The sequence below is a fragment of the Rutilus rutilus genome (assembly GCF_951802725.1).
Source record: "Rutilus rutilus genome assembly, chromosome: 1".
Lineage (NCBI taxonomy): Eukaryota > Metazoa > Chordata > Actinopteri > Cypriniformes > Leuciscidae > Rutilus > Rutilus rutilus.
The window spans coordinates 4807670-5055964 of record NC_140209.1 but is presented as its reverse complement, the minus strand read 5'-3'; the positions used below and the strand labels follow the sequence as shown (position 1 = coordinate 5055964).

Genomic DNA, 248295 nt, shown 5'->3' with positions numbered 1-248295 from the left:
TTTAGTAGTTTAATTACGGTTATTATAACGTATTTGTCATCTGCTTGTAGGCTATGTATCCATTATTTATTAATAGCCTACAAGTCTGCTGTCTGAATGATGATCAAACATGTACTGATGAGTTTAATAAAGTTTATTGTACATCACAAAAGATGAAGCGTCAGTTTTACTTCAGAAAATCACCGTGAGAGCTGAGTAAACACAGTAGGCTAAGTTATAAGAAGTGCGCAAGTAGCCAGTAGAGTTGAGGGAGCATTCCTGTGGGCGGAGGTTAGTCAAGAAACGGTTCTGGTGATGTCACTAATGCAGGATGTAGAGGGGTGTAGTCCAATCGAGCCGTTTTTTGTAGTCAACTTCTGTTAAATAAAATATCTCGCTTGGCATTGAACTTTGAGCTTTATAATTTTACAGATATTATTTATGCTCTAACAGCAACATTACACACTAACTAAAGTTTGAAACATGGAATCGCATGCAACGGGACCTTTAAAGAAAAACTAACAGGTCTATGAGAGCCGGAATTCTTACTGGTTGGTAGGTGATCAAATACTAATGTTATGCAATAAAATGCAAATTAATTATTTAAAAATCATACAATGTGATTTTCTGGATTTTTGTTTTAGATTCCATCTCTCACAGTTGAGGAGTACCTATGATAACAGTTAAAGATCTCTACATGCGTTGTAAGTGGGAAAACCTGCAAAATCGGCAGTGTATCAAATACACTCACGCGCTACTCCTGCTCGTGGTGTGAATGCACTCATTGAACATACACGGCAAAAACAACTGCTCGCGCTTTACTGAAACGGCCGTAACTCACAAGGTTTCCTACATGTGTGTTCCGTGTGCATGCGTGATGCTGATGTTGCGCGATGTTAATCATGCGCCGCCCGAGTGCATTTGACTGGCATAAAATCACCAAATGTCAGACTGAAAATCAAGACCAATTCAAGTCACCAGCTGATCAATCAGTTCATCTCTAAAATATTAGCATTAAAAGTATAATGTTCAGATAGGCTATGCAACAAATTATTATAATGCTATTTAATAACAATACTCATATTAACAAATATTTGTACGTTTTTTAACCTTTTTTTTTTTTTTTTACATGCTGCAGCCCCCTGGCGGCCCCCACTTTGAAAACCCTGGTCTTAAAGGATTAGTTCACCTCAAAATGAAAATGTCCTGATAATTTACTCAGCCTACTGCCATCTAAGATGTTCATGTCTTTCTTTCTTCAGTGGAAAATAAATTAATTTCAATAATAAATAATAATAAATTCAGGATTTTTCTCCACACAATGGACTTCAATGAAAAGTCAAAATCAGTGCATTTTTTTCTTCTTTTTTTCTAGCCTGACCTTTCCAACGTGATGATGTAATGCCTGGCGTGTCGCAGACCAGCACAAGACGAACAATTGTGGTTAAAAAGTATATACATTTTTATTTATTTTTTAGAAAATGACAGATAGTTTCCCTAGATAGGCCACTATTCCTCAGCTGGGATTGTGCTAGCAATTTTCAATTTGAGATGTAATATGTAAAATGGCAATGCATTTCTGTATTTAAATTTACATTTTCCCATCATTTGGGCAACGTTTGGTGCAAAATGAAAATGATAATTCAATTATATAATTTAAATTTTCCATTTCATACACTAGCTATAATATATAAATTGAATACATATTTTAACGCTTGATAAGTTGCAAAATGAAAAATGAAAATGTATTACAGAAATGATTAGATATGTTGAATATGCTCAAGCAAAAACTAGCAAAAAGATCATTTAAATGTTGTTTATTTTTACTTTCTACATACTGCTCTCTGACAGTAGGTGGCGCTCATGTAAAGCAGAAATACAACACTATACATGAATATCAGATGATGTCACCAACGTCTTCTCACTGACGTCACTCACTTCTATAACTTGTCTGCCGCCATCTTGAGTACCTTCTTCGGCAAGATCGATATGTCAGTTGCAAAGGAACTAGCTAGCTATGCTTTCACAACACGGTAACATAAATATAGCATAAATGTAACATACCATAAATCTGTAACGTTCGTTATTTTGAATAGAAATCATCACTCAAAAAGCATTCATTCACGTCTTCTCCGGTTTATTTGTGTTCAAATACATGCAATACAGTATCCGCCAGGGTTATTAGTCCAATGGTAATCAGTGTTTGGTGTAGGCAATCAGTACAGTGATTGATATGACCAATGAAAACTTTAGAATCAGCTGCAGGGCGGGATTTCCGCTGAAGTGGTTTGGAAAACAAAACAAAATCACGCTTCTGTCCTGCCTGCGGTCCTGCATGACTTCATCATTCTGACATCCGTGATAACAAAGCTAAAGTAACATCTCTTCACCTGAAACAAGAAGCTAATAAATGCACGGTTTGAAGTATATGTGATTTGTGTGTGATTTTCGTGCGATTGGGGTATTTTCATTTGAATAAAGAATGTTTACAGTATGCATGCTAGGTAAGGATAGGCCATAGCTTCATATAAAATGTTAAATATAACATATTTCAAAATATTTTTTTGACTTGAAACCATTTTAAACCGCGACCGGAATATGATACAAATCCTCGATGGTGTTTTAAAGTGAGTTAAAAGTAAAAGTGTAATATTAATCAATTAAATTGTGTCATGTAGCTTTATGCTACCTGTTGTGCTAATGCACCTGCTGCAGGAGCTATTCTATTCCATGCAATAATTTTTTTTAAAGAATTCAAATAATGTTTCAAGATTAGTTATTTTTTTGTTTGTTTTCTAACAAGACTTGAGATAATAGGTTTGTCAGTACCATAGACAGTACTCGGTAGGTACTCAAGATGGCGGCAGTCAACTGGAAAAAGAGCGGATGACGTAAGAGGTCACGTGACTGATATTCATGTATACAGGGCTCTAGACTGCGACTAAATGGTCACATTTTGCAACCTTTTTATAAGAGAGAGCTGCCATTTCTGCCGCATACGAGAAACATCACACGGCAAACGAAAGCAGAATGAAACCATACTACTCGTCTGAGCTGCGCACCGCAAACAGTTTATCAGCTCGGAGCAATACTAGACCGTGGTTTACTCATGAGCCGATCTCGATCACGCAACAACATTACTACACAGAGCTGGCAGATTCATTGAGAAAGCATTTTAAAGGGATAGTTCATCCAAAACGGAAAATTAGCCCATGATTTACTCACCCTCAAGTCATCCTAGGTATATGTTTGACATTCTTCTTTCAGTCGAATACAATCGGAGTTATAATAAAAAATGTCCTGGCTATTTATAATGCGCTTATAATGGCAGGGAATGGCTGTTTATGTTTTGAAGTCCATAAAAGTGCATCTATCCATGATAAAAGTGCATCTATCCATAATAAAAAGTGCATCTATCTATGATAAAAGTGCTCCACATGTCTTCAGGGGGTTAATAAATGCCTTCTGAAGCGATGCATAAGAAAAATGTCCACATTTAAAACTTTATAAAGTAAAATAACTAGCTTCCGGCCAAACAAACATATGGATTTGACTTCAGTCTAAGTGTAACTTATGCAAATAATGTGACGCACTGCTGATATTTACGCTACGCCATGACACACTTGGTTTACTTTACACTAGGGCTGTGCAATATGGACAAAATAATCATATTGCGATTTATTTTTATTTAAAAAAATAAAAAAATAATGTAAGGAATATGACTTAGCTCAAATGATTATAGGGAATCAAAATTATGAATCGGGTTGATTCATCTATATTCTTACAATATTAATAAATTATTGAAGCTGAAATTTAGACCCATTCGTATACATCAATATTCAATTACAATGAATTATAATTTAATCATTAATATACAAAAAGGTCCCTCTTTCAGATCAATTAATCAGAATAATTTTTAAGGGAAATTAATGTATTAATTAAACAGTTGTTTGTCCAGCAAACTGGTCGTGAAATTAATTCCATCAACTTCTCAACAAAATTATCTCTTTCTTATAATTCAAAGAAAGCTATTTTCTGGCCATGAAAACAACTCTCCTGTTCTTATAAAATTAGGTTACTTAAAAGTAACAAATCAGCTCTGTAGCTTAAGATCAACAAATCATTGACTCCATAAATGAGCAGTGAGACAATCAGGAATATATGGAATTTAATAATTGAACTAATGAATACATGACTACGATTCACACAGAGTAAATAGGTATGTATATACAGAACACGTAAACAAATACAAGACTAAACGCATAACGAAAATGAGAGAGAGAGAGAGAGAGAGAGAGAGAGAGAGAGAGAGAGAGAGAGAGAGAGAGAGAGAGATCGGACAATGAGGGAGATGAGAGAAAGTGAAACTAACATGTGCGATCAAAGATCGATCACAGTTAGGCAAAGTCACAGGCAGGGTAACCTTGAGAGACAACAAGGAATCAAATCACATTAAAAGTTCAATAAACTTATCTTGCAAAATGGTTCTCTTTGTTGAAGAACGCCGAGTTCGTGCGTGTGTCCTAATGAGCAGCGTGCGTGTGTTTCTTTAAGGAAGCAGGGCTTGCTTTGGTTGAGCGCGGCCGCGGAATTTTCAAAAGAGTCTTTTTCTTTGAGTTGAAGTTGTTTGCTGCGTTTGCTTCGCTGAGTCCGAATACGAAAATAAAGAAAAGACTTAAAGAAAATAAGAGAGAACGGAGAATGCTCCCTTAGGGAGCCATATGGATCTTCTCGCTGGCGAAGAGGGTTCGTAAAAGTGCTCTGGAGAAAGTTCTGTGTCTGTCTCTTATGGAGAGGATGGGCTCACGCCTGCTCCACGTACGTGAACCAATCATCTCAGAGTATCTCGAGCGGGAAAAGTTCTTCTTTGTCTTGTCCAAAGGACTTATTTGCATAGTTTATGATGGTATAGTATTCAGTCATTTCTACCTCGGAAGATTGTACACACAGAACAACACGTTGTACTGTAATCTCCTATGTACGGTTGGTTTAGTCACCGCAAGACGGTCGAACAGATACCAAGGATGACATATAAAAGTGGAAGAAACATAAAGTTACATAAGATATGCATAATTACACACATTTAAGGTTTGTTCATTCAAATAAACGTCATAAACGGAGTGAATATAAACTGGGAAACACAGGAGTATATGAAATACATATGACATGCTTATATTCTAAGTTTAATGTTCAAAGTTTGTGTATGTGTGTGCGTTGGAATGTTTGTCACGTTGCGCTTCCCGTTATCTCTTGCAGAGAAGCTTTGGCTGCAGCTTGTGCAGGGTCATAAAAGTGTTCTCCTCTAGAAAAAGGAGTCGGGTTACGGAATGCGATTCCACTGGAAAGATATTCTTCAACAATACATTTCAGAGCTAGACATTAGAAAATCATAATTATATGATCAAACAAATTAATAAAACATGCATACAGGAAGGTCAAACCCAAATCTGAGTTACATACATTAACTATATTTCTATAGGAGGATGTTTGTGTGTGTGTAGAAAGTTTTGTTATCTCTCTGTCCAGAGAGGGGAAGGGGGTTTGGAATGTCTCTGAGGTGAAATTAGTGTCGTAAAAGTCAATTGGTCGCCGACTAGCTGGAGCCGAGCCTGATTTGCACTCACGAGTTCAAAGTGCACCAGCTTTTGTATTCAGGAAGAAATGTTTTTAGCAACACAGAGTATTTGAATTTGTTAATTCAAACCAACGACAAATGATTCGATAGCCAATGTTGTTACAATAATATTGCAATTGCGATTTGATTCGCGATTTTGGCAATTGTTTCTGTTTTTTTTCAAACATGCTACATTCTAAAATGTATTCAGTGCACAACAAGTGCATAACAAAACATTTTTAAATGAAATAACATATTATTAAAAGCTTTTAAGCTGACAAAATAAAATAAATTAAGGTTAACTAACCTAAAATCCAGTCATAATAAATAAAAACTAACAGAATTCAAAACCAAAAAATACCTCTTTTTAAAGGTGTTTTTTTGCACACACAAAAACAGCATGTCCACCATTTCTGGGTTTAAGCATGAACGGTGACGTCACCAAATTTCCCCCAGTACTAAACGCTATTGGTAAGTTATACATTCTATATGTATTATACTTTAAATAATAATATTAGGACACTCTGTAGGGCATCATATTTATTAAGAAATGAATTGTGCAAAGATGATTAATATAAATATGTATTATAATGATTTGTACTAATGTACGGTCGTATTTTTAATTTTAACTTAATATTTGGTTACACTTTACAATAAGCTGCTATTTGTTAACAGTAGTAGGCCTAAATGCATTAGCTTACCATGAACAATTTAGTTTTGAAGCATTTATTATTATTGTTAATGTTAGTTGTAAAGTTATGTTAATTTTAGCATCTAATACATTATTAAAATCAAACGTTGTCACTGTGAACATTAGTTAATGCACCATGAACTAACTTTCACTCCGACATCATACATTTCGGGAATAGCAACTCGTGTGAAATGACCGATGGCAGCTGGTATCTTTTGTCAAGTGTTTATATTATTCCTCTTTTGCATTGGATGTTCTGTGCAGGTTCTGTATAGGAGCTATGGGACACTTCGGCATGCAACAACAGACCCGAAGACGCCTTTCTCCGACCTCCGAGGTCACAGCAGACCTTATTCTGGGAATCGTGCGACAAATATCTTGACTAATGGAGACATACTCTCCTATCTATCCATGTGTGGAAATATGCTTAGACTATATGTGTTCTTAGTTAGTCAGAAACCGGCTTAGACCTTGGTGTAGGGTATAACTGCTGTGATCTTTGTAACTGTAAGCAGGTTGGCATACAAACTCCTGAGTCTTAAAGCTGCTGATGAAACTGCAAACTATCTTCAGTAAAACTTTTCTTCAATTTATAATAATTCTGACGCAGAGTCTTCTTTCAAACATCTGGTCCTTGGGTCCTAAACTATAGAATGTCATATACATCTAGGATGATTTAAAACATGCAGTACAGTGCACAGGAAAGACAATCAAACATGTTGGGGTACTTTACATCTCATAATTATACATTATTAGCCTTAAAATGACATGTCCATGGAGAGCTTACAGGGACCCTATCAAATAAGTTACAGGTGGGCACAGGAAGGGCCCACCTGTAACTTATTTGATGGGACCTCTTTAGGCTGTCCGTGGTCAGTGCTTTATTAGTCATAGTTCATAACTATAAATGTTTTATTGCTTAAATTTTAGCCACCAGGCACTGAGATTTGGCCGGGTGAGTTGTTAGAAAGATACAGGTGAGTTGTTGGAAATATACGAGTGAGTTTTCGGAAAGATATGGGTGAGTGCCCCCAATATGTCAAGTTAGGGAGCTGAAACTCGGTACGTGTACTAACTGGTCCACGCGCAGTGGAATGGGCTCAGTCTTGTCTCTTTAGCGCCACCAGGCGCCAAGATATTGTAGTGCATCATCCTTATTTTTGCCCCTATTGAGCTCAAGTCTTTGTGGGCATAGCAATTGGGCCGCAACTGGTCTATTGGACTTGGTCCCATGTATCTAGCGCCACCAGGCGCCGAGATATGGATGAGTGAGTTTTTGGAAAGATACAGGTGAGTTGTTGGAAAGATACGGCTGGGTGAGTGGAGCCCCCTGAGTTGAGCCCCCCAATATCTTCCATAGTTCCATATGTCCACTTGTGCTGAATTGTACCATGAAATAGCTGAAAATTTCTAAGTCGAAAACAGCATCCCATCTGTGATCTATTTGACAGGGTCCCTGTAAGCTGTGCGTGGTAAATGCATTAATAGGTCATATTTCATAATTATAAATGTTTTATTGCTTAAATCCTAGAGTACAGTGCACAGGGAAGACAATCCAAACTGGGACTCCAAGAGCCATTAAAGACAATAAAAAGAAAACAGGAATTGCAACTTTGCTGAGCAGAATCATTCGTGTGATATCATCATCTTAACCTTAAAAGCTAAATACAATATTCTTTACCGTGATGTTATGTACGGAAGCATATTTGAAATAGATTCTCAAATTTGTAATTCCACAAGAGTAAACAGCAGTTGAACCTTGTGGTACGATTGGATGATAAGAGCAAATCATTTGTGACTCTAACGAGAGCTGTCTTGGTACTATGGTACGGTCTAAATCCTGACTGAAAATCCGTCAGTATCCTCATAGTTGTGAGGATACTGCCTTTTCTAGTATCTTTGACAGAAAAGGTAGATTCGAGATTGGCCTGTAATTGACTAATTCTGTAGGATCAAGTTTTTTGGTACGTATCCTAGAGACAAAAACTAATTAATGATATTAAGAAGAGGATCTATGACATCTGGAAGCATCTCTTTCAGTAGCTTAGTCAGTATAGGGTCTAACATACATGTTGTCGATTTAGATGAATTGACTAGTTTGCAAAATTTTTCCTCTCCTATAGTAATAAATGAATAATTTTTTTTCCTTAGGGAGACTACAATGCACTGCCTGATGCGATACTGTAGTAGACGGTTGCATAGTTATAATTTTGTCACTGATATCAATCTTATAAGTGAAGAAGTTCATAAAGTCATTACTGCTGTGTTGCTTGGAAACTTCTGGGCTTGAAGCTTTCTTTTTTGTTAGTTTAGCCACTGTTTCAAATAAATGCCTAGGATTATACCTATATATAATACCTCTCCTTCCATTAAATCCGAAATACCTCTAGTTTTGTTTGCTTCCAGTTGCACTCCATTTTTCTGGCTGCTCTCTTAACCCCCTGAGGTCGGCGGTATCACCGGCGATACCAGCTCGCTTTTTTTATCAGTGTAAAAGAAACTCATAAATACTCTGTTGACTTTGATTTTCAATAGGAGTTTCATACATCAATTGATTCTGTTAAATGTGTATTATTTTTGTGTATACTCACAATAAAAACAAAGTGTTGTGCTTTTCGCCAAATAAAGAAAAATAAACACGAAGCGAGTTCTGCCTTCTCTCTGTCAGTCAAGTCCATTCTGAAACGTGTCCGAAAATGAACCATAACTCAGCGAATACTTCTCACACAGACACGTGAGATATGTCTTTATGAAGCTTGAAATCTCTTCTTTTAAATGAAGTAATTTATATAAAAAACAAATGTTTTCAACTCATGTAATCCGTTTGAAAGCAAGGAGAGGTACCGTTTTTCCTTCTCTCTTCATTATCTCTATAATGAGCTGAGGCCGCCCCCGGCGCTATTCACATGGTAAATAGTTTAGGTGATCTTCGCACCCGCCCCCCGATCAATGCCATAAAAACACAGTTTCTTCATCAGACTTACTGATAGTTCATCGCGCTTTGAGGATGGCACGTTACTCCGGTAAAGACGCCCTTCAGATGATTCTGGACAGCGAGGAAGAATGCACCTTTTCCTGAGAGGAAGATTGTAACTTGGACGACAAACGGCAGCATTTTCAAGAGCGAATTGATCCTGCCGATCAGTAAGTTTTTATAGAACTCATATGAATTTTCAGACTATATCTGCTTAGTTTTGGCTAGCTTTTGGCATCTTACAGGAAAGATTGCCTTACAATATCCCTAATATTCGTGTATATGCTCAACTGTAAACTTTTTCAATGTGATAGGCTATTACTCTCTAAACATATTTGTATATTAAATATACAAATATATATATGTATGGTTTTGGTTAGACTATGACACTGCTTATCATGCTTCAATACTGCCTTATGCACAGATGTTTGTGAATACAGGTGTAAATGTTTGAAATGTAGTTATGTGTCGTTCGCGAACGATCCGTTCATTGCGTGCATCACTAAATGCGTGCGGTCTATATGGCTCATCAACAGATACTCGCGGTGACGCGGGCAATGCTCCCCCTGGCCCCCCACACTATCTCCGCGCTTGGCAACAGGCAGTCCACCATGGAAAACAGAGACTGATGTTGACATGGTTCCACAGACTGTGCGATTCCGTCCTGCACGGGAAACTGGACAGCAACTGAGCCCTGTAGACTCACATTCGCCCATGAGTCTATTCAAACAATTTTTTTCAGAAAGTGCTCCACATAGAGGAATTACAATAAAACAGATTGAAAAACAAAACCTTTGAATCTCCTCTACTTCTTTCAGGCTCCTTCACTTGATGGCCTATTAACCAGTGGGGGAGTGTCTGTCACACCCCTGGTCTGAATCTCATTAATATTGATAGGCCATTACCACTCCCACGCATAAACCTCTTCTGACAAAAAAAAAACTGTTTTGCAAAGTGTAAATCAATGTATTGTGTTATGTGAATGATTAGGCAGAATGATTTTCACATCATTTTGAAGCCAGAACTCAAAGCGACGACATCCATTAGTCAAAAGTCTTATTAACACATATTTAGTATGTGTTTTGTGGTCTTATTTCAGCAACTTTCATTTTTATTTTTTTCAATAACCACGCATAAACATTATTCTCTTAAAAATTCAAAAATATACATGCATGGTGATCACATATTTTGGTAGCCCTGTTTGTGCTATATAGTGTGAATTTACACCTTTGCCATTAACATGTTTATAAATAACTGAAAAAAGCACAAATGTCAGAGCATGTCAGAACACCTCCTGGACCCAGAAAACAGCTCAGACTCCAGAGGGTTAATGGCCCGAGTGTGCTCGGTGTGCTGGGATGCTGAGATGTTGCAACTGATTAAGAAGATTATTGATAAAGCTATCTTTAGTGGCAGAAGTGATAGGCCTAACATATTTATAACACGGAGTCGGCTTTGCTAGCCTGGCTCCGCCCTCCTGCGTACTTCCGCTCAATTTCATTTTCCTTCAGTAACTCCGTCTGGGATTGTGGTGTATTCTTTGGTTTTCTCAGATCAATTTTTAACCGGTCCAATCAGCGAACAGAGGGAGTGGCTGAGAATGCTGACGTTGAGATCATGCGCTAGTTTGAGTTGACATATGTCACGACCAAAAGTTAGCGATTGATTATGGCAGATCCAGAGTGACTCTGGTCAGATCCAATAGTTTTAAACTTCAACAGAGTACCCGCCTACAAGGAAGTTAACGCTTGTCAATGGAGAGAGGCCAGACTCTCTGTACAAATGAAATGTACGAGAGTCTGGTAGAACCAGGCTAGGCTTTGCGGCCTTTGCTAAATGAAGTTTATACAAGACTAGATAATGATCTGAGATGTCATCGCTCTGCTGCATAATTTCAATGGCATCAACATTTATTCCATGTGATAATATTAGATTAGTAAAGTCTGCAAATTCTTTGATAAAATCTGTATGGTGCCCTGGTGGCCTGTATACAGTAGCCAGCACAAATCTCAAACGTGATTTAACATTTACACTGTATATTTTTACATTAAGCACCAACACTTCAAAAGAATTATATTTAAAACTTGATTTCTTAGTGGTTTTGAAAATATTACTATAAATTACAGCAACTCCTCCCCCTTTGCCTTTCAGACGAGGTTCATGTTTGTAACAGTAATCTTGTGGGGTGGACTCATTTAAAGTAATGTAATTGTCTGGTTTTAGCTAGGTTTCTGTCTGGCTAAATGTCACATGTATATACACAACCGCAATATTGTCAACAGATCATTACATATAAAGAAAAGGATCATAATTTCATTATGTTAGAACACTTCAGTTCAACACATGTTTGAGTCCAGGCAGAAATAAAGTCTATTTCTCACCACACCACAAGTAGTTCAGGTAAGAGGCGAGTGTTTCCAATACTCCAAAATTTCAACAGAAATCCAGAAATAGAAGTCCAACATAAAGTGTTTCAAACCCTATCCAAGCACCAGTCCAGGTAATCAACAAAGGTGTAAAAAGCATAGTCCAGATGAAGTGTCCACATTGAATGAAGCCAAAAGAGAACCCTCTAAACAAATAGACAAACACAAATCACAATCAACACATATATCTTCTTTTTTTGAGCAAGATGGCGCCAGTGTGTTTGTCGGCTTGCCGTCAGCTCCGTCAACTTCTACTATGTTTGTTTGTGTTGTCACTTACGCTATGTCGTTACTGTTCTGTTGCTGCTACAAGGTCCTATGATCGGAATACTTTGTTGGATCTTAGAAACGCACTGGTGACCCCTGTTCTTTACGACTGATGTCACCCTCCGTTTATTTACTCCATCGCTGAGTGCGTCATTCGGCTACCTTACTGTATCTCTAACCGGAGGAAGCATCAGAAGCGCCGGGGCAAACGTGGAGGCGTCCGGGTGAAGATCAGGAGAGGAGCGAGTGCTTCTCCTGCACAATTAGGTCCCTGCCAGCTCTCTGCAGACATTCTAGGTCGGAAAGATCTCTACCTGGCTCGACGTTCGTGGGATCTTTGGTACTCTTGTCACGTATACATTACCCTGCATCGACCTCAAATGCCAGTTAGCCCTGCTCAACCGAGATTGCGTTTCCGTAGCGGTGGGGTAAACTGTATGATCGTCTCCTTATACTTGGTGACTTTAATATCCATGTTTGCTGTCCGGATAGACCTGTGGTTAGCGAATTCTGTGGTGAAATAGATGCCTTTGGCCTTACGCAACATATAGATAAAGCTACAAACTCAAAGCAATAACTAAATCAGCATACTATCATCTGAAAAATATTGCAAGAATTAGATGCTTTGTTTCCAGACAAGACTTAGAGAAACTTGTGCATGCTTTCATCACCAGCAGGGTGGATTATTGTAATGGACTCCTCACTGGCCTTCCCAAAAAGACCATAAGACAGTTGCAGCTCATACAGAACGCTGCCGCCAGGATTCTGAGCAGAACCAGAAAATATGAACATATCACACCAGTCCTCAGGTCTTTACACTGGCTCCCAGTTAAATTTAGGATTGATTTTTAAGTATTATTACTGGTATATAAATCATTCAATGGCCTAGGACCTCAATACATTGCAGATATGCTCACTGAATATAAACCCAACAGATCACTCAGATCATTAGGATCATATCAGCTTGAAATACCAAGGGTTCACTCTAAGCATGGCGAGTCTGCTTTTAGCTATTATGCCAGCCGCAGCTGGAACCAGCTTCCAGAGGAGATCAGATGTGCTCCTACTGTAGTCACATTCAAATCCAGACTCAAAACACATCTGTTTAACTATGCATTTACTGAATGAGCACTGTGCCAATGTTCGTCGACTGTTTGTACTGTATTTTATTTTTTATTTTTCTAAACTGTTTTAATTACTCTTATTTCTTTTTATTATTTTAATTTCTTCTATGTAAAGCACTTTGAATTGCCATTGTGTATGAAATGTGCTATATAAATAAACTTGCCTTGCCTACACATAAACTGGGACATACACTTGATTTAATTTTATCTTATGGTTTTAATGTTGATAATAATGTGATTGAGGTCACTTTCTCTAATCATAAGCCCATTATATTTGACATCACCCTTTTTAGTCCTCTGCAAACTGTTAGAGTTCAGGATCATTACTCTCGCCAGATACATTCTCTTACTGCAGCTCAGTTTTCTGATAGTTTTTTGAGTGGAAATGTTGCATCTACTATTGCAACATCGGCATCGTTCTCCTCTAGTCCGGATGAATTAGTTACCCCTTTTCGCTCATCTTGCTCTTCCATACTTGACTCTGTAGCACCTTTCACATACACTCGCTCCAAATTAAAATCTCATTACAGGTTAGATGAGGATACGTGCTAGTCGTAAAGCTGAAAGGAAATGGAAAAAGGATCATCTCAATGTTTCCTTTCAAATTTGTAAATCGGCATTAGCTTCTTTTCAGGCAGCAGCAAAAATAGCCAGTGCAAAGCACCTCTCAGATTTGATCAGTAAACACTCAAACAAATTCAAATTCTCCCTCAAATTCCCCAGTTGTTGATGTATCCACTGATACCTGTGAGAAATTTCTTAAGTTTTTTACTAATAAAATTGAGAATTTTTGATCAATGTTTACCCCCACCTCATCTGTTACTCCGCCTGGTTGCTCAGGGGCACTGGCTACTTTTAACCAATTTCAGCCCATCTCTCTCACTGAATTGAGGAATTTAGTATCACATATGAAACCTACTACTTAATCTTATGATTCTATCTCCTCTTTTATTATAAAGGATGCTTTTGATGTAGTCGGGTCCTCCATTCAGGTCATCTTAAATTCATGTCTTGCATTCGGCACTGTCCCTACATGTTTTAAGCTTACGGTTGTCCAACCCCTACTCAAAAAACATGATCTCGATGTTAAATGCCTAAATAACTACCGTCCCATTTCTAAGCTTCCTTTTATTTCTAAAGTTCTGGAAAAAGCTGTTCTGTCACAGCTGCTCCACTTTTTGACCGCCCACAATAAACTAGAACCTTTTCAATCAGGTTTTTTCAAACCTTTTCTTTTCAACTCCTTTTAACTGGCACTAGGAGGCACAAGCACATCACCCCCATTCTGGCCTCCTTGCATTGGCTCCCAGTTCCTTTTAGGATTCAGTTTTAAGTTTTATTGTTTGTTTTTAAGGCACTTAATGGGCTTTTGGAGATTAACTGGCATAAAGTTGGACGTTCGCAAATTTAGGGACCGTCTATACAGTTACATAAGATTATTGGCATTCACATTTCTAACTTCAATAACATTTGAAGAGAATGACTTTCACAAAACCAAAAGTCTTCATGTAGGGGTCAGGCATGATGCACTCCTTTTATATTTCAGGTATTTATTTAAGTAAACTGTCAAATCATATGTAAATATTACGTAGGGGAGAGCGGGGTATTCTCATCGCTTGATAAACACAAATAGCTAGTATTCTCGTTGCTTGATAAACTTAAGGTTGAGCCACTGTAGTCTGTTGGACTATTTTAACGATGCATGCGCTGATGTGGTTTCTCCACTGCATGGATATTCATGTGTCGCTTCAGGTGAGTTTTAATAGAGAAACTCGTCCCGCATTGATCACACGTGTGCGGCTTCTCTCTAGTGTGGATCATCTCATGTGCTTTCAGATTTGCTGACTGACTGAAACTCTTGTCACAGTGTGAACACTTGTAAGGTTTTTCTCCAGTGTGGATCCTCTCATGTGTTTTCAGAGATGATGACTGACTGAATCTCTTGTCACAGTGTGAACACTTGTAAGGTTTCTCTCCAGTGTGGATCATCTCATGTGATTTCAGATCTGTTGATCGACTGAATCTCTTGTCACAGTGTGAACACTTGTAAGGTTTCTCTCCAGTGTGGATCCTCTCATGTGATTTCAGATCTGTTGATCGACTGAATCTCTTGTCACAGTGTGAACACTTGTAAGGTTTTTCTCCAGTGTGGTTCCTCTCATGTTTTTTCAGAGATGATGACTGACTGAATCTCTTTTCACAGTGTGAACACTTGTAAGGTTTTTCTCCAGTGTGGATCATCTCATGTAATTTCAGATCTGCTGATCGACTGAATCTCTTGTCACAGTGTGAACACTTGTAAGGTTTCGCTCCAGTGTGGATCCTCTCATGTAATTTCAGATGTGCTAACTGACTGAATCTCTTGTCACAGTGTAAACACTTGTAAGGTTTTTCTCCAGTGTGGTTCCTCTCATGTTTTTTCAGATCTGCTGATCGACTGAATCTCTTGTCACAGTGTGAACACTTGTAAGGTTTTTCTCCAGTGTGGATCCTCTCATGTGATCTCAGATGTGCTAACTGACTGAATCTCTTGTCACAGTGTGAACACTTGTAAGGTTTTTCTCCAGTGTGAATTCTCTGGTGCAGTTTTAAACCGTCCGCTGTAATAAAAGTCTTCTCACACTCAAAGCACATGTACTCTCTTACACCAGTGTGAATTTTCTCATGTCTATGTAAATGTTGCAGCAGTGGAAAACTCTTTCCACACACAGAACATGAATGTGGCTTCTCCTTCGTATGAACTGTCAGGTGTTTCTTCAGCTCTGATGACCTAAGAAATGTTTTGCCACATTGATCACATGTGAACGGCTTCTCTCCAGTGTGAATCTTCATGTGAACATAAAGGGATGATGATCGACTGAAACTCTTTCCACATTGATCACATGAGAACGGCTTCTCTCCCGTGTGGATCCTCATGTGCATCTCAAAATTATGTTTGGTTGTGAGACTCTTTCCACACTGAGTGCAGGTGAAAGATTTCTTGGATCTTCTTTTCTTTGAAAATGTCTTTTTAGTCTTTGAGCGACTCAGAGGGTTTTCTCCAGGTTTGACATGATGTTCCTCCTTCACTTTACTCGATTCTTCACTCTCCTCCTTCACTTCACTCAGTTCTTCACTCTCCTCCTCCACTTCACTCTCCTCCTTCACTTCACTCAATTCTTCACTCTCTTCCTTCACTTCACTCTCCTCCTTCACTTCACTCAGTTCTTCACTCTCCTTCACTTCTATCAGTTCTTCACTCTCCTCCTCCACTTCACTCAGTTCTCCACTCTCCTCCTCCACTTCACTCAGTTCTTCACTCTCCTCCTCCACTTCACTCAGTTCTTCACTCTCCTCCTCCACTTCACTCAGTTCTTCACTCTCCTCCTTCACTTCACTCAGTTCTTCACTCTCCTCCTTCACTTCACTCAGTTCTTCTCTCTCCTCGCTCTCTTCCATCAGGTCTGACAGGAAAGAAAAAAAATATCACATTTAATTTTCAGTTCATCAAAATACTTCAAAGAGAGAATTATAAAGTGAAATTACATGAAAGTGAGCCCTGATGTAATAGTAGAAAGTAGACAACTGCTATAAAATATGATAATTTGATGCTTTTTTTATAATTGATTATATGTCCTTGAAACTTTCCATGAATGAGGTAAGTTTATCTTCCAATTATTATCTTTAAAACATTGTAGGCACGAATCCCATGTTTCTTTAGTAAGAACTATTGAATATACTGTATTTGATCAATGACACAATTATCTAACATGATATTAACATTAAAATATACAATACTGCCATGTTTCGATACCAACTTTGAGACTGATATTTATTTGACTAAAACCGTTAATTATTAATGGCCGTTCACACTAGACTTTTCCTTGCACGGACTTCCATTCATGCGCATGTGAAAGTGGGACGCCAGAAACACAAGCTCAAGTGAATTACTCTGTGAGAAATAACACAAGCGTTTAGCATTCAAGTGGAGTGGATTGTTTATTTATTTTTACATTTTGAATTATTATTATTTGTTATATGTTGAACTTGTGTTTGTAAAAAAGCTGCCGCAGAATGTGACGTCATTTCACGGCCGTTGCAGTGTCTGTAGAAACTTCACAAGCTCAAAGTGTAGAGTGGCCATAAGAAAAAAATAGGCTTGATGAGCAAAATCTGCGCAAAACTGATCACCGGTGAACAGCACGAGATGCATGCTGGTTATAAATGTGTCCGAGTGCGGTCCGCCTTGCTCTGATGTCATGCTGACGTGTGTCTGAAACTCTCGCGAGCGCAAGGCGGCCGTGTCAGATTCTGCAGTTGCTCTCCACCGACTGATGATCAAAAGCATGATGGGAAATAAGCATAATTTGAAATGGGACTCGGTTTCAATTAGGTATTTGGGGGTAAACATTCCAATAGACTTGACAAATTTGTTCTCACTTAACTACCTCCCCTTGAATAAAAAGATTAGGGAAGACATAAGGAGATGGGATCTTCTACCTTTTCTTAATTTTCGGATCACACGTGGAATCTGTCAAAATGGTTATTTTGCTGAAATTGCTGTATCTCTTTCAATCTCTTCCCTTAGATATACCTGATCAACAATTTCAGGAGTGGGATAAGTATATTTCAAGGTTCATTTGGCAGGGACGAAGGCCAAGAATTAGATACCAGAGTTTACAATTGACAAAAAACAAGGACGGGGTCGCTCTCCCATGCTTAAAAGACTACTATACTGCTGCTCAATTGAGGCCATTAGTATGCTGGTGCAATCCAGATTACTGTGCTAGATAGAAGGAGATTGAAAGGCCTATGTCAGATGAATTTCCAATTCAGGCTGCAATTGGGGATAAGGACCTGTTGTACAATTGAAAGGAATTGGGAAACCCATGGATATGTTTGTGTCTTAAGATATGGAGCAAGGTAATAGCTCAAAGTAACCTGAAGGATGGGGTAAAGGTCCTGAGATGGTGTGCAATTTTTTTTCCTAATAGATGGGACGCAAGATTTAAGAGATGGACTTCGCAAGGTTTAACAGCGTACTGTAAATTTTTGCATAAGGGGACTATGAATAGCTTTCAAAATCTGAAGAGGCAATTTGGCTTAGTTAAGGACGATTTTTACAGATTCATTCAGGTCCGGCATTATATTGATCAAATGCAGAAGAGGTGTACAATAGAAGGCTGGGATAACATTTTGTTAAAAGTGTTTATAGAAGCTTATCTTGCTGGCTCTAACCGGAAGCTCATCGCAAGAATATACAAGGGGCTACAACAAACAAAAGGTAGTTCACTGTATGTAAAGCAAAAATGGGAACGGGAAGGAAACTTTGTTCTAAAGGAAGAAGATTGGGAGAAATTATGTGAAATACAGTGGAAACTTACAGTTCATCTTTATGGCGAGAGTTTTGCTGGAAAAACCTTATAAGGTTTTTCATTACTCCAGCTCAGAAGAAGCACTACACCAAATCTTCGGCATGCTGGCGACTATGTGGGTGCCTCAAAGCAAATCATTGTCACATTTTCTGGTCCTGTACATTATTGATTCCATTTTGGCGGGAGGTTTATAAAATTTTGCAAAGCTTTTTTCAGATGGACATTCAATTTAAATTTGAGTCTTTATATTTAGGTGCCTTCTTATTTCAGTACTTATTTCAGTACTTATTTCAGATCCTAAGCGCTGCTAGTAGAAAAGCTATTACTAGAAGGTGGTTAAAACCAGGAAAGCCTACCGTGGAGGAATGGATTGACATTATCTACGATATTTTCAAGATGGAAAGGATTACTTTTGCTTTGAGATTGCAACAGGGAACTTTTTTGAAAAGATGGGAAAGATGGATAACGTATATCACTCCATTACGCCCATCATTTGTTTAAAATGGTTTTTGGTGGTGGTGGTGTTTTTTTCTTTCTTTTTTCTTACTTCTCTTTTCCTCTATTCCTCCTCGGAAGAGGGATTTATGAGTCATTGAGGTTAATCCCATCATGTTTGTTTTAGTTCTCGTTCTGATTTTACTATGTCTAAAAATGATTATGCATATGTAATGTAGAATGAAGGCTTAAAGCAGCACTCAGTAGCTTCGGGATTTCTACGCTGTATTCTCGCTTTTTGCTCGCAGGTTTCTCTCTAGAGCTCCCCCCACAGCTTCGGAATAGATATTTGACAACACTGTTGTAAAAACTCTTTGGTGATTCTCAGACACCAGAGGCTAGCAGATCAACGACATCAAAGCAGATGGGACATTCTTTAAAACGTCTTCTTCATTCAGGTTCGGACAACGTGAGGGAGCGCAATAATGACAGTATTTGAGCAGATTTCTTTTGGCCGTAAAGCAGTTGTTTACATCGCGAGACCTGATATCACGCGATACTTCCTGACGCGGCGGCCGCCGGCCCGCCGCCCCAAAGTTGCAAGTTTTCCGCTCACGGGCACCAGGGGGGTGCGAAACGACCACCATTCAACCCGAAATAAGTATTATAACCATTCCAATGATTCCGAAGCTGTTCAGTTAAGGTAAAAAAGTTACTTAGTTCACCTTTAATGGGTCCCTGCTTACTTTAGTACTATTTACCGAGCCTGTGATACTTTTCTTTTTTTTTTCTTATGGGTTATTAATGTACATTTGTAAATGGCTTAATGAGAGTATTATCACTGACTGTAATGTATGGACCTGTAAAAAAAAAAAAAAAAAAAAAAAAACCTTAATGGGAAACGACTTGCTGATGACACAGCTTAATGCTCATTGGTTTAAACAACCGTGATGTATTGTCCTCTTTTAAACTGTTTGATTTTAAAACTGATCTCAAGTTTTTATGTGTATAAATTAGTGCTGTCAAACGTATAGAGGCTCAGCAACAAGACAGGACTTACAGTTCACAAACAAATGTACACTGAACATGTTCTCCACTATAAAAACATGCTGAATACAGCTAAGAATATCTACTATGCGAATAGCATCAATGCGGGTGAAGGGAACACAAGGAAACTTTTCTCCACAGTGAAAAGGCTACTGAAACCTCCATATTCAAACACCAACAACATCTCTGATGATTACTGCTCTGCTTTTCTTAAGTTTTTTGATTAAAAAATCTCCAAAATCCACCAACAACTGGCCGTGGCGAACATCACACAGGCTGCACTGCCAGCAGCATTTGTGATAAATCTAGCCCCACCCGCTGTTTTTAGTAACTTCAGTCTTCCAACTGAGGAGTTTATCTTTGAGCTCATCACCAAATCTAACTCTTCCACATGCCACCTGGACCCCATCCCCACCTCCCTTGTTATGACCTGTCTACCTGCCTTGACACCACTGATAACCTCCATTATCAAATCATCACTGTCAACTGGCATAGTCCCTGCATCACTAAAAGCTGCGATAGTCAGACCCACATTGAAAAAACCAGGACTGGACTGTAACAACCTTAATAATTATCGTCCCATATCAAACCTGCCTTTCATTTCCAAAATACTCGAGAGAGTGGTTGCAATCCAACTCCAGACTTGCCTTCATGATAATAATCTTCTTGAACAATTTCAATCTGGGTTCCGTTCACGCCACAGTACCGAGACAGCCCTTGTCAAGATCACTAATGATCTTCTCCGTGCAGCTGATGCTGGCCTACTATCTATTCTCATCTTCCTAGACCTCAGTGCCGCCTTCGACACAATATCCCACCAACTGTTGCTTGAGCGGCTTGAAAGTATAGGAGTCTGTGGAACAGCCCTTAAGTGGTTTGCGCACTACCTGACAACCCGGACATATTTTGTCAAAATTGAAGACCACCAGTCAGAGTGCTCTGCACTCTAACATGGAGTTCCACAGGGATCAGTATTGGGGCCACTTTTGTTTATCATCTACCTTCTTCCTTTAGGCAATATTTTCAGACATCATGGCATTCACTTCCACTCATATGCAGATGACACACAGCTCTATGTATCTACCAAGCCCACTGCCACACTTCCCCTAAACACCCTCACCACCTGTATCCACGACATCCAGGCATGGATGACCACCAATTATCTTCAACTTAACAGAAACAAAACAGAGCTACTGCTCATTGGCACTCCATCCACACTCTCAAAATCCAACCTTTCATCAGTCTCCATTGGGGAGGATGTCATACCAGTCTCTAAACAGGTAAAGAGCCTTGGAGTTATTTTGGACAATACCCTTTCATTTTCCAACCACATCAATAATGTCTGTCGGACGGCTTATTTTCACCTCAGAAAAATCTCCAGACTGCGTCCCTCACTTTCGCAACACTCCACTGAAGTTCTTGTCAACACCCTGGTGACCTCTCGGATCGACTATTGCAATGCGATCCTGCAAAGAATCCCTAATAAATTACTCCACCGGCTCCAACTTCTCCAAAACTCAGCTGCACGTATTCTCACCCGTACCAGGTCTACCGACCATGTCACACCCCTGCTGATTCAACTGCACTGGCTCCCCATATTACAACGAATAAACTTCAAAGTCTTGTTAATGACATTCAAAGCCCTGCACAACCTCGCCCCCTCATATATCACAGAACTACTACAGATCTACATACCCCCACGCTCACTCCGTTCATCATCAGCAGGATTACTGGCAACCCCAGACATCAGACTCTCCACAATGGGAGCAAGGGCCTTCTCCCATGCTGCACCAAAACTCTGGAACTCTCTTCCCCCTCATATTCGTGCCATAGACTCCATTTCACAGTTCAAATCCACTCTCAAAACTCATCTTTTCAAGTCAGCCTAAAAACTTTAAGCTCCCCAGCTTTTAATTACCTTTAATTAAACTTTTACTTTTAGATTTTAAATAGCTAAAACTATTTTTTTTCTCAATTTTTTGTTGTAAGGTGACCTTGGGTGGTTTGAAAGGCGCCTAAAAATTAAATGTATTATTATTATTATTATTTGTTTACATCGCAAGACCTGATATCACGCGATACTTGGCTCAAAGTTGCAAGTGCGTTTTTTCCGCTCACGGGAGCCAGGGGGGTGCGAAACGACCACCATTCAACCCGAAATAAGTAATATAACCATTCCAATGACTCCAAAGTTGTTCAGTTAAGGTAAAAAAAAGTTACTTAGATCACCTTTAAAGTAAAATTATTGATAAACACGTATTTGGCATGTAATAAAATATATAGGCTACATTGGGTATATAAAAAAGTACATTGGGCGTCTTGTTCATTATATTTATTTTCATATAAAAGCAGCAGAACTTAAATTAGATCCAGTTTATTAGCAACACCGTGCACGAGCGTGAATCCCGCGATATATACGCCTGACCTCACAGGTGTCTGACTCTGATCCACTGCGAGAAGAGAAGAGAGATACCTCCGTGAAGTTGGCACCCCATAAAACGAAATAATTGGAGCGATTTGAAGGACATGGGGTGGAGAGTTCGTTTTTGCGGCACAAATCAGCATGAAAGCAGCACAAACGAATGGCATAGTTTTGGAAATTATTTCGTTTTATGGGGTGCCAACTTCACGGAGGTAAGAGACATCTGTCCGTCTCGCCTGCACTTCTCTCACTCCGCCAACTCTCGACTCAAGACGCAAGTCAAACAAGCCTAATCTCAATCCATTGTCTCAGTTTTTACACAAACTGTAGCACTGACTGTATTCATCAACCCTGTTACCAAAGTTACTGTAAGAAGAATCTCTATAACCATGAATAACTTAATATACTATTTGACAAATACAACTTTATCAGTAACTTGGTGTTTACTCATTAAAGGCATAATAATTTTGTAAACTATGTTGAAAATGACTAAAATTCTGGTAACATTGTTGCTAATTGGTAACCAGATATAAAATAAATGTTAAAATAGTATTTGGCTTGATCTGATGTCGAAAATCAATATAAAAAAATGTCTCAAACCTCCCTTTACTGACCATTTGTTGAAGAAAACCCGGAACATTCTGTACCGTTTCATAGCTGAACTGTTTATATAAATGTGATGAAGTGCTTGAATGTTTCCAGGGTTTCCCATACATTCATTCATTTGTGGCGGGCCACAATATCAACGCTGACCGCCACGGATTGATTTTCAGATTTTTTAACTGTTTAATGTGGGTAAAATTGTATTTTATTGTAGAGCTGCGCGCAGCTTGCTCCCTCTCTCCCTCACAAACTGACAACGGATCCCCTCCTCTTCGCATTTTTTTTCTAAAAATTGATAATTACGAAATGACGGCGTTTCCATTAACCGATGTTATGCGACTAAAACGTAATTTTTTCCTCTCGCGATCAGTCATTCCAAAAATCATGGCAACGGACGTTGGTAGATTTATATACACTTCACAGCCACCAAACTAGACATTATTATTATAATTATTAATGTAAAGAGACATAGGCCTAAGCGTGTTATCCAAGCATTAATTATGAAAGCGATCATATAGGGATTGTCAATTTTTTTTTTTTTTTTTTTTTTTTGTCACCTTACTGAATTTTTCGTCAACGATACCAGGGACACCGAAGCACCGGGGAACATGAAATTTGGTGGGCATGTAGCCCCACTAGACTTCTAAGGAAAAATTTCGTTTGGTCCCCGGGGGCCACTCCCCCCCCGCGCTGGGCCCCCCCAAACCCCCAAAAATGCAGTTTTTCCTAAATAACTACCTGAACCGTGTCACCGAGGATGAAGAAATTTCTGTGGTATGTTGGTCTACTAGACTTTTACGGAAAAATTTCGTTTGGTCCCCGGGGGCCACTTCCCCCCCCGCGCTGGGGCCCCCTTAAATTTTTCGTCAACGATACCAGGGACACCGAAACACAGGGGGACATGAAATTTGGTGGGCATGTAGCCCCACTAGACTTCTAAGGAAAAATTTCGTTTGGTCCCCGGGGGCCACTCCCCCCCCGCGCTGGGCCCCCCCAAACCCCAAAAAATGCAGTTTTTCCTAAATAACTACCTGAACCGTGGCACCGAGGATGAAGAAATTTTTATGGTATGTTGGTCTACTAGACTTTTACGAAAAAATTTCGTTTGGTCCGCGGGGGCCATTTCCCCCCCCCGCGCTGGGGCCCCCGTAAATTTTTCGTCAACGATACCAGGGACACCGAAACACCGGGGAACATGAAATTTGGTGGGCATGTAGCCCCACTAGACTTCTAAGGAAAAATTTCGTTTGGTCCCCGGGGGCCACTCCCCCCCCGCGCTGGGCCCCCCCAAACCCCAAAAAATGCAGTTTTTCCTAAATAACTACCTGAACCGTGGCACCGAGGATGAAGAAATTTTTGTGGTATGTTGGTCTACTAGACTTTTACGGAAAAATTTCGTTTGGTCCCCGGGGGCCACTTCCCCCCCCCGCGCTGGGGCCCCCGTAAATTTTTCGTCAACGATACCAGGGACACCGAAACACCGGGGAACATGAAATTTGGTGGGCATGTAGCCCCACTAGACTTCTACGGAAAAATTTCGTTTGGTCCCCGGGGGCCACTCCCCCCCCGCGCTGGGCCCCCCCCCAAACCCAAACCCAAAAAAATGCAGTTTTTCCTAAATAACTACCTGAACCGTGGCACCGAGGATGAAGAAATTTTTATGGTATGTTGGTCTACTAGACTTTTACGGAAAAATTTCAATTGGTCCCCGGGGGCCACTTCCCCCCCCGCGCTGGGGCCCCCGTAAATTTTTCGTCAACGATACCAGGGACACCGAAACACCGGGGAACATGAAATTTGGTGGGCATGTAGCCCCACTAGACTTCTACGGAAAAATTTCGTTTGGTCCCCGGGGGCCACTCCCCCCCCCGCGCTGGGCCCCCCCAAACCCCAAAAAATGCAGTTTTTCCTAAATAACTACCTGAACAGTGGCACCGAGGATGAAGAAATTTTTATGGTATGTTGGTCTACTAGACTTTTACGGAAAAATTTAGTTTGGTCCGCGGGGGCCACTTCCCCCCCCCGCGCTGGGGCCTCCGTAAATTTTTCGTCAACGATACCAGGGACACCGAAACACCGGGGAACATGAAATTTGGTGGGCATGTAGCCCCACTAGACTTCTAAGGAAAAATTTCGTTTGGTCCCCGGGGGCCACTCCCCCCCCCCCCCCCCCCCGCGCTGGGCCCCCCCAAACCCCCAAAAATGCAGTTTTTCCTAAATAACTACCTGAACCGTGGCACCGAGGATGAAGAAATTTTTGTGGTATGTTGGTCTACTAGACTTTTACGGAAAAATTTCGTTTGGTCCCCGGGGGCCACTTCCCCCCCGCGCTGGGGCCCCCGTAAATTTTTCGTCAACGATACCAGGGACACCGAAGCACCGGGGAACATGAAATTTGGTGGGCATGTAGCCCCACTAGACTTCTACGGAAAAATTTCGTTTGGTCCCCGGGGGCCACTCCCCCCCCGCGCTGGGCCCCCCCAAACCCAAAAAAATGCAGTTTTTCCTAAATAACTACCTGAACCGTGGCACCGAGGATGAAGAAATTTTTATGGTATGTTGGTCTACTAGTTACTCCTCTGTTAATCTCTCTGCACTGGCTACCTCTCGCTGCTCGCATCAAGTTCAAGGCATTGACGCTTGCTTACAGATCTATCACACGCTCAGCTCCCTCCTACTTTCACTCACTCCTACGAGCCTACATCCCCACCAGACGCCTACGATCAATCAACGAGCGACGTCTCGTGGTTCCATCACAGAAAGCCACAAAATCACTTTCCAGATCATTCTCATTCACAGTTCCATGCTGGTGGAACACTCTCCCCACCCTCATCCAGTTTTTCCTAAATAACTACCTGAACCGTGGCACCGAGGATGAAGAAATGTTTATGGTATGTTGGTCTACTAGACTTTTACGGAAAAATTTTGTTTGGTCCGCGGGGGCCACTTTCCCCCCCGCGCTGGGGCCTCCGTAAATTTTTCGTCAACGATACCAGGGACACCGAAACACCGGGGAACATGAAATTTGGTGGGCATGTAGCCCCACTAGACTTCTAAGGAAAAATTTCGCTTGGTCCCCGGGGGCCACTCCCCCCCCGCGCTGGGCCCCCCAAACCCAAAAAAATGCAGTTTTTCCTAAATAACTACCTGAACCGTGGCACCGAGGATGAAGAAATTTTTGTGGTATGTTGGTCTACTAGACTTTTACGGAAAAATTTCGTTTGGTCCCCAGGGGCCACTTCCCCCCCCGCGCTGGGGCCCCCGTAAATTTTTCGTCAACGATACCAGGGACACCGAAGCACCGGGGAACATGAAATTTGGTGGGCATGTAGCCCCACTAGACTTCTACGGAAAAATTTCGTTTGGTCCCCGGGGGCCACTCCCCCCCCGCGCTGGGCCCCCCCAAACCCCAAAAAATGCAGTTTTTCCTAAATAACTACCTGAACCGTGGCACCGAGGATGAAGAAATTTTTATGGTATGTTGCTCTTAAGGGCCCACATCAACCTAGCCCATAATCACTCAGTTGTGATTTGCGCCCCTCCCATAAAAAATGAAAATGCAATATTATTCTGCTTTAATCGCCCCTATCTTCAGTGGAGATGTTCAGAACTGCACCATATTTCATGTGTATGATTAACTTGACATCCTCTGGGGGTATCCTCTGCTAAGTTTTGTAGAATTTCATCCATGGGGGGGTATAAAATAAATTCATTTATGTGCACATTTAGTGACTGTACACTCATCGGCCTGTAGATGGTGCTGTTGAGCGAAGGGTTGCTGGTTTAGGATGATACTGTCACACACACACATGCAGGAATACAAACAAACGCAAGCATGCACACACACTGACATCCACACGCACAGACACACACCCATACAAACACATACAAATCCACATGCACAGACACACACACACAAACACACACGCGCACATACACAAACACACACACATACACACACACACAGACAGACATGCACATACTATTACTTTTTTTAGGTATATACATAAACACGCAATACAGCCAAATTACTCCACGTCATTTATTTTTGTGGAAAACCAGTGCAGGCCTGAGCGGCGGTCATATTTTGTACCGCGATGCGGTACATCTAGTTACATGTAAAGACCCTTATACTGTGAGCGGCACATATGAGGTGTTTTCTCACTCATTTCTACTGCGAGGTCTTGATTGTGGCATTTCTTTGGGGTTTAGAATCCAGTATTCCTGTAATTATTTTGTCTTTTATGAATTTAATACAGAACTCTGTCTCGTATTCTGTCCAAACACACCGCGCAGTGTTTTGGGTGTTGAGGGGGGCCCACCTGAGAGTGGCACTTCCTTTGCTTTATTTACACCTCCAACTCGACGTCAACGCAGAAAGGGTCTCAGACCACATGAGAGATCCACAAATACAAAGGAACTATTGTATCTTTAGCTGCTGCTGGAGAACAAGCCGCTGGTTAGCCATAGTCATGCTTACACAGAAATAGCATTCATGTGCGTGAAATTGAACTAGCAGTCATACGTGTGATATTAACCCTGATGAAGACGACTGAATTCAGACTATAAAAGAAGAGATCTGGACAGGACTCTTCGCTTATCTTGATAATAGAATACGAATTTGTATAGACTGATCGCCTAACTCTTAAGGACACGACTAAAGGATAGGCTCTTTAGTTACCACGGGATTATCTATAATGTGACCCTGCCTGTGAAAACCCAGCTAAAGTCATTTTTTTGTGATTCAATGTTTTCTACATAAAATCATCCTACACAATGTAAAGAACATTCTTTGAAAATATAACCTTGATATCTTTAATATTGACTGAGTAAGGCCATGTCAAAGATTTGCTAAAATTCAGGCTCAGAAAATCATATTTTTGAGAAATTCCAATTGAAAAATAGGTTATTTGTTAAAACTGCAACACATTTGATCCATAGTTATCCTACATATGTGCCATATAACACATTAAAGCTGTGATTCTCCCCTTTTTAGTGATATATGAGACATTGGTGGAAAAATTCGTAAAATTTTGTAAAACAGGTCTATTTATTATGATGTGCATGTCCAAAAAGCTAAAAGCATAAAAACATTGAAACGAATGGGGGGGTACCACAAGAGCTTGATCGTAGCAACAATTACCATGTCAATTCAGTGGAATGATTTGTATAACTTTATTAGTAAAATGTAATATCAGTGAAAATTTTTTTAATAATATATCAATTAAATAACATAACATTTCTCATTCTCTTACTGGCCAACGGTAAAAAAAATTTAAATAAATACAATTTCAAGGGATAGTTTACCCAAAAACTACAATTCTGTCATCATTTACTCACACACAAAACCCGTTAAATCATAATTTAGGGCAATTCCACCGAGATTAATATCAAGCAAGCTGTTTAAGCAAGCAGCTATTTTCTGTTCCTGCTCATACTTCGGTGTCGCCAAGCCAAGTCAGATGTCAAAACAACGCATTACCATCCAGCAAATAACACGTAGTAGGCCAAAAATCCTTAAAATAAGTTTAATATTACTGGCAGAATACTGACCTACAAAACAAATAAGCAGTTCTTAAAATATTGACTATGACAAGAAAAAAAATCACCACAGACATTTAAAATGCGGCTGACGCGGCTAAACACAGCTTTTTCATTGTGTTGATGTGATTACCGCTCGCGGATTGATATTTAAGTCTGTTTTTACTCTTTCTAATAGAAAAGACATAGAAAAGACGTTCCTGAACCGAATGATATAAGAATCAGCAGTGTTGTTGCGCGAAATAAACCCAGAGACGATTGAAATCAATGTTTAGGAAGCTCACGTCCGGTTTTTTTTCTTTCGCAAAAGTATAACGTAGTGTCAATAAAATCATTCATTTCAGTATTTATCATGTTATAAATGAAAATGTAAGTACTGCATCTCAAAAAAATTTCATCTCATTTACAGCAATAAACACACATGGCCTATTTTTGTCATTTTTATGGCTCTGACTACTTTGACGCTCGTTAACTCATAATTCGATTCTGCGACCTTAGCCGGGGTTTCACAGGCGGGGGTACATATGTCCTGGATAGGATGTTAGATAATTTGGAACGGTATTAATCATGATAATCCATTGCAGCAGGTGACTGTAAACGCACAAAAACTGTTTCCATTACAGGTTTGCTAAATATTTTTTTACTGTTTGCTCCCTCAATCCAGATGAATGTTGAAAAATATATGATATATTTAACCCTTTTGTTGTACCTTAATCACCCCCCACCCCATCCCATCCCCCACCCCACCACCGTAAATAGAATCTAATTCTGTGGGAAACACTGGTTTCTAACATGAATGTTCTTCAGCCTCATGAATGAATGAAGAATAAACACCAACCTCTGTGTTCTTCAGGATCTTCAGTGTGTTTCATTCTGCAGGGTTCTGGATCACTCCTGTTCTCACTGTCCTCTTTAATAAACTCAGTCTTTGCAGATTTCAGCTCTTTCTGATGCTCTGATGCTCGTCTTCACTTGTAGCTGATGGGAATTTACAGCATTTATTGGGGAATTACTGTGGGAGGAGCTTCACTGATGATGAATTAAAGTGTGGGAGGAGCTTCACTGATGATGTATTCCAGTGTGGGAGGAGCTGATCTGCCAAAATAAAAAATATTAATTACTGAGTTTGTTTTTATAATAAATTACATTTCTAAGCATTTTTCATTATTTTTATTACTAATCCTAACATTATTCTGCTTCTTCATTAAAATGCAGGTATCTAGAAATATAGAAAAGAATATAAATAATTTAAATTCTTCCAAATATAAATAATGGTAAGGAAAACAGTTAAAAGCATAAAGACAGAAATAAACGTATAGTAGCCAACAAATCCCCTCAGTCTGATGACACCAATGAAATGAGCTTTAAGTGTCAATTTACAGGAGATTTAAAGACATCAGCATAATAAATGAGGTGAAAACAGGAACTATTGTCATGAAATAAAGTGTTTTCAGCAGTTTAAACACTTTAAACTGCCCCCCCCCCCCCCAATGGTGTTTCATGTATTCAGAGTTGTTTACAGTGTTAAAGAGATGGATTCTCATGCTTAACATGGCCAAAGTTTAAAAAAAACTTTTTACGAATAACAATTCCCCATCGTAAGTACACATTGATGGCCTAAGACACGAAACGAGCGGTTTGTGTGAGAAAACGAACAGTATTTGTATCGTTGTTACCTCTTGAAAAAAGCCGCGTCCAAATGATCTGAGGGCGCGGGCGGGTATATTTCGTGTCTTAGGCCATCAATATGTACTTACGATGGGGAATTGTTTCATTTGGACGATGGGGAATTGTTTTAATTTGGACTTTGTGCATGCTCTTTGAGACCGTGACCATAGACCTGCATGAAATGACTGACAGACAAGAACGGTTTGACCTAAAAATATCAAAATTGAAACTACTGCGGAAAAAAGACACCTGGGTTGCACCAGCCGTTCTTAAGTTCTTTCTTAAATTGGAACGTAAAGTCCACACTAGAGGCTTAGTAACTACTAGCTAGTTTGTAACTAACTCTGAACTTTATTCCGTTGCACCATTTGTTCGTAAGGCAGAACGTAGCTAGTAGGTCGTAAGCTCTCCGTAAAGTAATGCGTAGTCGCATAATATGACGTTTAGCCTCGGTTATCCAATAGCAGCCTTCAAATAGGTGAGCAGATGTTTTGTTGAAATGCTGTGAATTTCAGTTTATCCTTCATTATTTTGCCTCACGTTACTAACGGTAAAAATAAGTTTCCATTAAATACAATACTTGAATAGCATAAGTGTTTTTATATGTAACATTCAGAAACTGTATTTGAAATGAAATGAATAAGGATCAATAAATAAATATTGATACAAAAAGCATAAGAAATTACGTTTATTGATTATGACTTATATTTGACATGCACACCATGGACCGATGCACACAACGACGTGCTGTTTAGGATGGGTTCGTGTTAAAGATAGCCTCTAACAAAGTAATCTTTTCACATAATGTTCTCTCTCTTAAAACAACATGACATCATGACTTTGCGTAAACATGCACGCCACTTTCAAGTCAAGTGGCGTGTTATCTATACGCATTTTGAGCTATCCGCGTGTATGTCCACGCCGTCATCTTCCGCGTGTATGTCTACGCCGTTAAATGTCCGAGTGATTCCACGTGTATGTCTACGCCGTTAAATGTCCGAGCGAAACGAAGCAAAATGTAAATCTACATCTGGGGAGCGATATTTTTTTACTAGGATGGTAGGGGAAGACTCATAAATGGTATTAACCCCAGTGACGGGTAGGTTTAGGGACGGGGTTGGGGAAAGTCATATATATTTATATAGAGAGTAATGTAACGTTAAGTCAACGGCGTTGATAAACACGCTGAAAAGCGATTATGCGTGTTGATAGCACGCCAAAAATGGAAATACATACGTCATTTCATGAGATCAGTCTGCTTAAAATGTAAGCGAGTGTAAATGTCTGCATTATCATATATGTCTAAAGAATTGAAGTCTGTCAGGTAAAAGAATAGCTTATTGATGCAGTTCAGTGTGTTTGATATTTTATTCCATCCGTTACTCCTGATCGGAGAATGCCGTAAATCAGGGATGGAAATTATCCCCCGCCACCAGCCAAATGCGGGTGATTTTGTGTTGTGGCGGGTAAACTCGCTTCACCTACCGGCCACCGTGGCAGGTAAATAAAAATATACTGTTTCACACAGACGGCGGACACTTTTAGAGGACATAAGTGTACGCTGAAATAAAGTCTTTCACCTCAGAAAAACGGACTTTCTTGTCCTGTCACGTCAGCCGTTATCCTGTTCTCGTAGTGAACACTCTTCAATTGCACGCGCAAATGTGGCGCCGCGCGCTGTGTATCGCCTCACTGTATATAAAGTGCAAAATAAACTACGAGCATGCAATGTAAATTACACAAAATAAAAGTAATGCAGGGATGATTTTCATACTATTCACCAGGAGCAGTTTCCATGGTTCATTAACAGTTATTGTACTGTAATATTGTAATATGTACTGTCGTTTCCATATTAACCCCAAAATGCCACTTTATTTTTCTTTGTGTTATTTCGTATATTTTTAAATGACTCTAGTGGCTCATACCAACATTGTATACAAAAACTAGTTTGGGACTGCTATTTAATAGCTTTCGCTTGGGCCTAATGTTTATTTATTAGTACTAGTCTTTACTATTAGTCATATTCTTACAATTTATGTTAAGTAAAGGGGGACAGTACTTGTGTGTGTGGAAATAGCCGGTTTCAATAAAACTACTTGTGACATGTCATATTTGGCTTTGACTTTGACTGAACATTTGCTCTCACTTTGCGGAAAAAATATTGGGATATATATCGTATATCGATATTCAGCCTAAATAATCGGGATATGACTTTTGGTCCATATCGCCCAGCCCTAGTTTCATTGTTGGGACTAAAAACCTAAAACTGGAAGCCATAAAAGACCACGAATCATTCAAATGCCACATCCAGGTAAAAAAGAGAAATATATAAGAGAGAAAGAGAAAACGTCAGTATTTCATTGAGACTTGAGATTAAATAAACTGCTTAAGTATTGTAGATCTTGTAGTATTAATTTTCACATGCAGTTACACATTGTCGGTTAAAAACAAGAAAGTGGCTGGTAAAAACATTGAGTGGCTGGTAGATTTTGAAATCCACCAGCCACAGTGGCCGGTGGACAAAAAAGTTAATTTCCATCCCTGCCGTAAATATTTAGTTTAAACGTAGAGTTACGCTTCAACTAAGTTAATGGTGCAACGCAAAAATATTTAGAAGTGCGCAAGTCGTAACTTAGTGTCCATTTACGTCAAAACTAGGCTAAGTTATAACTTACGCACAGCTGGTGCAACTGGCCCCTGGACACCTACATCATGGATGCCCTTCAGGTAAGCTAAAACATACCAAAATTTAATTTCAAAGTGAACTATCCCTTTAACATGTTACATATTTGTGTACAGAAACTGACAATGATCATAAAACTCTTAAAAATGAAGAAAGTGTAATGTTTCCTGTGTCAAACTTCATTATATTCCCATGCATGTATAGATTTGATATTTCCCACGTTCATTACTCATACAGGGGCAATATAAAGTGTCTACATCAATTTTAATAAGTAAATGTAATCTGCCAAAGATAGCCTAAATGTCGACAATAACAAAATAAAGGCAAACATGAAAACGGCAACAGAAACACTTGAGATATTCCCCTCACAGATCTCAAACTTTAACTTGACATTCAGTAATAGTTCTCACTCCAAACATCGAGACAATCACACAAACGAACACAACATCGCTCAGGTCTGAATGAACTCAACATATTCTCCTCGTGCTCGCTGCTGCTGCACTAAATGTTTATTTCAAAAGAAAGACGCCAGAAAAGACGCACAAGTATCGCTGCGATCGATGAAAACAATACAGAAATGAGCCTGTCGCTTAATCAAACTGTATAAAGTGTGTGATGGTTGAGTAAATATGAGAAATACCATGAACTGCTCTCCTCACCTCAGAAGACTCGACACTGAAACTCTCTCAATGAGGGAAGAGACGGCGCGAGCGAGCGGTGACGTCATCGGCCGCCAAAGCACGCGGCCACGCGCGTACGGGACACCCCCGCAGCCAATCAGGGCCATGCAGATTGTGGAACTAAATACGAATGAAACTACGGCAAGTATTAGATAGGAATGGGAAGCGTTTAAGGTGTTCGTAAGAGTTATACAAACGACATAATAAGGAATTACAAAAAACTAGAGGATCAAAAAAAAAAAAAAAAAATTTAAAATAAGTAGCCTATTGATAATAATCCTGAAAAATGACATAACCTGTCTATCATGAGAGCTAACTATGATAAATTAACAACTGACAAAGTGGCTAAAATCTTAAAGTGGACTAGCCAAACATACTATGATCAGGGGGAAAGCAGGTAAGCTATTGGCCTGGAGGATAAAGAAAATGCAGAATTATCAACTTTACGTGGGTTGTGCTTCGAAACGGCACAGCGCGGATGAATCCGATGTTTTGAGGAGAATGTGCGGCTGTCAGTCGCCGCGCCGGTGTGGATACTGTCATTCACAATCTCATATTTTACTTTTTGGAAGTATGACCAACATAAGAGCTTTCACCAGAAAATGACACCTGTAAGTAAGTAACATCCACTTTTGTTCTGACCAACTAAAGGGAAAAAAAGCATTGCAGTAAATTACGGCGATTAAATCTAACGATCGCTTATCATATCACGTCAAACCATGCAATTTATACTTTGTTCTTTGTTCTCAAATTGTTAATGTTAACAACATCAGTATTGCGTGACTACATTTAATGCCCTTCTGACATTTATCGCATGTTTTCGCATGGGCCGGTTGCAGTCTCTTTTTTATCCAAAGTCTTTCGCGTTTTACAACGGGTGAATCTCCAGTTGTCACTGGTGATTGTCGTTTGAACCTTTCTGGATCTGCCATCAAATATATAAGTTTAATTATATCAAGTGCTGTGAAAAAAGGCTATAAATCTCCACCTCCAACATCCTCACACTCATAGCCTACTAGCCGAGACTCTTCTTTATGTGTACAGATGTGACGTAATGACGCAAAGACATGCTCGAATTTCCTCTGTCACAGAACCAAGAAATAGACTAGACAGAAGTGACAAGAAGTTGTTTCAGGGTCCTCGGCGGTGTCCAATCCAGCTCAGTCCGAGATCTGTTTCACTGGGCCTTTGCTTAGTATTAATATCTAAACTATAATAAAATACCTGCAGTTGTTAAAACTACATCCTGCCTCTGGCCTCCTCCTCATGGGCTGTGAAGACCTCTTTCTTTCTTAAACTATGATAAAGGTCAGAGAAGCAGGTATGTTCCTAACACCTGTTGAACCGTTGAGTTTATTCAGAGAGATCAAAGGAAACCACAAACACCGTAGTTGCAAAGCAAGCTTGCATCATTCTTCTAGCGATTCAAGCCTCACAATTAGGACATTTAAAGTGACTCTCTGACATAAACCCCCTCAAAATACTAAGTAATCTTTTATGTAATTTGCCTGATGATTCATATAATCTGCTTGCCCACCAGATCAGCTCGTCCCGGGGAAGATGTGTCCTTACCTGTCTTCTTCCTCTTCTCCGTCTTCTACGCTTTATGAAGTTCTCTGGCGTGGTCTTTCTGGAGTCGTTCAACTAAAAGATTGTCATAAATATTTGCATTTTATCAGTTACCTTTGAGACATGTAAATCATTTGGAAGAGGTTCCAGTTTGAGGGATTTAACAGAAGAATTCATATTTGGGCCTTCTGGCAACAGAACTAGATGTGGGGTGGGCCAAGTGAAATTCCTAGGTTTAATATTATTTAATTTTTTACCTGTAACAAAACTTTATTATATAACAAAAGAGGCAGGTCTTGATATTTGCAGGGCTCAACACCAATAAGCTTCTACAGGTTCATTCTGGTTCAGATTTTTACTTGCCTTGCAAAAATCGTCCCTGGCCCATCACAAAAAAAAAATTTGTAAGTATTTTAAGTAAGCAATAAGGTACGAGAGGCTTCACGTCGTGCCTAACAACGCCCTTCAGCCGTTATTTATTCACAATACAGCACTTGCCTTGAGTACCTTATTGCTTTTATAAAACGGTTACCACACAATATTAAAGTTAAAAAAAATTATTAGAAAAAAGTTAAATCAATAAAAGCATTCATTCCGCTAGAAAAAAATAGTTCCTGACCGTGAACAACAACGTTCCAATGTGTAATATGCATGAACGCTCAAATAAAAACAACAAACCGTTCTCAAACTTTGTCTCATTCTTTTTATGAGGGCGCAGTGATAAATAGAACCGTTGGGTGAAGCGGTCAAAGCCGTGTTTTATCGTGAATAAAGCACAGCTACTGACCAATCAGAATCAAGGATTGGAACTAACCGTTTTATATAAAAAAATCGTCCCTGGCCCATCACACTAAAAAAAAAGCAAGAAATAAAAACAAGAAAACAGTGCAAGTAAAAAGACCAAAGATCAGGTCTGGGGCCCCTGGGCTTGAGTTTATGTTCGGGCCCTACATATATGCTGCAAATGACCTTAACTAGAACATCATTATAGAGAAGCACAACATAAACAACAATTAAAATATAACCTATTTGAGGTTCCTAGAACAATTAATGTGCAACATGCCAAGCAAGTTTAGAGGTAATATTAAATAGTCATTAAAATACATTACAGGATGTGCTCTATCAGCATAATTGCGTAATCAGTGTTGGGTGTAATGCAGTACTAACTAATTAATTACTGTAATTTAATTACTTTTTATTCTAAAAGTAAAATAAGGAAGTACTCTTTAAAAATAGTACGGTAATCTTATTACACTGTTGAAGATGTAATTAGTAGCTTTTAGTAGAATAAAGTAGAAGTTCTGAGAATACAGTCTTCTGTAGAAGTGTTTTTATTTCAGTGTTTTTTCTTTAGTGAGGAAATGTGCTAGTCGAACTGCCTCATGGATCTAAACATAACAGTCTACTTTTATCTGGGGTTTTCAACAAAAGGAAATTCTACAGGTGCTAATCTACCAACATGCCTTTACTATTTGTCTTAGGACGCTACAGAATAAACTGAGCCGGACTTTACAGGCCAAAACACTTTTCAGACTGGATGTAAAGAGTTTCACAAAAAAATATAAAATTCACAAATAAAAAGATTAATATCCACAAATAAATGTAAAGAGTTTCACAAAAATGTATAAAATTCACGAATAAAATGAGATTTGAAAATAAAAAAATATTTACAAATGTTATATTATTTTACAAACACAACTCTGCCTGGCATTTATTTGTGAACCGCTTTCTGTGCATTTGTAAATCGCTGCACGCATTTGTGAATCTCTTCTTGTGCATTTGTGAATCATTTGTGGATTTTGAAACGCTTCTAGCGTCGACCTAGCCTGGTCCTACCAGACTCTCGTACATTTCATTTGTACAGAGAGTCTGGCCACCCTCCATTGACAAGTGCTAACTTCCTTGTAGGCGGGTACTCTGTTGAAGTTTAAAACTATTGGATCTGCCCAGAGCCACTCTGGATCTGCCATAACCAATCGCTAATGTTTGGTATGTCAACTCAAACTAGCACACAATCTCAATGTCATCGTTCTCAGCCACTCCCTCTGTTTACTGATTGGACCGGTTAAAAATCGATCGGTGAAAAAGCAAGAATACACCGCAATGCCAGACGTAGTTACTGAAGGAAAATGAAAATTGAGCGGACGTACGTCGACGTGCAGAGAAGTGGACTCCACCCACCGTTTACTCAAGCCAATCAGATAATGGCCACATTGAGCTGGCCAATCGTAGCACGTTCTCTTTACAACCAATCACATTTGGCTTTACACTCGGGGCGGGAACTGATTCTTGCACCCTTGAAAGGAGCAGTAATAATCTTCAAATTGAGCTGAACTGTTTGTGTGGTTAGAAAAACCCTCTGTTTTCAAAAGATTGTTGGAGTCTTTATATTTCCATCAGGATAAACTTAGGGAATTATGATCTTTACAGATCCCGAGCATCATGATCCTCTCTACACCGTCACGAGGCGGCGACACAGCACGTCAAATCAAAAGCAAATAGTGCCCCATTACCTTTTCACTGCTGTCGTAGCAGTTTCAAAAAATGTAAAACTAGCATGTTTGAAATGTTAACACATTTTTCACTAAGTGACAACTGTTTTCTTAGCTGCAGATACGAACTGTCTGCATAGTCGTACTTATATTGACTCGTGCTGGCTACTTGAAAATGCATATTTCGTGATACTGTCTACACAGGCAGTGCGACACGATGATTCACTGATAGTAATCGGATGCCCATTCTTCTTCTGAAGTAGCGGCTACTACACGCAATTACACGAGGACAAATGATTTGCACCTTCGCTTTGCCCAGAGACACGATGCAAGGAATTACAGAACATATGCTTTTGCCTTTTAAAGCACAATTGCAGTGACAAATAGCTACAGGACATAAATAAATGTCATGTAGAATACCAAATATGAGCCCAAATGACCACCCACGATGTAACAGTACGAGCCTCGGCATCAGTGTGTACTGGTTGGATGCTGCAAATAAAAATCTTGCAGTACTGAAAAATACATCTGTGCATTTAGCCGACTTTAAATGCTGTAAGTTACTTTTACCATAAAAAAAAACAATTTAGTCTGATTCACCATTTCACTTTTAAATGCATGATATCTCTTGAAATGCAACAACCTGTCACACGTTTAAAAATAATTATCTTCTCTGCAAACAAAGGGAATCGTAATACAGGTATTTAATATTTAAAATTCTACTTAAAATGCTCTATAGATTGTTAGATCCACGGAGCTGATCATATGCGACATTAAAACTCCTTGACTGAAGAAGCGGGAAAAGCTGTTGGCTGTTGTGTGACAGTAATTTCACCTATTACACAAACTCATGTATGTATCACGAGATTGAACTGTTATTCACTTGTCAGCTACTTATTGATGCTTTTCTGTTCTATCTTGAATAACGTGGTGCTTCAATAACGCATTGTTTCCCATAACAGAGATGTAAAGTGTTGTTTCTCTGGCTTTTTCCAAGGCTCATAAAAATTGTGGCTTGACTTGATACACAGTCTAATGGTCTATTTCTAACAAAATCTTTTGCTGTAGCAATTGTATGGGCCTTATGCGTACACTTCCTATTTGAGCCAATGCAGATAGATGATGAATGAGCAAAGTTATTTCAGAGCAAGATCGCCCTGAGTGTAAAGCCAAACGTGATTGGTTGTAGCGAGAACGTGCTACGATTGGCCAGCTCAATGTGGCCGTTATCTGATTGGCTTGAGTAAACGGTGGCTGGAGTCCACTTTGTGGATTTCTCTGCATGTGGACGCTAGAAGTGTTTCAAAATCCACAAATGCGTGAGGGGATTCACAAATGCATGCAGCGATTTACAAATGCACAGAAAGCGGTTCACAAATAAATGCCAGGCAAAGTTGTGTTTGTTAAATAAAACATTTGTAATTTTTTTTATTTGCAAATCTCATTTCATTTATTTGTGAATTTGATAGTTTTTTGTGAATCTCCTTACATTTATTTGTGGATCTTAATCAATTTATTTGTGAATTTGATATATTTTTTTGTGAATCTCTTTACATTTATTTGTGAATATTAATCTATTTATATAATATATATATATATATATATATATATATATATATATATATATATATATATATATATATATATATATATAATGCAACAATTCTAACACCATAATCCTCCTCTGCCCATTCTGACTATTTTGGGCTTCACTTGAAAAAGTTCCTTTCACCTTTAGTAACTGGAGTCACTTCAGTTCTAAAATAATAATAATAATGGAAGGCTACTAGTAAAGCTGAATCTGCGTGGCCCTGATTGGCTGCGGGGGTGTCCCGTACGCGCGTGCGTTGGAGGCCGATGACATCACCGCTCGCTCGCGCCATATCTTCCGTCATTGAGAGTTTCGGCGTCGAGTCTTCTGAGGTGAGGAGAGCAGTTCACGGTATTTATCATATTTACTCAACCATCACACACACTTTATACTGTTTGGTTAAGCGACAGGCTCATTTCTGTATTGTTTTCATCGATCACAGCGATACTTGTGCGTCTTTTCTGGCGTCTTCCTTCTGAAATAAACATTTAGTGCAGCAGCAGCGAGCATGAGGAGAATATGCTGAGTTCATTCAGACCTGAGCGATGTTGTGTTCGTTTGTGTGATTGACTCGTCAAGTCAAAAGTTCAAGTTTGAGATCTATGAAGGGAATGAATGGATTATATCGATCTCAAGTGTCACACTGGAACAGAGACTGCTAAAGCTTTACATTATTTTACTTTACTCTTACATACAGCCTATAATGAGCCACGTGAGACATTAAATCAATAGCCTACTTATAATTATGAATTGCGTTTTACTCTTGGAACAATAGTGCTCTGTGGTGCTCTTTATTTTCAAAAGTTTTATGATAATTTTCAGTTTCTGCGCATATAAAATGTTATTATTATGATCTAACTTATAGTGGTTAATGAATCATAAGATCAAACTATATTTTAGATTAGATTAGATTTTAGATTAATTTGGACATATTATGCTGCTGTAGTTATTTATCTGTAGTAAGGCTGGGCGATATGGCTGAAAACTGTAACACGATATGAGTAAGTGTTTCATATCGGTTGATATTGATGTTATTTATGACCTAGCCTATTTAAAGTACCAGGAGAGAAATATATTACATTTAAACATTTTTTATTTTAAATGTAACCTTCCTCTGATTATAATCCCCTCAGCTATAAAGGCAGAAATGTCAACACAACCATGGAAAACACTCAAATAATTATAATGTAAACATAAGTCTAAAATCACAATGAACACTTAACAATTATCTCTTAACATTAGTAAAAAAATAGAGCAAAGTATTAAATAAACATAGAGAAACCGACAACGGTCTAGTATAATTTGCAGACGACATTGGTCTGACTACGGTCAGGGGGTCGCACACCGGACGAGAAGCGCAGCGTACTGATTGTACTGTACCCTTAAATACAAAAGTTGCTTAGTCTGCAGTCTGAACACTTTACCTCAGAGTGTCCGTTAACTGAATGAATTGAGAATATCACCTGAAAATCCAATAACATCAGCAGTTTTCATCCACGCTGCTGATTTCTGTACACTGTAAAACCAAATTAGTAAGCAGAACTCAAAAAAATTGATGTAACTCGTTGCCATAAGATCATGATCATAAGTTCATGAACTTAAAAAAAAAATTCCCAAAGGTTAAATATTTGGATTACATGTTACATAAACATTTTAATTACTGTTAAATTAAAACTTGTTATTAAATCAACTTAAATATTTTCAGTTATAGTGACTCATGGGGCCTGTACCATGAAGCCGGATTAGGTGGCTAGCCGGCTATGTTTCAGCTTAGTTTCCGCCAACCCTGGGTTTTAGGTACTATGAAAGTAGCTCGGCTTAAATCGGTGTTCGTTGCCATGGTATCTTACGCTGCACGGCTAACCTGCTCCGGGGCAGGTTATGATCTGGATTCGAGATCTCAGACTGAAGTTTGACCAATCAGCTGAGAGCAAAGAAACATATAGGTGACGTAACTTATTCCAAGTGTTTGTTGCAATGACTTCACCTTTTCTTCCAAATCCGGTGGACATCTCAGCGCAAATTGTTAGACAAGCACTTTGTGAAAAGAGGGTTTTTAGCCTGACAAAATCCCCTTGCCTTTCCTGATAGTTAGGCTACTTGTATGAAAGATACAGCTTTTCCGCGGAAGGAATGTCTTATCTTTGCGAACTTCTTGAGCCGCACATAAATAATTTAACACGTCGAATTCATTACTGTACCGCAAATGGTATTGCGTTTGTGTTTTTTTGCAAGTGGTACATACTTGCACGGTGGGTGATGCACAGAAGCTGGGGGAAAACACGGTTTGTCGAACCATTCGCAAGGTGGTCCTTGCTCTGCAGGAGTACATGAATAGTTTCATTAATATTGTTCCCCGGACATTTATCGACTATGTCCATAAAAGAGGGCTTTTATAAAATTGCCGGTAAGATATGTTGATAGGGTGACATCACATGAACACTTTTTTTTTTTTCTTCAAAATGCACATTTCACAAATGTACTATACAATATAATACATGTTAAGAATTATTTTAAATCTTTATTATTATTCTGTTAATCTTATGATAGGATTCCCTATAGTCTATTGCTCCAGTCTCCACTGCTCTAAGAGAACATGAGGCAGATGTTAATAGGAAATCCTATCACTTCAGGTAGAGATGTGAATTTGTGAGATGATTATTTTCTGTGAGATGAATCTTTAAATTAGTAACATTAACAGATATAAAAATGATCTACTAAACATTTCATCTGCTGATGACTTGTGGTCATGAACGTATGATCACAAGTTTGGATGCTAAATGGCCTGGCTCCAGTGCTTGACTCACGAATTTTCCATGAGTCTGTGTTGTGTCAGCGCTTTGAGGAAAGCAAGTTAAATTTGGTACAGTACAAAACAGTTAATTTGAACTAAGATAGAAAAACCTACACAATAACCCCCTGACCTCAGACAGGGCCACAGCACCGCTTCAATGTGGCCCTCAGTTAAACCAGAGTGAAGATCGAGATGACCTTTGGCATCCTAAAGGCACGTTTCAACTGTGTTCAGCCCTTAAGAGTCACCAGAGCGGGCAAAGCTGAGAGATAGTGGCTGCATGCATGTGCCATTCTGCACATTATAGCCACCAGTAGAACAGAGCGAGAACCACCACAAAACCAGCTTCTCCCCGATGAAACTGACCCGATCACACTTGACCACTCAGCTGGTGCAGATGTAGATGCAATCACCATACAATATTACACTTAATAAAAGCACAATGAAACTGCAGATAAGTCTCAAACTGTTTTATTGGTTTTGTGGGATGAGAGGGAGAAAGAGAGCAAGAGAAAGTTGCATTAATAAATATTAATACTAAAGTGTTACTTGGTTAAATAAGTTCACATACTGAGATCAGTTTTATTCAGCTGTTTGATCTCCATTTTATTTTTTTCTCAGCTCACAGTCAGCTCCTAGTGAACAGTCTAGTTCAAGTCTCCTTTAGTGTGCAGTCTAGTTCAAGTCTCCTTTTGTACAGGGCCCTGACTGAGTCTGTTTCCACCTGAAACATAATTCCACCACAAACATGATCATTACAAGTTTTCTGGAGGCTCATCAAATCACAAAAAGTTCCTTGACTTCCTACAAACACAGGACTGACTGTAATTTATGTCAAGGGTTTTAAATCCTTACACATTTCTTCTGAAGCCCATTGAGGTATGGCCTCAGTTTCTGGGGCAGGTTGTGTAAAATCCTACAATAAAAGAGATGTGTAAGGGCCAGTCCCTTTTTTTATGCCACACATTCAAATGTTTGCCATAATAAAAAGCCCAGTGCATTCACATCAGCAACTGTCTGAGAACACACAGACAGAGTGTCTTCATTTCCTCCACCCTAATAAATAAAAATAGGCCAATGTAAAGCATAACTGTTGTAAAGCAGGTTATGTTTCTGGTGTTCTGTCTGCTGCATACTGACCTCTGTGTGGGAGACTGTGTGTGTGTGTGCTGGCTTCAACAGGGACACATTTCTCTCTACTGCAGAACATACAGTCAGCCATATTTACAACTTAAAAGTAGTAATGTATTGCACACGTACCCAGTGTTACTTACTTAAAGGAGCCAGCACCAGGGTCAGATTGTACAGCACCTGTAATCCCATCCATAATCGGCCGTCCCTTATTGCCTACTCAGAGCCAACTCCTCCACCACAGAGTATTCTGGTTTTCTGAATTTAACTCTTTATTTCTGTTTGCTGCAAACAAGTGTTTGTGATCAAATGTCCACAGAAGTAATAAAAGGTTGTGGTAAATACTCACCACTTTGAATTATTATTTTTATATTTTGTCTTTATCTGCTGCCAAGAACATTTGGAGTTGGGGTTGCATTTAAAAATCAAGGAATATTAATCTTTCTTAGTAGGCTACATACATGTAAATTTTTTATATATTATACAAATAGGCTATAGGGTATAGTAAACATATAGGCTACACATACATATACATAAATAATTTTACATAAATATAGAACGTATTTGTTTAACTTACACATTAACAATCAGCAATCTTTCTCCAACAGTCTTCTCTTGCTTTGGCACAGAGACCGTATTGTTTCGAGCTTGAAATACATATTTAAATTCATCGTAATTCTGGGGTGCGTTTCCCGAAAGCATCGTTGGCCAACTATGGTCGCAAGTTCATCGCAATGTCCATTGAACTCTATTGGTAACGACGGAACTTGCGACCATAGTTGGCCAACGATGCTTTCGGGAAACGCACCCCTGAATAATTATCTCTTGCTCCTCCGCGGAAAAATATAACGCTCTCGCTCTACTACCCGCGATTGGCTGTTCAGTGTCGACGTCACTCTTTTATGTGCACGCGCGCGTGGAGTAATCATAGCTTAAAGATCAAAGCCTGAGTTGACAAAGAAAGTTGATGAGCTGCATCATGGTACCAATAAAGCCTGATCGCAACGGTTTGGATTTGTCAACTCAAAACCAATCCTGTAACCCCGAGTTTGTTCAGCTACCTTCATGGTACAGGCCCATGGTATTAAGTTTACATTACAAAAAAAAAAAGTACACAAAGAACCATTTTTAAGTAGCATCAACTCAATATTTATTAGTCTTTGTGATTTGTTTTACAAGTACAAATAACTCAAAACATTGACACACAAGACTCAAAATCGTATGCCTCAAAACTTAAAAATTTTGTGGTAACTCGTTGCCTCAAATATTTTGAGTTCAAACTACTTTAACAGTTTAATTTACTGTGAGTTACAATGAATTCTTGCCATCTTTTATTTAACACTGCAGTGTTAATTTAAAAGACAGAAACATAAAACAATCCAGAGATGCACTAGGCTAAAACCTGAACACCAGATTAAAATAGCACCTCTAAAATTACAAATTTATGAACCTGCATGAAACTTTACAACAACATGTACCATTTAAAACTAAAATACATGTACATTTATCAAGTACTACCCAGCTGTCCTTAACAACTCTCAAGAACAAGAGCTGTATTAATACCAAATAACATTAATAAATACAAAAGGCACACTGTGCATATTGTGTGAAAAAAAAAAAAAAAAAAAAAAACTGGTGCAGAAACAGTTTAACCATTATATTCACAGAAATTACCTACATTGAACTACAGAGGAACTGCCAGGCCTTAGTAATTATTCTGATACATTTCTACATGCGCATCAAGTCATTTTTGAGACTCTGTAACTTGGGTGACAGTTTAACATCGTTAAGACCAAGTAAAATCTTCTGAATGAATTCAAAAGTGTTGGTCAGTCCCCTGGGATAGCTGAGGTGTAGTGCATAGATCAGTCCAAACATTACCAGAAAGGCATCAGCAAATCTGGGGAGGTTGCCCACAATCTCGCTTTCAATGACAACAGAGATTTTCATAGGCTGGAAGTGAACTGGACTTGTGTCATTATCTTTGACGACTGTGAGGAGGGCCACTGAAACATCTAAAAGCTCTGGCTCATCAGATGTGTCCTGTAAAATAAAATAGATATAAAAGGATTAAAGATTTTTTTATTAAGATTTGTCAAAAATATTTACAGCAGGTTTAGAGCAAAGATAAAGGCATTTAGTTAGTCATGAGATTTAACAAACAATATTGCTTTAGACCAACTGACAGAAAGTTGTGTGAACAAACTACAGTATGAAGATTTTAAACAGAAGATCAGTGTTCTACAGGACCCAACTAAGCTAGTAAACAAGAAATTGATACTATGCTAAAAAAAACCCTATAAAAACGCTTCATTTTGTTTAACACTTTAGCACGTACGATCAAACCATTGTGATTTGTCTTGGCTGGTCCCTGAGGCGTACGATCACACCGGTGTGATTCGAACGTTCCCCGCATCACGTCATCAGCTGCTGAATTCAAATCGGTTTTGGCGCTTTGGCTGGCGCTGAGCCAGATCGCTTGTCATAGTGCTTGTCATATTATCACAACTATTCAGTGTTTTCAACCATATAATGCTTATTTTAGGTTTAGACATTTAAATACACAAGTACTAGCAAAACCATACATTTATAGTTTGTAAAATACACACTGATGTCTATGGAAGCGGCAATAATGTTCCTACAAATATATTCTGACAACATATTTTATATGATAATATAATATGTATATTAATATTAATTAATATGTATATTAAGCATATTAATCATTAATCATTAATCATATTAATCATATACAGATTATGTAGGTAACTATAAAGTTCACTCTCCTCTTCTCCCAGCTCACCAGAGACTTAATTTAATGGCTTTCGGGAGGAGAGGATGAATTTGGGTGTTGTAAATCCCACAGCTCGGATTCAGCGCGAACAAACATGGCGGTGCCCATCACCCGGTATAGATTAACTAACGTGGTCATAATAAAAGTGTTTGGACTTTTAAATATATTTACTTGCACATATTTCGAAATCAGAATATCAGTTTTTTTTTTTTTTACATAATATAGTGAGCATGCTTGTGAATATTAATAATAAAAAAGGAAAAACTAAATAAAAGTGATCCATGTGTCTTACAGTGCTGTTGTGGCTGTAGTGTCACATGACGCGTCGCCATGGAAACAGTAATGCGAAACATTCTAAAATAATGGTCGCCTAAAAAAAAAAACTCACCCTTTGGGGTAAGATAGAATATTTTAAACTCCCGTGTGAAAAGGTTAAAGCAATCTAGTACCAAAGTTTTTTTTTTTTTTTACAGTGAGGTCAAAGAAAACAAATCGCTTCAAATCTCTTCAAATCACACAAACTATGTGATTTGAAAGACTGAGCAAGGGTAAGCGTGTAAGTATGTCTGTATTCATATGAACCATTTACTTAATATGGTCGTGAGATAAAAAAAAAAAAAAAAACTCACTATGCAGGTTTTGAAAATTCTGAGACGTCCTCACGTAGATACACAGGAAGGGCATGAAGAACAGTAACACGCTTGGTGTGTATGTCATGAAACTCCTATAACGATAAAAACAGAATTGTAAATAACTTATTTAATGTTAAACAATACAATCAGATATACAAACATCAGACAAATACCAAAAAAGTGGACAAGTTGTTGTATTCAAAGCTCATTTGAATCATCAAACTTTTCAAATGTTTTCCAATGTTCCTCTTTTAATTAAGAATTAGACCTATAAAATAGGTATAACAATATTTGTACCTGTGCATCATGGATTTTTAGGATTTCAGTCAAAGCATCTGATGTCTTCCCGGTTCTGCCTGCCTTCTGTCTGAACAGAGTCATCAGTCTAGGAAGATGTCGGTCAAGCTCAGAGTAGAATGTGTTGGGCAGGTTCTGGTTTGTAATCCGTTGGAACTCTGCATACACCTACATTTTAAAACAAAGACAGACAGACAGACAACACAGCCATATTAACTATGTGAATCTGGTAAATCTACTACCCTTCCATAAGGCAGAAAACAGCCCCTGAATGTGGTATATGTTGTCAAAAAAAGAAATAACAGGAAAAAGTGCTACTACATTACCTCAGATTCCATTTTGAGTGCAGGCCAGAGTTCCATGAGCTCTTTCACTGGTGGGCATGTCTTCACTATGGTTTGTCGCCGCAGGGCAAATGTGGTTTGCATCATCTTTTTTATAAGCGGTAAGTTCTTCTCAGCTTTCTTCATTTCATCAACGACTTTTTGCCTCAGCTGTTCAAGGGTTGAGGGATTTTCTCCTTGGGGAATGTTGGGCAGAAAGTTTACCTCTGCTCGTTTGGGTCTTTTAATATTTGAATGTGAAGAGTCATTGTCAGGATTCATTCTACTTCTTTTTCCAGCATTCACTGTGATCTCTGGACATCCACAGCCCTTCTCATCTTGCTCCTATAGTTGCCCATCTTAAACTTGAGGCTGTTCTTCCAACCATTCCAGCCAGTTTCAGATCCTGCTTCCTTCAAGCAAGGATATTTTAACACAAGAGCCTCAGCTACCATTGCTATCTCCTTGTCACTGGGATAAGCCTTGTAGCCATACATCTCAGATGCTAGCTTTTCTAAAATGTCATGTTTTACGTCTCTTGTTAACTGAAGATACTTGTTGTTCTTCTCAAATTCGGCATTACCTTCCCGAATTTTCAATTCAACATCCAAAGAAAATGTGGGAATTGGAAAAAGAACTGAAGGCCATCTTCTCCCACGTTCTGAGGATGATACGCTTGAGACTGTTTCCATTGAGGCAACAGAGCTGGAATCTTGCTCAAAAGACACATGCACAACAGCTTTCTGTGGCAACTCATCAATATCAGTGAGGGATGTAAGTTTTCCATCAAAGTCGGGGTCTTCATATTTTAAACTGAAATCAAGGTCTATTTCCAGCTGTTCTTTTATAACAGCAATCAGTGCATCAACAGACGCTGGTCGTGAACAGATTTTTTATTTTTTAGCCCGGTCTGGTTCAACAACACGAAGGACCATGGGTTGTGGGGATAAATCTGCCATTATGCTAATGGAAAGCAAAAGATTGGAATGCATAAATGGTTATTAAAATACACAGATTATATGCTGCTAAATAAACGGTAACAAAAATATAGGAATTAATTCATAGAAAACTACTCACCACTGGCTAGACTCAGTTCTGTTTTATTTGTATGAATCTCTTGGGTGTTAACAGAAGCGAGCCTTCTACCTCGTATGCAGAGAGCGGGACTGAATCGTTGAGATCAGACTTCAGGTGGATTGACAGACTTGTCTGGGAAGGTGACAGCTCATAGGATCCAAGATGTTCTAAATACCAGCAATCATAATTAGAACATAGGAATGAAACAGTGCTATTGACAAGGTAGATGTGCTCTACTCTGCAGAACCTAGGTAGTCCACCACTGTCTCCGACAGACAAAAACATTTCACAGACATAGTCTGTGCCATCAATGGTAACCTTTGATGTCTGGTATATTGTGTCACTAGTTGTTAGTCTTCTAATGTGTAGCTGAGCTACTTCTGGTAGAGCTGAAATCAGAACAGAGTCAACCCTGGATGCTTGTGTTTCTGGCTTGAAAAATGATGGGGCAGCAAGATGGTATGCCATCATGTGTTGGTGTCTGACTGCCATAGTCTTCAAAATATTTTTGAAGTTTTGAGCATCATGCACCACTCGTTTAAAAAAACGGTGTTTGGCCTCAAATCGCATTGTCCAAACATGCACCAGGGGCCCATAGCACTTGATCATGGTGGGGTAATGCTCCACGTAGTGATGTTTAGGACGAAGGCTAAACTCTGGGAATGTCTTCAGCAGTACTTGCTTATGATCGCTGATTTTGGACTGAAAATAGTCTAAGGTTCCATCAGTAAATGATGGGCATAATGCTAACTGCACTAACTCTTTCAGTTCCATCAAAACTGTCCATGCACCATTACCTTCTGGTACAACATTGCCTACAAGCAATGGAAGCAGTCGGAGCAGAGTAGCATTTTCATGTCCATTCCCTCCTATCGTTCCTCGAGACAGAAATGTTTTGGGAATTGGTTGAGGCCTATCCACTTTATCAGCATGTTGATATGGGAAAGATGCAATCTTTTGGTTCAAATACTCTAAAGTGAAGTACTTCATCTGGATCAAGGTCTTAATGCAGAGAGAAAGCTCCACAGGAACTATGCCTTCTAGAAGATCATGAAGGACATCTGGAGGGAATCCTGTGATTGGATGAAAGTAATCCAGGGAGTCACGCAAGACACAACTAGCTTTAACACCAAAGTGGCTGGAGGACGTGTCACTTTCCTGAATGTTTTGTACATGAAGGTCATGGCTGTCTTTGGTTCTTTGAGAAAACTGCCTGGCTTCAGTTGCTGGAAACTGTTCTCTTGTGGCCAAGCAGAATCTGCAAACATAGCCTGCTTTAAATGACTCCACAAAGCCACCTAATCCATGGGCAGCTAGATTGTCAGCAGACACACAAAAGATGGTGCCTTTGACATTGCGACCAAGTCTTTCAATAAAGACACCATCCTGTTCACGAATATGAGCATCACGTAATAGTGGAGCAAGTACAGCTGCATACCCATGCCTCTGGAGGTCTGTCACTTTTGCAAGCATTGCTAGCTGTATATTGTGTAATGCTGACCTGTATTTTGGTGACATATTGGCAAGTGCCCAGTATACAGCACAAAGTTTGTGAATTTTACGTGATGTGCCAAGTGGGTTGGCAATTTCAAGGTCATCAATATAAAGCTGGAGTGGTAGAATGAGATCACCTGTTGTAAATAATTCATTTTCAAGGAAATATGAACCATTGTAGCATGAGGCATATTGACCAGAATTGGTATTTGGATCAGTAATCATTTTTAGAATGTCTGTGTTTTTAAACAACTCCTGAATCATTTGAAGGATAGGAACATACATTATGGTATGTCCACGTAGCTCCAGCTGATACTCGACTGGCATTACACACGGATAGTTGTGCTCGAAAAAGACTTTTCTGCGCTTGGATGTGGATAACTCTGCACCTTTAGAAGTACTAGTAAATATAACATTGGAATCCATTACAGCACTTACAACTTCATCCAGTGCAGATTCTGCCACATTGCAACCATTTTTCTGCAATATCTCTCTAATTGCCTCCTTGATCAAAGGCTGAGATAAGAAGCAGACCTGATTTAAATGTTCCACTATTTCTTGGGTAGCTGTGTTTGAGACATGTAGGATTGCCTGCATCTTCAAAAATAACGAAGATAAATTTATTCTGAGATGTTTTTTTAGTTCGTCAGTGTCACACTGACCATCATCTGGATCCTCATCTGTGCCTGGAGGTTCTTCATACAAATCACCATCAACTGCGGGAATACTGGCTTGACCAACTTCACTGACAATGTCATTTTGAAAGTCTGACGAAACACTTGCTTGGTGTGATCTACTTTTATGAGAATTGAATGAAGAGTACACATTTGTGGTAAAGCTACAATCCTTATATGGGCAAGCCACTGTTTCATGATTTCTTAAATGCCTTCTAAGATGGCAGAAAAGAACAGATTCAGAAAATTGCTGCTGAAATGGGCATAAAGGGCATTTAAATAACAGAGCCTGCTGAGAGTGTTCTGCACTACTGCCTAATTGGCGAGTATGATATCTTGACAAATGAGTTCTAAGACTATTAAGTGTCTTAAATGTACACATGCAATCATTATAGATGCATGGAAGGGGGCTTACACTGGAAAAGTGACTGTGCTGCAGTCTGTAGTGCTTAAATATTTGCAATCTGTCAGTAAAAGAAGCTGAGCACAACTTACATTGCCAAATCATACTGTAGCCAACAACCTGAAAGAAAAACAAAATTAATGTTAGAAAGTGTATAGCTCCATTAAAATAGTTTAATTATTAAGTACAAGTCAACTAACAGGTTACATGATCATGACCAGAGAATACAACTAACACTGTTCTCGTTATAATGTGTTTTTTCATGTGTACAGATAGAAAAATGTATGTTAATGTTACACCGAACATAGAGGGGAGTACTATAATAGACAAGGCTGTTTAAAGATTAAGCAGGAAAATGATAAATGTGGACCTCTTCATATAGACATCTCAGCACTGTTTTATATTTAGAAACAGACGTCATAAGTCAATACTTTAACACATAACGGCTCTATATTTTGCAAAAATACAGGCAATGGCACATGCTCTCCAGTTCCCTAGTTTGCGTATCATTGGCACGCCAACACATTGGGAAAAGTATATTAGTTATCTAGTTTTGTGCACACCAGCCAAAATTAGCAATGGATGCTTTTTTAATTGCGTGTCACGCATGGACATAATCTCAGCGCCTAACGTTAATGTCTTTAAAACACATGTAACGTTAGGCTAAATCGTACATGGAGATGCGCGGTTGGCGGTTACAGCCACGGACTCCACGGATAAACCGCGGATTGGGCGGATGACGAGACGAAAAATAATATTTTAATTAAATTCGGACGGGTGGCGGGCGGTTGAACCAATCAAATGAACCAATCAAAAATGAAAAATATATGTATACATTCAGCGGATGGCGGGCGGGTGCGGTTTTGAAAAATGGTCAAAAACGTGGTGCGGATGGATGGCGGACGGATGATGAGTTTTGTGATGCGGTTGCGGATGAAATAATAGCCCATCCGCGCATCTCTAGTACACGCGGAATTATAGACTATGGTCCGTTCAAAAAATTATAAAAGTTAGCTGATGTGTAACATATGCTTCGTCGTTCATTGTTTTTATTAGGCCCATTTCATCAGTTATTCCTTGCTAGACATCCATGACTTTTGAATGTAATATACGTAACTGACGAACGCTGTTTAAAGTTTTGTCTTGATTAAACTGCTGCAACTGTTCACTAGATAAACCCCTGTTTAAAAACACATTTAACACTTACCGTGACATCGAAGTTGCTGATAACTGCCGACAGCTTGAAGCTTACATCCTCCTCACTGCAGTCACTTGTGGCGCCAACCTAACTTAAAAACTATCCACGTGTTCGTGTTGCGCGTTCCCACAACGTCGCAAGTCTCACGTTGACCTTGGGGCACGTGAGCCTCGCAAGTCTCACGTTGACCTTGGGGCACGTGAGCCTCGCAAGCCAATAAAATGATGATCCTTACGTCAACCGAGTCGTAACTTTTTAATCAAACATTTTTAATTGCTTACGTTATTATCTTAAGCAGTGATTCCTTAATATTCTTTGTGCTCACATTAAACCAGCTGTATATAGATGTACAATTAGTGCTTAGAGTGAATTGAATATTTTTCTTGCTAAAATCTTTTACAGCTGAATTTATGAAGACCCAACCATTATTAGGAAAATTAGGTATTTTTTTAAATATTAACTTATTTAAATACATATAATTTAATTAAAACTATCAAACAATTGGTTACACACACAAACACACACACATGCAAGAACACACACAATGTTGAAACAACAAGAAATAAGTACAGTTAAATTATACACTTAAGTGGAACTTACTTGATAAGCAAATTGTTTAAGTTAATTAAAAATAATCAGTTTAACTCACTCAAAACTATAAAAAAGTCACATAAACTCAAAATATTTAGGTTAGTAGAACTGTTTCAGAAAATTAAGTTTATGCTACTCAATATTTTTAATTATTTTGAGCATTTGGGTTTACAGTGTAAATTAGGCTAATGTAAAACTAAATGTATATTGCAGCACAGGGTGAAGTCAGTATACATTAACGACGATTTGAGACAAATAAATGTACATTTAATATAAAACTATGTAAATGGCGCTCTGTGGCGCGACAGGATTTTGAACAAGGTCCTGAGCCGTTGCTGGGAGCCGCGGACAGACGCCGAATGGCGCCGCCGGTGTGTTTACGCTCATAGAGAATAATGTGTTTGAATTTTAAAGACGCGGCGAGTAACAGATTAACCTTGAACTCTGTCAGCGTTTTGTCAAGGGCCAAAACTGTGTTTATTGTTTGAATTTCATAATTAAATCGACAGAATCTGAGAGCTGAGAAAGAAACAAAAGTTACAAAAGTAACTAATTACCAGGGAAAGTAACTATTGCGTTACTTGAGAAAAAAAAAAAGTTTAAATATAAGAAATTTCTTGGATACCCCCAATATGAAATGTTAAATGAATTAAATGAACACTAAATAGAACATCTTATTATTATAAAACATTGTACACTAATCTACACTAGTTTAATGTTGCTGTGGGACACTGTGAGAGACCCCTATAAACTTAAATATTAAAATAGTATCATTACTATAGTGGAACAACAAACACAATAGATGGTTTAGAACTTTTAATATTTATTGCACAGACCACAACTGGCCAACAAATAAGTCTTAAGACAACTGGCCTTTACAAACTGGTAGACATTCTGTGTAGCCTACTTGAAGTATTTTCTTCCTCACAATAGTAAGTTTTACAAAAAAGTGCTCTCAATATAATACTGAACAATGTACCAACATAAATAATAATAATAAAATATAATCTTTTGGGGTTTATTTTTATAACCAACAGAGAACGTCATCATCAGAGGTTATTTTAGCCAAATTCTAGTCATGTTTGCCGCACGTATTCACAACCGGTCAAACAAATATGTTTGAACGTTCCCTGCAGGTTATTTTGGAGTTTATGTTATATAAACTAATTAAAAATTGTATATGATACCAATATGCTACAGAGATTATTCTAATGCTGAAATGTGTAATTTATTTATAAATAAAATATTTATGCTCGGACACATTCGGTCTCTCTCGTGCACTGTCGAGCTCGTTCTCGGACACACTCGGTCTCTCTCGCGCACTGTCGAGCGCGCTCGCGGGATTCGCCTTGCTTTTGTCCAGTCCGGCACCTCATAAACACACACACACACACCAGAGAAAAAACTTTGCAGCTCATGTGGCTGAGAGAGCGCCTACTCGGATGAAAACCGCTTCAGTAAGCTCAATTATAGTAACGCCGCATTTTTATTGACAGTAACGGTAACGGCGTTGTAACGGAGGAAACAGTAATTAGTTTGATTACTTGTTATTGAAAAAAATAACGCTGTTAGTAACGCTGTTTATTTATAACGCCGTTATTCCCATCACTGGTTACGTGCCATTCAGAATGACTTATGTTGTGGACGCGCTATTTCTGGAGCAACGTGACACAGCAACTAAACCCGAATAATCCAAATAATAAATGTTTTATTACAATATTGTTCTCTTTATAATGTTATGACAGTCCAATAGTCATTATTAGTCGTGCATTGCCGTTTGAGCTGCGCACACTGAAACTAAAAAGGATCGCCATATACTTTACTACATTAATTCTTAACCAAATGCATCCTATATGAGATAAATCAGATATAAATAGGCCATATCGCATTAATATCGCGGACATATCGCCTGCGATAATTAATGCGATATGGCTCAGCTTGTCAGTTAACTACAGCTCTTTGTAGTAAATGCCGCTCCATCTGAAAGCAGGTGATGGCGATTTACTACTAATCAAGGAACCGGCTTTACTGACGAGATGCGCCTAACAATGTCATGCGATATATCGCCCAGCCCTAATAGACAGCTTGAAATGTGTACTTTTAAACACAACAATTCAAAACGAAAAGAACTGGGCTACTCTCTGCTTATGTAGGCTAATTCGTATGAAGTGTGCATTTCTCTCTATAGGCGCGTTCACTAAGTGCTGCGAGGATGGCGAGTCAGCATCGCCAACTTTGTTTGCAGCCGACACTGACAGAAATCACTAGTTTATTAACCCTCTGAGGTCGGCAAACGCGCCGGCGCGTTTTGCTGGATTTATTTCACATTGTAGCACTATAAACTTAAATTACTCCGTCATTTATGGTCATACAGAAAAAAGAAATATAAAAAAAGAATCTGATATTTTTACTTTTGTATGTGTCCACTTACAATCAAATCAAAACATTGTGCTTTTGTAAAATAAAGAAAATAAACAGGGTGTGCATTCTGCCTCTCCGTCTGCCTCTTTTTTTCTTGAGCACGTCTATAAACTGAAACAAAACTCAGCGAATACTTGTCACACATTTATGAGCCATATACCTTTATAAACATTTAAGTGTGTACTTTTAAATGATCGGATTCAAACTGAAAACAAATATTCTCTAAGTAATTTGTATAAAACCAACAAGATGTCCAGCTTCTCAAACGCTTCCTAATTATTTTTAATTTGAACACGCCCACTCTCGCAAAAGAGATTGACATGCAAATCTCCACATGGAACGCGAACGCGCTCATTACCTCAAAAACAAAACACCAAAACACTTCACAAGTCTCTGCTTTTCGTCGAGTTTGAAAGACGTGCCGTGCCGTGAGCTTACATTGGATTTACCTCAGAAGAAGAAGAACGCGATTTGAAGACAAGAAAGATGTAAGGTAAGAAATTCTTACATATTATTTTGTTATTGTTGCATAAATTTCACATTGCAGTTGAACTGTTGCTAGATATATGGTGAATATTATAATATTTAGACCCGTGTTTACTGTTACTGTGTTTGTGGATATCTGCTCAAATGTAGATATGTATAATGGCAACCATAATGTTTTATATTTGAGCGCGATCGCGTTTGAATGTATCATATTTTGGATCGCAATCGCGTTTGAAAAGCACCAAACGGCTTCATGTTTTTACTATTATCTCATTTCATATCATCATAACGAATGGAAACATTTGAAGTAACATGATAATCAATATATTTTTCTCTAGCTTAGTTGTTACTGAAATCTTTTGGAAGATGTATAGGCTGCTATAGGTTATTGTTATTATTATTTTATGCAGCACTGCGCATAGCCTATGCCTACAAGGCACAACAAACCTGGTGTTCATTATATTATATATTGTTGGAAACATTTATGTGTGTGTGTGTGTGTGTGTGTGTGTGTATTCTGTGAATTTTAAAAAGCAATTTTAACCAGAAAAATCTAAAATTTATTCCCAAAATCGTGCAGGCCTTTCTCTTGATATCAGTATGTTCACTTTTTTTTCTTTCAGGGACCAGATGCCACTGAGTCCTGCTGACTTCAACATTCACATGAGTCTCTGTACATGAACATGGTAAAGTGAAAATCAAACACCTTGGAAATGAAAGGTATGTACTAGTGTTGCACGGTGTACCGATACTTCAAAAGTATCGCGATACTCGGAAATTAAAAACGTCACGATACCTAAATTTATCAGTATCGATACTTAAAAAAAAAAAAAAAAAAAAAAAAAAACGCCTCCCTATGGACGTCTGTGTTTTTTTCCTGACGCACGCAGCAAAGAACCTGCCGCTGTCAGTGTCATGTGACAAAATACTACAGCGAGATGGCTGCATGTGCGAGCACAAGTGGTCCACGACTCGTAGAAAAAGATGACGCGAGGAGTGACATATGGAAGTACGTTGCCTACCTTGCTCTGTTGCACGGTGCACCAATACTTAAATCGGAAATTAAAAACGTCACGATTCCTTAATTTATTAGTATCGATACTTCTAAGAATGACCGCGTTCCAGATTTGTAAAGCCGGCGACACACTGGCTGCGTGTCGTGTCCGTTTTTATTTCGGCTCCCATGTTAACTGCCTGCGTGACACACGAGTCTGGGCAAAGCTCGAGACGCGCGGAAAACGCGTGCATGCTATAAATAGAACCGACGCCTATTTTTCACGCGTCACGCAAGCGTGTTGGAAGCGTTCCCAGGCAAAACAGAATAGGAAAAGATGTTTCTATGTTATTTTGACACGAATACATATTAATAAATGACATTTTGATGTTTGAAAGTTTTGACATAAATACAATATAAATGTAATTTAAAAAAATATTATCGTTTTTCAAATATTGCACCTCTCAATACAGAACGAATTATTCTGTAGCCTATTTTGCCACCAACACTGCCGACGTTGTCTTTGCTGCTATATATTTATGTTTAACATGAAGTATAGGCCTTCCACAACTCTCTCCCCACATGTCAAATATATCACCAATGAGGCTTATCATATGTTACCAATATTAAACATTGTTTAATATAATCGCTGTTCATATTTTTATTCAAAGTTCAGAATCTAGATAAAGCTCTTATGTTTCTTATGATAAATGAGATAATGCTGCTAAATTTATATAAAAAAAATACCTTGAATGTCATTGCTCTAATTTATTTTTTATATTTTTATATTTCATATTTTGTTCAAATGTTTAATATATCTGCTGTTCATATGTTCATTTATTAGTGTGTTATATGATTAGAATGTTGTCCCGGTTTTAAAATAAAGCACAGCAATGATATTTGAGAGTGTTTCTCCCTTTCAGGAAAAGTATCGAAAAAGTATCGAAATCGCAATACTTGACTTGGTATCGGTATCGAAACAATAATTTTGGTATCGTGACAACACTAGTATGTACAATGTTTTTAGGAATGGCACAAAGGTCTCTGTCTTTGGATCATTGGTTATCTTTGGATTATGTTGTTTTTTAGATTAGATTCAACTTTATTGTCATTACACAAGTACAGGTACAAGGCAACGAAATGCAGTTTAGGTCTAACCAGAAGTGCAATAGCAGCAAGTGCAGGATATACAGTGGTTCATAAGTGCAGAACATGGATATGTACTGAATAAATATAGAGTTGAATACTATTATAAACAAAAATTTACAGATAGATTGTCCTATGAATATAATATACAGATAACTATTACTGTGAGCAGAGTTTACAGCTAGATATGTACTGAATATAATAATATACAGATGGCTATTACTATAAACAGAATGTTTACAGATAGATATGTACTGAATATAATATACAGATGGCTGTTACTATAAACAGAATTTTACAGATAGATATGTACTATGAATATATATACAGATGGCTGTTACTATAAACAGAATGTGAGCATAATATACAGATGGCTAATACTATAAACAGAATTTAACAAATAGATATATGTATAAGTTAGGCTAATGAGCAGTATAACAATGGATTTAAAGTAGTGCAAATAAAGTTTGGACAGAAGCTATCCGAGTGAAAGTGCAGTGGAAAGTAATTGCATATTACAGTTAAGGTACGATATTGCAATGTGTATATATAAACAGTCGGTACTGTAAATAAACAGTCGGCAGTGCAAATTGAGCATATTCCAGTCAAGGTAGTAGTGCAAGATGCATATGTAAACAGTTGTTACTGTAATAACAATCAGCAGTGCAAATGAACATTATAGTATTGCAAATAACAAAATAAATCAAACAATCTAAAAGCCATTAGATGTGTTGTAAATAAATCAAACAATCTAAAAGCCATTATTTTTTAAATCTCCTCATTCTTTGTGCAAGGTTGCTCAGAATGATAGGGACTGATAGCTCCTAATAGGGCCGTTAGGGGAGGGTCTTTGTCTTTCTCAGGTGTGAAAAGCTTACATATTAATGAGCTCACGCATAAAGCTTTTTCGCATAAAGCTTTTTCACACAAAACACGTCATAACATTTTTAAATCAATATATTGTCTTATCTGAATGAGCAGTCAGGGTGATTTTCACATAGTTTTAGAGCAAATATTCTAGGCTACGTCATACAATTTTCAAAAGTCTTGTGAAGAAATAATCAGTGTGGGTTTCATGACCTAATTTCAGTGAGAATTTTTTTGTATTTTCACAAACCACGCATAAATGTCATCTCAAAACAACAAACTTTTACACACATGCTGCTGATATATTATTGTAGCAAAGTTTGTGCTGTATACAGTGTAATTAGACTTTAGCCATGAAAATGTCACAAGTATCAGAAATAAGCACAAATGTCAGAGCATGTCAGAACACCTCCAGGGCCCAGAAAACAGCTCAGACCCCAGAGGGTTAATAAACAATTAAAATGTCTCATGCATAATCATTACTTTTGCCGGTTCTTTGTGTAAGCATTATGACTGCGCTTGAGATGTGGAATAGGCAATATATTATTTGTGGTTTACAGTAGACAGTAAGCCTCAGTTACCTCAGTATGAAACAGTAGCCATTTAATTTACTTTGTAGATGTAAGAGTACTTGATTGAAGAAGAATTTTCAACATGCTCGATAGGGGTGGGGAAAAATCAATTCTTAGCGATGTTGACGATTCTGAATCGAATCACAAATGTCAAAAATCGATTTTCTAAATGTTAATTGATAACGAAATATTGACGGAACGCAAAAGGCAGAGACGCATGATAGTTGAGCGAGAAATCCGACTGGCACCCTCTGCGTTACAATCTTCTGTTACATATGAGAAACATCAAATGAAACAGAACAGGTTTATTCGTGGTCTGATCTCAATCACACGATACTGTTATTACACAGCGCTGGGAGATCCAGTGAGAAAGCGTTTGAATTCACCGCAGAATTAATAACATCGCAGCGAGGTCTAATTGGAAGCATTCAAATTCGGCGCATAATTCTTTTATAAACCACACGTCAGATCAGAAACCAGGACAACCTTTAAAGCTTCCACCCAACTCAGAAAAAGAAAAACGAATTACAAACTCTATCGCTACATTTATTGCCAAACCACTTCCATTTGTTTAATAAAATATATTGGAAGTAAATTCATTATGGATCATTATACTTTGCTTTAAAAGTACCAAGTAATCACACAGTGGAAAAAAAGAAAATCTATATAGAAAAAGATACATCGATAACCGTTTCATCATCGCAGCCCTCTGAATCGTAATCGAATCGTGAGGTGCCTAGAGATTCCCACCCCTAATGCTCGAATCATCTCCACAATGTAGTTTAGTTCTGTTTGTTTTTAAACAGTATTTTGTTACAAAGAAAACGTCTCAGGTTACGACTGTAACCCTAGTTCCCTGAGAAGGGAACAAGAATAGAAGAATAGAATCGGGCATTTATATAGTGCTTTCATATGTACTACTGTACACCCAAAGCACTTTACAATCATATCAGGGGATCTCTCCTCAACCACCACCAGTGTGCAGCATCCACTTGGATGATGCGACGGCAGCCACAGTACAACGGCGCCAGTGCGCTCACCACACACCAGCTATAGGTGGAGAGAGGAGAGAGAGTGATAGAGCCAATTCAATGTAAGGGAATTATTAGGAGGCCATGATTTGTAAGGGCAAATGGTGGAATGTGGCCAGGACACCGGGGTTACACCCCTACTCTTTACGAGAAATGCCATGGGATTTTTAATGACCACAGAGAGTCAGGACCTCGGTTTAACGTCTCATCTGAAGGATGGGACGCTGCGCTGATGATACTTTGGGAACGCCCCTACGTGATTATGTCTGAAGCGCGTATGTCAACTAGTCCATTGGAAAGAAGGAATGTCACGGGCGGGTAAAGGATAAAAACACATCCTGTGCAACCGGCGCTAGCTTCGAGAGCCGAAGCAAAGTCGATCACAGGGATGCAGGAAATATGTGCAGGGCAACGCAGCGTCATGTTCCCTTCTCAGGGAACAAGGGTTACAGTCGTAACCTGAGACTTTTTCTTTCGAGGGAACTCACGCTGCATCAATGACGCTTTGGGAACAAGAATACCCAATACGCCATACTTACAATTGCCGATATGTGAAACTGTCGGCAAGCTACGTCCAGCGTCCAGGTCCAGGCTATAATATCTCACAAATGTGAGCGGCGAGGACCAACCCGCCACATCACAAACCTTTTGAAGGGAAAAGATAGATAGGGAGATAGGGAAGAGAGATAGCCTCAACTATCCACTTGCTGATTGTCTGCTTGGAGGCTGGAAGACCCTTCTTGGGTGATCCAAAGCAGACAAACAACTGATCTGATTTTCTCCATGGGGCTCGCACTGGACACGAGATTCAGTTTTTCCTGGTCCGAAGAAGTAAACGGAGGAGGAGAGAAAGCCTGCAGCACAATAGGCCTCGGAATATTGGTCGGCACCTTAGGGACGTATCCCTGCTTAGGGTATAAGAATGCCTTGACCATCCTGGGTGAAAACTCAAGGCAGGTGGGAGAAACCGATAGGGCCTGAAGGTCTCCGATTCTTTTGAGGGAAAAAATAGCTAGAAAAAAGATGGTCTTGAAAGTCAGAAATTTTTCTTAGACTGAATCTAGGGGCTAGAATGGAGTCCCTGACAGGCCTTCCAAAACTATTGCCAGGTCCCAAGCCAGCACCCTAAGGCGAGTTGCTGGCCTCAGCCTCAAGGTGCCATGAAGGAAACGTATGAACAGGGGGTCTCGACCCAAAGATGTACCACCCACCGGGGCGTGGAAAGCCGCAATAGCTATCACATAGACCTTTAAGGTGGAAGGATATAAACCTGATGCGAAGCGATCTTGCAGAAACTCAAGTACTGTTACAGAACATTTAACTGGATCCAGCTGATGCTGGTGGCACCAGGAAGTAAAAACTCTCCACTTTAGTGCATATAATTTCCTCGTAGCTGGAGCTTAGGATGGTCTCAACAACCTCAGTTGAGAGACCAATCGCTATGAGTAGGGCCCCCTCAGAGGCCAAATCTATAGTTTCCAAATATTTGGCCGGGGGTGAAATTTTGTGCCCCCTGCCTGAGAAAGAAGATCTCTCCTGATCGGGATCTCCAAGGGGGGGCCATCGAGGAGATGAATTGGATCCGCAAACCAAATTCTACTTGCAGTAGACATTTTCCGTCCTGGCGGACTCTCTCCAGAACTCCGGGGAGCAGAGCAACAGGGGGAAATGCGTACAGACGTAGCCTCTGCCACGTCTGCACCATACCATCTAGCCCCAGGGGGGCTTGGTGAGTGAGGCAAAACCAATATTGGACAGTGCGTTGTGTATTGAGACGCAAACAAATCCACTTCTGCTTGGTCGTAAAATTCCCATATTTGCTCCACCGCCTCGGGGTGAAGTCTCCAGTCCCCTGGCCTCAGCCCCTGCCTCGACAGGGTGTCTGCTCCTATATTCTGTCCCTCTGGGATATACACTGCCCTCAGAGAGATTATTTTCCCTAAGGACCACAGGTCCATCTGGTGCGCCAGTCAGCAGAGTGGACGCGGATGCAGACCCCCCTGACAATTTATGTAAGAGACCACCAATGTGTTGTCTGTACGGACAAGCACATGATGGCCCCTCAGGTCTGGGAAGAAATGTCTCAAGACTGGGAAGACTGCCATCATTTCAGGCAGTTTATGTGCCAAAAGAGATGATGACTCCTCCACAGACCCTGAGCTGAGCGGCCTTCCATTACCGCTCTCCAGCCGGTGAGGGAAACATCTGTCGAGATAGCAACTCAATGGCAAAGAGTTTCCTCCATATAACCAAGGAGCGGAGACACCACCACATGATCTTGATCGTACGAAGTGGGTTTCCCCTCAGGGAGAACCCTCTGGTCCTGAGCCACCACTGCAAGGGTCTCATGTACAGTAGGCCCAACAGTCTCTCAAACTGTTTCACAGTGCGTGACTGGCCTAGCTTCAACTCTTTTGTGGCTGTGAGGATAGTAGCTACACGAACGGGAAATAGTGTGGCTCGCATCGTGACTGAATCCCATACCACACCAAAGTGGTTCTCTGTAGTGGAGAAAGCACACTCTTCTTGGCATTGAGTCTCAACCCCAATTTCTTCATGTGAGCGAGGATGACATCTCAATGCCGAACCGTTAACTGCTCTCAGACTGAATGGAAGCACCCGGTATTGGTATTCTTTGCCCCCGAAAGAAAACCTCAGTAACTTCCTGTGTCGAGGGAGGATGCAGACATGGAAGTAAGTGTCTTTTAGATCTATCTTGACAAACCAGTCCTCAGAAACTAGGCTGAGAGTGTCGGCTCGGCCGCCATGACTCTCTTTTTGTTGTGCGAGATATGAGGATCTCGGCTAGGGATGCTCATGCCCAGCATCCCAAGGGGGCTGGACCCGGCGAGGGAGAAATTCCTTGAAAGCCTCTGTTTGAAACGCCTGATCTTTCTCCTTTATTTCTGTTAAATTTAACCACAGGTGTCTCTCAGTAGCTACAAGGGCTGCCATAGACTATCCATGAGCGGTCTCCTTCGTAGCCCTGAGAGACAGATCTGTGGCCCGACGAAGTTCTCGAATTTCGTCGGGACCCACCCCCTCACTATTATCCAGATCCCCCAACATGTCTGCCTGATAAGCCTGAAGCACTGCCATAGTGTGAAGACAGGCTCCGACTTGATCTGCTGCAGTATAAGCTTTGCCCACTAAATTAGATGTAGTTTTTAAAGGTTTAGTGGGCAGCACGGGAGCCTTCAGGGACGATGCTGAACCAGGAGACAGATAGCTTGCGAGCGTCTGCTCAACCCGGGGCATCAACCCATAACCATGTTCTCTCAGTCCCCTTATAGGTCCCGCACCCGGAGGTTTGTGAGCCTGGCCACTTTCATGAGCGGAGCATGCGGAGCGGTGGCTGCTCACAATGCTGACAGTCAGCCCCCTCAAAGGCTTGAATAACTGTTTCGCCATACTTTAGATAAGGATGTGACAGACAAACAATAAATATAACAGACAGTTTTGACACAGAGCACTTTGCTGAGGCACAAAAGCTAGCGCCGGTTGCACCGGATGTGCTTTTTACCCTTTCCTGTTCATGACGTCACCCGTCCGTGAAGTTTATTCTTTCCATTGGACTAGTTGACATACGTGCTTCAGACGTAATCACACGGGGGTGTTCCCAAAGCGTCATCGATGCAGCGCAAGTTCCTTCAGAAAAATAGAACAGAAGTGTTAGCCTTTACCTTTGTCTATTTATTTATTTTACTTCGGTATATTGTTAATAGTTTGCATTAGGCTTGGGCGGTATTCGAATTTTGAAACCGTCAAACCGCCTCCCTATTTTACCGGGGTATACGGTATTACCGTGACTAATTAAAAATTATGACATAATGGGCTCAGACGGCGTCACCAAACTGTTGGCTTGTGCCTACACCGTTCAGAAATGCCAGATCGGGCAAAAAAACAACAACAAAAAAATCAAGCCCAACCCCTGCATGTTGTGTCTGAGTCAGGCCGACGGCATTAACTGTTATTATGAGCCGGAGCCCACCATTATTCAACATAATATCTGTGTGCGTGCAACAAGCAAGAAGTGCCTTTGTAATCCGGTGACGCGTGTCCATTGATTTTTATTAATAAAACTTTTCTGCAAAGATGGAAGTTGACGATCGCCATCTCTGTAGTGAACGCGCCTATTGAGAGAAATGCACATCATTACTGTTGTATGTTAAGGGTGGTATTGGGGTTGTCCAATAGGGGGGCGGTGACGTACCATGTTTGTGGGCTGTAGCACTGTTAAAAGCAGAGAAGAACAGGCCATGTGGTGTGTGCTTGTGTGTGTATATTGCTGGCTACAGAGATGAGTCCTAATAAAGAGAGACCATTTGTGGCACAGCTTTGAGTTCATTCAGTAAACTTAGTAAAGGCTTATGGTCTGTACAGATCACAAACTTACGGCCATACAGATATTTATGGAATTTCTTGACCCCGAACACTACAGCTAAACCCTCCTTCTCCAGCTGTGAGTAGTTTTTTTCTGCTACTGTAAGTGTTTGTGATACAAACCCAATGGGTCTCTCCGTTCCATCTGTCATCCGATGGGCTAACACGGCTCCCACACCGTATGCTGAGGCATCACAAGAAAGTACTAGATCTTTTTCCTCATCATAGTGGATTAACACACGGTTAGACTGCAGTAGTTCTTTGGATTTTTTAAAGGCTTCCTCTTGTTCCTCTTTCCAACACCAGGGGACTTCCTTCTTCAAAAGCAGGTGTAATGGAGCCAGCAGTGTTGAGAGGTTTGGCAGAAATCGGTTATAAAAATTCAACAGTCCTAAATATGCTTTCAGCTCTGTTACTGATGTCGGTCTTGGTGCCTCTTGAACTGCTTGAATTTTTTCGGGAACTGGATGAATACCAGTGGCATCCACTTTGTGTCCCAGGAAAATTACTTCCTTTTCCAAGAATTTACACTTTCCCCTTTTCAACCTCAAACCATACTCCTCCAGCCGCTGCAACACTTTATCCAGTGTCCTCAAATGCTCCTGATCATCTCGTCCTGTCAGCAAGATATCATCCAGATATAGGCTACAGTGACCTTCGGAATATTTTTCAGAACCCCTTCCATGGTCCTCTGGAAGATTGCTGGACTGGAACTGACTCCGAAAGGTAATCTGGTGTACGTGAACAACCCTTTATGTGTATTCACGGTCACATACGGCTGTGATGTTTTATCCAACAGAATCTGTTGATATGCATGACTCATATCTAACTTGCTGTATTTTTCACCTCCAGTTAAAACTGCAAACATGTCCTCCATCCGAGGAATGGGATACTGCTCCAGTGACGATTCTCTGTTAATGGTTACTCTGTAGTCTCCGCAAAGTCTTACTGACCCATCTGGTTTTAAAACAGGCACAACAGGTGCTGCCCACTCTGAAAATTTCACAGGCTCTATAATATGATCTTTAATCAGACGATCCAGTTCGGCTTCAACTTTCTCTCTCATAGCAAAAGGCAGTGACCTTGACTTAAAAAAATGAGGCTTTGCATTACTTGGTACATGAATCTTAGCAGTGGCTCCTTTTAATGTTCCCAGTTCCTCTTTGAAAACCATTTCATGTTTCCTTAGGATATCTTGTAACAACTCTGAACTGTCTTTAATTTTTGTCACTTTTTCCCAGCTGAGTTCCAGCTCTGTGAGCCATGATCTTCCCAGTAAATTAGGCCCAGTTCCTGCTACCACCACTGCTGTGAGTTCTTTGATAAGCCCTTTGTGCTTGACTTTAACCTTGATGGTACCCAGAATGTGCACTGACTGTCCGGTGTATGTTTTTAAACTGAGAGAGCTTGTTTTAAGTTTAGGCAAGTTTTTCTTAGCTTCTAATTTGCCATACTCCATCTGTGATAAGACAGTCACGCTCAGGGCCGGATCTAGACATTTGGAGGCCCTAGGCAAAATTCATGTTGGAGGCCCCCCCACCCCCAATAAAACACACTTGAAACAAATATGATTCCTAACCTTTTTATTTATACAACATTTAATTTTAAATTTAGTATATTTTTACTTACACAGTACATAAGTTTGGACAAATTACTATTTGTAATGTTTTTGAAAGAAGTCTATAAATCCTCATCAAGCCTGGATTTATTTGATCAAAAATACAGAAAAATAATATAGTGAAATATTATTACAATTTAAAATAATGGTTTTCTATTTTACTAGGCTATACTTTAAAATATATTTCTGTGATGCAAAGCTGAATTTAGTGTCACGTGATCCTTCAGAAAACTGATTTATTATCAAATGTTAGAAATGGTGCTTAATATTTATTTTATAACATGTGATACTTTTTTTCATGATTCTTTGATTATTAAAAAGTTGTTTTAAAAAAGTCTTCAATATCACTTTTATAAATTTAACACATCCTTGCTGAATATTCCTGTTTTTTTCTGTATTTTTGATCAAATAAATGCAGGCTTGTAGCATAATAATAAACTTCTTTCAAAAACATTAAAAATAGTAATGGGTCCAGACTTGTTACTGGTAGCCTATCAAACTTTATCTAAGCTAATCTCTTTTTTGTTTAATGAAGATGTTATTGTTCTTGTTGTTATTTTGCTGTTTTATTCAGTTTATTCACAGTTCCAGAATACCACTTCAGTAGATGAACATGAACGTGCTTTTATAATTTTTCTGCGTTATGGGCAGGATTTTTCCCTCCCATTTAATCAATAATGACTGCAGATATTGTCATATTATTAATATCAGTAATATGTTATTATGTATTGCATTGCTACCTTAAATATGCTATACACAAATCAAGTGGAAGAGAAAGACACGATCGCTACTGAGCAGGAAAAAAAATCTAAACTAATATTCGTATAGGCTATGATGTCAGGGTATTATCTAATCATCAGCATCAGAATATAGAAGATAGACCCATATGAGATCCTTTATTTGAAACATTTAAAAATGTTGCAGTGTGTTGGTTTTTTAACTTTGAATACAAACGTCTTGTCTTTTACTTTTGTAGCTTTTTTACTAGTCAGCTCTGGACGCGATGTTATTCATTGATTGTACGCGCAAATTCAAAGCGTCGCGTCTGGGCACGTTAATGACGCTCGCGCTCTTTTAAACTCACAAAGCGGTGAATGATTTTTCCAGAAATGACGCTGATCGACAGTAGCCCACAAGTTTATATTTAAAATACATTGCAATCACACCAAAATCGATGACCTGCATTACGAGCTGTGCTTCTTTGCGTGCCTATTTCTGCTTTTGCTTCGCACTCGCAGCACCTGATGGATGCGTTCGTTGACCGCCTCTGATCGCCTCTGACGTCCCCTCGGACTAAACTGGCTGGCGCCTCTATACAGTCATGGGCTGGCGTTAATGTGACGTAATGTAACAGTCTATGGTTAAGATAAACATCGTTACTATTTTTAGTTGATTAATAGGCTACATTTTGAAATAAATTGTAGATAGGACATTTAGGCTAAATTTTTTTTTTTTTTTTGTCCCTCTGTCTGGGCCCCATCCCGCCAATCGGGCCCTAGGCACGTGCCTAGTTTGCCTTTGCGTTAATCCGGCTCTGGTCACGCTACATCCAGTGTCAATTTCAAACTTTACAGGGCATTCATTTACAACCAGTGTCTGTGTCATGGGAGGTACATGGGGCTGTGGTGTCTCTATACTATACATGGTGAAAACGTCTTCAGATTGCTCTTCCTCCTCTTCTTGAAGATAATTAGCCCTCTTTGATTGATTTTCCTCTCCCCCATTTCCAAAATTTCTTGTCTTTATCAACAGGCCTTTCTTGTGGTTCCATTCTACACACTCTTCTCACATGTCCAATTTTACCACAATTATAACACTTTTCATTGGCAAATCTACAGTCTTTGGGCCCATGATTACTTCCACCACATCGATAGCACAGTCCTGTAAAACTTGACTTACTTTTTTCTCTTGTGTCCATCTTGAAAACAGTAGTACCCATTCGACTTCCTTTATCTTTATGCAAATCAGCCATATCCTTATTAGCAGCTTCAATTGCCTGAGCTTTCCTTAGTGCTGTCTCAAACGTCAGTCCATCCTCAGCCAGTAATCTCCGTTGTATGCTGTCATCATTAACACCACACACTAATCTGTCTCTCAGCATAACAGTGAGTGTGTCTCCAAAATTGCAATCTTGTGCCAGCTTCCTCAGTTCGGCCACATATTCTACTATGCTTTCATCACAGTGTCTGTTACGTGAATTAAACTTCCACCGTTGAACAATTTCACTGGGCTTTGGATTAAAGTGATTTTTCAGCAAACTCACCAGATCCTCAAAACGTTTTGATCCCGGTTTCTCAGGACTCAGTAAATTCCTCATCAGTGTGTATGTCTGAGCTCCGACACAGCTCAACAATATGGCTCGTTTTTTCTCTGGTTCCTCAACATCATTTGCCACGAAAAAATGATTCAGTATTTCACAATACTCCTCCCATGATTGTGACTTATTGTCAAACGGTGTAACGGATCCCAGCATACCAGCCATAGTTCAGTTCAGTTCAGTCAGTACTCCAGGTGATAGTGATTAACTTTCCTCAGCTCACCCCGTTGAACTTGGCATCCAGCTACTCCACAGTTCTGACTTTCATCCTTGTCGCCATATGTTGTATCGTAGATTCCAAGGGAAAACTCATAAACAAAAGGAACTTCAGAATGGTCTCTCTTTATTAGGACTCATCCCTCATCTCTTCCCCGTATCATCCATCATCTAATGGTCTTGCTGAGCGGGCAGTTCAAACTTTTAAGGATCTCATGAAAAAAAGTTCTGGTACCACTGTGGATACCCAGTTGCATAGAGCATTGTTCAGTTATCGTATTACACCCCAGTCTACCACGGGATTGTCGCCTGCAGAAATGATGATGGGGAGGAAATTGCGATGCACCCTAGACAAAATACACCCCGACTTCACCAGCAAAATTGAATTGAAACAACAAGTTCAAAAAGAGCAACATGACCAACATGCAAAATCTCGCTATTTTGAAGTAGGAGATATGGTGTATAGGAATTTTGGATATGGACCAAAATGGGTGCAGGGAGTAATTCAGGATATCACAGGACCTGTATCCTATAAAGTAGCAATAGGAAGTGCCCAAGTAGTGCGACGTCATGTTGATCAATTATTCAGTCGACAACAAAAAGAGATGCTGACTAAAGACTTTCAAGCTGCCTTGTGTGTTCAACCTTATGAGACTGATGTGGTGTCAATGGATGCTGATATTCAAATGCCAGAATCACTCAGTACGTCGACAACATTTGAATCAATTCCAACTGTAGATAACTGGGAGCCTGAGAGTTTGAAATCTGGATGTCAAAGCAATCAACTGCCGAATTTACCCAGTGCTCAAAGAATGCCTGAATTGACTCAAAGCCCAGCTAGAAGGGAGCCTGAGAGTGCACTTTCTGGATGTCTACGACGGTCAGTAAGAGAGAGGAAACCACCAGCATATCTTAAAGACTTTGTGACATAATTTTTTGCATTATGAATGTTATGAGTTGAATGATGTAAAAAAAAATTGTTCTAAAAGATTTGTTGCTCTAAAAGATTTGGTGTCTTGAAGGAAGGATGGCCTCTGAGTTAAGTGAAGGGGAAATGTTGTATGTTAAGGGTGGTATTGGGGTTGTCCAATAGGGGGGCGGTGACGTACCATGTTTGTGGGCTGTAGCACTGTTAAAAGCAGAGAAGAACATGCCATGTGGTGTGTGCTTGTGTGTGTATATTGCTGGCTACAGAGATGAGTCCTAATAAAGAGAGACCATTCTGAAGTTCCTTTTGTTTATGAGTTTTCCCTTGGAATCTACGATACAACAATTACACAATCAGAGAGTGGCCTTTTTCTTTTCGTTTTGAATTGTTTCGTTTAAAGAAATTGACGATCGGCATCTCCGTAGTGAACGCTATAGAGAGAAATGCACATCATGGATTACAGAGAGTAGGCTAGTCTATTTATTTTCGTTTTGAATGGTTTCGTTTACTGAAATTGACGATCGCATCTCCGTATGAACGCGCCTAGAGAGAAATGCACATCGTGGATTACTTAGCCTAATCAGTGAGTAGCCTATTTCTTTCGTTTTGAATTGTTACATTTAAAGAAATTGACGATCGCCATCTCCGTATGAACGCGCCTCGAGAGAAATGCACACCATTGATTAATCAGACTATATTTCTTTTCGTTTTGAATGGTTTCGTTTACTGAAATTGACGATCGCATCTCCGTATGAACGCGCCTAGAGAGAAATGCACATCGTGGATTACTTAGCCTAATCAGTGAGTAGCCTATTTCTTTCGTTTTGAATTGTTTCGTTTAAAGAAATTGACGATCACCATCTCTGTAGTGAACGCTATAGAGAGAAATGCACACCATTGATTAATCAGACTATATTTCTTTTCGTTTTGAATTGTTTCGTTTAATGAAATTGACGATCGCATCTCTGTATGAACGAGAGAAATGCACATCATGGATTACTTAGCCTAATCAGTGAGTTGCCTATTTCTTTCGTTTTTAATTGTTTCGTTTAAAGAAATTTCAAGCTTTATTTATTTGTCATGTCAGTGAGGCATAGCCTTTTTTATGAGATTTCAATGCAAGTGACAGCGGCATGCCCATCATGTCATGATTATATTAAATCCAGGCAATATTGGTTGATGAAAATTTTATAAAAATTTAGATACAATTTATACAAAACGAAATTCGTTTTAAAGAGGCCTTTTACAAAACTAAATTTATTGAAGTGGTCAAATCGTCTGACTCCCGATGCATCCCATCTTATTTGTGCTGTTCACTTTTCATAATCAACAAAGATGGAAAAAATAACATTATAATATTTTAACAAATACGAAACTTAATGCGCTTTTGTATCCTGGCAGCAGTGAGTGGGCGGTTTTTTCCGAGATGCGACGTTAGAGGTGTTTACATCTCTCGCGGTCACCTTTTTATTGCACAATTTACAAATTGCCTCGTCAGTATTTACCGCCTCTCCCTTCTCATTCGGTTGGAACCAGAAATATTGCCAAACTGCAACCACACATAAGCATTTTTTAGGCAATAAATAAATTATATATATTATAGGCTATATAAGTGCCGGTAATGACGGTATTGAAACTGATACCGGTGCTATTTTAAGATCCCGCGGTATCCGATATTACCGTAATACCGCCCAACCCTAGTTTGCATAGGTAATATGGTTATTTGGTGTTCCATTTATACAGGAATTTCAAATGTTATTTAATTAAAATAAAAAATTCACAATTTTTTTTCCGCTCCTGCACATCATCAGTGAAGCTCCTCCCACAGCAATTACATCACCAGTGAAGCCCCTCCCACAGTAATTCAGCAATAAATTCTGTAAATTTCCATCAGCTACAAGTGAAGACGAGCATCAGAGCATCAGGAAGAGCTGAAATCTGCAAAGACTGAGTTTATTAAAGAGGACAGAGAGAACATGAGTGATCCAGAACCCTGCAGAATGAAACACACTAAAGATCCTGAAGAACAAAGAGGTTGGTGTTTATTCTTCATTCATTCATGATGCTGAAGAACATTCATGTTAGAAACATTCAAGCACTTCATCAGATTTAGATAAACAGTTCAGCTATGAAACGGTACAGAATGTTCTGGGTTTTCTTCAACAAATGGACAGTAAAGGGAGGTTTCATATTGTCAACATCAGGTCAAACTAAATTTAAATATTTAATTTTACATTTATTTGAAATGGTTTACAATTTGTAACAATGTTACCAGAATTTGTCCGTATTTTTACATGTATAACAAATAATAATCATTCCAAAATGTAAAATTTTACAATCTACTCTGCTTTACTGCAAACATTTCTCGCAGTGAAATTGACTTGATCTTATGTTTCTTGTGTCCCACTTTCACATGCATGTGAAGTCAACAGAAGGAGAAGTTTAGTGTGAACAGTCTTAATTAAAAGGTTTTAGGAGTTTTTAACATAATTAAAGGGATAGTTCACCCAAAAATGAAAATTCTGTCAGTAATTACTCACCCTCATGTTGTTCCAACCCTGTAAGACATTCGTTCATCTTCGGAACACAAATTAAGATATTTTTGATTAAATCTGAGAGTTGTCCAACTCCTCCATAGGCTTCTAAGGGACTAAAACTTGCTGGCCCAGAAAATGTATTAAAGACATCGTTAATATAGTCCAAGTGACTCCAGTGGCTCGATCTTAAGTTTATAAAGCGATGAGAATACTTTTTTGTGCGCAAAAAAATTATAAAATAATGACTTTATTCCACTTTTCATTTCCTTCTCTCTGGGCCTTCGGGTCTTTTCACGTAGTGTTTAAGCGTAGCGCGTCTGTGTTGTACGTCACCACGTATCACACATGACCAGCGTCGGCCAATAGTGAGCCTACATGGTGACGTGCAACACAGACGCGCTACGCTTAAACACTACGTGAAAAGACCCGAGGCCCAGAGAGAAGGAAATGAAAAGTGGAATAAAGTCGTTATTTTTGTTTGTTTTTGCGCACAAAAATAATTCTCGTCGCTTTATAAACTTAAGATCGAGCCACTGGAGTCACTTGGACTATATTAACGATGTCTTTAATACATTTTCTGGGCCAGCAAGTTTCAGTCCCTTAGAAGCCTATGGAGGAGTGAGACAACTCTCAGATTTAATCAAAAATATCTTAATTTGTGTTCCGAAGATGAATGAATGTCTTACGGGGTTGGAACAACATGAGGGTGAGTAATTACTGACAGAATTTTCATTTTTGGGTGAACTATCCCTTTAATTATCAAAAAGTTGGTGTCAAAATATGCCAATATTGTGTATTTTAATGTTCAAATCATGTTAGATAAATGTGTCATTGATCAAACATATTTAATAGTTCTCACAATAGAAACATGGGATTTGTGCCTATAATGTTTTTAAAAAAATAACTGGAAGATCAGTGTACCTCATTCATGGAAAGTTTTAATAACGGATAATTTATAAAAAGACAAATTATTGTAATATTTTATAGCAGTTGTCTGTTACATCTGGTATAATTTTAATATCCATTCACTCCATATTTCTCTCTTTGAATTATTTTGATTATTTAGAACATTTTTAAATGAGAGTTTTTCTTTCATTTCAGACCCGATGGAAGAGAGCAAGAAGAGTGAAGAACTGAGTGAAGGGAAGGAGGAGAGTGAAGAACTGAGTGAAGGGAAGGAGGAGAGTGAAGAACTGAGGGAAGTGAAGGAGGAGAGTGAAGAACTGAGGGAAGTGAAGGAGGAGAGAGAAGAACTGAGTGAAGTGGAGGAGGAGAGTGAAGAACTGATAGAAGTGAAGGAGGAGAGTGAAGAACTGAGTGAAGTGAAGGAGGAGAGTGAAGAACTGAGGGAAGTGAAGGAGGAGAGTGAAGAACTGAGTGAAGTGAAGGAGGAGAGTGAAGAACTGATAGAAGTGAAGGAGGAGAGTGAAGAACTGAGTGAAGTGAAGGAGGAGAGTGAAGAACTGAGTGAAGTGAAGGAGGAGAGTGAAGAACTGAGGGAAGTGAAGGAGGAGAGTGAAGAACTGAGTGAAGTGAAGGAGGAGAGTGAAGAACTGAGTGAAGTGAAGGAGGAGAGTGAAGAACTGATAGAAGTGAAGGAGGAGAGAAGAACTGAGTGAAGTGAAGGAGGAGAGTGAAGAACTGATAGAAGTGAAGGAGGAGAGTGAAGAACTGAGTGAAGTGAAGGAGGAGAGTGAAGAACTGATAGAAGTGAAGGAGGAGAGTGAAGAACTGAGTGAAGTGAAGGAGGAGAGTGAAGAACTGAGGGAAGTGAAGGAGGAGAGTGAAGAACTGATAGAAGTGAAGGAGGAGAGTGAAGAACTGAGTGAAGTGAAGGAGGAGAGTGAAGAACTGAGGGAAGTGAAGGAGGAGAGTGAAGAACTGAGTGAAGTGAAGGAGGAGAGTGAAGAACTGAGTGAAGTGAAGGAGGAGAGTGAAGAACTGAGTGAAGTGAAGGAGGAGAGTGAAGAACTGAGGGAAGTGAAGGAGGAGAGTGAAGAACTGAGGGAAGTGAAGGAGGAGAGTGAAGAACTGAGGGAAGTGAAGGAGGAGAGTGAAGAACTGAGTGAAGTGGAGGAAGAACATCATGTCCAACCTGGAGAAAAACCTCTGAGTCGCTCAAAGACTAAAAAGACATTTTTAAAGAAAAGAAGTTCCAAGAAATCTTTCACCTGCACTCAGTGTGGAAAGAGTTTCACAACCAAACCAAGTCTTAATCAACACCTGAGAATCCACACTGGAGAGAAGCCGTTCACATGTGATCAATGTGGAAAGAGTTTCACAACCAAACGAGGTCTTGATGCTCACATGAGGATCCACACTGGAGAGAAGCCGTTCACATGTGATCAGTGTGGGAAGAGTTTCAGTCGATTATCACGCCTTAATGTTCACACGAGGATCCACACCGGAAAGAAGACGTTCACATGTGATCAATGTGGTAAAACATTTCTCTGTGCATCAGACCTGAAGAGACACCTGAGAATTCATACGAAGGAGAAGCCGCATTCATGTTCTGTGTGTGGAAAGAGTTTTTATCTGCTGCAATATTTACATAAACATGAGAAAATTCACACTGGTGTGAGAGAGTACATGTGCTTTGAGTGTGGGAAGACTTTTGCTAAACCAAACAACTTAACACTGCACCAGAGAAATCACACTGGAGAAAAACCTTACATGTGTTCACACTGTGACAAGAGATTCAGTCTGTCATCAAATCTGAAAACACATGAGAGGATCCACAGCAGAGAGAAGCCGCACATGTGTGATCAGTGCGGAAAGAGTTTCTCTTTTAAAAGTGACCTGAAGCGACACCTGAAGATACATGCAGTGGATTCGTGCCGAACCTTGATGGTTGAATGTGTGAAGTGACATCGCCACTCAGGATTGTTCACTTGTCTGTCTAAGTGACATATAAGCAATTTGAGCGATGTAAACCCAAATTTATAATAAAATCAAAAGAAATAACATGGTTCCTGTGCTCACCAATCATGTAATTTTTCAGATGTGTTTTGTCCATAGGAATGTTTTTCAGTGCTGTAAATTGACATGATTGAGCACACAATTAATCTATAATTATCTTGGTTGTTGATTATTTTCATGATCGATTTCATCAATTCCTTCTTGCAGCCCTAGTTAGTTAAAGGTTGTATTGATCATCAAAAACAATTTAAGAAAATGAAACATCATGATACTGAAGAACACAGAGGTTGGCGTTTATTCTTATCTGTTTATTCGAGATTTACATTGTTTCAGGTCAAGAATATAAAAGGACATTAAACTAATTTAAATAGTTTGACATGCTAATGATGCAATGCTTTTTTCTTCAGATAATATTTCTACTATTTGATTTGCTATTTTAAAGACAAGTGCTGACAAGATATAAACTTTGAGCTGCTGCAGATTCACATTTAAGAGCATTTGGTGGCACTAGTGAAACCAGCATTAAATATTAGCATTTCATTTACACTTTGACCTACACTCTAAAAAACACTGAATTAAAAACCATTTTGGGTATTTTATTGACCAAAATATGCTGTGACTGACTCCATAACCGGTCCATAAACAATCAGTGTACAGTTCTGAGAACATATTTTAACTTTCTAAGCATTTATATTCTGTATCTTTTTTTTTTTAAAAATCATAGAATTTATGCAAGGCATCAGGCATTTACATCATGCGAAAAGACCGACGTGAGACTCGTTTAGGTCTCACATCACAAAATATATAAAATAACAAGAAAGAAAGATAACAGAAGGCAATAAATCTGTCTCCTGCTCTCAGTGTAAAAAACGCTTCACATGTAAATCAAGTCTGAAGATTCACATTGGGAAGAACCTCCCAGGATTTCTCTCTGAAATCACATCTTCTCATTCTGAAGAAAGACCATTTAACTGTGATCAGTGCGGTAAACTGTTTCATTGGGCATCAGTCCTGAAGAAACACCTGAAGATTCACACAAAGGAGAAGATTCATCCTTAATATTACAGCAGAAAAGACACAGCGGTGTGTGTTTCAGTGCAGAAGGCCTTTACTACAGAAGATGAACTGAAAGACCATCACCATCACAAATTCACACTGGAGAAGAAGGCCATAACACTTTTAAGAGAGATGTGAATCTGATATTAATTTTTAACTCGTTCTTTATTGTTTTTCATTAGAACATCTAGTTTCTCTTCCACTTCTACTCTTCCATGCAAACGCAAGATATACTTTCATGTATCTTTGAAACTAGACACTTCTTCTCTTGAGATGCTTCAGCTCTTATAAGTCAGTAAAGAGAGAGAGATCTGTCTCATTCACTTTGTTTGTATTTGCTATTTAATGGTTGATTAAACACTACTCATTTTATCAACATCTCATTGTTATTGTCCATTTTCTTATTTTCTGCTGATTCTGCTTGAATTACCTATTTTAGTTCTGAAAGTCATGAAGTATCCTGATATGATTGCTTTTTGAGCTTTCCATGTGTTCATTTTCTAAATAGAGCTTTTAAATGCCTAATAAATGATATTTCACTGCACACATGACTGACATTGAATGAGATTGCTGTCTGTCTTCATTATTACCAGTTTCACCCTTGATATCCAGTATCATATTTGAGACTATATCAGAAGATGAGAAAACCGCATTAGATAGTCCATTAACAGTAGAAGATCTTAGTGAAGCTATAGGGGATATCAATAGCGGTAAAGCACCAGAGCTAGATGGGATTCCAGTTGAATTCTACAAAATATTTAAAAGACAGCTTATAAGACCATTACTTGACATGTATGAGGAATCATTTATTACTGAAGGCTTCCAGATTCATTAAGACTAGCTATAATAACTATAATATTAACACCCAATAAACCCCCAACTGAATGCTCATCATACAGACCAATCTCGTACCACTCACTCCTTTAGCGCATCGCAAACATGCTGAGACTGCGTTAGTGGGTGGTTTATGCTCTCTCATGAGAGCATGACCATGTCGGCACGTTGTTCGTCTTGCCTTTTTCATGAAGGCTTGAGCGCTCAGCATGCCGTCTGTCAGCGATGGCCACGTTCACTGTCTTACATGCCTGGCAGCTTCGGATGGCATTCTGGTCCTTCTCATGAGGGACCAAGCATTTCATTCAAGGCTCCAGGGGAGGATAAGATGTCGATCGCTACATCGGAGAGAGGGCTGTTATACTCTGGAAATTAAGTTGATGCTGAGTTCCCACTATAATGGTGTGTGTACTCATGCTGAATCAGATTCAGACTTGACCGCCTCACTTTCCCGGGCTACTATGGGGGCGCTGTGCGACGCTTAAATGCCTTGCTCGTGCCTGCCCGGATGTGTGTGAAAAAACTTTGGCAGTATAAAAGTATTTGGTGCCAATATGGCAGCCAAACATGCAAAAATCTGCAGAAAAGTTTTCTCTCTCTTACTGCCCTTGGTGATGAGGCGGCTTTGTTAATTGCAGACCGCCTCAGTGCACAAGGGTAGTTCTGAGTCGAGCTGGAGCTGCGCATAGTGACTGACCGTGACTAAGTCACAGCGCTGGCCCCTCGGTCAGACGATGTCAACACTGGCGGTCCATTTGACATTTTTAGATTTTATAATGACTAGCCTACTTTTTTTCCCCTATTCCATGTGCGGTTCAATATCAACCAATAAGATTACATGTACGATGTCGCGTTTTCATTGGTCAGTCGTTGAAGCCTATTTCTGTTGTTGCCGTTTTGACAGCGTTTATGCCAAGAATTAAGAGAAAGAAATCGAAGAGAAGAGTACTTAGGCATGCGCGAACGCACGGGACACAGTCTAAGCACATACACAGTTACTTTAAGCAAAGAGGAGAGATTCGCGATTGCACTGAACACATTTTAAGTGCAGGCATATTCTCTGAGCGAGCCCAGAGAAAATTCTTACAAGAGCAGCGTGTATCTGAGAGAGCGTGCCCAGTTCTTGCGCGCGAGCAGAGAGATTTGTGCTCGGCACATTATATTCCGCGCGCGAGCAGAGAGATTCGTGCTCGCGCATTATATTAATGTACTTTCGCGCTACAATAATCCGCTCTCGACATTTGACGAAAATAATGCCATGGGTCATCACCTCGAATTCATCCTCATCTTTGAGATCCTCCTTTGTTACTGTCCTGGGAGCACGTGACAGTGTGCCTGCCAGGTAGAGCTGCTTTCCTCTTTTGTAAGTGAACTTGCAGGTTGAACTTGTGGAGCTTCAGTATCATTCGCTGAAGTCGTGCTGGAGCAGTGTGAAGGGGTTTGTTCAGAATTGTGACAAGGGGTTGATGGTCTGTTTCCACCAAGACCGGTTTTCTGTAGATGTAGTCATAAAACTTCTGACAGGCGAAGACCACTGCCAGTAGCTCCTTTTCAATTTGAGCATACCTCCTTTCTGTTTCTGCTAGAGTGCGTGAGGCATAACTGATAGGTTCACTATTCTGAAGGCATACTGCACCCAATCCATACTGAGAAGCATCGCATGTGATGGTAACGGGCTTGCTTACGTCAAAGTACTTAAGCACTGGTGGACATGTGATGCATTTTTTTAGCATTTCAAATGCTTCTTGTTGTTGATGTGACCAGCACCAAACTATATCCCTGTGCAACAGCTGTCGAAGTGGTGCTGACAGTTCACTGAAATTTGGGATGAATTTACCCAAATAGTTAGCCATGCCCAAAAAGCGCTGCAAGGAAGCTTTGTCATCTGGTGGTGGCATCTCTGTAATGGCCTTTATCTTGGCTGGATCTGATTTTAATCCATGTTCTGTGAAGAGATGGCCCACATAACTGACTTCTTTGAGCCTGAACTTGCATTTTTGTGGATTTAGTTTCAGTTTGACTTCTCGTGCTCTGCTTAGAACCTTTCTCAAGTTCTCATCATGTTCCTTCTCTCCTTTTCCTCCAACGATGATGTCATCTACGATTATGGCACATGGGAAACCTGCAAAGATCTGCTCCATTGCCCGTTGGAACACCTCTGATGCTGAATTTATGCCAAAAGTCATGCGCAAAAAACGATATCTGCCGAAAGGCGTTGCAAAAGTGGTGCGTATGGAAGATTCATGGTCTAGCTTTATTTGCCAGAATGAACTCTTAGCATCGAGCACTGAGAAGATATTAGCATTGGACATTTGTGCTGCTACCTCTTCTACCGTCTGCATTGGATGATGAGGGCGCATAAGGGCTTCTCACCCATCTCTTCTCTGAGATGGGTGTTATGACTCCCAGTTTTGTCATGTTTTTCAATTCAGCCTCTACTTTGTCACGCATTTCCACAGGTATTAGACGAGGGGGCCGGACAACTGGAGTGATGTCTGGGTTGATCTTCATCAAGTACGTTATGGGTAGGGTGCCCAGCTCATCGTCAAACAGTTCAGCATATTCTGTGAATATTTTTGTGGCAAGCTCACATTTTTATTGAAATCAATTCCGTACACTTCTTCTTTGAGGGATATCAAGTTCATTTTGAAACAATCTGGCAGGCCCAGCAATGATTTTACATTTTTATCAACCACATGAAATTCCAACAGGTGTGATTTCTGTTTGCTGGTCAGACACTGCAGCATCACGGTTCCCTTTGTTTCAATCACTGTGCCTCCATAAGCCACAAATGTTTCTTTTGACTTCTCATTTATTTTTTCTTCTTTATTCACAGCTCTGTACGTTTCAATTGAGATGACATTGCACTTTGCTCCCGTATCAATTTTAAGCTCAAGTGGCTTGCCATTCACTGTTAGGCTGCAGTGAATTTCTTGTTTGTTAATCGCGCTGTGGTGATTAACTGCATCAATTTTACTGGCCCCAAGACACAGCCCATTGATATGAAATGATTCTTCGCTGCTGTCTGTGTTTGCGTCAGTGATCTGATAGACGGATTTTAAATTTTCTTTTGATGCAGATCTGCACTGGGACTTGAAATTATTAAACTTTTTACATCGATGACATTGTTGTCCGATGGCTTTGCATTGATCACGCTTTGCTGGATGATTTTGTTGTTCGGTTAACTCACTGATTTGGCAGATTTTTATCGCTTTTGCGAGAATCAAATAATTTTCTCTGAGCAGTACTCTTCTCACGTAATTACTGCCTATGCCACACACCAGTCTATCTCTGATTAATTCATCTGTGAGAGCACCAAAGTTACATGTTTTCGCTTTATTTCTCACCGTACTCACATAGACCTCGATGGTTTCGCCTGGATTTTGGTTCCTGGTGTTGAATGAACGTCTCCATCGTCACGTTTGACATTGGGTTGCAAATTTGGATCCTCCCTTGCCTCCGCTGGCGTAACTATATCTTCCCCATTATCAGCCAGTATCGCTGGAGCATATGAGAATGAACGCTCTCTTTCAATCGCCTCTGGTCCTGCAAGATTGAGGAGTATGTAGGCTTTAGTTTTATCTGGCTTTTCGCTGTGGGCTGCAGCAATGAATATGTCGAATTCCAGTTCGAATTTTTGCCAGTTTTCTGCTATGTTGCCGTCGAAAATCAGCGGGTCAGGTCGGCGAAATCCTTCAGCCATTATGTCCTCTTTTATTGACTGATTTTAACTTCTGACACCATGTAGTTCGTTATAGAGATGGAGGCTTTTATATACTTCAGAACAACACTGTATTCATTAGCCATCATGGAGAGCTCGCAACATAGTAATGCCAGTACATCAAAACCTGCCCTTGTTCCCAGGGGGCACTTCGACACAGGAAAATACCATATATGAACATAGCTTCCTTAAACCTAAGTATGTTATAACTAACTGGATGGCACATGTTGGAAACTCCGAATCGAAGACCAGGAGACTTTTGGGATCACGTTGAAGAAGTTATTCTTTATTGAGGACTTCGCGTTGACGTGGCTTGAGTTCTTCCAAAGTCTGACTAAGTGAACGTTCTCATACAGTTTATATACATTTAGGGGCAGGAACCAAAAAGTATTGAATGCTCATTTTGTATTGAATGCTATTTATTCCATATCTATTCTAGATTATATGAAACATTATTAATCTAATGTAAAGACAACAAACACAATTTAGTGTATAAAAACTTAAAGGTTTCACTTTTGGAGGCTGGCTCCATTTATTATCAAAACAAAAATAAATTACAGATTAGGTGCGGGCGAGGGTGAACCTCGCGCCGGGCTGTACAGCACGGGCTCGTCAATTCGCATTCAATACATAATAAATAGCATTCAATACAAAATGAGTATCTCTCATATATTGAAATCGAGTTTTATGTTTTTATTTGCTTTGTTGTGCATTTTAGTCATATTACAAAATAATTTATTGAGGCCAAACATAAAATAACATTATAAACTGTCACTTCACCACATGACAGCAGCATGCAAGCAGGCTCCTGATTGGTTAACGCGGCGCGAATTGACGCAGAAGTTCAGATTTTTCAACTTGGGCGGCAGTTAATGCACAAATAGCACTAATAAAATCATTCGCGCGTAACGTGCGAGACGAGACGTAGGAGTTCCCGAACGAAAGGGAACGTCTCGGTTGCGTATGGTAACCCTCGTTCCCTGAGTAGGGAACGGAGACGTCTCGTCTCTTGCAAATCTTGCATGCCAATGTTCATTGGCTCGTTTTAATTCACTCGAAGGCAATTGGTCTCCCTAGCATGATCCCAATTCGTTGGAAACTCCTCCGACGAGATGTCTCTGTTCGCTACTCAGGGAACGAGGGTTACCATACGTAACCAAGACAATCTGCTGAAAACACTTTATTTCATGACAATAGTTCCTGTTTTCACCTCATTTATTATGCTAATGTCTTCAGATCTCCTTTAAATTTACACTTAAAGCTCATTTCATTGGTGTCAGCAGACTGAGGGTATTTGTTGGTTACTCGTTTATTTCTGTCTTTATGATTTCAACTGTTTTTCTTACCATTATATTTGGAAGAATTTAAATTATATTATTTTCTATAGTTCTAGATACCTGTATTTTAATGAAGAAGCAGAATAATATTAGGATTAGTAATAAAAATAATTAAGAATAATGAATGAATTGCCATCAGTTACTGTAGGATAAATAAATAGACCGACGCTTAGAAGTGTCATTATAAAAACAAACTCAGTAATTGATATTTTTGATTTTGGCAGATCAGCTCCTCCCATACTGGAATACATCATCAGCAAAGCTCCTCCCACTACATTCACATCATCAGTGAAGCTCCTCCCACACTGGAATTCTTTCAAAAGTGAAGCTCCTCCCACTGCAATCACATCATCAGTGAAGCTCCTCCCACTGTAATTCCCCAATAAATGCTGTAAATTCCCATCAGCTACAAGTGAAGACGAGCATCAGAGCATCATGAAGAGCTGAATTCTGCAAAGACTGAGTTTATTAAAGAGGACAGTGAGAACATGAGTGATCCAGAACCCTGCAGAATGAAACACACTAAAGATACTGAAGAACAAAGAGGTTGGTGTTTATAATTCATTCATTCATGAGGCTGAAGAACATTCATGTTAGAAACATTCAAGCACTTCATCACATTTAGATAAACAGTTAAACAATGAAATGGTACAGAATGTTCTGTTTTTTTTTTCAACAAATAGTCAGTAAAAGGAGGTTTGAGAAATTTTTATATTGATTGTCAAGTCGTCACCTTTATTTATATAGCGCTTTTAACATTATGGATTGTTTCAAAGCAGCTTTACAGTGATAATAGAAATTAGCGTAACAGTGAAGTTGCGAAGATCATTAGTTATTAACTTAGGGGACGCTAACACAACACTGTTTTAACAGAAAACCCTTAACGCGCTCCGGCTGCCCATCCGCACAAAAAAGTGCCTAGTGTCTCGAGAACGCACTGCCTGAAATAGGTTCGAAGGTGCAAACGATTACCCGATTTCTTTGCGCAAACCTCTGAAACTCAAATCCGGGAAAACGCAGATGGCGCGCATATGTGTATCACGTGTTCGGTCGATAGGTATGCGTGTTTGAATATATATATGTGACCGATCACGGAAAGTAGGGACACAAGTCGGTTCTGGGGCATTTTGAGTTATTCACAAATTCTGAAAGTGTAGTCTCCAAGATTTCCAACTGTGTGTCTGTTGTGGCAATTTGAAGGTAGGCACTCAAAAAAGCTCAAAGGGAAGAATTGTGCCTCTGAAGATTGTTCAGTTTTCACCTCTCTCTCCTGCTGGGAGTGACAATAGGGCTCATTTACATTTCATTTAGATTAGCCATGCCCCCTGTAAAGCTGTAAAGCACAGGGGGGAGCAAAAAGGTCAGGAAAATGTGCCATCAAAGAAAAAAAAAAAGTTTGCAAACGGGTGTACACTGAATAAAAAAACAAGATAAACTCTAGACAATGTTCAAATCAAAAACAGGATGTGCTATATATCACCTTCGTCACCATGACCACGATCAGATAAGTTGGTTTTATGACTTAGCAATGTGAACAAGGCCCCTTGCTATAAAACCTACAGATATTAGAACAGACTCTCCTGCATTCATTTATCTAAGAACTGATTAACATGAAATTAACATGCATTCCATAACATTTTGTGAATGATTTACTGTCTTGTGTTGTGTCTTTTAATACTATTATCTGTTGATACTATTATCTCTTGATACTATTATCTCTTTGATACTATATATTTTATTATAGAACCAACAGTCAACATAACCCCACCCATACCATGTTTGGTCTCTATAAATTGCTACTTTGAAGATCGAAATGATTGTGTACATGATATGCCGATAGCTGTGCAACATATTAGTATTACAAGAATCTTTCTTTGTTTTGTCATCAGACACCAATCCAGCGTGCCATTGCAAATGAGCACGCTTAGAACAAAGACTAATAAATCCTCCCCACAGAGGAAACTCCCGCTTAGAAATTCTCCCTTTCTTATTGGTTGAGCCAGCCCTGCAAGGTGTGACCTTTGTCAAGCTTTAAAGGGCCTCTTCGCTAGCCCTTCTCTCTCTTCTCTGCTGGCCTCAACTGCTGCTCCTTCAAGTTGATACTGTCACGCTCCCAAAGGGAGTCAGACTGCTATCATCTTCAATCCAGAAAACTACAACCTTACCATCACTGGATGGGCAACGATCAACTCTTGGCCTTCTTGATACGTTCAGGATGCTGTGCTGTCCAAGTACCCGCTTAAAATAGAACTGACACCCGACCCGCAACCGAAATAAAATCAGTTTAGACTATCACATTATAGACACACTTACAAAAATGTTTATTGCCAGGTCATACAGAAGTTATTACACGACCATTAATACAAGGACAACTTCAGCCGAAGCTTTCAAAAGGCCGGTACATGAAGAACATGGCTAACGTTACCACAAAACTGAGTAGCCTTATAACATTTGACCAATCGAACAGACGCGGCTACAACACTATATCTGCCATGCAATTTCGTCTAGCCTACATTTGACAATTTGGGGTTCAAACACGCCCTGCACACCACACATACTTAACAGTGTTAAATATGAAAAATACTGCTTTGTTACCACAGTTATCTGCGTGTTTCCTCAGTGATGAAGTTCCACATTTGCGGCTATCCAACACGAAAATGCAGCAAAGCCTTTCACAATATTTTCTTCGGATAACTCCAAATTTCTCCCACACTGGACTTGTATTGTACTCGATGACGTATTGTAATCTCACTATAAATGCATTTAACTTTACAATCTCCACTAGCTATTCTTTTCTTCAACTCCTCAGCATCCATCTCGACGACTGCAGATCTGCGGTTATGATGAATTTTTAAATCTGAAAGTAGCCTAGGTAACGTTATAGATCCTGGGAGGGCGTGGGCACAAATAAACTAATGTGGATTTTAAATTATTTTATCAACTTGAAATACAGGCATATTTTTGTACATGGGTTCCTAAAAATATGCATATATTTATACGTTTGCATGTGATTGTTTTAAACCTGTGTTTCCCCCGTGTCCGACCCGACTCGCACCTGTATCCGACACAGTTGGATATTTTTCACCCGTTTGAGCAAAATTTGCGGGTCACCCGTCGGGTACCCGAACCCGTGCAGGACTCTGGAACTCAGTGCAAGGAAAAGTCTAGTGTGAACAGCCATTAATAATTAAAACGTTTTTAGTCAAATAAATATCAATCTCAAAGTTGGTGTCAAAACATGGCAGTATTTTAATGTTAATATGTTAGATAATTGTGTCATTGATCAAATTAATAGTTCATGCTAAAGAAACATGGGATTCGTGCCTACAATGTTTTAAAGATAATAATTGGAAGATAAATTGACCTCATTCATGGAAAGTTTCAAGGACATATAATCAATTTATAAAAAGGCATCAAATTATCATAATATTTTATAACAGTTGTCTACTTTCTACTATTACATCAGGGCTCACTTTCTATTTCTATCTTTGAATTATTTTGATTCAATTCAATTCATATTTATTAAGCCATTTCAACAGAGTTGATAGGAATTTGTCTTGGTATGCTCACATACAGCTTAATTGACATAATACACTGACATTACAACATGTTCCACACATACTTCACAACAACAACAATATGAACAGACATAAAAGCCTCATATTGCACATGAGATGAGTTAGCAGAATGACCAGATGAAGGGTGGTTGAAAACAGAACCTCATAAAAACATTCTGGGAGTAAACTGATATAAAAGCATTCGGTATCCTAGCCTCAGACCATGTTTAGGTGACGTATGGCCTGAGGATAGGTACTGTCTCTGAAGCGTGATGTTCTACTGGTAATGCTTCTATACCTCTTGCCTGATGGCAAAATATTAAATAAATAATTTGTTACAATGTTATAATACAAACATTAAATCAAATGTTACATTTAATTTGATGTACTTAAAATTAAATGTAACATTTGTTTCTTTCCTGTCAGACCCGATGGAAGTGAAGGAGGAGAGTGAAGAACTGAGTGAAGTGAAGGAGGAGAGTGAAGAACTGAGTGAAGTGAAGGAGGAGAGTGAAGAACTGAGTGAAGTGAAGGAGGAGAATGAAGAACTGAGTGAAGTGGAGGAGGAACATCATGTCAAACCTGGAGAAAAACCTTTGAGTCGCTCAAAGACTGAAAAGACATTTTTAAAGAAAAGAAGAGCCAAGAAATCTTTCACCTGCACTCAGTGTGGAAAGAGTTTCACAACCAAACAAAGTCTTGAGATTCACATGAGGATCCACACTGGAGAGAAGCCGTTCTCATGTGATCAATGTGGGAAGAGTTTCAGTCAATCATCATCCCTTAATGTTCACATGATGATCCACACCGGAGAGAAGACGTTTTCATGTGATCAATGTGGCAAAACATTTCTTAGTGCATCAGACCTGAAGAAACACCTGACAGTTCATACGAAGGAGAGGCCGCATTCATGTTCTGTGTGTGGAAAGAGTTTTTCACTGCAGCAATATTTACATACACATGAAAAAATACACACTGGTGTGAGAGAGTACATGTGCTTTGAGTGTGAGAAGACTTTTACTACAGCGGAAAATTTAAAACAGCACCAGAGAATTCACACTGGAGAAAAACCTTACAAGTGTTCACACTGTGACAAGAGATTCAGTCACTCAACAAATCTGAGATCACATGAGATGATCCACACTGGAGAAAAACCTTACAAGTGTTCACACTGTGACAAGAGATTCAGTCGATCAGAACATCTGAAAAGACATGAGATGATCCACACTGGAGAGAAGCCGCACACGTGTGATCAGTGTGGAAAGAGTTTTGCTTTTAAAAGTGACCTGAAGAAACACCTGGCGGTTCATACAAAGGAGAAGCCACATTCATGTTCTGTGTGTGAAAAGAGTTTTTCACTGCTGCAATATTTACATAAACATGAGAAAGTTCACACTGGTGTGAGAGAGTACATGTGCTTTGAGTGTGAGAAGACTTTCACTACAGCGGACAATTTAAAACAGCACCAGAGAATTCACACTGGAGAAAAACCTTACAATTGTTCACACTGTGACAAGAGATTCAGTCAGTCAACATATCTGAGATCACATGAGAGGATCCACATTGGAGAGAAACTACACACGTGTGATCAGTGTGGAAAGAGTTTCTCTTTTAAAAGTGACCTGAAGCTACACATGAAGATCCATGCAGTGGAGAAACCACATCAACACAGTCTGAGATCACGGTAAGTAGTTTATTGTCATGTGCTGAAACAAAGTCTCTTCTTTGTAAGTTAGACACACATCACCCTAGGCATTTTTTTTTTTTTTTGTTGGGTTCCCGTTTCCGACCGACCCTGTCAATTAATGTGCGACCCAAATTTATTTTATGAGCTTGGGGAAGAAATAATACAAATAAAATAAATACACAAATAAAAATCTTTGAGGCGAACTATAATTTACGTTTTTGTACAGCACCGTTTTTGTATAGCACTCTTGCGATGCAAGATGCCTGTTGTCCTCTAGCAATGTTAACAAACGAGTCAGCTACATGGTCTTTCACACATCGTTGTCGTCACTTACAAAGGCGACACTATCCGCATCTGCGTGGAGTGTGACGCCCGTTTCACACATACTCCGTTTGCAGTGTGTATGCGGTGCGTATTTTTTCCCGTACCCATGTTAACAGGTTCGAGCTTTCACACTGCACGCGGATGCGGTCCGGCAATCCGTTCCAGTTGCGGAGCGTATACAGCAGTGCAGAGATCGTTTCCGCACCGAGTCTATTTCTGCTGTGTGCACATGCTGAATTAAAGTGACAGAGCATATTGCATTTAACAAAATAAAATGTAGTAATCTCACTATAAAAGCATTTAACTAAATACTACTATTTTTCACAGTCATCTTTTTACTTCAAGACCGGGGTAAATCAAGGAAAATAATAGTTTGTTTAGATTGTGTTTAAACGTGAATATGTCTATTAAAGAGTGTAGGCCTATATGTGTACAAAGAGAAATAAAATTTGCCGATAACTTCTGGATTTGAAATACAAATAGTGAGTATGTGTTTGTGGTACAGCCGTGGATCAGTTTACGCACTGCAAAAGCTGCATATGTGAAAGCACTTTAGCGCGTGCTGCTCCTGCACCGCACACGCACTGCACACGGAGTATGTGTGAAACGGGCGTTACTCATTTGCCCCCGCCGAAAGTTGTACAGACCAAAATAGACGAGCTGAACAGTGTGGAATACTGGAATTCTACTGGAATCCCGTCTAGCCCCGGCGCTTTACCGCTATTGATATCCCCTATAGCTTCACTAAGATCTGCTATTGTTAAAGGGATACTCCACTTTTTTTGGAAATAGGCTAATTTTACAACTCCCCCAGAGTTAAACAGTTGAGTTTTACCGTTTTCAAATCCATTCAGCCGAACTCCGGGTCTGGAACAGTGTGTGTGTGTGTGTGTGTAACTTGCTGGGACACACAAGATGGTAGAGTACATGTAGTACAGGTAGGCTATGTTATGAAAAAATAGAGTATCCATTGCTACTATAAAGTACAATTAAAAAAAATTTGATAATTTAGGCTAACCGTGAGAATGACGTTATAGTTGAACACCGTCATTAGAACTCTATAACCGCCAAAACCGTGTAATTAAAATTTTTTTTACAAACATTTTTTTTTTATCATAGAGAATGTTTAAATACTAATTAAAAACAATTGTTAACAGTCTGTGTTATTAATGGTCTACGTCGTTTCCAACTGTATTTGATTCTTTGCCAAGTACCCCCTGACCGACCGCCAATCATTTGAGATAAAAATAAAAGCTATGACTATGATATAGTGATGTGCCATCATTATGAGATTTATTAAACAAATGAAACACATTTGCAATAATAAACATTAGCAATAAACATTTGCAATAATAAACAACGTATCATTACCGTTAACTAATTGTGCAGTTTAATTACCCCTTGACTGGCCCCAAACATGTTTGATAAAAGAAACATATACAGTGTGTATATATATATATGATGTGTATTACATTTTAGCTCAAAAACAATTGTAATAAAAGATAGGATCATAAGATGTGCAATATATCGGGAGACATGGTTTTTACCACTTAATGAAGTTTTGTTTTGTAGAAAGCCTTTCTTTAAAACGAATTTTGTTTTGTAAAAATTGTATCTTAATTTTAATAAATTATTTAATATTTAATAAATTAATAAATAAAAAGCAAATATAGCAGACAATATAATAACCGTGACATGGAGGCGCCGGCGCGCCGCGTTCACTTGCATTGCATTGTGAAGTTGAACTAGAGCGCATCTCGTCGTAAATGAATGAAACTCAGCGTAGGCCTATGCCTCATACATTAGCATTAAATATCTTTGCTGCATCCTTTCTAGAACAGACAAGGGCTTTCTTGCGGCTCGCATCAGCAGAGCATTGCATTGTCCATAGACCGCAAAACAATCAGCGGATGGCGGGCGGGTGCGGCTTTGAAATTTGGTCAAAAAACGTTGGTGCGGATGATGAGTTTATTGATGCGGTTGTATCTCTATCGATAACAACATTGAACATGAACAAATTGACCCATGACCTCAACTGACAACCAACCAGAACCAAACTTTTTTTTTTTTTATGCCCTATAGCCAAATCTCTCCTCTCCACCTATAGCCGGTGTGTGGTGAGCACAGGACACTTTGTTAATTAATTGATATCCATTAACTCGTGTTCAACCAACAGGAATGTCTTATTTGTCAGTTCAGACCAATGCAAAAAACAAACAAATTCACTCTCTGACAGTAGGTGGCGCTCATGTAAAGCAGAAATACAGCACTACACAGGGTTCTAGACTGCAAGTAAATGGTCACATTTTGCAACATTTTTCTGAGAGAGAGCTGCCATTTCTGCCGCATACGAGAAACATCACACAGCAAACGAAAGCAGACTGAACCCACGCTACTCGTCTGAGCTGCGCAGCGCAAACAGTTTATCCGCTCAGAGCAATACTTGACAGCGGTTTACTCATGAGCCGATCTCGATCACACAACAACTTTACTCCACAGAGCTGGCAGATCCATTGAGAAAGGCTTTACAATAAGGTTTCATTAATGTTCCTGGCAACAAGTTTACTCCACAAAAGAAAGTAGGCCTAGTCCTGGAAATATTTGAAAATGAGGATGTTAATTTTTCAATATCCAAAACTGAAGCCTGCAGTTGAAATACATTTTACATTTTTTTATGACTGTCAGTGTGCATTGAAACAAATCTTTATGTATTTAATTTGCAGGAAGACCTACACTTCGGGTATTTAAGGAAGAACTGGCAGACATTTGACCAGGCGACCCATGGCCTTGGGCCTGGTTTAATGGGAAGCACATTCAAGTTCAACGTCTCCTGTCTAAAAGAAAAAAATTAAAGCACCTAAAAAACCTTTGAGAATGATGAAATGAACTAGTTAAAAGTACAGCAGTTTAATGATACATCTTTGCTCTGAATTTTTTGTGATATGTTGCTGTTTTATAAATTTAATTCACTGGAAATGTTTTGTAATAGTTTAAAAAAGAAAGTCATAATTACACTTGAATTGATTTTATTGTAATATTGGACTTATATTAAAAGATCGTTCAATAAAAAAAATATATAGCTTGTGAACTGATTATTTAATCAATGTTTGTTCTTTCATGTTGTTCTTATACAAAGAATCTCCACAACAGTCACTGAATGAAAAGACAGTAACAGCAAGGAAAACCAGGGTCCCAACTTCCTATGCATTTTTCATATCAAAATGCCATACTGTTGTAAAGGTGGATTAGGGTTCAGGCTGTAGGACTGCTGAATGACTAAAGAAACACTTCTGTCAGGACCACTGATGCTACGCTTGACTGTATATTTCTTGTCTATTACCAGCCACTTTTACCAAAGACGGAAATAAGTGCAGTTACAATAGCTAAATATGTGGAAGCATTGCTATAGTGCGACGATATTGTATTGCAATAGGTAGCCCTTCAAAATCAATACCAAATCAAAACTAGTTTGCACATTATTTGTAATTGAAAGGACTTAATGACAATATATGGTTATGGTTACACTTAAAATAGTTACAAAATAGATGAGATGATAAAAACTTCTACCATTAATTGTACCCAGCAGATATGTAAAATGTTACCTGAGAGATAGAAAGAGAGGGAGAGTGTAGAGTAAGAGACAAAGATAGAGTTCCCCAAGAAAGAGAGCCAGAGAATTAAAAGGGCCAGAGCAACTTTGATTCCTTCCTTGACCATGTGACTGTAACCCAAATGTGAGACATTCAAACTGACCAATCAGATAATTACAATTTTCCTCATTGTACTAAAGGTGTGATAATTCGTAGACCCGATGTACACACATTTCGGCCTTGAGCACTGTGATTACTTCACTTATACCTCTGCCTATAGGAATTGCAAATGGTTGATTGAGTAAGAAAGAGGGGGGTTGAATAACAGTAAAAGTAAATGTTTTTGTTCATTTTCAAATATCTTTATTTTCAATCTTACACTTTTCCACACAGACTGAAATTTCCAACCCTTTCTCTAGATTTTTCTGACCATAATCAACATACATGATTCATACAACATTACAGTATGTGTATGCTGGGCCAAAGAGATGTGTTTTTAGTATAGATTTGAACTGGCAGTGTGTGTCTGCTTCCCGGACAATGTTAGGAAGACTGTTTTAAAGTTTTGCTGCTAAATAGGAGAAGGATCTACCGCCAGCAGTCGATAATCCATGCTTGACTTAAAATATTAAGTTTAGTTAACTTTAGTTTAGTTGGATATTTTAAGTTATCTCAACAAATTTTAAGTTGTTATAACTAATTGCAGACACATTTTTGGGGAAGATATTTGTCTAATTAAGTGCTTTACAAAGTATTTTTGTATCACATCCCACTAAACGGATTGGTCTGTATGATGAGCATTCAGTTGGGGGTTTATTTGGTGTTAATATTATAGTTATTATAGCTAGTCTTAATGAATCTGGAAGCCTTCAGTAATAAATGATTCCTCATACATGTCAGGTAATGGTCTTATAAGCTGTCTTTTAAATATTTTGTAGAATTCTACTGGAATCCCGTCTAGCCCCGGTGCTTTACCGCTATTGATATCCCCTATAGCTTCACTTAAATCTTCTATTGTTAAAGGGATACTCCACTTTTTTTGGAAATAGGCTCATTTTACAACTCCCCCAGAGTTAAACAGTTGAGTTTTACCGTTTTCAAATCCATTCAGCCGAACTCCGGGTCTGGCGGTACCACTTTTAGCATAGCTTAGCATATATCATTGAATCGGACAGGACCATTAGCATCTCTCTCAAAAAAATGGCCAAAGAGTTTAGATATTTTTCTTATTTAAAACTTGACTCTTCTGTAGTTACATCGTGTACTAAGACTAACGGAATATGTAAAGTTGCGATTTTCTAGGCTGATATGGCTAGGAACTATACTCTCATTCCTGCGTAATAATCAAGAAACTTTGCTGCCGTACCATGAGTCCAGCAGGCGTAATGATATGACTCATCTTTGAAATGAGTAAAGAGTTTAATCAATCATTACATAGCAAATACAAACATTAAGTAAAAGTGAATGAGACAGATTTCTCTCTTTACTGACTTATAAGAGCCAAAGCATCTCAAGAGAAGAAGAAGAAAAGTGTCCAGTTTCAAAGATACATGAAAGTATATCTTGCGTTTATATGGAAGAGTAGAAGTGGAAGAGAAACTAGATGTTCTGATGAAAAACAATGAAGAACGAGTTAAAAATTTATATCAGATTCACATCTCTCTTAAAAGTGTCATGGCCTTCTTCTCCAGTGTGAATTTTCTGGTGGTCTTTCAGTTCATCTTCTGTAGTAAAGGCCTTCATGCACTGAAACACACACCGCCGTGTCTTTTCTGCTGTAATATTTCTCCTTTGTGTGAATCTTCAGGTGTTTCTTCAGGACTGAAGCCCAATGAAACAGTTTACCGCACTGATCACAGTTAAATGGTCTTTCTTCAGAATGACAAGATGTGATTTCAGAGAGAAAGCCTGAGCCGCTTCTTCCCAGTGTGAACTCTCATGTGAATCTTCAGACTTGATTTACATGTGAAGCGTTTTTTACACTGAGGGCAGGAGACAGATTTATCGCCTTCTGTTTTTCCTTTCTTGTTCACATCCATCAGGTCTAAAAGAAACATTAAATAAAGTGAGTTTCAATGTACTATTTTATGCAAACAGCTTGCTAATCATGTCTTACTCATGTAGTTAAAGTAGTGATGGGTGATTTCGAAACACTGCTTCACGAAGCTCAGACACCTTTATGAATCTTTTGTTTCAAATCAGTGGTTCAGAGTGTGAATCAAACTGCGAAAGTCACATGATTTCAGTAAATGAGGCTTTGTTGCTTCATAACCATTTCAAAATGTCAATGATCTCTGTGAACCCATCATGCAGCGAACCACTGAACAAGTGTCTATGGGTTTTGCCTGATCTCTGATCAGTTTTAAACATTTGTTTTAATGAGAAATTTGCATAATTAAAAGGAATAATAGTAGTTAATAGTCTCTTATTGGCCTGTTTAGCGGAGTATTAAAAACCCACATGTTATACAGATCCTTAATATTTATGATATTGGATGATGTGCTGATTGCATTTGATTGATTACTTCAATAACACATTTGCAATGGTTTGTAAAAGGTGTTTTTCTTTTACCCAGATCGTGGGTCAGACGTGCCAACCCAGTGTTTAGGGCATTATTGTGTTACCCAGATCCTGGTTAATACATAACAACCCAGTGTTTGAGTAGTTTTTGTGTTACCCAAATCCTGGGTCAGACGTAACAACCCAGTGTTTAGGTAGTTTTGTGTTAGACGTAACACTCCAGGGATTGTGTTATTTATCGCAGGCTTTTTGCAACCTCTTCAGGAGAGAGCAGTGCTTCGTCAAATTTGTGTGTGTCAAGTTTGTGTACATTTTTTATTTTTTTATTTATAAATTCATTATTTCTCTGTATATCATTGAATTTATGCAAATCCACATACAGGGGCACGATGTGAGTCACCTAAACGAGTCTCGCGTCGATCTTTTCATGTGATGGAAACGCCTGCTGCATTGCAAAAAAAAATTATGATTTTACTAAGAAAAAAAAAATACAGAATATAAATGCTTAGAAAGTTAAAATGTGTTCTCAGAACTGTACACTGATTGTTTATGGACAGCTTATGGAGTCAGTCGCAGCATATTTTGTTCAATAAAATACCCAAAATGGGTTGTTTTTAATCCAGTGTTTTTTAGAGTGTAGTTCAAAGCATCAATGAAATGCTAATATTTTATTTAAAGTAATTCCAATATTTAATGCTGGTTTCACTAGTGCCACCAAGTGCTCTTAAATGTGAATCTGCAGCAGCTCAAAGTTTATATCTGGTCAGCACTTGTCTTTAAAGGGCAAAGCAAATAGTAGAAATATTATCTGAAGAAAAAAGCATTGTATCATTAGCGCCTGAATATTCCAGTCCAGCGTGAATGTCTCTGTTTCTATGTGAAAAACCATTCATGTTTAGTGTGAAAAGGCCTTCAGACTTCCCAGGTCACCTGCTTTTTAGGCCTTTCCTGTGTCAAATTCATATAAAATGACAAAATCAAGAAAGTTCAATGTTAAAATAATTTTACATTTAATTAATTGAATGTCTTTTTATATTCTTGACCTGAAACAATGCAAATCTCGATGAATGAACCAACCTATTGTTCATCAGTATCATGATGCTTAATTTTCTTAAATTATTTTTGATGATCAAAACAAACTTTAATTAACTAGGACTGCAATAACCAATTGATGAAATCGATCATGAAAATAATCAACCACCAAACTAATTATAGATTAATTGTGTATCCATAGGAAAAACATTCTTATGGACAAAACGCATCTGAAAAATGACATGGTTGGTGAGCACAGGAACCATGTTATTTCTTTTGATTTTATTATAAATTTGGGTTTGCATCGCTCAAATTGCTTATAAGTCACTTAGACAGACAAGTGACAAGTGACCAATCCTGAGTGGCGATGTCACTTCAAACATTTAACCATCACGGTTCGGCACGGTTAGCCAAGTGTGCTGAGAGTTCAGGGCCGAGAACGGTTTGTAATTGTGCCGTGCCGTACCAGACTCAAGTGGAAGCAACACTGGAACCTTTTCTGAAGGTGGAAAAGCAGCTTTTGTTTCTCAGCACATAAGATGAACTACTTACCGTGATCTCAGACTGTGTTGATGTGGTTTCTCCACTGCATGGATCTTCATATGTCGCTTCAGGTGACTTTTAATAGAGAAACTCTTTTCCGCACTGATCACATGAGCTTCTCTCTGCTGTGGATCCTCTCATGTGATTTCAGATGTGATGACCGACTGAATCTCTTGTCACAGTGTGAACACTTGTAAGGTTTTTCTCCAGTGTGGATCCTCTCATGTCTTTTCAGAGATGATGGCACACTGAATCTCTTGTCACAGTATGAACACATGTAAGGTTTTTCGCCAGTGTGGATCCTCTCATGTGTTTTCAGATGTTCTGATCGACTGAATCTCTTGTCACAGTGTGAACACTTGTAAGGTTTTTCTCCAGTATGTGCCTTTTCATGTGTTTTTATATGTGATGACCGACTGAATCTCTTGTCACAGTGTGAACACTTGTAAGGCTTCTCTCCAGTGTGGATCATCTCATGTGTTTTCAGACGTGCTGACAGACTGAATCTCTTGTCACAGTGTAAACACATGTAAGGTTTTTCTCCAGTGTGAATTCTCTGGTGCAGTTTTAAATCGCTTGCTGTAATAAAAGTCTTCTCACACTCAAAGCACATGTACTCTCTCACACCAGTATGGATTTTCTCATGTCCATGTAAAGTGTCCAGACGTGAAAAACTCTTTCCACACACAGAACATGAATGCGGCTTCTCCTTTGTATGAACTGTCAGGTGTTTCTTCAGGTGTGATGCACTAAGAAATGGTTTGCCACACTGATCACATGTGAACGTCTTCACTCCGGTGTGGATCATCATGTGAACATTAAGGTTTGCTAATTGCCTGAAACTATTCCCACACTGATCACATGTGAACGGCTTCTCGCCGGTGTGGATCCTCATGTGTGCATTAAGGTTTGCTAATTGCCTGAAACTATTCCCACATTGATTGCATTCATGTGGCTTCTCTCCTGTATGAACTCTCATGTGATGTGCAAGACTTTGTTTGGTTGTGAGACTCTTCCCACACTGAGTGCAGGTGAAAGATTTCTTGGCTCTTCTTTTCTTTAAAAAATTCTTTTTAGTCTTTGAGCGACTCAAAGGTTTTCCTCCAGGTTTGACATGATGTTCCTCCTCCACTTCACTCAGTTCTTCTCTCTCCTCGCTCTCTTCCATCGGATCTGAAATGAAAGAAAAACTCTTATTGTAAAATGTTCTATATAATCAAAATAATTCAAAGAGAGAATTATGGAGTGAATGAAGATTAACCCCACTTTTTTTCTCATCAGTACAAAAGAGAGTCTAAATAGTCTGTTGATTTTGATTTTACATGTAAGTTTTATACATCAATCAAAACGCTTAAATGTCTTATTTTAGTTGTGTACACTCATAATAAAAACAAAATGTTGTTTTTCGTAAAATAAAGAAAATAAACATGATGCGCGTTCTGCATCTCTCAATGTGAAACGCGACAGAAAATGACCTGTAACTCAGGGAATGTTTGTCACACAGACTTGAAACGCATGTCAATACAACGCTTGGAGTCTTTATTTTTAAAGGGACACTAGGTAACTTTTTAACCTTATCTGAACAGCTTCGGAGTCAGTGGAATGGTTATATTACTTATTTCGGGTTGAATGGTGGTGGTTTCGCACCCCCCTGGTGCCCGAGAGCAGAAAAAACTCACTTGCAACTTTGGGCCGGCGGGTCGGCGTCAGGAAGTATCGCGTGATATCAGGTCTCGCGATGTAACGAATTGCTTGACGGCACTGCACACGTACACGCCCCATTCAAGCACCGGCTGTATAAGCAAAGGGCAACGATAGATTGAGTTATGGCTGAGCCTGTAAAAAAAGAAGCAAAAAGCTAGGAAATCTTTGTCGGAGGACCAACGAAAGAGGAAACGGGAGACTGACCGAGCAAGAAGTCAGACTCGAGTAAATATATCGGACCGGCTTTTTCAGAATGGTGAGAACTGAGAGAAACAGAAGCCTGCAAAACGGATGCTGATCCTGCTGTTGCACTTGCAAGTATCTTTGGAATAAACTGTGTTTAATATTTAAATTTCAAGTAATTGCGACCTCAGGATGTTTGCTATTGTCTGTAAAGGTTTTTATTATGATCGCTGTCTGTTAGGGGCTTACTAGTACGCTAGATACTATAACTTTGATGTTAGCATTGTCATAGCAAACACGTTTGATTTCTGTACGTTAGTTGTTTGGCCGTTCCTCTGTCGGTTTAATTTGTGTAACTTACACTTTTATTTTATGTCACTAAGTCAACGCGTCTGATAATAGGCAATATCAGATGCGCAAAATGTTGCACATATCATGATCGAGCTAGAAAAAACGTTCTGATGTTTTCTTAGACAAGCAAAGGTAAAGCATCATTCTACCAGATGAACTTATAGACCTTGCTAATATAACTTTAGACAAATATTAGCCTCCGATATATATATATATATTTTTTTTGCTCATGCCCATTCTCCCAAAAACAAACAAACACGAAAGCAGTAGTTCGCTTCATTCATATCGTTCGTTCCCGGTAAAAATACTGGTATGCATGACAACACAATAAAAAAAAATAAAAAAAAAATAAAAAAAAAATTGCCATCAGTTGGAAAGAAAGTATTGCTTTACTTGCCTCGGTAGACATAACTGGTTTTGAAATAGCCGGTTCCTCTGCTCAGCAGGGTTGACAGCTGATCAGCTGGGTTGCTCGTGGCGAGGGGGGAGGAACAACAGTTCGTTTTTACGACAGAGTATTGGAAAGCATTATACTACCAGACACTAGGGGGGGCTCGTAGAGAAAAAACACTCAGACTTGCATAATGCCCGTCTGAACGCGTTGTTGTCTTTGGAGCTCCATCGATTGATTTATAATTCTTGATTTCTCTTTAAACTCACTTACAACGAACATTTTCTATTTTTCCTCACCTCATAGTTACAACGCGGACTGTTGAGCAGACGCTGGATACTCTTATAGGTTACGTCCGTGGATCACGGCTGAACGCGTCTTCTCCGCACTCATTTATAAACAAACATTTTTTTTCGCCTATCGTGCGTCTACTCCACACCCGTACCACTAAAAAGACGGATTATATCCAAGACTTAAGCCATAAATTAGTATTAATATTGATAGCATCACTGGTAGCGTCGTTGCTAACTTAACTTACTGTCCATCTGTTAAAATGGCGAATATATCAGATGTAAGTAGTCTACCTTTTGGTGCAGGTGAGGACACATTTGAGCTACACGCGGTGCAGTCTGAGCTGGAAGCTGTTGAGAAACAGATCCACGACCTTTTAGTGAGACAGGCCGAGCTGATAGATCGGCGGTTAGCTCTTGAAACATCACGCGCCGATGCACACAAATCAGTGATTAACGTTACTAACCCGCTGACTCCGACCTCGTCTACTCCGTGCGTTACACAGCATCGGTCACGAGCGTCGAGGTCGCGATCAGCCATGGTCTCGTTTACGCCGGCTCCAACATGCCACCACGAAGCCTGGATATTTCCGCAGCGGAAGACGCGAGTTGGGTCTAGACCAAGAAAACTCTCTCCGACCCTCCCGGTTTTCGAGATATCCACACAAAACCGCTTCTCCCCTCTTCGCGAAACAGAACGCGATGCTGTGATCATCGGTGATTCCATCGTTCGACACGTACACGCTACGTTAAATAAAAGTAAGGTGCATAGTCACTGCTTTCCTGGTGCTCGTGTTTCTGAAATCGCTGCTCACGTTCCCGAGATTCTAAACGAGCGCGTCGGAACTGTGGTCCTGCACGCGGGAGGGGCCGACATCAGAGGTTCTGAAGAAAGACTTCAGGAATCTGATCGATACGGTACGCAGCACATCGCCTGATATAACGATCATTGTGTCAGGACCGCTTCCCACGTACCGACTAGGTCATGAAAAGTTTAGTAGATTATTCGCGCTAAATGAATGGTTAATATCATGGTGCAATGAGCAGAAACTGCTCTTTGTAAATAATCGGAATCTGTTTTGGGAGTAGGGATGTTAACCGATGACCGTTTGACCGATGCTTGACCGTTTTAACGTTAACCGGTCAAAATTGTCGGTAGTCGGTAAAAAAAAAAAAAAGTGATCTCTAAATTAGGCTATTATAGACAGTGGACTAAACGCTATTACAGTTAGCCATCTCATTCCAATATCTTTTTGTGTGAAGTGAACAAATCCCTCACACTCAATTTTTCATAACTCGCCTGTTTGTACTTAATAAACCAATAAAAACATTTGGCGCGAGGTCACAGCGTTTGGGTTCGCGCGCTCACAAGGTTTGCGAAAAGTAAAGGCTACAGGCTAAAACACTCAGGGTTAGAGCCAGGGCAGACGACAGGATGAAGCGTGCAAAGAAGTGTGTGAGACCATTTCACCAAAAAGAATGACACAGATGTAAGTTGCAACTTGTGTGATACAGTGCTTAAATACAGTAGTAACACATCATCTATGATGTATCACCTGAAAACCGACACCCGCAAGCTTCGGGTGAGAAAGGTAGCCAAAGCGGGAGGCAGAGCGGCAGAGAGTTGCGACAGAGTTGCGAAATTGCAGGCACGATATTGCACAATATTAGGAAAATATTACGATATTGGGGAATAATTACGTTGCGATATTTTTTTCCCAACGATAGCCTATATATTGCGATATTGCGAGCCATGATCAATATAGGCCTACTAAAGTCAATAATTAACATTCCATGATATTAATAATTTCACAAAAAGGTCACTTAATATTTTATTCCAAAATTAGAACATATTTCTGTCAGAATTCGGTGAACGTTCTACACAATCCAACTTTGCGGCGCTCTTAACAGATGTTTGTTTGTTCATTATTTCCTCAAAATAAGTAAAAAAAAACTCTCTCTCTCTCTCTCTCTGGTGCTGATGCAGTGACGCGTTCATGTAAACGGCACCTAAAAGCTGTCACAAAGAACCAGCAAAAGTAATGTAAATGTAAAATATTGCAATGAGACATTTTAATTGTCTATTAATAAACAAGTGTTTTCTGTGTCGGCTGCAAAGTTTTGTTTTGAATGGTTCTGTTTAAAAGTAGAGATTTTAGTAGATAGTAGATATATTTCTATTTTTTTAGGTGTGTGAGGCGAGAGTAAGCTATCTTATACGTTGAGTTTCGGTTCATGGATGATAGCTTAACGTTAGCTCCAGTTCAGGCGCTGGCGCCTCCGTGTCGTGATATCTATCTGCTATATTTACTTTTTATTTATTAAATCGAGAAAATTGGATAATGAAACACTGATTAAAATTAAGATACAATTAATACAAAACGAAATTCGTTTTAAAGAAAGGCTTTGTGCTTTCTGTTTGAGGTCTCTGTGAAAGTTTTAAAGCAGTCTTTTAGTGCCGCTTTGATCGGTCGCGTCCGTTACGGAGAACTGTCACGTAAAATAGTTTTTTCCTCATAAATCCGAACACGAAAAATAAAAGACAAAAGACTTTTTAAAAAAGACAACCATCCACAACTTTATAACACTCCAGTCAAAGTACCTCTTTTTGGTCAACATCCTCCTTTTTGTAGACGAAATAGTCCCAAATAGCTGATTTTGACTTTCTTTTTTGTACGAAATCATCATTCTCTTAATACACCATGGGTGCTACTACCCTTCACATCGCATGTGATGTGACTATTGCTCATGCGCACAGCCCTACTAGCATAATTTAAACTAATCGGTTAACCGGTTTCAACCGGCTAATGAGGCTCGGTGGTCGGTCAAGAAAATTTTTCGTTTTCGCCATCCCTATTTGGGAGCGTCCTAGGCTTTACCGTGGTGATGGCTTACACCCAAGCAGATTCGGATCGGATCTTCTGTCAGATAACATCTCCAAAATGTTAAATACCCTTTGACTAGTAACCAAAAGTTCAAATCATAGTCTCTGCTGCACCAATTTAACTGATATAAATACTAGTGTAGAACATTGCATAGAAACTGTGTCTTTTCCTCGTTTAGTGAGATCAAATAATAAATCTACTGCAGGATCTAGAAAAAATCTAATTGTTATTAAACCAGAAAATGTTGCTATTAGTAAACAAAAACAATTTCTAAAGCTAGGTCTTCTAAACATTAGATCACTCACACCTAAGGCAGTTATTGTAAATGAAATAGTCACAGATAATAGCTTCAATGTACTTTGCCTTACTGAAACTTGGCTTAAACCAAATGATTATTTCGGTCTAAATGAGTCTACTCCATCTGGATACTCCTATAAGCATGAGCCCCATCTGATTGGTCGTGGCGGAGGTGTTGCAGCGGTCTATAGAGATATTCTCAATGTTGCTCAGAAAACGGGTTATAAGTTTATTTCGTTTGAAATACTTGTACTAAATGTTATGCTCTTAGATGTTCGAAAAACATCCCTATTATCTCTAGCCTTGGCTACCGTATATAGACCGCCTGGGCCTTACGCTGATTTCCTAAAAGAGTTTGCAGATTTTCTCTCAGATCTATTGGTCAATGTAGATAAAGCATTAATTGTTGGAGATTTTAACATACACGTAGATAATTCAAATGATGCGTTAGGGGCTGCGTTTATAGATTTATTAAATTCATTTGGGGTCAAGCAAAACGTCACCGGACCAACTCATCGTCTTAATCATACACTCGATTTAATTATATCATATGGAACCGATCCAACCGATATAGATATCATTCCACAAAGTGATGATGTCACTGACCATTACTTGGTAACTTGCATATTACGTACTGCTGTAATATGTCATGCGGCGCTGCGTTATCGACCAGGCAGAACAATCCTTCCATCCACCATAGATAATTTCTCAAATTGCTTATCTAATCTGTCTCAGCTGCTGCCTGAACCCAAACAAACAGATGAACTAGAAGAACTAACTAGCACTATGAGCACCATTCTCTCTAGAACATTGGATGTTGTTGCACCCATTAGATTAAAAAAGGTCAGAGAGAAAATTAAAGCACCATGGTACAATAATACTACGCATGTTCTAAAGAGAGAAACCCGTAATTTAGAGCGTAAATGGAAACAAACTAATTTAGAGGTCTTTAGAATCGCGTGGAAAGACAGTATGTCGCGTTATAAAAAGGCCCTAAAAGCGGCCAGGGCTGAGCACCTCCGCAAACTAATAGAAAACAACCAAAACAATCCAAGGTTTTTATTTAACACCGTGGCTAGACTAACAAATAAACAGATGTCACCTGAACAAAATATCCCGTTACAGTTTAGTAGTAATGATTTCATGAACTTCTTCACTGAGAAAATAGAAAACATCAGAACCACAATTGTAAACGTTCAATCCTCAATCGCACCTTATAATTCAGCCTTAATTATCACCCCGCAAGAACAATTACAGTGCTTTTGTAACAAGGTTATTTTAGTTATTTTCACTCAAAATCCTCCTTTTCCTGTTGAATTTAAATGTAATCCTGTTTCTTTTATATAATTGTATGGAATACTTTGTTTTCTGAGTTGAGATGTATATGATTTCCAAGATATGTTGCACATTTGTTGAAGTGCACTGTTGCTTTAAGAGTACATACTTGATCTGGCGCGCGCTCCGCTCGGCTCGCTCAGTTCACTTCCTGCTGAGCCGAGAGGAGGTTATCTCGTGGCTCGACGAGCCATCAAATGGTAGTATTGCTGATATTTGATATGGTTTTGCATCTAAATTGTTTCTTGATTTGTTAAACATACTTTGCAATGTGGGATTGTACAAATGTATATTTGCGACTATTGAAGATAGTATTAGCGTGGCTTATTTACTCCATTTGCCAACAGGTGCTAAGCTATTAGCTGAAGAGAGTCACGAAATACATGTTTACAACATTTCTCATTTGTGCAGGTATGTTATGACATGTTGTGTACAACTCTTGTGATTATTTTTTGACATGTTTGTGTTTTGTTAGCTTTATACTAAGCAAGTTAACTCAATGTGTTTTGAAATGTAAAACGGCTCGCTCAGTTCACTTCCTGCTGAGCCGAGAGGAGGTTATCTCGTGGCTCGACGAGCCATCAAATGGTGCTAAGCTATTAGCTGAAGAGAGTCACGAAATACATGTTTACAACATTTCTCATTTGTGCAGAAAATAAAGACCGTGCTAACCAGCAAGAGGGTTGAAGCTTCTTTATTGAGTCCATCAACACAATGCAGAGTGGAGTCCCATCACGTGGGGCTCGTTACACTTTACAACTATAGAACAAAAAGAGTTAAATAAACATATCACTTCATCTAAAACAACAACATGTTTATTAGATCCTATACCAACTAAACTACTGAAGGAAGTGTTACCTGTAGTGGAAGAGCCTCTCCTCAATATTATTAACTCGTCTTTATCTTTAGGTCATGTTCCAAGAACATAAACTGGCAGTTATAAAACCTCTCATTAAGAAACCACAATTAGATCATAATAACCTAGCAAATTATAGACCCATTTCAAATCTTCCTTTTATGTCTAAAATACTAGAAAAAGTTGTGTCCACTCAACTGGGCTCTTTCTTGCAAGAAAATGATATCTATGAAAAGTTTCAGTCAGGATTCAGACCGCATCATAGCACTGAAACTGCGCTCGTTAAAATCACAAATGATTTACTCTTAGCTTCTGACCAAGGCTGCATCTCAATACTAGTTTTACTTGATCTAAGTGCTGCGTTCGATACTATAGATCATACAATACTCTTAGATCGACTACAAAATTATACTGGTGTTCAAGGACAAGCATTAAGCTGGTTTAGATCATACTTATCTGACCGCTACCATTTTGTCTATTTAAATGGAGAAAAATCGATCATAATTCCAGTAAACTATGGAGTGCCGCAGGGATCTGTGTTAGGCCCTCTGTTATTCTCAATATATATGCTGCCACTTGGAAATATTATAAGGAAACATGGAATTAGTTTCCATTGTCATGCTGATGACACTCAAATATATATTTCATCACGGCCGGATGAAAACGCTAAATTATCCAAATTGACAGAGTGTGTTAAAGATATAAAATATTGGATGACGCGTAATTTTCTTTTATTAAATCCAGACAAGACAGAGGTAATACTTATCGGTTCAAAAAAACGCCCACAGAACCTCTCACAATACAACTTTGACATCGTAGGATGTCCTGTTACTTTATCCTCTACAGTAAAAGACCTGGGTGTTATACTAGACTGCAACCTGTCTTTTGAAAATCATATTTCGTATGTTACAAAAATAGCCTTTTTCCACCTTAGAAACATTGCTAAGCTACGTAATATGCTATCAGTTTCTGATGCAGAAAAGTTAGTTCATGCATTCATGACCTCGAGACTAGATTACTGTAATGCTTTATTAGCCGGTTGTCCTGCATCCTCAATAAACAAGCTACAGTTAGTCCAAAATGCCGCTGCTAGAATTCTTACTAGATCAAGGAAATGATCATATAACACCGATTTTATCATCACTACATTGGCTACCTATAAAGTTCCGTATTAATTATAAGGTATTGCTACTGACTTATAAAGCCCTAAACGGCTTAGCTCCAGTCTATTTAACGGATCTTCTATCGCCCTATAATCCATCGCGCTCTTTAAGATCACTTAATTCAAGGCTTTTGGTCATACCTAGGATATCCAGATCAACCAAAGGAGGGAGAGCATTTTCACATTTGGCTCCAAAACTCTGGAATAGCCTTTCTGATACTGTTCGTTGCTCGGACTCACTCTCCCAGTTTAAAACTAGATTAAAGACGCATCTTTTCAGCCAGGCATTCATATAATATTGTTAATCTCACAGTTTCAAACTACAATCCGGCCTCTAGTTAATAAATGCCAGAGGAGAACTGGCCCCCGACTGAGCCTGGGTTCTCCCAAGGTTTTTTTTTCTCCATTAGGTCACCTGATGAAGTTTTAGGACACCATTAGGTCACTTGATGGAGTTTTTCGGTTCCTTGCCACTGTTGCCTTTGGCTTGCTCAGTTGGGGATATTTTCGGGATATTTAATTTTATTCTATCAATCAATAAATTCCACTAGAAACAAACTTTGTTGTATTATTTTATTTTAATACTGTGAAGCTGCTTTGATACAATCTGTATTGTGAAAAGCGCTATACAAATATACTTGATTTGATTTGATTTGACTTTAAAGTATGTAAATTATATAAAAAAACAAATATTCTCTGTTTAAGTAATCCGTATGAAAGCAGCGGCATGTACAGTTTCTCAAACACTTCCTCATTAACTCTAATGTGACCACGCCCACGCGCGCACGAGCGATTGACATGCAAATGATCCACGCAGAGAAATGCAGACCTGTAAACGCCCTCATCACCTCAAAACAAAGAATCAGAGACTTAATCAGTAACTTACTCCTCTGCTTTTCATCGAGTTTGGAAGACTGTGTTTGTGCTGTTTCACTTGGATTCATCTCAGAAGAATTAGAAGAACGCGATTTGAAGATGAGAAGATTTTTAAGGTAAGACATGTTAAACTGGTGGTGCCAGATTAAAATGTATGTTATAAAATGAGATTGAAGTAAAAACATGAACTAAGCCTAATATCGTACATGTATATGTATCTATAAATAGACAACATGTTGAAATGTGAACTAGACTGGTAGGCAATACATGTCCGACACAAGGATGTTGTGACACTGCCACAGTAAAGCCCTGCAATAAGCTCACTTAAGTAAAAAAAAAAAAAAAAAACGTGTGAGATATCTGTATGTGCCATGCCAATATGTTTATTGTTTATTTATTTCTTGGCATGTATGTTGATTTTGAACATTTGCCTATGCTTATTTTTGAGGGGACTTTTGTTCAGCTCTAAGGACTCTTATTAGGATGAGCTGAGGGATAAAAGAGAAAAGGGGGGCGGCCATTTTGAAAAGTGTGTTTGGTGAGGTGGCATGGTTCTTTTGGGCTAACCTAGCTCTGAGTAAATTGTCTAGAATGTTCTCTGAGAAGAGAGACTTTGTGTATTAGATGTTGGAGCCATTCCATATGTGCACGCCCTGGTCTCGGATATACCTGGTGGACTATACTCTGGGGCTTATTTTTCAGCTGGAGGATAACCTGTTTTGTGGGGCCTTGAACCATTGGATTTGTATTTTTTGCTCTTTTTGGGGACACTGTTTTTCCTGAGGACTTTAAATTGCCTACATACCTCAGCAGGAAAGGACTGAGATGGGACTGTTAAGTATTATTTTTGTTATTTATATTTTGCTTGGACTTACTACTCTTGAACTTTCTTTATTTGGACTATTTTGTTTGAGTTTTACACAAAGAGTCAACAGATTTATGTTATGTTTGCATGTGCTTTACAATGGTCTAAATTGCCTTTATATTTTCAAACCAATGTTGTTTGGGGGTCTTTGATGTCTTTACAATCATGCTGTTCTGTGTAGTATCTTTGAAATCATAAGATTAAAAGGAAACAATAGTCAACTCCCTTTGAGATAATTATTCAACCTTTTATTAAGAGTTGGAGTTGTTATAATGTTTTTATATTCTATAATAAAACACAGCATGATAAAAGTAGGCTAGTATGAGTGTATACTATGGTGAATATTATAATGTTTAGAACCGTGTTTACGGTTAAATACTGTGTTTATGGATATCTGCTGAAACATGGATGTATAACAATAATTAGTTTAACCCTCTGGGGTCTGAGGTGTTTTTGGGGTCCTTGAGATGTTCTGACATGCCCTGACATTTGTGCTTTTTTCAGTTGCTTATAAACATATTAATGGCAAAAAAAACACACACTATTTAGCACAAACAGGGCTACCATAATATGTGAGCAACAAGAATGTACATGTCTGCATTTTTGAGAGAATAATGTTTATGCGTGGTTATTGAAAAAACTAAAAACTAAAGTTTCTGAAATAAGACCACAAAACACACACTAAATATGTGCCAATAAGACTTTTGTCTAATGGATGTCATCGCCTAGTGTTTTTTCTTCAAAATTATGTGAAAATCACCCTGCCTAATCCTTCACATAACACAATACATTGATTTGAATTTTGCAAAGCACTTTCTGTTTGGAAAGGCAATATTCGAGTGGGCGTCGACGTCGATCATGCATATGTAGTGGTTCACACCTGAGGACCGCATACTTAATGAGCCATTCATTCAGGTGAGTCACTGAGCCACAAGAATGCAAGAGCAACAGTTGGAAGCATCTCAATTCTTTTTTTATTTTTCCACATATTGTGCTTGCAATTTGGCCTATAATAGCCAAGGAAAACATGTAATTGTGCAGTTAATTCTCATACTGTATTTTCAGTTTTGGAATATTTATCCTCTCCCCAAATTTGTCACTAATAAAACACAATAAAAATTATTTAAAGAAAAGGCTTATATTTACCTTTTAATAGTTTGTTTACATCTACCTTGTAAATATTTAAATAAACAACAATTCAAGTGTAATCTTTCTTTGTACAAACTAAAGTATACATTTTATCATACATATTTCAAAGTTAAGGATTTGATTGATTATTTGATTATTTTTGACAAAAAAATTGGCAAATAAAAGCTTATTTGAGGTGGCAGATATTTTACAGTAAAAATGTATAATCTATCCAAAACTAATCAACGAAATGTTGTCTTTCATATGTCTGTAACATAGGTCTTTCATTTTTATTATAAGGAATATAAATGCTAATTTGCAGTTTAATACGTTGCTTATACGGTGACGGTGTAAACAAGTAATGATCTGAATAAACTTGTGTTTTCTCGAGCTGATATGGGGCTCGAGAAAACACAGCCCCTCACAGGTTTGCGCCGTGGATTCCCGCGAGTCAGACGCGGATACTGTGTTTGTTTTAGGCTCGCGCAGTCTTCACTCGGACGCGCGCTTCAATCCGTTGTGGAGACTCTCTTTTCGTTCCAGTGAAATTACAAAATAAAATACACTCTTTTGCATGTCTCTGCCTGATATACAACCACTGATAAACAATCTGATTTGACAAAAAAAAAAAAAAACTATATGAGTGCGGATTCGAACTCAGAACCTCTGACACGCTAGGCAAATGTTCTACCACTAGACCACTTGAGTACACGTATTTACTCACGTGAAAACTCGGTGTTTACTCGGCGTGATCAATTCGCTCTTGAACATGCTGCCGTTCGTCTGAGTTACAATCTTCCTCTGAGGAAAAGCCAAGGTGAGTTATTCCTCGCTGTCCAGGATCATCTGAACGGCGTCTTTACCGGAGAAACGCGCCATCCTCTCTAAACGCGATGAACTATCAGTGAATCTGATCTGATGAAACTTCGTGTTTTCAAGGCATTGATCGGGGGGCGGGTGCGAAGCATAGATCACCTAAACTATTTACCATGTGAATAGTGCCGGGGGCGGGGCGGCCTCGGTTCATTATAGAGATAATTAGGCAGAAGGAAAAAACGGTACCTCTCCTTGCTTTCAAACGGATTACATGAGTTGAAAACATTTGTTTTTTTTATTAATTACTTCATTTAAAAGAAGAGATTTCAAGCTTCATAAAGACATACATCACGTGCCTGTGTGAGAAGTATTCGCTGAGTTATGATTCATTTTCGGACGCGTTTCAGAATGGACTACACGGACAGAGAGAAGGCAGAACTCCGTGATTATTTTTCTTAATTTGGCGAAAAGCACAACACTTTGTTTTTATTGTGAGTATACAGAAAAATAATACACATTTAACAGAATCGATTGATGTATGAAACTCCTATGGAAAATCAAAGTCAACAGAGTATTTATGAGTTTCTTTTACACTGATAAAAAAAAAGCGAGCTGGTATCGCCGGCGATACCGCCGACCTCAGGGGGTTAATAGTTTTGAGTGGCTTGAATGCTTCAGTAAATGTTATCTGCACGCGTTTGGAAAGCAAAATGCGCCAAACAATCGGCATAATTTTTTTTTTACTCCAAATGTTTATTTGCGTTATGACATTATGAAATGAGATTGAAGTAACATATGATTATCAATATATGTTTCTCTAGTGCAGAGAAGTGTTGAAGTGTTCCTTTTTAATGATTTATTGGCTATTGTTATTATTATTTTATATAGCACAGAACATAGCTTATGCCTACAAGGCACAACAAACCTGGTGTTCATTTATATATATGTGTGTGTGTGTGTGTGTGTGTGTGTGTGTGTGTGTGTGTGTGTGTGTGTGTGTGTGTGTGTGTGTGTGTTCTGTACATTTTAAAAAGCAATTTTAACCTGAAAAATCTAAAATGTATTCCCCAAATCATGCAGCCCTATATTTTCTCTTGATATCAGTATGTTCGCAGGTTTTTTTTTTTTTTTTTTTTCTTTAGGGATCAGATGCTCCAGTGAGGAGTCCGGCTGACTTCAACATTCACATGAGTCTCTGTACATGAACATGGTAAAGTGAAAATCAAACACCTTGGAAATGAAAGGTATGTACAATGTTTCAGGAATGGCACAAAGGTATATAAGTCTGGTTAAGTCTCTGTCTTTAGTTCAGTGTGTTAAATAATGTGCTTTTTTTGTCATTTGTTCTGTATCTTTGGATTGTGTTGTGTTGTAAATAAATCCAAACAATCAAAAAGCCATTCTTTTTTAAATCTCCTCATTCTTTATGCAAGGTTGCTCAGAATGACAGGGCCTGATAGCTCCTAATAGGGCCATTAGGGAGTGTCTTTGTCTTTCTCAGGTGTGAAAGAAATTAAATATTCATGATGTGATCACACATAAAGCTTTCTACACAAAACATGTCTTGCAAATTTTAAATCAATATATTGTCTTATCTGAATGAGCAGTCAGGGTGATTTTCACATAGTTTTAGAGCAAATATTCTAGGCTACGTCATACAATTTTCAAAAGTCTTGTGAAGAAATAATCAGTATGGGGTTCATGGCCTTATTTCAGTGAGAATTTTTTGTGTGTTTTCACACACCACGTATAAATGTCATTATCTCAAAACTACAAACTTTTACATACATGCTGCTGATATATTATTGTAGCAGAGTTTGTGCTGAATACAGTGTAATCAGACTTTAGCCATGAAAATGTCACAAGTAACAGAAATAAGCACAAATGTCAGAGCATGTCAGAACACCTCCAGGGCCCAGAAAACACCTCAGACCCCAGAGGGTTAAAATTATCCCAGATGTAACAAATTATATAAAGTAATACAATAATTTATGTATTTTTATAAATGAATTATACGTCCCTGAAACTTTCCCTGAATGAGGTACACTGATCTCCCAGTTATTATCTTTAAAACATAATAGGCACAAATCCCATGTTTCTGTAGTGAGAACTATTAAATATGTTTTATCAATGACACAATTATTTAACATGATATGAACATTAAAACACACAATATTACATTAAATACAATACTGCCATATTTTAACACCAACATTTAGATCGATATTTAAAGGTCCCGTATTATGCCCCTTTTCACAAGATGTAAAATAAGTCTCTGATGTCCCCAGAGTGTGTATGTGAAGTTTGAGCTCAAAATACCCAACAGATCATTTTTTACAGCATGTTTAAATTGACATTTTTTGGGGCTCAGAAAAACGAGCTGTTTTAGTGTGTGCCCTTTAAATGCAAATGAGCTGCTGCTGGACGACCCAGGGGGCGGGGCTTCATGAGCTCGCGCTCAGTCTGTCTGTCAGGACAAATTCATCTCACGGAATGATGATAATATCAGAAACTCTCAGTAACGGCGTTCATTTCGAGTCGGACAATAATGCCTACAGAGTCAGAGTGCTGTATAGAGATGAAACAGGTATAGATTAGTAGTTTAATTACGGTTATTATAACGTATTTGTCATCTGCTTGTATGTATCCATTATTAATAGCCTACAAAAGTCTGCTGTCCGAATGATGATCAAACATATACTGATGAGTTTAATAAAGTTTATTGTACATCACACAAAAGATGAAGCGTCAGTTTTTCTTCAGAAAATCACGGTAAGAGCTGAGTAAACACAGTAGCCTAAGTTATAAGAAGCCAGTAGAGTTGAGAGGGAGCATTCCTGTGGGCGGAGGTTAGTCTAAACACGGTTCTGGTGATGTCACTAATGAAGGAAGTAGAGGGGTGTAGTCCAATCGAGCCGTTTTATGTAGTCAACTTCTGTTAAATAAAATATCTCGCTTGGCATTGAACTTTGAGCTTTATAATTTTACAGATATTATTTATACTCTAACAACAACATTACACACTAACTAAAGTTTGAAACGTGGGATCACGTAGAACGGGACCTTTAATTATGTTAAAAACTACAAAAACTTTTTAATTAAGGGCCGTTCACACTAAACAACTTCTTCCGTTGACTTCACATGAAAGTGGGACACAAGAAACACAAGATCAAGTGAATTTCACTGTGCGAAAGAACACAAATGTTTGCAGTAAAATAGAGTAGATTGTAAATTTGTATATTTTGGAATAATAATTTGTTATACATGTTCGTAAAAATATGCACACAAACACAAAGACTTCCTTTACTGAGCATTTGTTAAAAAACAGAAACTTTTGCAGGCATGTCATAGTTGAACTGTTTATCTAAATCTGATGAAGTGCTTGAATGTTTCTAACATGAATGTTCTTCAGCCTCATGAATAAATGAAGAATAAACACCAACCTCTTTGTTCTTCAGGATCTTCAGTGTGTTTCATTCTGCAGGGTTCTGGATCACTCATGTTCTCACTGTCCTCTTTAATAAACTCAGTCTTTGCAGATTTCAGCTCTTCCTGATGCTCTGATGCTCGTCCTCACTTGTAGCTGATGGGAATTTACAGCATTTATTGGGGAATTATGTGGGCAGAGCTTCACTGATGATGTGCTTGTGGTGGGAGGAGCTTCACTGATGATGTGAATGTAGTGGGAGGAGCTTCACTGATGATGAATTACAGTGGGAGGAGTTGATCTGCCAAAATCAAAAATATATGTTACGGAGTTTGTTTTTATGCTCATGGACATCAGAATATAATAATGTAAATTCTTCCAAATATAAATAATGGTAAGAAAAACAGAAATAAACATAGGCTACTGTTAGATTGAATGAACAATGCCAAACCCAGCGCTGAGGGAGCCAAGGTATCTCTCAAGTTTATTAGCATCTTTGTTTCAGAAGATATAGCAAGAATATGAGGGGAGTTACAGCGAGTTAACCAATAAGACCAACGAAGATGGTAGCTGAATGCAGTTTCTTGCCCCAAAAACATGGCAAAAAAAAGGAAGAAAACGTATCACTTCCACAACGAATGGGAGGAGGAATTATTTTTTACAACTGTGAAAGAAACTTGCGTGTCTCATTTGCGGGGCGACTGTGGTGACAGCAAAGCAGCACAATGTGGAGAGATACTTCACTACGTGTCACAAAAGCTACCATGCTAACTACACGGTCATCCTGTTTTCGGTCGAAGTCCATAGTAATCGATTGTCGAGTTGACGCGCGTGATCATAGGTAACTAAACCTATGCGCGTGAACTCGACAATCGACTACTATGAACTTCGACCGAAAACAGGATGTAAATACAGGTATGTGCGCTGGCTAAAATAACATCATTTTTATTCATATCTTTCACATCTACTGCAGTCAGATTCACCGTGTTCACGCTGAAGGAATCACTGTGCATTAGCTGTGCACTTGTAATGACACATCAAGGATGTTAAGAGGCTAAAAGCTGGTTTAAAACTTGCCCCATTGAAGTCAACAGGGTGCAAATTTTAAAAAGAGGATAACACGGTGTAGGCAACATCGATTTTTGACGTTGTTCTCTGTATTGACAGCACTCCAAATGTGCAAAAAAATGAGCTCAATGTTAAAATTGACCGGAGTTCTCCTTTAATGCATTTATTGTATTAGGATATCTTTTAAAAACAAAACAACACCAAAGGTTTAATTATACATTTATAAATAAATAATATCCGTAGATGTCCTGAACAAAATAACAGAGTAGCCTATGTTTTCATGTTTCCACTGTTCGATCGCGCCCGCGCCTTACACACACACACCCCATATTCTAGCATTGCAATCTTGACATTGCAGCCTGTTCATTATAGCCATGATAAAATATAAAAATAAAATAGTCAATCTAACAATTCGTACCATTTTGCGCATGTGAAGAGGGCAAATTTTTTTCCGTTGATATTGGAACGTGAGTGAAGTACAAAGCCTATAATAAAGAATAGTTTACCATCCAAATACATCGCAAATGTTGATTTTTTTTAATTCTAATTAGAGTTATGTGAGCCCAGTGCCGCTTACTTTCACTTTCGCTTATTAAGTAGCCTATTTCATTTTGGCTTGTTTATAGTTATTTTTTCATTCTTGATCTGTTCTGAATATCATTACATTTAAATGATTTGTTGTGGAATGTTTTGGGTTTTTTTTTTTTACCACATTTTATTGTTGTGTATATTGTTATAATAATACAGCGAAATTCAGTGCGGTCAATATGACCGTCTATTAGTCAGGTTCATTATATTCAGATTTTAACCTTTGTGGGATTTTTTGGGGGGATTTGCTAAACTACACATTTTTAGAAAGGTTATTGTATAAGGAGTCAGAAAATCAATGTTTGCATTTGCTCAGATGCCTATATGGCGGCCATATTGAAGTAAAAAAAATGGCCGCCGTAAAATGTAAAATTGTAATATTTCGACTTCTGAATAAACTGGAATGTTGATTTTTACTGCTAAACTCACACTGTAAGGGTCAAGGAATCCAATGGTGCTAGTTACACTTTACCATATTGACCCTTTGATGCATGAGTAGGAAAAAAATTGTAGTAAAATGTGGTTGTTTTCTTGCAATATATTTGTAATGAAAAGTTATCATTTCATATTCCAGCTGTTCTTCAAAAATATTTGAATTTTTTCAAAAAATATTTATTGTGGAAATTACAAAGATATGCACATTGCAAACCTACTAGAAAGGGTGCTGAGAGTGATCCACACACAAAGTAGTTCCTGTTGAAAGATTTTATTTAAAATTATAAAATTCCGCAGACTTGCTATATCAGACTACAGAGCATCTAACACATGTATAGTAAGCATTATCTTCATTTTACCTCAGAAAATATGTTATACATTTCAACAACATATTCATAAATATATGACTACAGCTAACTAAGCTAGCTAATATTACTGTATAGTGTGTGTCATATATGACTTTTGCTCCTCAGACTTCTGATATACTGGGATAGTTGTTTTGGAACACACAACATATTATATCAGCTGTGTCATCCCTCAAGAACATTGTTTTACAGAGCATATGGTACATGTATAGTAAGTAGCCTATTATCTTAGTTTTTACCTCACAATGTTATATTCCAATACATTTATGACTGCTGTTAACAGGTCGCTAACATTACTGTATAGTGCGTGTCAGTGTCATAAATGACGATTGTTTGAAAGAGTATTTTTTCCCCTACAAATTAGCCTACTTTATAGTTAGCTAACACTAGCTAGCTAATATTAGGCTACTGTATGTACGAGTACATCAGGATTTATGGGAAGTGTTCCCGGTTCCGGCTGACCTAATTTATGCAGCCTAACATTGAATTATAGAAGTCTATAATGTGATATGTGAATGCTAGGTCAAAGAGATGTGTTTTTAGTCTAGCTTTGAACTGACAGAGTGTTTCTGCTTCCAGGACAATGTTAGGAAGACTGTTCCAAAGTTTCGGTGCTAAATAGGAAAAGGATCTACCGCCAGCAGTCGATTTTGATATTCTAGGTATTATCAACTGGCCGGAATTTTGAGATCGCAATAGACGTGAAGGACTATAATGTGTTAAGAGCTCGCTCAAGTACTGCAGAGCTAAACCATTTAGTGCTTTGTAAGTAATCAGCACTATTTTAAAATGTATACAATGTTTAATAGGGAGCCAATGCAGTGTTGACAGAACTGGGCTAATATGGTCATACTTCCTGGTTCTGGTAAGAACTCAAACTGCTGCATTTTGGACCAGCTGTAGTTTGTTTATTAAGCGTGCAGGGCAACCACCCAGTAGAGCATTACAATAATCTAGCCTTTATGTCATGAACGCATGAACTAATTGTTCCGCATTTGTCAATGAGAGCATATGGCATAATTTAGATATATTTTTAAGATATATTTAAGAAGGGGTATGTCAAGCTGAGGAGTCCATTAACTGGAAGGAGTGCATTTTCTGCCAGTCTGATGATAAAAAGAAAGGAGTCCTGGTCTAAAACCCTAGATTAGAGTCCTATGGTCTCATTCTTCTGGTAGTTCAAGAAAGGGCCAGTTTGAATGATGGGAACTATGTCCAAGTACAAAGGCGACTGCAAAACCGCACTCCAGAAACAGTGTGCACAGAGAAGGCAGTCTGGCAACTCAAGTGCAACTAATACGGTTGAAATACAACGTGCAAGAGACCACAATGCACATGCTTTAGCTACAGGACACTACACTGCCAAAAAGCGTGGACAGAAAAGAAGAAGCACAGAAACGGCTGAGCCAGACCCCTCAACATCTGGTTCTTCATTGCCATTCACACAATCCCATATAAATCCACTGGATAAGTGATGGCATCTCTTCTGCAAACATAGGGCAGAAAGTGACTAGCTCCCTCCAACACTTGGAGCTCTGAAGCAACACATCTTGAGAGTCCATGCCCAAACAAGAGTATGGGCACAGGCAGCCATTGCTCTGCAGGATCCACAGCTGGATCCTCTGCAAAACGGATACTTCAAACACTCAGATGGCATGCTCAAACCAGTGACCACAGAGGTCCTCCCAGCCCCAAAGGCCATCCTTGAGTTCAATGCAAGTGTAAATTTGACTGCTCTTCTGGGAGGTGCTCCTGCAGAGCTAAGGACTTAGCCTGTACTGACATGTGTCAGTGCAGCAGCCAGTGCCAGAACTGGATGCAATAATAACAAGATAACGTTAGCTTCACGTTTCCCAGTGAGCATAAACAATGGTGGCATCGTAAACAAATTTAGTCAAAGTTGTCAATAGCCTATAAATGAACATTCAAATTCATAACAAACAGTGGATGAAAACAATCATTCACAAAATTGTCGCCCTACGTTACTGTGAATTTGCTTGATCATTTTCAATAGAGATTGATCGCTAGCTGCTAGATACATATAACTTATGTTGTATTCACCAAAGTTAACGCTGACTGCATGGTTCTAGCTAATTACATCTTTGTGTTGGTTTGGCGAATATGAACGTCAGTTTAGAAAGAAAGATGGATTTACCTGTTCTGCAAAAACAGAGCAACTGAATGTCGGATTGGAAACCCTTCTGCCGGCGGAGTTCTCGCCACCTTTCGAAGGTTTTTCCGATATAAATTCGGTACTTTTTGCGTTCCTTATCCCTGTCCCTCTTCTTTGCAATTTGTTCATCGAAACGTCGTCTCTTTGGTCGTGTGTCGGCCATCATTCAAACTTCCCTCTTCATGCTTCTCTCTCCTTCACAGCCCCTTCATGTGTTGGCGCACTAACCCCACCAAACCCCACCGTCAAATACATCTTGCCTGTGATTGGCTGGAACACTGTTTTGTTGTGTTTCGTGGTGCGGGTGAGGCCAGTTTGTTTTTGTTGCCGTTTGTGGAGCCTGTGGTGTCTAGAGAGACCACGTTTTTTTACAGTGTGTTCAGGGACAGGCAGCCAGCGGATAGTGAGGAGATGTTTGCTGTATGTGACAAAAAATGTTTTGGCCTAAAAAACGCGTGACATCGCTTATAGCACCTTTAAAAAGGTTGCTTAATCATATGTCAATAGTTCCCGAACATCCATGTTTTACATTAGCTAATTTTAAACTCTTCAATAAAAGGAACTCTGAGTTATCTGACCAACTGCTTGTGATGTGTAGTCTTTTTACCCATATTGTGGATGTATTTCAATGGAATGATGAAAAATTGTTTGCATTTAATATTCCATGTTCCTCAAAAAACATGTTTTTTTTTATTACAATGATATTGCAAAAAAACAACCACACCGGGTCATTTTTGACCCACTTGTGCATCTATGGCTTAATGTGGCAAAGTCTTGTAGCTTTGTAACTAGCACCATTGGATTCCCTGACCCTGAAAATGTGGATTTATCAGTTAAAATCAATATTCCAGCTTATTCAGAAGCCGAGATATTTACAAATTAAAGTTTTACGGCGGCTATTTTTTAAAAATTCAATATGGTCGCCACATAGACATCTGGGCAAATGCAAACATTGATTTTCTGACTCCTTATACAATAACCTTTCCAAAAATGTATAGTTTAGCAAATCCCCCAAAAATTCCCACAAAAATATATAGTGAACCTGACTATATGGCCGAAATAGGTAAATATGTTCATTTGTTTTTTTGCCTTATGTGTAATGTATGTGAAAAAACATTTTAAATGAAATTACAGACACTTTTTAGGAAAAGTCAGGTACCAGCAGGATTTTATTTTTTTTTTCAACAAAGTTACTGCAGATATAAAATTCAAAGCGGTCAAAATGAGTGCACAGAGTGGACACTTGACCTTGCATTTTTGACGGACATTACCGGGAAACTAAACGACTTGAACTGCCAGCTGCAAGGCAAAGGTAAGACTGTTGTTGATATGATGATAAGTGCTATAAATGCATTTAAAGCCAAGATGAACGTTTTCTCTGTAGATTTACAGAGAAAAAATGTGCTGCACTTTCCCTCTGTGCTGAATAGGGTTGCAAAATTCTGGGAATTTTCAAAGATGGAAACTTTCCATGGGAACTAATGGGAATTTAAGGGAATTAACAGGAATTTATGGGAATAAACGGGAATAAACTGGGAATTTTCAAAGTTGAAGGTTGGCTCTTCATAGGGAACTTAAAATATAGTTGAGGAAAGTATATTTTAGCATCATCTTGACTAAAATAAACAGATGCCATTCAAATACACTTTAATATGCATGCTATTCCTCAATCACATGCACATAGCACACTGCTTACTGCATGGCTATTGAGACCACACCCCCTACTGGCACTGTGCATGCCTCCATCACATGTACAGAAGCCCAAAGCACAAGACTATTGAAGGCACACATTTGAGCCTGTGGACTAAACAAAGTTAAGTAAGTTTTGATGATATTATGGGGAAATATATTTATTAAATGTTTAAATTGCAAATATCACATAAAAAGGTATTCATCTAGTACAGGGGTCGGCAACCCAAAATGTTGAAAGAGCCATATTGGACCAAAAAACCCCAAAACAAATCTGTCTGGAGCCGCAAAAAATTAAAAGCCTTATATAAGCCTTATAATGAAGGCAACACACGCTGTAAGTGTCTATATTAGCTTTATTAGCCCCCTAGTATCAAAATGATAAGTAGGCTACAAATACATAATAAGCATTCATGATTAAATGTTTATTTTCCCTGCAAGCGCATCCTGGAGAGAATGACGCACCACGTGACTACTCTGCTGTACGATCGTGCTTAACTTTCATTATAATTTTAATGTATTATGTTTCGTTTTATTTATTCGTGTATTATTTTTACAACGTTGAAAAACTTTAACCCTTTCACACGTAAATTTAAATTATTCTGGCTGACCCCCCAGCGTGAGTTTTTCAAGGCGACCATTATTTAGAATGTGTCACTTTATGGTTTCCATGGTGACGCATCATTGCGTGTCACGTGACACACCGCAGCAACAACAGAGCTGAATGAATGATGATCTGCTTTTATGTAATTTTTCCTTTTTTATTCAAAATATTCACAAATTTGCTAGATATGACATGACATATCTGATCTTCCGATTGTCAAATATATGCAAGTGGAAGTGTTTTGTTGTTTAAACACCTTTATAACGATCACGTTATTTGAGCTGTATGCGCGATGGGCGCCGCCATCTTAGTTTGTGCCGCAGACGCAGTTCAGAGAATCGGATCTGTTGGATTTACAACACGTGAATTCATCCACTTCTCCCGAAATACATAAAAGTAAGTGGCAGGTGAACTGGGAGAAGAATAGAGTAAACTTTAAAGTTACTTACACAATGTGTATCTGATATAAATAAAACGTGTCTAATTATAATGGAAAGGATTATTATTGCCTCTTCCTTTAACATCAGTGTGCATTTTACAAACTCTAAATGTATTTTTAGTACTTATATGTCTGAAACCTAAAATAAACATTATGTGGTTGAAAACACTGAAAAGTTGTGATATATGACAGCTCTGAGCGCGCCTGTCTCTGGCTCAGCGCCAGCCAACGCGCGAGAGCACATTTGAATTTAGCAGTTGATCACGTCATGCACTGACCGTTCTAATCACACCGATGTGATCGTACGTGCGAAGTGTTTGTCATGTTTTTCCTCCTACAGAAATTATATTAAAACAAAAGATATTTTTTTCCATTTTCATATTTTTGAAAAAACTCTAGGGCTGTACTCAACCAAAGAAAATCTTGGTCGACTGAAGTCCTGAAATTTTCGATTAAAAATCGACTAAAAATGACGTTAGGAAAAAAAACGTTAAATTAATTAGATGCGCACTGTGCGCAGTACTTGGTAGCCTTGTTGTCCGCCTAAATGAATTATAAATAAACAAACAACTAGTAGGCTATTTGCAGTATATTAAATCGTTTTTGACCTAATTATTTTGCACTGAAATGAGTCTGACACACGAGTCTGACAGCGCTGCATCACGTGCACCTGCGCAATATCAAAGCTTATGATTTCCGAAAATAGTACTATGTTGTCAACTAGTGATATCATCACAAGAACTGTTGAGGAATATGCAACATAATTTAGACAATTATTTTTGTCATATGTTATAATAATAAGTTATAACTGTCAGACACTATCATTTCACCGTGCATGTCCTCGCACCGAGCGAGGCTGAACATGAGCTCAGCTGAGACACGAATACACTATTAACTTAAAGCTTTTACTCTTAATAAACACAAAAGGCACGTCCACTTTAATAAAAAAATTATATTTATTAAACAAACCAGATCAAGAGCAGAAACTAAATAAAGTGCATAACTGAAAAATAAAGCATCCTAGGCTCAAAACTAACACAACCAACAGCACAGCGCAATTGCGCATTAGGCTCCAAATAAAAAAAAAAAAAAGTTAGGTTATCACACTAAAACATTGAAATATGCAAATTCTGATATGTTCATATAGCCTACTCAAAACAGACAGGGCAAGCTAACGCAGACAAGTGAGCTTACCACTTTTAGATGATATGTCATGTTTGTCGTCAAGCTGTGGAAAACTGTTGCTTGCAAACTTTGCATTCGACCTTTTTCCTGTTATCAATTTTAACAAAATGCTGCCACACTGTCGATTTCTTTGTTGTTGACATGTTAGAAGAGGACTGACTATTAAACGCTCTCACAATTAAATAAATAATATTCAGCATCAAACCTTCTACACTCGACGCTCTCTCTTGGGTTGAACTGATCCAAAAAAGGTGAAAACAAGGGGGGTGTTTTGAAGACAGACCGTTACAGTGAAACAAGGGTACTCTGAAAACACCCCCATTAGCATTTAGTGCTTTCCACCTGATGAAATGAGCGCGCCTCAGCGCGGCAAAACTGATGAAATAAACGCGGCAGAAAATCGACCAATCAGAATTTTGGTCGAACCAGAACGTATCGACCAACTAATCGACTAGGACAGTACAGCCCTAAAAAACTCCAGGGAGCCACTAGTGCGGCTCTAGAGCCGCGGGTTGCCGACCCCCGATCTAGTAGATAGCAAGCTGATAAGTTAGATGCTAAATAAGCTAGCATAACTTTATTTACCACATAAGTAGGGCTGGGCGGTATGACGGTATATATCGTTTCTACCGCGGAAGAAAATGTCAACCGTAACAGATTTTTTTATTCCGTGTATACCGCGACACGTAAATAAGTAGGCGTGGTTAACTCGCGTGCAGCGTGCGCGAGACTGAGACACTGATATTTGTCAAAGAAACATGAAGAAAGACCAAGAGGATTCACAAAAGGAATTACGTTTTCAAAATGAACGTGATATTTTCGGGGGAAAAGGCACAGAAGTCAACTAGAGCAGTGCAGCGCACTGAAAGTTTAGAGAGACACACAAGCTCACAAAGGGGCTTACATGACAACAAGTTCATATATCAATATTCTAACGAATAGAAATAACCTTAAATAATGTATCTATCCGTCTCTTATCTGTACAGTTACTTTCAGAGTGGACGCGCAAGCGGTTGCTGTGGTAATGAATATTTCCAAAATTCCCCAGCTTAACTTCCCATGGAAATTTACTGGAAATTTTCCGCCCCTTTGCAACCCTAGTGCTGAAAGACAATGCTTCTGCATCTGAGACATTTGACAAAGTTGCAGAAAAGTACTGTGAAGTCATAAACAGACTTGGGCAAGAGTTTGAGAATAGGTTTTGTGACCTTCATCAGCTTGAGTCATGCGTGTCGTTCATTTCCGATCCTTTCATGAATGTGGACACAACATGGTTTGCTGAGCGAGCAAGTAACTAAGTGCAACGTTCAGCTTGGATGCTGGACAGGTGGAGATTGAAATCATAACATTGCAAAATGACCTCCACCTCAAAGCCTACCAGGCTGCACCAAACTTTTGGTCCCTTGTTGACACAGAGAAGTACAGTGGAGTATGCACAGCAGCTATGAAGCCTGTTTTGTTCAACCTATCTCTGTGAATAGAGCTGCACGATTAATCGGTTAAAGATCGCAATCTCGATTCAACCCCCCACGCGATCTTAATCCTGCATTTCTACGATTCTGCCAATGATATTCAACGAGATAATGCGCTAGGGGTGGAACGGATCGCACTAGATTCGGTTCGGCACGCATGTGATTCACGGATTAACTGCTAAATTTAACCATCATTAGGGGTGCACGATTCAGAAAATGTCACGATTCGATTCAATATCGATTTTTAGGCTCAAGATTCGATTCAAAACCGATTCTCGATTTAAAAAAACGATTCACAGTATGTAAATGACAAGGGGTGGGGATTCACCTCACGATCCGAATCCGATTGCAGAACGATTCTTTATCTACTCCTCCCCCCTCCCCTCCCTATTAATTCATTAGTTTACATCGGTAATTTAGTACTTTTTTTAAAACAAAAATGTACAAATTAAAAAAAAAAAATTAAAACAGTTGTATGTTAAGAATTTTAAACTAATATAACTTCAAATAATATGTCTTAATCCCTTAAGACATAACTGGCTGCGTTTACGTTAATTTTGCACAAGTATATTAAACCACTTACACGGAGTCGCACAGCCGCATGCGCGAGCAATCTACACAAACAAAACGCGCGTCAGCATTTGAAATTGAAAGCAGCCTCTGTTAGTGAGGTTCATATTTTAAATATACAAGTCCACTGCATTCCAAACCACATAGGGCCTAAATGATGACTTCGTAGAGCATTTGTAAGGAAAATACCGAAAGGCGAGACAGCACGCTTCAAGTGTAACGTAACATCAAACAAAGCGCGCGTCTTTCATAGCGCATCCTGTGCAATGAAGCCTGTGAATGTCCTTGTAATTCGCTTCAACCTTTCCGAACTTATGAAAGATTATATCACGGAAAGTTTGTTTGGTGTATGTATGTGTGTGAGGAATTGGAAGTAGTAGGAATTAAAAATGCTGCCAATTTGGTCATTAGTTCAAAATGTGACAAGATTTATTTAAAAACATGCAAGTTGATTTTTCTAACATTACATAATTGATAACTTTTTGAAACAACATAGTTCATGATTTGTTAAAAGGGTTTGTCAGTGGCTAGTGAAAAAGGCTAGTCCTATGAAATGTAGTGATGTAAGTGATAATTATTGCTAATTATTGTGAGATATCATTTACGTGATTAGTGTCTTCACATAGATGAGTATTATTAATAATGTATAAGTAAAGGCAAACTGACTCAGTACCCATGAAGTAGCTCTCAGATTCAAAAAGGTTGGTGACCCCTGCCTTACATGATATATGAATATGATACATTGAATAACAAGGCCATGTATATGGTCAGCTTCTGGCTATCCTACCACATGTACATTAGTAGCCTGGAGGACTCTTATACTGTGTTCATAATTAGTGGTCGACCGATATATCGGCCGATATTTGGAATTTTTTAGATATCGGCATCGGCCGATAAATCTTTCCGTTTGGGCGATACATTTCAAAACAGTTTGTGACTGTGCATTAGCGCTTTTTTCCACTGACGCGAACAGAGCGAGTGTGAATGAACTGAATACACTCGCTCTGCTCCGCCCAGCACCGTAAAACAAGCCACTCACAAGTGAAGCAGACATCTGACAGACACAGTAAATGACCAATCAGCATTTGCTTTCTAACCTGACGCTACATTGTGTTACACACAAAAATACTCCGGCGTGCAGCAGAGTCTATTCAAACAGTACCGTGATATGCAGTGGCGTCATGCCCATTTATGCCCCATAATATACCAGAGCCTATAACGACTCAAATGTATTCTTCTGAATGTGTAATAAATCGGTCAGCATCAGCCCGCCCCTTTTTCCTAATATGGTGTCTGTGTATCAAATCGCGCGTAGCGCTCTAGAATCTTTGCTGTGTATGTTCAAGCAACTCACTCGTCTCGCACGTTGAGCTGGCAATGTTTTACAGATGGTCTTGAAGTGGTAAGTGGGCAAAGCAACAAATCGGCATTGAATTAGTTATCGGATGATATTAAAAGGTAGTGGGATTATTTGTGGTTGACCTGGAAATCAAAAAGTTATAGATTTGATATTAGCTGCGAATTCAGAGCATTAACTTAAGTTGTGTCAGTGTAACGTTATCGATAGCTAGCCTAGTCTAACCGTAAACTAGTTGGCTAACGTTACTGCCATACAAAGCCATAGTAACGTTATCTGATCGGTTTTGAAACATCTGTTCCTTATTTAAAATATAATAATGAGCAGTGTAACTACAGTATTTCAATGATTTTACTAAAGTAATGTTACATATTACATTTGATTTGATTACTTTTTTACATTTCTGTCAAATATGAACCATTTTCAAATAAACGGGGTAGTGTTAACCTTATTCAGCACTGAAATCTGTCAAACTTCTTTCAAAGTCCTTCATCACATATTAATATTAAAATAACTTAATTTCAGAGCACCACAAAGTCAGACCTCAGCACCTTTATGTACCTTTAATGTAAGATCGTTCTTAGGTCACATACCAATTTAAAATCATAACATAAAAACTGCAATGGTACTGTTTTTAAAATCATGTGTAGTAGGCCTAAGTGTACAGTAAGTGTGTGTGTAAACATGCTTTAATGAAGTAGACTTCAAAAGCTTTTGAATTTGAGCTTACAGTTCTTTCATCAACCTGTCTTTTACATAAACTTACAATGATACTTTAACTTAGTCCTCAGATAGAGGAGGGTTGCTGCTAGCTCCGTTAAGGTATTACTGTCCCTCCCAAACTGCATTGAAATGGTATGTTTAGCAGCCAGAATTTAAACATTTTCAGGGGGAGAAACCCCCTGACCCCTCCTAACATGATCCATATCACCCGTCAGAAAACAATTGCAACGTCTCAGATTGTGCCCCCCGAAAATTTTGGCTTGCATGACGCCCCTGGTGATATGTCAGATCCGCAGCCCAGCGGTAGCTCCAGTGGGGGTCACAGATGTGATATAAACGAATTGAAACAAAACTGAAAACATTTTACCTCACTAACAGTCAAAAATCCTGTGACTGGCTGTTCCTCAGATACGCGTGTTGTTCTCAGGTTACATTTTAACTAGACGCTGTTTTCCAACGGACTCGTCAGAGTCTGATATGAGAAGCGCTGACTTCTCCTTTTTGCCCAGCTTATATACCCTTAACACATCCTGGTCTGTCTCAAAAGATCGCCTCGGTTTACCTTAAAAGGCAACACGTCTTTGTTCGAGATCTCTGTCTATCTAGACAGAACAATATCACGTCTGCAAAAGTTTCCTGTTTTTAGCTGCAGCTTTTTCACACATTTTGCTTATCTCTATTTCTATCAAAGCTGCGCACATACTTTTCACACTTGAAGTACACATGGTCTCTTTGTTACTTAGTCTTCTAACCCAGAACATTTTGTCCCTGCAAGTTTATCTTAACTTATACATTTCTAAAACTTGGTTACATATCTTTAATAATGTACTTTAGCTTGTATGATTATATTTCTTTAAATGCTTATGAGTAAAAATAAATGTTCAACGTTAACACAAGTTGCACACACCTAAAAGTAAAAGAACACATCTAAATGTAAAATTTCCATTACAGCGTGCACGGAAAACCTGGGTCGCGTGCATTACAGATCAGTTGGTCGCGTGAGGTGGATGAGAGGAGAACACTATGTAATAATATTACATTTGAAAATAAATCCTTGAAAATGTTATTCACTATCTACTAGGGATGCTCATATTGACCGTTTAACCGTTACCCGAAAGTAAAAATTTTGACCGATTAATACTATCAGTTAAACGGTTTAAAACGTTTTTTTTAAGCTTCTTTTTTTTTTAGTTTGCTGCATGGTTTAAAAATAAAATACTATATAGCTTATATTTATTAACTCACGGAGCGCGTAGACACGCGCAACCACACACGTCTCTAGCGAGACGTTACCTGTGTATTCCCGGGACATCGATCCGTCCCATAGGAGAGGGTGTTTTCTGCCGCGGGTCTAATGGCGTGTTCACACCAAACGCGAATTTAATTATTTGCGCGAGTAGATTACAAGTCAATGCAAAGACGCGAATTGGGCGACGCGTTTGCCGCGAAAGCTCGATAATGGCCTCAATCGCGTCTTCCACGCAAGACAAGTTGAAAAATTTCAACTCGAGCAGAAAATTCGCGTGAAGAGGTGAAATTCACCGAGTTGAGTGCGCCTCTGGATGGTGATGTGAACCCAGACACGTCGGCGTTTGGCTTTCCTCCGTATTTGGGACTTCCACAACAAGTACAGAGCAGCCATGGGCGTCAGTTTGGTTTGAAATGTGCTGGGGACAGAGATGCATTCGGAAGAAGCATTTTCACTTTTACTATATTCTAATTTTGTCAATAATTATTAAAAAAAAAATCGCCAATAAGCTCATAATTTATGCTAAAATAGTGTTTAGTTTTAAAGACCATTTTAAAAAGCTGGTTATATTTTGATGTTTCTGCACAAGTTCAGCAAACAGTGAGGTTCGGGTTTGTTCCGATCAGAGCTCGTGAGTGGAGAGCGCATTTCTGAATATTCCGCTCCGCTCGCTCTTTCCGCAGGGTCGCTCGCTCAACACAGATGTCCTGTTGCCTGGTTCGAAAATATGTGGAATAAGGGCTGCTTCCGACTAAAGGTTTTTTTTCCTAGTCGACTAGTAGGCTAGTTGTTCATTTAAGTCATTCGTGGACAAATCGCCCCTTTATATTAATTTAATTACTTATATAGCCTACAGGATAATGAGCGTTTACGTAATATAGCCGCACTCAAGCGCACGACCGCACGCTTAAAGCTTGCCTCAAAGAACCGGTAAAAGTAATGATTATGACTGCGTCTAAATGTGTCTAAATACGCTGTGAATGTGAATGTGCAGTATACGCTGAGTTTCGGTTCATTTATGAGACGAACTCCAGTTAACTCGCCGGCGCCTCCAATGTTGTGATTATCTGCTATATTTAGCCTACTTCTTATTTATTAAATCCATTAGTTCATGAAACATTGATTAAAATTAAGATATAATTAATACAAAACGAAATTCACTTTAAAGAAAGGCAGCTGTTCTGTTTGAGGTCTCTGTGAAAGTTTTAAAGCAGTCTTTTAGTGCCGCTTTCAGAGCGCTCACGTCCGTAACGAGAACTGACACGTTGTTTTTCCCTCATAAATGCGAACACGGAAAATAAAATAAAATGAATATTATAATGTTTTTTTGTTGGGTCAGACAATGATTACCAAATTTCTCTCTCATATTGCTCCTCACAACCACTGAAAACGGTAAAAAAAAAATCGAACCAAAAGTCAAATTAATATGGACGGAAGTTATAAGTGGTGGGTACAAAATGACTCATGACGAAATCTGGTGGGTACGTATCCCCGTCCCCCCCGAAATCGACGCCTATGAGAGCAGCAATATCATTTATTTCAGACATGACGGAAAAATGATGGCAGAAAGAAATTGTGTTGTTGTTGATGATGATGACACACTCCTTTGCGCGGTATATTTTTATTCGCGAGTGACGCGAAAAACAAGAAAAACATCCCGCGAGTAATCTAGAGTAAATAACGCGATGCGAATATACACTTCGCGTTTGACTGTCAACAGGCTGCGCTCCAGACTGACCCCACATCACGTTGATTGATATGTTGCTTTTTTTAAATAAAAATTAGACAAGGTGTTGAGGTAGGGCGGCTATTTTTATTTAACGAAAAATCTTAGTCTAAAGGAAAAAAAAAATCCGGTTTTTGAAAGCTTTGTTCAAACGGATTCAGTGTTTTCTTTTTGTCATCTTAATTTGTTAATTATTTAAGTTTAAAAAATATATTTAGTGTAGGCCTATTTTGTTTTTTATTTGTATTATTTTGTTCTGTTTTTCTCTCACTGTCAGAAATGCTGCAGGTGCGCAAAAGAAATGCTTCATTTAAACTGAATCCAGGTTCTGTTGTTGATCTGTTCTGTATGCTGCTGTTTGCACTTTGCACGTTAAAATAAACCCTTAAAAAAAAAAAAAATTTTTTAAAGGGTCACAGATACACGTCATTTTTATTTGGAATCTTATCAGTTAATGGTTAATAATCGATTAAAGAGTGCCGGTTGTCAGTCGGGAAAATTAATCGAAATGAGCATCCCTACTATCTACTGTATTTATTTATCCATGATTGGCGTAATATCGTGTGTAGTATACATTTTCATATGTTCATGTATGTCATGCAAATACATGTGACGGCTTGCAACGTTTTAAAGAAACAAACAAGCAAAACACATAAATCATTATTATTTAAATTTACTTGAAGTAAAACAACCTTAAAAAAAGGTTGAACTATTTAAACTATTTTAAAGTAAATAGTGTAAATAAACTATGTCAGATAAACTATGTTGTACATAAAATTTATGTAATCTCACATACTATTTTGTCATTAATTTATGAATATTGTTTAGATTGGTTCATTAATGATAAATGTTATTTGTAACCTGCAGTAAGCAGCAGTAATTATTTATGTGACTGAAAAAATGACTGTAAATATTAAAGACAAGAAGCTGCACTAAAACTTTATTTATTGAAGTGTTACCTTACCTTTTTGTTTACATTTTAATTTCTTAGTAAATATTTTTTATTGCAAAAAGAATTTTGCATAACTAGGTATGTACAATAAATGTTCATTTAGTTTCACCAATATTCTTTATGTCTCTCATTTATGTAGTCGTTTTACGGACATAAGGTTTACCAGTTTATTTAGCACCCACTGAAGAGGTGTGTAAATATTTGTTTACTGTTGGTTGTAACGAGTGTTTTGTGTACTTCGCTGTGTATGTTGATGATAATGAAAGGGAGAGAGAGAGAGTTTATGGATAAGACTTTAATGCGCACTTCTTATACTGTGTTTATTCAGCTCTTACAGTGATTCTCTGGAGTAAAACTAACGCTTCATCTTTTGTGTGATGTACAATAAACTTCACTTGAACTCATCAGTATATTTTGGTCATCATTCGGACAGGGTCTGCCACAGCAGGCTTGTATTAATAGTGGATAAAAGCAGATGACAAATAAATTATAACCATATTTAAACTAAACTATACCTGTTCTATCTCTATACAGCATATATGCTCTGGCTCTGTGGGCATTACTGTCCGACTCAGAGTTGAAATGAACACCGCTACTGAGAATTTCTGTTGAGATTGTCCTTCTGGTTCCTCTGAGCGCGAACTCGTGCAGCAGCAGCTCATTTGCATTTAAAGGAGACACACTAAAACTGCACCTTTTTCTGAGCCCCAAAAAAATGACAATCGAAACATCCTGTAAAAAATTATCTGTTGGGTATTTTGAGCTAAAACTTCACATACATAGATGCAATGCAGCGTGCTCGTTTTTCCAGGCGCGCATATGCCACAGCGAGATGAAAACTTCTCAACTTTTCAGAATGCCACAAGCGCACCGCAGGTCATGTGACAAAAACCAACCGATTAGCTTTGGCCTTTCCGTAACAACATGGAAAGCTCGGCCGAACAGCTGATCATAGCTGTACAGGGCGAGTTTTTATTTCTCATCTCCATAAATATATCTCGTAGTAAAGCTAATGCAAGGGCTAGAAATAAATTAATCCTTTGCTGATACTTCCTCGTCATCATGGAGAACACAGTTCATGGTTGCATAGCAACGACAGACGCCACGGGAGCGCAAGCGCTTGTAGAAAGAAAGAGAAAGTGCTTTCCACACGTTTTTAGACGCGATATGTGAACGGCCCCTAATTCAGGATAAACTGAGAATCTATTTGGTTTAAAATCGTTTTTGTTTTGTTTAAAATGGAGATCACGATAACATACATCGGAATAACATGTTCCAGTCTATTTTTAAAAAAAAGATACTCAATTGAATCATTAATTCAAACACTTTTAAAACCAATTAATTCAGTGTCTCAATCATAAACACCTGGGCTGGGTTTCCCGATAACGTTGTCTCTTAGCGTGCTACGAAGACTCTTATGGTATAACTTAACTAAAGGTATACCATTTATAGGCGTGTTCCCCGAACCATACCTTAGAAAGCTGCTAAAGATATTCCTTCTTACGTGTGACGTTACCCAGTGCTGCCCGTGGCGATGCTGCTGAATCTGCTGATATCGATGGCTCGAGAATCAATTATTCACTTGTGCAGGGGCTGCTTCACTGCGTTATGAGAAAGCGGTGTTCTTTATAAAAGAAGCAATTCAGAAATGTACGCGGGTTGGGTGAGAAAAAAACACTGACATTATGGATTCGGATGGCAATAAAATCACAGACTTAGCCCTGTAAATGTTTAAAATACCATACGAACCCATGAGAAACAGTTAGCATCTATTAACAACTTAACTGACAGTATGCTTTCACTGACCTTTGAAAGCGCTCCGCGGACGGCGCCGTCTTTTAGAACAACTATTCGCTGTATCGCTGCCGTAGTTTGAGCAAACTCCCCACCACAATCATTCCCTTTAAATAGACTATTAAACCTATTAAACTATTAAATGGTTTGCCAGCTGATGTACCTTTGATTGTTGTTAGATTTTTAATTATATTATCCAGTGTAATGACAATTTTATTCTTAGCTTTAGTCCTAACTGCTTTTTCTCATTGTTTTTCACTCTGTTACAGGTTGCCAGGAAGAATCCTTCTCTACATTGTTGCAGTTCCTTTTTGATCCCTTTTCTCCTGGAGTTCTTTCTGGTGTCATTAAAATGTCTTAACTTGAATTGTGTCTGTTCATTATACTAGAGACAGTTACACACAAAATTAAGAAGATATTTTTCAATGTCAGTATAGCATACTTTTTTCATATTGGAAGTCAAGTAACTCCAGGGCTGTATAGTACATAGACATTGAGGGGGACAAGTCCTATAATTATACGTCAATAATAACAATAGTGTGTCAATAGTTAGAATGGCCAAACTGGAAATTCAATATTGGAAATTCTTGCTATTCTTGACTGTTTTTAGGATGGCAAAAAGGGTTTAAAAGTTACATTTTAGGCTGGTCTACCTTACAGCGACCATCCAAATAGATAGCCAATCAAATCATAGAAGGCGGGGTTTACTGTTCACAGAAGCAGAGCATGTATTCCATCAGTTTAACGTTGAAAGAGTGCGAGGTAAGATGGAACTGTAAAACTACTCCACTTTTTTTCTTGAATATGGCCATTTTGAGGGATGAAAGTTGCATGTGTTCAGTATCAAAGCTATTTTATCAATTTAAGTCTCAGGGCAATGTTGACTACAGTTTATGTGCTGCTGAGTGAGTGTTGCAGCGCGATCTCCGCTCTGTGTGTGTGTGTGTGTGTGTGTTCGTAAGTGCGTGCGTCAATGAAAGCAGCGCATGGTGTCAAATGTAAGGAGTAGCCGGAAAGGTCCGACCTATAAAACCCATGCAGAGCTGCCAAAAGATTTACAGCTTTTTTGCGATCAAAGGCCGACGTCGAGGCGACATATTGCCGATGAGCAAACGATCTCTGAGCGACGATATCGTGCCGATGGAACTTTGCACATCGGGCCAACGTCGGCCCGACGTACGTGTGCTATCTGGGTTGAGATCGATTCCCCTCACAGATCTCAAACTTTAACTTGGACATTCAGTAACAGTTCTCACTGCAAACATCGAGACAATCACACAAACGAACACAAACTCGCTCAGGTCTGAATGAACTCAACATATTCTCCTCATGCTCGCTGCTGCTGCACTAAATGTTTATTTCAGAAGGAAGACGCCAGAAAAGACGCACAAGTATCGCTGCGATCGATGAAAACAATACAGAAATGAGCCTGTCGTAGTCAACCTGTATAAAGTGTGTGTGATGGTTGTGTAAATATGAGAAATACCGTGAACTGCTGTCCTTACCTCAGAAGACGCTTCCCCCAATTTCCACCGGCTGCGTTACGGTTCCGGCACGGCGGCGGAGTCAATAGGTTTCCATTAAAGTCAATGAGTGTATTTCCACTGAATGCGGTACAGCTGCGTTCCCGCTCCGCAGCACTACAGGGCAGAGTACGCATGACAGGAAGTCGAGTGACAAAACAGAACAGCCAGAAACAAAATAAAAGATCCGTTTAATTTTCAAAATAAAATACACCGCGCTCATATTTCCCTACACTACACATTGAAAACGTCATAATGGGCGGAGACAGGCTTGTTGACGTTTTAACCCCGTTGACACGATGGATGAAGACATGCTGATTATTGAGGTACAGAATCAACCCATCATCTATGACCCCTCACATCCTTTTTATAAGGACAACATTAAAAAGGATGCGGCGTGGAAAACTATAGCAGAAGTGATTGGTGTGGATGGTAAGTCACTATTTTTGTCCAAGAAATAAAGATAGAAAGCAAATAGCTAGTTATGTACTCGTAATGAGGAGTTATATAGCTATACAGGTTAAAAACACATTCAAATTTTTAATTAAGTAGCCATTGCAGGATTGTTTGATTAGCATGAAGAACTTTATTTACAGATATTATTGTAACGTTAATGAAATATTAAATTTGAGTAAAGTTATAAATAGAATAAGGATTTTAGACATCAATTTATTACATATCGCGCGATCACACCAGAATTCGCGAGATTACATGGGGCCTCGTGAAGTCAGCTGTAAGTCATGACCGCAGCCGTTCCGCAACAAATCCGGACCTGGTGGGTATTGACGGACGACGGAACACGGAGCTGTCACGCAGCGGAGCCGTTCCGCATCTTGAAGAGACGGCGCGAGCGAGCGGTGACGTCATCGGCCGCCAACGCACGCGCGTACGGGACACCCCCGCACATAGATATCATAAAGGCTAGATCAGGGGGGCATGGATTTCTATTATTTTGAAGGTACCCCCGGGCGCCGCCATTGGCTAGCGGACCCCCGCCTGCTGTTAGCATCCCATTGACTCCCATTCATTTTGGCGTCACTTTGACAGCGAATAACTTCACATCTGAGGCGTTTAAAGACTCCATTTGTCCATTATTTATTTCTAAAGAAACACGAAAATGTATAAAAGGCTTCATTACCTTGTATCTTACGTTATGGCCCCGTAGAAGCAATTTTTGTAAAAATAGGCTAACGATTGCGTCATAGCCACGCGACTCTCTGTCGCACAGTAGGAAATTACCATATGGACAGGAGGAGAAGCTCGCGGGCAATCGGGAGGACGTGGAGGCAAAATGACAAAGTAATTAATCAGAATACCTACTAAAAGTTTCTCCTGCTCCAAAATCATAGACAGCTCCTACTCACACTCTCCGTCTCTGGAAGTCTCGGAAGGGAATGATTCAGATTTCTCTTGGCACAGCTACTAGAAGACAGACGTTTTGCTCACGTCACATCTACGTCGTCAAGCTCAGTTTGAGTCTGCGCAGTACGCTCGACCCCCAGGAAGTAAGAGTTTCTAATTGGCTTCACTTTGTCTCCGTTGAATCCAATGGGGTCGCTGTGTCCATTTCTTTTACTGTCTATGGGCTAGATGTCTCGTGCGCACTGCTGGCCAATGGAGGTCGACGTCCGCACGTGGCGGCCATCTTGCCACAGTGTTCTCACTCACTTGTTTAATGGTGCATGTACTTTTATATAACCATAACTTGCTAAATTTTCTACCGATTTTCAAACGTTTTGGTTAGTTATAAACGTCAGAGATGTAGTTATGACACTATACATACACTGCATACATATGAATAATTATAACATACATGTTCAAGCATTCGGAATTATAGCCACGTTAATAACGTTTGTAAGAAACCAAACCGTTTGTAAATCCGTCAAGATTTCAGCGAGATAAGAGGATTTGTGTGCATGCTGATCAATCACCTTAATTCACAGCTTCACTGTGACAAGATGGCCGAACTGTGATGCCGGAAGTGACTGCGCCATAAGACATGATATCTATGCCCCCGCAGCCAATCAGGGCCACACAGATTCAGCTTTACTAGTAGCCTTCCATTATTATTATTATTTTAGAACTGAAGTGACTCCAATTACTAAAGGTGAAAGGAACTTTTTCAAGTAAAAGCACAAAATAGTCAGAATAAGCAGAGGAGGATCACCTCCACTGCTTAATCTGAAAAGTGTTTTGGCCTGTAAAGTCCGGCTCAGTATATTCTGTAGCATCCTAAGACTATAGTAAAGGCATTGTTGGAGCTACATTAGTTTGCTTTCAGTAGTGGTAATTTTGTTAATTAATTTGTTTACCATTATAATTTTTCTCACATTAGTAATATACATTTTGGTAATGTTCTTTTTGTTGTTTGTTTATATATCTTCTAGGCCCAGTTTTTCAAAAGTAATCCAGTGGGATTTCGGATCACGGATTGGATCAAATCTTGGAAATGGGTTTTTCAAAAGCAAAAGAGGGATTCTGAACTAAAATCAGATCATGTAATCCGATCTTACATTTGATCTGGATCAAACCTGCCCTTTGGGTTTTTCAGAACTTTGAACTCGGTTTGGGATCTATTTGATCCAAAAAAAAACAGGATTATCCTGATCCCATCAGGGCCCAGTTTTTTCCAAAAAATGTAATCTGGATCAAATTGATCCGGATTTGGAAATCCCATGTTTTACTATCCAGGATCACCTGATCCAGTTTACTTTCATGCCAGTTTTTTAAACTGGTAATTCTTGGATTGGTAATTCTTGGTAAAACTGGTAATTCTTGGATTGGATCACTGTGATCATTGATTTTGGGATCATTCACTTAAAAAAAAAAACTCTCTGGTTTTATTTGGTTTAAAAAAAATCACAACTGAATCCACCCTTCTGATGGGATCAGGATAATCCTGTTTTTTTGCATCAAATAGATCCCAAACCGAGTTCAAAGTTCTGAAAAACCTAAAGGGCAGGTTTGATCCAGATCAAATTTAAGATCGGATTACATGATCTGATCTTAGTTCAGAATCCCTCTTTTGCAATACATTGTAATACAGGTATTTAATATTTAAAAATATAATGCTCTATAGATTGTTAGATCCACGGAGCTGATCATATGCGACATTAAAACTCCTTGACTGAAGAAGTGGGAAAAGCTGTTGGCTGTTGTGTGACAGTAATTTCACCTATTACACAAACTCGTGTAGGGTAGACTGGGTACAGTTGAGACACTTTTTGCGTTTTGATTTTTCACACAAAAATAGATACTGAAAAGAAGTGAATTTCCACATGACATGCCACATGACATTTCATTAGCTTGTAGACTAAGATATTATCAATCAATAATACCCACAAGTAGTTTATATTTTCCACAATTAGCTCATAAAAATAAGGTGCTTTTTGTCTCAACTGTACCCATATGTGGATATTTTCAAATTACCATGCTTTCCACCCTCATATCCCCCTGAGACGAGAGATTTATGTATTTTTTGTCTGGAAAAAATCCTCCGATGACGCAAAAATCGTCATTTTGCATCATTGGAGGATTTTCTGGCCAGAGGCTAAAGGCTACAGCCAGTAGTAGGGGTTGTCCCGCATGTTTTCAGCCCACCCATAGAGGGTGGGATCTCACTCACAGAATGTACACAGTGTCAGCCGTCTTTCTTTGGAAGCTAAGCTAGCAGGCTCTTGTTCTGTGGAGAAAGCTGAATAGTAGGAGAAAGCTGAGTAGTAGGGCTTACCATCCTCCTTTTCCCGGACTTGTCCGCCGGGCGAGATCGTTCAAAATGTACGGGATTCAGCTTTTGCATTCTGCGGTCGCCATTCATTATTTACATGCACACCTTTTATTTCAATCTAACTGAATTCATTCCGATCGGTGAATCTGAATGTAGTGTTTACATGAACGCTAAACAAGTGATCGGTTGATGTGCGTTTTACCATTGCTAAGAAAATTCCCGCTCCTCCGTGAGAGATGCGAGACCAGTTAACAAGTTATAGAGTTCTGCTTCCCACAGCTAAACAAGATAAAGCTTTCATACATGATACTGCCCTGCTAAAAAAAAACTATAGAAACCATTACAGAAATTCTATTGGATTTTATGGTTTTCATGGGAATTTTATTGGTTGTAATGGGAATTATAGTGGTCTCTGTGAGTCTCTACTGATATGTGTTGGGTTGTATTGGTGGGGGCATTAAATCCTAATGGAATATGTCCCAAAAACACTACAAAAAATTATTCTGTAGTGGTTTAAATGGTAAAAGCCAATGGTTCCTATTGGTATTTTAATAGAAACCATTAGAATTTCTGTGATGGTCTCCAACTTTTTTTAAGCTGGTCTGATCTTCTGTCCTTGTCTAAAGAAATAATTACACACACACACTCATCATGCTTAATGTTTTATTATCAAGGTGAACACATGGAATTCATCAGTATCTGTAAAAATCACCTACATAAATGAGTTTCACAGCACTAACACTGTTTCAGCTTTGATAAACACGTCATAAACGGGGCGTTAACATATAAACCTACTTGCATTTTATGGTTGTCAGCTTTGTTGCATTACATTTACTTCACCATGAGATGGTGCTGCAATTTATATCTGAATGAAGCTTCGAGTAATGAACCATTTTCGATTGTATGAGAAAGCAATAATTATGAGAAAATAAGCCTGAAGCTTCGGAGAAAGAATGAATAATAGATTTTGTGAAATAACAATTGATAACAATTCAACAGCTAACAGAAAAAAAAAAAAATGGGGAAATGGGGCAACCTTGGCGCACTCCTGAAAGCCAACCAAAACTGAAGAGTTAATGTCATTATTAACCATATTGATAAATGTACATCCAAAACCAAAAAGACTAAGAGATTTAAGCAAAAATTGGTGTTCTAAAGAGTCAAATGCTTTATAAAAATCCAAAAACATTATAATAGCTTCTGAATCAATATTCTATGAATAATCAATAAGTTCAAGAACTAATCTTATGTTAGAGCTAATATGCCTATTTTTCATAAATCCATTTTGTGTTTCGCCAATTACACTATTAAGGCCAGATTTTAAACGAACTGCCAAAAATTAAAGCAAGTAATTTATAATCGACATTTAACAGTGATATAGGTCTCCGGTTTTCAATTAAAAGCGGGTCTTTATCAGTTTTGGGGATCAAGGAAATAAGACCCTGCTTCATTGAGGGAGTCATCTCTCCTTTTTTAATACAGTCTTTAAACAAACTATGTAGAGGTTGCTTTAAGATGTCCCAAAAATGTAAATAAAATTCAACAGACAAGCCATCAGTACCTGGAGATTTTCCCCTCTTCATAGATTTCAGTGCATCCTCCATTTCAACTATAGAGATATCAGAATCACAAAGTTGCTTAAAGTCATCCTTAATACCTGAAATCTTATCATGAATACTCAAAAGAAAATCTGTACATAAAACACTATTAACGTTTAAGGCAGAGAGAGATGTCTTTTTTTACGATTTCTTTTTTCAAGAACAAAAAAGTAATTAGTGCTTCTTTCACCCTTCTCGATCCATTTTGCTCTAGAGTGTATAAAAGCACCTTTAACAATCTCTGTGTACATATTTTCAATTTGCAAATGACATGTGCTCATTTCTACCTCATCCTCTTTACTGGGATTTTCCTTCTGCATTAACACACTTAATCTATGAATGAGTTCTACTTCTGTAATGTTTTTTTCCCTCTTTTAATTTGCTTACTTCTATTAACAGCAAGGTCTCTAACTCTAAATTTAAAAACTCCCAGCTAGAGCCAGGGTCGTTTTCAGTATTACTAAACATAGAATTACCCAGATGAATTACAATATCATTAAAATTGGCGTCTTCCAAAAGACAACTGTTAAATTTCCAGTAACCCCTTGTTCTATTTAACTTACTGTATTGTGCAAGATTCAAAGAAATTAACATGTGGTCAGTAAACGGGGCAAATTGATGATTAACAGTATGGACAATTTTCAAAATAGCATGAGAAATGAGAAAAAGATCAATTCTAGCTTTAAGCGATCCAGATTTGTTGGACCAAGTAAAGCCTCTACAACCAGAGTTAAAGAAACGCCAAGCATCTGCCACTGAAAGATTTCCACACAACCATAAAATAATATTATCATGTGAATTAGAGGTAGTTCTTATAGGAAATCTATCTTGTGCATCGTCAGGGGTTTCATTAAAATCTCCAGCTATAAACAAATAAACATTACTAAAACGACTGTATACTTGTAAGCTTAGCTCCCACTTCTTGTTGCTGAACCCCCTCTCCTACAGGTGGCGGCCGATGACGTCACCGCTCGCTCGCGCCGTCTCTCTTCTCTCATTGAGAGTTTCAGCGTCGAGTCTTCTGAGGTGAGGAGAGCCGTTCACGGTATTTCTCATATTTACACAACCATCACACACACTTCATACACTTTGATTAAGCGACAGGCTCATTTCTGTATTGTTTTCATCGATCACAGCGATACTTGTGCGTCTTTCTGGCGTCTTCCTTCTGAAATAAACATTTAGTGCAGCAGCAGCGAGCATGAGGAGAATATGTTGAGTTCATTCAGACCTGAGCGATTTTGTGTTCGTTTGTGTGATTGTCTCGTCAAGTCAAAAGTCAAAGTTTAAGATCTGTGAAGGGAATTAATGTGAATCGATCTCAAGTGTCATACTGGAACAGAGACTGCTAATGCTTTACATTGAGCCTAAGATGAGCCACGTGAGACATTAAAGCAATACTAATAAATATGAATCCCGTTTTACTCTTGGAAGAATAGTGCTTGTGGTGCTCTTTATTTTGAAAGTTTTATGATCATTTTCAGTTTCTGCGCGCATATAATTTTTTTTTTTAAATGAACTAACTACTTACTAACTACTATAGTGATCCCATCAGTGTATAAGATCAAACTTAATGTGGACATATTATGCTGCTGTAACTATTCTTTGTAGTGGTTGATGAAGATGAGTGTCATTAGTGATTGTTTTTGTGTTATTGATGTTTTATCCATGTCATATTGTGAGAAATTACAATATTTTCTTTCAGTAGAGCAGTTTTACAGGCTTTTGTCATGTATCCTGACTCAAATAATGTGTTTCTAACAGCAAACACTCAGAATAAAGTGAGATGATCTGCTGATGATCCTGAATGGCTTGTTGAATGAGTGTTGATAGTCTGAGGCTCATCAATATTAACAGATCTGCTGAAAACACTCTTTATTTCATGACAATAGTTACTGTTTTCACCTCATTTATTATGCTGATGTCTTCCGATCTCCTGAAAATTGTCACTTAAAGCTCATTTCATTGGTGTCAGCAGACTGAGGGGATTTGTTGGCTATTATATGCTAGGGCTGCACGATATTGAAGAAAAATGCGATATGCAATAACTCATTAAATAATGCGACATGCGATACGAGAAAGCTTAAAGTGTGTAAAATTAAATTAAATGATCTATTATATAGCCTACATGCGCGTTTCACATTCTTTTTGTGACAAGAAAACATCCCTACAACTTCTGAGAGTGAGCATCAGTGTTTTACTGTCGCATAATGTGTTATTTTAACATCAGTGTAAACCTCGGGGTTTAGAGTTTTAGGTTATCCTACATTAGGTTTATTTAACAACAGAATGATCAGAACAGAATATATCGTGATATACATTTGCGATATTTCGATAATCTCGATTTTTTTTGTGCAGCCCTACTATATGCATGTTTATTTATGTGTTTATGATTTTAACTGTTCCCACGCTGGAATACTTCATAAGTGAAGCTCCTCCCACAGCAGTCACATCATCAGTGAAGCTCCTCCCACTGTAATTACATCATCAGCGAAGCTCCGCCCACTGCAATTCTCCAATAAATGCTGTAAATTCCCATCAGCTGCAAGTGAAGACGAGCATCAGAGCATCAGGAAGAGCTGAAATCTGCAAAGACTGAGTTTATTAAAGAGGACAGAGAGAACATGAGTGATCCAGAACCCTGCAGAATGAAACACACTGAAGATCCTGAAGAACAAAGAGGTTGGTGTTTATTCTTCATTCATTCATGATGCTGAAGAACATTCATGTTAGAAACATTCAAGCACTTCATCACATTTAGATAAACAGTTCAACTATGAAACGGTACAGGATGTTCTGGGTTTATTTTCAACAAGTGGTCAGTAAAGGGAGGTTTGAGGCATTTTTAGATCAGATCAAGCTAAATACTATTTTAACTGTTTTATTTTACATTTATTTTATATCTGGTTCCCAATTTGCAATAACATTACCAGAATTTTTGTATTTTCAACATAGTTTACAAAATATATATTTTTAAAGGGATACTTCACTTTAAAATGAAAATTCTGTCAGCATTTACTCTTCCTCAAGTTGTTTCAAACCTGTATGAATTTCTTTCTTCTGCTGAACACATAGGAAGATATTTTGAAGAATGTCAGTAACCAAACAGTTAACTGGAACCACTGACTTCCATAGTACTTTTTTTTTCCTACTATGGAAGTCAATGGTTCCAGTTAACTGTTTGGTTACTGACTTTCTTCAAAATATCTATCTTTCTGTGCAGCAGAAGAAAGAAATTCATACAGGTTTGAAACAACTTAAGGGTGAGTAAATGATGACAGCATTTTCATTTTAAAGTGAAGTATCCCTTTAAGAGTAATCAGTAAACACCAAGTAACTGATAAAGTTGTATTAGTCAAATATCATACAAGTTATTCATAGTTATAGAGATTCTTCTTACAGTAACTTTGGTAACAGGGTTGATGAACACAGTCAATGCTACAGTTTGTGTAAAAACTGAGACAATGGATTAAGAAAAGGCTTGTTTGAGATGCGCCTCGCCTCGCCTGAAATGTAGTCGAGAGTAGGCCGCTGCAGTGAAAAAAGTGCGGTAAACAGCAAGGGTAAACAGGCAGGTGTAACAGTATCGTATTGAACGGAACCGTGAATTTTGTGAACCGTTACTCCCCTTCTTTCTACTATTAGGGTAGAGTGGGGGAAAACGCCCCCCTTAAGGAAAATGTGACATTACAGTGAAACAAAACATAAATGTGACTAGAATTGCCATCCCGGTTTTGAGTGACTATGGCAGGAGTTATTCACCAAATATTGAAATTGCTCAGCCTTCATAATTAATTAGCATTTTGACCGAAAATATTTTTGTACAAAGGGGGCGTTTTGCCACAGCGGTGGCTTTCTTACAAACCAGTTTGCTTCATAGATCAACAGCAAAATTAATAGAAAATAGTTTTTAATCTCTAAAAGTAAAAGGCAAGTAATGTATAAACATATATATATATATATATATATATATATATATATATATATTTATTTATTTATTTCAGCAATGTCCAAAATAGCCAAATTTAACTACCTTCCAACAGTGAGCTAACTGTGCTAGCAAGCTAGCTAGTTAATGTTCACTTGAGGTAATTTTTTTTATGTTTTGTTCAAATATTTAGATTTTACCACCTAGTTATACTGCATTAAGTGTAAAACAAAGGATTTGATAGACAGAAATATTTTATTATAGTAATTATGATAGAGACAAACTATGCCCCCAGGGGGGCGTTTTACCCCACAAGCTATGACTTTTAAATTTTTTTTTAAAAATTTTTAAGATAATAATATTCCTTATAAATAACATATGATCTCAAACTACAGACTTCACTATTCATCTATCATACATCACTGTGATATCCTGCAGAACAATATTCTCTTAAACACTTGTTTACTAATATCTGAAAATTATAGCATTTACCCTGTAATCCTCTTCTCTTCAAATGTGTCGCTGGTGTCAGCTTCTCCATAGAGATTTGTATATCCCCATTATCAACGTAGTGCATAGCAACAGTAAAAATGTATATTGACTACTTTTAGTGGTTGTTTTGGGAAAAACAGGTGGGGGGCGTTTTACCCCACTCTACCCTACATCAGGGCTCACTTTCATGTCCTTTCACTTTATATTTCTCTCTTGGAATTATTTTGATGCACTGAAAATGAAATGTCTTTTTCTCTTTCATGTCAGACCCGATGGAAGAGAGTGAAGAACTGAGTGAAGTGAAGGAGGAGAGTGAAGAACTGAGTGAAGTGAAGGAGGAGAGTGAAGAACTGAGTGAAGTGAAGGAGGAGAGTGAAGAACTGAGTGAAGTGAAGGAGGAGAGTGAAGAACTGAGTGTAGTGAAGGAGGAGAGTGAAGAACTGAGTGAAGTGAAGGAGGAGAGTGAAGAACTGAGTGAAGTGAAGGAGGAGAGTGAAGAACTGAGTGAAGTGAAGGAGGAGAGTGAAGAACTGAGTGAAGTGGAGGAGGAGAGAGAAGAACTGAGTGAAGTGAAGGAGGAACATCATGTCCAACCTGGAGAAAAACCTTTGAGTCGCTCAAAGACTAAAAATAAATTTTTAAAGAAAAGAAAAGACAAGAAATCTTTCACCTGCACTCAGTGTGGAAAGAGTCTCACAACCAAACGAATACTTGAGATGCACATGAGGATCCACACTGGAGAGAAGCCGTTCTCATGTGATCAATGTGGAAAGAGATTCTCATGCAAACGATATCTTAAAGAACACATGATGATCCACACCGGAGAGAAGCCGTTCTCATGTGATCAGTGTGGCAAACCATTTATTAGTGCATCAGCCCTGAAGACACACCTGGCAGTTCATACGAAGGAGAAGCCACATTCATGTTCTGTGTGTGGAAAGAGTTTTTCACTGCTGTCTAATTTACATAAACATGAGAAAACTCACACTGGTGTGAGAGAGTACATGTGCTTTGAGTGTCAGAAGACTTTCACTACAGCGGACGGTTTAAAACAGCACCAGAGAATTCACACTGGAGAAAAACCTTACAAGTGTTCACACTGTGACAAGAGATTCAGTTTTTCAGGACATCTGAAAACACATGAGATGATCCACACTGGAGAAAAACCTTACAAGTGTTCACACTGTGACAAGAGATTCAGTCGGTCATCATCTCTGAAAACACATGAGAGGATCCACACTGGAGTGAAGCCGTTCTCATGTGATCAATGTGGCAAAACATTTATTAGTCCATCAGACCTGAAGAGACACCTGAGAGTTCATACAAAGGAGAAGCCGCATTCATGTTCTGTGTGTGGAAAGAGTTTTTCACAGCTGCAATCTTTACATAGACATGAGAAAACTCACACTGGTGTGAGAGAGTACATGTGCTTTGAGTGTGAGAAGACTTTCACTACAGCGGACGGTTTAAAACTGCACCAGAGAATTCACACTGGAGAAAAACCTTACAAGTGTTCACACTGTGACAAGAGATTCAGTCATCCATCATCTCTTAAAACACATGAGAGGATCCACACTGGAGAAAAACCTTACAGGTGTTCACACTGTGACAAGAGATTCAGTTTTTCATCATCTCTGAAAACACATGAGATGATTCACACTGGAGAAAAACCTTACAAGTGTTCACACTGTGACAAGAGATTCAGTCGGTCATCATCTCTGAAAACACATGAGAGGATCCACACTGGAGAGAAGCCACACACGTGTGATCAGTGTGGGAAGAGTTTCTCTATTAAAAGTCATCTGAAGCAACACATGAAGATCCATGCAGTGGAGAAACCACATATGCAGTATTTAGTTTGATCAAACTCTTCAGCTGTGTTCCTGTAACTCTTCTTCTCGTCTCTCTCTGCTGTGATCATGAAATATCACAGTATGATGATAATCAACAGAAGAAGACAAACCAGCCCGAGACTCACGGCTATTAAAACCATCACCACACATACATTGATTTTGGGATCATTCACTTAAAAAAAAAAAAAAACTCTCTGGTTTTATTTGGTTAAAAAAATCACAACTGAATCCACCCTTCTGGGCCAAGTTTTTCAAAAGTAATCCAGTGGGATTTCGGATCACGGATTGGATCAAATCTTGGAAATGGGTTTTTCAAAAGCAAAAGAGGGATTCTGAACTAAGATCAGATCATGTAATCCGATCTTAAATTTGATCTGGATCAAACCTGCCCTTTGGGTTTTTCAGAACTTTGAACTCGGTTTGGGATCTATTTGATCCAAAAAAACAGGATTATCCTGATACCATCAGAAGGTTGGATTCAGTTGTGATTTTTCGAACCAAATAAAACCAGAGAGTTTTTTTGTTTTTTTTTAAGTGAATGATCCCAAAATCAATGTTTACTGATGATATATACATTTCTTCATATTTGAAGCATATATGAAGCATGTCACATCTAATGAGATATGGTAAAACAAAAAAAATCTACAATTTAACATTATAACAAAATAAGGAAAGTAAAATGTTTCTGTTTATTACAGTGTTTCTGTGTCTTAAAATTTAAATAAACAATGGTTATTTGAGGCCACCGGTATTTTGCCAACTGTTGTTCTTTGCTAAGCCAGTAGGCTACACTGTTGGTCCAATCCAAGGTTCCTTTAAAAAACTGGCATAAAAGTAAAATGGATCAGGTGATCATGGATAGCAAAACATGGGATTTCCAAATCCGGATCAAATTTGATTCAGATTAAATTTTTTGAAAAACTGGGCCCAGGCACTAAAGCGATTACCCATAAAACATGCTTTGAACCAATCAGATTGCTTGGGTCCTAAGCCCGGACTCAACACACCAAAGTGACCGGATAATTCACCACACCGGCAATATCCATACACTGAATAGTAGGCTAATAATGAAAACCGTGACATTTCAAACCACAGATGTATTACTTGCTATTTATATCACCCATTTCGATTCAATTTGACAGTTACTTTTTTTAAATTCAAAGATTGTGGTGAAAACTTACATATATCTGGCGCTCTGCAACTGAGATGAAACTGAGGTAAAAAAACAAACAAATCCAGTTTAGTCCGGTTGGTGAACGAGCAGCTTTTACTCTACTTGACTGAAGCTTGAACACAAGGAAGTAAAAAAAAAAAAATTCAGCGAATCTTCTATGTGCAAAAACACTCTTGACTCGAAATGGATAATATAATTCTAAAACGAACTAAACTTCCACTTTCACAACATAAAATGTCACACTTGCTCTGTATCACTCCTTCTGAAGACGCGTAAGGTCCAACATGGAAAATCATCTGGTTTCCACGGGCTTTTCTCGAAAATTCTCAGAGAAAAAAAATGATTCACCGAATCATCTTGAGAGGTTCATTTTCATGAATCGCTCAAATCCACCCGTGGATTTAATTTTTAGTGTAATTTAATTAATCTGTGCTCATAATTGTAATTAACAGTAATGTTTTTAATGTAAAAACTAAAATAAAATTGAAGTTTAGGTTTTAATGCAGTCTACCAGACAGCAAGATATATAGATAAATTTAGTTTACTAAGTTTAGTTTACAAAGTAAATTTACTTCTTTTAAAGCATTAGAGTTTAACTGAAGCTAGTAAAACCAGCAGAAAATTTAGTGCAGTTGTTTCAACTTACATTTATAAGTTAAAATAACAATTATACTTGTTAATTCAACAGATAATCTAGTGCAGTTGTTTAAACATACATTTTTGAGTTAAAATAACTATTTAAGTTGTTCATTCAACTTTCAGTCTAGTTGAGGACAAGAAAACTTAAAATTTCTTGATGTGTGGACAATCTAGTTATCTTTACTCACAAAATAAGTTGAAATAACTAAATTGCAAAAATATTTTTTACAGTGTGTAGCCTACTGGTTGGATGCTGCAAATAAAAATATTGCAGTGCTGAAAAATACATTTGTGCATTTCTACTTTAGATTTTTACTTTTACCATAAAAAACGATTTAGTCTGATTCAACATTTCACTTTTAAATGCATGATATCTCTTGAAATGCAACAACCTGTCACACGTTTAAAAATAATAATCTTCTCTGCAAACAAAGGGAATCGTAATACAGGTATTTAATATTTAAAAATATAATGCTCTATAGATTGTTAGATCCACGGAGCTGATCATATGCGACATTAAAACTCCTTGACTGAAGAAGTGGGAAAAGCTGTTGGCTGTTGTGTGACAGTAATTTCACCTATTACACAACATGTACAGTATGTATCACGAGATTAAACCGTTATTCACTTGTCAGCTACTTATTGATGCTTTTCTGTTCTATCTTGAATAACGTGGCGCTTCAATAACGCATTGTTTCCCATAACAGAGATGTAAAGCGCTGTTTCTCTGGCTTTTTCCAAGGCTCATAAAAATTGTGGCTTGACTTGATAGTAAAGCTGAATCTGCGTGGCCCTGATTGGCTGCGGTGGTGTCCCGTACGCGCGTGCGTTGGAGGCAGATGACGTCATCGCTCGCTCGCGCCGTGTCTTCCGTCATTGAGTTTCAGCGCCGTCGAGTCTTCTGAGGTGAGGAGAGCAGTTCACGGTAATTCTTATATTTACACAACCATCACACACACTTTATGCAGTTTGATTAAGCGACAGGCTCATTTCTGTATTGTGTTCATCGATCGCAGCGATACTTGTGCGTCTTTTCTGGCGTCTTCCTTCTGAAATAAACATTTAGTGCAGCAGCAGCGAGCATGAGGAGAATATGTTGAGTTCATTCAGACCTGAGCGATTTTGTGTTCGTTTGTGTGATTGCTTTACATCATTTTACTTTACTTTTACATACTTTACAGCCTATAATGAGCAACTTGAGACATTAAATCAATAGCCTACTTATAAATATGAATAGCATTTGACTCTTGGAACAATAGTGCTCTTTGGTGCTCTTTATTTTCAAAAGTTTTATGATAATTTTCAGTTTCTGCGCATATAAAATGTTATTATAATGATCTAACTTATAGTGATTAATGAATCATAAGATCAAACTATATTTTAGATTAGATTTTAGATTAATTTGGACATATTATGCTGCTGTAATTATTTATCTGTAGTAAGGTGGGGCGATATGGCTGAAAACTGTATCACGATATAAGTGTTTCATATCGGTCTAAATCGATATTATTTATAACCTATTTAAAGGACCAGGAGAGAAATATATTACATTTAAAAAATATATATTTTAAACTTAACCATCCTCTTATTATAATCCCCTCAGTTATAAAGGCAGAAATGTCAACACAACCATGGAAAACACTCAAATAATTATAATGTAAACAAAAGTCTAAAATCACAATGAACACTTAACAATTAGCTATCTCTTAACATTAAAGGGATAGTTCACTTTGAAATAAAATTTTGGTATGTTTTAGCTTACCTCAAGGGCATCCAAGATGTAGGTGTCTTTGTTTCCACAGTAGTTTCAATTTTGATATTTTTAGGTCAAACCGTTCTTGTCTGTCAGTCATATAATGCAGGTCTATGGTCACTGTCTCAAAGTGCATGCACAGAGAAGTCCAAATTAAACAATTCCCCATCGTAAGTACACATTGATGGCCTAAGACACGAAACGAGAGGTTTGTGTGAGAAAACGAACAGTATTTATATATATATATATATATATATATTAGTGTTGCACGGTGTACCGATACTTCAAAAGTATCGCGATACTCGGAAATTAAAAACGTCACGATACCTAAATTTATCAGTATCGATACTTTAAAAAAAAAAAAAAAAAAAAAAAAACGCCTCCCTATCTGGACGCCTGTTTTTTTTTCCTGAAGCACGCAGCAAAGAACCTGCCGCTGTCAGTGTCATGTGACAAAACACTACAGCGAGATGGCTGCATGTGCGAGCAAGTGGTCCACATCGTAGAAAAAGATGACGCGAGGAGTGACATATGGAAGTACTTTGCCTACCTTGCTCTGTTGCACGGTGCACCGATACTTCAAAAGTAAATCGGAAATTAAAAACGTCACGATTCCTAAATGTATTAGTATCGATACTTCTAAGAATGACCGCGTTCCAGATTTGTAAGGCCGGCGACACACTGGCTGCGTGGCGTGTCCATTTTTATTTCGGCCTGCGAAATAAAATAACTGCCTGCGTGACACACGCGTCTCAGGCGCAGCTCGAGACGCGCGGAAAACCCATGCATGCCAGAAATAGAACCGACGCCTATTTTTCACGCGACACGCAAGCGTTTCCAGGCAAAATAGAATAGGGAAAGATGTTTCTATGTCATTTTGACACGAATACATATTAATAAATTACATTTTGATGTTTGAAAGTCTCTAGGTTTTGACATAAATGTAATTAAAAAAAATATTATTGATTTTCAAATATTGCACCTCTCAATACAGAACGAAATATTCTGTAGCCTATTTTGCCGTCAAGTGCATCAACACTGCCGACGTTGTCTTTGCTGCTATATATTTATGTTTAACATGAAGTATAGGCCTTCCACAACTCTCTCCCCATATGTCAAATATATCACCAATGAGGCTTATCACATGTTACCAATATTAAACATTGTTTAATATAATCGCTGTTCATATTTTTATTCAAAGTTCAGAATCAAGATAAAGTTAGTACTGGTAACTCTTATGTTTCTTATGATAAATGAGATAATGCTGCTAAATTTATTTATTTATTTTTACCTTGAATGTCATTGCTCTAATTTATTTTTTATATTTTGATATTTCATATTTTGTTCAAATGTTTAATATATCTGCTGTTCATATGTTCATTTATTAGTGTGTTATATGATTAGAATGTTGTCCCGGGTTCAAAATAAAGCACAGCAATGATATTTGAGAGTGTTTCTCCCTTTTCAGGAAAAGTAACGAAAAAGTATCGAAATCGCAATACTTGACTTGGTATCGGTATCGAAACAATAATTTTGGTATCGTGACAACACTAATATATATATATATAGTAGCCGTCTTACCCAAGAACATTTAAACTGGCAGTTATAAAACCTCTCATTAAGAAACCACAATTAGACCCGCATAATCTAGCAAATTATAGACCCATTTCAAATCTTCCTTTTATGTCTAAAATACTAGAAAAAGTTGTGTCCGCTCAACTGGGCTCTGACTACATAATTATACTGGTGTTCAAGGACAAGCATTAAGCTGGTTCAGATCATACTTATCTGACCGCTACCATTTTGTCTATTTAAATGGAGAAAAATCTATCATAACTTCAGTAAACTATGTAGTGCCGCAGGGATCTTTGTTAGGCCCTCTGTTATTGTTGATGACACTCAAATCTATATTTCATCACGACCAGATGAAAATGCTAAATTATCCAAATTGACAGAGTGTGTTAAAGATATAAAATACTGGATGACGCGCAGTTTTTTTTATTAAATCCAGACAAGACAGAGGTACTAATCATCGGAAATATAGAATATAATATAGAAAGCTTGAGATGTCTTTAAACGAAACCATTCAAAACAAAAAGAAATGGGCTACTCTGTGATTATGTAATCCATGATGTGCATTTCTCTCTATAGGCGCTTTCACTGCGGAGATGGCGATCGTCAACTTCATCTTTGCAGCCGACACTGTTTATTACATCGGGCTCGTTTATTAATAAAAATCAATGCATGCGTGTCACCGGATTTACAAATGCACATCTTACTTGTTGCATGCACACATAGCCTATTATGTACAAATTACGAAATAACGAGATATTATGTTGAAATCATTATTAATAATAATAAATCTATAAGAATATTTGATTGAATGCTGAATGTTGTGCTTGTTCAATTGAATAAAATTAATACTTTAAATGTGATAATTAAAATAATTGAATATTAAATATTAAGTGGCCTATGTTTGCTCATTTATTAATACTATTTATATATAATATATCTCAGCACCTGCGTTAAATTCTCTGGCGCCACCCCTGGTTATAACCCACGTATTAAAAAATGGTCAGGTTTAAATCGGGCGAGTAGTTATACGACCAAGTATGGTGACACAAAATAAAACGTGGCGCTTTTCTAAGCGGGTTAAAAAGGATAACTATAATGTATGGCAGGTATTGACAGGTGCAATATTTGAAAATCGTTAATATTTTTTTTTAATTGCATTTATATCTGCATTTATGTCAAAACCTAAACTTTCAAACATCAAAATGTAATTTATTAATATGTATTCATGTCAAAATGACATACAAACATCTTTTCCTATTCTATTATGCCAGGAAACGCTTCCAACAGGCGTGCGTGTCGTGTGAAAAAGGCGTCAGTTCTATTTCTAGCATGCACGCGTTTTCAGCGCGGCTCGTGCCGCAACTGAGACGCGCATCTCACGCAGGCAGGTTGCAAGCTCTAACCTGTTAACATGGGAGCCGAAATAAAAACAGACACGCCACGCAGCTAGTGTGTCGCCGACCTAAGGTAGGTGTGCTGCACTTAAGTCCAGCAAACGCCACAGGATGGTTAATTTTTCTAAGATGTTGTCTTAAGTTAGTGCTATTTCCTCGCGAGACGGATACTTTTGTGCGACAAATACGGCATATTGCCTTGTCCAAATTCACCGGCTTCCCCTTAATTGTCACTTGCCTCAAAGGCGACACAGTATTTGGCTTAGACCAGGGGTCGGCAACCCAAAATGTTGAAAGAGCCATATTGGACCAAAAAAACAAAAACAAATCTGTCTGGAGCCGCAAAAAATTAAAAGCCTTAAATAAGCCTTATAATGAAGGCAACACATGCTGTAAGTGTCTATATTAGCTTTATTAGCCCCCTAGTATCAAAATGATAAGTAGGCTACAAATACATAATGAGCATTCATGATTAAATGTTTATTTTCCCTGCTGCGCATCCTGGAGAGAATGACGCACCACGTGACTACTCTGCTGTACGATCGTGCTTTAAGTTTAACTTCCATTATAATTTTAATGTTTATGTTTCGTTTTATTTATTCGTGTATTATTTTTACAACGTTGAAAAACGTTAAGAATGTTTGTCATGTTTTTCCTCCTACTGCAGAAATTATATTAAAACAAAAAATATTTTTTCCATTTTCATATTTTTGAAAAAGCTCCAGGGAGCCACTAGGGCGGCGCTTGCCGACCCCCGGCTTAGACACTAGATTCATGGCTATTTTTTGAATAATGTCATTTGGCTAGCGCCATCAACTGTTATTGCACTAGAGATTAGGGCTGCATGATTAATCGTATTTTAATCGCGATAACGATATCTGCTAGGGGTGGGAATCTTTTACCATCTCACGATTCGATTCGATTCCGATTCTTGAGGCCACGATTCGATTCAAAATCGAATTTCGATTCAAAAAGATTTTCGATTCAAAACAATTCGATTTTATTCATAATGATTTCTAATCAGGTTTCTGATCATGATCTACTCTCATCTGCTTTGCAATACAGAATGACAAACGGAGACATTAAAGTGTCTTTTTCACATTTATTAAGTTCAATTCTCAGGGAAGTGCCTTTTATCAAAAACATTGAAAAAATATTTTTACTTGGTACTTTTAAAGCAAAGTATTTATGATGACCCATAACGAACTTACTTCCAATACTTCCTATATTAATTGTATTAATAAAAAAAAATGGAAGTGATTTGGCAAGTCAACTGTAAGGTTACATTTGCCAGCATATGTCCCAACATTGCTGAGAACCAACAGAAAAATAAATGTGTGCCTGTACTAGCAGCATACTTGTAGTAAATTAATACAAACTTCAGCATATTCTGAATCTCTAGCATTTAATAATAGATTTCTAACCAACATCCTCTTGTAATTTCCAATGAGCAATATAATCCTTCAGACAAAAAAAAAAAACATTTTGTTGTAGCAAATTCACAAACAGTTTTCGTTCAAAAATATAGAATTATGTACCAGAAGCTATCATAACGTATAATGCTTGTGGACTTATGCATATTCTGAATAATTAGTAACATACAAAGTCGCTCTTGACTTATACACAACTAAATAATAGAGTTATGGCTTGAAATGTTTGCTGTATACCACAATCAAAAATAGCAAAGAAAGTGAATGAACATCTGCAGAGAGTAACTTACAGTCAAAATGTAACTTTTTGTGACTGGCATTGCACATATTGCATACAGATCAGATCAGTGTACACAGCATATTGATGTGAAAACTAAACAATACAGAAATTAGCTCTCATACAAAAAAAAACAAAATAGATCACAATGAAATTGCCAATGTTCCATACGTTAGCTTTTAACGAAGACATTTTCTGGTGCCGTTCGGATTTGGCGCTCAGCCATCATGCGTCTGTTATGTGCGCGTCTCTGTTATGTGCACGCCACAGACTGTCCGCGCACTGCACGTCCGCTTCAGAGTTCCGCCTTTTGCGTTCCTTCAATGTTACGTTATTAGATTTTTTTTTTTTTTTTTTTTTTAGAAAATCGATTTTTGACATTTGTGAATCGATTCAGAATCGTCCACGTCCCGAATCGCGATTCATCTAAGAATCGTTTTTTTTCCCCACCCCTAATATCTGCCTCTCTCGATTAATTTAAAAAAATCGTCGCGATATTTGCCCGCTCGTTTTTTATTCTGAAAACGCTTTTTTATTAGACACTTGCATTGTAAACTAGTCCCTACTAGCATTGATGTTTGTGGTTGCCAGATCTGAATAGCTTAAATCTCCCAAATTACCCAAACAGAGCTTTTCTCTTACATTTTATTCCCTGTGTTTTACTTAGTCGGTGCAATCTGGCAACCGTGTGCAGGCACCCTCTACACTGCGGAAAATCTCCACAGCGATATTCTGTTTACAGCCAGTCTGTTTCTTCACAAGCCACTTGTGCTGTTTGTGTGACTAAATCTGTTTCTAAATGAGTTTCACCCTTCTATTTTTTGAAGTTTAAGTTTTTACCAGTTTCCATGATGTGTCGTGAATCAGTTGAAAACGACAGCCACTGCCCGTTTTCAGTGTGTATCAACAAGTAGACTATCCGTTAGCCTACGGATTTGCTGAGCGATCTGGATCTTTACTTTGTCTCATTTTCAACCGAAATGTGTCGCTTCAAAGATCTAATGCATCACAAAGCGCTCATCTAACGTTAACTCATGCTATTTGTATTGACTTGCTGTCTGAGGAAGTTGTAGTTGGTTAAATGAAGTCTGATGGTTTGAAATTAACACCCGCCAATAACCCGCCAAATGCGGCCTAAGTTATTATGTTTACGTTACTCACTTTGCTGGGGAAATTCATGTAAACCAAATCTGCTCGGATTTTGCGCAAATACTCGTGCAAAACCATTAACTGTCTCTTCTCTTTCTCTGTAGTTTCTCAAATGAGAATAATCGTGATTTATTATCGCGATTATAATTTTGAGCAAAATAATCTTGATTATCATTTTAGCCATTATCGTGCAGCCCTACTAGAGATCGCTACTTGCAATTAAAATCTAACTCCAATAGAGATGTGACGGTGATAATGTTCTCACACCGGTTAATTGACTTGTGACAACACCGGTATTACCGGTTTCATCGTGGGGGTGGGGGGTGTTGGAGTGATGTATTATCGCGAACGACACACATTACTACATTTCAAACATTTACACCTGTATTCACAAACATCTGTGCATAAGGCTGTATTGAAGCATGTCATAGGCTAACCAAAACCGAACATTTATATAAAAATATAATGTAGACAGTATCACATATTTTACCGGAGGCTGAAATATATTTGCACTAAATCACATTATATAACCTAAGCAGATATTCGCATTTCACGTTTCTGTCTATTTATAGATACATACATGTCATGTACGATATTAGGCTTAGTTCATGTTTTTACTCCAAACTCATTTCATAACATACATTTTAATCTGGCACGACCAGTTTAACATGTCTTACCTTAAAAATCTTCTCATCTTCAAATCACGTTCTTCTGAGGTAAATCCAAGGTGCACAGCACAAGCACAAACAGTCTTCCAAACTCGATGAAAAGCAGAGAGGAGTAAGTTACTGAAGACTCTGATTCTTTGTTTTGAGGTAATGAGGGCATTTACAGTTCTGCGTTCGTCCGCATGGATCATTTGCATGTCAATCGCTCGTGCGCGTGTGGGCGTGGTCACATTATAGTTAATTAGGATGCGTTTGAGAAACTGTACATGCTGTTGCTTTCATACGGATTACTTCAACAGTGAATATTTGTTATTTAAATAATTTACATGCTTTAAAATAGAGACTCCAAGCGTTGTATAGACATGTGTTTCAAGTCTGTGTGACAAACATTCACTGAGTTACAGGTCATTTTCTGTCGCGTTTCAGAATGAGTTTCACATTGAGAGAGACGGCAGAACGTGCATCATGTTTATTTTCTTTATTTTACAAAAAACACAACATTTTGTTTTTATTATGAGTGTACACAAATAAAATAAGAGATTTAACAGTTTTAAATTATGTATAACACTTGCCTGTATGACAAAAATCGACAGAGTTATTTTAGTCAATTAAACCAAAAGTGAGCTGGTATCGCCGGCGATACCGCCGACCCCAGGGGGTTAATGTGATGACCAACACATTTTATGTTCATCCTTCAAAAATTGTCTTATTTAAACTCTTATTTAAAAATAATAAAATAAATAAATTACCAATGTAAACAGTATGCTTATTGGCTATTTTCACTCCCTAATATAATTTTTTTTTCACTCGGTTTGCTTTTTAATTAATATATTCTAAGACATTATGAATGATAATAATTAAAGTTAATTACATCTACACCCTAAATTAAGCTTAGTGCTTTATTGCCATCCTCAGTGCTACCAGATATTTTTTTGTAGAACTCAGTGGCTCTGGGTGCCGCTGCCCTCAGATAGGCCTCGGAATATTGGTCGGCACCTTAGGCACGTATTCCTGCTTAGGGTATAAGAATGCCATCCTAGGTGAAAACTCAAGGCAGGTGGGAGAAACCGATAGGGCCTGAAGAATCAAGGAGATGAATTAGGTCCGCAAACCAAATTCGGCTCGGCCAGCATGGTGCTACTTGCAGTAGACTTATTCCATCCTGTCGGACTCTCTCCAGATCTCCTGGGAGCAGAGCAACAGGGGGAAATGTGTACAGACGTAGCCTCGGCCACGTCTGCACCATAACATCTAGCCCCAGGGGGGCTTGGTGAGTGAGGGAAAACCAATAGTGGACAGTGCGTTGTGTATTGAGACTCAAACAAATCCACTTCTGCTTGGCCGTAAAATTACCATATTTGCTCCACCGCCTCAGGGTGGAGTCTCCAGTCCCCCCTGGCCTCAGCCCCTGCCTCGACAGGGTGTCTGCTCCTATATTCTGTCCCCCTGGGATATACACTGCCCTCAGAGAGAGTACAAAGAGAGGACCACAGGACCATCTGGTGCAACCGTTTGCAGAGTGGACGCGAATGTAGACCCCCCTGACAATTTATGTAAGAGACCACCAATGTGTTGTCTGTACGGACAAGCACATGATGGCCTCTCAGGTCTGGGAGGAAATGTCTCAACACATTGAAGATCTCAACACCCATCATTTCAGGCAGTTTATGTGCCAAAAGAGATGATGACTCCTCCACAGACCCTGAGCTGAGCGGCCTTCCATTACCGCTCTCCAGCCAGTGAGGGAAACATCTTTCGAGATAGCAACTCAATGGCATAGAGCTCCCAACACTGGGCCCTGGGATAGGAACTAATGTTTCCTCCAGATAGCCAAGGAGCGGAGACACCACCACATGATCTTGATCGTACGAAGTGGGTTTCCCCTCAGGGAGAACCCTCTGGTCCTGAGCCACCACTGCAAGGGTCTCATGTACAGTAGGCCCAACAGTCTCTCAAACTGTTTCACAGTGCATGACTGGCCTAGCTTCAACTCTTTTGTGGCTGTGAGGATTGTAGCTACACGAACGGGCAGTAGTGTGGCTCGCATCGTGACTAAATCCCATACCACACCAAGGAAAGTGGTTCTCTGTAGTGGAGAAAGCACACTCTTCTTGGCATTGAGTCTCAACCCCAATTTCTTCATGTGAGCGAGGATGACATCTCGATGCCGAACCGCTAATTGCTCTCAGACTGAATGGAAGCACCCGGTATTGGTATTCTTTGCCCCTGAAAGAAAACCTCAGGAACTTCCTGTGTCGAGGGAGGATGGAGACATGGAAGTAAGCGTCTTTTAGATCTATCTTGACAAACCAGTCCTCAGATCTGATTTGAGTCACGATCAGTTTGAGTGTGAGCATCTTGAACTTGAGTTTCTCGACTGCACGATTCAACAGACGAAGATCTAAAATGGGACGCAAGTTCGTGAATTTCGTCGGGACCCACTATTATCCAGATCCCCCAACAGGTCTGCCTGATAAGCCTGAAGCACTGCCATAGTGTGAAGACAGGCTCCGGCTTGACCTGCTGCAGTATAAGCTTGCCCACTAAATTAGATGTAGTTTTTAAAGGTTTAGTGGGCAGCACGGGAGCCTTCAGGGACAATGCTGAACCAGGAGACTGATAGCTCGCGAGCATCTGCTCAGCCCGGGGCATCAACCCATAACCATGTTCCTTCAGTCCCCTTATAGGTCCCGCACCCTGAGGTTTGCGAGCCTGGCCACTTTCATCAAATAGTGTCAGGTGGGAGCGGAGCATGCGGGGCGGTAGCTGCTCACAGTGCTGACAGTCAGCTCCCTCAAAGGCTGACATAGCATGCTCCACTCCCAAACAGCTTACACAAAAATCGTGTGTATCTCCACCCGTAAGGAAACGAGGGCAAGGAGAAGCACATGACTTGAATAACTGTTTCACCAGACTTTAGATAAGGATGTGACAGACAAACAATAAATATAACAGACAGTTTTGACACAGAGACCTTTGCTGAGGCACATAAGCTAGCATCGGTTGTTCCGTATGTGCTTTTTACCCTTTCCTGGTCATGACGTCACCCGTCCGTGAAGTTTATTCTTTCCATTGGACTAGTTGACATGCGTGCTTCAGACGTGTTGGCCTTTAGCTTTGTCTATTTATTTATTTATTTTACTTCGGTATATTATTAATAGTTTGCATAGTTAATATGGTTATGTGGTGTTCCCTTTATACAGGTATTTCATGTTATTTATACAGGTATTTCATGTTATTTAATAAAAAATAAAAATCACAATTTTTTTTCCGCTCCTGCACATCATCAGTGAAGCTCCCCCCACTGCAATCACATCATCAGTGAAGCTCCTCCCACAGTAATTCAGCAATAAATGCTGTAAATTCCCATCAGCTACAAGTGAAGACGAGCATGAAAGCATCAGGAAGAGCTGAAATTTGCAAAGTTTATTAAAGAGGACAGTGAGAACATGAGTGATCCAGAACCCTGCAGAATGAAACACACTGAAGATCCTGAAGAACAAAGAGGTTGGTGTTTATTCATTCATGTTAGAAACATTCAAGCACTTCATCAGATTTAGATAAACAGTTCTATGAAATGATTGTCAACATCAGGTCAAACTAAATTTAAATATTTTAACGGTTTCATTTTACATTTAATAGATATGGTTTAAAATTTGTAACAATGTTACCAGAATTTGTGTGTATTTTTACAAACATGTATAACAAATAATAATCATTCTCTGCTGTTAGATAAGTGTGTAATTGATCAAACATATTTAATAGTTCTCACTTGTTGTATTACAAATGTATTACATGTTTAATTTAGATTGCAATATAAACTGAGAAACTTTAGCAGCTGTTATGAGGATTATATCAAGAGATTCCTGCCAGTCCTGTTCTCTAAATGAGTCAATGGCTGAGACTCTCACCCTAATCCTTTGTCTTTATGCATTGCCTGACCATTAAGCTCAATGTAAAGCTGTGCTTTTGTCTCTGTGATCATGTGAAGGTGTGGGTGATACTGTCAGGCTGATTGGATCATTTGAATGATAGTGTTATGCTTATGAGTAGGTCTGTTAACCTGCCAAACTGGTTTTCACTTGATTGAATCAAATCATCCCTCTGCTTTGTTTGAATTTTGTCTCCACCTCCAAAAGTCCCTCCCCCTTGGAAGGTATATAACTTACAATGTATAATGTTTGAGTCAGACTTGATGAACTACAGACTCGGAAGAATAAATCTCTTCTACTAATAAGATCCAATTCAAGTCTCCTGGTCTTGCTTCGATGAAGGAATAAAAGTTACCAACACACTATAGAAACATGGGATTTGTGCCTATAATGTTTGTAGCGTCTGGACCAATCGGACACACACAATTCATTTATTTAATGAATAATCCAGCAAACTCACTGTGAAACTTTCACCAAAACTTAACATCCCAAATGACGCTAACACACTGGCAGGGCGGTGTCTTGTTACAGGAAACACAGGGGGGTTTACGACCAAAAGGAATGTGGCTGCATGTGTAAGAGAGAGACAATGGGGGGACAGAAACAATCTTCCATGCAGACTTCGCTGCATTAATCAGAAACTAACTGATCTAGAAATGAACGTGCATCCCAGAAACTGTGGACCCAGGAAACACTGGGGCCCAGCTCCCTGGGCCCAAACAGGCCTGAGCAATGCCTGCCATGCTTTCAATTTCTTCCGAAAACAACGGCAACTTTACCATCACTGACACAACGATCCACTCCTGGTCTTCTCGCCACTTGGGGACGCCGCGCCGTCCAGCGTGCCCTCAGCAGGCCAGGGCAGCAGGCTTCGACTCACAACAGCCATGTGCTCGAAGCTACCGTGCTCTTCTTCAAGGCCACAGACCCATCAACAAATTCAATCTTCAAGCACTTCAAGAATTGACCACGATTGCAACTGCCATGCAAGTATTCTTTGATGAAGATAAGCTTATGGTTCTTTTCATACAAAAATAGATCTTGCTCCATAGTTCTATTTCCTGTTTTCGGTTCCACATCACTCACCCCGTTACCTATGCATGTATACATGGATGTATGAATGTATTTATGTTTGTTTAGTGTTAATTATGTTTTAGTTAATAAAACTTGTGCACAATTATGATTTTGATTTCTGATCCTCTGTTGGCATACAAAGTCCCTTTTACGATTTTGATTTTGTTACAGTATGCTCTAATTTCTGTACATGCTAAGGAATAATTATTTTTCAGTGACGAAAGATACACTTTTCTTAAAATAAATGAATAATCAAAGAGTTCATTGGAACTGATTAATTGATTGTAATATTAATTAGCTTACCTCAAAGTTCTAATCTAATTAACTGACCCAAATATTAATAATTAATCATAATTAATAATTATGGATTATTATTAATATTTCTCCTTTGAGCTAGTATACTTACATGTTCTAAAAAAATAACTGAAAGATCAGTGTATCTCATTAAGGGAAAGTTTCAGGGACGGATCATTTATAAAAAGACAAATTACTGTAATATTTTATAGCAGTTGTCTGTTACATCTGGTATAATTTTAATATCCATTCCATATTTCTGTCTGAACTATTTTGATTATTTAGAAAAAAATTAAATGAGAGTTTTTCTTTCATTTCAGACCTGATGGAAGAGAGCAAGAAGAGTGAAGAACTGAGTGAAGTGAAGGAGGAGAGTGAAGAACTGAGTGAAGTGAAGGAGGAGAGTGAAGAACTGATGGAAGTGAAGGAGGAGAGTGAAGAACTGAGTGAAGTGATGGAGGAGAGTGAAGAACTGAGTGAAGTGAAGGAGGAGAGTGAAGAACTGATGGAAGTGAAAGAGGAGGGTGAAGAACTGAGTGAAGTGAAGGAGGAGAGTGAAGAACTGAGTGAAGTGATGGAGGAGAGTGAAGAACTGAGTGAAGTGAAGGAGGAGGGTGAAGAACTGATGGAAGTGAAGGAGGAGAGTGAAGAACTGAGTGAAGTGATGGAGGAGAGTGAAGAACTGAGTGAAGTGAAGGAGGAGAGTGAAGAACTGAGTGAAGTGAAAGAGGAGGGTGAAGAACTGAGTGAAGTGAAGGAGGAGAGTGAAGAACTGAGTGAAGTGATGGAGGAGAGTGAAGAACTGAGTGAAGTGAAGGAGGAGGGTGAAGAACTGAGTGAAGTGAAGGAGGAGAGTGAAGAACTGAGTGAAGTGATGGAGGAGAGTGAAGAACTGAGTGAAGTGATGGAGGAGAGTGAAGAACTGAGTGAAGTGATGGAGGAGAGTGAAGAACTGAGTGAAGTGAAGGAGGAGAGTGAAGAACTGAGTGAAGTGGAGGAGGAACATCATGTCCAACCTGGAGAAAAACCTTTGAGTTGCTCAAAGACTAAAAATACATTTTTAAAGAAAAGAAGTGCAAATAAATCTTTCACCTGCACTCAGTGTGGGAAGAGTTTCACAACCAAACCAAGTCTTAATCAACACCTGAGAATCCACACTGGAGAGAAGCCGTTCACATGTGATCAATGCGGAAAGAGTTTCTGTCGATCATCATCCCTTAATGTTCACATGAGGATCCACGTCGGAGAGAAGCCGTTCTCATGTGATCAGTGCGGAAAGAGTTTCATATACGAATATATTCTTGATGCTCACAAGAGAATCCACACTGGAGAGAAGCTGTTCACATGTAATCAATGTGGAAAGAGTTTCACAGCCAAACGAAGTCTTGATGCTCACATGAGGATCCACACTGGAGAGAAGCCGTTCTCATGTGATCAGTGCGGGAAGAGTTTCAGTCAATCATCACACTTTAATGTTCACATGAGGATCCACACCGGAGAGAAGCCGTTCACATGTGATCAATGTGGAAAGAGTTTCTGTCGATCATCATCCCTTAATGTTCACATGAGAATCCACACCGGAGAGAAGCCGTTCTCATGTGATCAATGTGGAAAGAGTTTCATATACGAATATATTCTTGATATTCACAAGAGAATCCACACTGGAGAGAAGCTGTTCACATGTAATCAATGTGGAAAGAGTTTCACAACCAAACGAAGTCTTGATGATCACATGAGGATCCACACTGGAGAGAAGCCGTTCTCATGTGATCAGTGCGGGAAGAGTTTCAGTCGATCATCACACTTTAATGTTCACATGAGGATCCACACCGGAGAGAAGCCACTCTCATGTGATCAGTGTGGCAAAACATTTCTCTGTGCATCAGCCCTAAAGACACACTTGAGAGTTCATACGAAGGAGAAGCCGCATTCATGTTCTGTGTGTGAAAAGAGTTTTTCACTGCTGCAATATTTACATAAACATGAGAAAATTCACACTGGAGTGAGAGAGTACATGTGCTTTGAGTGTGAGAAGACTTTCATTACAGCGGACCATTTAAAACTGCACCAGAGAATTCACACTGGAGAAAAACCTTACAAGTGTTCACACTGTGACAAGAGATTCAGTGACTCGTCATCTCTGAAAAGACATGAGAGGATCCACACTGGAGAAAAACCTTACAAATGTTCACACTGTGACAAGAGATTCAGTAGATCAGAACATCTGAAATCACATGAGATGTTCCACACTGGAGAGAAAGCCGCACATGTGTGATCAGTGCGGAAAGAGTTTCTCTTTTAAAAGTAACTTGAAGCTACACATGAAGATCCATGCAGTGGAGAAACCACATCACCGCACACTATGTGCTGAGAAACAAAAGCTGCTTTTCCAGCTTCAGAAAAGGTTCCAGTTGTGCTTCCACTTGAGTCTGTTACGGCACAATTACAAACCGTTCTCGGCCCTGAACTCTCAGCACACTTGGCTAACCGTGCCGAACCGTTATGGTTGAATGTGTGAAGTGACATCACCAGATTCGCCACACAGGATTGGTCTCAGGATCTGTCTAAGTGACATATAAGCAATTTGAGCGATGTAAACCAAATTTATAATAAAATCAAAAGAAACAACATGGTTCCTGTGCTCACCAACCATGTTATTTTTCAGATGCGTTTTGTCCATAGGAATGTTTTTCAGTGCTGTAAATTGACATGATTGAGCACACAATTAATCTATAATTATCTTGGTTGTTTATTATTTTCATGATCGATTTCATCAATTCCTTCTTGCAGCCCTAGTTAATTAAAGGTTGTATTGATCATCATAAACAATTTAAGAAAATGAAACATCATGATACTGAAGAACACAGAGGTTGGTGTTTATCATTACCTGTTTATTCGAGATTTACATTGTTTCAGGTCAAGAATATAAAAGGACATTAAACTAATTAAAAATATTTTGACATTGAACTTTCTTGATTTTGTTAATTTAGATATTCACGCTGGGCTGGAATATTCAACTGCTAATGATACAATGCTTTTTTTTCCAGATAATATTTCTACTATTTTATTTGCCCTTTAAAGATATGTCCTGACCAGATATAAACTTTGATCTGCTGCAGATTCACATTTAAAGGGATACTCCACTTTTTTCGGAAATAAGCTCATTTTACATCTCCCCCAGAGTTAAACAGTTGAGTTTTACCGTTTTAGAATCCATTCAGCCGAACTCCGGGTCTGACGGTACCACTTTTAGCATAGCTTAGCACAGATCATTGATTCTGATGAGTCCAGTAGCATTTCTTTCAAAATGACCAAAGAGTTTAAATATTTTTCCTATTTAAAACTTGACTCTTCTGTAGTTAAACCGTGTACTAAGATCGACGGAAAATGAAAAGTTGCGATTTTCTAAGCCTATATGACTAGGAACTACTCTCATTCCAGCGTAATAATCAAGGAACTGTGCGGCTGTACCATGAGTGCAGCAGGCGTAATGATATGACGCAGCGCCTGAAAATAGTCCCCAGCTCGGTAACTTCTTCCAACGTGACCGGGACTAAGTTTGTCTAACCTATTAGACCTATTTTCAGGTGCTGCGTCATATCATTACGCCTGCTGCACTCATGGTACAGCCGCACAGTTCCTTGATTATTACGCCGGAATGAGAGTAGTTCCTAGTCATATAGGCTTAGAAAATCGCAACTTTTCATTTTCCGTCGATCTTAGTACACGGTTTAACTACAGAAGAGTCAAGTTTTAAATAGGAAAAATATTGAAACTCTTTGGTCATTTTGAAAGAAATGCTACTGGACTCATCAGAATCAATGATCTGTGCTAAGCTATGCTAAAAGTGGTACCGTCAGACCCGGAGTTCGGCTGAATGGATTCTAAAACGGTAAAACTCAACTGTTTAACTCTGGGGGAGATGTAAAATGAGCATATTTCCGAAAAAAGTGGAGTATCCCTTTAAGAGCACTTGGTGGCACTAGTGAAAACCAGCATTAAGTATTAGCAGTTCATTGACACTTTGAACTACACTCTATTTACACTCGGGATTAAAAACATCCCGTTTTTGGTATTTTATTGACCAAAATATGCTGTGACTTGACTCCATAACCTGTCCATAAACAATCAGTGTACAGTTCTGAGAACACATTTTAACTTTCTAAGCATTTATATTCTGTATCTTTAAAAAAAAAAAAATCATAGAATTTTATGCAAAGCATCAGGCATTTACATCATGCCAAAAGACCGACGTGAGACTTGTTTAGGTGACTCGCATCACAAAATATATAAAATAACAAGAAAGAAAGGAAAACAGAAGCCAATAAATCTGTCTCCTGCTCTGTGTAAAAAAAAAAAACGCTTCACATGTAAATCAAGTCTGAAGATTCACATGAGAGTTCACACTGGGTAGAAGCGGCTCAGGATTTCTCTCTGAAATAACATCTTCTCATTCAGAAGAAAGACCATTTAACTGTGCATTTAACATTTAACTCATTGGGCATCAGTCCTGAAGAAACACCTGAAGATTCACATAAAGGAGAAGATTCATCCTTAATATTACAGCAGAAAAGACACAGTGGTGTGTGTTTCAGTTAGGGCTGCAACTAACGACTATTTTAATAGTCGACTAGTCACCGACTATTGAAACGATTAGTCGACTAATCAAATAATTATTACATTTTTCAAAAATTTAGCATGAGATTGCTTTAATTCTGTGGAAAATTATAGTAAACACAAGAAAGAAGGGGGTACTTCAATGAAAAATGCATATTTTATTGAACTTTGCTGCTGATAGGCCGATTCATACTAAAAGTAAATAAAAATGCCCTGTCTAAAACCAATTAGGCACAGTGCTCGGTCAGTATAGACATAAATGCATAAATAAATAAACTCTATCATTTTTATAAAGGACAGGCACATTTGTTTTTTTTATAAGAAAAAATTAATTAAAATCAAGTAAACATTTTCTTCCTGTAAACCAGGGGCAGGCACATTAGCAGCAATAAAACAGTAAACAAAAATATCAAGTGCATTTTGTGAGATACATTAAGTGGTCAATCTGTTGCAAAAGAACTTTACAACTCGTCTCAACATTATGAAATCTAATGGTTTTAAAATAAGCCTTCAGAGTCGTCTGAATTTAAGTTGTAAACATGGACTGTGTGATACTACCTGGACACAAACCTGTCATGGTGGACAGACCAAGTTTAAAATCAACATGAGGCTCAGGCTATGTCGTTCAGTTTATTCATATTAAGGAAAGTCAGCATATCCACATGGTCTCGTGTGAGACTTGCTCTCTTCTGGGAGCAGATATTTCCTGCTGCTGAGAAGATTCGCTCTGCAGGGGTGGATGTTGCAGGAATGCACAGAAGAGATCTTGCTAGGTTTGACAGTGTGGGAAAACGCCCCTCATTTTCGCTCCACCAGCTGAGAGGGTCTTCTTTTTTGGCTATTGGTGGCTCTGTGAAGAACATCTGAACTTCCCTCCTCACCATTTGGATTTTTTTGTCCTCCTGGGTTTCCTCCTCTTCCTCACTCAGACTGTCAGTGTCAGACTGAAGCAGGTTATCCAGCGCTGACTTTCCCTCTGGGATATGACCCCTCTTCTTCTGCTGTAGCTCCTCAGGGTCATCATGTAGCCCAGTCTTAGCCTTTGCTTCTTTGATAGCAAGAACTTCAACTGTACTTTGCACCCTTGTGCCATCTTCAGGTGAGATAAACTTCAGCTTTCTGAATCTTGGGTCGATGGCAGCTGCAAGAACAAGTGGGTTGTCTCTCTCTGCAGACACAGTGTTAAGATTCTCCCATCTCTCACTTATTCCTTTTCCTGCAATGGCTTGAAAGGCTTTTCCTGAGCTTGTCTCAAACTGGGTTTGCTGTATGGACCGTTGCAGCCCTTTGACCAGCTGTGGAAGACATGAATCAGTAGCATACTCCTGCCCACTGAGGAAAACGGTAGCACATTCAAAAGGCCCTAACCCTTGCACCAGCTCTTCAAGTAGTACCCACTGCTCTGGTTTCAGGTCAAAGAAGTGCTTGCCTCTTGGTGTTACCTCAGGGTCTGAGAGAGTTACAGTGACTGGCCAGCGCTGCTCCAGGAGTCTTGCTACCATGTAATAGGTACTATTCCATCGCGTATTGACGTCCTGGATCAGCTTGTGCTCTGTGGTGTTCATTTGCTGCTGCTTCTTCTTCAGTTTTGAATTTGCCAGCTCACTTCTCCTAAAGTGCTCAACTAGGTTTCTTGCAGCACCAGTAGCTTTGTTGATGCTGGGCTCTTTGAGGGCACTGTTGATGATAAGTTGGAGGGTGTGGCCAGCACAGCGGACTGAAAACCAACCGTGTTTTTCTTCCAGGAGTCGAGCTGCCGCTACCATGTTAGACCCGTTATCATGTACTATTGCTTTAATTTTGCTAGGCAAGATGTCAAATTTCTCTATCACCTCTTCCTTCCATATCATGATGTTCGCAGCAGTATGCCTCTCCTCCAGGGGTAGAGTGGCAAGGTTCAAAGTCTTCATTTGCCAGTCTTTGGTGATGAAATGACACGAAACTCCAAGATATGCCTCTGTGGCACGGCTGGTCCAAACATCACTCGTCAGTGTGATGGAGCTGTTTACCTCTTTTAGGATATGCTTTATCTTTAAACACAAAATTTGATTTTTGAAAATATTTAACATGCAAAAACCTACATGTCAAAGTTATGTATTTCAGCTATTTTAATATATATATATATATATATATATATATATATATATATATTTATATTTATATTTATATATAAAATTGCTTTTAAATTAAATTTGTGATTTTTTTTTTATGAAATATGTCTGACTGTGTGTGCATTCTAAACAATTACCTTCAGAAACGTTTTACTGTATTTCTGCTCCATCAAGTGGGTGAAATGGGTTCTGGATGGCAGGATGTAGTCTGGATTGAACTGGGCTATCATTTGTTGAAACCCAGCACCGTCGACCATGGAGAGCGGCCTCATATCATAGATCAGCATCTGCAATACTGACTCAGTGAGGGCATTCGCCTGTTGTGGGGTGCACGTCTGCTTCTTTTGCAGAAAGGGGTCCATGGTGGCTCTCTTCTTCAGACTGCATGCATTTAATTTAAAATACTTTTGTCAGGCACAGTCGGGCATAACGTTAAAACCTTTTTTTTTTTTTTTTTTTTTTTAAGCGAAAATACGCTTATAAAATGTACAATGTACCTCCAAAACAAAACGTATTGGCTTGCATGTTATTTAAATCTTACCGAGGCGAGTCAAACTCCGTTTCATTCAACTGTCCGACGTGCTTTCTCTTTAAATGTTCATGCATCACCGAGGTGCTGCCGTGATACGCAAGGACTGCTTTGCAAACCATGCAGGTAATCTTTTTATTCGCCGTATCCAGGCTAAAATGCTCCCAAACTTTAGATGTTTTGGTACGCGCAGCTGCTGCGTTGGACGCCGCCATTTCTGTATGTTATCGCTCAGCAGAGAAGCTAATGCGCATGTGCGACTCTCGGCAGACATGAAGAGAGATGCCTCACTCGGGCGGAAAAAGATGTCTGGCGACAACTTCGACAATGAAATTCATTGTCGACTATTTCTATTATCGATTTTTGTCGACAACGTCGACGAATCGTTGCAGCCCTAGTTTCAGTGAAGAAGGCCTTTACTACAGAAGATAAACTGAAAGACCATCAGAAAATTCACACTGGAGAAGAAGGCCATAACACTGTTAAGAGAGATGTGAATCTGATATTCATTTTTAACTCATTCTTCATTGTTTTTCATTAGAACATCTAGTTTCTCTTCCACTTCTACTCTTCCATATAAACGCAAGATATACTTTCATGTATCTTTGAAACTGGACACTTTTCTTCTCTTCTTCTCTTGAGATGCTTTGGCTCTTATAAGTCAGTAAAGAGAGAAATCTGTCTCATTCACTTTTACTTAATGTTTGTATTTGCTATGTAATGATTGATTAAACTCTTTATTCATTTTATCAACATCTCATTATTATTGTCCGTTTTCTTATTTTCTGCTGATTCTGCTTGAATTAGTTATTTTAATTCTGAAAGTCATGAAGTATCCTGATATGATTGCTTTTTGAGCTTTCCATGTTTTCATTTTCTCAATAGAGCTTTTAAATGCCTAAATTATATTTCACTGCACACATGACTGACATTGAATGAGATTGCTAAGTACAACGGTCATGCAGTCTCGGGTCTGTGGACGGGGCCCCAGCTGCATTGGCACATCAACTGCCTAGAGTTGCAAGCAGTACGCTTAGCCTTGTGTAGCCTTATGGGGCTTCTTCAGCAAAGGCACATACTGGTCCGTACGGACAGCACTGCGACCGTTGCGTACATCAACCACCAGGGTGGTCTACGCTCCCGTATGTCGCAACTCGCCCGCCATCTCCTCCTATGGAGACAGAAGCATCCGAGGTTGCTTCAAGCCATTCACTTCCCTGGCGTGCACGAGCTCTCATGGCAGCCGACCCTTCCGGGTGATTGGCGACTCCATCCCCAGGCAGTCCAGCTGATTTGGGGAATCTTCTGAGCCGCTCAGATAGATCTGTTTGCTTCTCCGGACACGACCAGTGGTTTTAATCCTTGACCTTAGGAACTCTCGGCATGGATGCACTGGCTCACAGCTGGCCCCAGGGCCTTCTCAAATATGCGTTCCCTGCAGTGAGTCTTCTTGGGCAGACTCTGTGCAAGGTCAGGGAGGACGAGGAGCAGTTCCTTCTTGTTGCGCCGTGTTGGCCCAACCGGACTTGGTTCGCAGAACCCATGCTCCTTGCGACAGCTTCTCCCTGGCCGACTCCTCTGAGGAAGGATCTCCTCTCCCAGAGACAGGGCAACCTGTGGCACCCGCGTCCAGACCTCTGGAAACTCCATGTCTGGTCCCTGGATGGGACGCGGAGGTTCTAGGTGCCCTACCACAGGCTGTGGTAGACACCATCACTTCCATTAGAGCCTGTTCGTCGGTTGGTGTTCTTCACGCCGGGAAGACCCCCGAACTTGCCTGATTAGAGTAATGCTTTCCTTCCTGCAAGATGGGTTGGAGCGAAGGCTGTCTCCCTCCACCCTCAAAGTGTATGCTGCCACAATAGCCGCACACCACGATGCAGTAGAAGGTAAGTCATTGGGAAAGCACGACCTGATCATTGGATTCCTTAAGGGTGCTGGCTACTGTATACAGGTCACCAGGGCACCATACAGACTTCATCAAAGAATTTGTGGACTTTCTATCAGAATTAATATTGACTGCAGATTAAGTTCTAATTGTTGGTGATTTTAATATACACATAGATAATGAAAAAGATGCATTGGGTTTGGCATTTTAAAGACATTGTAAACTCAATTGGAGTTAGACAACACATGCCAGGACCTACTCATCGTCGTAATCATACTCTAGATCTAATATTATCACATAGAATAGATGTTGATGCCGTTGAAATTCTGCAGCAGAGCGATGACATCTCAGATCATTATCTAGTCTTGTGTAAACTTCATTTAGCCAAGGCTGCAAAGCCGACTCCGTGTTACAAATATGTTAGACCTATCACTTCTGCCACTAAAGATTGCTTTATTAATAATCTTCCTGATCAGTTTTATCATCTCAGCATCCCAGATAGCTTAGAAGAACTTGATACTGCGACAGAAACTTTTAACTCTCTCTTTTCCAGGACTTTAGACACAGTTGCTCTGTTCTGCTTAAGCCTTTAGAACCTGAAGCTAAAATAGGTGTTGTCACATATTTAGATTTTTTGACTGTAAAATTCTAAAACAATGAAATTGATTATTGTGTGTGGTGAGTTTGTAAATAGAATTTAAATAGTCAAAAATAAAAACAATTAGAAACAATTTATTTAGAAAAAAAAACAGAAAAAAACATGAAAGAAACACTTTAAAATGAACTATAATACATATATACAAGTCTTTTTTGTGACATTGTGTTGCACAGTTTTCATTTAGGACACTTTTTTCATACACATGCACATGCACACACTACATGCTTAGGTACGTGAAAGAGTAACGGCCATCCGCCTCCCAAGTTTCATAAAAAATCATCCCAATCCTGTCTACCACTTCTTTCGTCATGTATTTGTTCGTTTCTTTTATTATTTTATGCAATCCAAAACACTCTTACCAGCCGCGCTTAGTATCGGTCTGTTCAAATCCTTCCTTCACGCGCTGCTGTCATTTGCAGACAAAAAGCATGACATTACCGTAATAAGCGCATTTTGTCAGAGGCAATTTGTATTGTTTTGATAGTGGAAACGGTTGAAGAGTTTCGGTAAAATGAATACAGCTTGCTGGTGTGTGTCGGCAACGACACAGCCGGTTCTAAAGGGTTGAAGAAGATTAAAGAAAATAGTCCAACGCCGTGGTAAGATGCAACTGGAAGAAAACAAAACTAGAGGTATTTCGCATTTCATGGAAGGAGAGCTTGATTGCATACAGAGAGGCTTTAAAAGCTGCTAGATCTGCTTATTTTTCAAACCTATTAGAAGAAAATAAACAAAACCCTAGGTATTTATTTGAAACAGTGGCTAAACTAACGAAAAAGAAAGCTTTCCAAGCAACACAGCAGTTATGACTTTATGAACTTCTTCACTTATAAGATTGATAATATCAGGGACAAAATTATAACTATGCAACCCTCTACTACAGTATCGCATCAGGGAGGGCATTTCAGTCTCCCTAAGAACAATTTTGATTCATTTATTGCTATAGAAGAGGAAGAATTTTGCAAACTCGCTTATTCATCTAAATCGACAACATGTATGTTAGACCCTAAACAGACTATTTTAAGCTACTGAAAGAGATGCTTCCAGAGGTCATAGATCCTCTTCTTAATATCATTAATTCGTCTTTGTCTCTAGGATACGTACCAAAAACCTTTAAGCTGGCTATGATTAAACTGCTTGTTAAAAAAACTCAACTTGATCCTAAAGAATTAGTCAATTACAGGCCAATCTCGAATCTGTCTTTTCTGTCAAATATATTAGAAAAAGCAGTATCCTCATCTGTGTTCCTTTCCTTGAAAGAAATTATATCTGTGAAGATTTTCAGTCAGGATTTAGACCGTACGATAGTACCGAGAGAGCTCTCATGAGTCACAAATGATTTGCTCTTATCATCCATCCGATCTTAGTGCTGCATTTGACACCACTGACCACAACATTCTTTTAAATAGACTAGAAAATTATGTTGGCATTAGTGGAATTTACATTTACATTTACATTTATTCATTTAGCTGACGCTTTTATGCAAAGCGACTTACAATTGCTATATATGTCAGAGGTCGCACGCCTCTGGAGCAACTAGGGGTTAAGTGTCTTGCTCAGGGACACATTGGTGTCTCACAGTGGATTCGAACCCGGGTCTCTCACACCAAAGGCATGTGTCTTATCCATTGCTCCACACCGCCCCCATTGCAATTGCATTAGCATGGTTTAAATCATACTTATCTGACCATTATCAGTTTGTAGCAGTAAATGAAGAGATGTCTCATCGATCAAGTTCAGTATGGCGTACCACAAGGCTCAGTACTAGGACCGCTGCTGTTCACTCTGTACATGCTACCATTAGGAGATATCATTAGGAAACATGGAATTAGTTTTCACTGTTATGCTGATGATACTTAGCTGTATATTTCTTCAAAACCTAACGAAACTTACCAATTCACCAAATTAACAGAATGCATAGCTGATATAAAAAATTGGATGACTCGTAATTTCCTACTACTTAACTCTGAAAAAACAGAGATTCTAATTATTGGACAAAAAACGTCATCACATAATAATCTAGAATACTGTCTAACACTTGATGGCTGCTCTGTTAAGTATTCGTCGTCGGTTAGGAAACTGGGTGTGTGTGTGTGTGGGTGTGCTCTTTGATACCAATCTTTATTTTGAAAGTCACGTGTCTAGTATCTTTAAAACCACATTTTTCCATCTTAAAAATATATCTAAATTACGCCATATGCTCTCATTGACAAATGCGGAACAGTTAGTTCATGCGTTCATGACCTCAAGGCTAGATTATTGTAATGCTTTACTGGGTGGTTGCCCTGCACACTTAATAAACAAACTACAGCTGGTCCAAAACGCAGCAGTTCGAGAACTAGAACCAGGAAGTATGACCATATTAGCCCAGTTGTGTCACTAATAACCTTCCCCAGATCTGACGAAGGACCTTCGCCTGGACCCGATGACAACGCAGTGCTGAAGTGCCAACTAGTCAAACTCAAGGCCCACGGGCCTAATCCGGCCCGCCACATTATTTTATATGGCCCGTGAGAGCATATGGGTGTCTTAAAATTAGGGATGCAAAGAAATTTAGGCTGCCAAAAAATTTTGACCGAAAATAACATTTTCGTTTTTTGTCAGAAAGATACTAAAAAGCCGCCGCGCCCCTCCGTGTTCGGCGATGGTTTGACTTTGGCTCAGGGTGTTTTATGACTTTGCGTGCGAGTCTGCTTCCGAAGCATAGTTCCGAAGATGCATAACTTCTAAGCACGTTCCGCTGTGTGTGCGCGCTGTGCTCTCCGCTCCGTGTTCACAGCGCGTTCTGCTCAATGTTCCGCAAGCAACCTCCGTGTGTGTGTGTGTGTGTGTGTGTGTGTGTGTGTTTGTGTTGCGAGCTCTCCTCACGCTCACCGGAAAGGCAAATTCCGCAAAAAAAACGTGCCGACATGAAATTTCTCTGGACTTGTTTCTTTTTGCAATAGCACTACTGTGCTGTAACATGGTGTGTATAGTATAGCCGTGCTCGTCAACACTGGTAAAATTACACGAATCACGATCCTCTCGTTCTCCCTGCTCTGCTCATGCTCTGATAAAAATATCTTTGTAGGACTATACTTTATTTTGACATTTGGTCAAAAAATAAATCTGTTAAATCTGATTCTGCTGCATATAACTGATTGAAGAATAATATATTGATATTTTATATTATTTTAATATAATAATATATTTATTTAAATATATTAAATATATTACATAACATTTAATATAATATGTACCAGTATTATTCACCATTTGTATCACTCCGCTTGTCTGTGTTTGCGCAACTTGCATCATTAAGCCAGTAGGTGGCGACAAGTGACTGTCTTTATGAGTGAACAATTGAACTTTAAACTGATTAGTGCCAAAAACATTGATTAACTCAGGAAAGAAACAAGTTGCTGAAACCAATCTTTAATGGTAATATAAATTGCTCATTTGCCTCTGGACACAAAAAAAATTGCACTGGTTTTTGATTGAAATCTAACATCTATGCAAAATAATCCTTGAAAGATTTCTCATTTAAGGCCATTCCTGTTTGGAATATGTGATTGTGTATTGTCAACAATAAGCAGAAACATTATGCATTTCCATTTTGTAGTGTGGATCGTTCATTGCAATATTTATCCTCATTCTCATTTTTAAGAATCTGTTATCTTGACAAATAATTTATGCTACTGCCCACTGACATGCTTTTAAAGCTATTGTTATCCAATTTTTTTGGCCTTTAAACACCTTAAAATGCACATATGTAGGTCAGAGAAATCCAAATTTGATTGGGGGAGGGGAGCATGTCCCCGAACCCCCCTAACTACCTCACATTTGAATACGCATGACTGTGTGGTAATGTGTGCTGGTGTGGCTACAGTGCCAGGGCTGAATTTTTGAGCCAGTTTGCCCCTGCATATATACAATAACATTATTCTCTGTATCAAATCATTATTACCCAGCCCCTGATGTTTCGGGCTCATCCCCTGATGTTTTTAAAACCTAGAAACACCCCTGAAAATGCATATACAATATTTGTAACTTCAATAAGTAATAATCAAATAAAGAGACAATATATTAACATTTTAAAAGTCTTTTATTTATAAACTTAGTTCATGTAGGGTTCAGGCATGATGCACTCCTTTTATATTTTAGGTATTTATTCAAGTAATTCGGGGTATGTACGCAAAACAAATAATGACTGTCAAATTAAATGTAAATATTACGTAGGAGAGAGCGGGGTATTCTCGTGGCTTGATAAACATAAATAGCTAGTATTCTCGTGGCTTGATAAACTTGAGGTTGAGCCACTGTAGTCTGTTGGACTATTTTAACGATGCATGCGGTGATGTGGTTTCTCCACTGTATGGATCTTCATGTGTCGCTTCAGGTGAGTTTTAAAAGAGAAACTGGTCCCGCACTGATCACATGTGTGTGGCTTCTCTCTGGTGTGGATCCTCTCATGTGATCTCAGATTTGCTGACTCACTGTATCTCTTGTCACAGAGTGAACACTTGTAAGGTTTTTCTCCAGTGTGGATCCTCTCATGTGTTTTCAGAGATGATGATTGACTGAATCTCTTGTCACAGTGTGAACACTTGTAAGGTTTTTCTCCAGTGTGGATCCTCTCATGTATTATCAGAGATGATGACACACTGAATCTCTTGTCACAGTGTGAACACATGTAAGGTTTTTCTCCAGTGTGGATCCTCTGGTGCAGTTTTAAATGTGCTGCTGTAATAAAAGTCTTTTCACACTCAAAGCACATGTACTCTCTTACACCAGTGTGTATTTTCTCATGTATATGTAAATTGTGCAGCAGTGAAAAACTCTTTCCACACACAGAACATGAATGCGGCTTCTCCTTTGTATGAACTGTCAGGTGCTGCTTCAGTTTTGATGCCCTAGGAAATGTTTTGCCGCATTGATCACATGTGAACGGCTTCTCTCCAGTATGGATCCTCATGTGTTCTTTTAGGGATGATGATCGACTGAAACTCTTTCCACATTGATCACATGAGAACGGCTTCTCTTCGCTGTGGATCCTCATGTGACGCTCAAGACCTGGTTTGTATGTGAAGCAGTTTCCACACTGATCACATGTGAAGGGCTTCTCACCAGTGTGAACTTTCATGTGACGTTTAAGACTTTGTTTGTTTATGAGACTCTTTCCACACTGAGTGCAGGTGAAAGATTTCTTGGATCTTCTTTTCTTTAAAAATGTCTTTTTAGTCTTTGAGCGACTCAAAGGTTTTTCTCCCGGTTGGACATGATGTTCCTCCTCCACTTCACTCAGTTCTTCACTCTCCTCGCTCTCTTCCATCAGGTCTGACATGAAAAAAAAAAAATTTACATTTAATTTTCAGTGCATCAAAATAATTAAGAGAGAAATATAAAGTGAAAGGCCATGAAAGTGAGCCCCGATGTAATGGTAGAAAGTACACAACTGTTATAAAATATTATGACAATTTGATGCCTTTTTATAAATTGATTATATGTCCTTGAAATTTTTTTAATTTGACACCCCTCTGTTCTCTTCTGTGGGGCGCTTTGACAACACACGTGGAGTGTTGCCTTGACAACAGTTGAGGGTATATTTTAAAGAATGGCAGCGGGAGTCTCTGAGGACATTGTGCAACCGTATTAATTTGATCCGGAGTCGGACCCGGAACAAGATGATGGCCCAGAAGAAGTTCAACAATTATAGGTATAGTGGAGGATTTTCCTGAATTTTAGAAAAGAACCACCCTCTCCACTTTTTGAAAAAATGCACATGCACAACACTCTACCTGCTCCCGAGAGGGAACACTTATTAAACGTGTGCGAGAGAGCATAAACGAGCCCAGTTCTCCTCGTGCAAGCACTGTTAACAAGTTGCTGTCGGCATCGCTCATCGAACATCCTCCCCTATACCTTTAAGGCTCGAACAGGACGTTTCTGAATGGTTGGTTAACGTAATGTCACTTTGATCTATCTTTGTGTGTACTGGCAGGCAGTGATGCGCGGGTTGATCCGAAATGAGCGGGTGCCTGCGGTCACCCGCGGTTACGAGTCATCCAAAAAATATTTTTAATGATATTCGGGTCGCGGTCGGTCGGGTCGTTTGAAATAAAGATGCCAATTAAACCTTTGTAATTTATATAGTTCTAGACACAATTTTCTATGAATACGTTTTAAATTTAATTTACACTTTATTGGTTGAATAACTGGCGCGAAGATGACGCACGAGCTCAGTCTGCAGGTAGAGATGGAGGCGGCAAGAGAAAAGGTGAAGACTGGGGAGTGGAAGCTCCGCAAATACACAAATAGAAAGAGCAAAGTGTGGGAGACATTTGCCGAAATAATGAAAGATGATGACCAAAGTGCTGGCTTTGTCATGTGTAGGCTACGTCTTGCGATGCTATTTACACATTTGATAACCACAAAACTGGCATGACCAACCAGGCACGGCGCCAGGATTCCAGTTTTGGATAAGCCAGACCAATTGTGGGTGGGCCTTAAATTAAAAACAAAATTAAAAATTTGTATCCAATCACTGCTGTTGATTTAAAAATCTTGCTTTCCCCTGTTGTTTGATTTCATGGAAACAGACACCAGTGATTTTGCCAAGAGATCTCTTATTTATTTTATATAAGACATAGGAAAAAGAGACAATGGATAAAACGAAGGTCGTGATTCAGCTTCGCAGTCATCTTCCATCTCTTTCTGCTTTTCGGACAGAAGGGCTTGGTTTTTATAGCCAATATCTCGTCATCTCTCTGCCATGGACAAAGACTATCAGTTATTGTATATGTTGACCAGAAAACTGCCTTATCAGAAAAACACATGATGTGAAACACATGACTATAATGTAACTAAAACAGTACATCACCAGAGAAACATGTGGTTCCCATTAACAATGTATCTCCTTATGCTATGCTTGGTGAAAACACTGCACAAACATTTCAGTCTAACTCTAACAAACTCAAAGTCTCACAAAGTCTCTCCTCCATGATTCACAAAATACAATGGATTACAAATGATTATAAATGTATATAAAAATTATAACACAGATACATAATACGACCGATTAATAATACTACTGATTATGAATATTAATAAAAAGTAATAATAATACTAAAAACAATATTAGATCAAATTTTAGTCTTCACTGCTTAACCTAATAAAAAAATATTGACTAATATAGCCTACTGTTATATTATCTGTGCGTATACATAATATAGATTTTAATAGCTTGATGCTCTTTAAATATTGTGTTGCATTGTTAAAGTAAATCCGCGATCGCTCCCCATGGTTCTGACCAAAGAAGAGAGCTTTGGAATCTCCATTATGCATATACCTGGGCTGCATTTTCCGATAACATTGTCTCTTAGCGCGCTGCGATAACTTAACTAAAGGTATACTTAGGGCTGGGCGATATGGAGCAAAAAATATATCTCGATATATTTTGCTATATCTCGATATACGATATATATCTCGATATCTTTACAGGAAAAATAACCCCCCAAAAACTACTGCAAAAACAAATATGCCAAATACCACAAAGTCTTTTTTTTATTGACGTGCAAATAGGTAGGCTGTTCATGTAGGAACAAAGTGCTTCTGCGACATTTAAAAAAAAAAAATCCCTGTATACAAAAATAATAATTTAACTGTAAAATAAAGGAAGAAATAATACATATTGCACTATTTTTAATAAACCTGTATAGAAATATCATTACTAATTTTGGCAAAAAAAAAAGAAACAAAAAACCCATATATCCCCCAAAAACTGCACAACTGTAGAGTAAAACATTAATTAAAAAAAAAGTGATAAAAATGCATCTAAAAATTGACATGATTGTCACAAAATCACACTGTCTGGGGCCTCTGGGGAACTCAGAACAACTGCTAGCATAAAGTTTAAGGTAAAAATAACTGCCATTAAATTACAGTATCTTACTACTATACAATTAGATAAACTGTTCATTCATTACATCACTTTACCTCTGTCTTTATCCACCTTTATCCTCTTCTCTTCTTTTTGGCACTGTATAGCAGAATAGGTAACTTAGGCTAATGCTAATTTATAATGTGTCATGTAAATTCAGCCATCCGTCACAATCAGGAAACTTTCACCGCGTCTAGACCTTGCGCGAGCTGCCAGGCCCGTTTCTACAGGGGAGCATGTTAAGTGTGAGTGCGCCCTCAAACAAAAGCAATGCGGCGAGAGGCGACGCTACACAAAAAATTACCAACAACAACTGATCGCGCGCGCGCTGTTTCTGACGCACTTCAAGCACTCGCTGGGCGGGGAAAAATGTATGTGCCTGACCGGACTCGGGGCACTTGGTTGAATGAGACAACACGCGAGGGGAGGGGGAACAAAAGCAAGGAGGCGGAGGAGGGCGGGGGCGAGCGCGAGCACAGCACAGAGAAGGCAAACAAGCAAATTGCCGAAATCAGAATTAAATATAAACAATATATCGATATATACGATATGTCAAAATCCATATCGAGTTTAAAAAATATCTCGATATATCGTAAATATCGAGATATCGCCCACCCCTAGGTATACTACCACTAAAGGTATATCATTGCTAGGCGTCTTCAGGGCTATCATCCACTCGCGAGGCAGAGGCGCTGAGAGGCAGAGGCGCTGGCGCCCTCCTAGCAACGGCGCTGTTTCTGGTAAAACATGATTTTGACGACTTCATTAAGTTTTGTTTTATAGAAAACTCTTTTTAAAAGATTTTCGTTTTGTATAAATTGTATCTTAATTTTGATCAATGTTTTATCAATCAATTGACCTTTCGCCGGCCCCTCCCCCAAAACGGCCATTGTCCAATCACACATCATAGCAACCGTTACTATGTGAGCAGGTCCGACAAACATTAGCAAGATGGTGAAGCATGCGCCCACGGCGTTTGTAAATCGGACACTATACCCCGAGAGATTGTCTGGAGGAGTTGTGTTCTTTCCATTCCCAAAGCCGAAAACACAACGTGAGCGATGCCTACAATGGATAAAACAGTGTGGACGGCCCCACTCCCAGTTAAATGTGTCGAACATTACGAAGCATAAATACGTCTGCTGGCTGTGGTGTCGATGGCTACTTAAAGTTTTTTTTGTTTTGTTTTTCTGATCTGAAAAACGATCTGTTACTCAAAAAACATAATATTGTCTGAACCGCGAGTTTTATGATCCGTTGCCCCACTAATAAATATTATGGTCTCAACCGCGAGTTTTGTGATCTGTTGTCCCCCTAATAAATATTATGGTAAGTGCATTATGAAAGACAAGTAATGAAAGTTATTTAGATGCAAATTAAGGCTATGTCTGGTTAAACAGTTATTGTGTGATTTCGTTTATTGTGCGTTGTCAACTTGAAGCATGAATTTGAGAAAGAAAATAATTTTTGGAAGAAAATGCACCACATACTTTTGTCAATGATATAAGTTAAGTTATAGCTAAAAGATTGTAAAAGCTTTCAGTTCACCCTGCCTAATTGTAGTTGAAAAGTCAAATTAAGCTTGATTAATGATATACTGTGACTGATCAGATAAACTACAGCATCGAGAATATAACTCCCATGTGTTTTGCAGCATTTAAAATTTTAGTCAGTGTGTTATGCGAAAAAACACACATAAGAAATTATTGCTGACAGCACTTTTATTTTCAGAGAGTTTTTTCTTTCACACAAAAACACAACAGTGAGTGTCTTTCAATGCTTTTAAACACTTGTTTTCTTGTTCTTTGTCATATCACAAATTATGTGTATGAACACCGGTAAGCATTCGCCTCGACAGAGACGTAGAGTAGTCGTGTCTCCTTCATTGCGTATTTTTATATTTTGAATATATCCCTCCACTGCATACTGTAACCCCTTTTGCCTCGATCTGGAGGATATCGCGGAGGTATTGCTCCAAAAATGGTCACTGACACGCACGGGTATACCTCTTCCCGTCATGGCAATCTGTCGCGCTGGTCGTGTTTGACCATTTGTTTGTCGGACGTAGCAACAGTAACTAAGGGGGGCGGGGCTCGGCGAAAGGTCAATTGCCCATATTTATTAAATAAGAAGCAAATATATAGCAGACAAAATAAGGCGCCGGTATGATCACTGCATGTGAACGCCGAAACTCAGCTTGTGCCTCACAGATTTGATAAATATAGGCTATATATTACAGAAAGCTTGAAATGTCTACTTTTAAACGAAAATATTCAAACCAAAATAAATAGGCTATACTCTCTGATTATGTAGGCTAATCCATATGAAATGTGCATTTCTCTCTGGCGTTCATGGCGAGTCCGCAATCTCCGCATTGTCAACTTCATCTTTGCAGCGACACAGAAAACACCAGTTTATTACTAAACAATTAAATGTCTCCTTGCTATTTTAGACACATTCATAATCATTAGCCTACTTTAACTGGTTGTGGCAAGCTTTATGCGTGCGGTCATTACGCTTATTCCTGTAGAAGGCTAGCCTATTTAAGTAATTAATTTAATATAAAGGGGCGATTTGTCCACGAATGGCTTAAATGAACAACTAGTCGACAAGAAAAAAAAAATGTCGGAGGCAGCCCTTATTCCACATATTTTCGAACCAGCAGGCCATCTGGGTTGGGGGAGCGACCGTGAGCGGAGCGGAATATTCAGAAATGCGCTCTCCGCTCACGAGCTCTGATCGGAACAAACCCGAACCTCACTGTCTGCTGAACTTGCGCAGAAACATAAAAATAGACATAGCCAGCTTTTTAAAATTGTTTTTAAAACTAAACATTTAGACTATTTTAGTACAAATTATGAGCCTATATTGACGATTTTTTATAATTCTTGACAAAATTAGAATATTAAGTTATATTAAGTCGCTACGATGAGCATTATAGCTACTTAAAAAAAAATGCGGGTCAGGAAGCGGGTCGGGTACAATATTTTCTTTTTCGTTTTTTGCGGTCCGAGTTGCGGGCGGGTTAGTTGAAAACATCGGTCGGGTGCGGTTTGTTTATACATTGACCCACGCATCACTGCTGGCAGGGTAGAGTAGTGAGATACGAACGCTATGTGTTTACTGATGTATACGTTAGTTCATTGACAGATTGATGTTACAGCTAATGATCATGAAAAAAAAATTCCGGTAAATGTAGGCTTGTCAGTGATGCGTAACGTTATCTATGCAGTGTTAGGTGCAACTGTCAGGGCTGAAGCACAGACTGAGGTCACGGCAGGAATGTTTCCAACAGTAGTTGAAGGACACGGCACCTAAGAATTTTATATAACATAACTGTTTTTTTTACATTACTTCTTAATCAAGGCAAGTCAAGGCAAGTTTATTTATATAGCACATTTCATACACAATGGCAATTCAAAGTGCTTTACATAGAAGAAATTAAAATAATAAAAAGAAATAAGAATAATTAGAACAGTTTAGGAAAGAAAAAAATAAAATACAGTACAGTACAAACAGTCGGACGAACATTGGCACAGTGCTCATTCATTAAATGCATAGCTAAACAGATGTGTTTTGAGTCTGGATTTGAAAGTGACTATTGTAGGAGCACATCTGATCTCGTCTGGAAGCTGGTTCCAGCATAATAGCTAAAAGCGGACTCGCCATGCTTTGAGTGAACCCTTGGTATTTCTAGCTGATATGGATCCTAGTGATCTGAGTGATCTGTTGGGTTTATATTCAGTGAGCATATCTGCAATGTATTGAGGTCCTAGGCCATTGAATTATTTATATACCAGTAATAATACTTTAAATCTATCAATCCTAAATTTAACTGGGAGCCAGTGTAAAGACCTGAGGACTGGTGTGATATGTTCATATTTTCTGGTTCTGCTCAGAATCCTGGCGGCAGCGTTCTGTATGAGCTGCAACTGTCTTATGGTCTTTTTGGGAAGGCCAGTGAGGAGTCCATTACAATAATCCACACTGTTGGTGATGAAAGCATGAACAAGTTTCTCTGAGTCTTGTCTGGAAACAAAGCATCTAATTCTTGCAATATTTTTCAGATGATAGTATGCTGATTTAGTTATTGCTTTGACATGACTACTGAAACTAAGGTCTGACTCTAGTGTCACACCAAGATTCCTGACTTGATTTTTAGTTGTTTGACCCCTAGAGTGAAGGTATGTGTTCACCTTGAGAACTTCATCTTTGTTTCCAAACGCAATGACTTCAGTTTTGTCTTTGTTTAACTGAAGAAAGTTCTGACACATACAACTGTTGACTTCATCAATGCACTGGCACAGGGAGTCAATGGGGCTGTAATCGTTAGGCGATAGGGCTAAGTAAATCTGTGTGTCGTCTGCATAGCTGTGGTAAGCAATCTGGTTCTTTCTCATTATTTGGCTCATTGGGAGCATATACAGGTTGAACAGGAGTGGCACAAGAATTGAGCCTTGAGGGACTCCGCATGTCATGGATGTCCACTCAGACTTATGATCTCCTATACTCACATAATAACCTCTCCCATCTAAGTATGACCTGAACCATTTTAGGACTATCCCAGAAACCCACGCAGACAGAAACCTCTTTGGTCACATGATCTTGGTGGCACAGAGCCAACAACTACACATGAGTGATGTCTTGGCTCATCCTCTGGGACCTCTGCCTTGGGCCCTAGCTAACGGGGATGGGTCTCTAGGCAAGACAAACAAGGCAGCTTTGGCCAGAGAGTTGGAGAAGAGCGTGTCCCCAGCTGAGGAAATCCCAGAGCCATCAACAACCGTCATTGATGGAATGAGCCTGTTACAGAAACTGAAGGGCCAAGACAAGACCTTTGCGCAGTTGGCTGTCACAGCTCTGGACAAGGTGCTGCACTAAGGGGGGAAGAGCCAGCGTATAGATGTTATCTTTGATGTGTACAAGGACATGTCAATCAAAGATGCTGAGATGGCTTAGAGAGGCACAGACACAGGAATTCAGTTCAGGAACATTGTGTCAGGCCACAAGATCCAGCAGTGGAGGAGACTGCTCTCCAGCGCTACCAACAAGACAAGCCTGATCGCCTACTTGGTTGAAGAATGGAAAGAGCCCAAACACAGAGAGAAGCTCCAAGACAAGACTCTGTACCTCACATGTGGCGAAGACTGCTTCAAGCTGGATAAAGAGCACTGGGAAGAGGCAACAGAGCTGAAATCATCACAGGAGGAAGCGGATACTCGCATGCTTTTGCATGCTCTTCATGCAGCAGAGTCAGGCTACAAAGCGGTGATCATCACAGCTGACGACCCAGATGTTCTGGTTCTGGGTGTGGTCTTCAGCAGAGATATCCCATGCCCACTGTTCCAGAAGAGCGGCACCCAGAACAGAATGAGGTACATTGACATATCCAAATTGCGCCAGTCTCTCGGCAGCAGTTCCGCAGATGCCCTGCTCAGCATGCATGCCTTCACTGGCTGCGACACTGTCCGTGTATTTGCGGGACGTGGCAAAGTGGGTGCCCTGAAACAGATGAAATCACAGGAAGATTGCCGAGAAGCCTTCATGGAGCTCGGTCGGTCATGGGCTGTGTCTGATGAGCTGTTCGAGAAGCTGCAGGCAACCACCTGTAAGATGTATGTGCCATCAACCAGCACTGCAGAGGTCAACGCTCTTCACTACCAACTATTCTGTGTCAGACGAGGAGAGGTTGAATCCAGCCAGCTTCCTCTATGCGAAGATTGCCTCCTCATGCACGCCATCTGAGCCAACTACCAGGCTGCTATCTAGAGGCTGTGCCGAGTCCCGAGGAGCATGGGTGGAACACAGATGAAGACAGGCAGCTGACAATCCAGTTATCCTGCAAGTGCACCAGGTCATGCAAGCTACCTGATTGCACGTGCCTCAACCTTGTGAGGAGGAGCCCGCTCCACAGCTGTCAGAGTGCGGGATCTTGTGGTCTGGAGCAAAGATCAGTGTTTCAGTCTTACGTGAATTTATCTGCAGAAAGTTAGTGGCCAGCCAGTTTTTGATGGAGGACACATACTCTAAGAACAGTGGCAAACGATGGAACTCAGCATCAATTCATGCAAGCGTGTTTGATATATGGACCAAGTTTTCAGACCCCGTTCAAGGGGGCGCTGTTGAGCCCCCCTGCCACGCCCGTTTCTGAAACTTTTCACATGTCTACTGGCTAATATGTGTTATGTGTCTGTTGAGTTTCATCCAATTTGAAGCATGCTAAGAGTCTCAAAAGCATCTGAAAAAAATATTAAAGTTTGATGCGTTGCCACGGCAACAGTATCTAAGATATCAATAAACCTTTCACAGGTCTACATCTGCCGTGTGTTTACATTATACACATAAAATTTGAAGCAAATCGGGTAAAAATAAGAGAGTGACTTCAAAGCATTTTGAAAGTGACAAACTTCCTGCAGCCAGTTGGTGGCGCTATAACTTTGACTCACAATAGTCACATCTATGTGCTCGGCCTCTTACAACGAACACACTGCTGGAGTTTCATCAAAATCAGTTAACGTATGCAGAAGTTATAACACACTTCCTGTGTCCCATTATTCGCCATAAATTCGTTTCCTCGCCACGGCCAAACCGTTCGAGATATCAAAAATCTGTTCGCAAGAATTCATCCTCAATGTCTTGACTTCATTCACACCGAGTTTGGCGGCGATCGGATGAATTCCCAAGGAGGAGTATTTCACATTCCATTGTATGCGTTTTCCAAACAACGTATAACTGACTTCCTGTTGGGCTGGTGTAAAACTTAGAGCACGAAAGTTGTGCGGCCCGATGAGATCTATATGTGTACCGAGTTTCATATTATTACATGCAAGTGTGTTTGATTTATTGACCATGTTTTCAGACACCATTCCAGGGGGCGCTGTCGAGCCCCCCTGCCACACCCTAGTACCAGCTTCAGTCCGGCCCTGATGGCCGCAGGTTCTGACGTGTGTGCAAAATTTCAAGAGTTTTTGAGCATGTTAAGGGCCCCAAAAGTGGCAAAAAGGCAGAAGAAAAATAATAATAAAGAAAAAAAATATATATAATCCTTACGAAAACAATAGGGCCTCCGCCCTTTCAGGGCTTGGGCCCTAATAAAACAGTTAAGATAGCATTTAGCTTGATCTGATGTCGAAAATAAAAATAAAAATGTCTCAAATCTCCCTTTACTGACCATTTGTTGAAGAAAACCCAGAACATTCTGTGCCATTTCATAGTTTAACTGTTTATCTAAATGTGATGAAGTGCTTGAATGTTTCTAATATGAATGTTCTTCAGCATCATGAATGAATGAAGAATAAACACCAACCTCTTTGTTCTTCAGGATCTTCAGTGTGTTTCATTCTGCAGGGTTCTGGATCAGTCATGTTCTCACTGTCCTCTTTAATAAACTCAGTCTTTGCAGATGCTCTGATGCTCGTCTTCCCTTGTAGCTGATGGGAATTTACAGCATTTATTGCTGAATTACTGTGGGCGGAGCTTCACTGATGTGAATGTAGTGGGAGGAGCTTCACTGATGATTAATTACAATGGGAGGAGCTTTACTGATGATGAATTACAGTGGGAGGAGCTTCACTGATGAATTACAGTGGGAGGAGCTTCACTGATGATGAATTACAGTGGGAGGAGATTCACTAATGATGTGATTGCTGTGGTAGGAGTTGATCTGCCAAAATCAAAAATATACAAGTTACTGAATTTGTTTTTATGCTCAGACATCAGAATATAATAATGTAAATTCTTCAAAATATAAATAATGGTAAGAAAAACAGTTGAAAGCATAAACAGAAATAAACATAGGCTACAGTTAGACTGTTAGCGGGTTTACCAATAAGATAGTGTATACCTTACATCATATATGAATATGATACATTGAATAATAAGGCCATGTATACCTGTATGGTCAGTTTCTGACTATCCTACCATGTACATTAGTAGCTTGGAGGACTCTTATACTGTGTTCATAATAGAGAGAACAGGAGACCATTCCCCCATCTGAACATAGAGGTCCACATAATGAAGAACAGATGTTGCCGGTTACTTCTTACAGAACAAAGAAATCACTCTTATATGCTGAGACTACCATACTAGAATTTCTTAAAGCTACTTATAGTAGCCAACAAATCCCCTCAGTCTGCTGACACCAATGAAATGAGCTTTAAGTGTCAATTTACATGAGATCTGAAGACATCAGCATAATAAATGAGGTGAAAACAGGAACTACTGTCATGAAATAAAGAGTGTTTTCAGCAGATCTGTTAATATTGATGAGCCTCAGACTATCAACACTCATTCAACAAGCCATTCAGGATCATCAAGTTAAATAAGTTAACGAATGCCTGGTAAAATGTAAGTAGAATTTTTTGTTTATATTTGACTGTTTTACAATAGAAAAGTTCAACTACCGAGACAAGCAACGTATATTTTGGGCTTCGTGTGCACATCTAAACGATCAAATATGTCAAAATGGCTGTCTTGGAGATTCACTTAAACAGTTTATTCACTTAAATACAGTTTATGTCTTAAATGGGCGTTAATAGTTGGGAGAAAATATGATGCGTAATAATGATTAGATCTGCATTTGATCTTAAAGGGGCAGCAGTCTAATAAACCTGCTGACGATTGCTCCATTAATGTGAACCAAACAACAAAAGGCAAAGAGAAAATCAGTCGCAGCTCTTGAATGAATCATTTTGGCTTTTATCTATGATAACCTATGCAGTGTTATTTTAAATCTGACTTTATTAGATGTCTTTTTAGCCCACATTACTCCTGAACAGTAATGCCGACATTACTGAAATTAAAGCACTGGGTATATAATTTGTATATTTGTTTAATTGTTTACTTTTTTAGTTTGACCATGTGTTTGTACTTTGTTTTTGGTGTCCTATGTTTTCTGAATATAAAACACAAAAGCCTGCACCTTTCTGCATAACATGCATGTTTTATTTGTTTTGTTAAAGCATTGCTTTTTCTTTTGCTATAGATATTTATTTTACATTTCAAAATATAAAGCAATATTAAATGTGTTCATAATAGTTTTTTCCCCCTTTTTTTTTTATATAACAAAAAGAACAGATAAGAATACCGTTAAAGTACCGGATCGATAAGGAGTATTGGTAAGAGTAGTAATACCGTTAAAACCTTAACGATACCCATCCCTATTGGCAGCAACGAATTAAAAGTTATGGCCAATTTAACTGCGATTTAAATTCAGTATATATTTCTGCCATATGTTGCCACCCCTCAAAAATTCCTGCCCCCCTCTCGCCACCCCATAAATATGTTATGCTAAGAAGCTGTTCCTGAAAATAGGATCCATACCAACTATTCGTGTTCCTGCTGCACCTCCAGAAGAACTGAAGTGAGTGTAACGGTTTATTAACATTTATATTAATCTCTGCGTATCGCTTGCTGCACGCTTCACGATGAATGTGGCTATTTTTACACTCAGGGTACATTACGGCATGTTTTCTATGTACATAATATAATTCATAATCCCACGTTTATAATGAACAATGCGTTATGGTTATTGTGTTAGAAACGGTGTATGCACAGAACAGAGGGCGGGGTGAGCAAAGCTCATTATCATTTAAAGACACATGCAAAAACGGCGTGCTGAAAACAGAGCTGTTTTTGACCAGGTAAAATGAGTGTTTTCTTACAATACTAATGAGAATTTTTAATTAAAGCATATTACAAACTTTTAATTTAGACCCTAAAGAATCATATTAGCTTGTACAAAAATGGCATTATATGACCCCTTTAAAAATAAAGAAAATGTAACGTTTCCTGTGTCATACTTAATTTATCTATATTCCCATGTATAGATTTGATATTTCCCACATTCATTACTCATACAGGGGCAATAAAGTGTCTACATCAATTTTTAATAAGTAAATGTAATCTGCCAAAGATAAATGTCGACAATAATAAATAATAAAGGTAAGCATGAAAACGGCAACAGAAACACCTGAGATTGATTCCCATCACAGTTCTCAAACTTTAACTTGACATTCAGTTCTCACTCCAAACATCGAGTCAATCACACAAACGAACTCAAAATCGCTCAGGTCTGAATGAACTCAACATGAATTCTCCTCATGCTCGCTGCTGCTGCACTAAATGTTTATTTCAGAAGGAAGACGCCAGAAAAGACGCACAAGTATCGCTGTGATCGATGAAAACAATACAGAAATGAGCCTGTCGCTTAATCAAACTGTATAAAGTGTGTGATGGTTGAGTAAATATGAGAAATACCGTGAACTGCTCTCCTCTCCTCAGAAGACTCGACACTGAAACTCTCAATGAGGGAAGCGAGACGGGCGCGAGCGAGCGAGCGGTGACGTCATCGGCCTCCAACGCACGCGCGTACGGGATACCCCCGCAGCCAATCAGGGCCACGCAGATTCAGCTTTACTAGTAGCCTTCAATTATTGTTATTATTTTAGAACTGAAGTGACTCCAGTTACTAAAGGTGAAAGGAACTTTTTCAAGTGAAGCACAAAATAGGCAGAATAGCAGAGGAGGATTATGGGGTTAGAATTGTTGCATTATTCCAGATAAATAGATTAATATTTACAAATAAATGTAAAGAGATTCACAAAAAAATCTAATTCACAAATAAATAAAATGAGATTTGCAAATAAAAAAAAATATAAATATTAAATATAATAATAAAATATAAAATAATATTATTATTATTATTAATATTTACAAATGTTTTATTATTTTACAAACACAACTGCCTGGCATTAATTTGTGAACTGCTTTCTGTGCATTTGTAAATCCCCTTACGCATTTGTGGATTTTGAAAGGCTATATATAGGCTGTCGGTTGTTAATTTAGCTCTCATGATAGACAGGTTATGTAATTTTTCAGGATTATTATCAATACTTATTTTAATTTCAACTTTTTTTATTTGATCCTGCTTATTATGTAATTCCTTATTATGTTGTTTGTATCATTTCTCCTCTTACGTACACTTCCCATCTAATACTTGTCGTAGTTTCATTCGTATAGTTCACAATATTTATCAATACAATTCTCCACAAATTTAATAAACTCTGGGTCTTGTAACAAAGTTTGCAACCTCCATCTGGAACAATGCTGAAATCTACCCAAATGTATCTCCATAGATACTGCATGATCACTAATTATTATACCAGCATTTTTTCACATATGTGTTTGGCGTCAAATGTATTATTTGTTTTGACTTTGTATTATGTGGCACAATCGTAATTAATTTGAAAAATTAAAAAATTATATCTCCTGAGGTTGAAGTCAGTATACATTAACGACAAATAAACGTAAATGGCGCTCTGTGGCGCAGCAGGATTTTGAACAAGGTCCTGAGCCGTTGCTGGGCGCCGCGGACAGACGCCGAATGGCGCCGCCAGTGTGTGTACGCTCATAGAGAATAGTGTGTTCGAATTTTAACAAACGCCAGGGCTCCAGACTAACTTTTTTCACCTCCGTCCTGGAACCGTCCTGAAAAACAATTAAGACTGTTTAAGACATAACCAACATAGTTTACGTGAATACTCTCCAAAACGGACATTTCGACATAATGTTGTGTGTATTTGTCCATTCAGACACGAAATAGAGCTCAATTCGCGCACAGAAAACCGAATAGAGCTCTTTTTTTGCGTCATCACTCTTATTCAGATCTATATGTCTGCTCTACTCATTCTCCCAGACGTTTACATTTTTTAACGTTATATGAGACATGCAGCGCATGTCAACCCGTGTGCCTCTGGGTAGATCAGCACGTTACAGTACACGGGTGAATGACGGATAAGGATTTAAAATGTGAAGAAAAATAAAACTGGCAAAAAATTAAAATTGTACGACTTTCTATACTTATTAGAGTGCTGTGTATGTAATGCAATGATATCTACACATTTCAAGAATGTAATTAACCATTTTTTTTGTAATTAAACATTTTCTTTTTCCCCATGAAAATGTCATTCCTGGGTAACGTAATGAATTTCGTTGACTAATATGGCAATAGATTTTCATCATAGTTTTTGTCATTCAGAACTAGTTTTTATTTAGTTATCGTCTCGTTTCCGTCTGTGAAAATAAGCCATGTGATAGATGTACCGCGAAACAAGTCTCCGGGTGAGTAGTTGGCCAGTGATAGTAACTATAGTAACAGCATGAGAAGACGCGTTCCGTTGTAGTCAGCGCTTGGTCGGTTAATTTTGGCATTTTCTAAGTTACCCTAATAGGCTCCTAAAGCTAGTAATAAATGAACACACATACAAAAATGTCTTTCGTCCTGTAGGCATCCTGGAGAATATTTCTGTTCGTCCTGAACACATTTTCTATCGTCCCCAGGATGTTATTATAGACCTCTTTCCGCGGTTGGAAAACACTGATCGATCTGATATTTCATTTCGGTAAGTTGAAATGTATCTTTCAAATTACCTATTGATCATTCGTGTTTATTTAGCCTACAATTAACAAGTAGTAAAAAGTAACAGATGATCGATTCACGTGCCGCTTGAACTCTGTCAGCGATTTGTCAAGCACCAAAACGGTGTTTATTGTTTGAATTTCGTAATTAAATCTGAGAGCTGAGAATTTGTTTCATTGCATTAGTAACCTTCTCTGCCTTGGCAGCCCTGTGGATTCAGTTTGTAAAACTGTAGGTTGTTTTTTTTGGCGGGTGTGCTTGTGCTGCCGCGGTCTAGTTTATTTGCCATGTTATTTGTGTATCTCTATTCCAAACGCGCGGGGGAAGGGCTGAGCCCATTCGGAGCTACGGGAGCCCAGAGGGAAGTGTCGGCGAATGTTAAAGAGAAAACTGATTTTCATTCATTCAAACAAATCGAAGTAAACTACACATTCGATAAAATCGATTTAGCCCAGCCCTAGTAATTATTTATAGTTACTAGTTACTTCTCACAAAAAATAACTGCATTAGTAACTGAATTACATCATTACAAAAGTAACTAATTACCAGGGAAAGTAACTATTGCGTAACTTAAAAAAAAAAAGTTTAAATATAAGAAATTTCTTGGATACCCCCAATATGAAATGTTTCGTTCTCGGGACACACTCGGTCTCTCTCGCGCACTGTCGAGTGTGCTCGCGGCATTCGCCTCACTTTTGTCAAGTCCGGTGCCTCATAAACACACACACACCAGAGAAAAAACTTTGCAGCTCATATGGCTGAGAGAGAGCCTACTCGGATGAAAACTGCTTCAGTGAGTTAAATTATAGTAACATTTTTATTGACAGTAACGGTAATGGCGTTGTAACGAAGGAAACAGTAATTAGTTTGATTACTCGTTATTGAAAAAAATAACACCGTTAGTAACGCCATTTATTTATAACGCCCTTATTCCCATCACTGGTTACGTGCCATTCAGAATGACTCATGTTGTGGACGTGCTATTTCTGGAGCAAAGCGACACGGCAACTAAACCCAAATAATCCAAATAATAAATGTTTTATTACAATATTGTTCTCTTTATAAAGTTATGTAATATGATAGTCCAATAATAGCCTAGTCATTATTAGTCGTGCATTGCCGTTTGAGCTGCGCACGCTGTAACTAAAAAGGATCACCGTACACTTTACTACATTAATTCTTAACCAAATGCATCCTTTATGAGATAAATCAGAAATAGATAGGCCTACACAAAATAAACACAATATTACAACTTACATTTGCACAGAACAAAAGGCTGCGAATGCACACGCAAACTTAGTCATGATGTAGATGTAAAATGGTCCAAAACATAACTCCGGCGTGCTCGCTACATGTTTAGTGGTCGCGCAGCACGCAGACGCACACTTATGAACCTGCTTAATCGATGACTGATAAGTTTTATCGATTAAATGTATTATCGTCAATTAATCATTAGCATCCCTAGTGTCATTAGTGATTGTTTTTGTATTATTGATGTTTTATCCATGTCATAGTGTGAGAAATGACAGTATTGTCCATCAATGGAGCAGTTTAATAGGCAGATCATCTATCTGACTCAAATAATGTGTTTCTAACAGCAAACACTCAGAATAAAGTGAGTTGATCTGCTGATGATCCTGAATGACTTGTTGAATGAGTGTTGATTAGGGCTGTAGCGATATGCAACATGAAAACGAAATCGCAACACTCAGATCCACGAACCTGTGTCGCGGTGTGAGAAGACAAAATCCCTTCCAACACTCAGAGTTATCCTTCCCGTCCAGATCCAATGCTACCTAGGGCTGTGACATGGCAGTTTTTTACCACCGCAGTGGAAATTGACCAATAACCGCGGTGGTTAGGGGGTGTTTTTGAAAAAAATTAAATAATAATAAACAAGGCCCCCGTAAAGCATTGAAATACATATTAGGGATGGTAATTTTAAGCAAAAATAATATTTGAAGATCGCTGGGTATTACTACAAAACTTAAACATACGTTTCATATTTATGTTTAAACATTATAATGCTATTTTTTCAATTTCATCCATGTTGATTATATGAAAAGGGAACCGTTTGAGATGAGTAAGATAGGATCATAAGATGCCAAATATATCGGGAGACATATGGAGTGGGTCAGACATTATTTTGACCACTTAAGTTTTGATTTGTAAAAAGCCTTTCGTTAAAGTGAATTTCGTTTTGTATAAATTTTAACTTAATTTAGCAAATATAGCAGACAATATAATTAGGATGCAGAGGCGCCGGCGCGTGAACTGCAGCTCGCCTCATAAATGAACACAAACTCAGTGTATAAGCTATACTTGTCTCACAGACCTGAGAAATATATATTGAAAGGTTGAAATGTGTACTTTTAAACAAAACAATTCAAAACGAAAAGAATTGGGCTACTCTCTGCTTATGTAGGCTAATTTGTATGAAGTGTGCATTTCTCTCTATAGCCAAGGCAAGGCAAGTTTATTTATATAGCACATTTCATACACAATGGCAATTCAAAGTGCTTTACATAGAAGAAATTAAAATAATAAATAATAATAATAATGAATAATTAAAACAGTTTAGAAAATTTAAATAAAACACAGAACAGTTCAAACAGTCGGAAGAACAGTGGCACAGTGCTCATTCAGTAAATGCATAGCTAAAGTGTTTTGAGTCTGGATTTGAATGTGACTACTGTAGGAGCACATCTGATCTCCTCTGGAAGCTGGTTCCAGCTGCGGCTGGCATAGTAGCTAAAAGCGGACTTACCATGCTTAGCTTGAACCCTTGGTATTTCTAGCTGATATGAAACTCCCAAAGAGAAGTGAGGAGTTTACCACTTCTAGAAGATCTGCTTCTAAACTGTTTAACACATTTTTGAAAAAAAGATGTGGGAAGTGTGTCAAGAGCGCAGGTTGATGTTTTAAGGTGCTGTACGGTTTCTTCCAGAATTTTACCATCAATATCTTTGAAATCAGACATAGTAACTACTTTCTCAGGTGGTCTGATATTTCTGACCCCAGCGTAACTCAAGGATGTGCTGATCACCTTTCTGATATTATTGATTTTCTCAGAGAAGAAAGAAGCAAACTCACTGCACTTGCTGTCTGAGAGCATTTCACTGGGAATCTGGCTTGGGGGGTTTGCCAGTCTCTCAACAGTAGCAAAAAGAGTGCGTGAGTTGTTTAAATTGCTGTTTATATTATTTGAGAAGAAAGTCTGTCTAGCTTTGCCTAGTTCCATATTGAAAGCATGAAGGCTGTCTTTGTAGATGTTATAATGGACTACAAGTTTTGTCTTCCGCCATATGCGCTCTGCCTGTCTGCATTGTCTTTTCATATTTTGCACTGCTGTTGAGTTTCTCCAAGGTGCTTTTTGTCTGCCACTCTTCTTCCTGACTTTCACAGGAGCAATATCATCAATTACACTTTTAACTTTTGAGTCAAAAGAATCAAGGTGAAAATCAACAGAGTCCGCAGATATGCTTGGTGTTAAGGATATAGCCTTCATAAATAGTACACTAGTGTTCTCATTTAAGCATCTCTTCTTGACAGACACAGATCCAGCTTCAATGGCAGGAGAGATCAATATATCAAAGAAAATACAGAAATGATCAGACAGTGCTACATCCTTAATAACAATTGCTGAAATATTTAGACCCTTACTGATTAGTAAATCTAGAGTGTGTCCACGATTGTGTGTGGGTCCATGTACATGCTGAGTCAGATCAAAAGTTTTTATAACAGTTTTGATTTCTTTTGCCATATTGGTTTCTGCATTATCTATGTGAATGTTAAAATCTCCAGCAATGGCAGAACAGTCAAACTCTGAGGTAATTGTTGATAACAGTTCTGTAAAGTCCTCAGCAAAGGCTGGAGAGTATTTTGGAGGCCTGTAAATAATGATAAGTAAAATGCATGGAGCACCTTTTAACACAATACCTAGATGTTCGAAAGATGGGTAGCCAGGTTTCATTTAGAAGCATAACATCCAGGTTGTTTGTGGTATTAAGTCGTTGACTAGAAGTGATTTATTTTTAAGTGAGCGGATGTTTAAGAGTGCTAACTTAACAGTCTTCGTTTTTGTCCCCACAGCAATCTTAGTTTGGCGTGTAATAGGCACCAGAGTAGTTGGGTTTGCTGTACGGCTATTGAAGGCCTTAGACTTTCTATCTTTTAATAGAAAAGCAATAGAGAAAGATACAGGCACATTGGGTTCCCACTTGTTCTGTAAACATTTGAGAAAGTTACTGTTATCATAGCGGGGACCCAACACATATCACTGAGAGCTGGTATCAGTTGTTTTTGGTTCACCTCGAGCAGATGGAGGAGATTGTGGGCCCTGGCGTTGAGAGAGAGGCCGAAGAGCTTTCACAGGAGGGGGAGGGCGAGCTGGGCCTGCAGGCTTTGGTGGTTGTGGTGCCTGCCGTTTTTTGGTTGATGTCTGGGGGCTTGCAGCAAAAGAGTGGGATAGTTTGGTTCCAGCATACACCAGTTCTACCATTTTCTGTGAGAAGCACAGAATTGGAGATGCTGGAGATAGGGATAAAATGTCTGGTGCTCTGGTGTTATCGGAGGCTGTAATATGCTGTCCTGGCTTCCCTGGCTGTTTTCCAGGAAGTTGTCCTTGGGTGCTGAATCTTGGAGCACTTCTAATATGTCTGTCTGTGGTGAGCTCTGTGGGCAGGGCTCAGCTGAGATTGTGTCCGTGAGCAGAGGTTGTTGTGGCTGAGTGGTGTTATCTTTGTCCTTGTGTGATATGTCAACCGCATGTCCATTTTGCTGCTGAAGTGAAGTCCTGTGGTCATTCATACTGTGTCTAGGGGTGTGTGCACACACGTGCTGTTCAGATTGAATGGATTGGCACACACTGCAGAAGGATGATTGAGGGAGAAGTAGATATTGTCCTTTAGCACTCTTGAACCAGGTTTGTTTGGGTGGAGGCCATCCTGATGAAATAGTTGTCTCTGACTCCAGAAAAGATTGAAGTTGTCAATGAAGTTCACTCCTTTTATATTGCAGGTTTTTTGCAGCCATGTATTAAGCCCAAGCAACCGTGAAAACCTGTTTGTTCTTCTTGCTGGGAGTGGTCCACTGATGAGTGATGAACTTTCAGTCTTTTAAGTGTTTCAAAAATGTCTTTTATGTCTTTGCAATTTGTGCTTGCTTATCTGTTTTAATTTTGTGCCACCTTGTTTGTTTGTCTAAGCTCTTGCTTAAGCCTTGTTTTAATTGTAATGTATTTATTGATGTATGCCAATTAACAACTGGCTGGGGACTACAGCTGGAAATTAGCCGTAGAGGCTAAAGCTGCTCTTTTCATTAAAAGAGGTTGTCCACATTATTATAAACCAATAAACTAAACTAAACTAAACTAAAAAGTTCATTGAAATCCTTCTTAAGGAGTTCTGACTGCTCTTTATGAATTTCATTCTTCCCCACATGAATGATGAGTCGATTCGCAGTCTTATGTTTCATCAGAATGTTCTGAAGTTCCCTGTTTACATCAGAAGTTGTTGCTTGTGGAAGGCAGCACGTAGTTGTATCCCTGCTGCTAATGTTTCTGATTACTCTGTCCACTGTCAGAGTCCTGGGCTCGGCGGCACTCAGCTCAGAGCGCCGCCGAGCCCAGGACTCTGACAGTGGACAGAGTAATCAGACTTTGAGCGCCAGTTAGCATCAGTTTTAGCTACTTGCTGATTCCGTCTGTGTTCGATCACATTCATCACATTTGGGGATTCCTCATTTACATTCATTAGTACTTCAAATCTGTTCTCAAGATGTATAGGCGGTGGTAGGAGACCAGTGTTTGCAATCCTTGTCAGAGCTGTATCTGGGATAGAGGAGGCTACTGCGGCAATATGTGATGCTTGTGACAATCTGATGTCTTTGGGTCTTTGGGTCAAACAGGGAGTTTGTGCCTCCACGAATGAGACGAGTGTCGTTCATTATGTCGCCTTGTTGAGGTAAATTGTAGTTTTACTTGCTTTACCCCGGTCTTAAAGTGAAAATAGTATTTAATTAAATACATTTATGGTGAGATTACTACATTTTATTTAATTAATCACATTTATGGTGAAATTACTGTGTTAATTTTGACCATGAAACATGCGCTGTCACTTTAATTCAGCGTTTGCAGCACAGCAAAAATAGACTCGGTGCGTAAACGATCGCTGCACTGCTGTATACGCACCGCAACTGGAACGGATCGACGGACTGCAACCGCGTGCAGTGTGAAAGCTCGAACCTGTTAACATGGGTACGGAAAAAAATACGCACCACATACGCACTGCAAACGGAGTATGTGTGAAACGGGCATAAGTGCTGCGAGGATGGCGAGTTGGCATCGCCAACTTTGTTTGCAGTCGACACTGACAGAAATCACTAGTTTATTAATAAACAATTAAAATGTCTCATGCATTAATCATTACTTTTGCCAGTTCTTTGTGGCAAGCGTAATGCCTGCGCTTGAGGTGGAATAGGCAATATATTATTTGTGGTTTACAGTAGACAGTAAGCCTCAGTTACCTCAGTATGAAACAGTAGCCATTTAATTTACTTTGTAAATGTAAGAGAACTTGATTGAAGAAGAACTTTCAACATGCTCGATAGGGGTGGGGGAAAAATCAATTCTTAGATGCATCGCGATGTTGACGATTCTGAATCGAATCACAAATGTCAAAAATAGATTTTCTAAATGTTAATTGATAAAGAAATATTGACATATTTACACAGCGCTGGGAGATCCAGTAAGAAAGAGTTTGAATTCACAGCAGAATTAATAACATCACAGTGAGATCTAATTGGAAGCATTCAAATTCATCGTGAAGCAAGCAGCAAGCGATTTGCAAAGTCGATTAATATAAATATTAATATAAAGGTTAATAAAACGTTACACTCACTTCTTCTTCTGGAGGTGCAGCAGGAAGACGAATTGTTGGGTACCGATCCTTTTTTCAGGAGAAGCTTCTTAGCAAAACCAGCTTTATACTGACCTCAATTGTAAAGCAGTCTGGTGTGTGAAATGATTTGCGCAAACATGAAAGCATTGACGTTGATCGTGGGGAATATTCCCTTCGAAAACAAACTCAGCCACTGCGTCTTCAGCGGTTCGGATTTAGGAACATCAAAATGACTGCTGTGTTCGTTATTACACCCAAGAACAGAACACCACAATCGCTTAGATGCCATTCTGCTCATAGACAGTGCTCCAGCATCAACAATGACCGCGTCGGACTTTGATTGACAGCTCGCTCACAAGCGAGGGCGGGTCTGTGTTGAAACGCTGCTGTCAATCAACAATCGCCCGACCGTGTGACGTCACACGGTCGAACGGCTTGATTTAGGAGAGGGGAAAACATATAAGAAGATTTAAAAAAACCCACTGGATGGATTTTTATAATTTTATGATGGTTGTGTACAGGCACTGCCAACACACATTTCAATACAATCAACTTGTAAAAGTGCATGTACCATTATATGATCCCTTTAAAAGTACTAAGTAATCACACAGTGGAAAAAAAGAAAATCTATATAGAAAAAAAAATACATTGATAACCCATTTATCATCGCATCGCAGCCCTCTGAATCGAAATCGAATGGTGAGGTGCCTAGAGATTCATACCCCTAATGCTTGAATCATCTCCACAATGTAGTTTAGTTCTGTTTGTTTTTCAACAGTATTTTGTTACAAAGAAAACGTCTCAGGTTACGACTGTAACCCTAGTTCCCTGAGAAGGGAACGAGACGCTGTGTCGATGATGCTTTCGGAACGCCCCTGTTTGATTACATCTGAAGCACGTATGTCAACTAGTCCATTGGAAAGAAGGATCGTCATGGGCGGGTAAAGGATAAAAGCAACCGGCGCTAGCTTCGAGAGCCGAAGCAAAGTCGATCACAGGGATGCAGGAAGTATGTGCAGGGCGACGCAGCGTCTCGTTCCCTTCTCAGGGAACTAGGGTTACAGTCGTAACCTGAGATTTTCTCTTTCGAGGGAACTTGCGCTGCGTCAATGACGCTTTGGGAACAAGAATACCCAATATGCCATACTTAGAAATTGCCTGTATGTAAAACTGTCGGCAATCTACGTCCAGCGTCCAGGTCCAGGCTACAATATCTCACAAATGTGAGCGGCGAGGACCAACCCGCCGCATCACAAACTTCTTGAAGGGAAGAGATAGATGGGGAGAGGGGGAAGAAATATAGCCTCAACTATCCACTTGCTAATTGTCTGCTTAGAGGCTGGAAGACCCTTCTTGGGTGATCCAAAGCAGACAAACAACTGATCTGATTTTCTCCACGGGGCAGCCCTGTGGACATAAGTATCCAGTGCTCACACTGGACACACAAGATTCAGTTTTTCCTGGTCCGAAGAAGCAAACGGAGGAGGACAGAAAACCTGCAGCACAATAGGCCTCGGAATATTGGTCGGCACCTTAGGGACGTATCCCTGCTTAGGGTATAAGAATGCCTTGACCATCCTGGGTGAAAACTCAAGGCAGATGGGAGAAACCGATAGGGCCTGAAGGTCTCCAACTCTTTTAAGGGACGAAATAGCTAGAAGAAAGATGGTCTTGAAAGTCAGAAATTTTTCTGAGACTGAATCTAGGGGCTTGAATTGAGTCCCTGACAGGCCTTCCAAAACTATTGCCAAGTCCCAAGCCAGCACCCTAGGGTGAGTTGCTGGCCTCAGCCTCAAGGTGCCACGAAGGAAACGTATGACCAGGGGGTCTCGTCCCAAAGATGTACCACCCACCGGGGCGTGGAAAGCCGCAATAGCTGTCACGTAGACCTTTAAGTTGCAAGGACATAAACCTGATGCAAAGCGATCTTGCAGAAACTCAAGTACTGTTACAGAACAGTTAAATGGATCCCGCTGATACTGGTGGCACCAGGAAGTAAAAACTCTCCACTTTAGTGCATATAATTTCTTCGTAGCTGGAGCTCTGGAGTTTAGGATGGTCTCAACAACCTCAGTTGAAAGACCAATCGCTATGAGTAGGGCCCCCTCAGAGGCCAAATCTATAGTTTCTAAATATCTGGCTGGGGGTGAAATATTGTGCCCCCTGCCTGAGACAGAAGATCTCTCCTGATCGGGATCTCCAAGGGAGGGCCATCGAGGAGATGAATTGGATCCGCAAACCAAATTCGGCTCAGCCAGCATTGTGCTACTTGCAGTAAGCTTATTCCGTCCTGGCGGACTCTCTCCAGAACTCCTGGGAGCAGAGCAACAGGGGGAAATGCGTACAGACGTATTCTCGGCCACATCTGCACCATAGCGTCTAGCTCCAGGGGGGCTTAGTGAGTGAGGGAAAACCATAGTGGACAGTGTGTCGTGTATTGAGACGCAAACAAATCCTCTTCTGCTTGGCCGTAAAATTCTCATATTTGCTCCACCGCGGAGGAAATGGAGTGGAGTCTCTAGTCCCCTGGCCTCAGCCCCTGCCTTGACAGGGTGTCTGCTCCTATATTCTGCCCCCCTGGGATATACACTGCCCTCAGAGAGAGTATTTTCCCTAAGGACCACAGGAGGATCTGGTGTGCCAGTTTGCAGAGTGGACGCGAACGCAGACCCCCCTCACGATTTATGTAAAAAAAAACACCAATGTGTTGTCTGTACGGACAAGCACATGATGGCCTCTCAGGTCTGGGAGGAAATGTCTCAACGCATTGAAGACTGCCATCATTTCCAGGCAGTTTATGTGCCAAAAGAGATGATGACTCCTCCACAGAACCTGAGCTGAGCAGCCTTCCATTACCGCTCTCATATTTTTATGAGGGAAACATCTGTCGAGATAGCAACTCAATGGCAAAGAGCTCCCAACACTGGGCCCTGGGATAGGAACTAATGTTTCCTCCATATAACCAAGGAGCGGAGACACCACCACGTGATCTTGATCGTACGAAGTGGGTTTCCCCTCAGGGAGAACCCTCTCTCAAACTGTTTCACAGTCCGTGACTGGCCTAGCTTCAACTCTTTTGTGGCTGTGGGGATAGTAGCTACACGAACGGACAATAGTCTGGCTCGCATCGTGAGTGAATCCCATTCCACACCAAGGAAAGTGGTTCTCTGTAGTGGAGAAAGTACACTCTTCTTGGCATTGAGTCTCAACCCCAATTTCTTCATGTGAGCAAGGATGACATCTCGATGCCGAACCGCTAACTGCTCTCAGACTGAATGGAAGTACCCGGTATTGGTATTCTTTGCCCCCGAAAGAAAACCTCAGGAACTTCCTGTGTCGAGGGAGGATGGAGACATGGAAGTAGGCGTCTTTTAGATCCATCTTGACAAACCAGTCCTCAGATCTGATTTGAGTCACGATCTGTTTGAGTGTGAGCATCTTGAACTTGAGTTTCTCGATTGCACAATTCAACAGACAAAGTTCTAAGCTGGGACGCAACCCCCAAACAGAGGGAGTGAGTCTGATGCAGCGTTGAGTTGATGCTGAGCCAAAAGCTGGAGACTGCTGCGCCCCGAGGCACCAAGGGTGGCGTGGTTGGCAGAGCGGTCCCCGAAGTGGAACAGGCACCGTATACTGAGGTGAACACCGCTCCATCCCGGTTGGTGCTGTCCTCAACGGTCTAACGCACGTGGCATCAGGACCGCTTCTGAGCCGAAGCCTTCTTAGCCATAAGAACAGTCCTCAGATCCGGCTTTGGCTTAGAATATTTCAGCTGAGAGTGTTGGCTCAGCCGCCATGACTCTCTTTTTGTTGTGCGTGATATGAGGATCTCGGCTAGGGATGCTCATGCCCAGCATCCCCAGGGGGCTGGACCTGGCGTGGGAGAAATTTCTTGAAAGCCTCTGATTATTTTTTCGTGTCTTGAAATCTTTCAACAACCATGTTGACTGCGTCGTCAAAGAGACCAGAAGGAGAAACAGGAGCATCTAACAGAAACGCCCAATCTTTCTCCTTTATTTCTGTTGGTGTCTCTCAGTAGCTACAAGGGGTGCCATAGACCACCCATGTGTGGTCTCATTCGTAGCCCTGAGAGACAGATCTGTGGCCCGACAAAGTTCACGAATTTTGTCGGTACCCACTCCCTCACTATTATCCAGATCCCCCAACAGGTCTGCCTGATAAGCCTGAAGCACTGCCATAGTGTGAAGACAGGCTCCGGCTTGACCTGCTGTCGTATAAACGAGTAGGGGTGTAAGAAAAAATCGATACACATGAGTATCGCAATATTTTATTTTGCAATACTGTATCGATTTTCAAAAACGCAATATCGATTTTTTTTTTTTTTTTTTTTTTTACGTCCAAAATTATTCATGGTAAGACGGTGGTTCACGTTTATGTTGTTTAAAAGGCTCGCCGAACGGTGCGTGTCCACTGGCACGGAGCGAGCGGAGCAAGCGTTTTCAATTCATTCCATGGAAGTCGAGCTTCACGCTCAGCAGTGCATTTTGGGATTGACAGCGGACCGGAGAAAGCGTTGAGAGCGACTGAGAGCATCAAAAGGTTGGGCAGTTCTCGACTTTATGCAAATAATATCAAGCGAAAAACGCGGTCGGCAGTTTATGATGGATTTAGTGCGTAAATCATTTTGTTTACAAATTAGACGCTTTGCAGTTGTTTATATATGTTTAAGATTTTATTTTGGATGTGTTTATTGTTATTATATTGGCTGGGTTTATAAAATTGAAAGGATCTTTGCTTGGTGCATTTGGAAACAAAGCTTGTCTATTTCTAAATGTAATCGCGTGCATGATGATTATACTGTCCGTGTGTTGAAAAAAACAAACACACTCGTAACAGACACACCCCAAAGCGGAGACGTTACAGCGTTGCCAGCGGCACCGAGCGTAGTTTTGCCGCTGTAGTGGACGCGCACCGTGAAGCTGCGTTCACACCAAACGCGAATAGAGCGTCTGGCGCGAGTGATTTCAATGTTAAGTTAATGCAAAGACGTGTTTACGCGCGTCTGGAGGTCCTGCGGCGCGAATGAGGCGTTTAGCGCGGCAGACGTTAATTTGCCTCATTCGCGCGTCCAGTTCTTTTAAAATCTTTTATCACATAAAAACTTGATTTCAATAGGCCTATATGACACATTCATTTTGTTCACTTTCATTCATTTTCGTCCAGTTCACGTTGTTGTTTTGTATTGTGACAGGGGCTATGTATTTTCTTTTATTATGGCCTACTTGAGAAATATAAAAATTTGCTCACTAAGAACCTGTGAACCACAATACCAAACTGGCAGTCTGATTTTCTGTGAACTGAATTGTTAACCTAAAGTAAACTTCTTTGACTTTTATGCACATCAGTGGCGATTTCTTTAAGACTGCAAGGGAAGCTCGGCTTCCCTTATAATGTCAAAAAATTAATGGTCAAATATGTACTATTGTATTAGCATTTTATTGACTAAAATGCAGTAGAAAACGTTCGTCTCAAAGACGAGTTCGTTCAGAATCAGTTACAGGTCGGCTGACTCGATTTCCTTCTCATACATTCCCGTAGCGTCACAGTGCATTTCCCTGTTGAAGCCCAGCGTCCGTTGACTTCAATGGGGCTGCTTCGAACAGTTTTTTTCAGCGCTTCGAAACTAGACGGTCATTGGATAAATGCTGCGATTATGTCCCGCCCATGGACGCTCAGCGTCTCTGGGAGTGAATGAGGAGTGGGCTGGCCCGGACTCCGGGCTTCCGCGTGATGATTGGAGGGTCTGTCGAAAGGCTGCGTCTCCTTTTGATTGACAGCGATTTCATACAATAAAAAGTCGCTGATGTTGAAGCTGTTCGAGCTCAGTGCCATCGTGGACTTTTCAAAGACAAACTGCTGCAACCTATTTCTTGGTATTTGCTTGTCGAAATTGCTAGCCAATTTTTATAATGCATTTCACACAATTATACATTTATACCTTTATTATATTATTACTTGTTATATTTTTTATATTATTATTATTAGTAATAATTCAAAAATAATTATTAAAATAATTAAAAATATACATTATTATTAGTATCATTATTATTATACTTTATTATATTATTATTTATACCTTTATTATATTATTACATACATTTTTCACAGAGCACTTTCTTGAAAAGGAACGTAGAATTTACGTATAAATAAATGAATAATTTTTATGATGTAGGCCGAAAATGAGCTTCCCCTCTTTGAAAGACCAGCAGCCGCCACTGATGCACATCATGTCTTTTTTTAAATATTATTTTTTCTAAAATTATAGTCCTACTTTAAAAAAATCCCAATATATCGCCTTATGCACAGTATCGAAATATATTGCAATTTATTGAATCGTGACCCATGTATCGTGATACGTATCGTATCGCCAGATTCTTGCCAATACACAGCCCTATAAACGAGGGCAAGGAGAAGCACACGACTTGAATAACTAACTTGAATAAACATAAGCTAGTGCCGGTTGCACCGGATGTGCTTTTTATCCTTTCCTGGTCATGACGTCACCCGTCTGTGACGTTTATTCTTTCCATTGGACTAGATGACATACGTGCTTCAGACGTAATCACGCGGGGGCGTTCCCAAAGCGTCATCGATGCAGCACAAGTTCCTTCAGAAAAAGGGAACAGAAGTGTTAGCATTTAGCTTTTTATTTGGTGTTCCGTTTATACAGGTATTTCAAATGTTATTTAATACAAATATTTTTTTTCCCGCAAAATATATTTTTTTCCACTCCTGCACATCATCGGTGAAGCTCCTCCCACAGCAATTACATCACCAGTGAAGCTCCTCCCACTGCAATCACATCATCAGTGAAGCTCCTCCCACAGTAATTCAGCAATAAATGCTGTAAATTCCCATCAGCTACAAGTGAAGACGAGCATGAAAGCATCAGGAAGAGCTGAAATCTGCAAAGTTTATTAAAGAGGACAGTGAGAACATGAGTGATCCAGAACCCTGCAGAATGAAACACACTGAAGATCCTGAAGAACAAAGAGGTTGGTGTTTATTCTTCATTCATTCATGAGACTGAAGAACATTCATGTTAGAAATATTCAAGCACTATGAAATGGTACAGAATGTTCTAGGTTTTTTTATCAAATGGACAGTAAAGGGAGGTTTCATATCGTCAACATCAGGTCAAACTAAATTTACATATTTTAACTGTTTCATTTTATATTTATTTGATATGGTTTACAATTTGTGACAATGTTACCAAAATTTGTGTGAATTTTTACAAACATGTATAACAAATAATAATCATTCCAAAATGTAAAATTTTACAATCTACTCTGCTTTACTGCAAACATTTGTGTTCTTTCTCGCAGTGAAATTCACTTGATCTTATGTTTCTTGTGTCCCACTTTCACATGCATGTGAAGTCAACGGAAGGAGAAGTTTAGTGTGCATGGCCCTTAATTAAAATGTTTTAGGAGTTTTTAACATAATTAAATATCAAAAAGTTGGTGTCAAAATATGCCAATATTGTGTATTTTAATTTTCATATCATGTTAGATAAGTGTGACATTGATCAAACATATTTAATAGTTCTCACTATAGAAACATGGGATTTGTGCCTATAATGTTTTAAAATAATAACTGGAAGATCAGTGTACCTCATTCAGGGAAAGTTTTAGGAATGGATAATTTATAAAAGACAAATTATTGTAATATTTTATAGCAGTTGTCTGTTACATCTGGTATAATTTTAATATCCATTCACTCCATATTTCTCTCTTTGAACTATTTTGAAAAAAAAAGAGTTTTTCTTTCATTTCAGACCCGATGGAAGAGAGTGAGGAGAGTGAAGAACTGAGTGAAGTGAAGGAGGAGACTGAAGAACTGAGTGAAGTGAAGGAGGAGACTGAAGAACTGAGTGAAGTGAAGGAGGAGAGTGAAGAACTGATAGAAGTGAAGGAGGAGAGTGAAGAACTGAGTAAAGTGAAGGAGGAGAGTGAAGAACTGAGTGAAGTGAAGGAGGAGAGTGAAGAACTGAGTGAAGTGAAGGTGGAGAGTAAAGAACTGAGTGAAGTGAAGGTGGAGAGTAAAGAACTGAGTGAAGTGGAGGAGGAGAGTGAAGAACTGAGTGACGTGAAGGAGGAGAGTGAAGAACTGAGTGACGTGAAGGAGGAACATCATGTCCAACCTGGAGAAAACCCTTTGAGTCGCTCAAAGACTAAAAATACATTTTTAAAGAAAAGAAGAGCCAAGAAATCTTTCACCTGCACTCAGTGTGGAAAGAGTCTCACAACCAAACAAAGACTTGAGCTTCACATGAGGATCCACACTGGAGAGAAGCCGTTCTCATGTGATCAGTGCGGCAAAACATTTCTCTGTGTATCAAACCTGAAGTCACACCTGGCAGTTCATACGAAGGAGAAGCCACATTCATGTTCTGTGTGTGGAAAGAGTTTTTCACTGCAGCAATATTTACATATGAGAAAACTCACACTGGTGTGAGAGAGTACATGTGCTTTGAGTGTGAGAAGACTTTTATTACAGCAAGCAATTTAAAACTGCACCAGAGAATCCACACTGGAGAAAAACCTTACATGTGTTCACACTGTGACAAGAGATTCAATCAGTCAGCAAATCTGAAAACACACATGATGATCCACAGCAGAGAGAAGTCGCACACGTGTGATCAGTGCGGGAAGAGTTTCTCCTTTAAAACTCACCTGAAGCTACACCTGAAGATCCATGCAGTAGAGAAACCACATCACCTCAGTCTGAGATCACGGTAAGTAGTTTATTTTCATGTGCTGAGCAACAAAGTCTCTTCTGTGTAAGTTAGCTACACATCACCCTATAGCCAAATCTCTCCTCTCCACCTATAGCCGGTGTGTGGTGAGCACAGGACACTTTGATTGTTTGATATCTTATTAACTCGTGTTCAACCAACAGGAATGTCTAATTTGTCAGTTCAGATCGATGCAAAAAAAACACACAAATTCGCTCTCTGACAGTAGATGGCGCTCATGTTAAGCAGAAATACAGCACTACACAGGGCTGTAGACCAGTGTTTCCCAACCTTTTTTCAGTCAAGGCACCCTTTGAAAATTTAAAAAAATGTGTGGCACCCTAAACTAGTGTTGTCACGATACTACTTTGATACTATACCTTGAAATGTATACATTTTCAATACCACAGGGAAGAACTGCCATGTAGGCCTAACTGCCATAGAGATATTTTTAATATTATCAAATAAAGTCTAGGAAATCATTCATTTCTTCTGAAGAGATCACTTTACATGATAACATATTTAAAGGGCACCTATTATGCAAAATTCACTTTTACATTATGTTTGACTTTTACATGATGTAACATAAATGTGTGTTGGCAGTGTGTGAGCAAAACTACCCTAGAATGATAAAAATCCACCCAGTGTTTTTTTTACAATCTCAATAAATCATAAGCACTGTCTCAGAATGAGCTGTTCTCAGATTCGGTGCAATGTGACGTAGAATTGCACAGACCCCACCCACCAAGTTGATTGACACTTCAGTTTGAGCATAGACCCGCCCTGAGTGAGCTGGAGAGTTGTTCTCTCCATTGTTTCGACACTGGCTTGAGCCGCTGTAGACAAGAATGTCTCCTAAGCGATTGAGGTGTTTTGTTGTTGGATGTAAGAATGAACATAGCAGTCTTCATTTACTCTCGTTGTTAGTTGAGGATGGATCTATACCAACTGTTCGTGATCCAGCTTACGGTCTCTGGAGCGACAGGCCTAACCTTACTGACCACGGCAGAAATGAAATTGACAGTGCGCTCTTTATCACAGCTCATCGAGTCGTTTTACGGATATAAAGTTTACCAGTTTATTTAGCACCCACTGAAAAGGTGTGTATATATTTGTTTACTGTTGTAACGAGTGTTTTGTGTACTTCGCTGTGTATGTTGATGATAATGAAAGGGAGAGAGAGAGAGTGAGTTTATGGATAAGACTTTAAAGGGGGGGGTAAAACACTCATTTTCAGTCAATCTCATGTTAATCTTGAGTACCTATAGAGTAGTATTGCATCCTTCAAATCTTCAAAAAGTCTTTAGTTTTATTATATTTATAAAAGAAAGATAGGCTGTACCGAATCTTTCCGGAAAAAAACGAGCGGCTGGAGGCGGGCCGTGTGGGCGAAGCTAAAAGCCGCTTACGCGCCGAGCTAACAACACACAGAGACATTTGAAGCAGTTTTACTCACCGCCCGGTTCCAACGCACGACCGCGAACCTTTATCATTGTGACTGCTCGATCCTTGAGCATTAGACGATCTGCAAATTCGTCGATCTGGGCTTTGTTTATAAAACAATCATCGTCGAAATGCAGGGAACAAACAGTCTTGCACAACTCCGTTGATGCTCTGAAAAAACAAACTCCATCCACTGGTCCCTTAACACTGGGTTCTTTGGGAATCTGTGCAGGGTTGTCTTGCCCTGGCAACCAAAAACACACTTTGGTGACATTGACTTCCCTAAAGCCGAGCAGAGGAGCGCTTTGATGGGCGAACTGCTTTGATGGGCGAACTGCTTTGATGGGCGAACTGCTTTGGCTCTCTTCTCTCTCTGGTCTACGGATGCGCGCGCGCGCCCGCGCCTTTCCGGGAGAAGTGCCCTTAGGACCCATACAAGGAAATTACGCCCCAGCTGACGTCACACAGACCCATACTCGAAAAAAACTTTCCGAAACTTGTGACAAACCGGAAGGACAATTTTTGGCACAGAAATACTCCTTCAAACGTACAATTGAATTTTTGAAACTTTGTCCATGTTTAGCATGGGAATCCAACTCTTTAACAGTGTAAAAAACTCAGTATGCATGAAATAGCATGTCACTGCTGCATCCACATGTGGATCCCAAACGTGTCCCATTTTCTCTTAACATTAATTTAAGACTTTATTTAACTTATTTAAGACTGCTCTCATGAGGGAGCGAAAGCACGAAAGAGAAGTAGATTCTGGCGTGCATCGTTCTGTGCGTCGTGTGTGTCAGCATCACAGACAGTGCATTCTCTTTTGTATTTTCATCGCTTGCATGGTTTAAAAGCATTGGCATGAAGAAGAACGTGATTATTTAATGTAACGCTAGCCAAAGGATGACCGAAAAAAACGGATGCTGCTTTAATTGCGTTAAATATTTTTAACGCGTTAAACTGAAAAACATTAATCGCACGCATCACCGTTGACAGCAGCACAGACATAACCGATGTGTTTATGTGAATAAGCGGCAAGACGGACGTTGTGACAATGTTTTCGTGTGTATTTGACCGTAAGCGCAAAAATGAAAAATAGGCAGCTTTATGTGGACGCACTGGGAATGAGACACGGGAATAAAATCACGCGCAAGCGCAACCTCCGCAATTCAAAGCCGGAAACTTATGATTTGCATTTTTATTATAAATTTGTGTGCATTATTGGTTGTTATTAGAGACTTCCGACGATCCGAGATTGATGGTAAAAAAAAAATTCTTACACATTTTAGCAATAGAGTTTTTACACGGCACCCCTGCTCTCGCCAGAAGGCACCCCAGGGTGCCGCGGTACCCCGGTTGGGAAACGCTGCTCTAAACGGCGACTAAATGGTCACATATTGCGACCTTTTTTAAGAGAGAGCTGCCATTTCTGCCGTATACGAGAAACATCACACGGCAAACGAAAGCAGAATAAAACCACACTACTCGTCTGAGCTGCGCAGCGTAAACAGTTTATTTACATTTACATTTAGTCATTTAGCAGACGCTTTTATCCAAAGCGACTTACAAATTAGGACTAAATTAAGCGAGTCATCATGAAGAGGCAAAAACAACGCAAGAAGTGCTCAAAATACGCAGTTCAGGCATTATTCAGAGTAGCATAAGCCCGATAAGTGAGGTTTTAAAGATAAAGGGAAGTGTTTTTTTTGTTTTGTTTTTTTGAGGTTAAGTGCTCACGGAAGAGATGGGTTTTCAGCTGTCTTTTGAATGTTGTCAGGGATTCTGCATTCCGGATGACGGTGGGGAGAGTGTTCCACCAGCATGGAACTGTGAATGAGAATGTTCTGGAAAGTGATTTTGTGGCTTTCTGTGATGGAACCACGAGACGTCGCTTGTTGACCGATCGTACGCTTCTGGTAGGGATGTAGACTCGTAGGAGTGAGTGAAAGTAGGAGGGAGCTGAGCCTGTGATAGATCTGTAAGCAAGCGTCAATGCCTTGAACTTGATGCGAGCAGCGAGAGGTAGCCAGTGCAGAGAGATGAACAGAGGAGTGACGTGGGCCCTCTTGGGCTCGTTGAAGACAAGACGAGCTGCAGCGTTCTGAATCATCTGTAGAGGTTTAGTTGCACATGAAGGAAGTCCAGCCAGAAGAGCATTGCAGTAGTCAAGCCTAGAAATGACCAGGGTCTGGACGAGAAGTTGTGTGGCATGCTCAGTAAGGAAAGGCCTGATCTTCCTGATGTTGTGCAGTGCAAACCTGCATGATCGAGCTGTCTTTGAAATGTGATCTATAAAGGTCAGCTGGTCATCCAAGATTTCTGACCGACCTTGATGGGGTGGTTGATGATGATTCTAGCTGGATAGTGAAGTCGTGCTGTAGAGACGGATTGGCAGGTAGGACGAGAAGCTCAGTCTTTGCCAGGTTGAGCTGCAGGGGATGTTCCTTCATCCATGTCGAGATGTCCACCAGACAGCTTGAGATCCGTGCAGCTACTGTGGGATCATCTGGTTGAAATGAGAGGAAGAGCTGTGTGTCATCAGCATAGCAGTGGTAGGAGAAGCCATGTGCCTGTATGATGTGTCCCAGTGATGTGGTGTAAATGGAGAAGAGGAGGGGACCAAGAACTGAACCCTGGGGAACCCCTGTGGTCAGTTGATGTGCTCTGGATACCTCGCCTCTCCATGCGACCCTGAAGGACCTACCTGTGAGATAAGACTCGAACCAGTGGAGTGAAGTTCCTGTGATGCCCAGCGATGAGAGGCTGGACATAAGGATCTGATGATTCACAGTGTCGAAGGTAGCAGACAGATCCAGGAGAATGAGGAGTGAAGATTTGGAAGCAGCTTTTGCGATCCGTAGGGCTTCTGTGACCGACAGTAATGCAGTCTCAGTTGAATGCCCTTTCTTGAAGCCAGATTGGTTGACATCCAGCTGGTTGTTTAGAGACAAGAAGGATGTTACTTGGTTGAAAACAGCTCTTTCAAGTGTTTTCGCAATGAATGGTAGGATAGAGATAGGTCTGTAATTCTCTACAGATGATGTGTTTAGTGTTGTTTTTTTAAGCAGTGTAACCCGAGCCTGCTTGAATGCTCTAGGGAAAGTGCCAGTATGTAGGGATGAGTTGATGATGTGTGTGAGTGTTGGTAGAAGTGTGGGAGAGATGGCTTGTAGAAGGTGTGAGGGGATGGGGTCTAGAGGGCAGATGGTAGGATGACTGGAGAGGAGAAGTGTAGATGCTTCTTCCTCGGTTAGCGGAGAAAAGGAGGACAGAGGGATATTGGCTGTGGAAGGGGTCAGACTGGGTTCCTGTGTGTGTGGAGCTGAGAACTGACTGCTGATAGTTGTTGTTTTGTTGGTGAAGAAGTTCGCAAAATCGTCAGCAGTTAAAGAGGAGGCGGGTGGTGGTGGAGGTGGACAGAGGAGAGAGTTGAATGTCTTGAAGAGTGATCGTGTGTTGGAGGAGCTGTTGATCTTGTTGTGGAAGTATGAAGATTTTGCAGCATGAACATCAACAGAAAATGAAGAGAGGAGAGATTTATGCATACTCAGGTCAGATGTGTCTTTTGATTTGCGCCATTTCCTCTCCGCTGCCCTGAGTTCAGTCCGGTGTTCACGAAGAACCTCAGACAACCAGGGGTTGGAGGGAGTAGCGTGTGCTGGCCTGGAGGAGAGAGGGCAGATATTGTCTAGAGAAGAGTTTAGAGTGGAGCATAAGGTATCCGTTGCGGTATTCACATCCAGAGATGAGAATTGTGAGGGTGGGGGAAGAGAAGATGACACGGCAGAGGAAAGATGGGAGGGAGAAAGTGAGCGCAGGTTTCGCCTGAAAGTGACTGGTGGGGGGGTTGGAGGTGCAGGGTTAGAGAGTTATAGACTGAAAGAAATGAGGAAATTATCTGAAACATGGAGAGGTCTCACCAAAATGTTGTCTGTGATGCAGTTGCGTGTGTAAACCAGGTCCAGTTGGTTGCCTGATTTGTGAGTTCCTGAAGTGATGAGTCATTTGAGATCGAAGGAGGCTAGGAGAGAGATGAAGTCTGTTGCATGCGGCTTTTCGAGATGAATGTTGAAGTCACCAAAGACTAGAAGTGGGGTGCCGTCCTCAGGGAAAAAGGACAGCAGCGCATCCAGCTCCTCTACGAAGTTACCCAGCTGACCTGGGGGGCGATAAATGACTACAATATGGATTTTATTGGGAGTTGTAAGTGTAATAGCATGATATTCAAATGAGTTGTTGTTGCATAGAGAAGAGAGCGCTGAGTATTTCCAATTGTTAGAAATGAGAAGCCCTGTACCCCCACCCCTCCCAGATTGGCGAGGGGATTGAGAGAAGGAGAAATTGCTAGAGAGAGCAGCGGGGGTTGCTGAGTCTTCTGGAAGAATCCAGGTCTCAGTCAAGCCCAGAATGAGATGCAAAGGCTGGAATAAAGTGAGCTTTATTGACTGCTGACTGACAATTCCATAGACCCATGGAAAGAGAGAGAGGTGTGTGTGAGGATGAGAAAATGGGACGCAGATTAGCAGTATTGCGATGCCTTTTGCGCGTGATGAAAGGGCGTTGCCGAGAGATAACAGGAATGTATTGAAAGCACATGTTGAGTAAGGTGAAAAATAAGATAAAAAGTGGGAAGGGAAAGGGAAAAGGAGATACTTAAGTGCCTTTCTGGTGTCCTTGCTCGGTGGAGTCGCGCAGGTAGAGTCGCTGGTCTTTACCGAGTCAGTCTTCACACGAGGAGGCTGAACACGAGAGCTGAACGATTCCGCTGACGCTTCAGCGACAGCGCGCAAATTACATAGATATAGATATAATGCTATCACCGCTTGAGTGAGGACAGCTGTCTCAGTCTGGCAATTAAGTCAATAAAGCAAAAATGGGCCAAATCGAAACTAGCTAGGAGCCAATACTTAAGTGCAATTAAACTGCAATAATAATTTTCACACGCGGCTGTTTATTAATGTAGCAACGCGTCTAAATAAAATACAGAATTATGTGAAGTTAAAAATGAAAAATAAGCAGAGAATCAAAGATAGGCTTACCTTAAGTCAAATACAACACTGAAATAACAGGAGAGCTGAGTATTCTGAAAAACCACTTGCGCGCTCTTGCCATGCGTTCTCTATGCTGACCGCTGGTCCTGAAGTAATGACCTGAAACTCCTCTATTTATATCTATTCTTACAGTTGCTGTCTCGGTCCGGCAATTAAGTCAATAAAGCAAAAATGGGCCAAATCGAAACTAGCTAGGAGCCAATACTTAAAGGTGATCTAAGTAACTTTTTTACCTTAACTGAACAGCTTCGGAGTCATTGGAATGGTTAGATAACTTATTTCGGGTTGAATGGTGATCGTTTCGCACCCCCCTGGTGCCCGTGAGCGGAAAATCCGCACTTGCAACTTTGAGCCGGCGGGCCGCCGGCCGCCACGTCAGGAAGTATCGCGTGATATCAGGTCTCGCGATGTAAACAATTGCTTTACGGCCAAAAGAAATCTGCTAAAATGCTGTCATTTCTGCGCTCCCTCACGCTGTCCGAACCCCAATGAAGAAGACGTTTTAAAGAATGGCCCATCTGCTTTGATGTCGTTGATCTACTAGCCTCTGGTGTCTGACAATCACCAACGGGTTTATACAACAGTGTTGTCAAATATCTATTCCGAAGCTGTGGGGGGAGCTCTAGAGAGAAACCTGCGAGCAAAAAGCGAGAATACAGCGAAGAAATCACGAAACTACTGAGCCCTGCTTTAAGTGCAATTAAACTGCAATAATAATTTTCACACGTGGCTGTTTATTAATGTAGCAACGCGTCTAAATAAAATACAGAATTATGTGAAGTTAAAATGAAAAATAAGCAGAGAATCAAAGATAGGCTTACCTTAAGTCAAATACAACACTGAAATAACAGGAGAGCTGAGTGCACTCCATTAAATCTGCATATAGCGCGGGAATTGAAGAACGGATTTAAATCCGTTTCGCAAAAACACATTTATGTGATCAGGTGTAAATGGAATCATTTTGATAAATCAGATAGCTATCCGATCTGAGAAAACGCATGAAGTGGCCAGGTGTAAACAGCCCCCTAGACAACGGTTTACTCGTGGGCCAATCTCGATCACGCAACAACATTACTACACAGAGCTGGCAGATCTATTGAGAAAGCATTTTAAAGCTTTACAATAAGGTTTCATTATAGTTCCTGGCACCAAGTTTAAGTCCTGGAAATATATGAAAATGAGGATGTTAATTTTTTAATATCCAAAACTGAAGCCTGCAGTTGAAATACATTTTACTTTTTTTATGACTATCAGTGTGCATTGAAACAAATCTTTATGTATTTAATTTGCAGGAAGACCTAAACTTCGGGTATTTAAGGAGGAACTGGCAGACATTTGACCAGGCGACCCATGGCCTTGGGCCTGGTTTAATGGGAAGCACATTCAAGTTCAACGTCTCCTGTCTAAAAGTAAAAGAAACTAAAGCACCTAAAAAACCTCTGAGAATGATGAAATGAACTAGTTAAAAGTACAGCAGTTTAATGATACATCTTTGCTCTGAATTTTTTTGTGATATGTTGCTGTTTTATAAATTTAATTCACTGGAAATGTTTTGTAATATTTTATTGTAATATTTGACAATTTTATTGTAATATTGGACTAATATTAAAAGATCGTTCAATAAAAAAATATAGTTTGTGAACTTATTATTTAATCAACGTTTGTTCTTTCATGTTCTTTAATACAAAGAATCTCCACAGCAGTCATTGAATGAAAAGACAGTAACAGCAAGGTGAAACAGGGTTCCAACTTCCTACGCATTTTTCATATCAAAATGCCAAACTGTTGTAAGGGTGGATTAGGGTTCAGGCTGTAGGACTGCTGAATGACTAAAGAAACACTTCTGTCAGGCCCACTGATGCTACACTTGATTATCAGTAAGATAGTAGAAAATTGTATATATCTTGTCTATTACCACCCACTTCTACCAAAGACAGAAATAAGCGCAGTTACAATAGCTAAATATGTGGGAGCGTTGCTATAGTGTGACGATATTGTATTGCAATAGGTAGCCCTTCAAAATCAATACCAAATCAAAACTAGTTCTCTTTCATCATCTCGTGTTTGAGATCCAACTATGGAAAGGGCATCTGTACCTGACCTCTGCAGAAGCATCCAATTGCACCAAGTCTGGCTAGACAGACAGAAGCGCGCAGCCAATGCCAGGTAAGGCTCCGCCCCCTTACCTAGGGGCATATAAAGGCTGCAAGCGCTGCTATTCTCCAGTTGACATTCGCTTCTCGCGATCTCTGCACTGACACAGTTCGGTTGTATCTACGCTGCTCACTTCTGGGGCTTAGGACAGCCCTGAGGTCATGGGTATTTTCTGTTGAAATCTGTTTTGTTCATCTCTCGTGGGACCTTGGTTTCTGTCATTCTCTTAACCAGTGTTCGGCAACAAATCTAGCATTGTCCATTCATTATTTCATTAGTACTGGGGGTGATGATGCCGGACCCGATGGCAAGATTGATGATGATCATGAGACGTTCTGAACAAATCTTCCCCCTTCATTCGCGAGAAGCGGAGAGTTTGAATTAATCTTCTGGAAGAAGATTAGTCTGTGTTTGGTTCATACTCGCAGTCGTTACAGCTGCAATAACCAATCAGATCTCAGGTATCGCCCCAAATGCTGCAATAGCCAATCAGATCTCAGGTATCGGCCCAAATGCTGCAATAGCCAATCAGATATCAGGTACCGCCCCAAATGCTGCAATAGCCAATCAGATCTCATGTACCGCCCCAAATGCTGCAATAGCCAATCAGATCTCAGGTACCGCCCCAAAATAGACAAATATCAAGACAAATATATATTAAAATCAGGGCTAACATCGTTTTCTTGATCGATTGTCGCTGTCACGAACGAGTACTCGAGTACTCCTGCCCATCCCTAGTAATTTTATTGTTGCAAGAAAAAAAAAACTAGAACATTATTATTGATTTCCCAAAACAATAACCAATCAGGAACCAAATACTAACGTTAGGGGAACGTTCTGTAAGCAAGAAGCAAACGTAACACTTGGCTTTCAGAACTGAAAATTATGAAATTATTCCTGATGCAAATAAAATTGGACAATAACAATAAGCTGTTGATAAAATGATAATTAGTTTAATTAAAAGTGAAAACGAACAAAGACAGATCTTAAACAATGAACAAGTTAAAATTAACTTCAGATTCATGTCTCTGTTGAAAGTGTTACGGCCTCTTCTTCAGAATGAGAAGGCAGAAGCGATTTCAGAACGGAGGCTCCAGTGAAACTCTTCCCGCATTGATCACGTCACAGTTTCTTTTCAGTGTGAACTCTCATGTGACTCTTCAGACTTTTCCAAGTGAAGCGTTTTTTTACACTGAGGGCAGGAGACAGATTTTTTGGCTTCTGTTATTCCTTTCTTGTTCACGTCCATCAGGTCTAAAATAAACATTAAATCAAGTGAGATTTCAAATGAGAGACAAATGTGAAATGAAAAGTGAAGCTCAAAGTCAATATTACTGATGAGTTCAATAGACATTTTAATCCCAACAAATCTGGTTAAGCACGATTACGATCTATTTTAATGTCATGAAGATGATTTGTGTTATAAATCACTAGTTTGGTCATGAAACAATGTAAATCTGGTGAGCATCAGCATGTTCTTCATCATGGTGAATGAATGAGGAATCAAGAATAAACACCAACCTCTTTGTTCTTCAGTTTGTTTCATTCTGCAGATTCTGGATCACTGGCGTTCTCTCTGTCCTCTCCTTCCAGATGCTTTCTGGTAGTTCTGCTAAAAACAAACAAGTTTCATTTCTAACAGACATGATGCGAGAGGAATAATCAATATTTCAGACTCTGAACTAGGCTTATCACATGTTTAAAAAATAGTGACATTGATCATGTGACTTAAAGGACACCTGTTATGCAAAATTCACTTTTACACGGTGTTTGACGGACACTGCAGTTTTAGCGTAGACCCGCCCTGAGTGAGCTAAACACAGTCCGCCAGTGTTTCGACGCCGGAGCAGCTGTAGACACGAATGTCTCCTAAGCGATTGAGGTGTTTTGTTGATGGATGTAAGAATGAACATGGCAGTCTTCATTTACTCTTGTTATTACTCGAGGATGGATCTGTACCAACTGACCGATTACAGTCTCCGGAGTGATAGGCCTAACGTTACTGATCACGACAGTAATGCACACTTTATTACAGTCAGTGTCAGAGTCATTTGTTACATCAGAGTTGTTTTACGGATATAAAGTTTGCCAGTTTATTAAGCACTCCCTGAAAGGATGTAAGGGGCAAACAGGTCAATTGAGCCCAAAGGGAATTATTAATTAATTTATAGGGAATTCGGGAACCGGTTAATTTTAATGAATGGTTAAAACAACTGATCTTTCCAACAAGTGAACTCAGGAGACATCTGAATTGGTGCATAACTAATCAGTAACACTTTACAATAAGGTTCTATTTATTACATAAATTACATAAAAAGTAGGCTACAGTTTGCTTACTCAAGCTTAAGCTTTAAAATAAATAAAACCACTTGTTTTTTTGAAAAGCATATGACTACATTTTTCCACACAGTGCTATCAAGAATCGACAAGAGAATCGTTAAAGAATCGGATCGATAAGCAGAATCGTCAGTGGCACTGATATTGATAAAATCGTATCAATTCCCATCCCTATGTGAAGACAGTAAAATTATTATCAAACATTAAAGAACATGCATGTTTTTTTTGTTTGTTTTTTTGAGAGTTAAAATATTAAAACATTTTGCTAGCATGAGGTTTGCTTGTGTCACGGTCAGTCGTTTTACATCAGTGCAAAACTATGGTATGCAGATTAAGACCCCTATTCATCAGCATGCATTGATTAATCCCATGGCATGTAGCAAAAAAAAAAAAAAGGTGCGACCAAATCATATGCTGGTGCGACCAACTGAGAAAGTTGGTAGCACCAGTGCAACCAGTGGAAAAGTTAGTCTGGAGCCCTGTATTCTATTACATAGAACTAATATCAAACAAACACACACACACACACACATTCATACGAGTTGCAGAAAGAAAGAAAGTGAGGAAAGAATGAGTTTTAAGAGTGCGATGATGAAATCCCAAGTTTCTAGCAATATATGCTAGCCGAAATTAGCCCCGCCCACAACATTCGAAGTCTGGAATTTCGGTCTTAACTTGATCTGTTGTGGAGCAACTATGCTCTATGCTCTATAACTATGCTCGAACCAGAGCTGTTAGTACTAATCAAATTGTCAGGGCGGGCTTTACACGATGATGGATAGATGATCAACAGTAACGTAATCATCCACGTCACAAAGAGAGCTTGCGCTGAATTCATTAACAACAAAGATGGCTGCCGCTCGAGAGTTGAGATGTGCAGATTCCGCCATCGCGTCTGTTACAGAAGATTTCGACAGCGCATTCATTTTAAAAGAGGAACAGAAACCGCAATCAAGGCATTTGTCGATCGGAAAGGTCTCTGAACAAAACCCCAAGATACTTAAACTCCTCCACCTTGAGGCAGGAACTCTCCACCAACCTGAAGTGGGCAAGCCACCCTTTTCTGACTGAGGACCATGGCCTCGGATTTGGAGGTGCTGATTCTCATCCCAGCCGCTTCACACTCGCTGCAAACCATCCCAGTGCATGCTGAGAGTCCTGGCTTGATGAGGCCAACACGACAACATCATCCGCAAAGAGCAGAGACAAAAATGTGTTGTCACCAAACCCGACACCCTCCGGCCCCTGGCTGCGCCTAGAAATTCCGTCCATAAAAATCATGAACAGAACCGGCGACAAAGGGCAGCCCTGCCAGAGTCCAACATGCACCGGGAACAAGTCTGACTTACTGCCGGCAATGCGAACCAAGTTCCTGCTTCGGTCGTACAGGAACCGGACAGCCCTTAGCAAAGGACCCCGGACCCCATACTCCCGGAGCACCCTCCACAGGCCGCCGCGAAGGACACAGTCAAATGCCTTCTCCAAATCCACAAAGCACATGTGGACTGGTTGGGCAAACTCCCATGAACCCTCCAGCACCCTGTAGAGCAGTGTTACTCATTGCGCGGCTCGCCAAGCTTTAATTTGTGGCTCGCATGGCGGTAAATAATACGGTGATATGATAATGCAGTCACTACAGATGTTTCATAAAAACATTAATAACAAGTAGGGCTTTAACATAACCCTTTAAAAACTCAAAGTGTCAGCTCTATTACAAATAATTTCGATCGGATTGAAAGGGGTGGTTTATTGAGAGAACATGAAAAAACTTGATCGATTGAAAACCGAAACTGAAAGGACGACGTATGACGTGCTGAACGAGCTGTTCTCCTGATGAATAAAGTGTCATATAAATGAGTGTCCTGTCATTCTATAATTCTCCTTTCACTCAGCATCTGTGAAGTAAAGCAGGACAACGGCTCACCAGTCCTTGTTTCAGATTATCATACAGACGACATGATAAATACAAACAGCACGGCAAAACAGTTCATATGTTCATATTCTGATTTGAATCTTTTGACTTATAAACACGCACATCAACCCGATCATGTATCACATCACAATGTTTAGCGTTCATGTAAACTACAATACATTCAGATTCATCAATCGAAATGAATTCAGTCCGATTGAAACAAAAGTCGTGCATGTAAACATTTCCAGTCTCTACGGAGTTGCCAGTTCGGTCTATTCTGGCGGTCGATTCAGCTCTTAAAGGGGGAGTGAAATGCTATTTCATGCATACTGAGTTTTTTACACTGTTAAAGAGTTGGATTCCCATGCTAAACATGGACAAAGTTTCAAAAATTTAAATGTACGTTTGAAGGAGTATTTCTGTGCCAAAAATTGTCCTTCCGGTTTGTCACAAGTTTCGGAACGTTTTTTTTCGAGTATGGGTCTGTGTGACGTCAGATGGGGCGGAATTTCCTTATATGGGTCCTAAGGGCACTTCTCCCGGAAACCCGCGGGCGCGCACGCGCGCATCCGTAGACCAGAGAGAGAAGAGAGCGAAAGCAGTACCTCATCAAAGCGCTCTGCTCGGCTTAATTTGGGAAGTCAATGTCACCAAAGAAGTGGGTTTTTGGTTGCCAGGGCAAGACAACACTGCACAGATTCCCAAAGAACCCAGCGTTAAGGGACCAGTGGATGGAGTTTGTTTTTTCAGAGCATCATCAACGGAGCTGTGTAAGACTGTTTGTTCCCTGCATTTCGACGATGATTGTTTTATAAATAAAGCCCAGATCGACGGATTTGCAGATCGTCTAATGCTTAAGGATCGAGCAGTCACAATGATAAAGGTTCGCAGTCGCAGGCGGTGAGTAAAACTGCTTCAAATGTCTCTGTGTGTTGTTTTTAGCTCGGCGCGTTAGCACAGCTTTAGCTTCGCCCACACGGCCCGCCTCCAGCCGCTCGTTTTTTTTCCGGAAAGACTCGGTACAGCCTATCTTTCTTTTATAAATATAATAAAACTAAAGACTTTTTGGAGATATGAAGGATGCAATACTACTCTATAGGTACTCAAGATTAACAGGAGATTGAGTTTCACACCCCAGACATGGTATTTATGACTGGATGTAACTTTTTATACTTTGCGGTAAAATGGCTCTCCTACTGAATTTGTCCCATCAGTGCGGCTCTCATGAAAAAAATAGTGAAGACCACTGCTGTAGAGAGTATAGAGGTGGTCCAGTGTTCCACGGCCTGGACAAATACCACACTGTTCTTCCTGAATCTGAGGTTCTACTATCGGCCGTATTCTCCTCTCCAGTACCCTGGCATAGACTTTCCCAGGGAGGCTGAGAAGTGTAATCCCCCTGTAGTTGGAACACACCATCCGGTCCCCCTTCTTAAAAAGAGGGACCACCACCCTGGTCTGCCATCCCAGAGGCACTGTCCCCAACCGCCACGCGATGCTGCAGAGGCGTGTCAGCCAAGACAGCCCCACAAAATCCAGAGACTTGAGGTACTCAGGGCGGATCTCATCCACCCCCGGTGCCTTGCCACCGAGAAGTTTAACTACCTCGGTGACTTCAGCTCGAATGATGGACGAGTCCACCTCTGAGCCCTCAGCCTCTGCTTCCTCAATGGAAGATGTAACGACGGGATTAAGGAGATCCTTGAAGTATTCCTTCCACCATCCATCGACATCCCCAGTTGAGGTCAACTGCTCCCCACCTCTAATGTAGGCAGCGTTGGTAGGGCACTGCTTCCCCCCTCTGAGGCGCCAGAAGGTTTGCCAGAATCTCTTCGAGGCCAGCCAATAGTCCTTCTCCATGGCCTCACCGAACTCCTCCCACGCTCAAGTTTTTGCCTCCACAACCACCCGGGCTGCAGTTCGCTTGGCCTGCCGGTACCCGTCAGCTGCCTCAGGAGTCCCACAAGCCAGCCAGGCCCGATAGGACTCCTTCAGCTTGACGGCATCCCTTACTTCAAGTGCCCACCACCGGGTTCGGGAATTGTCGCCTCGACAGGCACCGGAGACCTTACAGCCACAGCTCCGAGCAGCCGCTTCGACAATGGAGGTGGAGAACATGGTCCACTTGGACTCAATATCTCCAGCCTCCCTCAGGATCTGGTCGAAGCTCCGCCGGAGGTGGGAGTTGAAGATCTCTCTGACAGGAGACTCGGCCAAAATGTCCTTTCTTAATCTTTTCTCACGTAACGGGATGTTTGCTGTCTAGGTAACGTAGGGGAACTCCCACTGCCAACGCCCCAAGTTCAGTCAGGCAAATTAATAAAGATCACGGCTTTAGTCAACATGTAGGCCTATTTTAAAATAAACTAATTTGTAGATTGTGTAAAACTTTTAAATGTTGTGTTTTTATTTTTTAGTTAAAAATTTGTTAAAAATAAAACAAAATAATCTGTAATACCATACATTAGCCACTAGATGTCTGTATAGCCCTTTACATAAATATATATTCAGGCCTCTGTGTATATTTTGCAAATATTGTACACTGGACCAAATTCTTATAAATAAAAGTTTTTTTTTAAATATTTCTTCTTGCTTGACTTTATTTATATACGTGACCTTGAAGTAATCCAAAAGTAATCAGTTACATTACTTTCATATTATAGTACTTGGATTACGTTACTGAATACTTTTTTTATGAAGTAATTTGTAACTGTAATGGAATACATTTTTAAAGTAACCCTCCCAAGCCTGATTGCGACACCCCTATTGGTGATTTTAATATACATGTAGATAACGAAAAAGATGCATTGGGATTGGCATTTAAAGACATTCTGAACTCTTTTGGAGTTAAACAACATGTGTCAGGACCTACTCATTGTCGTAATCATACCCTAGATCTAATATTACACAGAATCAATGTTGATGCCGTTGCTCAGCACATGAAAATGAACTACTTACCGTGATCTCAGACTGAGGTGATGTGGTTTCTCCACTGCATGGATCTTCATGTGTCGCTTCAGGTGAGTTTTAATAGAGAAACTCTTTCCGCACTGATCACACGTGTTCGACTTCTCTCTGCTGTGGATCCTCTCATGTTTTTTCAGATGTGTTGACTGATTGAATCTCTTGTCGCAGTGTGAACACTTGTAAGGTTTTTCTCCAGTGTGAAGCATCTCATGTGATCTCAGATGTCCTGGCTGATTGAATCTCTTGTCACAGTGTGAACACTTGTAAGGTTTTTCTCCAGTGTGAATTCTCTGGTGCAGTTTTAAACTGTTTGCTGTGGTAAAGATCTTCTCACACTCAAAGCACATGTACTCTCTCACACCAGTGTGAGTTTTCTGATGTTTATGTAAATACAGCAGAAGTGAAAAACTCTTTTCACACACAGAACATGAATGCGGCTTCTCCTTCGTATGAACTGTCAGGTGTTTCTTCAGGTTTGATGCCCAGAGAAATTTTCTGCCACATTGATCACATGAGAACGGCTTCTCTCCGGTGTGGATCCTCATGTGACTCTTAAGATTACTTTTGAATGAGAATCTCTTTTCACACTGATCACACATGAATGGCTTCTCTCCCGTGTGAATCATCATGTGTCCTTTAAGGTGTTCTGCTTGGGTGAAACTCTTCCCACATTGATGGCATACATGTGGCTTCTCTCCAGTGTGGATCATCATGTGAACATCAAGTTGCTGTTTGTTTGTGAAACTCTTCCCACATTGATCACACGTGAACGGCTTCTCTCTGGTGTGGATCCTCATGTGTACCTTCACGTCACTTTTAAAAGCAAAACTCTTTCCACACTGATTACACGTGTGCGGCTTCTCTCCAGTGTGGATCCTCTCATGTGATCTCAGATGTGCTGACTGACTGAATCTCTTGTCACAGTGTGAACACTTGTAAGGTTTTTCTCCAGTGTGAATTCTCTGGTGCAGTTTTAAACCGTCTGCTGAAATGAAAGTCTTCTCACACTCAAAGCACATGTACTCTCTCACACCAGTGTGTATTTTCTGATGTCTTTGTAAATATTGCAGAAGTGAAAAACTCTTTCCACACACAGAACATGAATGCGGCTTCTCCTTCGTATGAACTATCAGGTGTCTCTTCAGCTCTGGTGCTCTAAGAAAGATTTTGCCACACTGATCACATGAGAACGGCTTCTCTCCGGTGTGGATCCTCATGTGAACATTAAGACTTTGTTTGGTTGTGAAACTCTTTCCACATTTATCACATGGGAACGGCTTCTCTCCAGTGTGAACTCTCATGTGAACATCAAGACTATGTTTGCATGTGAAACTCTTTCCACACTGAGTGCAGGTGAAAGACTTCTTGGCTCTTCTTTTCTTTAAAAATGTCTGTTTAGTTTTTGAGCGACTCAAAGGTTTTTCTCCAGGTTTGACATGATGTTCCTCCTCCACTTCACTCAGTTCTTCACTCTCCTCCTCCACTTCACTCAGTTCTTCACTCTCCTCGCTCTCTTCCATCGGTTCTGACATGAAAGAAAAAATTATTAATTTAATTTTTAGTACATCAAAATAATTCAAAGAGAGGAATATAAAGTGAAAGGACATGAAAGTGAGCCCTGATGTAATAGTAGAAAGTAGACAACTGTTATAAAATATGATAATTTGATGCTTTTTATAAATGATTATATGTCCTTGAAACTTTCCATGAATGAGGTAAATTTATCTTCCAATTATTATTTTTATAGGCACAAATTAGTTTCTTTAGCAAGAACTATTGAATATATTTGATCAATGACACAAATATCTAACATGATATTAACATTAAAATATACAATAATGCCATATTTTGACACCAACTTTGAGATTGATATTTATTTGACTAAAACCATTTGAATTATTAATGGCCGTTCACATTAGACTAGCCGTGACTCTGATTTGTAAGTGACTAGATCGCTACGCGTGAGCTGGGACCCGTGGTTTTAACCAGCGCTGAAGAGGACGCATTCGCAGCAATCCTAGTTGGAGTACTGGTGAGGCCGAAAGCCATGAGACCCAGCATCTTCTGGAATCTCGAGGGGAACGCAGGCGCCCGCCCTGAAAGATGTCGCCAGCACCAAATAGAAAGCGAGCGTGCTTCTCATACATACCGAGTCTATTTCTATACCCAGGAAGTAGATGTTCCGGCTGGGAGAGAAACTTTTTTTTTTTAATTTTTTTTTTTAAGTATCGATAGTAGAGGTTGGAATATCGATACACTATCGTGAATAAAATTATCACGATAGTTAGCTGTATCGATATTTTTACACAGCCCTAATTCTAAGTGGTTGAGGAGCCAGACTCTGTGAGTTATTAATAGCCCTTCCAATTGGGCTATGATGAGCCAATCGTCGAGGTAGTTTAACACTCGCACTCCCCACTGTCTCAAGGGGAAGAGCGCCACGTCCATACACTTCGTGAGGGTACGGGGCGCTAGAGACAGGCCGAATGGTAGTACTATGTACTGATAAGCCTGCCCTTCGAATGCAAACCTCAGGAATGGTCTGTGATGGGGCGCTATCTGGATGTGAAAATAGTCGTCTTTCAGATCCACTGAGAAAAACCAATCTCCCGGGCGAATATGTGCGAGAATTTGTTTGGTTGTCAACATCCTGAACGGACGCGTCATAAGCACTTTGTTCAGATGTCTGAGATCTAGAATGGGTTTGAGACCGCCATCCTTTTTGGGGACGAGGAAGTAGCGGCTGTAAAAAGCCTGACTCATTCTGTGATATAGGAACTGTTTCGACAGCTCCCTTTTCCAACAGTTTTGACACTTTGGTACGGATAATGTGGGCCACGCCCTCTTCAACTGTTGTCTCGACCTTGGCTCGAAAGTGTGGAGGTTTGCGAGCCAACTGGAGCGAGTAACCTCGTTTTATTATGTTCAACACCCATTTCGATATTTCGGGGATAGCCTCCCAGGCTTCGGCCCTCATAGCTAGGGGTTGGATGAAGACAGGACCCGGGTCGCTGTGAGATAGGGGCCCGGCTGTCTAGTGTTTCCCCTCCCGTGCGAGCAGCGCTCATGCACAGGGGCGCGCGCCTCAGGAAGCAATCCTGGGTCGGGGTCCCCGCCTCTCAGGGAACAGAGCGCGCCTAGCAGAGTAGGAGCGGTGACGGACTTCAGCCGCTGGGCGGGGGCTGGGTGACCGGCGGCGCTGACTTGGGCTGCTGTTGAGGAGGCTTCCTTCTGGTCTGGTGGCTCGAAGCCGAGCTGGAACGTTTTGGAAGAAAGTGGCGCATCGCCTGTGATGCTTTCTGTGCCTCCTTGTAGTGCTCAGAGAAGCCCTTAACAGCCTGGCCAAAGAGACCGGAAGTGGAGATGGGGAAGTCCAGGAAAGCCGCCCTATCTACCTCCTTCATATCCGTTGAGTTCAACCACAGGTGCCGCTCGAGCACCGTTAGGTTGGCCATTCTCCTCCCGATGGCCTGGGCTGTAGACTTTGTAGCCCGTAGGGCCAGGTCAGTGGTGCTACGCAGGTCCTTAAAAGCATCTGATTCAGGTCTAGACTCGTCCAAGGAACGGAGAAGTTTGGCCTGAAAGACTTGCAGGACAGCGATCGTGTGAAGCAGCGGCGGCGTAAGCGCGGCGAGGACAGACGTAGCGCGGCAAGGCTTGAATGGATATGAAGCCTTAGTCTTTCCTTAGCAAGTGCAGCTTCGGTGTGGTCGCGGCCCAGGCAGGAAGCGCACAGAATGTGGCGGTCTCCACCGACGAGTGGGCCTCTACACGAGGCGCGGGTGGTGCGAGGCATTTGAAACAACGCCTCAGACATATATTCTTTTAGAGTATGAACGCAGCGGCGAACACACAGGATTTGCAATAAAGGATATGATGGCCGGATGGCACATGAAACAGCGTGCTGAAGGTGGCGAATGAAGCCGGAGCTCCTCAGGAGCTTATCCCGCTGAAAGGCGGTTCGACGGCGGCGAGTGCTTCTATTCCGCAGGTCAGCGAAGTGGAGAAGTCGCTGAAGGAGTAAAAATCTGGAGCACCTAGGCGAGGCATGGCAATATATAGCCTCTGACCACACCCATACTGGCGGGCTCTGACGCGACAGGCGCCCTGATTGGTTCTCGCGCCAAAGCCGCCTCGCCATAGGTTTGTGCAGTTGCCGCAGCACAGCCAATCTCGCGCTCAGTTGTGTTTTAAAAAGTTTGCTTCAATATTCTCGAGAAAAGGAGGTTTTCCCATAGTCAATGCTAGCCCTACGCAATACGAGAGACCTCTCGAAAGGGAACTATGAATTGTGACAGAAATAGTCATAGTCATCTTCTTCCAGCACTTCAAAACTATAATATCATGTGTTATTTTTAATGTGATAACAAATTTTTTGTTCATCCTTCAAAGATTCCCCTAAAACTAAAAAATTTAAGATGTAGGAAAACTCTTATTTAAACACTAAATTACCATTGTAAACAGTAGGATGATTATTGGCTATTTTCACTCCCTAATGTCAATTTTTTCACTCATTTTGCTTTTTAATGAATATTAATACATTATGAATGATAATAATTAAAGTTAATGTCATCTACACCCTAAATTAAGCTTAGTGCTTTATTGTCAGCCCCAGTGCCACCAGATACTCTCTGCAGAACCCAGTGGCTCCGGTGCCGCTGCCCTCAGATGCTAGTCTGGAGCCTGTGAACTTAAAATAAAACTGCACATTGTAATATCTGTACGTTAAGTCTATTTATTATTAAAGAATTTGTCAGTAAAAAAGTTAGTCTGGAGCCCTGCCTAGAACATTCTGTACCATTTCATAGTTGAACTGTTTATCTAAATGTGAAGAAGTGCTTGAATGTTTCTAACATGAATGTTCTTCAGGATCATGAATGAATGAGGAATAAACACCAACCTCTTTGTTCTTCAGGATCTTCAGTGTGTTTCATTCTGCAGGGTTCTGGATCACTCATGTTCTCACTGTCCTCTTTAATAAACTCAGTCTTTGCAGATTTCAGCTCTTCCTGATGCTCTGATGCTCGTCTTCACTTGTAGCTGATGAGAATTTACAGCATTTATTGGGGAATTACTGTGGGAGGAGCTTCACTGATGATGTGATTACTGTGGGAGGAGCTTCACTGATGAGGTGTTGCTGTGGGAGGAGCTTCTCTGATGATGTATTCCAGCGTGGGAGGAGCTGATCTGCCAAAATAAAAAATATCAATGTTTTTTCAATTTTTTTTAATAATACATTACACTTCTAAGCATTTACAGTATGTCTGTCTATCTATACATTAGACATCCATCTATTCATTAGACATCCATCTATTTTTATTGCTAATCCTAACATTATTCTGCTTCTTCGTTAAAATACAGGTATCTAGAAATAAAGAAAAGAATATAAATAATTAAAATTATTCCTAATATAAATAAACATTAAGAAAAACAGTTAAAATCATAAACACAGAAATAAACGTACATAGGCTAGTAGCCAACAAATCCCCTCAGTCTGCTGACACCAATGAAATTAGCTTTAAGTGTCAATTTACAGGAGATTTTATAGTAGATTATAATCAAGGTATTAATCAATAGTTTTCCTTCTATATATCAAATGAGTTGAATGACTTTTCTAGGCTTATGAGATTTTACTTTGTTATAGAAATGACCAGTGTGATTATCGAAAATGTTATTTCATGTATCCTTTAAATGTCTGTATTTGATATCTGAGGTGTAACGTAAGGGTCTGACCCATGCCAGGAATGCAGTAACAGTGCTTGCTCATTTAGCCTGGCTTCCAGAGATGAAATATGGACTTCTTTAACAGGTGTCACTACATCCATCTGCTTTTCTAGGCTACCCTGATAGCAATGGTCTCAGGAGTCATTGAAACCTATAGTTGAGAGACCATTTCTTAGTTAAAGTCTTTACTTTACAGTTAGATTTAAAGTATCCTCTCCTTGAGAGAAAGAACATGTTATCTTAATGTTTTGAGAAGACTCTCCTCCTCACCAAATCCAATCTTGAAGAAACTGTGTCTGTGTGTGTTAGTATTCTTGGTTACAGGTTAAGGAACAAGTGGAAATATAGCTGCAAGCAGCGATACGGGGCTAAGCCCCTGAAGCAGCACCAAAAGCAGGAATAGTAAAAACAGCAGAAATTTTAGAAAAAAGTGCTGGTTTAGAAGTAGAAGAACTCAAAATGAACAGAAGTTCAGATGAGAATGAACATAGAATGGACAAAACATACATTAATCCAAGAGGAAGAAAGATTAGTACAACGTTGAATAATAAAGGAAACGACATGACACAACATTACACACAATTTTTTTTAAATCATGCCACGTGGGGCTTGAACCCATTATCTCTGGGTCAGATACCTGTCCCTCATATCATTGCACCACTGGGAAGTTGTGTTTTTGGCAAGATGAAGAAGGTCCAATAGTTCAAGTGAGAAGCAATTCAAAATGAATAATTTTTGTATCAATTTGCTGCATGTTGTATTTATCGAGTTTGTTCACATATAGGCACCATGTCTGGAACAGAAGCAACTTTTCCACCACTTAAGGCCACAATACCTCTTGCGATCTGGGTATGTGCCACACAGCATTCAAACCCACAACCGGAATGGTTCATGGTTCATGCTAACCAATTAGCATGCTAAGCTAACTACCATAAGGCAACAAATACAGGTCAAATTTGGAGAAAAATATATCGAGAACGGTAGCAAAAATAAAAAATCTGCTCAGTCACTTCTGTGTGGCTCGGTCCAAAGATCATCTGAGCCAATTTTCGTAAAAATTGAACAAAATTTGAATGAGGAGTAGCACAAAAAATTGAACACTGTACTTTTCAAAATGGCCACTACTGTAATGGGCAGAGTCTCATTGTAAGATATTGATTGTGATCACCATAATGAGTGGAATCAGGTGTACTAAGTTTAATTTTACATCTATTTACATTCACATCTACATCAAAGGGTTCAAAAGCTATAACCCTTTTATTGTGGAATTTTTTAACTGGTGGTGGCGCTATAGAGTTGGTCCTACAGACTCAAAAATTGGTCCAATTACTATTCATTACAATCGCTACAAGTGTGGAAGGTCACGACGTGCCTAAATTCAGGGTCTGAATGTCAGCCGCATAATTGATGGAGATATCCTTCAGTCTATCTATGTGTAGAAAATGTGTGAATCAGAATCATTCAACCTGAAGCAATGACAAAGCTTAGACCTTTGGTGAAGGGTATAATTGCTGTGATTTTTGTAAATGTAAGGGGAAGCGGCCTACTTTTGATCACTGGAGTAATCACTCCTTGTGATTCTTGAAGCTGACTTCTGCCTGATGAAACTGCAAACTATCTTCAGTAAAATTTCCTTTAATTTATTATAATTCTGACTCTTGTCTTAAATTGACTGCACTTCTAACACCTGGTCTTAATAAATCCTATCTGGTCCTTGGGTCTTTAACTGTAAGTCCTAAAATACAGATATACAGTGGTAATCCATATTGAAACAAGGACAATAAAGCAGAAGTTTCAGCAGATGTTCTTTAATGATGTTCCACTGTTTAAGGTACACAGTGAGCACAACCATTGGGCATCTTTTCCAGGTAGCTTGTCTGGTGATAGTCCAATGCAGCATACATTGGGTACCATCTTTGGCACTGTTCACATTGGTAAACATGACAAGGATTAATTATGTAACAAACCACTAACAGTTATAGTTATGTGTGTGTTAACCAATTACATTATGCAATGAATTTAAATATTAAATAACATGTTCAATTGCTTAAATATTTTTGTTTACCCAAAGTAGTCCTGACTGAAAACATTTGAAAAAATTGTATTCAAACACACACATTTGTTTTACTTAAACTTTTACGTCACTTCACTAAACGAAAATATAGTAAAGTACTTGACAAAACAATCAGTTAAAGGGTTTATGATAATATAAGAACAACTTAAACCAAGAGAGGATCAACAAGGAATTAATTACAACTTTTATGTATAATCCTAGTGGTATTCCATGAACAATTAGAAAGATAATAGAAATAAAACAGTGCACTGTACAGTATCTTGAATGCCTCCATGATATTGCTGTACATTATCTGTCAGATTTGCTGCACCAATGCGTACAGGTTCAGTCACTACTGTTAATAATAATGTAGCCCCTATTAATGTACTACAACCTTAAAAAAAAAAAAAAAAAAGACAGTATTATATTATTATGTAAAACAGTATTATTAGGTATTGTCAAAATTTCACCTGTAGTAAGTCAGTTTGGTCACTAGGAAAGCACTACAGCCTTTGGAACATGAAAAATACTTTAGGTGAATTACAGTAATTTTTTATAAACATATTTGATTATTGTACGTACACTACAGTAAAGGAGGTATTGTCAAAATTTCACCTGTAGTAAGTCAGTCTGGTCATTAGGAAAGTACTACAACCTTTGGGATATATAAAAAAACACTATAGGTGATTTACAGTTTATTTCATAAACATGTGTAATAAACATGTAATAATATGCTCAGTACAAACATGTTTGATAATTGTACAGTAAGGGACTTTTTGTCAAAATTTCACCTGTAGTAAGTCAGTCTGGTCTGTAGGAAAACACTACAGCCTTTGGAACAGGAAAAAATACTTAGGGTGAATTACAGTAATTTTTTTTAAAAACATTTGTCAACTGTACGTACAGTAAGGGAGTTTGTCAAAATTCCACCTGTAGTAAGTCAGTGTAGTCACTAGGAACATGCTACAACCTTCGGATAGTAAAAAATCCCTTTGGTGAATTAATGTAATTTTATTCTAAAAATATTTATGTACATTATGCACAGTGAGGCAGGTTTCCTAAATACAATCATTATAATGCACTTTTTATTGTTGCTAAAGTACAATCAATAGCATTAGAACACATAATGTGAGAGAGATTTGCTGGTACATCTGTACTTTGCAAAAATGTAGTTGTCTGTTTGCACACAATGGAAAAAAAAATAGAACTTTTTAGACGGTCCCTAATCTTCTTTACCACACACATTGAATGTTCAGTGAACAGTCGCAACTTTGTATGCCATTAAAACAATATTTGCCCATTTTGATCGATTGTGGAGAGTGTTGTAGTTCACCATCTTTGTCCTAAAGATCATGTAGCTGCTTTTATTTTGCAAAAATGTGCTTTATTGCGCTTGTTATTAAAAAAAAAAAAAAAAAAAAAGTGTGAATGTGCGAATATAAAACCAACTTTACCTAAGTGAAGACATCAGCATAATAAATGCGGTGAAAACAGGAACTATTGTCATGAAATAAAGAGTGTTTTCAGCAGATCTGTTAATATTGATGAGCCTCAGACTATCAACACTCATTCATCAAGCCATTCAGGACCATCAGCAGATCATCTCACTTTATTCTGAGTGTTTGCTGTTAGAAACACATTATTTGAGTCAGGATACATGACAAAAGCCTGTAAAACTACTCTATTGAAAGATATCTCACAATATAACATAGCCTAAATCATCAATTATAAAACAACATAATTAAATAACCTCTCTTTATGAACCTCTTCAGGCAAATAACTACAACACCATAATATGTGAATCTAAATATAGTTTGACTTTAACTATTAATTGCAATAATCACTAAAGCCAGTAAAACTACTCTACTGAAAGAAAATACAGTCATTTCTCACATGCATGGATATGAAATGGATAAAACATCAATAACACAAAAACAATCACTATGATGACACTCTTCATCAACGACTACAGAGAAATAATTACATCAGCATAATATGTCCACATTAATCTAAATATAGTTTGATTTTGACATTAATCAAATTCTTAAATCATTAAAATAATATGTGCTTAAACTGACAATGATCATAAAACATTTAAAAATAAAGAGCATCACAAAGCAATTGTTCCAAGAGTAAAACGCTATTCATTTATTAACATTTAGGAATTGATTTAATGTCTCCCGTGGCTCATTATAGGCTCAACGTAAAGTAAGAGATCGATTCACATAAATTCCCCTTCACAGATCTCAAACTTTAACTTGACATTCAGTAACAGTTCTCACTCCAAACATCGAGACAATCACACAAACGAACACAAACTCGCTCAGGTCTGAATGAACTCAACATATTCTCCTCATGCTCGCTGCTGCTGCACTAAATGTTTATTTCAGAAGGAAGACGCCAGAAAAGACGCACAAGTATCGCTGTGGTCGATGAAAACAATATAGAAATGAGCCTGTCGCTTAATGTGATGAAATATGAGAAATACCGTGAACTGCTCTCCTCACCTCAGAAGACTCCGCCTTAAATAGTATTCGAAAATAGAATTAGAACATCCCAGATCGTAGTATGCTGGTTCCAAAGATAGGTTCCAAAGATATTCCAAAGATACCCGGATGGTCTACTATTTCCGGTCAGAATCCGAAGTGCAGATCAATGCGAACCCTAACGAACTACAAACACGAGTGAAAAGAGCTAAAACACTACAAACATGGAGGACGCGCGAGTCCGATGGTTATGTAGAGATGTTTAGATAAAGGGGTTTGAGTGATTTATTATCAGTTTCTAACCTGACGAAAATGTATTTATTCAGTATTTGTCTACATTATTGCATCTGCAGCAGCATTGTGAACTTTTGCCAAGATACGTTTAGCCATTAACTTTTAAATGCAAAATGTTCATAAACAATGGTAATAAACTCGAGATACATTTTCCTCCCTCAGCGCTGGGTCATTGTTCATTCGAATGCTAATTACTAACGAGGCTGGAATGAGGCACATATGGAATCCTAATTCTAACATGGAGACAGTAATCATTTCAGTTTATTTTGTGGAAACTGTGTTGTTTAGAGTTCATAGTAATTGTTCTGACTTCATGAAGCCTAGTGGTGTAAATGAAACATCAAACTGACTAGAACAATGTAAAACTTAACCAAACAGCAAAGGACAAAGAAAAAAAAATACTCATTGCTCTTAAACTTTAATAATAATAATAATTTGTTACATTGATATGGCGCTTTTCTGGGTAGGCTACTCAAAGCGCTTTATATGAAGGGGGAATCTCCTCAACCACCACCAATGTGCAGCTCCACCTGGATCATGTGACAGCAGAACACACTCACTCACACACACACACACACACACACACACACACCAGCAGTTTTCAAATAAGCCTGAAGGACTTGATTAGTTGATCAGGTGTGTTTAATTAGGGTTGAAGCTAAACTCTGCAGGGCTGTGGCCCTCCAGGAACTGAGTTTGGCACCCCTGTTCTAAGGCTTTGTTCGGTTCCTAAGATTTTAAACTCAAATGTTTGTCCAGCCTTCTGGATGAGTTCTGACCAATTAGTCTTTATTTGAGATGTGGCATTTTCTTCACCTCTCATCGTAAATCATGTGTTATCTGTGATCTCTTTACTCTCTAGCTCTAGCAGAGAGTACAGAGAGAACAGTTTAGACATGATTCCTATTATAAGAATACAAAACATTTTACACAGATTTCAGTTAAGCCATCTTCTGAATTATGAACATACAATCGGAAACAAGAAACCATTTCATTCAAACATCTAATTGTTATAACAACTACATGATTTTCTCATCACAACATGATTTTCTCTATAACAATTACATGATTGATCAGAGCTTGGGCTCTGATTGATTGCTCCTGTCTGCCTCGTTGCTCCTTCTGCTGCTGTTGTGTTGGTTTGTGTCTGTAAGCTTTGTATATCTTTCTGTTTTAAATAATTATTTACTATCATTCCTTGTTGTTTATACTGCTAAATATAACTTACTCAACAGCACACATTAACCTGAAATCGCTAGCTTAAATCGTTACTGCCATCCGTCCAATCTTTTTTTTTTTTTTTTTTGCTCCATTTACGAGTTCATCAAACAACTTAGGTGAGTAGGATCAGTCAATAAACATGGTGAGTCATGTCATCTTCTCCTCTTATTGTCACTTGCACTTCATGTAACATGTTTAGCATAGCTTTCTCTGTCAGCACAGGATTTACATGTGATAAATGCAGGGAGATAGTCAGGCCGACGGGGAAGATTTCAGAACTAGAGACATGCATCCAAACTTTAATCGAGAATAGTAAGCATGAAAGGGCTTTAGGTACTGCTTTCAGACCTGCCAACCTGTACGCATTTTGTGTAGCGGATACGTATTTTGACTTCAAAGTACGCTGGTACGATTTGTCACTCTAAACTACACAAAAACCTGGTGATGCCTCTGTGCACGCGCAGTCCTCAAATCAAGCAACGGCAAAAGAAGAGTTCGATCAATCATAGCGCTGGGTTCATTCCCCAAATAGCAAGCGGGGATGATTGACAGATGCGTAAGGCCTATCATTAAAAAGAGACTGAAAATCGACACCAATAAAGAGTCCCGCTCGATCCCCCTTCCACTCCCACGGCCCACCGTCTGACTGATGTCATAAGCGAGGACAGTAGCCTACAGTAGTCACGGTACCTCTGACTCCTGAAGGGAAATGGCCTGGGGTGGATGTGGAAAGTTGATTGTATTGAGTTAAAGGAGAACTTGGTAACTTTTTTAACTTAATAAAACTGTCTAGAAATCATTTGGCTGGTTAAACAACCTGTTCTAGTGATATTGGTGACTTTCCCCGCTCCCCCCAGCGTTCCCAGGCGGAAAACCAACCTTGCAACTTTGGGACTACCGTCCCGGCAAGATAGAAATTGGAAGTCTCGTGAGAAGCGAGAACAAGAACGAGAACGAGCGCGAAACATGAATTGCTTTACGGCAATTCAACATAAACACACGCACATGTATAATGATTACCCACCTCGGTAGACATAGCTCCACACGATACAGTTGGCTTGCTCCGATCAAAACAAACGCACATGAGCAGCGGTAGAGAGGGGGAGGAGGCCGCCGCAAGTGAGTTTCTTACGACAGTGTTGTTATATATAAGCACCCCCACAGCTATAGGGGGAGCTCGTGGGGAAAACATGCGACAACAAAAGGGAAAATCAGCGAAGAAGTGACTAGAGTTCGCTAGAGTTGCCGAGTTCAGCTTTAACTTAATCCTATGGATTCGATGATCACACAGATCGCATGGATTATCTTAAAATACTCCATTATTCATGGTCACTCAGAAAAGAGGAAGACATCATTCAGCCATGCAAATAATAAAATGCCCAAGTAATGCTGAACAATAAATCTTAATAAACTTGAAATCACTATGGCTTAGTGATTATGAAAGTGCTGTGATTTGTGGATTACTGATAAGCGTGAGTGGAGAAACAGGCGTTTATTTATTTATTCTCAGTGTTGAGAAACGTAGCCTTCATGTGTTACATTATAGGGCCCTATCTTGCACCCAGCGCAATTGACTTTGTACACCGACGCATGTATCATTCCTATTTTGCACCCGCGCACAGCGGACTTTTCCCTCCACAGACGCACGTCAGTTAACTAAGAAATACACTTGCAGGTTTAGAAAACAATTCCGCCACTGACCGCGTTGCGCATGTTATTCAGATGCTATTTTAAGGGCGCATGCTTGGCCATAATCAATGTAGCGTGTGCACAACGCGCATGCACTTTGATTCTCTCATCTACACAGAAGCAGCAGTTCTCATTTTTGCAAAGCATACAGTACATTATTACGATAGATAGATAGATAGATAGATAGATAGATAGATAGATAGATAGATAGATAGATGGATAGACAGTTTATTATAAAAGCATAACCTACATCTAGCATACACATTTACCCAAATTATCACACACCTGTTTAACCGAAGTTAATTTGGGTGTGTCACTTCTCTGTGTTTTACGGCCCTGACGAGAACGTCGGTCTCCTCGGCTGTGAACCGCTCCTGGCAAATCCGTCGTTATAATAGGAATCCGCTATAGAACAAGCGCGCCTGCTCTTAAGGGGAATGTGAGATGACGCTCTGATTGGTTTATTTCACGTTACGCCCAAACCACACCTATGAATAATGAAGCTGCTTCAGACCAACCCATTTTAGATTTGCGTCGGGCGCAAGAGTCATTTATCCCGCCGGTATAATAGCAACAGTGCCCAAGACCCGCCCACAAAGTTACTTGCGTTTCGTGCTTGATACTTGCGTTTCAAATCGGTAAAATAGGGCCCATAGTGTTAATTATAACTAAAGTACCTAATTATGTTACATATTTATTTTGTATGAAAACTAGCGCGTTAGTTACTTATGGATTAAAAAGTACCTTTGTCTCAGTGATGCGCGAGCTTTCTCACAAACACGGACACGCGCACAGAGAAAGAAGGCTAAGTTTAAATTTTGTTCTTGCTTGTTTTTTTTCTTGTCAAAATGTCAAAGCATTTTGTATTATCCATCCGTGTTTTTAAAATTCGTTAAATGACGGACGTTTTACTGTTAACACAACCCTCATTATATGTCGGATTCGTCTAACTTATACTTGATATTATTTTTAGAATAAGTAATTCGTTATGCTATTATTGGACTCCTGTCTATTCATTGTCAACTATTTTCTATAAATATGTTTGTATTGGCTTACATTTATTCAGCTAATGCGTGTCCTGTTTAAAATGTGCAATGTTCAAATGCAAAGACAGCACGTCACAAATATAAGCCCTTTTCCCTGTGGTATTTAGTATCATATTTGGATATTGGAATAATAAATAAAGTAGCCTATCTTAATTGTACACAATGTTCCTATGGTTTTATTTTTCTTTCTTTTTTTTCTTTACTGTTTTCTATGGGTTTCTTAATTTTAGACTAGTTGACCAGCACACATTATCAAGTCAAGTATATTTGTATAGCGCTTTTCACAATACAGATTGTATCAAAGCAGCTTCACAGTATTAAATTAAAATAATACAACAAGGTTTGTTTCAAGTAGAATTTATTGATTGATAAAATAAAATATCCCCAAAATATCCCCAACTGAGCAAGCCAAAGGCAACAGTGGCAAGGAACCGAAAAACTCCATCAAGTGACCTAATGGTGTCCTAAAACTCCATCAGGTGACCTAATGAAAAAAAAAAAAAAAAACCTTGGGAGGTTTATATGCAGTTTATATGCATACATTATATGCAATGCAATATAATGCATGCGTTTCGTCGTCGTCGTTTGCTCTGGCCCCCATCCTGTTCGCCAGAGTGATGAGATAGTTAGTAGATTGTTATCACTCAATGGCTGGTTGTCTAAGTGGTGTCCGCAAAATAATATAGAATTCATAGACAATTGGAAAGGTTTTTGGGGCAGACCTGACCTGTTGAAAAGAGATGGTATTCATCCCTCCTGGGATGGTGCTGCTCTTCTCTCTAGTAATATGGCTCATAGTCTTGGAGCTCAAACATGACAATCTGGGGCTCAGGTCAGGAAGCAGACAGACTGGCTAAACCGACCGTCTGCTAGCGGCCTCACGTCACCAAGGTCAGATAAATCCCATCACATAGAGCCTCTTTCACCTAGCTATCATCATATAGAGACTGTGTCTGTTCCCCGAATTATGACATACAAAAAACTCCTAAACCCATTCAAGGGTAAAATTTTTATTGATGTTCAACAAATAAAAAACAGATATAATACGGATGAACAAATGATAAAGCTTGGGTTGCTGAATATTCGATCCCTTACTTCAAAAGCACTCATTTGGTAATAATATGATTACTGACTATAATCTAGATGTGCTGTGTTTGACAGAAACCTGGCTAAAACCAAACAATTACATTACTTTAAATGAGTCCACCCCGCAAGATTACTGTTATAAGTAATAAGGGGTTATCAGTCAAATACATTTTTACTTTTAGTTTTTCTTTTTTACACAACAAACATAAGTTACTGATAAACACAAGGCACATGCATGCATAACTTCTTGCATACTCAATTTATGTCAAATTTTTGTGAAGGAAGACAAGCATGTGAAGTTTAAGTGGGATATGATCACAGAAACCCCGTTAACAGGTTAATGTCACGTTTCCCATTCCATGACTAGTAAAATAATCACAATTTACTCTCTGTAAAATGGCGTAATTTGCAGGGTGATGGACACGGAGATGGGTAAAAAGGTTGGTGGCTACACATTCTGCAGATTGGGTTTAAGGGGGTCGCACACTGGACGAGAAGCTCCGCAATGCGTGTAGGACAACTCGAGGTATCGCACACCGTATGCGCACTTTCTCAGTTTATGGCCAGCAATATTATTATGTTTAAGGACATTATTGAATTAAGATAATCTGTACTATGTTAAGATAATCTGTACTATGCACTTTAGTAGGCTGTACAGCAAGGGAATTGGGGGACTTCCGGCACAATGGCGGAGTAAGGCAGTCGCTCGACAGGTGCTACTGCACCTTTCCTAAAACAAACTGGGAGACCGCCAGATGATTTCTTTGCAAATGGAATTTCTGCATCTTGGAACTCACACATCAAAGACACTAAAACAGAGAACTCATTACATCTCTGGGTAACTCTGTATGTGTTGTTTCTCCTACTGACACAACTGTGGGGAGCTTGTGAACGCCATACTTTGTTGCAGGCCACGGTGTTCGCAGACATAGTCGTGCCAGTGCCACTTGCTTCATTGTGCCAATACACCATATACTCAAACGTTTTAAATGACGGGCGGGCATGTTCACGTAGCGTGCTGCGGGAGCGGCACTGCTCCAGAGGGACGGTGCCAGCAAGTCGGACTCGAGGATATGTGGGGATATTCATCTAAACCCCGGGCCTTTGGATTATCAAGATCGTGTGGACGCTCTACAATCAGCTGTTCCCATTCATGGGATGGAAGCGCCGCTGACCCATATCCAAGGCTCCAGCAAGGGAAAACGAGGTAACCCCCTGACAAACTCTGCTCCTAAGTTCATTCCTGAGAAAATATTAACATCAGTGATCCACGCTAAGCCAGCAGCAACTGCAAATACTGCCGCCTCACTTAAACAGCAGCAAATGAAAATTTCAGACTGTGAATCACGCGAGCGTGCTTTGAAACCCGAAAATAAAGCCGAAGGGCATTTTCGGAGGACACTTAAACATCCACAGCATTGTTTCAAAGACTGAACAGATCAACATTTGTTAACGGACTCAAATCTTGATTATCTTTGCTTAACGGAAACTTGGTTAACTCCTACTACCCCCTCTTCTATAGTGAAAGTGTCGGGATACACCTTGTATAGACGCGACAGAAACAAGGATAAAGGCGGCGGTGTGCTGATTTACGTAAAAGATCACATCCAAAGTAAACAACTGGACACCAGTGATTGTAACTTGGAGTGTGTGGGGACTACTATTACTTTATCTCCTCAAATGACTTTGTGTATTAGCAATTTATCGACTTCCTAAAGCTACTAATGATTTCTTTATTTCTCTTGGTAACTTACATAACAATGTGATGGAAAAGAAGTCATTCTTTTAGGTGACTTTAATTTAAATTGGTTTGAGAAATCATGTAGAAACAAACTTAAAGAAATAACAAAACCTTTTCAAATGACACAACTATTAAGTAAACCAACTCGTATAACAAGATCTTCTCAAACCTTAATAGATTTAAAATTGACAAATAAACCCGAGAGAATAATTAAACCTTATATCTAATCACAGGCATGTCTGATCACAATTTAACCCTAGTAACTAGAAAATTTATAAAAACAAGGTGAAAGAACAAAAATCAAATGAATAGTAAAATGTGTATCACATTCATCCCAAAGAAAGATTTACAACTGGTTGAAAAAGATCATCCTGGAGAAAGAAATCTTGTGAACAGGGCTGTCATGATCTTATGTTGGCTGTAAATGACATCTTAACCAAATATACAAAAAATAAGCAAAGAAAGCCGAAATTTGCCATGGTTCAACAAAATTATTTAGGATATGATGAAAAAGCGAGATGTGGCGCTAAAAACATTTCTAAAATCAGGACTAACAACGGATCGATTTGCCTTTACAAGTAAAAGAAATAAAGTTACAGCTGAGTATTGATTGATCATTGTCCGTTGACAACAATGATCAATCTATCGATTAGTGAGGGTATTTTTCCAGCAGCCCTAAAACCTGTGATTGTCAACCCTATATTTAAATCTGGAAACAAACAAGACATGAACAATTATCGTCCAATAAGCATCCTCCCAGCTGCATCAAAAGTGCTAGAGAAGACGGCGGCGGAGCAACTTACTACCCACTTTGACTCACAAGCTCTCTTAAATCCAATACAATTTGGTTTCAGATGGAAATACTCAACAGACTCTGCCTGTTGCTATTTCCTGGAAACTATCAGGGCATATGTGGATCTGGGAAGGGTGGTGGGAGCAGTCTTCCTTGATCTGCGAAAAGCTTTTGATACTGTCAATCACCAGATACTCTACAGTAAATTAAATCAATATAGTCTCTCTGAGCACACCCAAAACTGGATAAGATCTTATTTGAGAGACCGACATCAGTGTACGTACAAGTGAATAACATCCAATCTGCGTTTAGAGCCACCTCGATGGGAGTGCTGCAAGGGTCTATTTTGTAGGGCTGTAATCTCCCAGTCGATTAGTCGATTATTTGGTCGATACGTTCTGGCTCGACCAAAATTCTGATTGGTCGATTTTTTGCCGCGTTCATTTCATTAGTTTTGCTGCGTTCATTTCATCAGTTTTGCTGCGTTCATTTCATCAGTTTTTCCGCGTTCATTTCATCAGGTGGAAAGCACTAATTACTAATGGGGGTGTTTTCAGAGCACCCCTGTTTCATATGTCTGTCTTCAGAACACCCCCCTTGTTTTCACGTCTTTTGGATTAGCCCAACCCACTGGAGAAGAGAGACAGATTGAAGAAAGTAGGCTACAGAAGGTTTGCTGAATATTATTATTTTATTAAAGTGGACGTGCCGTTTGTGTTTAAGAGTAAAAGCTTTAAGTTAATAGTATATTCGTGTCTCAGCCGCGAAGTTGAGCTCCTATGCAGCGGCGTGTGCGAGCTGCACAGAGCGGATGAAATGATAGTGTCTGTCAGTTATTATAATACTTATGACAAAAACAATGGTCTAAATTGTAAAACATGTGTAAAACATCGTTAAAATTACTTGAATCATTATATAAAAGGGCTATTCATGATAAAAAGCCTTTGTACTTTAATTACAGTGATGGTACTGGCAAAGTAAATATAACATTTTGAGTTTTGAAAACCTCATTAATATAATCAAATTTCTGCTCTATTTAAAATTATCCATAACATCGTTGCTCCCCCTTTGAGAAAATTTGTCACACTCGATGCGGAGAGAATTTCTAGAGCCACCAGGCGACAGTCAGAGGAGAGTGCAGCGTTCCAAGACGCAGAACCACATATGGTCAACAATCGTTCTCTTATAAAGCAGCAAGCCTTTGTAACACTCTTCCAAACGAAATTATGTAATGCACAAACTATAGTACATTTACACGCCTGACCAAACAGTGGTTATTATCAAAGCAAACCTGTACGCACTGAATGACTGTTATATGAACGATGTAAACTGTGAGTGAGTGAGTGAGTGATAGATTCCTGAAGTGGAGAGTGTTTTTATGATGTGAGTGAACTAATGCTTCCATGTATTATTCTGTATTGTATGAACTTTTGTAAATATAACATCAACCTGTCCAGGGACTGCGGGTGGAAATTAGCATTTTTTGCTATAACCTGGCACATGACATCTCTTCTTTTTTAGACCAATGTTTTTTGTGCATTGTCCCTGAACAACAACAACAACAAAAAAAAATTATGATTCTGTAGCACCCTGCTAAATTTATATATTGTTTATTTTGTGTTCTGTTAACAGAAATACAATATATCCTGAATTATGGGCCAGTTCAATTGTTCCTGGTGTGTAATACATTTTTGTATTAATACGTGTTAATGCAGTTATAAAGTGGAGTTGTTGAAATATCCTCTGTTGTGAGTAACCTTTGAACCCTCTGTCATTTTATTTTGTATTGGGTGTAGAGATGCGCGGATGGGCTATTATTTCATCCGCAACCGCATCACAAAACTCAACATCCATCCGCCATCCATCCGCACCAACGTTTTTGACCAATTTTCAAAACCGCACCCGCCCGCCATCCGCATAATATTTTTCATTTGTTTGGTTCAACCGCCCGCCACCCGCCCGAATTTAATTCAAATATAATTTTTCGTCACGTCATCCGCCCAATCCGCGGTTTATCCGCGGAGTCCGCGGCTGTAACCGCCAACCGCGCATCTCTAATTGGGTGGCCAGGTGTCAGTTTTGTTTGTTATCCAATCAGTGCCATCCAGAGAGCAGTCGGGCAACCTATCGGGTTGTTGAGAGGGTGGGACTAAAAAAAATAGAGCGAGACTGAAAACAAGAGTGACGAGGAAAAGAGAACCGGAGAGATAGGACGGAACGGTTTGGATAGACGGTCACTATAATCTTTCTGTTACCGAGGAATCGTGAGTACAGACAATATTATTTGGACAGATTTCAACTGAGCTCCAACAAGCGCGCCAACGTTGTGGTACCACAAAACTGATACATAAAAGTAGGAAAAAAAAACCCGGGGTATTGTTCATTGTCATTTCATTTGGAACATGAGGACATTTTAAAAGGTTAACTCACCTAGTTCTGAAAAAAACAATATAAATACATTTTGAGTATAACATTCAATCGTTGTGGTCTGATATTTAAGTGTGTGCGATTGAAATGTGATTGATTGTGATTTTAGTTTAGTTTAATTTTTTTTTTGCAAATAAGGGTTATAGTGGCTAAGTATATGTGCATGGGAGTTTTATGCTCACAGTGAAAAAAAACAAAAAAACAAACACAGTATAGCTATTTTTTAGCTAACCAGGCCTCTCTACACTCTAGCAAGAGTCGCATGCCCGAAGTTTAGTTGCTGTGAATACATCCTGATTTTAAATTCTAGTAACCTCTCACCAATTCATTCCCCATGCACATGATAAATCCTTAAAAAAGTGGAATTGTGTAGGAGGGTTACAATTGTACTGTACAATTAAATACAATAGTTGCTAAGTCTGCGATCTGAACACTTTACCTCAGAGCATCCGTTAACTGAATGAACTGAGAATCTAGGTCACCTGAAAATCCGCTAACATCAGCAATTTTCATTCAAGCAGCTGATTTCTGTAAATTTTCAGACGCCGAATGGCACCGCCGGTGTGTGTACACTCATAGAGAATGTGTTCGAATTTTAAAGACGTGCGCTTCTCGTCCGGTGTGCGACCCCCTTTAAGGAGATGTTTTCTTTGAAGCCGAAGAACTCCCATACCCATTTTTTCAGGTGTGGACAGAGTGTTTCACTCTCTCACTAAGACGACATTCTTGTCAGAGTAGCTGCGCGGGCGCGGGTCCCAAAGTCAACTTATTTGATAGGTGTCAGCGGGTCTAAATTAACACAATGTCGATATTTCATGCTTTGAATATCACGATTATCGTCAACACCGGTATATTGCGACACCCCTATTGGTGATTTTAATATGTAGATAACGAAAAAGATGCATTGGGATTGGCATTTAAAGACATTCTTAAATCTATTGGAGTTAGACAACACGTGTCAGGACCTACTCATTGTCGTAATCATACCCTAGATCTAATATTATTACACAGAATCAATGTTGATGCCCTTGCTCAGCACATGAAAATAAACTACTTACCGTGATCTCAGACTGTGCTTTTGTGGTTTCTCCACTGCATGGATCTTCATGTGTCGCTTCAGGTGAGTTTTAATAGAGAAACTCTTTCCACACTGATCACACGTGTTCGACTTCTCTCTGCTGTGGATCATCTCATGTGTTTTCAGAGATGATGACTGACTGAATCTCTTGTCACAGTGTGAACACTTGTAAGGTTTTTCTCCAGTGTGGATCATCTGGTGCAGTTTTAAACAGTTCGCTGTAGTGAAAGTCTTCTCACACTCAAAGCACATGTACTCTCTCACACCAGTGTGAGTTTTCTGATGTGCATGTAAATACTGCAGCAGTGAAAAACTCTTTCCACACACAGAACATGAATGCGGCTTCTCCTTCATATGAACTGTCAGGTGTTTCTTCAGGTTTGATGCCCAGAGAAATGTTCTGCCACAGTGATCACATGAGAATGGCTTATCTCTAGTGTGGACCCTCATGTGATTCTTAAGATAACTTTTGCATGAGAATCTCTTTTCACACTGATCACACATGAATGGCTTCTCTCCAGTGTGGATCATCATGTGTCCTTTAAGGTGTTCTGCTTGGGTGAAACTCTTCCCACATTGATGGCATTCATGTGGCTTCTCTCCAGTGTGGATCATCATGTGAACATCAAGTTGCTGTTTGTTTGTGAAACTCTTCCCACATTGATCACACGTGTGCGGCTTCTCTCCGGTGTGGATCCTCATGTGTACCTTCGCATCACTTTTAAAAGCAAAACTCTTTCCACACTGATCACACGTGTGCGGCTTCTCTCCAGTGTGGATCCTCTCATGTGATCTCAGATGTGCTGACTGACTGAATCTCTTGTCACAGCGTGAACACTTGTAAGGTTTTTCTCCAGTGTGGATCCTCTCATGTTTTATCAGAGATGATGACACACTGAATCTCTTGTCACAGTGTGAACACTTGAAAGGTTTTTCTCCAGTGTGAATTCTCTGGTGCAGTTTTAAACCGTCTGCTGAAATGAAAGTCTTCTCACACTCAAAGCACATGTACTCTCTCACACCAGTGTGAGTTTTCTGATGTCTTTGTAAATATTGCAGCAGTGAAAAACTCTTTTCACACACAGAACATGAATACGGCTTCTCCTTTGTATGAACTGTCAGGTGTCTCTTCAGCTCTGGTGCACTAAGAAAGGTTTTGCCGCACTGATCACATGAGAACGGCTTCTCTCCGGTGTGGATCCTCATGTGAACATTAAGACTTTGTTTGCTTGTGAAACTCTTTCCACATTTATCACATGAGAACGGCTTCTCTCCAGTGTGGATCCTCATGTGAACATCAAGACTATGTTTGCATGTGAAACTCATTCCACACTGAGTGCAGGTGAAAGATTTCTTGGCTCTTCTTTTCTTTAAAAATGTCTGTTTACTTTTTGAGCGACTCAAAGGTTTTCCTCCAGGTTGGACATGATGTTTCTCCTTCACTTCACTCAGTTCTTCACTCTCCTCCTCCACTTCACTCAGTTCTTCACTCTCCTCCTTCACTTCACTCGATTCTTCACTCTCCTCCTTCACTTCACTCGATTCTTCACTCTCCTCCTTCACTTCACTCAGTTCTTCACTCTCCTCCTCCACTTCACTCAGTTCTTCTCTCTCCTCCTTCACTTCCATCGGGTCTGACATGAAAGGAAAAAATTATTAATTTCATTTTCAGTACATCAAAATAATTCAAAGAGAGGAATATAAAGTGAAGGACATGAAAGTGAGCCCTGATGTAATAGTAGAAAGTAGACAACTGTTATAAAATATTATGATAATTTGATGCCTTTTTATAAATTGATTATATGTCCTTGAAACTTTCCATGAATGAGGTAAATTTATCTTCCAATTATTATCTTTAAAACGTTATAGGCACGAATACCTTGTTTCTTTAGCAAGAACTATTAAATTTATTTGATCAATGACACAATTATCTAACATTAAAATATACAATACTGCCATATTTTGACACCAACTTTGAGATTGATATTTATTTGACTAAAACCGTTTGAATTATTAATGGCCGTTCACATTAGACTAGCCGTGACTCGCTCTGATTTGTAAGTGACCAGATCGCCACGCGTGAGCTGGGACCCGTGGTTTTAGCCAGCCCTGAAGAGGACGCATTCGCAGCAGTCCTAGTTGGAGTACTGGTGAGGCTGAAGCCATGAGACCCAGCATCTTCTGGAATCTCTTGAGGGGAATGCGGGCACCCGCCCTGAAAGATGTCGCCAGGCACCGAATAGAAAGTGTGCGTGCTTCGGTGAGGCACGCTCTCATGCGTACCAAATCTATTTCTATACCCAGGAAGGAGATGTTCCGGCTGGGAGATGCTTTTGGAGAAATTGATCCTGAGGCCCAGGCATTCTAAGTGGTTGAGGAGCCAGCTCTGTGAGTTATTAGTAGCTCCTCCGATTGGGCTATGATGAGCCAATCGTCGAGGTAGTTTAACACTCGCACTCCCCACTGTCTCAAGGGGAAGAGCGCCGCGTCCATACACTTCATGAAGGTACGGGGCGCTAGAGACAGGCCGAATGGTAGTACTGTGAACTGATAAGCCTACCCTTCGAATGCAAACCTCAGGAATAGTCTGTGATGGGGCGCTATCTGGATGTGAAAATAGGCGTCTTTCAGATCCACTGAGAAAAACCAATCTCCCGGGCCAATATACACAAGAATTTGTTTGGTTGTCAACATCCTGAACGGACGCGTCATAAGCGCTTTGTTCAGGTGTCTGAGATCTAGAATGGGTGTGAGACCACCATCCTTTTTGGGGACGAGGAAGAGCCTGTAAAAGCCTGACTTGCTCTGTGATATAGGAACTGTTTCGACAGCTCCCTTTTCCAACAGTTTTGACACTTCGGTACGGAGAATGTGGGCCACGCCCTCTTCAACTGTTGTCTCGACCTTGGCTGGAAAGTGTGGAGGTTTGCGAGCAAACTGGAGCGAGTAACCTCGTTTTATTACGTTCAACACCTATTTCGATATTTCAGGGAAAGCCTCCCAGGCTTCGGCCCTTATAGTTAGGGGTTGGATGAAGACAGAACCCGGGTCGCTGTGAGATAGGGGCCCGGCTGTCTAGTGTTTCCCCTCCCGTGCGAGCAGCGCTCATGCACAGGGGCGCGCGCCTCAGGGAGCAATCCTGGATCGGGGTCCCCGCCTCTCAGGGAACGGAGCGCGCCTAGCAGAGCGGGAGCGGCGACGGAGTTCAGCCGCTGGGTGGGGGCTGGGTGACCGGCGGCGTTGACTTGGGCTGCTGTTGAGGAGGCTTCCTTCTGGTCTGGTGGCTCGAAGCCGAGCTGGAACGTTTCGGAAGGAAGTGGCGCATCGCCTGTGTTGCTTTCTGCGCCTCTGTGTAGCGCTCGGAGAAGCTCTTAACGGCCTGGCAAAAGAGACCGGAAGCAGAGATGGGGGAGTCCAGGAAAGCCGCCCTATCTACCTCCTTCATATCCGTCAAGTTCAACCACAGGTGCCGCTCGAGCACCGTTAGGTTGGCCATGCTCCTCCCGATGGCCTGGGCTGTAGACTTCGTAGCCCGCAGGTCCTTGAAAGCCTCAGATTCAGGTCCAGACTCGCCCAGGGAACGGAGAAGTTTGGCTTGAAAGGCTTGCAGGACAGCCATTGTGTGAAGCAGCGACGCAGGCTTGGATGGATGTGAAGCCTTAGTGTTCCCTTAGCGAGTGCAGCTTCAGTGTGGTCGCGGCCCAGGCAGGAAGCGCACAGAATGTGGCGGTCTCCACCGACGAGTGGGCCTCTACACGAGGCGCGGGTGGTGCGAGGCATTTGAAACAACGCCTCGGAAATAAACTCTTTTAGAGTATGAACGCAGCGGCGAACACACAAGATTTGCAATAAAAGGATATGATGGCCGGATGGCACATGAAACAGCGTGCTGAAGGTGGCGAATGAAGCCGGCGTCCTCAGGAGCTTATCCCGCTGAAAGGAGTTTCTACGGCGGCGAGTGCTTCTATTCCGCAGGTCAGCGCAGTGGAGAAGTCGCTGAAGGAGTAAAAATCTGGAGCAGATCTAGACGAGGCACGGCAATATATAGCCTCTGACCACGCCCACACTGGCGGGCTCTGACACGCCATGGCGCCAGGCGTCCTGATTGGCCGCCTCGCCATAGGTTCGTGCAGTTGCCGCAGCACAGCCAATGACCGCTCTCGCGCTCTTCAAAACTATAATATCATGTGCTATTTTTAATGTGATGACCAACACATTTTTTGTTCATCCTTCAAAGTTTTAAGATGTAGGGAAACTCTTATTTAAACACTTATTTAAAAATAAAAAATAAATTACCACTGTAAACGGTTGGCACTGATTATTGGCTATTTTCACTCCCTAATGTAATTTTTTTTACTCATTTTGCTTTTTAATTAGTATTAAGATATTATGAATGATAATAATTAAAGTTAATGTCATCTACACCCTAAATTAAGCTTAGTGCTTTACTGTCAGCCCCAGTGCCACCAGATACTCTCTGCAGAACCCAGTGGCTCCGGTGCCGCTGCCCTCAGATGCTAGTCTGGAGCCTGTGAACTTAAAATAAAACTGCACATTGTAATATCTGTACGTCAAGTCTATTTATTATTAAAGAATTTGTCAGTAAAAAAAGTTAGTCTGGAGCCCTGCCCAGAACATTCTGTACCATTTCATAGTTGAACTGTTTATCTAAATGTGATGAAGTGCTTGAATGTTTCTAACATGAATGGTCTTCAGCATCATGAATGAATGAAGAATAAACACCAACCTCTTTGTTCTTCAGGATCTTCAGTGTGTTTCATTCTGCAGGGTTCTGGATCACTCATGTTCTCACTGTCCTCTTTAATAAACTCAGTATTAGCAGCTTTCAGCTCTTCCTGATGCTCTGATGCTCGTCTTCACTTGTAGCTGATGGGAATTTACAGCATTTATTGAAGAATTACTGTGGGAGGAGCTTCACTGATGATGAATTACTGAGGGAGGAGCTTCACTGATGATAAATTAGTGGGAGGAGCTTCACTGATGATGTGATTGCTGTGGGAGGAGCTTCTCTGATGATGTATTCCAGCGTGGGAGGAGCTGATCTGCCAAAATCAAAAATATAAATTATGTTTTTTTAATAATACATGACACTTCTAAGAATTGATGTCTGTCTATTCATTAGACATCCATCTATCTGTATTGCTAATCCTAACATTATTCTGCTTCTTCATTAAAATACAGGCATCTAGAAATATAGAAAATAATATAAATAATTTTAATTCTTCCAAATATAAATGGTAAGAAAAACAGTTAAAATCATAAAAACAGAAATAAAGATATAGCCTAGTAGCCAACAAATCCCCTCAGTCTGCTGACACCAATGAAATGAGCTTTAAGTGACAATTTACAGGAGATCTGAAGACATCAGCATAATAAAGGAGGTGAAAACAGGAACTATTGTCATGAAATAAAGAGTGTTTTCAGCAGATCTGTTAATATTGATGAGCCTCAGACTATCAACACTCATTCAACAAGCCATTCAGGATCATCAGCAGATCATCTCACTTTATTCTGAGTGTTTGCTGTTAGAAACACATTATTTGAGTCAGGATACATGATAAAAGCCTGTAAAACTGCTATATTGAAAGATATCTCACAATATAACATAAATCATAAATAATAAAACAAAATAATTAAATAACCTCTCTTTATGAACCTCTTCAGGCAAATAACTACAACACCACAATATGTTAATCTAGCCTAAATATAGTTTGACTTTAACTATTAATTGCAATAATCACAAAAGCCTGTAAAACTACTCTACTGAAAGAAAATACAGTCATTTCTCACATGGATATGAAATGGATAAAACATCAATAACACAAAAACAATCACTAATGACACAAATCTTCATCAACCACTACAGAGAAATAATTACAGCAGCATAATATGTCCACATTAATCTAAATATAGTTTGATTTTGTCATTAATCAAGTACTTAGATCATTAAAATAATATGTGCTTAAACCGACAATGATCATAAAACATTTAAAAATAAAGAGCATCACAAAGCAATATTGTTCCAAGAGTAAAACGCTATTCATTTATTAACATTTAAGAGTTGATTTAATGTCTCCCGTGGCTCATTATAGGCTCAACGTAAAGTAAGAGATCGATTGACATTAATTCCCCTCACAGATCTCAAACTTTAACTCTTTAATTCAGTAACAGTTCTCACTCCAAACATCGAGACAATCACAAACGAACTCAACATCGCTCAGGTCTGAATGAACTCAACATATTCTCCTCATGCTCGCTGCTGCTGCACTAAATGTTTATTTCAGAAGGAAGACGCCAGAAAAGACGCACCAGTATCGCTGTGGTCGATGAAAACAAT

General features: G+C 39.4%; 8 protein-coding genes across 17 annotated transcripts; 4 read left to right on the top strand and 4 right to left on the bottom strand.

Moving 5' to 3' along the window:
- Positions 1 to 14672: 14672 nt before the first annotated feature.
- On the bottom strand, positions 14673 to 131800 carry LOC311299350 (uncharacterized protein). Its single transcript, XM_084422867.1, has 3 exons — positions 131665 to 131800; positions 111787 to 112071; positions 14673 to 16518 (listed from the first exon to the last, which is right to left on the bottom strand). Exons 2-3 carry the CDS (start codon positions 111842 to 111844, stop codon positions 14768 to 14770), a joined length of 1809 nt encoding a protein of 602 aa, XP_084278993.1. The 5' UTR covers positions 111845 to 112071; positions 131665 to 131800; the 3' UTR covers positions 14673 to 14767.
- Positions 39429 to 93148, top strand: LOC311302179 (uncharacterized protein). 4 transcript variants are annotated; one of them, XM_084427844.1, is made up of 5 exons: positions 39457 to 39511; positions 82176 to 82273; positions 82358 to 82497; positions 85935 to 87192; positions 90243 to 93148. In XM_084427844.1, exons 3-5 carry the CDS (start codon positions 82440 to 82442, stop codon positions 90265 to 90267), a joined length of 1341 nt encoding a protein of 446 aa, XP_084283970.1. In that variant the 5' UTR covers positions 39457 to 39511; positions 82176 to 82273; positions 82358 to 82439; the 3' UTR covers positions 90268 to 93148. The 4 variants fall into 4 exon arrangements, with proteins under 4 accessions (XP_084283971.1, XP_084283970.1, XP_084283968.1 ...); XM_084427845.1 differs by having other exon boundaries at positions 39429 to 39511; positions 82176 to 82558; XM_084427842.1 differs by having other exon boundaries at positions 82176 to 82497.
- Positions 43926 to 56676, bottom strand: LOC311301814 (uncharacterized protein). Of its 6 annotated transcripts, XM_084427164.1 has the most exons (7): positions 51987 to 56676; positions 50872 to 50899; positions 48209 to 48375; positions 47135 to 48094; positions 46809 to 46976; positions 46509 to 46603; positions 43926 to 45128 (listed from the first exon to the last, which is right to left on the bottom strand). In XM_084427164.1, coding segments are annotated over exons 4-7 (543 nt in total). In that variant the 5' UTR covers positions 47414 to 48094; positions 48209 to 48375; positions 50872 to 50899; positions 51987 to 56676; the 3' UTR covers positions 43926 to 45127. The 6 variants fall into 5 exon arrangements, 5 of the variants coding, with proteins under 5 accessions (XP_084283290.1, XP_084283288.1, XP_084283287.1 ...); XM_084427162.1 differs by having other exon boundaries at positions 50872 to 56676; XR_014629510.1 differs by having other exon boundaries at positions 48209 to 56676.
- A 144-nt stretch (positions 131801 to 131944) lies between the features above and the next one.
- On the top strand, positions 131945 to 144724 carry LOC311302074 (uncharacterized protein). Its single transcript, XM_084427653.1, has 4 exons — positions 131945 to 132114; positions 137956 to 138033; positions 139452 to 139689; positions 141695 to 144724. The coding sequence occupies exons 3-4, from the start codon at positions 139632 to 139634 to the stop codon at positions 143287 to 143289; spliced, it is 1653 nt and encodes a 550-aa protein (XP_084283779.1). The 5' UTR covers positions 131945 to 132114; positions 137956 to 138033; positions 139452 to 139631; the 3' UTR covers positions 143290 to 144724.
- An 11896-nt stretch (positions 144725 to 156620) lies between these two features.
- Positions 156621 to 161565, top strand: LOC311301904 (uncharacterized protein). Its single transcript, XM_084427311.1, has 2 exons — positions 156621 to 156846; positions 158960 to 161565. The coding sequence occupies exons 1-2, from the start codon at positions 156789 to 156791 to the stop codon at positions 160912 to 160914; spliced, it is 2013 nt and encodes a 670-aa protein (XP_084283437.1). The 5' UTR covers positions 156621 to 156788; the 3' UTR covers positions 160915 to 161565.
- Positions 161566 to 171842: 10277 nt separating this feature from the next.
- Positions 171843 to 186678, bottom strand: LOC311302283 (uncharacterized protein). Its single transcript, XM_084428026.1, has 3 exons — positions 186618 to 186678; positions 183667 to 184023; positions 171843 to 173758 (listed from the first exon to the last, which is right to left on the bottom strand). The coding sequence occupies exons 2-3, from the start codon at positions 183722 to 183724 to the stop codon at positions 172761 to 172763; spliced, it is 1056 nt and encodes a 351-aa protein (XP_084284152.1). The 5' UTR covers positions 183725 to 184023; positions 186618 to 186678; the 3' UTR covers positions 171843 to 172760.
- A 15772-nt stretch (positions 186679 to 202450) lies between these two features.
- On the top strand, positions 202451 to 214261 carry LOC311297664 (uncharacterized protein; the record flags this gene model as incomplete). Its single annotated transcript, XM_084420050.1, has 4 exons — positions 202451 to 202693; positions 203476 to 203859; positions 213512 to 213700; positions 214248 to 214261. Exons 1-4 carry the CDS (start codon positions 202636 to 202638, stop codon positions 214259 to 214261), a joined length of 645 nt encoding a protein of 214 aa, XP_084276176.1. The 5' UTR covers positions 202451 to 202635.
- On the bottom strand, positions 214019 to 230683 carry LOC311302052 (uncharacterized protein). 2 transcript variants are annotated; one of them, XM_084427606.1, is made up of 5 exons: positions 230584 to 230683; positions 225200 to 225486; positions 220291 to 221824; positions 214605 to 214695; positions 214019 to 214337 (listed from the first exon to the last, which is right to left on the bottom strand). In XM_084427606.1, exons 2-4 carry the CDS (start codon positions 225255 to 225257, stop codon positions 214626 to 214628), a joined length of 1662 nt encoding a protein of 553 aa, XP_084283732.1. In that variant the 5' UTR covers positions 225258 to 225486; positions 230584 to 230683; the 3' UTR covers positions 214019 to 214337; positions 214605 to 214625. The 2 variants fall into 2 exon arrangements, with proteins under 2 accessions (XP_084283732.1, XP_084283733.1); XM_084427607.1 differs by having other exon boundaries at positions 214605 to 214692.
- Positions 230684 to 248295: the final 17612 nt, after the last annotated feature.

What these genes read in the sequence shown, in the direction of transcription:
- LOC311301814 (XM_084427160.1), bottom strand. Translation starts at nt 50,884, where the DNA reads ATGATTTGGCAATGTAAGTTGTGCTCAGCTTCTTTTACTGACAGATTG.
- LOC311302179 (XM_084427844.1), top strand. Translation starts at nt 82,440, where the DNA reads ATGAGTGATCCAGAACCCTGCAGAATGAAACACACTAAAGATACTGAA. An exon ending in AGATACTGAAGAACAAAGAG is followed by an intron (nt 82,498 to 85,934) that starts GTTGGTGTTTAT and finishes CTTTCCTGTCAG; the next exon opens with ACCCGATGGAAGTGAAGGAG. An exon ending in CAACACAGTCTGAGATCACG is followed by an intron (nt 87,193 to 90,242) that starts GTAAGTAGTTTA and finishes TTTAATTTGCAG; the next exon opens with GAAGACCTACACTTCGGGTA.
- LOC311299350 (XM_084422867.1), bottom strand. Translation starts at nt 111,844, where the DNA reads ATGAGTGATCCAGAACCCTGCAGAATGAAACACACTGAAGATCCTGAA. An exon ending in AGATCCTGAAGAACAAAGAG is followed by an intron (nt 16,519 to 111,786) that starts GTTGGTGTTTAT and finishes CTTTCCTGTCAG; the next exon opens with ACCTGATGGAAGAGAGCGAG.
- LOC311302074 (XM_084427653.1), top strand. Translation starts at nt 139,632, where the DNA reads ATGAGTGATCCAGAACCCTGCAGAATGAAACACACTGAAGATCCTGAA. An exon ending in AGATCCTGAAGAACAAAGAG is followed by an intron (nt 139,690 to 141,694) that starts GTTGGTGTTTAT and finishes CTTTCATGTCAG; the next exon opens with ACCCGATGGAAGAGAGTGAA.
- LOC311301904 (XM_084427311.1), top strand. Translation starts at nt 156,789, where the DNA reads ATGAGTGATCCAGAACCCTGCAGAATGAAACACACTGAAGATCCTGAA. An exon ending in AGATCCTGAAGAACAAAGAG is followed by an intron (nt 156,847 to 158,959) that starts GTTGGTGTTTAT and finishes CTTTCATTTCAG; the next exon opens with ACCTGATGGAAGAGAGCAAG.
- LOC311302283 (XM_084428026.1), bottom strand. Translation starts at nt 183,724, where the DNA reads ATGACTGATCCAGAACCCTGCAGAATGAAACACACTGAAGATCCTGAA. An exon ending in AGATCCTGAAGAACAAAGAG is followed by an intron (nt 173,759 to 183,666) that starts GTTGGTGTTTAT and finishes TTTTCATGTCAG; the next exon opens with ACCTGATGGAAGAGAGCGAG.
- LOC311302052 (XM_084427606.1), bottom strand. Translation starts at nt 225,257, where the DNA reads ATGAGTGATCCAGAACCCTGCAGAATGAAACACACTGAAGATCCTGAA. An exon ending in AGATCCTGAAGAACAAAGAG is followed by an intron (nt 221,825 to 225,199) that starts GTTGGTGTTTAT and finishes CTTTCATGTCAG; the next exon opens with AACCGATGGAAGAGAGCGAG. An exon ending in CACCTCAGTCTGAGATCACG is followed by an intron (nt 214,696 to 220,290) that starts GTAAGTAGTTCA and finishes GTTTGTTTTTAG; the next exon opens with CAGAACTACCAGAAAGCATC.